Source organism: Coregonus clupeaformis, chromosome 23, assembly GCF_020615455.1.
Source record: "Coregonus clupeaformis isolate EN_2021a chromosome 23, ASM2061545v1, whole genome shotgun sequence".
Lineage (NCBI taxonomy): Eukaryota > Metazoa > Chordata > Actinopteri > Salmoniformes > Salmonidae > Coregonus > Coregonus clupeaformis.
In genome coordinates, this window is record NC_059214.1 from 29997418 (window position 1) to 30285775 (window position 288358).

Sequence of the window (288358 nt, forward strand, 5' to 3'; positions counted from 1 at the left end):
GATCCTCAAAAGGTTCTACAGCTGCACCATCGAGAGCATCCTGACTGGTTTCATCACCGCCTGGTATGGCAACTGCTCGGCCTCCGACCGCAGTACATCACTGGGGCCAAGCTACCTGCCATCCAGGACCTCTATACCAGGCGGTGTCAGAGGAAGGCCCTAAAAATTGTAAAAGACTCCAGCCACCCTAGTCATAGACTGTTCTCCCTGCTACCACATGGCAAGTGGTACCGGAGCACCAAGTCTAGGTCCAAAAGGCTTCTTAACAGCTTCTACCCCCAAGCCATAAGACTCCTGAACAGCTAATCATGGCTACCTGGACTATTTGCATTGTCCCCCCCACCCCATCCCCTCTTTTACGCTGCTGCTACTCTGTTTATTATCTATGCATAGTCACTTTAACTCTACCCACATGTACATATTACCTCAATTACCTCGACTAACCGGTGCCCCCGCATATTGACTCTGTACCTGTACCCCCTGTATATAGCCTCCCTACTGTTATTTTATTTTACTGCTGCTCTTTAATTATTTGCTATTTTTATTTTTTACTTATCTGTTCTTTACTTAACACTTTTTTTAATTTCTTAAAACTGCATTGTTGATTAAGGGTTTGTAAGTAAGCATTTCACTATTCGGCGCATGTGGCAAAAAACATTTGATTTGATTTGTTTTGCCACCAGTGGCCCCAGATGTATTGTAAGTTAATAATAAACAAGAATAAGTCATTAAGTCTATAATACTCTCTGAATTACGGTCGATTTTGGACACATTGTTGTTGAAACACACTCAATCTGGGTGTTTCCAGATCTTTCTCTCTCCTTGTCAAATGTGTGTTTGTTTCTGTTGAGGCTTGGGCCTGTTGAGGTTCACTGGGAAAAAATCCAAAGCATTTCCTACAGATTCCTGAGGACGAGTGTGTTTTCACAAACCCGCCGCTTTAAACACTCCTCTCTTGTCTTTACACACAGGCACAAACTCACACTCACACGGTCACACTCACACTCACACACACACACACACACACACACACACACATACACTCACACACACACACACACACAAACGGACACACACACACTCACACACACACACACACACACACATAAACACACGCACACGTACACGGACACACTCACACGGACACACTCACTCAAACACACTCACACTCATTCCCCTGGTCGGTCGCGGTCTCACAAGGACAAAGTCTGGGACACTGGGAAGTCTGGAACACTCTGGACTGTAGGTTGTTTTTGTCAGAAAAGTATGCACAATAAATACGCACACTAGCTTACCTTACCCCAGAAAAAGCCCCCTTACACCTTCACTGATGACAACAGGTTCTGGATTACAGTTTTTCTCGATTGCTAAGACACATTTCTTGAAAGCTGCTCTCCTTTTCTCTTAACTGTGAACACAAAACCCAATTTTCAAGCTACATTCACAAAACCTCAGACTCTTCTTGCAAAACCAAACTTTCACCTCAAAACAGTTCAATCTGTGCTCAAAACTGAACTATGTTGTCAAATCGTGCCCCGAGTCAATCAAAATAAAAAACACTACTGAACAGTCACTAAACACTACGTAGAAAAATAGAAAACACAATGCTCAGGACATGAAGCTGGAGAAATAAATGTTTATTGTTCACTGTAGGCTAAATGCATGTTGCAAAACAAAAAAAAACCTGTGCATTTAGCACTTGTATAAAAAGACAAAACAGAAATCTTGTGCATTTACATGTAGCACTTGTAAAAACAAACAGAAATCTTATGCAGTTTTGCCACTTGTGTACAGTAAGCCCATGTAAAAATAAAGTACAAAAATATACAAAGAAGTGCATTACTCAGCCACAGCATCATGTCTCCGTACTGGGTCAGGCCACAGGACTTCATCCACATCACAGGCCACATTTTGTCTGGCCAGGCAACGGGGAGAAAAACCCCTGGCATGCCGTATCCAGGCTTGGCATGCCTCCACACCTATGTCACCACAGGCAAGTCCCATGGCTTGCAGGAGATTTACCCTGGTGTAAGGTTGGCGTTCATATACCTTCCACCGCCATGAGGAGAAGAATTCCTCAATGGGGTTTAGGAAAGGGGAGTACGGTGGAAGGCAAAGATTGATAAAACCTTGGTTCATATTGTACCACTCTCTAACCTGGAGGGCTCTGTGAAAACTCACATTGTCCCAAACAACAACATAGATGGGATGCTCATCCTGCTGCCCTAACAAAGCATCTCGCATGTGATTGAGGAAAATGAGGAGCTGGTGAGTGTTGTAGGGCCCCAGGTTGGCATGATGGTGGACAACCCCATGATTGCTGATGGCAGCACATAATGTGACATTGCCACCACGCTGCCCAGGAACACCAACAATGGCCCGATGGCCAATCACATTACGGCCTCTCCTTCTCCTTTTGGTGAGATTAAACCCAGCTTCATCCATGTAGATGTATTGATGGGGTCTTTCCATTGCATCCAGTTGAAAAACCCTCTGTAGAAATATATATAGTTTTGTAAGTGATACGGAAAAAGTGATTTAGGCCACTACAGTAAATCACTACTTAGAGTAATCAACATTGAATGTGTCTGGATATATGCCAACCTGTACATACTGGAATCTTTGCTCTTTGACTCTGTCTGAGTTGCGATCAAAGGGCACTCTGTATAGCTGTTTCATGCGCAGTCTGTTGCGCTTGAGGACACGATCAACAGTAGAGAGGCTGACACTGTTGATACAATGATCTTCTGCTGAATTTCGCTCAGTTTAATGGCATTGTTCTCACGGACCATATCAACAATTAGGGTCTCTTGGTGTGGGGAGAACATACCTGTCCTCCCACCCCCATGTGGCAGTCTTTCAATTCTACAAAAAGAGAACATGGAGTTACAAAAAATATACATGGAATACTAGGCCTACAAACAGTTAGACCAACCCTCCATTACAATACTACAGTACATTGGTACAGTGATGTACTGAAACATATATTTACTTACAGTATACTGTGGTACAGTATATAGTATGTCATACAGTAATTGCTGTCAACATTTACACAAACTGTACTATAATGTCAAAAAAAGGTAATTACCTGTTCTCTTCTCTAAATCTTCGGATTATGGTGGACACAGTGAATCTACTGATGCTCATACCATGGACAAGAACATGGTCAATCACAGTAGCTCTGATTTCATCAGATATTACTGTTCTTTGTCTTCGCTGACCACCTCGACCACCTTGACCTCCTCTCACACGAACTCTTCCTCTCAGATTTCTATCCATTGTAGGGCCTCACAAACCAGTGCTCTCTGAACTGGCTTACTGTATATGTTCCCTCACATCATTAGCCACAAGTGTGATCAATTTTGAGTTGTTGTGTTCAAGTGGTGACACCTGTGCTCTAATTGTGTTTGACTTTTGTCACCTGTGCTCACCATTATGCAGCACGGGTGCATCACAATGAAAATGTGTTGGCAAGTTATGTCTAAACAGGTGAAAAGTGCTTATGGTTTTGCCAAAAGAGTGATTGATTCAATCAGTGGGTTCAGGCAACTGAGCATTTGGTTCAGACAATAGGGTTTAGTGTTTTAGCAATTGAGAAAAACTGTAATGATTGGAATTGCAGTCGGAGCCCTGATCTAGGACCAGTCATTGACTTGTGTGTAACAAGTTCTATGATCTGTTCCCAGGTCTGTGAGCTGGTACAGTTCCTGATTGAGAACTGCAGGAAGGTCCTGGGAGATGATGTCACCTCTCTGTTTGGTGGATTCCCTCAGAAGAGCAACAGCAGCGACCACGGATCAGGTAAACAAAGTCTCCATTTATTTACTGAAGAAATAACATCTAATTCCAGATTATGTTGTACAGTGCTCTAAACAAATGCTGTTTGTTTTGGTGGCAGATAAAAATACAGTTGGATAGGAACAGAAAAGACAGGAAGAAGAGATGTCTCCTATTGGTAAAGGGAGGAAGAGAGCTCTTCACAAGGGTCAGAAAGGTCATGCGTAGGGTCTCCCGAGTGGCGCAGTGGTCTAAGGCACTGCATCGCAGTGCTAGCTGTGCCACTAGAGATCCTGGTTCGAGTCCAGGCTCTGTCGCAGCCGGCCGCGACCGGGAGACCCATGGGGCGGCGTACAATTGGCCCAGCGTTGTCCAGTGTAGGGGAGGGTTTGGCCGACAGGGATGTTCTTGTCCCATCGCGCACTAGCGACTCCTGTGGCGGGCTGGGCGCAGTGCACGCTGACTCGGTCGCCAGGTGTACGGTGTTTCCTCCGACACATTGGTGCAGCTGGCTTCCGGGTTAAGCGGGCACTGTGTCAAGAAGCAGTGAGGCTCGGTTGGGTTGTGTTTCGGAGGACGCACGACTCTCGACCTTCGCCTCTCCCGTGTCCGTACGGGAGTTGCAGCGATGGGACAAGACTGTAACTACCAATTGGATACCACGAAATTGGAAAAAAAAGAAAAAAAAGAAAGGTCGTGTGTGTGTGCGAGTTGAGTGTTCTCTCAGACGTGGCCTCTCCATAAGCCTGTGTCTCGGTGAGGTTTGCTGATTGGGGTCACTATGTTGACCTCAGTCACTTCAGTGATTAGTACACTCTCAGACACTCATTAACACACCAGCCAATTCCCTCCTTCTCCCCTAAACCACCTAAACCAAACTCTATGAATGGCAGCTGTATGCTAGGGACCATGACAACACTTTATGCTTAGTTTTCAAACCCTGTGTCTATCTAATGAAATGGAGGTTTGTTCAAACTCAATCTCCCCCCTTCTCTCATTCCCTTTCTCACTCCCTCCATAGATGTGTCATCTTTCCAGATGAACGACTCATCCTACGACAGTCTGGAGAACGAGTTAAACGAAGACCCAGAGTCGCCCTTCCAGGAGTCCCTCCCTCTGAGAGACAAGGCCATGCCAGACAGCCGCAGTAGAGACTCTGTCATTACGCTGAGTGACTGTGACCCCGACCCTGACCCTGAGGCTGACCTCCTACATCTCCCCCCACTGGCCAGACCAAGGAAGTTCACCTCTGTCCAATCACATGGCCCTCGGAGGTTACGACGCAGCTCAGAGCCCGCCCTCGGACACACCCCCGGATCTCTGATTGTCCAATCAGATATGCACCGTTTGGCGTCACGTAAAGCGAGCTACGATGCGGCGATGGAGGGAGAGGAAGGAGAGGAGGAGGAAGAGGAGGATGAAGTGTTTCTGAAGCAGGGGATCAGGGCTCTGCAGCTGAAAGACAATGTAGTCACAGGTGGAGAAAGAGGAGGGGTTGGAACTCTCGGGCGGAGGAAGCTGAAGCACGCCCCGCCCACTCCTTTACGATTGGATGCCAGCTGCTCCAGCCTGTCATCCCCGGCAACCTCCCCCACAGGATCCTCCCTCAGCTCCCTAGACTCCGCCTTCTCCCATTATTCCACAGACTATGTGACCAGCGCCGGCTTCCATTTGGCTGAGCCTTCACCCCGCTTCCCCCTCTCACCCCGCTCCCCCCTCTCACCCCGCTCCCCCCTCTCACCCCGCTCCCCCCTCTCACCTCGCTTACCCCGCTCCCCCCAGGCCTCACCCCCAAAGAGAGACACAGTGGACTGGAGCCAAAGCCACCCCCCCCACTCCTCCCGGACCCCCTCCACCCACCACGGCCTGCACCCCAACACTTGGCTCAAGAGGGACCAACGGCTGTCGCTACGGCAACCCGACAACGGACACCTGGAGGAGGAAGTGGGGGAGGGGGAAGGGGTTAGCATCCCAAAATCCCCCGAGGTTAAAGGTGTAGAGGTGACCACCAAGAGGAGGTCCAGCAGCCCTCCATCCTACCAGCAGGCTATCCTACAGCTACAGGGGAGTAGGTCTCCCTTCTACAGAGGCACAGAGAAACCCCTCACCATAAGGGAGCTACGGCTGCTGCACGACCAGGCCTGCAAAGTCACCCACAGACCACCCACCAGAAGTGACGTCACCCAGCAGTCCACTGGAACAGGAAGTGAGGTCAGCCAGCCCCCCCAGGGTGTGTTCTATGGACAGAGTGACTCAACACTGACTCTCCAGAGGCATAAGTCTCATTCCCTCACCCCGGCCATGGAGGCTGGCTGCAAGGTCCTCACCATGCCTCGCAGAGCCTCCGAGCCCTCATGCGTGAAAGACGCAGCCTCCAGCCTCACCCTGGACAGGCCCAGGGTCAAAGATCAGCAGCTCCCTGAGAGCGGACTTAGAGTCTCTGACGTGGAGCTACAGCGCAACGGAGCAGGCCCGAACTCAGAGCCACGGATCTGCCTGTCTCCCTCTGCCACGCGGGCAGTGAGGGACTACTTTTCCTCGCAGGGGCGGGTGGATGCAGACGCGTGCCTGGGTAGGAGTCAGGAGGTTGCTCTGGCCCTCGTCCAGGGGAAGAGGGAGTGGCAGAGCAGGAAGTGTAGTGACCCTTGCGTCGACGACTTTGACCAAATGTTATTTGCTGAGGAGTCCTACGTTTAATAGGACTTAGACTCTCCTACATTTAAGAGGGTTTTAAGAGAGTCTGGGCTTGTTTTATATGGATGGTCAATGTTGTTTATAGCATATCGTTTGTATGTTTAAATGGTCTTGTTGTTGGTGTTTATATTGTCATATATGTACAGTTATTTTCCCCTGGTCATAGTAGATGTTTGGTTGTGCTTGAGCTCTGTTTCCATGTCTGTCAATCAACGACAGGTAGAGGTCTATATTTATGTTCATATGATGCTTTGATATAGTGTTTTACGAGCTATAAGAAATAAAATGTGTATTTTTGTACATGATGCCAATCCTGCTGCTGTCCTATAGAGTATATTTGCTACAGAACACACCATTTGTATATCTGATGTCTAATGCTTATGAAAATTAAATAAAGCGATTATAATAAAACGTTGCTCTTGTGAAAGTATCTTTATGTATCAACGGGAGTCTTCATTTTTCTTTATTAAAAAGGCTAAAATTGTGAAAATGTTCTTCTGTTATTTTGTGCCTTCTTTTTGATGTTATGGGTCTCTATGACTTGGATTCTGGACTACGACCCTGCAGAACCGACAAAGTAGGACAGGCTGTACTATACTAAAAGCACAGTACTTTATTAGTGTTAAAATGTAAACTCTTTACACCTGTTTAGCATGAATCATCAGACTCATAGTGTGAAGTAAACATCATATTTTCCTTGAATAATTAATCTGTAATGGTCTCTGGTGGCGGAGTGATGTAGGTCTGGGTCTAAGAGGATAGACAGGTCTGGTAGTGGTAGAGTCAGCCAGAGAGTCTCACACACACACACACACACACACACAGACACACACACTCACACTCACACTCACACTCACACTCACACTGAGGTGCTGCTTCTCAGATTGACAGGTCTGTTAGAGTTAGTCAGCCAGACAGGGAGACATGAGCACGGCCAATTATGTAATGGAAGCAGAGCCATGAAGCCCACAGATTTGGCCCAACTTCCTGGACCTGTCTCAAAGTAGAACATCTGCTCAAAATGTGTGTGTGTACAAGTTGTGTAGGGCTGGATGCTGTTGTACTTTAATCACTGGAGCATGACTCCACCAGTATTAAGTGTTACGTCTCTAGTCTACAAGGTACTATATGCTGACCCACATGACCCAGGTTAACACGCACTGTGGAGTTCTAAGGTCAGGGGTCTAGCTGTATTTTGAAGTGATTCTGCCTGTTTATGTCTTTTTATCGCACCTCTACAGAGGTGGGAAGCTTAGTGGGAAAGTAGTACAAGCAGGAATGGTTGGTTTGGTGAGGGAGCTTGATGGAGTTATTAGTAGTTATAATAACTAGGGTGATTCACTGTGTAACCTTCTCACCACAAGGCTCGGATAAATCAGCATGGGAATAATGGTGAAAAGGACATCTCAGTAAATGGACTTGTATGATAAGCTATTGGAAAAACAAGAGGCTAGAGATGTGGTCCTCTGTAGCTCAGCTGGTAGAGCACGGCGCTTGTAACGCCAAGGTAGTGGGTTCGATCCCCGGGACCCCCCGTACACAAAAATAATAATAATAATTGTATGCACGCATGACTGTAAGTTGATTTGGATAAAAGCGTCTGCTAAATGGCATATTATTATTATTATTATTAATATATATACACTGAGTGCCCAGAACATTAGGAACACCTTTCCATGACAGACTGACCAGGTGAATCCAGGTGAAACCTATGATCCCTTATCGATGTCACTTGTTAAATCCGCTTCAATCAGTCTAGATGAAAGGGAGGAGACAGGTTAAAGAAGGATTTTTAAGCTTTGAGACAATTACGACATGGATTGTGTACGTGTTCCATTCAGAGGGTGAATGGGCAAGAACAAATATTTTTGTGCCTTTGAAGTGGTATGGTAGTAGGTGTCAGGCTCACCAGTTTGAGCTTGTCAAGAACTGCAACACTGCTGGGTTTTTAACGCTCAACAGTTTCCAGTGTGTATCAAGAATGGTTCACTACCCAAAGGACATCCAGCCAACTTGATACAACTGTGGGAAGCACTGGAGTCAACATGGGCCAGCATCCTTGTGGAACGCTTTCGACACCTTGCAGAGTGCATGCCCCAATGAATTGAGGCTGTTCTGAGGGCAAAAGAGGGTGCAACTCAATATTAGGAAGGTGTTTTTAATGTTTTGTTCAATAAGTATATAAAGGCTTAGATTACTTTTTCCAGAATGTTCTCCAATGAAATAAGAATAAATGCAGTATGACTCAATGAAACAACCACACACGGAATATATTTAAAAAAGATATACAGTACCAGTCAAAAGTTTGGACACACCGACTCATTCCAGGGTTTTTCTTTATTTTTACTATTTTCTACATTGTAGAATAATAGTGAAGACATCAAAACTATGAAATAACACATATGGAATCATGTAGTAACCAAAAAAGTGTTAAACAAATCAAAATATATTTTATATTTGAGATTCTTCAAAGTAGCCACCCTTAGCCTTGATGACAGCTTTGCACACTCTTGGCATTCTCTCAACCAGCTTCATGAGGTAGTCACCTGGAATGCATTTTAATTAACAGGTGTGCCTTGTTAAAAGTTAATTTGTGAAATTTCTTTCCTTCTTAATGCGTTTGAGCCAATCAGTTGTGTTGTGACAAGGTAGGGTTGGTATACAGAAGATAGCCCTATTTGGTAAAATACCAAGTCCATATTATGGCTAGAACAGCTCAAATAAGCAAAGAGAAACTACAGTCAATACAGAAAATTTCAAGAACTTTGAACGTTTTTTCAAGTGCATTTGCAAAACTCATCAAGCGCTATAATGAAACTGGCTCTCATAAGGACCGCCACAGGAATGGAAGACCCAGACTTACCTTTGCTGCAGAGGATAAGTTCATTAGAGTTACCAGCCTCAGAAATTGCAGCCCAAATAAATGCTTCACAGAGTTCAAGTAACAGACACATCTCAACATCAACTGTTCAGACGAGACTGCGTGAATCAGGCCTTCATGGTCGAATTGCTGCAAAGAAAACACTACTAAAGGACACCAATAAGATGGAGAGACATCCGATGTCCAAGAAACACGAGCAATAGACATTAGACCGGTGGAAATCTGTCCTTTGGTCTGATGAGTCCAAATGTGAGATTTTTGGTTCCAACCGCCGTGTCTTTGTGAGACGCAGAGTAGGTGAGTGGATGATCTCCACATGTGTGGTTCCCACCATGAAGCATGGAGGAGGAGGTGTGATGGTGTGGGGGTGCTTTGCTGGTGACACTGTCAGTGATTTATTTCTAATTCAAGGCACAGTTAACCAGCATGGCTACCACAGCATTCTGCATCGATACGCCATCCCATCTGGTTTGCGCTTAGTGGGACTATCATTTGTTTTTCAACAGGACAATGACCCAAAACCCACCTCCAGGCTGTGTAAGGGTTATTTGACCAAGAAGGAGAGTGATGGAGTGCTGCATCAGATGACCTGGCCTCCACAATCATCTGACCTCAACCCAATTGAGATGGTTTGGGATGAGTTGGACCGCAGAGTGAAGGAAAAGCAGCCAACAAGTGCTCAGCATATGTGGGAACTTCTTCAAGACTGTTGGAAAAGCATTCCAGGTGAAGCTGGTTGAGAGAATGCCAAAAGTGTGCAAAGCTGTCATCAAGGCAAAGGGTAGCTACTTTGAAAAATCTAAAATCTTAAACATATTGACTGACAGAAAATACCAGACTGATACCTATCAGGGTTATTTGTGAGGATTTCATCAAGGAGAGTAGCCTTTTCTGTGTGTTTGGAGTGATACTTTGTGGGATTGGTAATAATCTTAGAGAGATTTAGGGAGTCCCATTGTTTTAAGACTTGGTCAGGTGGTTTAAGCATGTCCCAATTTAGGTCACCTAGCAAGACAAATTCAGACTTAGAGTATTTGTATTTATGTATTTAAGGCAGCAGCTACTCTTCCTGGTGTCCAAACACATTAAGGCACTTACATTACACATAAAACAAAACAGTATATTTAACATTATTACACCACTACATATCTACAATACAAAATGTATAATACCACAATACAACAATATTACAATGTACGTGTGTGTTTAGAGTGTGAGTGCTAGCATGTGTGTGCGTATGTGTATGTCTGTACCTGTGTGTGTGTGTGTCTCTTCACAGTCCCCGCTGTTCTATAAGATGTTTATTTCTTCTGTTTTGTTAATCTGATTCTACACCTTGCATCAGTTACCTGATGTGGAATAGAGTTCCATGTAGTCATGGCTCTATGTAGTACTGTTCAACTCCCATAGTCTGTTCTGGACTTGGCGATTGTGAAGACACCTCTGGTGGCATGTCTTGTGGGGTATGCATGGGTGTCCGGGCTGTGTGCTAGTAGTTTAAACAGACAGCTCGATGCATTCAGCTTGTCAACACTTCTTACAAAAACAAGTAGTGATGAAGTCAATATCTCCTCCACTTTGGGCCATGAGAGATTGACATTAATTTAGCTCCCCGTGTACATTTAATGGCCAGTCATGCTGCCCTGTTCTTAGCCAATTGTAATTTTCCTAAGTCCCTCTTTTTGGCACCTGACCACACGACCAGGTGCAACAAAACTAGGGCCTGTAGGACCTGCCTTGTTGATTGTGTTGGTAAGGAGGCAGAGCAAAGCTTTATTATGGACAGACTTCTCCCCATCTTAGCTACTGTTGTATCAATATGTTTTGACCATGACAGTTTACAATCCAGGGTTATTCCAAGCAGTTTAGTCACCTCAACTTGCTCAATTTCCACATTATTCATTACAATATTTAGTTGAGGTTTAGGGTTTAGTGAATGATTTGTCCCAAATACAATGCTTTTATTTTGTAAAAAATATTTAGGACTAACTTATTTCTTGCCACCCATTCTGAAACTGAATGCATTTATTTGTTAAGTGTAGCAGTGATTTCATTCGCTGTAGTAGCTGACGTGTATAGTGTTGAGTCATCCGTATACATAGACACACTGGCTTTACTCAAAGCCAGTGGCATGTCGCTAGTAAAGATTGAAAAAAGTAAGGGGCCTAGACAGCTGCCCTGGGGAATTCCTGATTCTACCTGGATTATGTTCGAGAGGCTTCCATTAAAGAACACCCTCTGTGTTCTGTTAGACAGTTAACTCTTTATCCACAATATAGCAGAGGGTGTAAAGCCACAATACATACGTTTTTCCAGCAGCAGACTATGATTGATAATGTCAAAAGCTGCACTGAAGTCTAACAAAACAGCCCCCACAATCTTTTTATCATCAATTTCTCTCAGCCAATCATCAGTGATTTTTGTAAGTGCTGTGCTTGTTGAATGTCCTTCTCTATAAGCGTGCTGAAAGTCTGTTATCAATTTGTTTACTAAAATAGCATTGTGTCTGGTCAAACACAGTTGTTTTCAAAAGTTTACTAAGGGTTGGTAACAGGCTGATTGGTCGGCTATTTGAGTCAGTAAAGGGGGCTTAATTTGTTTTTACATTTTAATAATTTAGCAGATGCTCTAATCCAGAGCGTCTTACAGCAGGGCATGCAGACATTTTCGTACGTTGCAAGCGCCATGCTTTCCCAACTGAGCCACACTATTCTTAGCAGAATGACTTTTACTTCCCTCCAGGCCTGAGGGCACACACTTTCTAGTAGGCTTAAATTGAAGATATGGAAAATAGGAGTGGCAATATCGTCCGCTATTATCCTCAGTAATTTTCCATCCAAGTTGTCAGACCCCAGTGGCTTGTCATTGTTGATAGACAACAATCATTCTTTCACCTCTTCCACACTCACTTTACGGAATTCAAAATTACAATGCTTGTCTTCCATAATAGAATGTGTTCCTTGGTAAAGATTGCCAATCCACCACAATTGGAAGATATGTATTTTTAACTAGGCAAGTCAGTTAAGAACAAATTCTTATTGACAATGATGGTCTACCCCGGGCAAACCCGGACGACGCTGGGCCAATTGTGCGCCAACTTATGGGACTCCCAATCACGGCCGGATTGTGATACAACCTGGAATCAAACCAGGGTCTGTAGTGACACCTCTAGCACTGAGATGCAGTGCCTTAGACCGCTGCGCCATTCGGGAGTCTTGCCGAAAAAGGTTATAACCAGAAAGGTTCACATCAGTGTTCTGAACACTCTTTCTTAACCATGTCTCAGTAAAGACCAATACATCTGGATTGGAGATGTGAACCCACACTTTCAATTGATCAACTTTAGGTAATAAACTTCTAGTGTTAATGTTCAGAAAATCCAGGCTTTTACGAGAGCAGAAATCAGTGAAGCAGAAATCAAAGCAGAAGTCAGAATATGGGCTAGCAACAGTAGACGGGCCAGGGTGTACATTCACAGCAGTTATACAATCAGGGCATGGCAGAGGACAGGGAGAGCTTTGCAGTGTGGATTTTGTATGATATTTGAATGTGCATCAGATGGCAACAAGATCATATTGTACAGCAATTTCATCAGGTAACATGAATACAAAGCCGGCGAGAGGGGGTTAGAATAGGATGGGAGGCCAAGAGTGGTTATTTCATTGAGTCATACTGCATTTATTCTTATTTCATTGGATAACATTCTGGAAAAAGTAATCTAAGCCTTTATACAATGAGTGTAACCGATAGAGAGTCAGAGTCGCTAGTGTGGGAACAAACATTTTCTGTCCCACGGTCGGGTAAACGAGCAAGTTCATAGTCAACAAAGCGCACAGGAGTGATGGAGCAAATAGCACAAATACAGTGCATTTGGAAAGTATTCAGACCCCTTGACTTTTTCCACATTTTGTTACGTGACAGCCTTATTCTAAAATGAATTTAATTTTTTTTCCCCCTCATCAATCTACACACAATGACAAAGCAAAAACAGGTTGTTAGAAATTTTAGCAAATGTATTACAAATAAAACCTGAAATATCACATTTACATAAGTATTCAGACCCTTTACTCAGTCCTTTTTTTTTTTTGTTTGTTTTTTGGGGGGGATGGATCAGCTTAATATTGCAGATAGATTGTATCTTCTATCAATGTAATTGTCTGCATCACTTCCAATCCCCCATGTTTTTTAAAAATTTTTATATATATATTCCCCTTTATTACTTTTCAACCCCACCATCCTTTCCCTACTTGGAGTAAATTAGTGAACAACAACGCCCAGGCCTCTACTTCCGGTCTATACTTACTATCTACACCTTATGGACAGAGTTAATTTTACAATAATTCTATATCATATATATATATATATATATATATATATATATATATTTATTTATTTTTTTGCTCCTGAACTTCTTCTACTCTCAACCTCTCCGATCATTTTCATGATGTCCATCCGGTTTGCTTCTAAATGCCATATCTTTCTAACTGTGCTCTTTCCCAAAAGCTCCCAACATACAACCTATATACTTATTATGGACACAGTATGCTTACATTATTAGCTATCTTTGTTATTATTTGTTGTTATTTGTTATTAGTCCCATCCTTCAACTCTATTCAATACCTCCCATCTATCTCTTAACACCATCCATATAAGATTTCTATTTGCCATATATATTTCAACCGTACTGTGATGTTTTACAAAAGTTCTGTGTCATGAGCACTCTCTCTCCCTGGTAGCAACATTAATTGCATTCAATTATCTTCCACTCTGCTCACCTCCCTCTCTCTACTCAGCCTAACTAGCTCCACCTGCCCTGCTCTGCTCTTGTTACCTGGCCAGCTGCACTGCATTTCCCACTCACCATCCTCACCTTGCCTCACTCTGTTCTAATTACTCTGCCAGCTGAACTGCATTTCCCCACTACCTCTCCCAGTATATCAAGCCCTGGTTTTCCAGCCAAGCCCTGTCAGATCGTCTTCAAACCCGGACCAGTAACCTGCCTGTCTGCGCTCTGACTCCTGTTTGTGATACCGATCCTTTCTTGACTGCCTCCTTGTTCTACTGCCCCGTCTATCCCAACCTGCCTTCTGGACCTCGACTACTCTCCGATCTTCAGCCCCCTCCGGTAACTCGTTTCTGCCTTCTGTCTCTCACCACGATATTTGCCCAGCCCTGATCTGTACTTCTGCCTGCCATTCATATTGCTGTTGTGTGTGTGTGTTCCCCAGGTCTCCGACCACCAGATGAGCGTGCCCAGACGTTTCACCACCCTCAGCCCGATACGCCGCTCCATCACTGGGGAACACACACACTAAGCACTTGGACTGGACACCCCCGGACATTTGGTGACCCCCGGAGCACAGGTACCCACAGGAGGACCCTGAAAGACCCCTGACACCCCTGGGACTCCTCTTCCCGCCTGTAACCTTGAATAAAGAACTCTGAATTTGAACTTGCGCTCTTGGGTCCTCTTCTGTTCGTGACAGAACGATCTGACCATCATGGACCCAGCGCACTCCCTGACCACGATGGAGGAAGAGCCAGAGAGGACTGCCCTACAGCGACTGGAACGCTCTGAGGGAGACATAAATCGGATGGCTGGCGACATCGCTTCCCTTCTCCAGCTATTCAACCAGCAGCAACAACAGTTCCAACTGCAGCAACAACAGCTAGCCCAAGCCCTGCAACTACTCTCAAGCCCGGCTACTCCACCTGCACCCCCCCCTGGTCCTTTTGTTCCTGTACCACCGATACTCCTTCATCCCTCCGCTGGAGGTCCCAATGCTGCAGGCCCGGCAGTGCTGCCACCAGATCCCCACGCTCCTGAACCAAGGATTGGGAACCCGGAACGTTTTGATGGCAACCAGAAGCAAGTAAGACCATTCTTGAGCAGCTGCCGAATCCAGTTTGCACTACAGCCCAGGACTTTCTCAACAGAGGGAGCCAAGGTGGGGTATGTCATCACACATCTCACCGGTCGAGCTCGGTTGTGGGGAACGGCGGAATTCGACCGGCAAACCCCAGCCTGTGCCTCCTTCAGTGCCTTTGAGGAGGAGATGTTAAAGGTCTTTGACCTAGGCTCGCCAACAGCCGAAGCGTCACAAGCTCTGCTCACCATCCGTCAGGGCAATCGGACAGTGGCAGACTTCTCCATTGACTTTCGTACCCTGGCCAGTCAAAGCTCGTTTAACCCAGAGGCACTGGTGCAAGCCTTCCTCCATAGCCTGGCGGACTATATCAAGGACGAGCTTGTTTCCCATGACCCGCCCTCAACGCTTGATGCCGCCATTGACCTTGCCGTTCGCATTGACCGCCGTATACAGACCCGGAGGAGGGAGAAGGGCCGTCTCAGTCAACCTGCCATCCGTACTCGGGTCGATACCGCTTCTGTCCAGCCCCTGCCTGTCAAGTCCCATAGCCAACTCAATCAGCCTGAGCCCATGGAGATTGGCCGTGCCTCTCTGACTCCCGAGGAGCGTCGGCGCCGTCTAAGCTCCAACCTTTGCCTCTACTGTGGTGGCGAGAATCACCGTGTCGCTACTTGTCCGGCAAAAGCCGCAGCTCACCAGGTGTAGGGGAGATCCGGGTGAGCTCAACAAGCCTTCAGTCTCCCTCCATCCGAAAGACCCTGCTTCATCTCCGCCTTCAGCTTTCTGACAAGACTCATACATTGGCCGCCCTTGTGGATTCCGGGCCGAAGCAAACATCATGGACCCTGAGCTTGCACAGCAACTGGGCGTGAACCATCATCAACTGACACAACCCATTCCTGCACGAGCCCTGGATGGGCATCATCTTGGCACTGTCACTCATATCTCCGCCCCTGTGACAATCCTGCTGTCAGGAAACCACCAGGAGTCCATCCAGTTTCACCTCCTACACTCACCTGGCCAACCACTCATTCTTGGATACCCGTGGCTCCGTCAGCACAACCCCCACATCGACTGGGAGACAGGAACAGTCCGTGAGTGGGGAAGGAGTTGTCACCAGACCTGTTTAAGGGGGGGCCACCCTGCCCGTTCACCGGGAAGGATCTAGCGCTACCTCCGACATATCCAATGTTCCGGCCTGTTACCACAGCCTGAAAGAGGTGTTCAACAAATCCAAGGCGACATCTCTACCCCCACACAGACCCTATGACTGCGCGATTGATCTCCTGCCTGGCACAGCACCTCCCAAGGGTCGTCTGTATTCACTGTCAGCCCCGGAAAGAAAGGCCATGGAGGACTACATTAATGACTCTCTTGCCTCCGGGATAATTAGACCGTCGTCTTCCCCCGCAGGAGCGGGATTCTTCTTTGTCGGCAAGAAGGACGGTTCTCTTCGTCCATGCATAGATTACCGGGGGTCTGAACGACATCACGGTTAAGAATCGCTACCCACTGCCCTTACTTTCGTCTGCCTTCGAACTGCTGCAGGGAGCCACTGTATTCACTAAGCTGGACCTTCGCAATGCCTACCATCTGGTGCGGATGAGGGAGGGAGACGAATGGAAGACAGCGTTCAACACACCAACCGGCCACTATGAATATCTCGTCATGCCCTTCGGCCTCACCAATGCCCCAGCAGTTTTTCAAGCCCTAGTGAATGATATCCTCAGGGACATGCTAAATACGTTCGTATTTGTGTACCTTGACGATATTTTAATATTCTCAAAGACTCTGTCAGAACACACGCACCACGTCCGGTTGGTCCTGCGCCGCCTGCTGGAGAACTCTCTTTTCGTGAAGGCAGAGAAGTGCGAGTTCCATGCCAAGACCGTTTCATTCCTGGGGTATGTGGTGACCGAGGGCAGCATTCAGATGGATCTCACGAAGGTGTCGGCTGTCACTTCCTGGCCAGTTCCTGAGTCTCGGAAGAAGTTGCAACAGTTCCTGGGCTTTGCCAACTTTTATAGGAGATTCATCAGAAACTATAGCACAGTGGCTGCACCCTCACGGCGCTAACCAGCACTAAACAACCGTACCAATGGACATCAGCTGCTGATAAGGCCTTCAATATCCTCAAGACATGTTTCACTTCTGCTCCCATCCTCCAGATGCCAGATGCAGCAAGGCAGTTTGTGGTGGAGGTAGATGCTTCGGACGTGGGAGTGGGTGCAGTGCTTTCTCAAAGAGCAGCTGAGGATGGCAAGATGCACCCCCTGTGCCTTCTACTCCCGTCGGCTAACCCCTGCCGAATGCAACTACGACATTGGGAACCGCGAGCTGTTGGCTGTCAAGCTCGCCCTTGAAGAATGGCGGCACTGGTTAGAGGGGTCAAAGGAACCATTCGTAGTGTGGACAGACCACAAGAACCTGGAGTATATCCAAACAGCCAGGAGGCTGAACTCCCGTCAACAGCGGTGGTCTCTGTTCTTTACGCGCTTCAATTTCACGCTCTCCTACCGCCCGGGATCTCGCAACATCAAACCTGATGCTCTTTCCCGGATGTTTCAGAAGGACGAGACCACCGCCATGACAGCTCCCATTCTTCCCAGCCACTTGGTCGTAGCGGCCCTCACCTGGGAGATCGAGAAGCAGGTCATGGAGGCTCTTCGGGACCAGCCAGGTCCAAGCACCAGCGCCCCCAACCGTCTGTTTGTTCCAGCAAATCTTAGGTCACCTGTGATTCAGTGGGGGGCACGAATCCCGTCTGGCCTGTCATCCCGGCATCACTCGCACCCTTCATCTGGTCCGGCCAGCGGTTCTGGTGGCGGGGGATGAGACGGGATGTCCGAGAATTCATCCGAGCTTGTCCCACTTGTAACCGAAACAAGACTCCCAACCAGCCTCCTGCTGGGTTGCTGCAACCCTACTCATACCCAAGAGGCCCTGGTCCCACGTTTCACTGGACTTTGTTACGGGCCTTCCGCCCTCTGACGGACACACAGTCATCCTTACCATTGTTGACCGCTTTAGTAAGATGACCCACTTCGTGCCCCCTTCCCAAACTACCCTCTGCTAAAGAGACCTCCCAGGTGGTCCTGGAACATGTGTTTTGTATCCATGGCCTACCCCAGGATATAGTGTCAGACCGGGGCCCGCAATTCTCAGCAACCTTTTGGAAGGAGTTCTGTCATCTCCTTGGGGCCACCGCCAGCCTATCGTCTGGATTCCACCCGCAGTCAAACGGCCAGACTGAACGCATGAACCAGGAGCTGGAGAAGGCACTGAGGTGTGTGGCTTCCCAAAATCCCCGGGCCTGGGCTCAACACCTGCTCTGGGTGGAATATGCCCATAATTCACTCACCAGTTCCTCCACCGGGCTCTCCCCCTTTCAGTGTGTCTACGGGTATCAACCTCCACTGTTTGCCAGCCAGGAGGCGGATGCCACCTGTCCGTCTGCTCTTGCGTATGCCCGCCGCTGCCGCCGCACTTGGGCCCAGGCTCGCACTGTGCTCCTGAAGTCTGGAACCAGCTACGCCGTCGGTGCCAACCGACGGAGGACCCCAGCACCTACTTACCGGGTTGGTCAGAAGGTCTGGCTGTCTGCCCGGGATCTGCCGCTGCGGGTTGTATCACGAAAGCTGGGCCCCTCGCTTCATTGGTCCTTTTCCTGTGCAGAAAGTCATCAGTCCAACGGCGGTCCGACTTCAGTTGCCCGCTTCCATGCGGGTCCACCCCACCTTCCACGTCTCCAAGGTCAAGCCGGTCCATGAAAGTCCCCTGGTCCCTGCAGCTCCGGCGCCACCTCCTCCGCGCCTCGTAGATGGCGGTCCTGTCTTCACCGTCCGGCGGCTGCTCCGCTCTAGGCGAAGGGGTAGGGGGTCTCCAGTACCTCGTTGATTGGGAGGGATATGGTCCAGAGGAGAGGACCTGGATCCCGGCCAGGAGGATAGTGGACCGGACCCTTATCACTGACTTCCACCGACTTCATCCTGATCAGCCTGCAATCCGTAGGGGCCGTCCAAGAGGGGTTCCTAGCCGTCCGGCCCGCCCTGCTCCTGTCTCAGTGCCTGTCCTGTCTCCCGACCGTGACCCTCCAGCTCCTTCTGAGGATGAGGAGATTCACTCGGACCGCTCGGAGGAGTTCTGACCCGCCGCCTGCTCCCCTCCACCCTCCCGGCATGATGTTGTTCTTGGGACTTCTGGGGCCGTCCCTTGGAGGGGGTCCTGTCATGAGCACTCTCTCTCCCTGGTAGCAACATTAATTGCATTCAATTATCTTCCACTCTGCTCACCTCCCTCTCTCTACTCAGCCTAACTAGCTCCACCTGCCCTGCTCTGCTCTTGTTACCTGGCCAGCTGCACTGCATTTCCCACTCACCATCCTCACCTTGCCTCACTCTGTTCTAATTACTCTGCCAGCTGAACTGCATTTCCCCACTACCTCTCCCAGTATATCAAGCCCTGGTTTTCAGCCAAGCCCTGTCAGATCGTCTTCAAACCCGGACCAGTAACCTGCCTGTCTGCGCTCTGACTCCTGTTTGTGATACCGATCCTTTCTTGACTGCCTCCTTGTTCTACTGCCCCGTCTATCCCAACCTGCCTTCTGGACCTCGACTACTCTCCGATCTTCAGCCCCTCCGGTAACTCGTTTCTGCCTTCTGTCTCTCACCACGATATTTGCCCAGCCCTGATCTGTACTTCTGCCTGCCATTCATATTGCTGTTGTGTGTGTGTGTTCCCCCAGGTCTCCGACCACCAGATGAGCGTGCCCAGACGTTTCACCACCCTCAGCCCGATACGCCGCTCCATCACTGGGGAACACACACACTAAGCACTTGGACTGGACACCCCCGGACATTTGGTGACCCCCGGAGCACAGGTACCCACAGGAGGACCCTGAAAGACCCCTGACACCCCTGGGACTCCTCTTCCCGCCTGTAACCTTGAATAAAGAACTCTGAATTTGAACTTGCGCTCTTGGGTCCTCTTCTGTTCGTGACAGTTCTGAACCTTTCTATTCTCATTGCTTCTACAGATTGTGAATTAAAAATAAACATTTTTGCTAAAAGTATTATTATATTATTGATTGATTGACTATGACTTTTCAGATCACCCAGTAATGCTATCTGCAAGGTTAGTTCCAGGTAAATATTGCAATCCTTTAGCCATTCCTGGACCTGTGTCCAAAAACAAGCTACAAATGGACAGAACCAAAACAAATGATCTAATGATTCTATCTCTTCACAGCAAAATCTGCAGAGCTGGCAAGATTGTATCCCCCATATAAATAACATTCTATTGGTAGCAAGAATTTTATATAATAATTTAAATTGAAAGATTCTAATTTTTGAATCCGGTGTCGTTTTGCGTGTCAGTTCATAAACACTATGCCATGGGATCGGTACGTCAAAGATCTCTTCCCAACTATTTTGCAATCTATATGGGACGGCTGTCAATCCTTTGGTCCTTAAGTGAAACTGATATACTTTTTTATTTATCACAGTTTTCCTTAACCAATTATGTTCTTTACTCAGTACTTTGTTGAAGCACCTTTGGCAGCGATTACATCCTCGAGTATTCTTGGGTATGGCGCTACAAGCTTGGCACACCTGTATTTGGGGAGTTTCTCCCATTCTTCTCTGCAGATCCTTTCAAGCTCTGTCAGGTTGGATGGGGAGCGTCATGGCACAGCTATTTTCAGGTCTCTCAAGAGATGATCGATCGGGTTCAAGTCCAGGCTCTGGCTGGGCCACTCAAGGACATTCAGAGACTTGTCCCGAAGCCACTCCTGCGTTGTCTTGGCTGTGTGCTTAGGGTCGTTGTCCTGTTGGAAGGTAAACATTCACCCCAGTCTGAGGTCCTGAGCACTCCGGAGCAGGTTTTCATCAAGGATCTCTCTTTACTTTGCTCCATTCATCTTTCTCTCGATCCTGACCATTCTCCCAGTCCCTGGCGCTGAAAAACCTCCCTACAGCTTCACCGTAGGGACGGTGCCAGGTTTCCTCCAGACGTGACACTTGGCATTCAGGCCAAAGAGTTCAATCTTGTTTTTTTCAGACCAGAGAATATTGTTTCTCATGGTCTGAGTCCTTTTGGTGCCTTTTGGCAAACTCCAAGTGGGCTGTCATGTGCCTTTTACTAAGGAGTGGCTTCCGTCTGGCCACTCTACCATAAAGGCCTGATTGGTGTAGTGCTGAAGAGATGGTTGTCCTTCTGGAAGGTCCTCCCATCTCCACAGAGGAACTCTGGAGCTCTGTCAGAGTGACCATCGGGTTCTTGGTCACCTCCCTGACCAAGGCCCTTCTCCCCCGATTGCTTAGTTTAGCCGGGCGGCCAGCTCTAGGAAGAGTCTTTGTGGTTCCAAACTACTTCCATTTAAGAATGATGGAGGCCACTGTGTTCTTGGGAACCTTCAATGCTGCAGAATTCTTTTGGTACCCTTCCCCATATCTGTGCTTCGACACAATCCTGTCTTGGAGCTCTACGGACAATTAATGCATTGTCAACTGTGCAACCTTATATAAACAGGTGTGTGCCTTTCCAAATCATATCCAATCAATTTCATTTACCACAGGTGGACTCCAATCAATTTGTAGAAACATTTCAAGGATGATCAATAGAAACATGATGCACCTGAGCTGAATTTCGAGTCTCATAGCAAAGGGTCTGAATACTTATGTAAATAAGGCTATAAATGTGGAAAAGGTCTAGGGGTTTGAATACTTTCCGAATGCACTGTACATTCGATTTGACTAGAATGTATTATTAGATTAAGAAAAAGACAAGTTACACAAATACCACACAATCAATCACAATATACACTGAACAAAAATATAAACGCAACGTGTTGGTAAAGTGTTGGTCCTATGTTTCATGAGCTGAAATAAAAGATCCCAGAAATGTTCCATATGCACAAAAAGTATATTTCTCTCAAATGTTGTGCACACATTTGTTTACATCCCTGTTAGTGAGCATTTCTCCTTTGCCAAGATAATCCATCCACCTGACAAGTGTGGCATATCAAGAAGCTGATTAAACAGCATAATCATTACACAGGTGCACCTTGTGCTGGGGACAATAAAAGGCCCCTTTAAAATGTGTAGTTTTTAAACACAACACAATGCCACAGATGTCTTAAGTTTTGAGTGAGCATGCAATTGGCATGCTGACAACAGGAATGTCCACCAGAGCTGTTGTCAGATAATGTAATGTTAATGTCTCTCCATAAGCCGCCTCCAACATCCTTTTAGAGAATTTGGCAGTACATCTAACCAGCCTCACAACCGCAGACAATGTGTAACTACGCCAGCCCAGGACCTCTACAAATGGCTTCTTCACCTGTGGGATTGTCTGAAACCAGCCACCCGGACAGTTGATGAAACTGTGGGTTTGCACAACCGAAGAATTTCTGCACAAACTGTCAGAAACCGTCTCAGGGAAGCTCATCTGCGTGCTCGTCGTCCTCACCAGGGTCTTGACCTGACTGCAGTTCGGAGTCGTAAGTAACCAACTTCAGTGGGCAAATGCTCAACTTTGATGGCCACTGGCATGCTGGAGAAGTGTGCTCTTCATGGATGAATCCTGTTTTCAACTGTACCGGGCAGATGGCAGACAGCGTTTATGGGGTCGTGTGGGCGAGCGGTTTGCTGATGTCAACGTTGTGAACAGAGTGCCCCGTGGTGGCGTGTACGACAGCGTGTTCCAGTTCTCACCAATATCCAGCAACTTCGCACAGCCATTGAAGAGGAGTGGGACAACATTCCACAGGCCACAAACAACAGCCTGATCAACTCTATGCAAAGAAGATGTGCTGCGCTGCATGAGGCAAATGGTGGTCACACCAGATACTGACTGGTTTTCTGATCCATGCCCCTACCTTTTTTTAAAGGTATCTGTAACCAACAGATGCATATCTGTATTCCCAGTCATGTGAAATCCATAGATTAGGGCCTAATTTATTTATTTAAATTGACTGATTTCCATATATGAACTGTAACTCTTTGAAATTATTGCATATTGAGTTATATTTTTGTTCATTGTATAAATAAAACAAAACCCCCGGGTATTTGAGTGCACTCTTAAAACGAAGTCAAAGACAATGTTCGACCTAGCAAGCTTGCAAGCTAATGTTGGTGCACGTTGGGGCTCAATAAAGGTATGACGAATTATTCAGCAAATGAATGGGAAACCCAATGTTACTCACGTAGCAAACTCCCTGAAACAATCATTCCAAGGCTGATGCCTATCTATAATTCATTGCGGAAAATGCCCTGCATGCAACATAAGAGAAGTCCAGTGTCACAACAAAAAGTCCTTGGAAAAAGTCCTTGGTTTGCTCGAAATAAAGCAGCTCCTGATCTGACAACCTAGGCTACGATGGCTAAATTCTCCACACAGCAGCAGGCGAATTCAGACAAATTCGATAGATAGATGTTTAAAGCCCCAATGCAGTCTTTGTAATTGCATTTTTATATCATCAGTGTACTGTATGTCTAATAAATACTGTGTCTTTTTATTTAAGGAAAATAACTCCAAATGTTTTTCATAATTTATTTCCCTGAGCCTCCTTTGTCCCTTGAAATGCTCAGTCTGATTGTAGGATGGTCTAGAGCCCACCCCCTTATCCAGATGAACAGTCATTGGTCTATTATAATCAGATCAAATTGTGACGTCATTATGTGGGCCAAATGTTCCATCCCACCTTACCTAACATAGCAGGCGTAAAATAAATCCCTGAAACTAAATCCCCTACATACTGGTCTTAATGAGAAGAAGAAGAAAAAACTGTCGGGGGAGGTTCTCTTCTGCTGGAAAACTAGAAAATCACATTTTTAACTGCACTGCCCCTTTAACTAGACTTTCTCTAGACTTTTAATAGGTAAGTAAAATGAAGCAACAGTCTCTTTGCTGAATGCAATTCGTAATCTCTTCAGATTTAACATTTTTTACTTTGACGACATAGTGTCGGTCTCTGTTCTCCTCACGTCTTGAGCAGCATTACCCTATCAAGTGATGCTGCTCGAGAGTCCTGTGCAACAGCAAAACCCCAGCCTATATGTGATTGGCCCAAAAACTTTACAAGGCTTCTAATTTACTAAACCAAATCAGGGCATTCTAGTTCACATCAATTCAAAAGGTCCAAATAATTAAGTGGACAGCACATTAAAGAATTCAAACCAACAGCGCCTCTTAAATGATTGACAGGTTGTTTCTTTGAAGTTTGCACATGAAAGCAACACAATTAGTTTATGCAATGCAAAACAACATAGGCTCTACAGCAGAGGCTGTAGTAAAATGTATATGGTTTAATGGGGTATTACAACTGCTTGTGAAACAGCATGTTCTTTTGGAAACGCAAACTCTAAAGTTCGACCTTGAAATTGCTATGCTGTGGATGCTTTGGAGTCATGTTTGAAGAGGCAAGCATTCCTAGGCTCTAGCAACCTGCAATAAACATGAGTGATCTACTGTCCCAGACACTTTGAGCCCTTTGAGAGGACAGAATGTGCAAGAGATGACAGGGCTTCTGACAAGGGCCCAGTGCAGGTTTATGTGACCGCCTGGGCCCAAACCCCAGTCTCTTGCACATCATAAGACTGTATTAGCCAGCTAAGCTAAAGCCAAGGCATTTACTTGGGGACTGGGGAGCTAATTAAATGTTTCTCGTCATTCAAGATTGGTTACCCCATCCAAGCGTATGCACTTATTAAGAACATCCACTGATTGGCAACATTGTTGAATTCCAAGGCACTAGAATACCCTGTTGAACTCATAGTGATACACTGAGACACTGAGACACTGAGACACTGAGACACTGAGCATCTGTGCGCTTGTATTTTGACAGCCACTCTTGCCTGTCTACACTCTTTCCACTCTGGGGTTGTTATTTCTAATGGGGCACGTTGCCCGTAGCACAGGTGCAGCCAACACGCCCAGGTCCTCTCTGGTTTCCTTGGCGATGGTGCGTTTGCTTTTGTTTTGATTGGGTCCAGTTGAGAGGGTGGGGATGGGGCTGCTGGGTGAAATATTTTGGCTGGTTTATGGCCCTCTCTGATGAGGTCACAGTTTATACTATCTGGCTCTCTTACCAATCCCAGTCAAAACAGCCATCAACTGTATTTTTTTCTTGTTTTGCACTCTTGACCCGGGTGGTATAACATGTTACCTCCCTGCACAGAAATCCTGATAAATCTCCCAGCTATCGCTTGTCTGACACACATACTGGTGTTGTTACACTGTTACAATGAGAAGCAGGTGTGAGTCACCCCCTACCTAATGTGGTGTGGGACCCAGCATATGATGTTACTTTAGGGAAGAGATAATAATATGACAATATGTGTTATATTATGTCATTACAAATATGTTAGACTAATGATATGTATCTTTGCAATTGTTGAGTACAAACTGGATTAGTTATCACTTTGGCAATCAAAGCTTTATCAAAATAAGGAGATACAACTAATATTTCTCATAGTTTTCAGAAAAGTTAAAGGCAACAGAAGCAATTCTTACAGGCCTGGACACTTTAGGTCCTAAATCGAAAGTTTAGGACTATATTATTAAATACATAATCCACTCAAAAGCTATCTTTCAAAAAGCAAATTGTCACTTGCCACATAATCATGATGATGCAAAATGCATATCTTGGAAACTTGATTGCTGACATGCAAAACATTTTGGAACTCTATCAACAGTGGACTAATGAGAAAATACCCCCCCAAAATGTTGATTGGATTATTTCTTTAAGAGATAAACATGTAATTTACTGAAGGGGTTTTGAGATCTTTATTTCCAAATAGTCCAAATACCGCAAAATTACAGGCCTTGGAAAAATGTGTCTGGACACCAAATCCCCAGCCCAGTTACGTAATATATTACATCAGACTGGTCGAGTTGAGGAGTTGATTCTGATGTGGACACTAGGCTTCGAGAGGGAAAGATGGATGCAGGTAGACGAGAGCGGAAGACGGAAGACACCTGTCAGAAAGAGGTGGAGGGATAGGGATAGAGGAAGACAGGGACTGGCCAGAGTCTCAGAAGAGCAGCCAAGCAGTGATGGAAATTCGTGTTGATCCAACGTTGCTTGAACGCTCAATGACAGTGATGTCTCTGTACTCAGTGGGGTGTATTCTAAGCACCTGGCCTCTGCTGTGTTCTGAACAGATCCCCAGAAACCCCCTGTCTGATCTTCAAAGACTTGTGTCCTCACATGAACGAACGCCCACAGCATACCCTTGCCCCACTGGTCCCTGTCCAACTGTCCTAATACACACACACCAACACACCTCAGCTTTCTCAGCCACCAGTCTCTCTTTTATCAACAATCGTCTGGATGCTTTGAGGATCAGTGTGCGGAAACCTCCGGATGCATTCCCCGGCTTTAAAGCTGCCCTTTTTCCTGGCCCGTGTGCTTGGGTCCCTACTCCCTTTCATGTGCATGTCAGAGGGGGTGAGGAGGGCAGGGGACTGAACTTTGCTGGCATTAAAATAAAAGGATTAGGCCAACCTTCATCCAATGGCCTATTCACACCCACCACCACCACCTCTCTCCCCCATAGCATACCTCACATGTTGTAATCTGACCCCCCAACATCCCTTGGGCTTTGGAAGTTTAATCTAGAAATACCCCTGTATTGACACGTATGACACGTATGAGTATGAGTCAGCGCTACAAACGTCATTCTTAAACACGTTTGTAAAACAGAATGTTCCCCTCTGTCCCTACAGCACACTCAATAGAGTGTGTGTGTCTGTGCTGCCGTGCTTCCATACATGTGTGCTTATATGTGTGTTAGTGAAGACAAACCCCATGTCTCCCTAGATTAGAAGTCTCTAATAGAGATACTGTACCTCACATGTTTCTCCACTAAAAAGCCCCTGCACTGACCCCAAGGTTTTGGTGCTGTTTTATTCCTGATGTAACACTGTATTTATGGTTAGCTGTTCCAAAAGCAGAAGACGACCCTAACTTTTGACACTGTCTCCTCCCGCCTCCTGTGATCACCTGTGTGTGATTTACAACTCAGAATTGACAGTTCTTCCAATTACCCACTAACCCCCTTCTGACCTGCACTTGTGCATGTGCACACTTATGCAACTTCAAGAAAACCAGTTTCCAGTGAACCCTGTGACCGCTAAATGCAGGCAATGGGTTATGCGAGGGAGGGATGAGGAGGGATGGGTGGAGATGGAACAGAGGGGTGTGTCTGTGTGTATGCGTGTGTGTGTCAGACGTGTGATGGAGGTAAGAGTGTGTCCAGACTCCACAGGAGTGTGTGCGCCCTCTAATTACTTGACGGTGGGTGGCTATAATTATTATGACCTTTGACCCCTAACTCAGAGGGAACTCTTCAGTTACACAAGTTTCTGTGCTAACTGTACATCTGTGTCAAGGCCTCCACTTAGCTACAGTACAATATCATTATAACAGTTCTGCACAGCCTTTAATAACCCTTTACTTCTGACTGAGAGAGGAATCTGCACTCCTTTAGTACAGTTCAGGGTGGTGAGGGATGTACAGGGTTCTACAGTACAGAGTCGTTTGTTACAATGTTCAGGCCAGTCAATGTTGTAAATTATTATTCTGTTCTAGGAATGGCAATGGAATTTCTTTATTATGTACTTTACAAGTCACTTCTACGACTCATGTCTTTCCATTTCCATTTTACATTTCAGTCATTTAGCAGACGCTCTTATCCAGAGCGACTTACAGTTAGTGAGCGCATACATTTTCATACTGGCCCCCCGTGGGAAATGAACTCACAACCCTGGCATTGCAAGCGCCATGCTCTACCAACTTAGCATCAAATCAATTTTCTATACAGTGCCTTTGGAAAGTATTCAGACCCCTAAACTTTTTCCACATTTTGCTACGTTACAACCTTATTCTAAAATTGATTAAATAAATAAAAATCCTCAGCAATCAACACACAATACCCCATAATGATGAAGTGAAAACAGGTTTTGATATATTTTTGCAAATGTATGGAAAATAAAAAACGGAAATTCCTTATTTACATAAGTATTCAGACCCTTTGCTATGAGACTCGAAATTGAGCTCAGGTGCATCCTGTTTCCATTGATCATCCTTGAGATGTTTCTACAACTTGATTGGAGTCCACCTGTGGTAAATTCAATTGATTGGACATGATTTGGAAAGGCACACACCTGTCTATATAAGGTCCCACAGTTGACAGTGCATGTCAGAGCAAAAACCAAGCCATGAGGTTGAAGGAATTGCCCGTAGAGCTCAGAGAAAAATGTCTGCAGCATTGAAGGTCCCCATGAACACAGTGGCCATCCTCATTCTTAAATGGAAGAAGTTTGGAACCACCAAGACTCTTCCTAGAGCTGGCCGCCCGGCCAAACTGAGCAATCAGGGGAGAAGGGCCTTGGTCAGGGAGGTGACCAAGAACCCGATGGTCACTCTGACACAGCTCTAGTGTTCCTCTGTGGAGATGGGAGAACCTTCCATAATGACAACCATCTCTGCAGCACTCCACCAATCAGGCCTTTATGGTGGAGTGGCCAGACGGAAGCCACTCCTCAGTAAAAGGCACATGAAAGCTCACTTTGAGTTTGCCAAAAGGCACCTAAAGACTCTCAGACCATGAGAAACAAGATTCTCTGGTCTGATGAAACCAAGATTGAACTCTTTGGACTGAATGCCAAGCGTCACGTCTGGAGGAAACCTGGCACCATCCCTACGGTGAAGCATGGTGGGGGCATCATCATGCTGTGGGGATGTTTTTCAGAGGCAGGTACTGGGAGTCTAGTCAGGATCGAGGCAAAGATGAACGGAGCAAAGTACAGAGAGATCCTTAATGAAAACCTGCTCCAGAGCGCTCAGGACCTCAGACTGGGGCGAGGGTTCACCTTCCAACAGGACAACAACCCTAAATGCACAGCCAAGACAACGCAGGAGTGGCTTCGGGACAAGTCTCTGAATGTCCTTGAGTGGCCCAGCCAGAGCCCGGACTTAAACCCGATCTAATATCTCTGGAGATACCTGAAAATAGCTGTGCAGCAACGCTCCCCATTCAACCTGACAGAGTTTGAGAGGATCTGTAGAGAAGAATGGGAGAAACTCCCCAAAAACAGGTGTGCCAAGCTTGTAGCGTCATACCCAAGAAGACTTGAGGCTGTAATCGCTGCTAAAGGTGCTTCAACAAAGCACTGAGTACCCTTTTGCAATGATGTTAGCACAGCTGAAAACTGTTGTGCTGATTAAAGAAGCAATAAAACTGGCCTTGAGACTAGTTGAGTATCTGGAGCATCAGCAATTGTGGGTTCGATTACAGGCTCAAAATGGCCAGAAAAAAATTACTTTCTTCTGAAACTAGTCAGTCTATTCTTGTTCTGAGAAATGAAGGCTATTCCATGCGAGAAATTGCCAACTGTAAAAATGTATTTGTCCTCTTGCTCAGTTGTGCATCAGGGCCTCCCACTCCTCTTTCTATTCTGGGTAGAGCCAATTTGCGCTGTTCTGTGAAGGGAGTAGTACACAGCGTTGTACGAGATCTTCAGTTTCTTGGCAATTTCTCGCATAGAATAGCCTTCATTTCTCAGAACAAGAATAGACTGACTAGTTTCAGAAGAAAGTTATTTGTTTCTGGCCATTTTGAGCCTGTAATCGAACCCACAATTGCTGATGCTCCAGATACTCAACTAGTCGCAAGAAGGCCAGTTTTATTGCTTCTTTAATCAGCATAACAGTTTTCAGCTATGCTAACATAATTGCAAAAGGGTTTTCAAATTATCAATTAGCCTTTTAAAATGATAAACTTGGATTAGCAAACACAATGTGCCATTGGAACACAGGACTGATGGTTGCTGATAATGGGCCTCTGTACGCCTATGTAGATATTCCATAAAAAATCAGCCATTTCCAGCTACAATAGACATTTAAAACATTAACAATGTCTACACTGTATTTCTGCTCAATTGGATGTTAATTACTAGCTATTTCCTGTACACTATAAAAATGTCCTGTTGTTTTTACGGTAACTTACTGGCAGCAAGTTGCCTTAAGAAAAGGTTCAGTATGTTCCCATAGCGTATTTCCCAATATCCAATACATTTACATTTTAGTCATTTAGCAGACGCTCTTATCCAGAGCGACTTACAGTTAGTGAATGCATACATGTTTCTTTTTTTTTTCTTTTTTGTGTTTTTTTTCATACTGGCCCCCCGTGGGAAACGAACCCACATCCCTGCCGGCCAAACCCTCCCCTACCTTGGACCAATTGTGCGCCGCCCATGGGTATCCCGGTCACGGCCAGCTGCGACAGAGCCTGGACTCGAACCAGGATCTCTAGTGGCACAGCTAGCACTGCGATGCAGTGCCTTAGACCACTGCGCCACTCGGGAGTCAATACAGTTACTGTAATTTTTTTACAATACCAATAATGCTGCTGTAGTCATTTTACGGTAAATCTTCCTGTAATCAACTGGCTGCCAGTAAGTTATTGTACATCAGACTAATGACACACAGTACATGTCTGTAAAAATGGACTGTATTATAGTGTAAAAAGTGAATGCTACTGCAATTATATTGTAATGATTGAATGGATGAATTAATGATTGAATTATATTCATTGAGGGGAGGTGGGGTTTGTATTTTTCAGTATTCTACTTTAATTACATAGGATTGGTGCTAGGTAATGTTATCGTTTTTTCATTGAGTCTACAAAACATTAAGAACACTTGCTTTTTCCATGACATACTGCAGACTGACCAGGTGAAAGCAATGATCCCTTATTGATGTCACTTATTAAATCAATTTCAATCAGTGTACATGAAGGGGGGGGAGACAGGTTAAAGAAATAATTTTAATCCTTGAGACAACTGAGACATGGATTGTGTATGTGTGCCATTCAGAGGGTGAATGGGCAAGACAAAAGATTTAAGTAACTTTGAACGGGGTATGGTAGTAGGTGCCAGGCGCACCAGTTTGTGTCAAGAACTGCAACGCTGTTGGGTTTTTCACGTCAAAAGTTTCCAGTGTGTATCAAGAATGGTCCACCACCCAAAGGACATCCAGCCAACTTGACACAACTGTGGGAAGCATTGGAGTCAACATGGGCCAGCATCCCTGTGGAACGCTTTCGACACCTTGTACGTGTCCATGCCCCAATGAATTGAGGCTGTTCAAATAAAATCAAATCAAATTGTATTTTGTCACATGCTTCGTAAACAACAGGTGTAGAGTAACAGTGAAATGCTTAGTTACAGGGGGTTTCCAACAGCGCAGAGAATAATAAAAAAATAAAAAAAACAAGGAATAAATGCAGAATGTGTAACGATAAGCGCATGTTGGAGCTACACACAGGACTTAATCTTCAAGCTCACTGCCTGCATTCTACAGTTGTGGTCAAAGGTTTTGAGAATGACACAAGTATTGGTCTTCACAAAGTTCGCTGCTTCAGTGTTATGAGATATTTTTGTCAGATGTTACTATGGTATGCTGAAGTATAATTACAGTGTCAAAGGCTTTTATTGACAATTACATTAAGTTTATGGAAAGAGTCAATATTTGCAGTGTTGCCCCAGAGTCAATATTTGCAGTGTTGACCCTTCTTTTTCAAGACCTCTGCAATCTGCACAAATTTGTTTACATCCCTGTTAGTTAGTGTTTCTCCTTTGCAAGATAATCCATCCACCTGACAGGTGTGGCATATCAAGAAGCTGATTAAACAGCATGATCATTACACAGGTGCTCCTTAATAGGATGTCTGTGGGCGGAGCCGGGAGGGTCGTCAGTGAAATGGGACACACCTGGGGTCGGGTGTGTCCCGGGGATAAATACACCTTTCCCCCACACACTGAAGAGACTCTCTCCATGCAGACACACTGTTATTTTGGGTTGTGGCATTTTGGGGCTTCTTTATGTTAATTTGTTTTGGCACCTCCCAACACCCATTATTATCACCATCTATGCATGCATCCACTCACTTACACTACTGACACCATTAGTTTACTTTATTTAATAAATATGTTTGTTATTTCTTTATCTCCACGTTGTCTCCCTCTTTGCTACGGGCTACGAGCCGGTTCGTAACACATACTGACTGTAGGAATGTCCAACAGAGCTGTTGCCAGATAATTGAATGTCTATAACATTTTATTTTTATTTATTTTTTTACCTTTATTTAACCAGGTAAACCAGTTGAGAACAAGTTCTCATTTACAACTGCGACCTGGCCAAGATAAAGCAAAGCAGTGCGTTAAAAAACAACAACACAGAGTTACATATGGGGTAAACAAAACATAAAGTCAAAAATAGAACAGAAAATATATATACAGTGTGTGCAAATGTAGCAAGTTATGGAGGTAAGGCAATAAATAGGCCATAGTGCAAAATAATAAAAATTTAGTATTAACACTGGAATGATAGATGTGCAAGAGATGATGTGCAAATAGAGATACTGGGGTGCAAATGAGCAAAATAAATAACAATATGGGGATGAGGTAGTTGGGTGGGATAATTTCAGATGGGCTGTGTACAGGTGCAGTGATCGGTAAGGTGCTCTGACAACTGAAGCTTAAAGTTAGTGAGGGAGATAAGAGTCTCCAGCTTCAGAGATCTTTGCAGTTTGTTCCACTGCCTAGCAGTGATTTATAGATGACCTGGAGCCAGTGGGTTTGGCGACGAATATGTAGTGAGGACCAGCCAACAAGAGCGTACAGGTCACAGTGGTGGGTAGTATATGGGGCTTTGGTGACAAAACGGATGGCACTGTGATAGACTACATCCAATTTGCTGAGTAGAGTGTTGGAGGCTATTTTGTAAATGACATCGCCGAAGTCAAGGATCGGTAGGATAGTCAGTTTAATGAGGGCATGTTTGGCAGCATGAGTGAAGGAGGCTTTGGATTGGAGATGCTTAATGTGAGTCTGGAAGGATAGTTTACAGTCTAACCAGACACCTAGTTTATTTGTAGTTGTCCACATACTCTAGGTCAGACCCCCGAGAGTAGTGATTCTAGTCGGGTGGGCGGGTGCCAGCAGCGTTCGATTGAAGAGCATGCATTTAGTTTTACTAGTGTTTAAGAGCAGTTGGAGGCTACGGAAGGAGTGTTGTATGGCATTGAAGCTCGTTTTGGAGGTTTTGTTAACACAGTGTCCAATGAAGGGCCAGATGTATACAAAATGGTGTCGTCTGCGTAGAGGTGGATCTGAGAGTCACCAGCAGCAAGAACGACATCATTGATATACACAGAGAAAAGAGTCGGCCCGAGAATTGAACCCTGTGGCACCCCCATAGAGACTGCCATAGGTCCAGACAACAGGCCCTCCGATTTGACACATTGAACTCTATCTGAGAAGTAGTTGGTGAACCAGGCGAGGCAGTCATTTGAGAAACCAAGGCTATTTAGTCTGCCAATAAGAATGTGGTGGTTGACAGAGTCGAAAGCCTTGGTCAGGTCGATGAAGACGGCTGCACAGTACTGTCTACTATCGATCGCGGTTATAATATCGTTTAGGACCTTGAGCGTGGCTGAGGTGCACCCATGACCAGCTCAGAAAACGGATTGCATAGCGGAGAATTCAAATCCGTGGGATTCGAAATTGTCGGTGATCTGTTTGTTAACTTGGCTTTCAAAAACTTTCGAAAGGCAGGGCAGGATGGATATAGGTCTGTAACAGTTTGGATCTAGAGTGTCACCTCCTTTGAAGAGGGGGATGACTGCGGCAGCTTTCCAATCTCTGGGGATCTCAGACGTTACGAAAGAGAGGTTGAACAGGCTAGTAATAGGGGTTGCGACAATTTCGGCGGCTAATTTTAGAAAAAAAGGGTCCAGGTTGTCTAGCCCAGCTGATTTGTAGGGGTCCAGATTTTGCAGCTCTTTCAGAACATCAGCTGTCTGAATTTGTGTGAAGGAGAAGCGGGGGGGCATGGGCACGTTGCAGCGGAGGGTGCAGAGCTGGTGACCGGGGTAGTGGTAGCCAGGTGGAAAGCATGGCCAGCCGTAGCAAAATGCTTGTTGAAATTCTCGATTATTGTAGATTTATCGGTGGTGATAGTGTTTCCTAGCCTCAGTGCAGTGGGCAGCTGGGAGGAGGTGCTCTTATTCTCCGTGGACTTTACAGTGTCCCAAAACTTTTTGGAGTTAGTGCTAGCCTTTGCTTTCCTAACTGCTTGTGTATATTGGTTCCTAACTTCCCTGAAAAGTTGCATATCGCGGGGTTTGTTCGATCTTAATGCAGTACGCCACAGGATGTTTTTGTGCTGGTCAAGGGCAGTCAAGTGTGAGGAGAACCAGGGGCTATATCTGTTCTTAGTTCTGATTTTTTTTAATGGGGCATGCTTATTTAAGATTGAGAGGAAAGCACTTTTAAAGAACAACCAGGCATCCTCTACTGACGGAATGAGATCGATATCCATCCAGGATACTTGGGCCAGGTCAATTAGGAAGGCCTGCTCGCTAAAGTGTTTTAGGGAGCGTTTGACAGTGATGAGGGGTGGTCGTTTGACCGCGGACCCGTTACGGATGCAGGCAATAAGGCAGTGATCGCTGAGATCCTGGTTGAAGACAGCGGAGGTGTATTTAGAGGGTAAGTTAGTCAGGATGATATCTATGAGGGTGCCCATGTTTACGGATTTAGGGTTGTACCTGGTAGGTTCCTTGATAATTTGTGTGAGATTTAGGGCATCTAGTTTGGATTGTAGGATGGCCGGGGTGTTAAGCATATCCCAGTTTAGGTCACCAAGCAGTACGAACTCTGAGGATAGATGGGGGCAATCAATTCACATATGGTGTCCAGGGCACAGCTGGGAGCTGAGGGGGGTCTGTAGCAAGCGGCAACAGTGAGAGACTTATTTCTGGAAAGGTGGATTTTTAGAAGTAGGAGCTCAAACTGTTTGGGCACAGACCTGGATAGTATGATAGAGCTCTGCAGGCTATCTCTACAGTAGATTGCAACTCCACCCCCTTTGGCAGTTCTATCTAGATGGAAAATGTTGTAGTTGGGGATGGACATTTCTGAATTTTTGATGGCCTTCCTAAGCCAGGATTCAGACACTGCTAGAACATCAGGGTTGGCGGAGTGTGCTAACGCAGTGAATAACTCAAATTTAGGAAGGAGGCTTCTGATGTTAACATGCAAAAAGACAAGGCTTTTACGGTTACAGAAGTCAACAAATGATAGCGCCTGGGGAGTAGGAGTGATACTGGGGGCTGCAGGGCCTGGGTTAACCTCTACATCACCAGAGGAACAGAGGAGGACTAGAATAAGGATACGGCTAAAGGCTTTAAGAACTGGTCTTCTAGTGCGTTGGGTACAGAGAATAAAAGGTGCAGATTTCCGGGCGTTGTAGAATAGATTCAGGGCATTATGTACAGACAAGGATATGGAAGGATATGAGTACAGGGGAGGTAAACCTAAGCGTTGGGTAACAATGAAAGAGATAGCATCACTGGAGGCACCGATTGAGCTGGTCTCCGCGTGTATGGGGGGTGGAACAAAGGAGCTATTTGAGGCAGTTTGAGAGGGACTTGGGGCTCTACAGTGAAATTGTATAATAAGAAGTAACTGGAACAGCAATAGGCAAGGCATATTAACATGGGAGAGAGGCATAAAGCAATCACAGGTGTTATTCGAGAGAGCTAAGACAACAACTGGTAATGGCGATTAAAGTTTGGGCTGAGGCTAAACAGATAAAACAGGACAGGGTACCAGGAACAGTCCAGCAGGCATCAGCTGTGCAGCTGAGTGATCATAAGGTCCAGTGAACAGCAATGTGAGTCCGAGAGCAGTTCGAATTGGTGCTACAGCACAGGCGATCAGGAAGCACGGCTGTTGAATTGCGTGTGCTAGCGGGCCGGGGCTAGCAGATGGATCTTCGTGGTCGTCGCAACGGGAAGCCTGTTGAAACCACAGACGATTACATCGGCAGACCAGTCGTGATGGATCGGCGGGGCTCCGTGTCGACACTAGGAGGTCCCGTCCGGTTGACAGAGAGGTAGATAGCCGGGAGATGGGCCTGATTAGAGGCTAGCTCAAGGCTGATTAGCCAACCACAACATCCAATCAGTTGCAGCTAGCTAGTTGCGATGATCCGGTGTTAAAGGTCCAGTGATTCAGTGATTCCGGCAGAAAATCCAATATGTTCTGGGTCGATAACGCGCTGTGCAGACTGGCCGATAATAGTCCAGGCTAGAGCTAGCTGGTAGGTAGTGCAGGCCACGGACAATGGTGAAAAAACCCCACTAACGGTGGCTAATAGCAAGTAGCTAGTTAGCTGGCTACTCCCGTCCGGTAGACAGAGAGGTAGATAGCCGGGATATGGGCCTGGCTCGAGGCTAGCTCAAGGCTAACTGGTGCTTGCTTCGGGGTCAGTGGTGATTAGCCAACAGCAACATCCATTCGGTTGCGGCTAGCTGGTTGCGATCCGGTGTTAAGGTCCAGTGATTCAGTTATTCCGGCAGAAAATCCGATGTTCTGGGTGAAAACCGCTAATGGTGGCTAATAGCAAGTAGCTAGTTAGCTGGCTAGCTAGTTTCAACTGGAGATTCTAGATAAAAGGTAAGTAAATAATAGAATCCGTTCCACATTGAGTGAGGCGGGTTGCAGGAAAGTATATTTAGTAGAAGGATGAAAAGTGTGATAGGGGAAATATATATATATATATACAACAAAAGACAAAAAAATTAAAAACAGGCTATTTACACGGATACACAACAGAGTACACGACCGCACTGCTATGTCATCTTGGATAGGACATAAGCCGCCTCCAAAGCCCTTTTGTGGGGAAAACCTCATTCTAATTGGCTGGGCCTGGCTTCCCAGTGGGTGGGCCTATGCCCTCCAAGGCCCACCCATGGCTGTACCCCTGCCCAGTCGTGAAATCCATAGATTAGTGCCTTATGAATTGATTTCAATTGACTGATTTCCTTATATGAACTGTAACTCAGTAATCTTTGAATGTTGCGTTTATATTGTTGTTCAGTATATATGAATATCTGGTAATTTATATCACTTGCACTTCTAGAGGCCTTAACAAAGGATTCCAAACTGGCGGTGACTACAGGGCAAAACAGACCAAAGGACATGGCAAATACTCAACCATTAAAGGTTTAAGGTTTAGGACTTGTTGCCACATATCAGTTAAATTGGTACATCACTCTACATCACTACATCACTTTAACTAACAGGTGCAACAAATGTAGCCTCTTACAAGGCACTCCTCAAAATGAGCCAGAAACAACAATACCATGCACCCACTACTGGTAGGGTACTGTATTCTGTGGGGTGGAATTACAGTACTATTGTCACGCCCTGACTCAGGGGACGCTTATATGTTGAGTCAGGGTGTGTATATTCCTTGTTGTGTTTGGTCATTGTTTGTCGATCTAGTATGTATGGTTCTATGTTGGCCGGTGTGGTTCCCAATCAGAGGCAGCTGTCGTTTGTTGTCTCTGATTGGGGACCATACTTAGGCAGCCTATTGGCACTAGTGGGTTGTGGGATCTTGTTCCGGTTAAGGTATGTTGTGTCGTCTACCTTGGACTTCATGTTTCGTTTCGTTGGTTGTTTTGTCATTGTGTTTAATAGAAAATAAACATATAATGCATATCACGCTGCGCCTTGGTCTGTCCCGTCATTCAACGAACGTGACAGAAGATCCCACCAAACGAGGACCAAGCAGCGTGTTCAGGAGCAGACAGCCTGGACCTGGGAGGAGATCCTGGACGGTAAGGGATCCTGGACTTGGGAGGAGATTCAGGCTGGGATGGATCGCCGTCCTTGGGAGGAGACAGTGGAGGCCCGGTATAGAGAGGAGAAACAGCGCCAATAGTGCCGACGACGGAGACCCGAGAGGCAACCCCAATAACATTTTGGGGGGGTGGGGCACACGGTGTGGACGACGAGGCAGCAGGAGGCCGTTAAAGGACGGGTCTGCAGGTTAGGAGAGGAGGCCACCATGTTACGGGGGCTATTGGTAAAGAGGGAGCAGGAGTTATTCGGTCAGAGGGAGGCACTACAGGAGGCTAAAAGGGAGAAGGAAAGTGTAGAGGCACGGCGAGAGGAGCTGGTTAGGCAGTAGAAGGAGCGGGGGTTAATAAAGGAACCCAGTCCTGCTCCTCGCACCAAGCAAGTGGTGCGTGTCGCCAGTCCGGTCCGGACCGGCCTGTTCCTGTTCCTCGCACCAAGTTAGTGGTGCGCGTCGCCAGTCCGGCCCGGCCTGTTCCTGCTCCTCGCACCAAGACAGTGATGCGCGTCGCCAGTCCGGCCCGGCCTGTTCCTGCTCCTCGCACCAAGATAGTGGTGCGCGTCGCCAGCCCGGCCCGGCCTGTTCCTGCTCCTCGCACCAAGCCAGTGGTGCGCGTTGCGGCCCGGCCTGTTCCTGCTCCTCACACCAAGCCAGTGGTGCGCGTCGCCAGCCCGGTCCGGCCTGTTCCATCTCCTCGCACCAAACTAGTGGTGCGCGTCGCCAGTCCGGCCCGGCCTGTTCCTGCTCCTCGCACCAAGATAGTGGTGCGCGTCGCCAGCCCGGCCCGGCCTGTTCCTGCTCCTCGCACCAAGCCAGTGGTGCGCGTTGCCGGCCCGGCCTGTTCCTGCTCCTCACACCAAGCCAGTGGTGCGCGTCGCCAGCCCGGTCCGGCCTGTTCCATCTCCTCGCACCAAACTAGTGGTGCGCGTCGCCAGCCCGGCCCGGCCTGTTCCTGCTCCTCGCACCAAGCTAGTGGTGCGCGTCGCCAGTCTGGCCCGGCCTGTTCCTGCTCCTCGCACCAAGCCAGTGGTGCGCGTCGCCAGTCCGGTCCAACCCGTGCCTGCTCCTCGCACCATACCAGTGGTGCATTTGTCCAGTCCGGCACGGCCCGTGCCCGTTCCACCGGTGCCTGGTCCGGCACCGGTCAGCTGCTCCACTCCGGAGCCAGAGCAGTCCGCTCCACCGGTGCCTGATCCAGTTCCGGTCAGCCGTTCCACTCCGGAGCCAGAGCAGTCCGCTCCACCGGTGCCTGATCCAGCTCCGGTCAGCTGCTCCACTCCGGAGCCAGAGCAGTCCGCTCCACCGGTGCCTGATCCAGTTCCGGTCAGCCGTTCCACTCCGGAGCCAGAGCAGTCCGCTCCACCGGTACCTGATCCAGCTCCGGTCAGCGGCTCCAGTCCAGACCATGACGTCAGCCCCTCTCCAGGTTCGGGGTCTCCCACACCAGGGTCCAGACAGGGCCTGGCGTATGGTGGGAGGACGGAGAGGGGAAGCAGCGGCTCCAGACCAGACCAGGGGCGCAACAGGGAGGCGGAGAGTGAGAGGTCGTCACGCCCCGAGCCAGATCCGCCTCCGAGGCGGATTGCCCACCCGGCCCCTACCCTGTTATGTTTATGTTGTGCGGTTGGAGTCGGCACCTTTGGGGGGGGGGTACTGTCACGCCCTGACTCAGGGGACGCTTATATGTTGAGTCAGGGTGTGTATATTCCTTGTTGTGTTTGGTCATTGTTTGTCGATCTAGTATGTATGGTTCTATGTTGGCCGGTGTGGTTCACAATCAGAGGCAGCTGTTGTTCGTTGTCTCTGATTGGGGACCATACTTAGGCAGCCTATTGGCACTAGTGGGATCTTGTTCCGGTTAAGGTATGTTGTGTCGTCTACCTTGGACTTCACGTTTCGTTTCGTTGGTTGTTTTGTCATTGTGTTTAATAGAAAATAAACATATAATGCATATCACGCTGCGCCTTGGTCTGTCCCGTCATTCAACGAACGTGACAACTATTTGAAATTCAGCACTTCTTGACAGTAATGTACTGTTAAAACAAAGTTTATTTGGAATTTACGGTATAATTTACCAGTTACGCCTAAAATCATCCAGAGTGCATTGTGATTTACGGCAATTTACTGTAAATAATGAATAAAGTACAGTTAGTTTTATTGTATAATATTGTAAAAACAACACCATTTTTTTTTTTACAGTGTAGGTCCAGCATCATCAGACCGCCTCATGTCGTTCACCCCGTCTGGCACACGGACCGTTATGCCCTCCAGATCTCTGGATAGGCAGACCTGGCAACCCAGACGAGACCTGCAGGACAGGACACAGCAAGCACAGGGACAAGGTCATTATACACACTTTAGGAATCATGTTATCAAATCTATTCCCTTCCCACTAGCAGCTTGGTTTGTCTCTTTCGGGGCTGCTATCATGCACTTTGTGCCCCACCAAAAAATAAGAATGCTACAGACAGTTAAAGCCAACACTTTAAGCTGTAGAAAGAAGCCATGCTAGCATGATACGTGCACATACAGTATGTTCACATTCACGTGAAATTACCTTACATAACATGTTATGTTATCATTCTACATGTGTGAGTTACTGTTTAAACTGGATGGGAGCCATGTGGGAGAAGCATGTGTGTTAATGATCAGACTGGGATGAAACATTCCTCATTAGTAGAGAAGTGTCTGGTAATGATGTGTTCTAGAGAATAACGTTAGATTAGTAATGATGTGTTCTGGAGAATCATGATAGATATGTGAAATGTCGACAGGGGAATGCTCTGGTCTTGACCAGGTTAAATGTTACAGACAGACAAGAGTCTCAACTACAAGTTAGCTGAGAGCCTCAAGTTGCTGAGACAGAGCACCTGTGAGGGAGTAAAAACACACACATTTAATCCGAAAATGTGTTATAATCGTACTGATTTGATTTGTCACCTGAGGGTAATTAGTACCATTTTCATACGGAACTGATTATATTCTAATGTGAAGTGAATTGATCAGAAACAATCGTCCTCCATTAGTCAAACTATGATTATATCTTTAATCTGCTCATCTCACCCGGCGACTGAACCTCTTGATCTCTTGGCTGGAAACCTACCTGAGGTAACGTGACTTATAAGAAGGTGTGAAGGTGTTAGCCAGCTGTCACTCACGTGCTGGTTAGGCCATGGGCCAGGCTCAACATGTTCATACTGTAGGTGTTTTGTGTGTGGGCGAGAGTATATAGTATGCATCAGCAAGTGTGTTACTCATTTGTCTGTGAGGCCTTAAGCCAGAATCATCTTCCTGTCAATGTGTGTTTGGGAATGCCTACCTACGTGTGTGTGTGTATGTATGCCTACGTGTGTGTATGTGTGTGCCTGTGAGACTCACGTGTCAGTGAGGCCAAAGGCCAGATCCAGCATGTCATTCTCCTCATCAGTGATGGGCCCCAGCTGGTCGTACACCTTCTGATCCAGGATCACATGACAGGTGGAACAGGCCAGGGTCCCCTCACACGCACCTTCGGGAACACACACACACACACACACAAACAATCAAACTGTTAAGACACAGCTTATGAAGGTACTATATCAATGTAGCTAATGAACTCAGACCTAGTGAAACGTGCTATATCAATGTAAAGCATTAAATTAATATCACGTCTGGTTTTGGTTGAATCCCTAGACGCTCTGGCGCTGTGCTATCTGGGGAATTGGGTGTAGGGGGTTAGTGGTGGGTGGGTGGGTCATTCTGGCAAACCCCTCAGCCTCCAAAATCGCTCCATTCTGAGTAACGGAATGCCTTATTATGTAATAATAATGCCTTATTATGTTGGATGTAATTCACTGTAGAGCATAATTCATCCCAGGGACACAGAGGTCAGTGCGAGTGAGGTAAGACCTCCCCAGTCAGTCCAGCTCCAATTAGTACTGGCCCTTCTGATGGTACTGCTGAGCACCTCTAGCATCTCTCCACATCTCTCTTTGTTGATACTTGTTGATGGTTACAAAGTCCCTGCAAAGCCATGAGCTAATCCTGGCTCTGCATCACCATCATATGGGCAGTATTCCTCAGAGACTATGGGATGAATGGATGAGAATATTATACTTTATTAGGATATCAATGTGATGATGTGAATGATACAGCCAGGTCACCCATGATACAAGTCAGTATTTGATGTCCATCCATGTCTGAGGACGTCGGGAGATGACGTGGAAACCAGCCACAAGGAGCAACAGTGAGCGCTGTTACCTTCAAGTAGGTTTTGGTTTTGCTAGGGTGTTGTGGATGGGCGTAAGCATCTGCCTCTGATTCCAAAGGATGCAAGTTCGAATCCAGTGATAAAAAATTGTTTTTGAGATTTTTGTTTTAAGCCTATCCCAAACCTTAACCCTTCCCTTAACCATTCAGAGTGAATGCCTAACCTTACGTTTTCTGAGTTAATGTCTAAACTTAAGCCTAACCTTAAACATTCAGAGTTAATGCCTAAACATTTGAGAAACATGGATGAACGTCTAATTCTGATGTGCGACTGTGAGAGCTAGTAGGAATGATATCCAAGGCCATTCTCCATTATGAACGGTATGTACAGAGTACACAGGGTTAGGTGTTGAAACCAGGCAGGACAAAAGTAGCCATACTACAGGGGTTTGAATGTGTCACCTTGGAGTTATAGTTCTGTAAGTTATGTAACGACTGTATAGCTTCACTCAATTGTGACTGCTGAAGATTAAACTGGACTAGATGTTTCTAAAGAATGTGCGTTGGGGAACTACAAAGGAAAAGGATGTAATAATACAGACTGTACATTACAGACCACTCTGTACTGGATTAGATCATGTACATTACAGATGTAGACTACATTACAATTTCAATACATTACAGTGCACTGTACATTGCTGGTTTAGGACATTCTGTTTCTAAATTCTTCCAGGTCAAAGGGTGAGGGATAAGGAATGATGTATATCAGGAACTATCGGTAGAGCAGAGCCCAAGACTTGACTGATTTTCGTTTAGTTCATTTCATTGAAACATTTGGGGGAACCACAATACATCATCGTATTACCTTCACTCTGCAGTTTCACTATGAGGAGAGAGAGAGAGAGAGAGAGAGAGAGAGAGAGAGAGAGAGAGAGAGGCACCAAGGAGTGTGGTTGGAGCTAAAAACATTGTTTTGTTCATTTGATGGGACATGGAAATCCAGAAGGCTCAGAGGATCCTGGCACTATAAAGTTCTGGAGCCACTGGATTAAGGTCTACTCTAAGGCATGTAGCAGTTTTCACTGTGAGGAGAAAGAAAGAGGCGAGAGGTTGTGAGAGAGCTTTACACCTGGCTGAGCCACGTGTTGGGTTCGTTCAAAACACAGTTCCAAGCCTTCGTCCAAATCGCAGGCAACCCACCCACAACATGGACCTGCCCAGAAACACTCCATTAAAATCAGTTCAGCCTATGGAATGCACATTCCATTCAGGACTTCCTTCTGCGAGAGGAGAGTTTTCGCTGAATATGGAGAATGTTATCGGAGCACTTGGTTTTTACCAGCCTTGGCCTCACATGGTCCAAGTAGGTTTGAGAACGAATGGAGTACCTCTCTCTCTCCTTCCCTCTCTCCTTTCCCCTTGCGCCTCTCACACTGTTCTGCAGCCACATTCCACCCGCTAACGAGCTCTTTCTGGAGTACCACCCAGGGCGTCTTTGGCTTAACTACTTTCTTCAGGCCCTCCATCAACGTTGTTGATAACGTTGCACGCAATTTGAGTGTGTTCTTTTTTTGTTGCCAGATCTGCCTGTCCAACTTTATGGTTGCATTTAGGTTATTGCTTGTGGCTGTATAGGCCACCGCGAGGCCCACATGGTTTGACACATGAGGTGTTAGTTTAGTAGAAATCCAGCAATACTTTGAGGGCCCCCGAGGGCCGAGTAGCCCTGCCATAGAGGTCCTATATAGCAATGATTCTCAACTGGTGGGTCGCAACCCAAATTTGGGTCGCCGGAAGTGTTGAATGGGTCGCGGGAGTTAAAAAAACACACAATAATATATATATATATATATATATTTTTTTTTATATGAACAAATAACTTAAACCAGGTAGAACGTGTGTAGATGATAATGAATTTAAATGTTTTTTTTATAATTTAATCTCTGAATAAAATTCTTCAATCACAGTATTTTAAATATAGAGCTATGAGTAGGGCTATTTTGGTTGATTTCATGGTCTCAAACCAGTGAGTTTATTGACATTCTTTATCAAGAATATGGGCAAAATTGTATTATTGACAATGAAAGAGGTGGGAATGTTGTTCCCTTGTAACGTAATTGCTACATTTACTAGCATTAAAAATAGTTTAACAGAGCGTCTGCTAAATGACTAAAATGTAAATGTAATTGTATTTTGGCGATTGTTTTTCGTGATTCGAATATTGGGTCGCGACTGAGACAATCTGGTTCAACTTGGGTCCCAAGGCAAAACCAGTTGAGAACCACTGCAGTGCATTCGGAAAGTATTAAGACCCCTTGACTTTTCCACATTTTGTTACGTTACAGCCTTATACTAAAATGGATTAAATATTTTTTTTATAAAAAATAAGAAACTGAAATATCACATTTACATAAGTGTTCAGACCATATACTCAGTCCTTTTTTTATTTGTATTATTATTTGTTTATTTGTTTAATTTTTTGTGGGGGGTAGATCAGCTTAATATTGCAGATAGATCGTAACTTCCATCAATGTAATTGTCTGCATCACTTCCAATCCCCATGTTTATATATATATATATATCTATATATATATATATACATAAATATATACATAGACATATACATACATATACAGTGAGGGAAAAAAGTATTTGATCCCCTGCTGATTTTGTACGTTTGCCCACTGACAAAGACATGATCAGTCTATAATTTTAATGGTAGGTTTATTTGAACAGTGAGAGACAGAATAACAACAAAGATTTTAGATTCCGTCTCTCACAGTTGAAGTGTACCTATGATAAAAATTACAGACCTCTACATCCTTTGTAAGTAGGAAAACCTGCAAAATCGGCAGTGTATCAAATACTTGTTCTCCCCACTGTATAAACCCCAGTCGTACTTTATCAAATGCCTATACTCAGTCCTTTGTTGAAGCACCCTTGGCAGCGATTACAGCCTTGAATCTTTTTGGGTATGACGCTAGAAACTTGAAATTCAAGTTAATAAATCTTTATTGTTCACAAATGATCACAAATGCACAGGACTGAGAAATACAAGGTGAGCTGCCAGTACAAACTGGTGTTGTTGGATGAAATGACTTCTAAGTACATATGTAATGTCAAGTCAGTTTTTTAAATCCTTTATTTAACTAGGCTAGTCAGTTAAGAACAAGTTCCTATTTACAATGACGGCCTACCCCGGCCTATCCCGGCGACGCTGGGCCAATTGTATGCCGCACTATGGGACTCCCAATCACGGCCGGATTGTGATACAGCCTAGAATCAAACCAGGGTCTATAGTGAATCCTCTAGCACTGAGATGCAGTGCCTTAGAACGCTGCGCCACTCAGAAGCTCTGGAGTTTTGACCTGTTAATAGTTAGATAATTAGACTGTAATTAAAGTCTGGGTAAGCTGTTCCTAGATCAGCTCTTGGGTGGCAACTGCTATCTCCATCAACCGTGAGAGAACACCTGAACCTGAACTGTGACTCACTAAAGCAGCATGGGGTCATTTTCCAGGAACAGGGAAGAGAGCTGTGGGGTTCGAAAAACATGATTTATCTGTACAAATATCAAACAAAGCCATGTCTTTGGCTACATTATTAGAGGTGTTCATCCCCAAGGCTGGAGACATACAGAACTGAACAGGGCAGCAAAAGTCTAACACTGAACTTTACTACTGGTTCCAATGCGGGACCTCAATGCAGCCAAGAGAAAGACCGCCCCTAGTAGGCCACATGTAGTATTGTGAAAAACAGAAAATAATCCCATACACAGTAGTAATAAATGGTCTTGATCGGAAGAGGCAGAGGCTGTATTATTGTAGAAGCTTGTTGATTTGCATATACATGGTAATGATCATGAAAGAAACAAAACACAGATGTAGAGTGAGTATGAATAATGAATATAGGATATTAATATATCTGTGTTGCCAGATTGTGTTGAAATTTGAATGGTTTTCACATCAAAGCTGGGTAAATATTATTCCTGTCTATAGACCCCAAATGAACAGGGGACAATACCAACAGACAGAGAGAGAGGATGTTTGGTCACACTTTATTTGGATAGTCTCATATAGATGATCTACAGATGGTCATACTATCAACAAAGTATTTGTAGATAAGCAAATGCTTGGTAAGGTTACGGTTAGGGTTGAGGTTAGGCTTAGAATATGGATTAGGGTAAGGGCTAAGGTTAGGGTTAGGGCTAGGGTAAGGGTTAAAGACATGCTCCAGAACTTTGGCGACTACTAAGTGGTTTCTAAACCTCCCACTTTGGGCTGGATGTGTCAATGTGTAGTTCATACATGCATAATCTATGAGCAGAGTTACTGTTTTACCTCAATTTGCCACGCAATCCCTAGTTTGAAAGAAAATGTTATTCTGGAAGCTGTGCTGCACCATTTTCCCTACATTTCCCCCCACCTGGGCTAGCCCCCTAGAAATTCGAGTTTTAGCCAATGAGCTTCAGCCCCTCGCCATTTGAGTGACAGCTAGCAAGATGCACACACAGCAGAGAGAGAGAGAGAGCGTGATGACGTGGTGCACATATCTGCACATATTTGACGTAGTACGCAATTTTCAGGAACCACTTTTGGCTCATGAGCGCTACTTTCAGAACTACTGGCAAAAAAGTATACAAAAGTATCAGATAATCTCTTTAAGGTTAGGGCTAGGGTTAGGGTTAGTGGATAGTTAGTTGAAATGTTGTTGACAGTTATTGAACATCTACTGAACATCTCCAATCCATCTCCAAACATCTAATTGAGACTATCAAAATAAAGTGTTACCAGATGTTTTCATTGATTACACTGGGAGAAGCATTGACTTGACTGCACAAACAACAACTCCTTACTACTGCTAGCTGCAAACACACCTCAATCATATCCAACACCTACACACACCTACACAGACACACACACACCTCCAAATAAAAGAGAGATGGCAGATAGCCTAAATTGCTAAGTCAACCTTGACATTGCAAAACGCACACAAAACGCAAACATGCCAGTTAAAAAGGGCTTGCAGAGTTGAATTGTTGCCAAGTCAAATAGAGGAAGAACATATGAAAACAAACACTAGAGTATAAATCTGGGCCAATGAAAAGCTGTGATGGAGCTGCCAGGAGGAGGAGGGCAAGAACAGGTCCACAATAAAATACATCTGAATAGTGTGAGTACACTGTTTTTATCAATCTATGTAATTTACTTTTATTTTACCAAGTAAAGTTGACTGAGAACAACTTGATCTGGCAATGTGAGCTTCGCCTCAGGCGACTGATTTAGTGTAAATATGATTTTGAAAACATATTTGTCACTTATTTTTCTGTCTGATTTTCCCCTTTCATGAGTATTGGTTACACAGCGCATCACTGTAAAACTGCCAATTTATCACACTGGCTGAAAAACTGAATGAGCAAATACTGCCATTGATTAATTAAGAATGTGAGAAATGTAGGTTTTTCCACATAAAAATTAATAATTTTGAAGATGTGTGTACATACCACAAGTACCTAACCTGAGAACTGTGTTAATAACGGCATGTGAATATCTGGACAATTAAGTGTCTCTTTTGTAAATGTTTACAACATAAAACGATTCACCAGATAACTCTAAAATGAAAAATTGAGGAGTCCTGACAGCTGCAGAAGAAGACAGAACACCAGACAGGTTTTCTTTCTCTTTTTACCACTGAGTCCTTCCAGGGATCCAAATTGTATCATGTCAATGCCTAAATAGGACAGATGTGCAGGAGAAAAGAGCAGAAAATAGTGTCGGAGGAAGAGAAAGGGAAATATACTGTAGAGTGAGAAAGAAAGCCTTGCAAACATCAAAGGTGACGTTGCTGACGCATATTGAGTTCACCCCCTCTCTTTCACCCTGTCTCTCTCTCTGCTTCTTCTCTGCCTCCCTCCCTCAGTTCTATCACACTCTGGATAGACTGTTTGATCCTGGGGCTCATCCATATAAAGCCATGGAAATATTTAGTGGAAACCAAACCAAACGTCTGGGAAATGTGTCTTGGATCTTATCAAATAAACACAGCATCAGAAATATGGACCCATGTTGGCAATTGCCAGGATGCCAACAGTGCATGCACCAAATACAGTAAAGCATTTAACCATTTAAACAGGACTGTACCCATAAGCCTGCAGACCACTTCACCATGGCATACCACACTTACCAAAGCCATTGATATCTAGGTTTTGGTTGACGACCAGGTCTAGAAGACTGTCGCCCTTGGCACCCAAAGTGGTGATCTTCTGCCCATCACGGTTGATGAAATAGACTGTCACCTTCTCCTCTGACCTAGAGTAGGGGAGAGAGAGTAAATGGAGACAGAATAAGAGCATGAGAGAGAGAGACAGAGACAGAGACAGAGACAGAGACAGAGACAGAGACAGAGACAGAGACAGAGACAGAGACAGAGACAGAGACAGAGACAGAGAGAGAGAGAGAGGATCATCCACGTGTTTTCAGGTGTATACTCTAAATTACTCTTCAGGTGAGCCAAGAATAACATCATATAAAACCTTCACAGGATCAAAACATATTGGACTTCCTTTGAACCCAACTGAAATTAGTTTGCATGATGTATGTTAGCGGTACAAGTACATTTAGTTACCTTTGAAGCGTCAAAGGGTAACAAAGTGTAGGCCGTCATTGTAAATAAGACTTTGTTCTTAACTGACTTGCCTAGTTAAATAAAGGTAAAATAAAAAATAAAAGGTAATGCTACCCACACACACCTCATTCACTTATTTTTCAGTTACTCCTTTTCTTAGAAAAACTAAAACAAAGTTTCACTGCTATGTAGGCTTTTAGTGGATGGTGGACAAACCATAGTGCCGCTTTAGTGCTGTCTGGTCACAGTACCAAGTATCCCCTCGTCTTACAATACTACCATAGGATTATAGGATCCTCTTGCTCACTTTACTACATCTTCTGAGGAAAAGCAACACTGTCTGTTGAGTATCCAACACTGTAGTGGTTTGGTTGCCAGAGCACAGCACCCAAACACCATCCACATAACAGACTTTTACAGACTGTTTCTGTGTGCTGTAATGTACTGTGTGGGCCAGAGGCTCTGGTTTATAGAGTTAGACAATAAGAACAACACACTTTCTCTGTTTCTAGTCTCACATGCTGAATCACTGTCATGGGGGTTTAACAGAGGTCAGACCGAGAGCTTAATAACTGTCATATCAGTCAGTGCTCCTCCCCCATACGCAAACAAACATAGTCTTCATTGTAACCAGACAACATGGTTTAGTCAAGGTCAAAGTGTTTATGCTGCTGTCATTAACAATTTAGTTATTAATTTATATGCCATAGGCTACTTCAAGAAATGTGAAATATTAATTAAATACATCAAATGCAATCAGGGGTGGACTGGCTTTCGGGTAAATGCCAGATGGGCTTATCCATTATTTGCCCAGGGAGCCTGTCTAACTTTTTTTTTGTGTAAAATGATAATTATCTTGCTACGACCGGGGGTCTCAAGGGGAAAAAAATGGGCCAGTGTGAGGGCATCAAGGAAAAAAATGGTCTGGTGTGTTATAAATGCCTGGGACGATTTCTGGTCTCAGTCCACCCCTGAATTACAGTTTTTTCCAACTGCTTACACACAAAATCTTTTCATGTCACACGATTTTTGAAACCTCTCACTCAAAGTGCAAAACTACACACCAAATCTCCAAAACCATAAGCTATTTCTCAGCCTTTGACTCAGTTGTCAATTGCATAAAACACTTTTTTCAAAACACTACACACAATTTTCTACCTAAAGCACAAAAATCTGACAGGAAGTGACTTGCTTTCCTTTTCCAAACACAACCAATCAAAATGCTACACTTATTCACCAGGTCACACACACACTCCTCACATTTGCAAACACTAATTGCTTAACTGATCACTAACCAATCACTGATTTACTGTAGTATAAGCCTATAAATAGGTCGAAGGTCAGATTACCTGTTTTGAACAAAGGATGCCAACAATGGACGGAGAGCAAGAGGAGTAGGAGGGAGAGGCAGGGGACAACAACGAGGACAAATTCAAAGACGAAGAGTTGGAAGAGGAGGAGGAGGAGGAGGAGGAGGAGTAGGAGGAAGAGGAAGAGGAAGAGGAAGAAGAGGACGAGGGCAAAGAAGAGAAGGAAGGAGAGCCATCTCTGATAAAAATAGGGCAACACTTGTTGATCATGTGATCAACCACAGTTTGACCATGAGAGAGGCTGGACTGAGAGTCTATTTACAGTGGCGTCCATAATCCAAACCTTCAGAAATGAGAACAGGTATGCAACTATCTAATGACTATTTTAGCATTACAGTAATGTACTGTAAAATACGTATGACTGCATAGTATTGCATAAACATTTGTAACTCTAAGCCATCCATTTACTGCACTGCATTGAATGAATGAGGTTGGTTATCATGCTGTACTACATTTATTTGTACATTGTTTACAGTTCCTATGCTGAACACATACTGTGTTTGAATTCTGTACAGAGTGGAAAGGCAAAGACATCATGGAGGACGAGGACGCTTGTTTACAGATGTACAAGAGACTGCAACTATAAATATGGTTTTGGCCAACAATGCAATTAGGATTCGAGAGATAAGAGAGCATATCTTGAATAATGACACCATATTTAACAACATCAATGCTGTAAGCCTGTCGACCATACAACGCATCCTCCAATGGCACCAAGTGACGATGAAACAACTTTACAAGGTACCATTTGAGAGAAACTCTGACAGAGTCAAGAATCTGCGACATGACTTTGTAGAGGTATGTATGCAACACTACTTCCAGTACTTCAGACAAACCATATTTACTCATCTGTATATGTAACACTGTGTTGTTGTTTTTATCGCACTACTATGCTTTATCTTGGCCAGGTCGCAGTTGTAAATGAGAACTTGTTCTCAACTGGCTTACCTGGTTAAATAAAGGTGAAATAAAATAAAAATAAAAATCTGTATATCCTTTTGTCTGTTACAGAGAGAATTGGAGATGGATGCCCATGTACATTTATTTATGTGGATGAGGTTGGCTTCAACTTCACCAAAACCAGGCGCAGCGGAATAAATGTAATAGGACAGAGGGCAATTACCAATGTCCCTGGACAGCGTGGGGGTAATACAACTATGTGTGCTGCCATCACTCAAAACGGGGTCCTCCATCACAATGCCACACTGGGTCCGTACAACACCGGCCACATGCTCACTTTTCTGGATGCAATTTACACAATGCTTGTCCCTGATCCAGATCAGGAGCCTGCTAGATTTGTGGTTATATGGGACAGTGTTAGTTTTCACCGGGCTGTTCTGGCCCAAAACTGGTTTGCCACCCATCCACAATTTGTAGTTTTGTACCTACCCCCATATTCACCTTTTCTAAATCACATAGAGGAATTCTTCTCAGCCTGGCGCTGGAAAGTGTATGATTGCCAACCCTATGCCCGCTTCTCCAGGCAATGGATGATGCATGTGGGGACATAGAGGTTGCCTCTGTCCAAGGTTGGATACGCCATGCTAGGAGATACTTCCCTTGATGTTTGGCAAGAGAAAACTTATCTTGTGATGTGGACGAAGTATTGTGGCCAGACCCAGCCCGGAGAAGAGATGAAGCGTAGCTTAGCACTGGTGATTGCCCCCCCCTACCAATTCCTGGACTGCCCCCCCGGGATCCCACACAGACAATTGTGTTCTTTACTGTATTCTAAAGAATATACTTTTGGTTTACATACGTTTATGGTTTTGTTGTATGCTACTGTATGCTACTGTTTGGCCTAATAAATATTTTCTGTTTCTACATTGCATTGGTGTTTACAGTGTACTTGTTACCCCTCTCAGCAGATTACTTTCCCTGTAGAACATTGTATTGAAATGTAGATATAAGCCTATGAAAGACCAAAGAGCTTTAGATTTAGAACAACAGTGTTTACATGGTATATCCAAAAATGTACTATTATGAAAGAAGTGTTTGCCATTTGATGCAAATGCTTCATTCTGACATGTGTTTATGGCATTTTGAATGCAGTGTTACATTTTGAAGGCGATGTGAGGCATTTTGCATTTTGTGTGTGCAGTTTTGTCAATTGTGTGTAGAGTTTTGAAAAAAGGAGACATCGTTTTGAAAACGTGTGTAAGCAGTTGGAAAAAACTGTAAATACTAAACCAAAAGAGTCAACAGCACATACAATGGAAGGGAGACTCTCCTCAGCACAGTTTATGGTAATCTGTTACCGCCATCTTGTGTCTACATGTGAGAAGACAGTTTTGGCATGGCGTTGCCATCCCTTCTCCCTGATGTGTGCACCTGCTCACTCTCTCTAATGAATTTAAAAAAGCTAATCAAATCTAATTGTATTGGTGGCATACACATATTTTGCAGATGTTATCGCAGGTGCAGTGAAATGCTGATGTTTCTAGCTCCAACAGTGCAGTAATAACAATACAAAACAATACACACAAATCCCCCAAAATAGAAAGAAACACATTAAGAAATGTCAGAACGAGCAATGTCAGAGTCCGGAATATATATATACAGTACCAGTCAAAGGTTATTTGCAGCAATTCGACCATTAAGGACTGATTCACGCAGTCTCCTCTGAATAGTTGATGTTGACATGTGTCTGTTACTTGAACTCTGTGGAGCATTTATTTGGGCTGTAATCTGAGGTGCAGTTAACTCTAATGAATTTATCCTCTGCAGCAGCTGTAACTCTGGGTCTTCCTTTCCTGTGGCGGTCCTCATGAGAGCCAGTTTCATCATAGCGGTTGATGGTTTTTGCGACTGCACTTGAAGAAACTTTACAAGTTATTTAAATGTTCCGTATTGACTGACCTTCATGTCTTAAAGTAATGATGGACTGTCGTTCCTCTTTGCTTATTTGAGCTGTTCTTGCCATAATATGGACTTGGTCTTTTACCAAATAGGGCTATCTTCTGTATCCACCCCTACCTTGTCACAACACAACTGATTGGCTCAAACGCATTAAGAAGGAAAGAAATTCCACAAATTAACATTTAACAAGGCACACCTGTTAATTGAAATGCATTCCAGGTGACTACCTCATGAAGCTGGTTGAGAGAATGCCAAGAGTGTGCAAAGCTGTCATCAAGGCAAAGGGTGGCTACTTTGAAGAATCTCTAATATAAAATATATTTTGATTTGTTGAACACTTTTTGGTAAACTATTTCATAGTTTTGATGTCTTCACTATTATTCGACAATGTAGAAAATAGTAAAAATAAAGAAAAACCCTGGAATTAGTAGGTATGTCCAAACCTTTGACTGGTACTGTATATATGTGTGTGTGTGTGTGTGTATATACACTGAGTGTACAAAACATTAGGAACACCTGCTCTTTCCATGACATAGACTGACCAGGTGAATCCAGGTGAAAGCTTTGATCCCTTATTGATGTCACCTGTTAAATCCACTTCAATCAGTGTAGATGAAGGGGAGGAGACAGGTTAAAGAAGGATTTTTAAGCCTTGAGACAATTGAAACATGGATTGTGTATGTGTGCCATTCAGAGGGTGAATGGGCAAGACAAAAGATTGAAGTGCCTTTGAACGGGGTATGGTAGTAGGTGCCAGGTGCACTAGTTTGTATCAATAACTGCACTGCTGCAGAGTTTTTCACGCTCAACAGTTTCCCGTGTGTATCAAGAATGGTCCACTACCTAAAGGACATCCAGCCAAGTGCAGGCCAGTGGTCGAAAACAGGTAATTGATCAGAGAGGACAATGGAAGCTGACACGAATTGTGCAGCGCAACAGATGGGCTACAGTTAGTCAACTGACAGTCCAGTACAACATTGGTGCCCAAATACCCATAAAATAATGCACTACTCGTCGTACCTTGACACGAATGGTGTATGGCAGCCATCGACCTTACAGAGTTCCACTTCTTTCAGTAAAAAACAAGAAACTGCGGTTGCAGTGGGTTAAGGAATGAAAACACTGGACACTGGAGCATTGGAAAAACATTGCCTGGTCTGATGAATACCGGTTCCTGCTGCTTCACGCTGATGGGAGGTCTAAGGTTTGGAGAAAACCACATGAGTACATGCATCCATCATGCCGTGTGTCAACATTGCAGGCTGGTGGTGGTGAAGGTGTGGGGTATGTTTTCATGGCACACATTGGGCCCCTTGATAAAAGTGGAGCAACATTTGAATGCCACAGGATATCTGAACATCATTGCCAATCAGGTGCATCCCTTCATGGCAGCAGTGTATCCACCTGCAAATTGTTTTTTTCAGCAGGATAATGCCCCATGCCACAAGGCTAGGATTGTCCAGGAATGGTTCCACAAACATGACAGTGAATTCAGCTAACTGCAGTGGCCTGCCCAGTCACATTTTACATTGACATTTTAGTCATTTAGCAGACGCTCTTATCCAGAGCCACTTACAGTTAGTGAGTGTATACATTTTTTTTTTCTCACCAGATCTCAATCCAAATTGAGCATCTGTGGGATGAGATGGAACGAGCTATTCAGAGTAGAGATCCACTACCAGCCAACTTGGCACAACCGTGGGAAGCATTGGAGTGAACATGGGCCAGCATCCCTGTGGAACGCCTTCGCCACCTTGTAGAGTCTAATTGAGGCTGTTCTGAGGGCAAAATGGGGGTGCAACTCAATATTAGGAAGGTGTTCATAATGTTTGTACACTCAGTGTATAATGGTGTGTATAGACAGTATGGACAGTATATGAATAGAAGAGGTGTAGGATGAGCCTTGACTAGATTAAAGTACATACATATGGTCGGTAAAACATTATGTAAACATAATTAAAGTGACCAGTGTTCAATGACTATGTACATAGGGCAGCAATCTCTAAGATGCAGTGGAGAGTAGAGAGTGGTAGCCGGCTAGTGACAGTGACTAAGTTCAGGGCAGGGTACTGGGCTGAGGCCGGCTAGTGGTGACTATTTAACAGTCTGATGGTCTGGAGATAGAAGCTGTTTTTCAGTCTCTCTGTCCCTGCTTTGATGCACCTGTACCCGCCTTCTAATTGGTAGCGGGGTGAACAGGCTGTGGCTCGGGTGGCTGAGGTCCTTGATGATCTTCTTGGCCTTCCTGTGACACTGGGTGCTGTAGATGTCCTGGAGGGCAGGCAGTGTGCCCCCGGTGATGCGTTGGGCTGACCGCACCACCCTCTGGAGAGCCCTGCGGTTGTGGATGGTGCAATTGCCGTATCAGGCGGTGATACAGCCCGACAGGATGCTCTCAATTTGTAGAAGTTTGTGAGGGCCTTAGGGGCCAATACAAATGTCTTCAACCTCCTGAGGTTGAAGAGGCGCTGTTGCGCCTTCTTCACCACACTGCTGTGTGGATGGACCATTTCAGGTTGTCAGTAATGTGCAGTCAGAGGAACTTGAAGCTTTTCACCCTCTCTACTGTGGCCCCGTCGATGTGGATGGGGGCGTGCTCTCTCTGCTGTCTCCTGAAGTCCACAATCAGCTCCTTCGTTTTGAAGGAGTGGTTATTTTCCTGGCACCCCTCCACCAGGGATCTCACCTCCTCCCTGTAGGCTGTCACATCGTTGTTGGTAATCAGGCCTCCCACTGTTGTGTCATCAGTAAACTTGATGATTGAGTTGGAGACAAGTAAATAATGTAAGAAATAAAACAAAAAACAAACAAAATACTGAAAGTTGGCTAGGAGCTAGAAACAGGGCGACAATGTCTGTCGGCGCCATCTTGTCTGGCACTTTCAATGTAAAATAAATGTCAGTGCACTTTGGTTCGTTCCTCATGACTTTCTCAGGACTGCTGCTTCTTTCTAGGAACTGGCTAGGCTGGATTGACTGAGGCCCTTTGCCCTATAGGTGAGATAAGGGCTTCTGAACCCAGTAATCACCACCCTTCCAGATGTAGAGTCCTTTGTGGCTGTGTTCAAGGCCATCTCATTACAGATAACATTGATCTGAGGACATTTGAGCTGTTGTTCAGAAACAACTATGGCGATTGCTGTTTTAAACTAACTGTCCAGTGATGTAGTCCCATGTAGCTCAGTTGGTAGAGCATGGCGCATGCAAGGCCAGGGTTGTGGGTTCGATTCCCACGGGGGGCCAGTATGGAAAAAAAATTTATGCACTCACTAACTGTATGTTGCTCTGGATAACAGCGTCTGCTAAATGACTAAAATATAACTTATAAAAGTTCATATTCTGTTAACTCATCCCCAAATAATGTTGTTGACTCGTATTTGTGTCCAAAGCATAAATTGGAGAAAAAACAGACCGTTTCATAAAATGCGAGCTATTTGAAGTATAAGAAGCTGCGTCCCGGACTGGTCTCTGAGTAGTGGCATGTCGAAAGAAGTCGGTGTGTGAAAGCAATCGTGACAAGACATGAAGATCTGCAACCAGGGTAACCTAATTCGACAAGTTTAATAATGACATTACGCACAGTAACCTACACAATTGCAATGAAATGTGATCAATTTAAAATGTTCACAACATAAATGTTTTTCCACACCCTGAGTGATTTCACAACACCATCATTTTGAGTTTCCCAAACATCCTCAAGTTCATTTCGATGCGCCTTCCTACATAGTCATGTTTCCATGAATCTCTGCACTCGCTGGCAAGAACTGACAGAAACTCTGACCAATTACATGTGCGCTTTCGATACACCTACATTCTATCGAAACCCCCATTTCTTTCGACGCACCTAGCCTCTGGCTGCCATATCGGGCTGCAGCTACCCCCTTCTCTGCTATTTCCTCATAGAACATGATGTCATGTTGGCTCATTGGCTGAGCTGGCCAATCAGCGGTCTACTTGCATGAACGATATTAATGACCAGTATAAGCCTACACCATTCTGTTTGTCGGGTATGCCCACACCATTGCAACACAGAAAAGCGGCTTTTTAATATAGGCCTACTTAATTGCATTTTTTTTTGTAAGGAAAGCTATTTCATTCATATTCAAATCAAATCAAATCAAATTGTATTGGCCACATGCGCCGAATACAACAGGTGCAGACATTACAGTGAAATGCTTACTTACAGCCCTTAACCAACAGTGCATTTATTTTTAATAAAAAAGTAAAATAAAACAACAACAAAAAAGTGTTTAATAAAAGAGCAGAAGTAAAATAAAATAACAGTAGGGAGGCTATATATACAGGGGGTACCGGTGCAGAGTCAATGTGCGGGGGCACCGGCTATTTGAGGTAGTTGAAGTAATATGTACTTAACGGTGATGCGTTAGGCTGACCACACCACTCTCTGGAGAGCCCTGCGGTGGCAGACGGTGCAATTGCCGTACCAGGCGGTGATATTGCCGTACCAGGCGGTGATACAGCCCGACAGGATTCTCTCAATGGTGCATCTGTAGAGGTTCGTGATGGCCTTAGGGGCCAAGACGAATTTCTCAGGTACACTGACTCAGTTGCATTGTTTAGCGCACTTTAAGTCGACATGCGACAATAGTTGTTACATTTGTCTTTCGAGGGAAATAAGTGGAGGTTCATGGCTAGTGTTGAACAGTAAGTATTAACGTTATAGACATAAATGTTTCCTACCTTGGTGGCTGTACACAGGTGCTCAGTAGCACCGTATTACCGTCAGAGGCCTGGGGCAGATATGGTGATATTAAAATCCTAGATGCTGCGTGAAACGGAACATCACATTTCGTTCTACATCGTAACAAACCGTGCGAACGTGTAAAAAACTGTCTTAATGCAGACGCAACCAACATGTTGCCACGACGTCGATGTAAAATTGCCTAAAGTATAGCCTATCAATAATAAGAAGGAGCTCAGGAGTGTAGAAATGTATCCAGGCTAGACTGAAGTGCAAAACCTTTACCTCACTTGCTGTCCTAAGTGGATTACTCCTGGCTCCCTCGGAATTGCTCATTGGGCAGGAGGGGACAAATTACACAGAACAATGTAACCGAAACCAGGAATTGTGTGTGTGTGTGTGTGTGTGCTTGTGCTTGTGCGTGTGCGTGTGGAGCAGGCACTGTGCGACGTAGGTTAGTAATTAATTTAAAACCCTAGAGTCCAAGGTGTATTTCTAATACCAAATATTGCCTCCCACAAGTAGACAAAATGATAGGTTTACTAAGTAGATTAATTATAATTTTGCATTCCATTTCTTTACCTGGTTATTTCTGTAAAATAAAGTGGAACCCAAATGTTATTTCAGGCATTGTTTAGGCTTGGCCTAGTATCAATGTATAGGCTACAGCAGCTGCCGGCAACAGTCGAGTGATTAAAAAAAAAATCTAGTTGCATACTCCTGGCCTATAGATATGTGTGAAATGTGGTGCATTGTTACATAAACAGATTGCAATCCAATAAACAGCACCAGACTACTACCCTCTGTCACCCCCTGAGAATGCTACTTATGGAACACAATGCTCTGTCTGTGTGGAGCAGTTTGGCTCTTGCCCCTCATCTCTTTAATATGTTTCCAGGTCTCCACTTCAATAATAGGCTTATAGATCGTGATTTGTTCCCCCACACTGGTCTCAGCCCCAAGGTCTCATAATACTTTTAACCAGCCACTGACCATATAATCAACTTACTGTAGCATATCAATAAATCCCATCACAAAGCACTCAGTTGACTTAACCATAGACTTGTTAAACTCACTCATGCAGCCTTGATTTTGGTTAAATTAACAATTAACCCTCAGGTCAATTTATAGGCTACATTAAGACTGGGCATTAGCATTAGACTTTCAATAGAAGTTGCCCGTAAGCACAGATCTAGGATCAGCCTACCCTCCTCTAATACCAACCTTAACTAGTGGAAACTGTTAAATTGACCAGAGATCAGTGTCTAGGGACAGCTTTATACCTACTGAGGTAAATCAGAAGAGTGAGTGAGTGGAGGTGGGGACGAATAGGGGAGGAGACAATGGTTGAATTAGAAGACTGGGTGGAAGTAAGGATGGGGGAGGAGAGGAGGGGTTAATCAAAGGTCAGGGACAGATTAGAGAGAGAGCATAATCCCCTAAACCATGCCCAATGTCCCAATACTATAAAAAGACTAGAGACTTTAACAGGAACTGCAGCTGAGATGTCTAAAAATGACAGATACACCTTGATGTATTTTCATTATACTTAGACAAGATACAATATTATAGATGTCTTATACATGCAACAATGCATAGCATACATCATCATAGAAGTATATTGGATAGATATTATAGATGTAGGCTACTGTATTGGTCTTTATCAATAAAACGTCACAATAAAGTGCAGAGCGTTCAATTTGCCTGCTGGGGGGCAAGGATACCCACAGCTCTGCTAAACCATTGACAACTGCATGACGTTTTCACCTGCTGGGGGGCAAGGATACCCCTAGCTCTGCTAAAATCATTTGACAACTGCATGACGTTTTCACCTGCTGGGGTGCAAGGATACCCCCAGCTCTGCTAAAATCATTTGACAACTGCATTACGTTTTCAAGGGATTGTTAACACACTGACTTACATTCCAATAATGATCCGATTTGGTCACTTGTAATTTGCTGTTTGGACAGTCAGTATTCCAAAACAGATTTGAAAACCAAACTGATTTGAGCATTAAGGCCTGCAGTGTGAAAAAGGCTAAGAACATTCCGTGGATTGTTGTGGCATCCACAAGATTAGAATGGAATCAGATTTTCCCAGACATAATTCATTATCTCACTGTCAGGGCCGGCTCTAGCCTTTTGGGGGCCCTAAGCAAGATTTGGTTGGGGGGCCCAGCCACCAAGCAGGCAAAAAAATTTAGTGGCCCCCATCTTGACAGCGGAGAGAACATTTTAATTTTAAGGTACATTTCCTGCAATTCTACACATTTTGCCATGACTTATGCCATGTTAATGATATCTGAGTGAGAGTGACTAACAAAATCAATGGGGCCCCCCTGGAGGTCAGTGTCCCTGGGCATGTGGCCTGCATGCCCGGTCGATATTCGGCCATGATTACTACAAGTTTAGATAACTGGCTAGACTAATTTACCAATCTAAGACTTGTTAGCTGACATGGCTAATTGAGTGACTGTCAGTGACTGACGAAACGAGATGGGCGGCAGGTCACTGGTTTGAATCCCTGAGCCGACTAGGTGAAAAAGCTGTCGATGTGCCCTTGAGCAAGGCACTTAACCTTAATTGCTCCTGTAAGTTGCTCTGGATAAGAGTGTCTGCTAAATGACTAAAATGTTAAATGAGAAACTGCTGATGCGCAACCAAATTTCGAACTTGCACCTTATGTATTCTACTATTCTAACTCTCAACAGTAAGTTGAGACCCCGCTTAAAGCGATTGCTTATATCGCTTATACCTGGGGCCGGCCCTGCTCACTGTTTACACAAGAGTCAATGAAAAGAGTCTGGCTCATGGCCATGGGGATAGATTCGTTTATCTAACCTCAATCAGTTTTACAATAAAACAACTGAAGAAGAGCAAACTAGGCGAAAAAGCAGGAGAGATCATGAGGCAGTGAGAGAGAGACACTGTATATATAAATAATATGACATTTAAAATGTCTTTATTCTTTTGGAACTTCTGAGTGTAATGTTTACTGTTACTATTTATTGTTTATTTCACTTTTGTTTACTATCTACTTCACTTGCTTTGGCAATGTTAACATACGTTTCCCATGCCAATAAAGCCCTTAAATTGAAATTGAATTGAGAGAGAGAGAGAGAGAGAGAGATAGAGAGAGAGAGAGCGAGAGAGAGAGAGAGAGAGAGAGAGAGAGAGAGAGAGCTGAGAAAGCCAGAGAGAACATTTATTTTCATCTCTTTGTCTGAAAAATTACCAACCACAGTAGACAGCTCTTTTATGCAGTGCCTAAATGCAGTGCCATATTACATTGCCATGAATGCTCACTAGATGGCGATATTGGATTTACAGTCAGTATTGGGAGTTCCAGTGACGTCAAGGTAGACTTGTGCCAAGCGATAAACTGAGCTAGTCTGGCTGCGTTTACACAGGCAGCCCAAGTCTGATATTTTTATACTAATTGGTCTTTTGAACAATCACATCAGATCTTTTCACATCAGATCTTTTCCAGAGCTGATCTGATTGGTCAAAAGACCAATGAGTGAAAAAAAGAATTGGGCTGCCTGTGTTAATGCAGACTAAATTAATCAGAGACATACCACAGCCTTATAGAGTCAAACCAAATCAAAGTTTATTGGTCGCGTACACAGTTTAGCAGATGTTATAGCAGGTGCAGCGAAATGCTATATTACTAGCTCCTAAAAATGCATTATTTTCACTATTTGCAATGTAAAAATACTAATTAAAGCAATCAGAGTTAATTCAAATTGACTTCTCTGTATTTCTCGTGGCTGCCCAACTCAAAAACGCAGTGCGATATTCTAGGAATTGATTCGTGTTAAGGCTGGTCCGGGTTTATGTTTTGCGCAACATTTTAGCCTATATAGGCTAAAGCGTGGCCATTGCTGTGGTGAGAGAAAAGCGTGCCAGTATCTCTCACATTACTAAAACGAGATTCACTTCCTATGATCTCTCTCTGCTCTGATAGACATGAACCTGCAACTCTCATCTCTCCAACGTTGCACTTCATCATTTATTTCCTTATAGAATCATAGCTGCGGGAAGGGTGCTGGAGATGGTGCAGCACCCCTGACACATGTAAATACATTTGGCAAAGTTATTGAATTACTGCTGTCTGTTCAGAAAAAATTTATATAATTCCGAATACTACACCAGGAGTAGGCCCATAATTTAGCCACAGAGGCTCAATAGCTTTAAAAATATATATATATTGCCTAGCTGTGGATTGTGTGTAGCCCAATCACAAGCCATGCCTACAGTAGGGAACGCGCAAATCTGTCAGTGAACAGCATACAGCCAAAACAGGCCTTTTGCAACATTTAAAATACAATCGCGGGAAAACACAGGTTGGAAAGCGAATGGATCCTACTGAAAAGAGAAGACTAATCTGTCTGTACTTTACCAAGTTATCAACTTCCAAATAGGCCTATCGAGCGAACATGTAACGATCCCGGCAGTCTGAGTCGGGTCCTGTCTGTGGACTAGTTTTTCTGCTCGGGATCTCCAGTTTCCCGAGGGTTCTGGAACGCTCCGGGGAGCTCTCTTGATTTCCGCACCTGCATCCCATCTGCAATCTGCACACCTGGTCCTGATCATCACCCTTCTTAGGCTCTGGCCTAACATCCATTCCCTGCCGGATCGTTAGCCATGAACATCACTCGTCCGGAACCTTCATCCAACCTCTGCCTGGTGGTCGGCGGCTGCCGAGCCATGATGGGATCAACCACTGCACCCCCAACAACTAATCAACGCCGCCCGCTCTGTTCCCTGGATTATTCAGCATCACTCTTGAAGTTGTAAATAAACACTCACCTTCGTTTCAACTTACCTTGTCCTGGTCTGCTTCTGGGTTCTGGCTTTGTAACTCGTGACAGAACAGCATTGTTTTACAAAGGTAAACAAGAGAGAGATAAGCTTTTGACTGGAGTGCATCGGCCATCCCCGGTGAGTGAGCTGCACATCATTGGGTGAGTCAGTGAAACTGGAAAGCTTTTTTAGGACTATAATTTCCTCCTCATATTGTACAATATGTGTTTTCACACACCTAGGCTAGGCTATTGATAGATTGAATATGGATTGATTGGATTTATTGATCTCAGATTCTTAGTTTGTCAGTGTCAAAGGAGCCTCTCATTTCGATCATGTGAGGTATCAAAACATATTCTGCTAAAGTCTCCAGTCATCTAAAATGATGAAGAGTTGCATGAAATGCGTTTATAAAAGCCATATTTCTCACAGACCCTAGGCTACAAAAAAAATATCCCCATGTGTGCAACTTCTGCAAGCCCCTCTACTCTACTGCTCTATGCCAGTAGCAAAAGTGATGATAATGCATGCAATGCTTTATTATAAAGGTGATTTGTTTTAATGCGTACCAGTACCTCAGAGGCCCCCAGGTCACTAGGGCTCCATTTTTGTTCTGGCACCTCCCAATTTACAAATTTGTCAAACAGTGCACAAATAATAATAAAATAAGAAATCTATAAAACCAAATTAAGAAATGTCACCTCATAAGGCTGTGGTAATGGAGTGTAAAGTAACCACATCAGCAGGTAGGTTAGGACTCATCAACACAGAATGGGGGCAGTATTGTGAGGGGCAGTCAGAGATCAGTGACTGACTGAGTAACAATGACAAGGTGTAGCCTACCTGTGAGAATGTGTGATTGGGAGAAGAGTGTGTGTAAACCGGGACATGTTTGATCAAGTGCATGAAATGTAGGTTTATTGTATTCTCAGAAGGGTATGAGGACAGTTGACTTGGCCTAGGTACATAGAGAAGACAGGTTTAGGAACCTCAGGTCTCACAACAAGTTGCAGTCATATGTTCTCATCATTAGGACCTTCATAATCAGTGAGTCACATTTCCTGTGCACACATAAGCTGGTAATGCAGTACTGTACTCATGGAAGAAAGCAATATGTCAGTGTCTAAGTTGGTAGGTCTTATGTTTCTGAAGTGTCATCCTCACAAGCAGATCTTGGCAGTCAGTCATATGTTATGCCTGGAACTGGTGTAGTCTGTAAACTACAGTGAATGGAATGTATAACTCACAAAATGAAGGCTATATTAAATTAGACCCTAAATGAAAAGATAAAAGATTATGACATTTTATCTCCTGAAAAAAGTATATTAATAGAAACAACACTACCTTGAAATGATATAATAATAATATAATATGCCATTTAGCAGACGCTTTTATCCAAAGCGATTTACAGTCATGCGTGCATACATTTTTGTGTATGGGTGGTCCCGGGGATCGAACCCACTACCTTGGCGTTACAAGCGCCGTGCTCTACCAGCTGAGCTACAGAGAACCACTGATATACTGATCTGAACACTTAATCTGTACAAAAGCATTACTTTTTCAGAAATATTTTATATTGGTTGTAGGCTAGTCCATATTTCTATGGGTTACCTTCATGTTATTGTAGGCTAGATATTTTGAAGTTGACTGTTATTATATTTACATTTCTTGTGGTATGTGTGTGTGTATTCCTCTCTCAACTCAGTTTGAAGGGAGCGTGTCTGCATTTCTCGGCACACGCTCTGCCCCCTGCTCAGTTCCATCAAATGAACCACGCCTCGCGCCGCACGGTAAAGTCCGACGGCCATATTTACTGTCTGCACCTCCTCTCTTCCCCGGCGGTGAAACTGGTTCAGTCGCTTCATACATCACACTGCATACGGAGGCTGGGAAATAGCGTAGTGTCTAACTGTAAACAAATCGATCTATTTTGGTCGCGTTGGATATATAAAGTAGACTACCCTTTGGGCCCAGGGGAGGCAGTTTACCATTTTCTGAACGCAGTCCATCTACTGAGGTGAGTTTTTAACGGGTGCATTTATACGCTGGTGGATCCTAAACAGCTCAGAATAACGAGCATTTGCCCTGTGCTCGACCGTGGCTGTTTGTCGTTGTTACGCAGGCTTGTTGCCGACCTAAGTATAGCCTATAGGCCTATTGGGATTAATCCCGTTCTTTTTGTAATTGTGGAAACATTTGATATCATGTTCCACGTTTCATTCAAGGGCATTACTGTGGTCCATCGACAATAGAACAACATTTAAGCAATAAACATTTCAAAAGTTATCTTTTTTTTATATTTATTTAACCTTTATTTAACCAGGTAAGCCAGTTGAGAACAGGTTCTCATTTACAACTGCGACCTGGCCAAGATAAAGCAAAGTAGTGCAATAAAAACAACACAGAGTTACATATGGGGTAAAAAAACATAAAGTCAGAAATACAACAGAAAATATATATACAGTGTGTGCAAATGTAGCAAGTTATGGAGGTAAGGCAATAAATAGGCTATAGTGCAGAATAATTACAATAGTATTAACACTGGAATGCTAGATGTGCAAGAGATGATGTGCAAATAGAGATACTGGGGTGCAAAAGAGCAAAATAAATAACAATATAGGGATGAGGTAGTTGGGTGGGCTAATTTCAGATGGGCTGTGTACAGGTGCAGTGATCGGTAAGGTGCTCTGACAACTGATGCTTAAAGTTATTGAGGGAGATAAGAGTCTCCAGCTTCAGAGATTTTTGCAATTCGTTCCAGTCATTGGCAGCAGAGAACTGGAAGGAATGGCGGCCAAAGGAGGTGTTGGCTTTGGGAATGACCAGTGAGATATACCTGCTGGAGCGCAGACTACGGGTGGGTGCTGCTATGGTGACCAATGAGCTAAGATAAGGCGGGGATTTGCCTAGCAGTGATTTATAGATGGCCTGGAGCCAGTGGGTTTGACGACGAACATGTAGTGAGGACCAGCCAACAAGAGCGTACAGGTCACAGTGGTGGGTAGTGTATGGGGCTTTGGAGACAAAACGGATGGCACTGTGATAGACTACATCCAATTTGCTGAGTAGAGTGTTGGAGGCTATTTTGTAAATGACATCGCCGAAGTCAAGGATCGGTAGGATAGTCAGTTTTACGAGGGCATGTTTGGCAGCATGAGTGAAGGAGGCTTTGTTGCGAAATAGGAAGCCGATTCTAGATTTAACTTTGGATTGGAGATTCTTTATGTGAGTCTGGAAGTTGAGTTTACAGTCTAACCAGACACCTAGATATTTGTAGTTGTCCACATACATCTAATTAGTTATGTGCTTCATGACTACATTGTTGCACCCCTAGGCTACTGTGAATCAACATTAAGCTAATTGGCAACTTCATTCACCTTAAAACGTTAACATTACATTTAATTCACTATATATATATACAGTGGGGAGAACAAGTATTTGATACACTGCCGATTTTGCAGGTTTTCCTACTTACAAAGCATGTAGAGGTCTGTAATTTTTATCATAGGTACACTTCAACTGTGAGAGACGGAATCACTGAGTCATTTCATCCAACAACACCAGTTTGTACTGGCAGCTCAAAAATCCAGAAAATCACACTATGATTTTTAAGTAATTAATTTGCATTTTATTGCATGACATAAGTATTTGATCACCTACCAACCAGTAAGAATTCCGGCTCTCACAGACCTGTTAGTTTTTCTTTAAGAAGCTCTCCTGTTCTCCACTCATTACCTGTATTAACTGCACCTGTTTGAACTCGTTACCTGTATAAAAGACACCTGTCCACACACTCAATCAAACAGACTCCAACCTCTCCACAATGGCCAAGACCAGATAGCTGTGTAAGGACATCAGGGATAAAAGTGTAGACCTGCACAAGGCTTGGATGGGCTACAGGACAATAGGCAAGCAGCTTGGTGAGAAGGCAACAACTGTTGGCGCAATTATTAGAAAATGGAAGAAGTTCAAGATGACGGTCAATCACCCTCGGTCTGGGGCTCCATGCAAGATCTCACCTCGTGGGGCATCAATGATCATGAAGAAGGTGAGGGATCAGCCCAGAACTACACGGCAGGACCTGGTCAATGACCTGAAGAGAGCTGGGACCACAGTCTCAAAGAAAACCATTAGTAACACACTACGCCGTCATGGATTAAAATCCTGCAGCGCACGCAAGGTCCCCCTGCTCAAGCCAGCGCATGTCCAGGCCCGTCTGAAGTTTGCCAATGACCATCTGGATGATCCAGAGGAGGAATGGGAGAAGGTCATGTGGTCTGATGAGACAAAAATAGAGCTTTTTGGTCTAAACTCCACTCGCCGTGTTTGGAGGAAGAAGAAGGATGAGTACAACCCCAAGAACACCATCCCAACCGTGAAGCATGGAGGTGGAAACATCATTCTTTGGGGATGCTTTTCTGCAAAGGGGACAGGACGACTGCACCGTATTGAGGGGAGGATGGATGGGGCCATGTATCGCGAGATCTTGGCCAACAACCTCCTTCCCTCAGTAAGAGCATTGAAGATGGGTCGTGGCTGGGTCTTCCAGCATGACAACGACCCGAAACGCACAGCCAGGGCAACTAAGGAGTGGCTCCTTAAGTAGCATCTCAAGGTCCTGGAGTGGCCTAGCCAGTCTCCAGACCTAAACCCAATAGAAAATCTTTGGAGGGAGCTGAAAGTCCGTATTGCCAAGCGACAGCCCCGAAACCTGAATGATCTGGAGAAGGTCTGTATGGAAGAGTGGGCCAAAATCCCTGCTGCAGTGTGTGCAAACCTGGTCAAGACCTTCAGGAAACGTATGATCTCTGTAATTGCAAACAAAGGTTTCTGTACCAAATATTAAGTTCTGCTTTTCTGATGTATCAAATACTTATGTCATGCAATAAAATGCAAATTAATTACTTTAAAATCATACAACGTGATTTTCTGGATTTTTGTTTTAGATTCCGTCTCTCACAGTTGAAGTGTACCTATGATAAAAATTACAGACCTCTACATGCTTTGTAAGTAGGAAAACCTGCAAAATCGGAAGTGCATCAAATACTTGTTCTCCCCAATGTATAAACCCCAGTCGTACTTTATCAAATGCCTATACTCAGTCCTTTGTTGAAGCACCCTTGGCAGCGATTACAGCCTTGAATCTTTTGGGGTATGACGCTAGAAACTTGAAATTCAAGTTAATAAATCTTTTTTGTTCACAAATGCACAGGACTGAGAAATGCAAGGTGAGCTGCCAGTACAAACTGGTGTTGTTGGATGAAATGACTCAGTGATTCCATCTCTCACAGTTGAAGTGTACCTATGATAAAAATTACAGACCTCTACATGCTTTGTAAGTAGGAAAACCTGCAAAATTGGCAGTGTATCAAATACTTGTTCTCCCCACTGTGTATACAGTGGGGGAAAAAAGTATTTAGTCAGCCACCAATTGTGCAAGTTCTCCCACTTAAAAAGAGAGAGAGGCCTGTAATTTTCATCATAGGTACTCATCAACTATGACAGACAAAATGAGAAAAAAAAATCCAGAAAATCACATTGTAGGATTTTTTATGAATTTATTTGCAAATTATGGTGGAAAATAAGTATTTGGTCAATAACAAAAGTTTCTCAATACTTTGTTATATACCCTTTGTTGGCAATGACACAGGTCAAACGTTTTCTGTAAGTCTTCACAAGGTTTTCACACACTGTTGCTGGTATTTTGGCCCATTCCTCCATGCAGATCTCCTCTAGAGCAGTGATGTTTTGGGGCTGTCGCTGGGCAACACGGACTTCCATCTCCCTCCAAAGATGTTCTATGGGGTTGAGATCTGGAGACTGGCTAGGCCACTCCAGGACCTTGAAATGCTTCTTAAGAAGCCACTCCTTCGTTGCCCGGGCGGTGTGTTTGGGATCATTGTCATGCTGAAAGACCCAGCCACATTTCATCTTCAATGCCCTTGCTGATGGAAGGAGGTTTTCACTCAAAATCTCACGATAAATGGCCCCATTCATTTCTTTCCTTTACACGGATCAGTCGTCCTGGTCCCTTTGCAGAAAAACAGCCCCAAAGCATGATGTTTCCACCCCCATGCTTCACAGTAGGTATGGTGTTCTTTGGATGCAACTCAGCATTCTTTGTCCTCCAAACACGACGAGTTGAGTTTTTACCAAAAAGTTCTATTTTGGTTTCATCTGACCATATGACATTCTCCCAATCCTCTTCTGGATCATCCAAATGCACTCTAGCAAACTTCAGACGGGCCTGGACATGTACTGGCTTAAGCAGGGGGACACGTCTGGCACTGCAGGATTTGAGTCCCTGGCGGCGTAGTGTGTTACTGATGGTAGCTTTGTTACTTTGGTCCCAGCTCTCTGCAGGTCATTCACTAGGTCCCCCCGTGTGGTTCTGGGATTTTTGCTCACCGTTCTTGTGATCATTTTGACCCCACGGGGTGAGATCTTGCGTGGAGCCCCAGATCGAGGGAGATTATCAGTGGTCTTGTATGTCTTCCATTTCCTAATAATTGCTCCCACAGTTGATTTCTTCAAACCAAGCTGCTTACCTATTGCATATTCAGTCTTCCCAGCCTGGTGCAGGTCTACAATTTTGTTTCTGGTGTCCTTTGACAGCTCTTTGGTCTTGGCCATAGTGGAGTTTGGAGTGTGACTGTTTGAGGTTGTGGACAGGTGTCTTTTATACTGATAACAAGTTCAAACAGGTACCATTAATACAGGTAACGAGTGGAGGACAGAGGAGCCTCTTAAAGAAGAAGTTACAGGTCTGTGAGAGCCAGAAATCTTGCATGTTTGTAGGTGACCAAATACTTATTTTCCACCATAATTTGCAAATAAATTCATTAAAAATCCTACAATGTGATTTTCTGGATTTCTTTTTTTCAATTTGTCTGTCATAGTTGACGTGTACCTATGATGAAAATTACAGGCCTGTCTCATCTTTTTAAGTGGGAGAACTTGCACAATTGGTGGCTGACTAAATACTTTTTTCCCCCACTGTATACATACACTACCAGTCAAAAGTTTGGACACACCTACTCATTCAAGGGTTTTTCTTTATTTTTACTATTTTCTACATTGTAGAATAATAGTGAAGACATCAAAACTATGAAATAACACATATGGAATCATGTAGTAACCAAAAAAGTGTTCAACAAATCAAAATATATTTTATATTTGAGATTCTTCAGATAGCCACCCTTTGCCTTGATGACAGCGTTGCACACTCTTCAAATCAAATCAAATCAAATCTAATTTTATTGGTCACATTCGCCGAATACAACAGGTGCAGACATTACAGTGAAATGCTTACTTACAGCCCTTAACCAACAGTGCATTTATTTTTAACAAAAAAAGTAAAATAAAACAACAACAAAAAAAGTGTTGAGAAAAAAAGAGCAGAAGTAAAATAAAATAACAGTAGGGAGGCTATATATACAGGGGGGTACCGTTGCAGAGTCAATGTGCGGGGTCACCGGCTAGTTGAGGTAGTTGAGGTAATATGTACATGTGGGTAGAGTTAAAGTGACTATGCATAAATAATTAACAGAGTAGCAGCAGCGTAAAAAGGATGGGGTGGGGGGCAGTGCAAATAGTCCGGGTAGCCATGATTAGCTGTTCAGGAGTCTTATGGCTTGGGGTAGAAGCTGTTGAGAAGTCTTTTGGACCTAGACTTGGCACTCCGGTACCGCTTGCCGTGCGGTAGCAGAGAGAACAATCTATGACTAGGGTGGCTGGAGTCTTTGACAATTTTGAGGGCCTTCCTCTGACACCGCCTGGTATAGAGGTCCTGGATGGCAGGAAGCTTGGCCCCAGTGATGTACTGGGCCGTACGCACTACCCTCTGTAGTGCCTTGCGGTCGGAGGCCAAGCAGTTGCCATACCAGGCGGTGATGCAACCAGTCAGGATGCTCTCGATGGTGCAGCTGTAGAATTTTTTTGAGGATCTGAGGACCCATGCCAAATCTTTTCAGTCTCCTGAGGGGGAATAGGCTTTGTCGTGCCCTCTTCACGACTGTCTTGGTGTGTTTGGACCATGATAGTTCGTTGGTGATGTGGACACCAAGGAACTTGAAGCTCTCAACCTGTTCCACTACAGCCCTGTCGATGAGAATGGGGGCGTGCTCAGTCCTCTTTTTTTTCCTGTAGTCCACAATCATCTCCTTTGTCTTGGTCACGTTGAGGGAGAGGTTGTTGTCCCTGGCACCACACGGCCAGGTCTCTGACCTCCTCCCTATAGGCTGTCTCATCGTTGTCGGTGATCAGGCCTACCACTGTTGTGTCGTCTGCAAACTTAATGATGGTGTTGGAGTCGTGCCTGGCCATGCAGTCATGGGTGAACAGAGAGTACAGGAGGGGACTGAGCACGCAACTCTGAGGGGGCCCCCGTGTTGAGGATCAGTGTGGCAGATGTGTTGTACCCACCCTTACCACCTGGGGGCGGCCCGTCAGGAAGTCCAGAATCCAGTTGCAGAGGGAGGTGTTTAGTCCCAGGATCCTTAGCTTAGTGATGAGCTTAGAGGGGCACTATGGTGTTGAATGCTGAGCTGTAGTCAATGAATAGCATTCTCACGTAGGTGTTCCTCTTGTCCAGGTGGGAAAGGGCAGTGTGGAGTGCAATAGAGATTGCATCATCTGTGGATCTGTTGGGGCGGTATGCAAATTGGAGTGGGTCTAGGGTTTCTGGGATAATGCTGTTGATGTGAGCCATGACCAGCCTTTCAAAGCACTTCATGGCTACAGACGTCAGTGCTACGGGTCGGTAGTCATTTAGGAAGGTTATCTTAGAGTCCTTGGGCACGGGGACTATGGTGGTCTGCTTGAAACATGTTGGTATTACAGACTCAGTCAGGGACATGTTGAAAATGTCAGTGAAGACACTTGCCAGTTGGTCAGCACATGCTCGGAGTACACGTCCTGGTAATCCGTCTGGCCCTGCGGCCTTGTGAATGTTGACCTGCTTAAAAGTCTTACTCACATCGGCTACGGAGAGCGTGATCACATAGTCATCCGGAACAGCTGGTGCTCTCATGCATGCTTCAGTGTTGCTTGCCTCGAAGCGAGCATAGAAGTGGTTTAGCCTCGTCTGGTAGGCTTGTGTCACTGGGCAGCTCGCGGCTGTGCTTCCCTTTGTAGTCTGTAATAGTTTTCAAGCCCTGCCACATCCGACGAGCGTCAGAGCCAGTGTAGTACGATTCAATCTTAGTCCTGTATTGACTCTTTGCCTGTTTGATGGTTCGGTCGGAGGGCATAGCGGGATTTCTTATAAGCGTCCGGGTTAGAGTCCCGTTCCTTGAAAGCGGCAGCTCTACCCTTTAGCTCAGTGCGGATGTTTCCTGTAATCCATGGCTTCTGGTTGGGGTATGTAACGCACGGTCACTGTGGGGACGACATCATCAATGCACTTATTGATGAAGCCAGTGACTGATGTGGTGTACTCCTCAATGCTGTCTGAAGAATCCCGGAACATGTTCCAGTCTGTGCTAGCAAAACAGTCCTGTAGCTTAGCATATGCGTCATCTGACCACTTTTTTATTAACCGAGTTACTGGTGCTTCCTGCTTTAGTTTTTGCTTATAAGCAGGAATCAGGAGGATAGAGTTATGGTCAGATTTGCCAAATGGAGGGCGAGGGAGAGCTTTGTATGCGTCTCTGTGTGTGGAGTAAAGGTGGTCTAGAGTTTTTTTTTTTCTTCTGGTTGCACATTTAACATGCTGGTAGAAATTAGGTAGAACGGATTTAAGTTTCCCTGCATTAAAGTCCCCGGCCACTAGGAGCGCTGCATCTGGATGAGCGTTTTCCTGTTGATTTATGGCCTTGTACAACTCATTCAGTGCAATCTTAATGCCAGCATTGGTTTGTGGTGGTAAATAGACAGCTATGAAAAATATAGATGAAAACTCTCTTGGTAAATAGTGTGGTCTACAGCTTATTATAAGATACTCTACCTCAGGCGAGCAAAACCTCGAGACTTCCTTAGTATTTGATTTTGTGCACCAGCTGTTGTTTACAAATATACACAGACCGCCACCCCTTGTCTTACCGGAGTCAGTCGTTCTATCCTGCCGATGTAGCGTATAGCCCGCTAGCTGTATGTTATCCATGTCGTCGTTCAGCCACGACTCGGTGAAACATAAGATATTACAGTTTTTAATGTCCCGTTGGTAGGATAACCGTAATCTTAGGTCATCCAATTTATTTTCAAATGATTGAACGTTGGCTAATAGGATTGATGGAAGAGGCAGTTTACTCGCTCGCCGTCGGATCCTTACAAGGCACCCCCGATCTACGTCCACGATATCTCAGTCTCTTCCTCACGCGAATGACGGGGATTTGGGCCTTGTCGGGTGTCTGTATGATATCCTTCGCGGCCGCCTCGTTGAAGAAAAAATCTTCGTCCAATACGAGGTGAGTAATCGCTGTCCTGATATCCAGAAGCTCTTTTTGGTTTTAAGAGACGATGGCAGAAACATTATGTACAAAATAAATTACAAATAACGCGGAAAAACACACATAATAGTACAATTGGTTAGAGGGCTGTAAAACGGCAGCCATCTTCTCCGGCGCTGTTGTGATGGCATTCTCTCAAAGAGCTTCATGAGGTAGTCACCTGGAATGTATTTCAATTAACAGGTGTGCCTTCTTAAAAGTTAATTTGTGGAATTTAATTCCTTCTTAATGCGTTTGAGCCAATCAGTTTTGTTGTGACAAGGTAGGGTGGTATACAGAGGATAGCCCTATTTGGTAAAAGACCAAGTCCATATTATGGCAAGAACAGCTCAAATAAGCAAAGAGAAATGAAAGTCCATCATTACTTTAAGACATGAAATCGCAAAAAACATCAAGTGCTATGATGAAACTGGCTCTCAACTCTAAGTTCATTAGAGTTACCAGCCTCAGAAATTGCAGCCCAAATAAATACTTCACAGAGTTCAAGACATCAACTGTTCAGAAGGGACTGTGTGAAACAGGCCTTCATGGTCGAATTGCTGCAAAGAAACCACTACTAAAGGACACCAATAATAAGAAGAGACCTGCTTGGGCCAAGAAACACAAGCAATGAACATTAGACCGGTGGAAATTTGTCCTTTGGTCTGGAGTCCAAATTGGAGATTTTTGGTTCCAACTGCTGTGTCTTTGTGAGACGCGGTCTGGGTGAACGGATGATCTCCGCATGTGTAGTTCCCACCATAAAGCATGGAGGTGTTATGGTGTGGGGGTGCTTTGCTGGTGACACTGTTTGTGATTTATTTAGAATTCAAGGCACACTTAACCAGCATGGCTACTACAGCATTCTGCAATGATACGCCATCCCATCTGGTTTGGGCTTAGTGGGACTATCATTTGTTTTTCAACAGGACAATGACCCAAAACACCTCCAGGCTGTGTAAGGGCTATTTTACCAAGAAGGAGAGTGATGGAGTGCTACATCAGATGACCTGGCGTCCACAATCCCCCGACCTCAACCCAGTTGAGATGGTTTGGGTATGAGTTGGACGGCAGAGGGAAGGAAAAGCAGCAAAAAAGTGCTCAGCATATGTGGGAACTCCTTCAAGACTGTTGGAAAAGCATTCCAGGTGAAGCTGGTTGAGAGAATGCCAAGAGTGTGCAAAGCTGTCATCAAGGCAAAGGGTGGCTATTTGAAGAATCTCAAATATAAAATATATTTTGATTTGTTTAACACTTTTTTGCTTACTACATGATTCCATATGTGTTATTTCATAGTTTTGATCTCTTCAGTATTGTTCTACAATGTAGAAAATAGTAAAAATAAAGAAAAACCCTGGAATGAGCAGGTGTGTCCAAACCTTTGACTGGTACTGTATATATATTATCATTTATGAGATTCATGGACATGCCCTCCATTGTGGCATAGTGGAAACAACGGTTTGCAACTTTGTTGCAAGTGATTATTGATTAAAGGCGTTCCTTTAAATATGCAGCATTTGTAACAGCAGTTTCTTTTTGCACTCTCGCGACCAGGGTCCTCAAATTAGCTGGCCAGTGGAGTGTTTTTCTTTGGCTTTAGAAATGTTTTGTTGTAGTAGTTTAATTCCACTTGTCTCCTCTTACAGGGTTGCCAGGTTAAGCTAAAATGTCTAACCTAATGACTACTCAAAACCCGCCCAAAAGGCCTGAAAACTAGCCCAATTATTATTTGTTCACAGCAAGAGAGGAGTTGCCTTATTTATACTATAAACCCTTTTTCCATAACGTTATCGAGACAACTAAGAAGGAATATCATAGTAACTTGTAACGACCTTAGAAGCAAATTTCGTGTTTCCTCAAAATAATAATTATTGCAAGCTATGACATACCATAACAAAGGAATTTCAATATGTGCCAAGAGAAAATATAATTTACCCTTATTAAACTCGCAAGATCATTTGCACAAGAGGGTATGGTATATGGCCAATATACCACGGCTAAGGGCTGTTCTTAACAACGTAATTAAAACAGTAAAAATTAATGTTTTGTCATACCCGTGGTATATGGTCTAATATATACCACGAATTTCAGCCAATCAGCATTCAGGGCTCCGAACCAGGTTTATAATTGTAAATAAATCCCCTTTGGGCATGTGCATAACTATAGATAAATCCGACAGGAGAGTTTGAGGATCTCGAAATCTCTAAGCAAGAAAAACTTAATGAACAAGTTTTTCTGCCAATTGTGCTGTTATTATGTGCCAAATGTTAAGACTACAAATGGCCCATTTGCGAGATTGACTTGTCATTGCAATAGGCGTAGGCTACGGACAAAAATCTGGGTTTATGATTGTAATTGCTTAGATAAAGGCAGGTAGCCTATAGCCCCTGATAGGCCTACGTCTCATTTCAGATAGTCTACAGTAGCCTAGACAAGATGTAGGCAAGATGAAAACTGAACGATTTAGCAGCTTGCTTAGTTCAAATTAACAGACTAATTTATTCAACATGAATAGCGAGGTAAGAAGTGTTTGTGTTTCCCAATAGCCTGCTGGAATAGGCTACTGAGGATGGGGTCATAATTTCAATCACTGAATTAAATATTAATAATATGTATATGAACTGAATATGCTTGTCAACAACAGCCAGTGTTTATTTTTTTGAATTTGTTTGACCTGTAACCTAATCTGACTACTGTTACCGTCAATCTAATGCGTTCTAACAACTGATCGGCAATTGCGATAGAGCTTTGATAATTTCCAATTTAATTAACTAAACATGTCCATTAATAATTGCATAATAACACAAGGCTACAGCAATAATAAACTGAAGTAATAGGCTATTTATTTAATTGGTTTGCCAGCTCCAGGTAGGCTACACAAGTGGCACACATTGATTTTCAATGACTCTAGTGATCTCGTCATTTCAACATATTTATTGTATCAAATGGTAGCCTACAATGGCATATACATTAATAGGCTACTTGATGGCCAACAGAGGAAAATGTATAATTCTTCACATTTAGCCTAATGTCAGTTTCATGGAGGACTTTTCCCCATAAAAAGAGCCACGCGAGGGAGTTCCATAACTTCCATTTCAAATTTCCACTCTGGCAGCCCCCGAGACCCAAGAACTGAGCATGCATAAAGCACTTCGCTTGATACCGTTTTCTTTAAGCAGTAAACATTAGAATGCAGTTTAAACCACCTCTGACCGAATTCATGTAATACGCTCTTGTGCGCCCAAAGTCTTTTTCCAGTGCTTTGTCTCCATTATTTCTTGATGTGCATCAGTTCTAGCGTATTAACATGTTTTATGGAAAAAAGGTTGGAAATAGGTGTCTCCATAATGACAATCTAAATAGCCTACATACAACTGGTAAAAAGTTGTCACAACGTGCATACGTGCTACTCTCTCTCTCTCTCTCTCTCTCTCACACACAGACCCCCTCCGGCCCTCCGGCCCTCCCCACCACTCACTCACTCAGCAACAGCCTGCCTCACTGCCTGACAGTCAGCAGCAGGTCACAGTGAAATATATTTTTTTTAAAAGAGAAATGCCATGGCGGCCGCGGTGCAATTTAGAAATTGCTCAAAAACCTGCATCCCGGGACAAATTTATTTTCACCCGCAACATCGTTTTCAAAGTAGCCCAATTTGAGGGGAAAACCGAGAACATGGCAACACTGTCCTCAGGCCACCAAATACTTCAGATCCTAGAAACTACAATATGGGTTAGGCCTAGTGTGGCTTTTTTTATGCAAACATGTCCTTGAATATCGCCACTAAGTGCGTACCCTGACAGCTTAGAACAGATGGGTGAGTGCTATCCGGAATCCTTGGGACGTCCCTACCCCATTGAAGTTGTCGTTTGAAATGGTTAGGGTTAGGTAAGGGTTGTGGGTATGTTTAAGGTTAGGGGTTAGGATTTAGAGTAGGGACACCCAAGGATCCCGTATTTGCACGGGTGTCACTAGTTACCACAGCCATAAAGGCATAAACCCTGCCTATTTATACAATTTCTCTTCTTAAAATGCGATTTTAAACCTTACCCTAACCTTAACCACACTGATAACCTTATGACTAACACTGGCATTAAATTAAGACCAAAAAGAAAATATTTATTTTCAAGAACTTTTACAATATAGCCAATTTGGAGTTTGTGGCTGTGGTAACTAGTGTAAACCATAGCGCAGAGCGAACAGATGCTATGATGACGCTTATTAATTAGACCTGTGGATTGGCCTGGTCACAGTGGGATACCATCTTTTATTGGCCATTGTCCCTGTCACTCAAACCCTATACTGTTGCTCAGTACGTCCCCCCCTGTGGGGCTGAGTTACAACCAATCATATATAAACCTGGATTGCTGAGGCTATGTATTGGCCAATAAGAGGCTAGAAGCCACAGGTCGGCCATATTGTCACACCATAGGGATGAATGTAATTCTACAGTATTTCAATTAAATGTTTATTGGACCAAATTACATGTGTTTAAGTATTTTGTTGTTGTAGTGGGGACAGTAACATCAGTACCTTCTAAAAATTATACTTTAAGAAAAATGTTTTTATATACACTACCGGTCAAAAGTTTTAAGGGTTTAAGGGCATTCAAGGGTTTTTCTTTATTTTTACTATTTTCTACATTGTAGAAGAACAGCTCTACAATGTAGAGAAGAACAGCTCAAATTTTATATTTTACATTTTAGTAATTTAGCAGACGCTTTTATCCAGAGCGACTCACTAACTGTGAGTGCATACATTTTCATACTGGCCCCCCGTGGGAAACGAACCCACAACCCTGGCGTTGCAAGCACCATGCTCTACCAACTGAGCTACATGGGACAAATAAGCAAAGAGAAACAAAATTACTTTAAGACATGAAGGTCAGTCAATACGGAACATTTCAAGAACTTTGAAAGTTTCTTCAAGTGCAGTCGCAAAAACCATCAAGCTATGTAATGAAACTGGCTCTCATGAGGACCGCCACAGGAATGGAAGACCCAGAGTTTCCTCTGCTGCACAGGATAAGTTCATTAGAGTTACCAGCCTCAGAAATTGCAGCCCAAATAAATGCTTCACAGAGTTCAAGTAACAGACACATCTCAACATCAACTGTTCAGAGGGGACTGTGTGAATCAGTCATTCATGGTCAAATTGCTGAAAAGAAACCACTACAAAAGGACACCAATAATAAGAAGAGACCTGCTTGGGCCAAGAAACATGAGCAATGGACATTAGACCGGTGGAAATTTGTCCTTTGGTCTGGAGTCCAAATTTGAGATTTTTGGTTCCAACCACCGTGTCTTTGTGAGACTTGGTCTGGGTGAACGGATGATCTCCGCATGTGTAGTTCCCACCGTAAAGCATGGAGGAGGAGGTGTTATGGTGTGGGGGTGCTTTGCTGGTGACACTGTCTGTGATATATTTAGAATTCAAGGCACACTTAACCAGCATGGCTACCACGGCATTCTGCAGCGATACGCCATCCCATCTGGTTTGGGCTTAGTGGGACTATCATTTGTTTTTCAACAGGACCATGACCCAACACACCTCCAGGCTGTGTAAGGGCTATTTGACCAAGAAGGAGAGTGATGGAGTACTGCATCAGATTACCTGGCCTCCACAATCCCCCGACCTCAAACCAATTGAGATGGTTTGGGATGAGTCAGACGGCAGAGTGAAGGAAAAGCAGCCAACAAGTGCTCAGCATATATGGGAACTCCTTCAAGACTGTTGGAAAAGCATTCCAGGTGAAGCTGGTTGAGAGAATGCCAAGAGTGTGCAAAGCTGTCATCAAGGCAAAGGGTGGCTACTTTGAAGCATCTAAAATATAAAATAGATTTTGATTTGTTGAACACTTTTTTGGTTACTACATGATTCCATATGTGTTATTTCATAGTTTTGATGTCTTCACTATTATTCTACAATGTAGAAAATAGTAAAAATAAAGAAAAACCCTTGAATGCCCTTAAACCCTTAACTTTTGACCGGTAGTGTATATTTGTAATTTTTATGTTTAGCTCACATCATATCATTTGATAGTATGCATTAAGGTGTCTGTAATCGATTAAACGTGGCAAAAACAAATGTAGACATTAATAAATGCATTTCTATAGCTTCCCCCAAAACATTACAGTGGTGGGGGATTGCCAAGATCGAGGTGCGGTGACTTCAAAACAGCTCCCCCTGTTAGTAATCGAGTGTATATATAAATAATTGGTTAAAACTCGATTGAGAAAGTACTCACCAACATGAGAAGGGATCCTTTTTTACTGCTGTTTTTATGTTTTTCCAGTGCTATAGCGTGTTGAAGATTCCTGTGCCTGCGGAAGTGTTACACATGGACACTGTCCTCCAGTTGAATATTGGAAGGCTACAGTACATTCATACATTTACTTGAAAGCTACTCACTTTTTATAGTAGCCTAATGCATTATTGAGGTTGCTCATGGTTATGGAACTGAACTGAAAACAACGACCGTATACTTGTATTCAATATATTAAACTTCAAATGTCAGCCACTTTTTCTTCCAAATATGCTCCTCCTCACAGACTGCCATACAGTAAACCCATATAAGTAGCATAGATAAGGCCCTGCAACAGTTTGTACAGGGTGTTCTGAACCGGCGTGACCGCATCGCCGGCTGGGTCACAGACTGATGCTATCTGGTTACCTTGGCGATGTATTTGGTTTCCTAGCGGCCTCAGGGGAATCCCATCCCTGTCATTCCAACGTGATTACCTTGAAACACAGGATCATATTACTCAGGAAATGAACCAGGATATTACAAGAAGACACTATTTGTCATGGTTAGAAAGGTAGGGTATGGTTCACCTGACTCTGCTCTCCTATGGCTGTATCAGGGATTTGAAGTAGGCCTTACCCAACTAACAACAAACGTTCCACAACTTTAGAGACCGTTCCCTTAAGAGTCTAATTAGGTAATTTAATTAACGTTTTCATTGGAATGTTCCCGTGATGTGCAAGGAATGTTTCCAAGAGACCATTCCCTTAATGTCAATTAGAACTTACCCAGAACGTGGTTACCATGTTCTCAGAAATTAAGATATTAATGTTCTAGACACGTTTCATGGGAATGTGGAAAAAACATTGTGTCCAGTTTTCTGTGGGTAAAGAGAACGTTCCGTCAACATACACAGAGCATGGTAGCCATGTTCTCAGAATATAAGATATTGATGTTCTAGACACGTTTCATTGAACGTTGCAAGAACATTTGTGTCCCATTACATGTTGTTACTTTTGCCAAGCCAATCAAGGCCAACCACTGATCCATCCATAGCTCTTTGTCTGTTGGCAAGGGATACTCACAGTGCTTTTAACATGCAGTGTTTTCAACTTACATATTTTACACACTTTGACATACATTATGCATGTTAATTTATACAGTAATTATTATATGGCCTCTCCTGGGATTTGATCTCACAACCTCTTGGTTTACAGTATTCCGATCTTCCTACATGCTAAGCCACCATGTCCAGTATCAGTTCATCTGAATATTATTTCATTGTTGATTTTATTTATTTATTTCAGCAATTTAAGGGCTGTCTAATGTTGGTGGTGCATATTAACCTGAATCACTATGATCAATACACCATTTTCTTGAGTGTACTTTTAACAGAGCTGATATTTACTTCAAAGTGTCTTCACCCTATTGCTTACACCTATCAAGTTGTTTCAGATCTACACAAGTGCCTAGGGAGCAGAGATGTAAAAAGTAACCAATTGTCATACTTAAGTAAAAGTAAAGATACACTACACGGCCAAAAGTATGTTGACACCTGCTCGTCGAACATATCATTTCAAAATCATGGAAAATTAATATGGAGTTGGTCCCCCCTTTGCTGCTATAACAGCCTCCACTCCTCTGGGAAGGCTTTCCACTAGATGTTGGAACATTGCTGCGGGGACCTGCTTCCACTCAGCCACAAGAGCATTAGCGAGGTCGGGCACTGATGTTGGGCACTTAGGCCTGGCTCGCAGTCGGCGTTCCAATTCATCCCAAAAGTGTTCAATGGGGTTGAGGTCAGGGCTCTGTGCAGGTCAGTCAAGTTCTTCCACACTGATCTTGACAAACCATTTCTGTATTGACCTCGCTTTGTGCACAGGGGCATTGTCATGCTGAAACAGGAAAGGGCCTTCCCCAAACTGTTGCCACAAAGTTGGAAGCACAGAATCGTCTGGAATATCATTGTATGCTGTAGAGTAAAAATTTCCCTGCATTGGAACTAAGGCGCCTAGCCTGAACCATGAAAAACAGCCCCAGATCATTATTCCTACTCCACCAAACTTTACAGTTGGCACTATGCATTCGTGCAGGTAGCGTTCTCCTGGCATCCGCCAAACCCAGATTAGTCCGTCGGACTGCCAGATGGTGACGCGTGATTCATCACTCCAGAGAACGCGTTTCCACTGCTCCGGAGTCCAATGGCGGCGAGCTTTACACCACTCTAGCTGACGCTTGGCATTGCGCATGGTGATCTTAGGCTTGTGTGCGGCTGCTCGGCCATGAAGCCGTCCATATACTTTTGGCCATTTAGTGTACCTTAATAGAAAATGACTCAAGTAAAAATGAAAGCCACCCAGTAAAATAGTACTTGAGTAAAAGGATAAAAGTATTTGGTTTTAGATGTACTAAAGTATCAAAAGTAAAAATACAAGTATAAATCATTTCAAATTCCTTATGTTAAGCAAACCAGACGGCATAATTTTCATGTTTTTTAAATTTATGGATAGCCAGGGGCACACTAAACTCAGAAATCATTTACAAACAATGCATTTGTGTTTATTGAGTCCGCCAGATCAGAGGCAGTAGAGATGACCAGGGATGTTCTCTTGATAAGTGTGCGAATTGGACCATTTTCCTGTCCTGCTAAGCATTCAAAATGTAACGGGCGAGTACTTTTGGGTGTCAGGGAAAATGTATGGAGTAAAAAGTAAATGTTAAAAAAATATATAAATAGTAAAGTAAAGTACAAATACCCCCAAAGTAGTAAGTAGTACTTTAATGTTTTTTTACTTAAGTACTTTACACCACTGCTAGGGAGGAGGGGTTAGGGTTTCTTCTGGACAGGGCCTAACTATAAAAGTAACATATTACCCCCAATACTCTTCCGAAGTGATTATGTTGCAATTTGTCAATTTTTCCACATTAAAAGTTGGAGATGGAACTCTGTGTTGTGTATTGTTTTGTTATAACTGGCATCATCGTTGCTTAAATGGCTAATGTGAGAAAGTACAGACATGCTACTATAAATAAACACATTTCTGATAATCTGAGAATTTGGCCACCATGTTCTGAGTATGTTTCTATCAGAAGTAGCACTACCACCTGGGCCATGTTTCAGCAACAAATTAGTAAAAGAGCTAATGTCAATCCTTATCAGAGACACGTTTGTTCTACATGGTGCTGTATATGTGGTGTGGATTTCAAGAAGACGATAGAGAGTTCTCTTTCAGATGCTCAGCTATCTAGAATTTCAATGAGAAACTCATTTGAATGAGACCAGATAGGTGTGTTGTAACTACTGCCAAATAACGACATTAACATGTATTGCTAAGAACGTGAGAGTAGGGGGACTCCCCAAGCGGGTCTCAAACCCAGGCCACCAGCCGCAATGACAAACACCCTAACTGCTGTCCCAATACGGGATATCTCTAGGGCATGTGCTTATTGGGCCAGTATAGTTAGACCCTGTCCAGAAGAAACCCTAACCCCTCCACCCTAAGCATTTGTGTAGATCTGAAACAACTTGATAGGTGTAAGCAATAGGGTGAATGCACTTTGAAATAAATCTCAGCTCTGTTAAAGGTACACTCAAGAAAAACGTGTATTGATCATAGTGATTCAGGAGTATAATTAAAACAGGTTAATATGCCCCACCAACATTAGACAACTATACAGAAAACCCTTATATCAATGATGAAAGAATTTTCAAATTAACTAAATGATAACTGACACAGACATGGTGGCGTCGCAGCAAGATGTGAACCAAGAGGTTGTGAGTTCAAATCGCAGGTGAATACTAATTACTGTATAAATGAACATGCACAATGTGTCATAGTGTGTCAAATATGTACGTTGAAAACACTATGTTAAAAGCACTGTGTGTGTGTGTGTGTGAGTATCCTTGCCAACAGACAACAAGAGCTATGAATGTAGCAGTGGTTCACCAATCAGGGTCTTGAAGGGCTTGGCAACAGTAACAAGGCGTGATGTGTAATGATAAAAAACAATTTGGGGGGGAGAACATTTCTTTGGGACCACCAGGCGAGGTCCTGACAACTGATACACAGAAATGTTGTTGCAACTTTCCAATGAAATGTGTCTAGAACATTAATATCTTCCATTCTGAGAACATGGCAACTATGTTCTGTGTATGTTTGGTGGGACGTTGATGGAATATTGTCCTAACCCTGAGAAAACTGGACACATGAATGCTCTTTCAACATCCCATAACACGCGTCTAGAATATTGTTGTATATTTTGAGAACATTGTAACCACGTTCTGGATAAGTTCTGCTTGACATTAAGGGAATGTTTTCCTAACTTGAATACCAGAACATGCTAAAAAGGTTCTAAGAAGGTTTTTGTTAACATAGAATGTTCCCCTAACTAATAGAAAACTGGACACTCAAACATTAGGGGAACATTACGGGTAACATTACAAAAACATTCTCTCCCTATAATTATTAGCTGGGTACACAGTGTCACTCCTGTGAGCCTTTCACCCAACTATCCGGAAGTTGTAATGCCCCCATAAGGAGAGTACAGTTTGTTGTCAGTTGTTGTAGCGGTGCTACATCTCCTTTGTTTGTATACCCGCTGTAGTATCACTCACACCACAGTTGGAGATGTGGCCATCAGATCTGTAAACACACACACACCCCGCAAACCCACTGGCCCAGCAGCCCCTCTACACTCGCTTGTACCACTGCAGTGATAGAATGAGATGAGAGAGGGAACAAGGGAATGGAGAAGAGGGAAACAGGATTTGTGAGGGGTACACCGACAGGGTGTGGAAAAGGCTTGTTACTAAAACACCTGGAACTAGTTTTATGAGAACTATATGCCATGTCCTGTTAAGAGCTACTGCGTCAGAGAGAGTGAAAGAAAGAGAGAGAGAACAGGAGAGAGATGAAAGAGAGTAATGTGTGTGTGGAGAGCAGAGCCAGAGCCTGTTACTTTCTGTATGAATTGTGACCTGGAAGCTGTGTCCATTTGAGAGTGACGCTCAGGCTTTGGTGAATGGAGGGGTCAGGTAACACACACACACACACACACACACACACACACACACTGCAGACAGGATTATAGCTTTTCTCTGCCAGGCAGGTTTATAAGTGAGTGGGGTAAACAGGGAGTACCTATGTTTGGCACCGGATGCTAGTTACTGATGTCACAAAGTCACAGGTTAAGGCTGCCCTGAGGTGGGTGGGGAAATCACAGGTCATCTTTCTCCCAAAGACCCACCAGAGGTCCTTATAGAGACTAATATAATTAGCTAGAATATATAGAAATCAGTCCTGCTCTAGTGATGAAATCTAAGCACCTGTGTCACGTTGAGGACGGTGATAGATATGATTGCTTCCTATACATGTTAGAGAGGCATGTCTTTCCTGATATATTTCTACCTCAGCGTACCACAACGTTGTGCCCTACTAAACGCAGTCCTGCTTTAGATAGGGACCAGGGAGTCCAGGGACTTGACTACACCCTGTCATTTATGAGGGAGATTAAAGGGAGACAAAAGAGGGAGATTTAAAAGTAGAGGTGTAGACTCAATACCTTATATAAAATAGTTCCTGTGTCCTTCAAAAGGGGCATTCTCACTCAGAAGTTAGAATAACCTTATTGTCTTCTTTGTGCTCAATGAGGGAGAAAGTTTAAGTTAGGAAGCAATGTGGAGCTTCTGCCACCATCACTCTCTAGTCTGTCCACTCCTTTATCTCCTCTGTGCCAGGTAAGTGGGGCAGGCCCAGCTTGGGTTCTCTACCTCCCCTATCACACTGCAGTATATCTGTTCCCCCAGTCTCTGCTAGGGAGAGAGAGAGAGAGAGAGAGAGAGAGTGAGAGGTAAAGATAGAGTCAGATTACCGTCCCTCAGTAAGCCTGCTCCTCATTTCCTTAAAGCGCTGCTGCTGCTGCTTAGTTCTGCAGCCCTGCCTGCCTGCCTGGCTGACTGCTATCACATCTCTCTGCTCTCTCTCTCTGGGATGACTTTCGTTACTTCATTAGCAGAGCCTATTTCTGGCCTTCGCCATCTCATGGCCCTGGCACCACAGGGACTACTTCAAGGCCTACCTACCGCTGGTGCTCTATCCCTCCCCCTCCCTCCCTCCCATTTTCTCTTCTCGTTGTTTGGAGTTGTTGTTCAGGAGCCAGCATATGTTTTCAGTTGGGAAGTGTAGTAACCACTACAACTGACTCAATACAAAATAATTTCAAATGTGAAGGTTTTTTACATGAGTTTTGTCATCCTCAACTGTCAATCCTCACTGACATCGATGTTATTTAAAAAAATGATCTCTCTCTCTATCGCGTGTTATTTATAGTGTTAATAATAACTGATCTGCTCTCTCCTCTGTTATTTATAGTGTTAATAATAACTGATCTGCTCTCTCCTCTGTTATTTATAGTGTTAATAATAACTGATCTGCTCTCTCCTCTGTTATTTATAGTGTTAATAATAACTGATCTGCTCTCTCCTCTGTTATTTATAGTGTTAATAATAACTGATCTGCTCTCTCCTCTGTTATTTATAGTGTTAATAATAACTGATCTGCTCTCTCCTCCAGGCAGTGGAGCCAAGGGCGAGGCAACGAGACGGAGGACGATTTCTTTGCATTTTCTCAGCAGAAGGGCAAGGCTGGAGAGAGGACAAAGATGCCCAAACCGGTGAGACAAATATAGATGTGTAAACACATTGGGGAAACAATATTCACAGGAGACGTGAATGTTCAGATTGTGTTGTGAATTTCACAATGTCTTTTCCACCACAACACCTCAGGCTTTGTTCCAAAGTATCTTTCACACCATGCAAGAACAACAGCCACATGTTAGGACACAGTAATCTGACTGTAACTTACACATACACCACAGGAGGTTGGTGGCACCTTAATTGGGGAGGACGGGCTCGTGGTAATGGCTGGAGCGGAATTAGTGGAATGATGTCAAATACATCAAACACATGTATTAGATGCCATTTCATTTACTCCGTCCTCCCCTTCCTGCCCCTCGCACCGTAGGCTTGGTGCGAGGGGCAGGAACAGGCCGGGCCGGGCTGGCGACGCGCACCATCAACTTAGTGCGGGGAGCAGGAACGGGCCGGACCGGACTGGTGACGCACACCACTTGCTTGGTGTGAGGAGCGGGACTGGGTTTCTTCATAACCCTCCGCTCCCTCAGCTGCCTACACAGTTCCTCTCGCCGTGCCTCTACTCTCACCTTCTCCCTTATCGCCTCCAGTAGCTCCACCCTCTGAACCACTAACTCCTGCTCCCTCTGGACCAATAGCCCCCTTAACCTGGTGGCCTCATCACTCAACCTCCCAATACGCCCTGTAGCTGCCTCCTGCTGCCCCGTCGCCCATGCCGTGTGCCCCCCCCCCCTAAACATTTTTTGGGGTTGCCTCTCGTCCGTCCGACGACGACACTGTTGACGCCATTGCTCCTCTCTCCGTCGCGCCTCCACCGTCTCCTTCCACGGACGGCGATCCATCCCGGCCTGGATTTCCTCCCAGGTCCAGGACCCCTGCCCGTCCACTATCTGCTCCCACGTCCAGGCTGCCTGCTCCTGGACACGCTGCTTGGTCCTGGTATGGTGGGATCTTCTGTCACGATCGTTGAACGGAGTGGACCAAGGCGCAGCGTGATGAGCGAACATACTTATTTTATTAAGTGTACAACACAATAAACAAAACAACAAACGATAACGACACGTGAAGTCCTTGGCTACAAAAAACCATACGGAACACGGAACAAGATCCCACAACTACTGTGGGAAAACTGGCTGCTTAAGTATGGCTCCCAATCAGAGACAACAAGCAACAGCTGATACTCGTTGCCTCTGATTGAGAACCATACTGGCCAACATAGAAAACACAATACTAGAATCCCGACATAGAACAACAACACATAGAATCTACACACCCTGGCTCAACATATAGAGTCCCCAGAGCCAGGGTGTGACACTCATTCCACGGAGGGCCGAGTGTCTGCAGGTTTTTGTTTTTCCCTTTCAATTCAGACCTAGACAACCAGGTGAGGGGAGTTCCATACTAATTAGTGCCCTTAATTCATCAATCAAGTACAAGGGTGGAGCGAAAACTTGCAGATACTCGGCCCTCTGTGGAATGAGTTTGACACGTGTGTTGTAAACCCTCCACTCTACAGACATGGATAGTCCATCAATCACTGTAAACCCTCCACTCTACAGACATGGATAGTCCATCAGACATTTGTTCACATTGTGCTCATTGAGCAATACATTTGCCAATTATTCCCCAAGACGCCCTCAGGGGAAAGATGTTCATCATATGTCAATATATTGTTGGATTAAATGCATTGTATTACTGTGGCTTGTCACTCAGACGTCTTGTTGTCTGCACTTACTGTAAGAGGTTCTGTCTGAGTGGCCCCTCCAGATACACTCAACAAAGACACGGTGAGAGTGAATAATGCCTCCATCAGGCTGCAGTGTGTTTTAGGGGAGAGAGGCAGACAGGTCTGTTGTGCTCTTAAAAGGGGGGATACAGGGACCTCTGGCCTCTCTAGCTTGCCTGAGGCACTCCATTAAATCAGTGGGTTTCAGTGTTGGACCCTTCCTTCGCTCTGGGCATGTTTTAATGATGGATTATTCCTCTGTAACACCACTTAATAGGCGTCCGAAGGTGTGCCTGTTTTTCATGTCTGCTGTAAAGGGGGTCCTTGTTAACTAGAGTTGGAGGGCCAATCTGTGGGAGGACACAGCAGGGAGTCTATGGGGGGAGTAGTGTGTGTGTGTGTGTGTGTGTGTGTTAGTGAGTGCTTGTTTGTTGTGTGTGTACTTGATCTGTATATTTGTCTGGCTTGTAAGCATGTATCACCATTGTAGAACTATGGTGTGGGGCATGGTGGGACTTGATGCATTATTGATTTACTGAAGCGTTTTGCACATGTCGCCCCTCCTCTGGTCCGCCTCACTACTTTCCCTGCTCCACACCAGCATGCCTGCGCCCACCCACCAGGCAGGCTTTAAATATTTCATAACCCAGTTTTCATTAATATAATGGGAATTATCCAAGTCACTAAATCGAATTATCAGGTGTGAAGTTCACTCACCCATCCCTTTCCATCAGCCTCACATTAGCCCAAACACATAGAAAAATGTAGGCTCTACATAAACCTCCACTCCCCACTTCTACCATCTCTCTCCCCTGCTCTTTATATTATCTTTACCTTTTGATGTCCTTCTAGTCCTCCCTCTCTATTCTCATCCTCTCCCAGTCTCTCTGCCTAGCTCTCCTTCTCTTCTTCCTTCCTTTCTCTCTCTGTCCTCCACCTCTCAGTTAAGGCGTCCTCATGCTTCCCATCCGGAACAGTTCGTGTATATATTATGAAGACATTTTGTGATGTTTTGGTTCGTTTTGGTCTTCGGCAATGGTTTTGTTCATCTTTTCGTGCACACAACATTTTTTCTCGAGGCAAACCGAAGTTTGGTAGCTGAAGTCTACACTCCTTCGTTGGCGATTGGTCAATTGTAGGGGTGACGCGAGTTTCTTCTTCTTCTCAACATGGCGAACGACAACTTCAAACATTGCTTGGCCGAGGAGGTACAGAAGGAAGCAAGATGGAAAGCAACATGCCGTCTTCACCAAAGAATGAGGTATGTTGTATTTTCTATTGTAGTCGAGGAAAAGTAGCGCTAGCTAGCCTAGCAGAATACTCATGCAGCGAAAGAAAGCAAGCAAGCCAACCAACTAAACTAAAGATCTTTACAACTTTTTGATCAAACATCATTTTGTCAGAGAAAGAAAATCATAAGTGTCCCACATTGGTAACACCAAAGTCTAAGTTCGGTATCAAGGTCCAGCTAGCTAAAATGTTGCAAATGTTTGAGCAGAGTTGAGTAGCTAGGCCTACTCAACTCTGCTTTGAGTAGCTAGGCCTACTCAACTCTGCTTTGAGTAGCTAGGCCTACTCAACTCTGCTTTGAGTAGCTAGGCCTACTCAACTCTGCTTTGAGTAGCTAGGCCTACTCAACTCTGCTTTGAGTAGCTAGGCCTACTCAACTCTGCTTTGAGTAGCTAGGCCTACTCAACTCTACTCAAACATTTGCAACATTTTATTCTCGGTTAATGATATTTGATATGTTGTTCATTGATCGTTTTGGATGGTTTGATTATGTGTACTAAATAGTCCTCTACTTTTTTACTTTTTCAAGGCACAAACACAAAGTGAATGGGGGCAGCACCAGGTTGTGTTCTCTGCTCCCCAGCATTGCCTCTTCACCGTCCCCCAGCACTGACTGGTCATCGGCCCCCAGCCCATCTCCCGCACTGAGCTGCAGTGCAGAATGGGAAACCATCTCTTTGTAGGACCTGGGAAGCTCTATCCTGGGCCCACCTCCAAGACCTACTCCACTGGCTAGCTCCTCACCAATGCCACAGAGCAGCAGCAATAGTAGCAGGGTTGTGAGAAGAAGGGAGGAAAGAGCTGCAGACTCAGCCCTTGACACATCACTCGCAAAAGCATTGCAAAGACCGATCTCAAGATCTGGAGAACGTCATGCATTGAGCCACCAGCTTGTCCCAGAGGTAAATAATGTCTTTATTTCTTTATTCCCTTTCCTGTCTTCTGTTGTCTTTTTTCCCTCATCTCCTCCCCATGCACACTGCTCTCCACAGACCTAACATTTCCCCCCTCTTCTCATCCTCTCCACAGGGCCCTGGCACCTATAGCTGATTTCATGGATGAACTATCGCCAAAACTCCGGGAGGAATTCGATCACCAGCTGCATGAGTTTGTGCATGACTTCAAGAATAGGACATGGACCGAACGACCGGGACCACAGTGACATTAACAACTTGTTATTGTTGTTCAGACATCTCAGGAGTCAGACACTAGACACTTTCATTTTATTACATAGACACTTTTGTTTACATGTCTGTTTTTCATGGACACAGTTGTACTATTGTACAAATAATTGCATTTGTCTGACACTTTAATTATATTTAATTGGCACGTTGTTTACGTGTCTGTTCTTAGCAGACACCGTTGTATTGTGGTTTACTTTCAGAGCCCAGTTTATTTTTTGAAAAAGCTCTGTTTCTTCATCTCGATACAAGGTGTTTCAATGCATTCTATTTGAACATCAAGTGCTGACAGCGTTGAGAAGAGCTGTGTGCCGCAGACTTTACTGGCTATCTTCTACTTGTGTAGTTCAAGCTAATCTAAATTGCTGCACACAGACATCATGAAAATCCAGTTTATTTTTATTAGCAAGATTAAAACTACATTTTAGTACAAAGTACTTTGGTTCACAGTGCACACAAAGAATGTGTGCCTCCATCAAGGGGGGTGTGTGTGTGAGCAGTCCGAACAAAGGCCTATTCTGTATGATTGGCTGGTCTTGGGTTGAGTTGTCTTTCTGCCATGTCCAGGGGGGGAGAAGACGTCCCTGAGCTTGTTTCTTGTTTCGCTTGCAAGCCGTGTCACCCTGGCACAAGAGAGTTTCCCTGGCTCTTGGAGATATTTGTCCCCTGCCAACCCTCTTCCACTCTCCAGGTTGGTAGTTGCCAGACGGGAGTGGCGTGTCCGCAAAAGCAGGAGACACGTATCTTGCATTCGGCTCATGAGCTTCATTTGTGGAGGACAGGTAGTTTTGGAGGGTCAGACATGCCTTCAGAATGTCCTTAGCATTTTCAGGGGTACACTCGATCGGCCGAACAAGAATCCTCATCCTTGCAGCCATTATGCCGAATGCATTCTCTAGGACAACGAGAGTGGCGGTAGTTGTAGGTATGCCCAGATTCATTGAGATGGACACCTGTGAATGAGAGGTAACTAAAATATAGCCTATTTGGTCCAAGAAAATAAGAACATACCATTTTCCAGGAATCATATTCCAAAAGCCTTGATAATAAATGGCATTTCTCATATAGATGTGCATACATGTATGCAGTAACAAGGGAAATTAGAAATAGAAAAAGTGAAATTGGTTCCAACATTCTATTATCAACATACCTGAATAAGGGCGCATCAGGTTCTCATGTAGGCGGAAAGCAGCATCTCCCAGGAAAACATGGACTTGGTGTTGTGGTGCCTGGCAGGACAGCTGGTGGTGGTAAATCAAGAGTCTTCTGCAGCAGTTTGGACCCATAAGAACTCTCTCAACCCTTGGCCGTATGTCCCTACATCCGTCTCTGTATCTTGCCTATTATACAGTGGGGAGAACAAGTATTTGATACACTGCCGATTTTGCAGGTTTTCCTACTTACAAAGCATGTAGAGGTCTGTAATTTTTATCATAGGTACACTTCAACTGTGAGAGACGGAATCTAAAAATCCAGAAAATCACATTGTATGATTTTTAAAGTAATTCATTTGCATTTTATTGCATGTCATAAGTATTTGATACATCAAAAAAGCTGAACTTAATATTTGGTACAGAAACCTTTGTTTGCAATTACAGAGACCATACGTTTCCTGTAGGTCTTGATCAGGTTTGCACACACTGCAGCAGGGATTTTGGCCCACTCCTCCATACAGACCTTCTCCAGATCCTTCAGGTTTCGGGGCTGTCGCTGGGCAATACGGACTTTCAGCTCCCTCCAAAGATTTTCTATTGGGTTCAGGTCTGGAGACTGCCTAGGCCACTCCAGGACCTTGAGATGCTTCTTACAGAGCCACTCCTTAGTTGCCCTGGCTGTGTGTTTCGGGTCATTGTCATGCTGGAAGACCCAGCCACGACCCATCTTCAATGCTCTTACTGAGGGAAGGAGGTTGTTGGCCAAGATGTCACGATACATGGCCCCATCCATCCTCCCCTCAATACGGTGCAGTCGTCCTGTCCCCTTTGCAGAAAAGCATCCCCAAAGAATGATGTTTCCACCTCCATGCTTCACGGTTGGGATGGTGTTCTTGGGGTTGTACTCATCCTTCTTCTTCCTCCAAACACGGCGAGTGGAGTTTAGACCAAAAAGCTCTATTTTTGGCTCATCAGACCACATGACCTTCTCCCATTCCTCCTCTGGATCATGCAGATGGTCATTGGCAAACTTCAGACGGGCCTGGACATGCGCTGACTTGAGCAGGGGGACCTTGCGTGCGCTGCAGGATTTTAATCCATGACGGCGTAGTGTGTTACTAATGGTTTTCTTTGAGACTGTGGTCCCAGCTCTCTTCAGGTCATTGACCAGGTCCTGCCATGTAGTTCTTGGCTGATCCCTCACCTTCCTCATGATCATTGATGCCCCACGAGGTGAGATCTTGCATGGAGCCCCAGACCGAGGGTGATTGACCGTCATCTTGAACTTCTTCCATTTTCTAATAATTGCGCCAACAGTTGTTGCCTTCTCACCAAGCTTCTTGCCTATTGTCCTGTAGCCCATCCCAGCCTTGTGCAGGTCTACAATTTTATCCCTGATGTCCTTCCACAGCTCTCTGGTCTTGGCCATTGTGGAGAGGTTGGAGTCTGTTTGATTGAGTGTGTGGACAGGTGTCTTTTATACAGGTAACGAGTTCAAACAGGTGCAGTTAATACAGGTAATGAGTGGAGAACAGGAGGGCTTCTTAAAGAAAAACTAACAGGTCTGTGAGAGCCGGAATTCTTACTGGTTGGTAGGTGATCAAATACTTATGTCATGCAATAAAATGCAAATGAATTACTTAAAAATCATACAATGTGATTTTCTGGATTTTTGTTTTAGATTCCGTCTCTCACAGTTGAAGTGTACCTATGATAAAAAAATTACAGACCTCTACATGCTTTGTAAGTAGGAAAACCTGCAAAATCGGCAGTGTATCAAATACTTGTTCTCCCCACTGTATGTCTTGCTAGGGAAAGCAAATCTAGTAGATCCCGTCAAGAGGTGAGGTAGAGGGGGAGGGTTGCGGTAAAGGAGGTTGGGGTGGATGGATGAGGGGTGCGGTAGAGGAGGTAGAGGGCGATGGTTGAGGGTGAAGAGGGGTGAGGCAGAGGGAGATGGGTGAGGGTGAAGAGGAGTGAGGTGGATGGGTGAAGGGTGAAGGGTGAAGAGGGGTGAAGTAGAGGAGGAGGATGGGTGAGGGGTGAAGAGGGGTGAGAGAGGGGGGTGGGTGAAGGGTGAAGAGGGGTGAGGTACAGGAGGATGGGTGAGGGGTGAAGAGGGGTGAGGTAGAGGAGGATGGGTGAGGGGTGAAGAGGGGTAAAGCCTGGTCTCTGTGCCTTAAAGCCCCTGGTAACCGGCTTAGCAACAAACAGCTGTGCATTTAATTAGGCCTGTCTGGTACACACACACACACACAGACAGAGTTTACCATATGTAAAATCCCTACTTATCAAGTGTTTTTTTAGGGGGTAGATCAGATTCAATGTTGCAGGTTGTGGCTTCCATCAATGTAATTGTCTTCATCATTTCCAATCCCCCATATATATTATTTGTAAATATATTTATAAAATATATATTTTCTTGTATATTTTCCTTTATTATTTTCCCCTAACCCTACCACCCCTCCCCTAATTGGAGTAAACTTATGGACAACAACACTTAGGCTTCTACTTCTAGCTTATACATACTATATACATTTTACGGACACAGTATAGTTTGTTTTTAGTCCCATCCTTCAGCTCCACTCAACCCCTCCCATCTGTCTCTGAACACCATCCAGTTTTGTTTTCTGTTTGCCATATATCTTTCAACTGTGCTGTGATGTTTCACAAAAGTTCTGAACCTTTCTATTCTCATAGATTCTACATATTGTAAATTAAAGATAAACATTTTTGCTATGAGTTTTATTATATTATTGATCGATTGACTATGACTTTTTAAATCACCTAGCAGTGCTATTTTCAGTTAGCTCCAGGTAAATGTTGCAAGTCTTCAGCCATTCCTGGACCTGTTACCAAAAACAAGCTACATATAGAACCAAAACAAATGATCTAATAATTATGTTTCTTCGCAGCAAAATCTGCAGAGCTGGGATGGTTGTATCCCCCATATATATAACATTCTATTGATTACAATAATTGTATATAATAATTTAAACTGAAAAACTCAAAGTTTTTAATCCAGCGTTGTCTTGTGTATCAGTTCATAAACCATGTGCCATTGAATCGGTACATCAAAAATCTCTTCCCAACTATTTTGCAATCTATATGTCACAGCTGTCAATTTTGGGGTCCTTAAATTAAACTGGTATTTTTTTATTTCTCACAATTTTCTTTAACCAATTTTACCAATACTTATCAAGTGTTGCTTGGGTGGGGGATATGTAAAGGGCTGCCTTGGGGGTCACTGGACCTATAGAAATAGCCACTCAAGCATAGAGATGGTGTTATCTGTTCTTCTGCCTGGTTTTCTAAGCCATTTCCAATTAACTTCCTGAATTAGCTGAACAGAAACTGAATTGACCCCTAGCTAGCAGACGTGGCTATGTATAGCCTAGTATCAGTCAGAGAATGGAGGGTTCTAGGATTCACTGTGCACTGCTCTGCTCTCCATGTGGTTTGTCAGTTGGTGATCAGCTCCTATCAGTTCAGAGACATCTTGCTCCGTCTGCTCTTCTCCTCTACAGTATCTGTCAGTTTCTCTCGCTCTCTCTCCCGTTCAGTTTCTCTCCCTCTTTCCCGCTCAGTTTCTCTCCCTCTCTCTCCCACTCAGTTTTTCTCCCTCTCTTTCCCGCTCAGTTTCTCTCCCTCTCTCTCCCTCAGTTTCTCTCTCACGCTCTCATGCTCAGATTATCTCGCTCTCTCTGGCTCTCGAACACGCACAGACACGCTCACACAAACATATTCAATGATTTCCTCACAGAAATAAGCTACAGTGAGGGAAAAAAGTATTTGATCCCCTGCTGAATTTGTACATTTGCCCACTGACAAAGAAATGATCAGTCTATAATTTTAATGGTAGGTTTATTTGAACAGTGAGAGACAGAATAACAACAAAAAAATCCAGAAAAACGCATGTCAAAAATGTTATAAATTGATTTGCATTTGAATGAGGGAAATAAGTATTTGACCCCCTCTCAATCAGAAAGATTTCTGGCTCCCAGGTGTCTTTTATACAGGTAATGAGCTGAGATTAGGAACACACTCTTAAAGGGAGTGCTCCTAATCTCAGTTTGTTACCTGTATAAAAGACACCTGTCCACAGAAGCAATCAATCATTCAGATTCCAAACTCTCCACCATGGCCAAGACCAAAGAGCTCTCCAATGATGTCAGGGACAAGATTGTAGACCTACACAAGGCTGGAATGGGCTACAAGACCATTGCCAAGCAGCTTGGTGAGAAGGTGACAACAGTTGGTGCGATTATTCGCAAATGGAAGAAACACAAAATAACTGTTAATCTCCCTCGGCCTGGGGCTCCATGCAAGATCTCACCTCGTGGAATTGAGAACGGTGAGGAATCAGCACAGAACTACACAGGAGGATCTTGTCAATGATCTCAAGGCAGCTAGGGACCATAGTCACCAAGAAAACAATTGGTAACACATTATGCCGTGAAGGACTGAAATCCTGCAGCGCCCGCAAGGTCCCCCTGCTCAAGAAAGCACATATACAGGCCCGTCTGAAGTTTGCCAATGAACATCTGAATGATTCAGAGGAGAACTGGGTGAAAGTGTTGTGATCAGATGAGACCAAAATCGAGCTCTTTGGCATCAACTCAACTCATCATGTTTGGAGGAGGAGGAATGCTGCCTATGACCCCAAGAACACCATCCCCACCGTCAAACATGGAGGTGGAAACATTATGCTTTGGGGGTGTTTTTCTGCTAAGGGGACAGGACAACTTCACTGCATCAAAGGGACGATGGACGGGGGCATTGAAAATGGGTCGTGGATGGGTATTCCAGCATGACAATGACCCAAAACACACGGCCAAGGCAACAAAGGAGTGGCTCAAGAAGAAGCACATTAAGGTCCTGGAGTGGCCTAGCCAGTCTCCAGACCTTAATCCCATAGAAAATCTGTGGAGAGAGCTGAAGGTTCGAGTTGCCAAACGTCAGGCTCGAAACCTTAATGACTTGGAGAAGATCTGCAAAGAGGAGTTGGACAAAATCCCTCCTGAGATGTGTGCAAAAGCTGGTGGCCAACTACAAGAAACGTCTGACCTCTGTGATTGCCAACAAGGGTTTTGCCACCAAGTACTAAATCATGTTTTGCAGAGGGGTCAAATACTTATTTCCCTCATTAAAATGCAAATCAATTTATAACATTTTTGACATGCGTTTTTCTGGATTTTGTTGTTGTTATTCTGTCTCTCACTGTTCAAATAACCTACCATTAAAATTATAGACTGATCATGTCTTTGTCAGTGGGCAAATGTACAAAATCAGCAGGGGATCAAATACTTTTTTCCCTCACTGTATTTATGGGCTATAGGATGGGCAATGCTACGACACAAAGGGAATTATCTTTACACAGCACCAGAATTAGCTCCAATACCAGAATCCAGGGCACATAATCATACTTAGTTCACAATATACTGTAGTGTTCAATTGGACCCCTGTGTGCTGAAGGGAAAAAGAGGTCTACCTGCAAGACTTCTGTAGCTAGAGGTCCTGTAGCTATAGAGTTGTAGAATTATATATATTTTGCATAAAGACAGTTTACATCGAACATAATCAATCTACGTTGTTAGATTTGTGGAATATATATCGTGCAACCTTTCCTTTAATGTGGTCCATCATGTGTTAATGGTGCAGTGTTACTAAGGTCCCATTTCCCAGCCTAAGAGGTTAATCCTACAGTCATTGTTTTCTGTGCCCCAGTCAGTGTTTAAATCCCTGCTTAGTGGTGTGGGGCAGCTTTTTACAATTACATTAAACCAAGCCCACAAGGTGTCTGCCACGTTGTCAGCCACCTGTTACGCACGCGCACACATGCACGTGTGCACACACGCACACACACACACACACACACACACACAGTCTTGTATATTTAACCTTGTGGGGACACACAATTCAGTCCCATTCAAAATACTATTTACCCTAACCTTAACCCGAAACCTAAACTTAACCCTAACCCTAAACCCACAGTAGCCCTAGCTCCTAACCCTAAAACTAACCCTAGCTCCTAACCCTAAACCTAATTGTAACCCTAACACTAATTCTAACCTTAACCCTAAACCCCCTAGAAATAGCGTTTGACCTTGTTGGGACTAACAAAAGTTGGTGAAATGTTTTGTTTACTATTCACACAAACACACACACACACACACACACACACACACACACACACGGTTTGTCGAGATCTGTGTAGAAGAACTTGACTGGCCTACACAGAGCCCTGACCTTAACCCCATCGAACACCTTTGGGATGAATTGGAAAGCCGACTGCGAGCCAGGCCTAATCGCCCAACATCAGTGCCCGATCTCACTAATGCTCTTGTGGCTGAATGGAAGCAAGTCCCCACAGCAATGTTCCAACATCTAGTGGAAAGCCTTCCTAGAAGAGTGGAGGCTGTTATAGCAGCAAAGGGGGGACCAACTCCATATTAATGCCCATGATTTTGGAATGAGATGTAATACAAGCAGCTGTCCACATACTTTTGGTCATGTAGTATATATATATATATATATATATATATATAACATATATACAGTACCAGTCAAAGGGTTTTTCTTTATTTTCTTACTATTTTCTACATTGTAGAATAATAGTGAAGACATCAAAACTATGAAATAATATATATATAGAATCATGTAGTAACCAAAAAAGTGTTAAACAAATCAAAATATATGTTGTATTTGAGATTCTTCAAAGTAGCCACCCTTTGCCTTGATGATAGCTTTGCACACTCTTGGCATTCTCTCAACCAGCTTCATGAGGTAGTCTCCTGGAATTCATTTCAATTAACAGGTGTGCCTTCTTAAAAGTTAATTTGTGGAATGTATTTCCTTCTTAATGCGTTTGAGCCAATCAGTTGTGTTGTGACAAGGTGTGGGGGGGGTATACAGAAGAAAGCCCTATTTGGTAAAAGACAAAGTCCATATTATGGCAAGAACATGTTTTCACTTTGTAATTATGGCATATTGTGTGTAGATGGGTGAATATTTTTTATTTATTTAAAACATTTTGAATTCAGGCTGTAACACAACAAAATGTGGAATAAGTCCAGGGGTATGAATACTTTCTGAAGGCACAACCAAAACCTTCATACAGCCCCGTCCTAACCCTCCCTAACCCTAACGTACACAACACAAAAATAGACACAGTACTTACTATATTTAGACACCAAAGCCGTAACCCACTAATCCTCCGACAGCCCTGTCCTGACCTGCTAATTCACTGACTACCAACATGTCAACATCCTCCTCTAATAATACTTGACCTACTGCATTTCTTTAGCCTCCTTTCTATGTGAATGCTCTTCTAGCATTGCACCTCTCTCCTCGTGCACGCTTCTGATAGATCCTCTCTCCTGGTGCACACCCCTGATAGATCCTCTCTCCTCATGCACGCTCCTGATAGATCCTCTCTCCTCGTGCACGCTCCTGATAGATCCTCTCTCCTTGTGCACGCTTCTGATAGATCCTCTCTCCTCGTACACGCTCCTGATAGATCCTCTCTCCTTGTGCACACTCCTTTAGCCTGACTTCCTTAGCATATTCTCTTGTTCCTCTTTCCTAGTGCACACTCAAAAGCCCATCCTCTGCTTGTGCACACTGCTCTAAGTATGTGCATGCCCTTCAAGCTTCTATCTCTGGTGTGCACACCCATCTTACTGCTAGTGCATTGTCCCCAGCCTCATCTCTGCTGCTACTGGCCAGTGCTGTACTGTACTGTACTGTATATCAAGGCCAGTGCTGTCAGTCTGTCTGCTGAGTTGGCTAACTATGCACTGGGATATTTACTCCCTCTGTCACATGTCTTATTGCAGCTCTCCACTCTGCTCTAGCTTTCTCTCTCTCTCTCTCTCTCTCTCTCTCTCTCTCTCTCTCTCTCTCTCTCTCTCTCTCTCTCTCTCTCTCTCTCTCTCTCTCTCTCTCTCTCTCTCTCTCTCTCTCTCTCTCTCTCTCTCTCTCTCTCTCTCTCTCTCCCTCTCTCCATGTGCCAGTCTCTTCTCTCTGCCAGCCTCTCCTCTTCCTTCCTCACTGGGGTTATATCAGGACACAGTGTCTTACCTTGCTGCTCAGTATTTTACTGTTGTCTGGCTGATACTGTACCACTGACTGGCTGCAGTCACAGACACACACTGAAGCAATGGAAGTTATTACACACTGACTGGAAGGGAGATAGATGGCCACATATTTGCGCTGAAACTACAAATGACCAATATAGTTATGATGGGCTAAATGCATCTTGTTATTAAGGGGCTAAATGCATCTTACATTTACATTTTAGCAGACGCTCTTATCCAGAGCGACTTACAGTTAGTGAGTGCATACATTATTATTATTTTTAATTTTTTTCATACTGCCCCCCCGTGGGAAACTAACCCACAACCCTGGCGTTGCAATGCCATGCTCTACCAACTGAGCTTGTTATAATGGGCTAAATGCATCTTGTTATGATGGGCTAAATGCATCTTGTTATGATGGGCTAAATGCATCTTGATGTTTGGGTACGAGACTTGTTTTAATTTATTTGTCAATTCTTTAATTTTTTTATTAGGATCCCCATTAGCTTTTGCAGAAGCAGCAGCTACTCTTCCTGGGGTCCACAAAAGCACAGAACATAACAAGTAACAAATCACTGATACATTGATAGACAAGGACAGTCACATACATTTAAAATACAACAAACAGTGTGTGTGTGTCCCCTCACAGTCCCCACCATTCCATGAGTTGTTTTTTAATCTATTTTTTTAAAGGTAATTTTGCTGTTTTCTTGAGAAATTGGAGATGGAAGGGAGTTCCATGCGATAATTTCTCTGTATAAAACTGTGACCCAGCACCGTTCCTCCGGACCGTACCCCTCCCACTCCACGAGATACTGAAGGCCCCCCACCCGACGCCTCGAATCCAGTTGGAACGGACCGCCGGGGCCCCCTCAATGTCCAGAGGAGGTGGAGGAACCTCCCGTACCTCAGACTCCTGGAGCGGACCAGCTACCACCGGGCCTGAGGAGAGACACATGAAACGAGGGGTTAATACGGTAATCAGGGGGGAGTAACAACCTGTAAGTCACCTCGTTTATTCTCCTCAGGACTTTAAATGGCCCCACAAACCGCGGGCTCAGCTTCCGGCAGGGCAGGCGGAGGGGCAGATTCCGGGTCGAGAGCCAGACCAGATCCCCCGGTACGAACACCGGCGCCTCCCTGCGGTGGCGGTCAGCGTTGGCCTTCTGACAACGCACAGCGCGCTGGAGGCGAACGTGGGCAGCGTCCCAAGTCTCCTCCGCGCTCCGAAACCAGTCATCCACCGCGGGAGCCTCGGTCTGGCTCTGGTGCCACGGTGCCAGGACCGGTTGGTAACCCAAAACACATTGGAATTATTTTTTGGTTGTACATTTTACGTGATATCCAATTGGTAGTTACAGCCTTGTCCCATCGTTGCAACTCCCATATGGACTCGGGAGAGGCGAAGGTCGAGAGCCATGTGTCCTCCGAAACACAACCCTGCCAAAGCGCACTGCTTCTTGATACACTGCTCGCTTAACCCGGAAGCCAGCCGCACCAATGTGTCGGAGGAAACACCATACAGCTGGCGACTGAAGTCAGCGTGCATGCACCCAGCCCGCCACAAGGAGTCGCTAGAGCGCGATGGCACAAGGACATCCCGGCCGGCCAAATCCTCCCCTAACCCGGACGACGCTGGGCCAATTGTGCACCGCCTCATGGGTCTCCCGGTCGCGGCAGGCTGCGACACAGCCTGGGATCGAACCCAGGTCTGTAGTGACACCTCTACCACTGGGATGCAGTGCCTTAGACAGCTGCGCCACTCGGGAGGCCCCAATCTGGAATTTTTTTCACAGTAATATTTCTCATAAATACTAGAAGAGAAGCAGTTCATCTCTTGTCAACCCTCAGCCAGGAAAGACTGGCATGCATGTTGTTGATGTTAGTTCTGCATGTGCAGTTAAAGGAATGCTGCTCTGTTTTGAGCGAGCTGCAGCTTTGCTAGGTCTTTCTTTGCTGCACTTGGCCATATTAACGGACAGTAATCAAGATGGGAAAAGTCCAGAGCCTGAACAACTAGTACAGTTGATTGTTGTGTCAAAAACACGGAACCTCTTTTTATAACAGACATACCCCTCCCCATCTTCACAACGACTTTGTAAATATGTCTTGCCAATGATAATTGACCATCCAATGTTATACCTAGGAGTTTAGCTTCCTCGACTTGCTCAATGGTCACACCCTTTATTTACAACTCCAGTTGAGGTTTAGATCTTAGAGAATGTTTTGAACCAAAAAAATGATTTTAGTTTTAGATGTATTTAAGACGAGTTTATTAATAATCCACCATTATGATACTGACTATAACTCCTTATATAGATTTTCAGTGAGCTCACTGGCTTTGGGTGCTGACATGAGTGTGGAATCATCCGCATACATAGTCATTCTAGCTTTGTGTAAGACCAGTGGCAAATCATAAAAAATAGGGAAGAGTAATGGCTCAAGGCACATCCCCTGAGGGACACCACACTGTACATATTTTATGTTAGAGAAGCTTCCAATGAAGAACACTCTCTAGGTTCTATTGGATAAATAACTATCCAACCATGTGATGGCAGGTGATGTAAAGCCATAGCAAGTATTTATTTTATTTTATTTATGATCAATAACATCAAAGGCTGCACTGAAATCTAACAATACAGCTCCAACTATCATCTTATAACCAATCATCAGTCATCTGAGTCAGTGCAGTGTAAGTTGAGTGTCCTTCTCTATCTGCATGCTGAAAATCAGTAGTTAACTTGTTCTCTGAAAAATAGCATTGTATTTGGTCAAACACTATCCTCCATCATTTTACTAAGAACAGGCAGCAAACTGATTGGGCGGCTTTTAGAGCCAGCAAAGGGTGCTTTACTATTTTCTGTTTCCCATCAAGGTTGTCTATACCTGGTGGCTTATCATTATTGATGGATAACAATAGTTTTTACTCCTCTCCCACACTAACTTGACCAAATTCAAAACAGCAATCCTTCTCTTTCATTATTAGATCTTTATACCAAAATATGATGGTTCACTGTTCAATGTTGTAATATCACTTGAGTTTTTCCACTTCACTAGTGAAATAGCAATTGAAAATATTGGCAATATAATGGTTCTCACAGTTAGTTCCTTAACAGGTGCATGCTTGTCAACAATTGGCATGAATAATTGTACAAATACTTCCAGTGCTGCATCTGGATTCACTTCCTCATGCACATCAGACCAACATACATTTTTTACATCTTTAACAAAATAATCCAAAGAAAACATTTTGTATGATCTCTTATACATTTATTTAGGCTCAACCTTTGGCACTTTGGCTTTCCTTGTAATTGCCACAATGTTATGGTCACTACAGCCGATGGAAACTAATATTGCTTTGGAGCAAAGCTCTGCAGCATTAGTGGCGATATGATCAAAGTTGTTTTCACAGATCCAACACTATTGGTATGCACTCTAGTTGGCTGAGTGATAATCTGGGTTACATTACAGGCATTAGGCACAGTTAGAAGCTTCCTCTTGAGACGTCAGCTAGTTGCTAACCAGTCAATGTTCAGGTCACCCAGAAAATAGACCTCTCTGTTGTATCACACACATTATCAAGCATTGCACACATATTATCCAAATACTGACTGTTGGCACTTGGTGGCCTATAGCAGCACCCCAAAAGAAGAGGCTTTAGATGAGGCAGGTGAACTTGCAACCACAACACTTCAAAAACATCTGACATGAGATCAAATATGAGGAATATGGCTCTGAACATATACAGCAACACCTCCCCATAGGCATTCCTGTTTTTTCTGTAGATGTTATATCCTTGTATTGCTACTGCTGTCTGCCTGTTCTGAGGCCTCTGTGTTCTATAGATGGGATTATGATAGCCTTTTTTTTTTATTAACGGTTAAAAGGTCTTATGACTTTTAGCTGTGGCGCAGACATAGTTATGATATCCTGGATTGCATTGGATTGAGTCCAATATTGCCCCTGGTGCAAATCTGAACCACTTAATGTATTCCCTGTTCCGTCTCCATCTTTGGCCTACCTCTCAGCTCCTAGAACAGAACTACACTGCACTATTCACTCCTCAATTTCAGCTGGCATGGAGGATTTGTTTTTTAAAGCAGTGAATAATTCAAACCCATGGAGTTCTGTTTCTGTACCAGTAGTGTTTACTCATCGATGCACTAAAGGGACATCAGAGAATCCTCAGTCAAATGGCTGCTGCTGCTATTCTGGTGCCAAATGACTGCTATTGTACCTTCTTTCTGTGAAGCTCAGTGCCTCGGGACGGGAGGGGGAGAGAAATGGGACAGAGAGAGAGAGGGGATCATTTCAACAGAGCAAGTGTGACTCACTTAGATTCTGGCCCGGAGCACTTTCTGGTTTCTTTTGTGTCATATTAGCTGCATCGTGTGAATTGGGCAGGAGTTGTTTTTTTTTTTGTGTGTTTTGTCTTCAGGGGGTATGTCTGTGGCACAGCCCTCTTGGCTGCATCGTTGCTCAACTTAAAGGGGTAGTTGACCCAAATTATAAAGTGAGGATGAGAGCCTGTCTGACTTGTGTGCGCGTGGCATGCATATGCAGTGTGTGAGTAGATGTCCTACAAGAGGTTAGAGATATTTATAGAAGAATGATAAGAAGTGGAGCACACACACTCACACGTCTTCAGCAGAAGACTGCACAGGTGCCCACTCAACACAGTCCGATAACTCCAACATCCAAGTGAACACGCATTAGGCTACAGTATATGCAGCTAAAGCCCTTGGCCCTCTCTCTAGTTCCCATGCAGTGGTGGTGTGTCAGTGTAGTGGATTCTCACTTTTTACTGCTGTACCCTACCAGTATGTGTTCTGTTCTCTCCAGCTGTGAGATGGAGGGATGCAGCTGAGGAGACTGATAGAAGGAGATAAGAGGGGGGAGGGGGGGAGCACGCTGCCATGTGGGCTCTGTGTGACACATATAAACATATCTGTGGGACGTTAACATATGTATCTGTTTCCTTTTAATTTGCTGTGCTCATATTGGTATTGTCAAAACCAGCACCTTGGAAGAGAATGGTCCTGCTGTGCACAAATGTTTCCTCTCCTTTTGCTTAAAGTACTGTCTGTGTTTATGAACATGTTGCGATATGAGTTACTAATGGGTATTCTGTCTGTGTCTGTCTGTGTAGATCAATGTGCGGGTCACCACCATGGATGCAGAGCTGGAGTTTGCCATCCAGCCCAACACCACCGGCAAACAGCTCTTTGACCAGGTAAGCATGGGGTTGACTTAGGGCTGTGGCGGTCACGAAATTTAGTCAGCCGGTGATTATCAAGCAGATAACTGTCGGTCTATAGGTAATTGACCATTAATGAACATGAACACATTTAGGATCTCCTGGCTTCCACAAATAGCCTACAAGCCATTTAAAAAAGTCTAATAAATCCATGTAATATAGCCTACATCTTCACAATAAATCCATTATTTATTTTAGACAGGTCGAAAGAAGCATGATATGATGAAAATGTAGTCTATTTCAGAAGAAAATAATTGAAAACTCTGAGTTGTCCTTATGTTAGGTCCTGATGTGGCTATGCCAAATGGCTGTGGGCTACACTAGTTCATTTAGCAGACAAGATTTGCTTATAATTCCGTGGCATTATTTTATAGTATGAAGAATACAATTGAACGAAGCTGAATAAAATATACATATTTTCTCCAAATGATTTGAGGGATTTGTGCGCACATGCGGCTATTCTGTGTTGAGCGGTTAACAAAGAAATAGGTACTCCTATATGCTTAATTTAGAGTTATTCATTGTAACTTTAGTTGTTCTACAAATGTTGGGCTATATGTTTTGATTTTTAATACATTGTAAAGCTGCATGATGAGACTCTAATGATGATTTGAAAAAAGTTCCTTGAAAGGCATGAGCTCTGCTTAGTTTTTTTTGCGCAGGCTGTACATACTCCAATAGTCTCTCATTCACAATTTGACAAGCACTTGATAATGCCTCAAATTTCACGGCGGCATCCCCTTTGTGGCCGTAACGCACCCTAAAAAAATCCTTGCCTTTTGCGGCCCAGAGTGCTGCGTTGTGCCCTTCTCCCTGAGTGAGCCAGTCAGGCACTACACCCCTTGTAAAGCGGATTAATGTGCTTAATTTTAAGAAGTTATTTGGGCACTTTACTTGTGATACAAACCTTATTAAAACATATTTGTCGGCCAGTCTGCACAGCGTGCTATTGACCCAGAGCATATCGGATTTTCTACCGGAATCACTGGACCCACTGGACCCAGATCATCGCAACCAGCTAGCGGCAACCGAATGGCGGTTGTCGTTGGCTAATTACCATTGCCCCTTAGCAAGCACCAGTTAGCCTTGAGCTGGCCTCGAGCCAGGCCCATCTCCCGGCTATCTACCTCTCTGTCAACCGGACGGGACCTCCTAGTGTTGACACGGAGCCCCGCCGATCCAACACGACTGGTCTGCCGACGAAATCGTCTGATGTGGTTTCAACAGGCTTCCCGTTACGACGTCGACCACGAAGATCCATCTGCTAGCCCCGGCCCGCTAGCACACGCAAGCCGTGCCTCTTGCTCGCCAGTGCTGTAGCAGCCCCAGAACTACCTCCGAACTCTCCTATTGCTGTTCACTGGACCTTATGATAACTCAGCTACACAGCTGATGCCTGCTGGGCTGTTCCTTTATACGGTACCGCATCCTGTTTATGTTTAGCCTCAGCCCAAACTGTGTCGAAATTACCAGCTGTTGTCTTAGCTCTCTCGAATAACACCTGTGATTGCTTTATGCCTCTCTCCCATGTCATTATGCCTTGCTTATTGCTGTTTCGGTTATTTCTTATTGTACTATTTCACTGTAGATTCCCCAGTCCAGCTCAACCTGCCTTAGATAGCTCCTTTGTCCCACCCCCCATACACATGGAGACTGACTCAATCGGTGCCTCCAGTGATGCTATCTCTTTCATCGTTACCCAACGCTTAGGTTTACCTCCACTGTACTCATATCCTTCCATATCCTTGTCTGTACATAATGCCCTGAATCTATTCTACAACGGCCGGAAATCTGCCCCTTTTATTCTCTGTACCCAACGCACTAGAAGACCCGTTTTTAAAGCCTTTAGCCGTATTAACCCAGGCCCTGTAGCCCCCAGTATCACTCCTACTCCCCAGGCATTATCATTTGTTGACTTCTGTATCCGTAAAAGCCTTGGTTTCTTGCACGTTAACATCAGAAGACTCCTCCCTAAGTTTGAGTTATTCACTGCGTTAGCACACTCCGCCAACCCTGATGTTCTAGCAGTGTCTGAATCCTGGCTTAGGAAGGCCACCAGAAATTCAGAAATGTCCATCCCCAACTACAACATTTTCCGTCTAGATAGAACTGCCAAAGGGGGTGGGGTTGCAATCTACTGTAGAGATAGCCTGCAGAGCTCTATCATACTATCCAGGTCTGTGCCCAAACAGTTTGAGCTTCTACTTCTAAAAATCCACCTTTCCAGAAATAAGTCTCTCACTGTTGCCGCTTGCTACAGCCCCCCTTCAGCCCCAAGCTGTGCCTTGGACACCATATGTGAACTGATTGCCCCACATCTATCCTCAGAGTTCGTACTGCTTGGTGACCTAAACTGGGATATGCTTAACACCCCGGCCAACCTACAATCTAAACTAGATGCCCTCAAATCTCAAACAAATGATCAACGAACCTACCAGGTACAACCCTAAATCTGTAAACATGGGCACCCTCATAGATATCATCCTGACAAATTTACCCTCTAAATACACCTCCGCTGTCTTCAACCAGGATCTCAGCGATCACTGCCTTATTGCCTGCGTCCGTAATGGGTCCGCGGTCAAACGACCACCCCTCATCACTGTCAAATGCTCCCTAAAACACTTTAGCGAGCAGGCCTTTCTAATTGACCTGGCCCGGGTATCCAGGATGGATATTGACCTCATTCCGTCAGTAGAGGATGGCTGGTTGTTCTTTAAAAGTGCTTTCCTCTCAATCTTAAATAAGCATGCCCCATTCAAAAAATTCAGAACTAAGAACAGATATAGCCCCTTGTTCTCCTCAGACTTGACTGCCCTTGACCAGCACAAAAATATCCTGTGGCGTACTGCATTAGAATCGAACACCCCCCGCGATATGCAACTTTTCAAGGAAGTCAGGAACCAATATACACAATCAGTTAGGAAAGCAAAGGGTAGCTTTTTCAAACAGATTCTGTAGCACTAACTCCAAAAACGTTTTGGGACTCTGTAAAGTCCATGGAGAATAAGAGCACCTCCTCCCAACTGCCCACTGCACTGAGGCTAGGAAACACTGTCACCACCGATAAATCTCCACCGAGAATTTCAACAAGCATTTTGCTACGGCTGGCCATGCTTTCCACCTGGCTACCACTACCCTGGCCACCAGCTCTGCACCCTCCGCTGCAACTTGCCCATGCACCCCCCAGCTTCTCCTTCACACAAATTCAGACAGCTGATGTTCTGAAAGGGCTGAAAAATCTGGACCCCTACAAATCAGCTGGACTAGACAATCTGGACACTTTCTTTCTAAAATTAGTCGCCAAAATTGTCGCAACCCCTATTACTAGCCTGTTCAATCTCTCTTTCGTAATGTCTGAGATCCCCAGAGATTGGAAAGCTGCCGCGGTCATCCCTCTTTTCAAAGGGGGTGACACTCTAGATCCAAACTGTTACAGACCTATATCCATCCTGCCCTGCCTTTCGAAAGTATTTGAAAGCCAAGTTAACAAACAGATCACTGACCATTTCAAATCCCACCGTACCTTCTCCGCTATGCAATCCGGTTTCCGAGCTGGTCATGGGTGCACCTCAGCGACGCTCAAGGTCCTAAACGATATTATAACCGCGATCGATAAAAGACAGTACTGCGCAGCCGTCTTCATCGACCTGGCCAAGGCTTTCGACTCTGTCAACCACTGCATTCTTATTGGCAGACTAAATAGCCTTGGTTTCTCAAATGACTGCCTCGCCTGGTTCACCAACTACTTCTCAGATAGAGTTCAATGTGTCAAATCGGAGGGCCTGTTGTCTGGACCTCTGGCAGTCTCTATAGGGGTGCCACAGGGTTCAATTCTCGGGCAGACTCTATTCTCTGTGTATATCAATGATGTCGCTCTTGCTGCTGGTGACGCTCGGATCCACCTCTATGTGGACGACACCATTTTGTATACATCTGGCTCTTCATTGGACACTGTGTTAACAAACCTCCAAGCGAGCTTCAACGCCATACAACACTCCTTCCGTAACCTCCAACTGCTCTTAAACACTAGTAAAACTAAATGCATGCTTTTCAACCAAACGCTGCTTGCACCCGCCCACCCGACTAGAATCACTACTCTCGGCGGGTCTGACCTAGAGTATGTGGACAACTACAAATACCTACAGTGAGGGAAAAAAGTATTTGATCCCCTGCTGAAACAGGGGCAGCGGGAAAAAATAAATGTCATCTATGCACTTAAATAGCGAATGGAGGATGCTTTTCCCCGTGGTTTATTTTCATGCCAGCCAGGTAGGCTATACTCCTGTTTTATATATAGTATATATAAATAGTAGGTCTACCCTATAGAAAGCTGATGGGAGCCTCTTTTTATTAGCGGCCATCACTCTGTTTTCTCACCCAATTGCATAGCCTATGGAAATGTTGCACAACATGAGCTCATGGGCTATCATGAACTGTTTGATTAGATTTTCGAATACATTTGCATCGATGTCAGAGGGATTAGAGGGACAATAGAGTGCTGAGTACCAGGCAGTTAGCAAGTTTGGTAGGCTACTAATGACCATGAGCGGCATCAGAGCTTGGAGAAGCCTAATTACCGTGACTAAACGGTAATATGGAATTTGACCTCCTTCATGACTCGTGACCGCCGGTGTGGTGGTAATAAGGTCACCGCAACATCCCTAGGTTGAATTAGAACACACACACTAAAGAGGGTCAACAAGGCTGGGAGCTGGTCTAGTTAGTGCCTGTTTGGGTATTGTCAGGAACAGAGAGGGAGAGACTGAGACAGAGAAACAGAACAGTCATTGTGCAGAGCAGTGACAGAGAGAGGCCAGTGGAGACTGAGACAGAGAGGTGGGAGGCCAGTGGGGACTGAGACGGAGAGGTGGGAGGTCAGTGGAGACAGAGACAGAGAGGTGGGAGGCCAATGGAGACTGACATAGAGTGTTGGAGGGTCAGTGGAGACTGAGACAGAGAGGTGGGAGGTCAGTGGAGATTGAGACAGAGAGGTGGGAGGCCAGTAAAGACTGAGACGGAGAGGTGGGAGGCCAGTGGAGACTGAGACAGAGAGGTGGGAGGCCAGTGGAGACTGAGACAGAGAGGTGGGAGGTCAGTGGAGACTGAGACAGAGAGGTGGGAGGTCAGTGGAGACTGAGGCAGAGAGGTGGGAGGCCAATGGAGACTGACATAGAGTGGTGGAGGGTCAGTGGAGACTGAGACAGAGATGTGAGAGGTGGGAGGTTAGTGGAGACTGAGACAGAGAGGTGGGAGGTCAGTGGAGCTGAGACAGAGAAGTGGGGGGCCAGTGGAGACTGAGACAGAGAGGTGGGAGGTCAGTGGAGACTGAGTCAGAGAGATGGGAGGTCAGTGGAGACTGAGTCAGAGAGATGGGAGGTCAGTGGAGACTGAGACAGAGAGGTGGGAGGTCAGTGGAGACTGAGAAGGAGGGGTGGGAGGTCAGTGGAGACTGAGACAGAGAGGTTGGAGGCCAGTGGAGCCTGAGACAGAGAGGTGGGAGGTCAGTGGAGACTGAGGCAGAGAGGTGGGAGGTCAGTGGAGCTGAGACAGAGATGTGGGAGGACAGTGAAGACTGAGACAGAGAGGTAGGAGGACAGTGGAGACTGAGGCAGAGAGGTGGGAGGCCAATGGAGACTGACATAGAGTGGTGGAGGGTCAGTGGAGACTGAGACAGAGATGTGAGAGGTGGGAGGTTAGTGGAGACTGAGACAGAGAGGTGGGAGGTCAGTGGAGCTGAGACAGAGAAGTGGGAGGTCAATGGAGACTGAGTCAGAGAGATGGGAGGTCAGTGGAGACTGAGACAGAGAGCTGGGAGGTCATTGTAGACTGAGAAGGAGGGGTGGGAGGTCAGTGGAGACTGAGACAGAGCGGTGGGAGGTCAGTGGAGACTGAGGCAGAGAGGTGGGAGGTCAGTGGAGACTGAGACAGAGAGGTGGGAGGCCAGTGGAGACGGAGACAGAGAGGTGGGAGGCCAATGGAGACTGACATAGAGTGGTGGAGGGTCAGTGGAGACTGAGACAGAGATGTGAGAGGTGGGAGGTTAGTGGAGACTGAGACAGAGAGGTGGGAGGTCAGTGGAGCTGAGACAGAGAAGTGGGAGGCCAGTGGAGACTGAGACAGAGAGGTGGGAGGTCAGTGGAGACTGAGACAGAGAGGTGGGAGGTCAGTGGAGACTGAGACAGAGAGGTGGGAGGTCAGTGGAGACTGAGAAGGAGGGGTGGGAGGTCAGTGGAGACTGAGACAGAGAGGTTGGAGGCCAGTGGAGCCTGAGACAGAGAGGTGGGAGGTCAGTGGAGACTGAGGCAGAGAGGTGGGAGGTCAGTGGAGCTGAGACAGAGAGGTGGGAGGTCAGTGAAGACTGAGACAGAGAGGTTGGAGACTGAGGCAGAGAGGTGGGGGGCCAATGGAGACTGACATAGAGTGGTGGAGGGTCAGTGGAGACTGAGACAGAGATGTGAGAGGTGGGAGGTTAGTGGAGACTGAGACAGAGAGGTGGGAGGTCAGTGGGGCTGAGACAGAGAAGTGGGAGGTCAGTGGAGACTGAGTCAGAGAGATGGGAGGTCAGTGGAGACTGAGACAGAGAGCTGGGAGGTCATTGTAGACTGAGAAGGAGGGGTGGGAGGTCAGTGGAGACTGAGGCAGAGAGGTGGGAGGTCAGTGGAGACTGAGAAGGAGGGGTGGGAGGTCAGTGGAGACTGAGACAGAGAGGTTGGAGGCCAGTGGAGCCTGAGACAGAGAGGTGGGAGGTCAGTGGAGACTGAGGCAGAGAGGTGGGAGGTCAGTGGAGCTGAGACAGAGAGGTGGGAGGTCAGTGAAGACTGAGACAGAGAGGTAGGAGGACAGAGGAGACTGAGGCAGAGAGGTGGGAGGCCAATGGAGACTGACATAGAGCGGTGGAGGGTCAGTGGAGACTGAGACAGAGATGTGAGAGGTGGGAGGTTAGTGGAGACTGAGACAGAGAGGTGGGAGGTCAGTGGAGCTGAGACAGAGAAGTGGGAGGTCAGTGGAGACTGAGTCAGAGAGATGGGAGGTCAGTGGAGACTGAGACAGAGAGCTGGGAGGTCATTGTAGACTGAGAAGGAGGGGTGGGAGGTCAGTGGAGACTGAGACAGAGAGGTGGGAGGTCAGTGGAGACTGAGGCAGAGAGGTGGGAGGTCAGTAGAGCTGAGACAGAGAGGTGGGAGGTCAGTGAAAACTGAGACAGAGAGGTAGGAGGACAGTGGAGACTGAGAAGGAGGGGTGGGAGGTCAAAGGAGACTGAGACAGAGAGGTGGGAGGCCAGTGGAAACTGAGACAGAGAGGTGGGAGGTCAGTGGAGACTGCGGCAGAGAGGTGGGAAGCCAGTGGAGACCGAGATAAAGAGGTGGAGGTTTAGTGGAGACTGAAACAGAGAGGTGGGAGGTCAGTGGAGACTGAGACAGTGAGGTGGGAGGCCAGTGGGGACTGAGACAGAGAGGTGGGGACTGAGACAGAGAGGTGGGAGGTCAGTGGAGACTGAGACAGAGAGGTGGGAGGTCAGTGGAGACTGAGACATAGAGGTGGGAGGCCAGTGGAGACTGAGACAGAGAGGTGGGAGGTCAGTGGAGACTGAGACAGAGAGGTGGGAGGCCAGTGGAGACTGAGACAGAGAGGTGGGAGACCAGTGGAGACTGAGACAGAGAGGTGGGAGGCCAGTGGAGACTGAGACAGAGAGGTGGGAGGTCAGTGGAGACTGAGACAGAGAGGTGGGAGGTCAGTGGAGACTGAGACAGAGAGGTGGGAGGTCAGTGGAGTGTGTTGTGTGTCTCTGAGCAGAAAGGGAAGCTTTCAGTAGCAGAACCAGGGTGGGCTACAGGAGACTGCTGGAGCAGCAGAGAGCGAGAGAGAGAGGCAGAGAGATGTAGAGACAGATATTGTTTACATGTGTTTCCCATGGAAGCTGATTGAGACAGGAAATGGCTGTGTATGTGAGTGGAGGAAATGCTGATATTTGAAAGCTTTTAACTCGTAATGTGGTTTAGCTCAATTTGCAGCTCCATTCCAGTCCAAAGATTGTCAGAAACTAGTTATCTCTGTAGTGGTGGATTGGAGCCAAGCTCTGACTCAGCAGGGATCCTCTTCTGCTGACTAGGCTTTGCTGGTTTTCCCTAGTATATCATTTTTGTGTTTGCTTGTGTGTGTGTGTGTGTGTGTGTGTGTCACACAGGTAAAGTCACTTTACTTACACTCTCGCATGCACACTATGTCATAATCGCTACAACACACACTATAAGATACTCCGTTGCATTTTCTACAACATAATTTCTCTCTCGCTCTCGCTCTTTCTCTCTCTCTCTCTCTCTCTCTCTCTCTCGCTCTCTCTCTCTCTCTCTAACATAAGCGTCACTCTACACTGGGCCAACTGTTGATCCTAGTCTGATGGCCGCATGTCCCCTCCCCTTCTGAAATCATGATTTGCTCAAAGCACCGGAACTAATGCTGCTTTTTATCTTACGCATCCTGTTGTACCATGACAGATCTATGGTACCATTTCTGTTGACGTAGTCTGTCCACGAGGGATTTAACTCAACCTATGACCTGACCCATCACCTTAATATGTATTACTGCCCCCCAGTTGCAAGAAGTGACATCCCAAAAAACATGCATGCTTTCTGAACCTTACACTAAAACTTAAAAATATAAATATTTTTTTACAACTGAAACTAAACAAAAACTAGCATATCAGGTCTGAAAACTGAAACTAAACTGAATTCCAAATAAAATTTGATAACATATTTATTCAACCTACTACAGTGAGGGAAAAAGTATTTGATCCCCTGCTGATTTTGTACGTTTGCCCACTGACAAAGAAATGATCAGTCTATAATTTTAATGGTAGGTTTATTTGAACAGTGAAAGACAGAATAACAACAAAAAAATCCAGAAAAACGCATGTCAAAAATGTTATAAATTGATTTGCATTTTAAAGAGGGAAATAAGTATTTGACCCCCTCTCAATCAGAAAGATTTCTGGCTCCCAGGTGTCTTTTATACAGGTAATGAGCTGAGATTAGGAGCACACTCTTAAAGGGAGTGCTCCTAATCTCAGTTTGTTACCTGTATAAAAGACACCTGTCCACAGAAGCAATTAATCAATCAGATTCCAAACTCTCCACCATGGCCAAGACCAAAGAGCTCTCCAAGGATGTCAGGACCAAGATTGTAGACCTACACAAGGCTGGAATGGGCTACAAGACAGATGTTCATTGGTGTTCATTGGCAAACTTCAGACGGCCCTGTATATGTGCTTTCTTGAGCAGGGGGACCTTGCGGGCGCTGCAGGATTTCAGTCCTTCACGGCGTAATGTGTTACCAATTGTTTTCTTGGTGACTATGGTCCCAGCTGCCTTGAGATCATTGAAAAGATCCTCCCGTGTAGTTCTGGGCTGATTCCTCACCGTTCTCATGATCATTGCAACTCCACGAGGTGAGATCTTGCATGGAGCCCCAGGCCGAGGGAGATTGACAGTTCTTTTGTGTTTCTTCCATTTGCGAATAATCGCACCAACTGTTGTCACCTTTTCACCAAGCTGCTTGGCGATGGTCTTGTAGCCCATTTCTGCCTTGTGTAGGTTTACAATCTTGTCCCTGACATCCTTGGAGAGCTCTTTGGTCTTGGCCATGGTGGAGAGTTTGGAATCTGATTGATTGATTGCTTCTGTGGACAGGTGTCTTTTATACAGGTAACAAACTGAGATTAGGAGCACTCCCTTTAAGAGTGTGCTCCTAATCTCAGCTCGTTACTTGTATAAAAGAAACCTGGAAGCCAGAAACCTTTCTGATTGAGAGGGGGTCAAATACTTATTTCCCTCATTAAAATGCAAATCAAATTATAAAAATTTTGACATGCGTTTTTCTGGATTTTTTTGTTGTTATTCTGTCTCTCACTGTTCAAATAAACCTACCATTAAAATTATAGACTGATCATTTATTTGTCAGTGGGCAAACGTACAAAATCAGCAGAGGATCAAATATTTTTTTCCCTCACTGTATATATATATATATATAATAAAACACAAGCAGGCTTCATTCAATAAGAATGTGTGTTTGAGAGAATAGGGTCACGGTGTGAGTGAGAAATGGACAGAGCGAGATTGAGAGGAGAGTTAATGATGTGGTGTTAGTGAATGATTTCCCTGGTCAGTGGTGTTCTATTGACTGTAAATCACATTAGGCCTGATGGTTGAGCCAGCGCCTGAGAGAACACACCCTCAGGGGCCTTTCTGAGAGAGAGAAAGAGAGCGAGAGAAAGAGATCTGGTAATTTGTGAATGGAGCAAGAGAGATGGAAAGAGAGTTGGAAATGTGTGATTGGAGAAAAGAGAGGAGTGTTGTAATAAAATGATGTTCTCCCACTTATGGGTGAAACAGTGAAGTGGCTCGCACACTTGAGCCTCCATGGTGAGCAGGCTTTGGGCTGGGGTGAATCTGGGTTCTCAGTGATACATGTGTTTGTGTTTTCAGGTGGTGAAGACAGTGGGTCTCCGGGAGGTGTGGTTCTTTGGCATGCAGTACACAGACAGTAAAGGCTACAGCACGTGGCTCAAACTCAACAAGAAGGTGACCCAGCAGGATGTTAAGAAGGAGAACCCTCTACAGTTTAAGTTCAGAGCCAAGTTCTTCCCTGAGGACGTGTCTGAGGAACTCATCCAGGAGATCACACAGAGACTCTTCTTCCTGCAGGTAACACACACACACACACACACACACACACTTATACTGAACAAAAATATAAACACAACATGTAAAGTTTTGTTCCCATGTTTCATAAGTGAGCATTTATCCTTTGCCAAGATAACCCATCTACCTGACAGGTGTGGCATATCAAGAAGCTGATTAAACAGCATGATAATTTCACAGGTGCATCTTGTGCTAGGACAATAAAAGGCCACTCTAAAATGTGCAGATTTGTCACACAAACACAATGGCACAGATGTCTCAAGTTTTGAGGGAGCGTGCAATTGGCATGCTGACTGCAGGATTGTCCACCTGAGCTGTTGCCAGATAATTTAATGTTCATTTCTCCACAATAAGCCGCCTCCAACTTCATTTGAGAGAATTTGGTAGTACGTCCAACCGACCACGTGTAACCACGCCAGCCCAGGACCTCCACATCTGGAGTCTTCACCTGCGGGATCCTCTGAGACCAGCCACCCGAGCAGCTGGGGGTTTGCACAACCGAAAGATTTCTGCACAAACTGTCAGAAACCGTCTCAGCGAAGCTCATTTGCGTGCTCGTCGTCCTCACCAGGGTCTTGACCTTACTGCAGTCTGGCTTCGTAACCGACTTCAGTGGGCTTGTTTGGGATGCTCTAGATCGACCTGTACGACAGTGAGTCCCAGATCCCGCCAATATCCAGCAACTTCGCACAGCCATTAAAGAGGACTGGGACAACATTCCACAGGCCACAATCAGCAGCCTGATCAACTTTATGCGAAGAAGATGTGTCACGCTGCATGATGCAAATGGTGGTCACACCAGATACTGACTGGTTTTCTGACCCACGCCCCTACCTTTAGGTATCTGTGACCAACAGATGTATTCCCAGTCATGTGAAATCCATAGATTATGGCCTAATTAATTTATTTCAATTGACTGATTTCCTTAAATGAACTGTAACTCAGTAAAATCTTTGAAATTGTTGCATGTTACATTTATATTTTTGTTCAGTGTTTATTGGTATCCTTTGTACTCACAATGTACATTGCAGATCCAAAAAGGTATTTAAACAAGTATGTGTGTGTGTGTGTTCCCTGCCCATGCAAGGTAAAGGAGGCCATCCTGAACGATGAGAACTACTGTCCTCCAGAGACAGCCGTGCTGCTGGCCTCCTACTCTGTCCAGGCCAAGTACACAGACTACAGCAGAGACCTCCACAGGCCTGGCTACCTCACCTCCGACCGCCTGCTGCCACAGAGGTCTGTACCCCACGCACACCCTGTCCCCTCTCTGTTCCCTCTCTGTCCCCTCTCTGTCCCCTCTCTGTCCCCTCTCTGTCCCCTCTCTGTTCCCCTCTAAACCTCTCTGTCCCCTCTCTGTCCCCTCTCTGTTCCCCTCTAAACCTCTCTGTCCCCTCTCTGTCCCCTCTCTGTTCCCCTCTAAACCTCTCTGTCCCCTCTATGTCCCCTCTCTGTTCCCCTCTAAACCTCTCTGTCCCCTCTCTGTCCCCTCTCTGTTCCCCTCTAAACCTCTCTGTCCCCTCTCTGTCCCCTCTCTGTTCCCCTCTGAACCTCTCTGTCCCCTCTATGTCCCCTCTCTGTTCCCCCTCTAAACCTCTCTGTCCCCTCTCTGTCCCCTCTCTGTCCCCTCTCTGTTCCCCTCTAAACCTCTCTGTCCCCTCTCTGTCCCCTCTCTGTTCCCCTCTAAACCTCTCTGTCCCCTCTCTGTTCCCCTCTAAACCTCTCTGTCCCCTCTCTGTCCCCTCTCTGTTCCCCTCTGAACCTCTCTGTACAGCAGAGACCTCCACATCTCCCCCCACACTTCCTCTGCCCCTCTCTGTCCCACTCAAAGAATACCAGGGGAAGAGTCTTGCTGTCATAGTAACCTTCCTGTCATAGTAACCTTGCTGTCATAGTAACACAGAGGAGTCTCTATTGAAATTGTCCCTACTATGGTTGAGGAGGCTGGAATGTCCTTCTACTTAATTAATTCTCTCCATACTCCCCCTTTAGAGTGTGTGCTGGAGGGAGGGAGGGAGTGTGTGCTTTGTAAAGGAGTTGTTCTTTAGTAGAGTGACTTGACCCTCCCTCACTATAAATCTGTTCTGTCTTTTGATGCCAGGCCTCTAGTGTGGCTCTGTTTGAATAACCCTTTGTGTGTGTTTGTGTGTCCTGCAGAGTCTTGGAGCAGCACAAGTTGACTAAGGAGCAGTGGGAGGACAGAATACAGACCTGGCACGAGGAACACAGAGGCATGCTCAGGTAGGGCTTTGTATGATATAATAATAATGTAAATGTATGAGGGTCTATATGTGTGTGTGTGTTTGTATGAGGGTGTTAGTGTCATACTTGCTCCTCTACACAAGTTCTAAATGTTTCTAACGTGTGTTTGTGTACACAGAGAGGACTCAATTATGGAATATCTGAAGATAGCCCAGGACCTAGAGATGTATGGAGTCAACTACTTTGAGATCAAGAACAAAAAGGGAACTGAGTTGTGGCTGGGTGTGGATGCACTGGGACTCAATATCTACGAACACGAGGACAAGTACGCAATACTGACATATACAGTTTTTGAGTTATTTTAGAGTGGAATGTGGAATATGCCATTCATCCACTAAGGTGGAATGTAAGAGAGCCTTTGTGGCTACATGAGCATGGCCTTGTCAGATATACTCCATGACACTATCGCCCTCTTCTGGCCATGGATGGTACCTCTAGTTTCATTTCGTACTACACTGATATAGGTGGGTAGTTCCTTCACATGGCATAGTACTGTACTAGCATAGTGTTGAGACAGTCAGTGTTTTTCCTTCCCTCTTCCACAGGTTGACACCAAAGATTGGCTTCCCCTGGAGCGAGATCAGGAACATCTCCTTCAGCGACAAGAAGTTTGTCATCAAACCCATTGACAAGAAAGCCCCAGTAAGTCAGTCTACCGGGAAGGTAGGGTTAGGTTTAGGGTTAGTCAGTCTACTGGGAAGGTATGGTTAGGTTTGGGGTTAATTAGTCTACTGGGAAGGTATGGTTAGGTTTAGGGTTAGTCAGTCTACTGGGAAGGTAGGGTTAGGTTTAGGGTTAGTCAGTCTACTGGGAAGGTAGGGTTAGGTTTAGGGTTAGTCATTCTACTGGGAAGGTAGGGTTAGGTTTAGGGTTAGTCAGTCTACTGGGAAGGTAGGGTTAGGTTTAGGGTTAGTCAGTCTACTGGGAAGGTAGGGTTAGGTTTAGGGTTAGTCAGTCTACCGGGAAGGTAGGGTTAGGTTTAGGGTTAGTCAGTCTACTGGGAAGGTAGGGTTAGGTTTAGGGTTAGTCATTCTACTGAGAAGGTAAGGTTAGGTTTAGGGTTAATCAGTCTACCGGAAAGGTAGGGTTAGGTTTAGGGTTAATTAGTCTACCTTAAAGGTAGGGTTAGGGTTTAGGGTTAGTCAGTCTACTGGGAAGGAAGGGATAGGTTTAGGGTTAGTCAGTCTACCGGGAACGTATGGTTAGGTTTAGGGTTAGTCAGTCTACTGGAAAGGTAGGGTTAGGTTTAGGGTTAGTCATTCTACTGAGAAGGTAAGGTTAGGTTTAGGGTTAATCAGTCTACCGGAAAGGTAGGGTTAGGTTTAGGGTTAATTAGTCTACCGGGAACGTATGTTTATGTTTAGGATTAGTCCGTCTACTGGGAAAGTAGGGTTAGGTTTAGGGTTAGTCAGTCTACCTGGAAGGTAAGGTTAGGTTTAGGGATACTCAGTCTACAGGGAAGGTAGGGTTATGTTTAGGGTTAATCACTCTACCGAGAAGGTAGGGTTAGTTTTAGGGTTACTCAGTTGACCGGGATGGTAGGGTTAGGTTTAGGGTTAGTCAGTCTACCGGGAAGGTATGGATAGGTTTAGGGTCAGTCAGTCTACTGGGAAGGTAGATTTAGGTTTAGGGTTAGTCAGTCTACTGGGAAGGTAGGGTTTGGTTTAGGGTTAGTCAGTCCACTGGGAATGTAGGGTTAGGTTTAGGGTTAGTCAGTCTACTGGGGAGATAGAATTAAGTTTAGGGTAAGTCAGTCTACCGAGAAACTAGGCTTAGGTTTAGGGTTAGTCAGTCTACTGGGAAGGTAGGGTTAGGTTTATGGTTAGTCAGTCTACTGGGAAGGTAGGGTTAGGTTTAGGGTCAGTCAATCAGTCTACCGAGGAAGTAGGGTTAGGTTTAGGGTTAGTCAGTCTACCGGGAAGGTGTGGTTTAGGGTTAGTCAGTCTACTGGGAAGGTATGGTTAGATTTAAGGTTAGTCACTGCACTGTGAAGTTAGGGTTAGGTTTAGGGTTAGTCAGTGTACTGGGAAGGTAAGGTTTAGGCTTTGTCAGTCTACTGGTAAGGTAGGGTTAGGTTTAGGGTTAGTCAGTCTACTGGGAAGGTAGGGTTAGGTTAGGGTCAGTCAGTCTACCGAGAAAGTAGGGTTAGGTTTAGGGTTGGTCATTCTACCGGGAAGGTAGGGTTAGGTTTAGGGTTAGTCAGTCTACTGGGAAGGTATGGTTAGGTTTAAGGTTAGTCAGTCTACAGGGAAGGTAGGGTTAGGTGTAGGGTTAGTCAGTCTTCCGAAAAGGTAGGCTTAGGTTTAGGGTTAGTCAGTCTACATGGAAGGTAGGGTTAGGTTTAAGGTTTGTCAGTCTACTGGGAAGGAAAGGTTTAGGGTTAGTCAGTCTACCGGGAACGTATGGTTAGGTTTAGGGTTAGTCAGTCTACTGGGAAGGTAGGGTTAGGTTTAGGGTTAGTCAGTCTACCGGGACTGTAGGGTTAGGTTTAGGGTTAGTCAGTCTACCGGAAACGTAGGGGTAGGTTTAGGGTTTGTCAGTCTACTGGGAAGGAAAGGTTTAGGGTTAGTCATACTACCGGGAACGTATGGTTAGGTTTAGGGTTAGTCAGTCTACTGGGAAGGTAGGGTTAGGTTTAGGGTTAGTCAGTCTACCGGGACTGTAGGGTTAGGTTTAGGGTTAGTCAGTCTACCGGAAACGTAGGGGTAGGTTTAGGGTTTGTCAGTCTACTGGGAAGGAAAGGTTTAGGGTTAGTCATACTACCGAGAAAGTAGTGTTAGTTTTAGGGTTAGTCAGTCTACCGGGATGGTAGGGTTAGGTTTAGGGTTAGTCAGTCTACCTGGAAGGTAAGGTTAGGTTTAGGGTTAGTCATTCTACCGGAAAGGTAGGGTTAGGTTTAGGGTTAGACAGTCTACATGGAAGGTAGGGTTAGGTTTAGGGTTAGTCAGTCTACTGGGAAGGTAGGGTTAGGTTTAGGGTTAGTCAGTCTACTGGGATGGTAGGGTTAGGTTTAGGGTTAGTCAGTCTACTGGGAAGGTAGGTTTAGGGTTAGTCAGTCTACTGGGAAGGTAGGGTTAGGTTTAGGGTTAGTCAGTCTACCGGGAAGGTAGGGTTAGGTTTAGGGTTAGTCAGTCTACCGGGAAGGTAGCGTTAGGTTTAGGGTTAGTCAGTCTACTGGGAAGGTAAGGTTTAGGGTTAGTCAGTCTACTGGGAAGGTATGGTTAGGTTTAGGGTTAGTCAGTCTACTGAGAAGGTAAGGTTAGGTTTAGGGTTAATCAGTCTACCGGAAAGGTAGAGTTAGGTTTAGGGTTAATTAGTCTACCTAAAAGGTAGGGTTAGGGTTTAGGGTTAGTCAGTCTACTGGGAAGGAAGGGATAGGTTTAGGGTTAGTCAGTCTACCGGGAACGTATGGTTAGGTTTAGGGTTAGTCAATCTACTTGAAAGGTAGGGTTAGGTTTAGGGTTAGTCATTCTACTGAGAAGGTAATGTTAGGTTTATGGTTAATCAGTCTACCGGAAAGGTAGGGTTAGGTTTAGGGTTAATTAGTCTACCGGGAACGTATGTTTATGTTTAGGATTAGTCAGTCTACCGAGAAGGTAGGGTTAGTTTTAGGGTTAGTCAGTCTACCTGGAAGGTAAGGTTAGGTTTAGGGATACTCAGTCTACAGGGAAGGTAGGGTTATGTTTAGGGTTAATCACTCTACCGAGAAGGTTGGGTTAGTTTTAGGGTTAGTCAGTCTACCGGGAAGGTATGGATAGGTTTAGGGTTAGTCAGTCTACTGGGAAGGTAGGGTTAGGTTTAGGGTTAGTCAGTCCACTGGGAATGTAGGGTTAGGTTTAGGGTTAGTCAGTCTACTGGGGAGGTAGAATTAAGTTTAGGGTAAGTCAGTCTACCGAGAAACTAGGCTTAGGTTTAGGGTTAGTCAGTCTACTGGGAAGGGAGGGTTAGGTTTATGGTTAGTCAGTCTACTGGGAAGGTAGGGTTAGGTTTAGGGTCAGTCAATCAGTCTACCGAGAAAGTAGGGTTAGGTTTAGGGTTAGTCAGTCTACCGGGAAGGTGAGGTTTAGGGTTAGTCAGTCTACTGGGAAGGTATGGTTAGATTTAAGGTTAGTCACTGCACTGTGAAGTTAGGGTTAGGTTTAGGGTTAGTCAGTGTACTGGGAAGGTAAGGTTTAGGCGTTGTCAGTCTACTGGGAAGGTAGGGTTAGGTTTAGGGTTAGTCAGTCTACTGGGAAGGTAGGGTTAGGTTAGGGTCAGTCAGTCTACCGAGAAAGTAGGGTTAGGTTTAGGGTTTGTCATTCTACCCGGAAGGTAGGGTTAGGTATAGGGTTAGTCAGTCTACTGGGAAGGTATGGTTAGGTTTAAGGTTAGTCAGTCTACAGGGAAGGTAGGGTTAGGTGTAGGGCTAGTCAGTCTTCCGAAAAGGTAGGGTTAGGTTTAGGGTTAGTCAGTCTACATGGAAGGTAGGTTTAGGGTTTGTCAGTCTACTGGGAAGGAAAGGTTTAGGGTTAGTCACACTACCGAGAAAGTAGTGTTAGTTTTAGGGTTAGTCAGTCTACCGGGATGGTAGGTTTAGGTTTAGGGTTAGTCAGTCGACCTGGAAGGTAAGGTTAGGTTTAGGGTTAGTCATTCTACCGGAAAGGTAGGGTTAGGTTTAGGGTTAGACAGTCTACATGGAAGGTAGGGTTAGGTTTAGGGTTTGTCAGTCTACTGGGAAGGAAAGGTTTAGGGTTAGTCAGTCTACCGGGAACATATGGTTAGGTTCAGGGTTAGTCAGTCTACTGGGAAGGTAGGGTTAGGTTTAGGGTTAGTCAGTCTACCGGGAACGTATGTTTATGTTTAGGGTTAGTCAGTCTACTTGAACCATAGGGTTAGATTTAGGGTTAGTCAGTCTACTGGGAACAGAGGGTTAGGTTTAGGGTTAATCAGTCTACCGGGAAGGTAGGGTTAGGTTTAGGTTAAGTCAGTCTACTGGGAAAGGAGGGTAAGGTTTAGGGTTAGTCAGTCTACCGGGAAGGTAGAATTACGTTTAGGGTTAGTCAGTCTACTGGGAAGGTAAGGTTTAGGGTTAGACAGTCTACTGGGAAAATACGGTTAGGTTTAGGGTTAGTCAGTCTACTGGGAAAGTATGGTTAGGTTTAGGGTTAGTCAGTCTATCGAGAAAGTAGGGTTAGGTTTAGGGTTAGTCAGTCTACCGAGAAGTTAGGGTTAGATATAGGGTTTGTCAGTCTACTGAGAAGGTAAGGTTTAGGTTTAGTTAGTCTACCGGGAAGGTACGGTTAGGTTTAGGGTTATTCAGTCTACCAGGAAGGTAGGGTTAGGTTTAGGGTTAGTCAATCTACCGGGAAGGTAGGGTTAGGTTTAGGGTTAGTCATTCTACTGAGAAGGTAAGGTTAGATTTAGGGTTAATCAGTCTACCGGAAAGGTAGGGTTAGGTTTAGGGTTAGTTAGTCTACCAGGAACGTATGTTCATGTTTAGGGTTACTCAGTCTACTGGAACGATAGGGTTAGGTTTAGGGTTAGTCAGTCTACTGGGAACAGAGGGTTAGGTTTAGGGTTAATCAGTCTACCGGAAAGGTAGGGTTAGGTTTAGGTTAAGTCAGTCTACTGGGAAAGTAGGGTTAGGTTTAGGGTTAGTCAGTCTACCTAGAAGGTAAGGTTTAGGGATAGTCAGTCTACCGGGAAGGTAGGGTTATGTTTAGGGTTAGTCACTCTACCGAGAAGGTAGGGTTAGTTTTAGGGTTAGTATGTTGACCGGGATGGTAGGGTTAGGTTTAGGGTTAGTCAGTCTACCTGGAAGGTAAGGTTAGGTTTAGGGATACTCAGTCTACCGTGATGGTAGGGTTAGGTTTAGGGTTAGTCAGTCTACCGGTAAGGTATGGATAGGTTTAGGGTTAGTCAGTCCACTTGGAATGTAGGGTTAGGTTTAGGGTTAGTCAGTCTATTGGGAAGGTAGGATTACATTAAGGGTAAGTCGGTCTACCGAGAAACTAGGCTTAGGTTTAGGGTTAGTCAGTCTACTGGGAAGGTAGGGTTATTTTTAGGGTTAGTCAGTCTACTGGGATGGTAGGGTTAGGTTTAGGGTCAGTCAGTCAGTCTACTGAGAAGGTAGGGTTAGGTTTAGGGTTAGTCAGTCTACTGGGAAGGTATGGTTAGGTTTAGGGTTAGTCAGTCTACTGGGAAGGGTTAGTCAGTCTACTGGGAAGGTAAGGTTTAGGCTTTGTCAGTCTACTGGGAAGGTAGGGTTAGGTTTAAGGTTAGTCAGTCTACTGGGAAGCTATGGTTAGTTTTAAGGTTAGTCAGTCTACAGGGAAGGTAGGTTTAGGTGTAGTGTTAGTCACTTTACTGAGAAGGTAAGGTTAGGTTTAGGGTTAGTCAGTCTACCAGAAAGGTAGGGTTAGGTTTAGTGTTAGGTTTAGGTTAAACAAACTGGGAAGGTAGATTTAGATTTAGGGTTAGTCTACTGGGATGGTAGGTTTAGGCTTAGTCAGTCTACTGAGAAGGTAATGTTTAGGGTTAGTCAGTCTTCCGGGAAGGTACGGTTAGGTTTAGGGTCAGTCAGTCTACTGGGAAGGTAGGGTTAGGTTTAGGGTTAGTCAGTATACCGGGAAGGTAGGTTTAGCTTTAGTGTTAGTCAGTCTACCGGGACTGTAGGGTTAGGTTTAGGGTTAGTCAATCTACCGGAAATGTAGGGTTAGGTTTAGGGTTAGTCATTCTACCGGAAAGGTAGGGTTACGTTTAAGGTTAGTCAGTCTACAGGGAAGGTAGGGTTAGGTTTAGGGTTTGTCAGTCTACTGGGAAGGAAAGGTTAGGTTTATTGTTAGTCACTCTATTGAGAAGGTAAGGTTATGTTTAAGGATAGTCAGTCTACTGGAAAGGTAGGGTTAGGTTTAGGGTTAGTCAGTCTACTGGGAACGTATGTTTATGTTTATGGTTAGTCAGTCTACTCGAACGATAGGGTTAGGTTTAGGGTTAGTCAGTCTACCGGGAAGGTAGGGTTATGTTTAGGGTTAGTCACTCTACCGAGAAGGTTGGGTTAGTTTTAGGGTTAGTCAGTCTACCGGGATGGTAGAATTAGGTTTAGGGTTAGTCAGTCTACTGGGGAGGTAGAATTAGGTTTAGGGTTAGTCAGTCTACTGGGAAGGTAGGGTTAGGTTTAGGGTTAGTCAGTCTACCGGGAAAGTAGGGTTAGATTTAGGGTTAATCAGTCTATCGAGAATGTAGGGTTCGTTTTAGGGTTAATCAGTCTACCGAGAAGGTAGGGTTAGATTTAGGGTTAGTCACTCTACTGAGAAGGTACTGTTAGGTTTAGGGCTAGTCAGTCTACTGGGAAGGTAGGGATAGATTTAGGGTTTGTCATTCTACTGAGAAGGTACGGTTTAGGGTTAGTTAGCCTACCGGGAAGGTATGGTTAGGTTTACGGTTATTCTGTGTACCCGGAAGGTAGGGTTAGGTTTAGGGTTCGTCACTGCACTGCGAAGGTAGGATTAGGTTTAGGGTTAGTCAGTGTACTGGGAAGATTGGATTAGGTTTAGGGTTTGTCAGTCTACTGGGAAGGTATAGTTAGGTTTAGGGTCAGTCAGTCTACCGAAAAAGTAGAGTTAGGTTTAGGGTTAGTCAGTCTACCGAGAAGGTAGGGTTAGATTTAGCGTTAGTCAGTCTACTGGGAAGGTAGGGTTAGGTTTATGGTTAGTCAGTCTACTGGGAAGGTATGGTTAGGTTTAAGGTTAGTCAGTCTACAGGGAAAGTAGGGTTAAGTGTAGGGTTAGTCAGTCTACGGAAAAGGTAGGGTTAGGTGTAGGGTTAGTCAGTCTACCGGAAAGGTAGACTCTACCGGAAAGGTTTATGGTTAGTCAGTCTACCTGGAAGGTAAGGTTTAGGGTTAGTCAGTCTACTGGGAAAGTAGGTTTAGGGTTAGACAGTCTACCGTAAACGTAGGGTTAGGTTTAGGGTTAGTCAGTCTACTGGGAAGGTAAGGTTTAGGGTTAGTCAGTCTACTGGGAAAGTACAGTTAGGTTTAGGGTTAGTCAGTCTATCGAGAAAGTACGGTTAGGTTTAGGGTTAGTCAGTCTACTGGGAAGGTAGGGTTAGGTTTAGGGTTAGTCACTCTAATGAGAAGGTAGGGGTAGGTTTAGGGTTAGTCAGATTACTGGGAAGGTAGGATTAGGTTTAGGGTTAGTCAGTCTACTGCAAAGTTAGGGTTAGGTTTAGGGTTAGTCAGTGTACTGGGAAGGTTGGGTTAGGTTTAGGGTTAGTCAGTGTGCTGGGAAGGTAAGGTTTAGGGTTAGTCAGTCTATTGCGAAGGTATGGTTAGGTTTAGGGTTAGTCACTCTACTGCGAAGGTATGGTTAGGTTTAGGGTTAGTCATTCTACCGAGAATGTAGGGTTAGGCTTAGGGTTAGTCAGTCCACTGGGAATGTAGGGTTAGTTTTAGGGGTAGTCAGTCAACTGGGAAGGTAGGATTATGTTTAGGGTTAGTCAGTCTACCGGAAATTTAGGTTTATGTTTAGTCAGTGTACTGGGCAGGTAGGGTTAGGTTTAGGGTTAGTCACTCTACTGGGAAGGTATGGTTAGGTTTAAGGTTAGTCAGTCTACAGGGAAGGTAGGGTTAGGTGTAGGGTTAGTCAGTCTACCGAAAAGGTAGGGTTAGGTTTAGGGTTAGTCAGTCTACCGGGAACGTATGGTTAGGTTTAGGGCTTAGTCAGTCTACTGGGAAGGTAGGGTTAGGTTTAGGGTTAGTCACTTTACTGAGAAGGTAGGGTTAGGTTTAAGGATTGTCAGTCTACTGGGAAGGTAGGTTTAGGGTTAGTCAGTCTACTGGGAAGGTAGGGTTAGTCAGTCTATCGAGAAAGTAGGTTTAAGTTTAGGGTTAGTCAGTCAAATCAAATCAAATCAATAGTCATTCTACTGGGAAGGTAGGGTTAGGTTTAAGGTTAGTCAGTCTACTGGGAAGGTATTGTTAGGTTTAAGATTAGTCAGTCTACTGGGAAGGTATTGTTAGGTGTAGGGTTAGTCAGTCTACCGAGAAAGTATGGTTTAGGGTTAGTCAGTCTACCGGGAAGGTAGGGTTAGGTTTAGGGTTAGTCAGTCTACTGGGAAGGTAAGGTTTAGGGTTAGTCAGTGTACTTCGAATGTAAGGTTTAGGGTTAGGGTTGTCAGTCTACCGGGAACATAGGCTTAGGTTCAGGTTTAGTCTGTCTACTGGGAAGGGAGGGTTAGGTTTAGGGTTAGTCACTCTACTGAGAAGGTACGGTAAGGTTTAGGGTTAGTCAGTCTACTGGGAAGGTAGGGTTAGGTTTAGGGTTAGTCAGTCTACTGGGAAGTTAGGGGAAGTCAGGAGAGTTAGGGTTAGGGTTAGTTAGTCTACAGGGAATGTAGGGGAAGGTGGGAGGTTTCGGGTTAGGGTTAGTCAGTCTAATGGGAATGTAGGGGAATGCGGGAGGGTTAAGGTTAGGGTTAGGTTTAGGGTTAGTCAGTCTACTTGGAATGTAGGGGAAGGCGGGAGGGTTAGGGTTAGGGTTAGGTTTAGGGTTAGTCAGTCTACTTGGAATGTAGGGGAAGGCGGGAGGGTTAGGGTTAGGGTTAGATTTAGGGTTAGTCAGTCTAATGGGAATGTAGGGAAAGGCAGGAGGGTTAGGGTTAGGTTTAGGGTTAGTCAGTCTACTGGGAAGGTAGGGGAAGGCGGGAGGAAATAATACAACACAATGTATAATAAACATTGATAATATAATAAAGACATTGCACAAATGTGTAAATTAGTAAAATTACCAGCAAATTGAGTCAACCCCTTCCTCTTTTCCTTTTCTACTCTCCCCTCCTCTCTCCTCTCTGCCTCTCCATCCTACTCTCCCCTCCCTCCTCTCCCCTTCTCTCCCCTCCTCTCTCCTCCCTGCCTCTCCCTCTTCCTCTCTCCTCCCTCCTCTCCCTCCCCTCCCTCCTCTCCTCTCCCTCCCCTCCTCTCCCCTCCTCTCTCCTCTCTGCCTCTCCCTCCTACTCTCCCCTCCCTCCCTCCCCTTCTCCCCTCCTCTCCCTCCCTGCCTCTCCCTCCTACTCTCCCCCCTCCTCTCCCCCTCTCTCCCTCTCTCCTCCCTGCCTCTCCCTCCTCCTCTCCCCTCCCTCCTCTCCCTCCTCCTCTCCCCTCCTCTCCCTCCTCTCTCCTCCCTGCCTCTCCCTCCTCCTCTCCCCTCCTCTCCCTCCCTCCCCTCCCTCATCTCCCTCCCCTCCTCTCCCTCCTCTCTCCTCCCTGCCTCCCTCCTCTCCCCTTCTCTCCCTTCCTCTCTCCTCCCTGCCTCACCCTCCTCATTTCCCCTCCCTCCTCTCCCTCCTCCTCTCCCCTCCTCTCCCCTCCTCTCTCCTCCCTGCTTCTCCCTCCTCCTCTCCTCTCCCTCCTCCTCTCCTCTCCCTCCTCCTCTCCCCTTTGCCTCTCACCTTCTCTCTCTGTAGGATTTTGTGTTCTATGCGCCGCGGTTGCGGATCAACAAGCGTATCCTGGCGCTGTGCATGGGGAACCACGAGCTGTACATGAGGAGGAGGAAGCCTGACACCATCGAGGTTCAGCAGATGAAGGCCCAGGCCCGGGAGGAGAAACACCACAAACAGATGGAAAGGTACAGGAGGAACACGTGCAGTCATGTAGTTGTGATTCTGACCAGAAGGGGGCAGCATTTTATTAAAATATGTCTGGTCAGTACCAGAGCCACTTAAAGGGTGAATCTCTGTATTCCCTTGATTCCTCAAAGGAGGTGAGAAGAGCGGACATTGGGAATTACAGAAATTCAATTGAAATATTAGCCTGATCCACCATCCTGACAGCTGCTCTCGTGTGTCCAATAAGGCTATTTAGAGACAGCCATGGACTGGATATCTCTATTGCTCTTATGTGCATTTTTGTGTCTTACCTTTTTGTAAAGCATTTCGAAGTTGCAGAATGTTGTACCTGTGTTGTGATCATATTTTATACATCAAAATATAGTTTGATATTGAATGATATGAGTAGTATATTCAACAATTCATTTAATTTAATTTGAATATATTATTAGCCCAGGCATTTTCATCAACTGAACCTGGCCTCTTTTGTTTTACAGAGCCCAGCTAGAAAACGAGAAGAAAAAACGAGCACATGCAGAGAAGGAGAGGGAGAAGATAGAGAAAGAGAAGGACGAGCTAGTCGAGAGACTCAGACAGATTGAGGAACAGACGCTAAAGGCCCAGAAAGGTATCTACATCTCAACACGCACACACATGAACACACATTACACACACACACACACGCATTACACACACGCACACACACACAAGCAAAGGATACAACTTCAGAGGAACAATGTAAAGGAGCCTGATTTGCATCATCTCACTTCTTTTTAAATATCACAGGTTAACCATGCAACCAACACCTTGGAGTAACACTAACACCCACTGTAGTTCACAGCTGGTGTTCAGACACTCAATTACCACAGAACAAGTTCACAGCTACAGTACGCAACACTGGGATTTGCATACTAGGCTCTTGTTAGGAGGAGTGAGGAATGGGCTATCATTTACATTTACATTTTAGTCATTTAGCAGACGCTCTTATCCAGAGCGACTTACAGGAGCAATTAGGGTTAAGTGCCTTGCTCAAGGGCACATTAACGTCATTTAGCAGACGCTCTTAGCCAGAGCGACTCACAAATTGGTGCGTTCACCCTATAGCCAGTGGGATAACCACTTTACAATTTGGGGGGGGTTGGAAGGAACACTTTATCCTATCCCAGGTATTCCTTAAAGAGGTGGGGTTTCAAATGTCTCCGGAAGGTGGTGAGTGACTCCGCTGTCCTGGCGTCGTGAGGGAGCTTGTTCCACCATTGGGGTGCCAGAGCAGCGAACAGTTTTGACTGGGCTGAGCGGGAGCTATGCTTCCGCAGAGGAAGGGAGCCAGCAGGCCAGAGGTGGATGAACGCAATGCCCTCGTTTGGGTGTAGGGACTGATCAGAGCCTGAAGGTACAGAGGTGCCGTTTCCCTCACTGCTCCATAGGCAAGCACCATGGTCTTGTAGCGGATGCGAGCTTCAACTGGAAGCCAGTGGAGTGTGCGGAGGAGGGGGTGACGTGAGAGAACTTGGGAAGGTTGAACACCAGACGGGCTGCGGCATTCTGGATGAGTTGTAGGGGTTTAATGGCACAGGCAGGGAGGCCAGCCAACAGCGAGTTGCAGTAGTCCAGACGGGAGATGACAAGTGCCTGGATTAGGACCTGTGCCGCTTCCTGTGTAAGGCAGGGTCGTACTCTCCGAATGTTGTAGAGCATGAACCTGCAGGAGCGGGTCACCGCCTTGATGTTGGCGGAGAACGACAGGGTGTTGTCCAGGGTCACGCCTAGGCTCTTCGCACTCTGGGAGGAGGACACAGCGGAGTTGTCAACCGTGATGGCGAGATCATGGAACGGGCAGTCCTTCCCCGGGAGGAAGAGCAGCTCCGTCTTGCCAGGGTTCAGCTTGAGGTGGTGATCCGTCATCCATACTGATATGTCTGCCAGACATGCAGAGATGCGATTCGCCACCTGGTTATCAGAAGGGGGAAAGGAGAAGATTAGTTGTGTATCGTCAGCGTAGCAATGATAGGAAAGGCCATGTGAGGATATGAGATGGGTTATCATTTAGAGACCATAGGATGACTGCTAGCTGTTTTATCATGTTACAGGGAAGGGGGACTTGAACATTCATTCTCTATATTGTTGGCCCTTGACTTGTAGCACCACAGCCGTCATAACCGAAAAGGGCAGAACACACCTGGGGCGTATTTACATAGAGTGAATGGCTGGAGGGAGAGAGTTAGCTACAGCCCTGAAATCCACAGCAGATCTAACGAATCACTGCATATCCATTCTGTAGGTAAAAGGCAGGAGTTTATTTGCTTGGCTGAGATAAAATTATACGATCCCGAAAGGGCCATTCATATCAGAATCAGACTGATTTATTTCTACAGTATGGTGCCTCTAGAAATGCTCTCATCAAATATAGGTCAGGCCTCTCTCAGAGGTATCTCTCTGTTTCCCTATATAAACACTGGTGTTCCATGGGAGATTATTAAAGTCCTCCTCTTGTGTTTCATGACATAAAGAGATGAATGTGTGAATGTACACTACTGTTCAAAAGTTTGGGGTCATTTAGAAATGTCCTTGTTTTCCATGAAAACATACATGAAATGAGTTTGAAAAGGAAATATTGCAAAATGCATAGGAAATGTAGTCATTGACAAGGTTAGAAATAATTATTTTTAATAGAAATAATAATGGTGTCCTTCAAACGTTGCTTTCGTCAAAGAATCCTCCATTTGCAGCAATTACAGCCTTGCAGACCTTTGGCATTCTAGTTGTACATTTGTTGAGGTAATCTGAAGAGATTTCACCCCATGCACGCATGACTGTAAGTCGCTTTGGATAAAAGCGTCTGCTAAATGGCATATTATTATTATGCTTCCTGAAGCACCTCCCACAAGTTGGATTGGCTTGATAGACACTTCTTACGTACCATACGGTCAAGCTGCTCCCACAACAGCTCAATAGGGTTGAGATCCGGTGACTGTGCTGGCCACTCCATTATAGACAGAATACCAGCTGACTGCTTCTTCCCTAAATAGTTATTGCATAGTTTGGAGCTGTGCTTTGGGTCATTGTCCTGTTGTAGGAGGAAATTGGCTCCAATCAAGCGCCGTCCACAGGGTATGGCATGGCATTGCAAAATGGAGTGATAGCCTTCCTTCTTCAAGATCCCTTTTACCCTGTACAAATCTCCCACTTTACCACCACCAAAGCACCCCCAGACCATCACACTGCCTCCACCATGCTTGACAGATGGCATCAAGCACTCCTCCAGCATCTTTTCATTTGGTCTGCATCTCACAAATGTTCTTTGTCCATAACAATTTTTTCCAATCTTCTTCTGTCCAGTGTCTGTGTTCTTTTGCCCATCTTCATATTTTATTTTTATTGGCCAGTCTGAGATATGGCTTTTTCTTTGCAACTCTGCCTAGAAGGTCAGCATCCCGGAGTCGCCTCTTCACTGTTGATGTTGAGACTGGTGTTTTGCGGGTACTATTTAATGAAGCTGCCAGTTGAGGACCTGTGAGGCGTCTGTTTCTCAAACTAGACACTCTAATGTATTTGTCCGATGTACGAGATCTTCAGTTTCTTGGCAATTTCTCGCATGGCATAGCCTTAATTTCTCCGAACAAGAATAGACTGACGAGTTTCAGAAGAAAGTTATTTGTTTCTGGCCATTTTGATTCTGTAATCGGACCCACAATTGTTGATGCTCCTGATACTCAACTAGTCTCAAGAAGGCCAGTTTTATTGCTTCTTTAATCAGCACAACAGTTTTCAGCTGTTCTAACATCATTGCAAAAGGGTTTTCTAATGATCAATTAGCCTTTTAAAATGATAAACTTGGATTAGCAAACACAACGTGCCATTGGACACAGGACTGACGGTTGCTGATAATGGGCCTCTGTACGCCTATGTAGATATTCCATAAAAAATCAGCCGTTTCCAGCTACAACAACATTAACAATGTCTACACTGTATTTCTGATCAATTTGATGTTATTTTAATGGACAAAAAATTTGCTTTTCTTTCGAAAACAAGGACATTTCTATGTGACCCCAAACTTTTGAACGGTAGTGTATGTCAGGAAAGATGGGTGCACTCTTGCTAAGATCTGATTATATTTGTCATACAGTACATTGTTGTAATCAGTAATTGTGTGTGTGTCTGTCTGTGCACGCTCATACAGAGCTGGAGGAGCAGACGCGCAGGGCCCTGGAGTTGGACCAGGAGAGGAAGAGAGCGAAGGAGGAGGCGGAGAGGTTGGAGGGAGAGAGACAGGCAGCGGAGGAGGCCAAGGCAGCGCTGGCTAAACAGTCCGCTGACCAGATGAAGAACCAGGAACAACTGGTAACACTTCACTTCACATCACCACTTTGGATCAGGGCTCCATTCACATACTTTCAGTGCATCCTTCTTTCCTTCCTTCCTTGAAGAAATCACTGATTTTATATTAAATGATTGATGAATGCAATATAATAGACACCTTACTCAACTTTCTATTTATTGATTACCTGAAGGAAGGATGTACAGGTATTAGTGTCATTAAAACCATGTACATATACCTACTGTAGACAGGTATAATTCTCTAAGTCATCGGTTTCCTCTGGATTGTCCAACACACTAAAACCTTTGTAAACACTCTAACCTACAACATATCTGCACTGTACCTGCTATATTATTATCACATCAATACATACGGTTCTATGTAAATGAGTGGCACTGACTGACCTCTTGTAAACACCTCCCCTGCTTACACTACATTTATGGATGCTTTTACGACATGCATTCCAAAGGTGATTTGGTTATTCCTCATGTTGGTATTTAACCTGAAATGCCATAGCTCAACGCATAGCTCAACAAATGATTTACAGCTCCAAATGACTGACAGTATGCTTATTGCTCATGTAGTTGTTTCCCCATCAAATCAAATCAAATTTGATTGGTCGCATATACATATTTAGCAGATGTTATTGCGGGTGTAGCGAAAGGCTTGTAAAACAAAATGCTGGTGAGTTACCGCCGCTGTGTAATATCCAAAAGTTATTTCCGGCTGTATGTAATAATGCAAAGGACGATCTGAGCTACAGTAATAAGATGAGAAATAACCCCCCCCCAAAATTTTTTTTTATATATATATATATATATATACTGCAAAGTTGGTAGAGTTACAGAGAGAGGGAGACAATAAGCCAAAGAGACTAGACACCTTGTCATTGGGTTAAGTGATGGAAAATAACATTGATGAATGCAGTGTTAGAAGGCCCTGAGGCAGTAACCTTTAAGGGAAAGGGAGATACCTAGTCAGTTGTACAACTGAATGCATTCAACTGAAATGAAATGTGTTTTCCGCATTTAACCCAACCCCTCTGAATCAGAGAGGTGCGGGGGTCTGCCTTAATCGACATCATCGGCACCTGGGGAACAGTGGGTTAACTGCCTTGCTCAGGGGCAGAACTATAGATTTTTACCTTGTCATCTCGGGGATTCGATCCTTTAACCTTTCGGTTGCTGGCCAAAAACTCCTACCCGCCAGGCTACCTACCTATTTTGCATTGATAACTAAAAATAATCTCAGTGTCCTTACAGATATCTGTGATTGAGGTGTTAATGTACAGGAAGCGTGCCCTAGGGTGTAAGGGTTGGTGTGAGGTGTGACCCAGGTGCGGTGCATGATAGACAGTAGGCAGTAGGCAGTAGGCAAAGATGGTGAAACAAGGATCTTTACTGGTGGTCCAAAAGCCAGGATACAACATTTACATTTACATTTTAGTCATTTAGCAGACGCTCTTATCCAGAGCGACTTACAGTTAGTGAATACATATTTTTTTTATACTGGCCCCCCGTGGGAATCGAACCCACAACCCTGGCATTGCAAACGCCATGCTCTATCAACTGAGCTACATCCCTGCCGGCCATTCCCTCCCCTACCCTGGACGACGCTGGGCCAATTGTGCGCCGCCCATGAGTCTCCCGGTCGCGGCCGGCTGCGACAGAGCCTGGATTCGAACCAGGATCTCTAGTGGCACAGTTAGCACTGCTAGTGCCTTAGACCACTGCGCCACTCAGGTATACAAAACAACGGACTATACACGAAACAAATGAGGAGCACATAGGTCTCCAAAAAAAGGGGAAGTGAGGGCATAAATACTTAGGTGAATCAGATAGCCACAGGTGACACCAATAGGAAGATAATTAGTCCCGACTGTGAGTGAGGAGGTGGCTATGGTTGTCGGAGGATGACACCTAGTGGGTCGGTCCGGAACTGCGAACCAATCCTGTAACACCAGGGGGAATTCTCTTCTCTCACCACCCCCCCTCTCTCTTTGGTATTTCAGGGAAGATTTCATGGGTGGTATTACATGGTTAACAGTACTCACCACGGAACCATGTGTCAATTACATTTTCATATTGGTTGGCCCATTAAACCTCATAGGCAATGGCCAACTCTTGCAGTCTGCTGGCCAGTGTGTTAGTGTGTCTGACAGAAGGGTGCTTTGTGCTTGTCTCTCGCAGGCCGCTGAGCTAGGAGAATTCACTGCCAAAATCGCTCTGCTTGAAGAGGCCAAGAGGAAGAAGGAAGAGGAGGCGACCGAATGGCAACACAAAGTAACGGTTAACTCTGCTACCGCTCTCTGATCCAGTGGAGGCTGCTGAGGGGAGGATGGCTCATAAAAATGGCTGGAATGGAGTTGATGGAATGGTATCAAACATATGGTTTTCATGTGTTTGATACCATTCCATTCACTCCATTCAAGCCATAATACTTCGTTCCAGCCATTATTATGAGCCGTCCTCCCCTCAGCAGCCTCCACTACTTTGACCCCCCCATGCACCCTGCCCTGCCCCCTGGGACTGACACATTAATAAATAATAGTGTCTGTATCCAAATGTGTGGGGGTGTATGGCCTCAAACCAAATCATTTAACAGCATTCATAAGATCTAATGTACACTGAACAAAAATATAAACGCTTTTTGTGCGTATGGAACATTTCTGGGATGTTTTATTTCAGCTCATGGAACATGGGGACAACACTTTACATGTTGTAAAGTGTTGTCCCCATGTTCCATGAGCTGAAATAAAACATCCCAGAAATGTTCCATACGCACAAAAAGCTTATTTCTCTCAAATTTTGTGCACACATTTATTTATATCCCTGTTAGTGAGCATTTCACCTTTGCCAAGATAATCCATCCACCTGACAGGTGTGGCATATCAAGAAGCTGCCATGCCCACAATGCATCTATGATTACCAGTCCCTGTGCTACCCAGCTATGCCACTAGCAACCTGCTGCTCCAGTTGAGGACTATGACAACAAGGCCTCCCCTGCTGAAAAGGTTATCCAACCTTGCCCTGCACTCCTCAGAACCACCTTTCAAAGCCACCATTCATCCTTCCTTCACCAGCCGTCAAGGATTTTTTTTAAACTCTCATATGGTAGTATAACGATAATGGTGTTAGGGCAGTTTTTGTAATTTTAAAGTTTCTTGTTTGAAGAGTGACTGAGTCTGATTTAATGAATAAACGGTTAGCTAGCTGCACGGTATTGGCTAGGCTGCTGGTGGCGTTAGCTCTGGCTGTGAGTTTCAGGAGTAGCTAGCCTCGTCTGATATGCAGCTACGGTAATATTCGAACTAACTAACTAACTAACTAACTACAGCTAGGAAAAAAGGGTAATTAAGCATGTCCAAATGTAGCACAGTAACAGGACAAAAAAATATGTCCACTGCCTGCCAACCCACTAGTCAGCATGGGGATGCTGTTGTTCTGACACTGTGTGGACCCGTCACCCAGAACACACATCCCACCCCTCATGTCTCATGTCAGTATGAAAAATGTATGCACTTACTAACTGTAAGTCGCTCTGGATAAGAGCGTCTGCTAAATGACTAAAATGTAAATGTAAATGTAAACAGCATGATCATTACACAGGTGCATCTTGTACTGAAGACAATAAAAGGCCACTCTAAAATGTGCAGTTTTGTCACACAACACAATGCCACAGATGTCTCAAGTTTTGAGGGAGCGTGCAATTGGCATGCTGACTGCAGGAATGTCCACCAGAACTGTTGCTAGAGAATTGAATGTTCATTTCTCTACCGTAAGCCGCCTCAAACGTCGTTTTAGAGAATTTAGCCTCACAACCGCAGACCATGTGTATGGCGTTGTGTGGGCGAGCTGTTTGCTGATGTCAACGTTGTGAACAGAGTGCCCCATGGTGGAGGTGGGGTTATGGTATGGGCAGGCATAAGCTACAGACAATGAACACAATTGCATTTTATTCATGGCAATTTGAATGCACAGAGATACCGTGAAGAGATCCTGAGGCCTATTGTCGTGCCATTCATCCACCGCCATCACCTCATGTTTCAGCATGATAATGCACGGACCCATGTCGCAAGGATCTGTAAACAATCCCTGGAAATTGAACATGTCCCAGTTCTTCCATGGCCTGCATACTCACCAGACATGTCACCCATTGAACATGTTTGGGATGCTCTGGATCGACGTGTACGTCAGCGTGCTCCAGTTCCCACCAATATCCAACAATTTAGCACATTGTCATTGAAGAGGAGTGGGACAACTTTCCACAGGCCACAATCAACAGCCTGATCAACTCTATGCAAAGGAGATGAGTCGCACTGCATGATGCGAATAGTGGTCACACCAGATACTGACTGGTTTTCTGATCCACGGCCCTACCTTTTTTTTAAAGGTATCTGATACCAACAGATGCATATCTGTATTCCCAGTCATGTGAAATCCATAGATTAGGGCCTAATGAATTTATTTTAATTGACTGATTTCCTTATATGAACTGTAACTCAGTAAAATCTTTGAAATTGTAGTATGTTGCATTTATATTTTTGTTCAGTATATGTATGTGTAAGAGCTAACTGAGGTTGAAATTGGGTGCGTGAGCCAGAACAATATGTTTTTACGATGTAATTGTGTCCCTTATTTGCATGTTAACCCCCTAGTTTAGTATGTGTGTGTCTGCATGAGTGTTTTATTGTTTTTGGAAAGTCTCTGGTCTACTCAGGTCCTATACCTGCATGCCCTTTAAATACTGGTGTCCTTGTCTTTTGACAAAGTTGTCTTGAAATGTGTTGGTGTATGAGTTTGTGTGTGTGTAAGCAAGAATGTCTGTGTTGCCTGTTCCAAATAGAATATTGAAATGTGTCAGTACTGTATGATTGTTATTTATGATACAATAGATTAGTACTTTATTGAACGCCAAGTGACAATCAGTGATTCCCACATGAACCCCCCCCCCCAGGCCATCTCAGCCCAGGAGGACCTGGAGAAGACTAAAGAGGAGCTGAAGTCTGTGATGTCATCACCCCCGGCGCCGGAGCAGGATGAGCAGGATGAGACTAACGCAGAGGGCAGCACCGAGCTGCACAGTGATGGGATCACCAGCCACCGCAGCGAGGAGGAACGTGTCACAGAGGCCCAGAAGAACGAACGCGTCAAGAAACAGCTGCAGGTAGGCTAAGGAAGACGTGGTCTCACTTCATTAGGATGGATAGACCCCTAGAGGCTCAAACTGTCAACAAGCTAAAAATCAAATACAATTTTATTGGTCACATACACATAAATTATTTAGCAGATGTTATTGTGGGTGTAGTGAAATGCTTGTAGCTATCAACGCTTGTAGTCATCAACTGCAAAACATTTTTTAGGATTATGGTTAGGCCTAGGGCTAGTGTTGGGGTTAGTAGATCAACAGTTTGCTGATAATTTGTTGAACTATACACCATCTGTCTGCAACTATCAAAATGAAGTGTTCTCTCTCTTCCCCTCTACCTCTTTGTCAGGCTCTGAGTTCAGAGTTGGCCCAGGCGAGGGACGACACCAAGAAGACCCAGAATGACATGCTACATGCAGAGAACGTGAAGGCTGGGCGGGACAAGTACAAGACCCTGCGCCAGATCCGCCAGGGCAACACCAAGCAGCGCATTGACGAGTTCGAGTCCATGTGAGAGACTGCACCCTCCCACCCTCGCATTGCCATGACAACAGCTCACTTTCTTGTACAGCCGATCCTGCCCATTCCCATCCCGTTCCCCCAAATCCCTACTTGCAAAAAGGCCAGAGGTGTGTGGATTCAATGTCCCACCCACTACGCCTTGCCAAAGCTCTGCCCACTAGCGGTTGGCCAATCAAACCACTCCATGCTTAGAGCTCCGTCCAACCACATCTGGAATTGTCCAATCTGGAATGGCAAGCAACATATCCTGCCGAAATGAACTTCTCCTTGAGCAAAGACTAATTTAACCCTTGCACGTCTGATGTAAGCATGGATTTAAAAAAGAATGTAGAGAGAAATTGTTTGGTATCGCTTTTATTGAGAGAATTGCCATTTGTAGCTTTTTGATGTCGCTGGCAAGCTTGTATGTAAAGCTTTAAATACCGTACCTTACTTTTTTTGTTTGTCATCAGTTGAAGAATTTAAATTGTTTTCTAAAAAAAAAACGTCCTTATTTGTCTCATTTCATTTACATTACTTTAGTTTTGGTTTCATATTTAACTGTGGTGAGTTAGCTGTGCTCTAGTCATGGGTCAGCTGATGTTGAACCAGTGGTTTAATTCCTCCAGAATTTGGACACAGCGTTTTATTTGTCCCTTCTAACCTGTACGTTTGATGTGTTCACCATCCATTGAAGCTTTTGTTAACATTTATAGATTTTGGTCCACGATAAAGAATCCATGTTTATTTCTTACTTCCAGTCAGTCAAAGTATTCATCCCAGGTTGGATGAGGGTAGAATGGGAGGGAGGCGGCAGTTCAATATTATATGGACGGAGTGGTATGAGGAACTGTTTATTTTGAACATTCCAGATGCGTCACTTTCCAGGCATTTTAAGAATGGGAGAAGGGAAAATAACCATAAAACTGCCTGAGATATTTTAGTGCTCTAAATCATGGTACAGACACTAAGGTTATGTAAAAAAAGTATCTGTCTAGCACCTCCTACAACTGGTAAAACAGTCTCTCTAGTCTAGACCGACGGGTTGCCTCCCACAATGTAACCAATGTTGCAGTCTGGGAATTCCGAGACTAGGTAAAATGGTAATGTCAACTGTGTTTTCCTTAAATGTCAACCACAGTACAGTATGTACTATATGTACCGATCTCTTCTTGATGTCAAATCATTTAAGTGAAACCCGTAACTCTAACGTGGTGGTAACCCTTCCAAAGAACATGTGCAGTGTTTTATTTAGTGTTGTGGATGAGAACACTAGGTTATTCATTCAACTTTATCACCACAGTAAATGAACAACCATTTAATTTTAAATTTAATTTCAGATGTCAGAGTTGATTTATGTACGCATGATCTTCAGACATTCCGTTCAGTATGATAATAATACAAAAAAATATAAAACTTGTAAAGAATATTTCAGGTAGGCCTACTTGATTTGACATGTAAAGGTGGAGGAAAGTCTAGCATTATTATCATGATGTTGAAATGACAAGCTTCTTATTAAGTGTCATTACAGTGAATTACTATTATTATCCTGTCAAGCCATTCAGTGTAGGCTACGGTACATGTCTGACATATGCCCCAGAGTGTTGAAATATCATTATCACATGATACACACATGCCCCACTAACATGCTACCGTATCTAAATTAACCTGAGCACCATTTTGGCAGCAAACCCATCCCTTCCCCCCCAAAACATGACTCATCGTCACCACCCGAAAGCTTGAGGAAGGCTTTATTGCTTTATTATTCATAACACTAAGGAGTCAACATTTTCCATTTGGCCTCAGTTCCCTGAATCGGCAAGTAAGTCTGCTACACAGGCCAGAGTATCATAAAGAGTCAAATGCTCTGGGGTTACAGTACTTAAAGCTCATTGTTTTGTCTCCCCCATTCACATACAGAACAGTCACTAAGGCAAAAACATCAGGTCACAGTTCTCCATTTTCCTCCATTACATTTTGGCTTGAAATGACCCATGTTCACTTGTGAAGAGAGGATCATCATAATACGTACATAAATATCATAGGCTAACCCTCAATCATTTTGCGGATTGCTTTGGTCCCTGACGGAATACTGCATCCCAACCTTGTTTTTTTGCACTTTTAAAAGGCATTCATTAGATTTAACAGTTTTATTGTAGCACAAATGATGTTGGATTTAAAGCACAGCAGGGATGAATATTTAAATAAATTATACATGGCATTGGAGAAGTGTCTGACATTAACTTTATTGTTTTTTTACCTGAATTGTAGGCCTTGGATACAGACTGACACAATGAAACAAACAGTCAAATAGAATAATATACTAACCAGTCAGACGAAATAAAATAAAATCAACCAAAATCCAAAGAAATTGGTGGAAGTAATTCAACCAAGTACTGTATCCAAAACCCAGCACATATACCACAGGAGGTTGGTGGCACCTTAAATGGGGAGGACGGGCTCGTGGTAATGGCTGGAGTGGAATTAGTGGAATGGTATCAAAAACATCAAACACATGCTTTCCATGTGTTTAATTCCATTCCATTCACTCCGTCCAGCCATTATTATGAGCCGTCCTCTCCTCAGCAGCCTCCACTGACATACAGTATACATACACTGTCTGCAAACTGAACACAAGTCACTTCATCAAAGGGTCTTTCATTATACCAGAGATGAACGGTACAGTACAGGCCATATCCAGTGACACTGAGGAAAACCACCCAAACAATTCCCCTCAAATCTCTTAATGCTGACAACAAATTAAAATCAGAACATGTAAAAATAGTTACTTTTTTAACTGAACATGGTTCAGGCTATCATCAGATGTGTTTAAAAAAAAGCACAATGCCATGTAGAGGCATTTACTACTCTGCCACACACCGGACCACACTGGCACATAGTGCCCTAGAAAGGTGCTAGACGTTGCTCAGCTCAAAACCAATAGGCCAACCAACAGGGGACCAGAAAATAACACTGTTGTTGAGTGACTTGTCATCTAATACTATCACTGTGTGAATGGACATGGTTTCTTAAAAAATTGAAAAATAAAAATATTTTAACCTTTTGGCTCCAGAGACTAAGTACTGTCTTTGTCAAGTCAGCTGTGTTCCACTGTTCCTCTGAAGGGATAGACTTAGTTTGAAGAGAGAGCTGAGAACCACGGTACAGAAATATGTTAAGTGAAAGATCATGACTGTCAATACAGGCTGACTCACATGACTGAGACCACCCAACACAATTTCAGTTCAACGATAATAAAACAACAACCCACCTTTTCCTGCCGGTCAGTGCTATCCAGAATGCTTGGGACATCCCTACCTTAAACCCTAACCCCCATCCTAACCTTAACCATTACCTAACCCTAACCTTAACCCTTACCATTTCAATTGTCAAATTCAATGGGGTAGGGACGTCCCAAGGATCCCAGATATCACCGACCTTTTTCTGTCCTCTCTTAAAACACAATTAAAAAAATCCCAAAATATATACTGAACAAAAATAAAACGACGGTTTATGGTAGAGAAATGAACATTCAACAGCTCTGTTGGACATTCTGCAGTCAACATGCCAATTACACACTCCCTCAAAACATGAGACATCTGTGTCATTGTGTTGTGTGACAAAACTGCACATTTTAGAGTGGCCTTTTATTGTCCCCAGAAGAAGATGCACCTGTGTAATGATCATGCTGTTTAATCAGCTTCTTGATATGCTACACCTGTCAGGTGGATGGATTATTTTGGCAAAAAAGAAATGCTCACTAACAGGGATGTAAACAAATTCGTGCACAACATTTGAGAGAAATAAGCTTTTTGTGCATATGGAAAATTTCTGGGATCTTTTATTTCAGCTCATGAAACATGGGACTAATACTTTACATGTTGCCTTTATAATTTTGTTCAGTATATTTTAGAACAGTAACAAATGTGACCAATTACGGCACATATACTCAAAATACCTTTTGTATAAATATTCTCATATAAAACAATGATCTGGTTTAAGTTAATAGGATACAATTTGTATCAACAAGGAGAGGCATTCTCTTGTCCACTAAAGTTTGTAGTGGTCAGGTTACCTTGACAACACAAGTCCAGTGTTTTGGACTGTAATGGATAGATGTAGTCCCTGCTGTGTGTGAGTAAGGCACAGAGGTGTCATTGCCTAACTGTTTATTCTATTCACTGAGCGATAGTGACAACTTGCAATGGATTCTAAGCCAGGAGGTAGAGACTAGAAATACCCTGTCCACAGACTGAAGTTACAGTACTGCACTATCTGTTTGTCTGGATGGTTACACCTGACGTCTTCTCTTGCAATGATACTCTCTTCAACTAAAATACTCTTACTCATAACCAAAATGTCAAAGGGACAATAATAAATTAACACATTCATACGTTTAAATAAAATAATAAAAATGTACTTTAAAATTAACAGCGCACCTGCACTAGTTTGCATATCCTCAAGAACCATCTTGATATGATTTCAATGGCCAGAATGTTTTTTGGAGGACAAAGAAAAATGATTACAAAAATAAAATAAAATCAATATCGCAATCTTCCATGCTGGGCTCTCCCCAGAGAGGAACTAGCTCCTGTATGTCAGAGTAAACAATAATCTTGGGTTTTCACATGGACTTTATCAGGCCTTTAACAGCTGGAGTTCCTGTGTTTTTCTTCTCTAAAGGGGAAATTCATCAAATCTTTCAACAACGATATCAAATTCACCACCTTTTTTTACAATTATCTGATGAAAAAATGACTGAGCTAAAATGAAATCAGTGTAGCTTGGACCTATGTATTTCCTTTGTCTTTTAGTGTAAAATGTTTGGAAGTGTAATTTTATGACGACAAACCATACCCTAGGAATCCCAGAATTCACCCTGTCTTGACACCTCAGGACATTCCCTAACTCTGAAGCACCCTGAAACACTTGAGCCCTCCTTACCCTATGATAAAACATAAATCATAACAAATCAATGAAAAGTGCCATAACAAAATATAAAAAGCTATAGAAATAATTTAAAACATATGACAAAATAAATAACTTAAAGCAACACATCCCATTCAAAGAGTCTCCGGAATACCGTGACACACATGCTCACACTCACCCACCATAAACCATCCTGACCTTAAGTGCTGGAAGTGTTCTCATACCGCACAACAGTAACGAACGAGCAGGGCAGTGACATACAACAATAAGGTTTAAAAAAGAAAATTTGATGGAAAAGATAAAGCATCTTCCCCTGCATCGTAGATGTTTTTGAGGGACTATAGAGTTGAGCACACCACTTCCCTTCCTCTACTACAGTAGTGTCAGTGCTCAGTAACCAGCCTGGGACTTCTCAGCCAGGATGGCTGCAGCCAGCTGCTGGGCGTCCATCACATGGGGGTTCCTCACCATCACCACCCTCACCAGCTCTGGGGGGAAGATGTTACACAAGTTGACAAACACATTCTCCCTCACATCCTGGTATCTGCCCAGGGCCGGGGGCTCCTGGTGCTGGGGGGCCGTGGAGGGGTGGGGAAGAGGTGGAGGGGGAGGATGGGAGGAGGAAGGGGGTTGAGGATGGGGCGAGTGTGTTCCCCTGGGCCAGGGCGAGTGCCAGGGTTGTTTGCGGACCTCAGGCAGGGACTGGAAAGTGAAGGGCTCGTAGCAGGCCTGGGAGGGATGCTGGTAGTGGGGGTCCCATCTGGCCAGCCGCTGCTCCTGTCCCGGCCCAGGGTAGATCCTCCTGGGGTGGACAGTGGATTGTTCGTAGAGGCTGTTGTTGTCCTGCCAGTTGGAGCCCCCCAGGTTATGCCCCAGAGGAGAGCTGTGAGAGTGGGAGTGGGGGCTGGAGGACTGGGATAGAGGTTGGGGAGGGTAGTTCCCAGAACAGCCAGAGTGGCTCCCCACAGACGGTTGCTGAATATGGGGAGGAAGGAAGGAGAGCTGGGCCTTGAAGTGGTGGAGAGAGGAGGGAGGATCCTCCAGGCTGCTCTGAGCTAGAGGGTAGCCATGGTGGGAGCCTCCATGGGGGTGCTGGGTCAGACCAGGGGGTGGGTGGTTGGGGTGGTGTGGGTAGCGGCTAGGGCAGTGATGGTGGTGGTGATGGGGGTGGTGGTAGTGGCACTTGAGGCTGTCATCCAGCAGGGGATCAGGGGAGAAGGAGTCAGAGCTCACGCTGCCCTCGCTGCTGCAGTCAGACACCAGTGAGCCAGTCCGTAGGTCAGCTGGGAACAGCCGCTCGGGGCTCCGCGGCACCACCAGGCTTAGGCTGGAGTAGGCCCTCATCAGGGAGTGGTAGCTTAGCTCCGGGGATTCACAGGTGGAGTATGACTTCGAGTGACCAAGCCCCAACAGCCCTGGAGCTCTGGAGGAGCCGTTCCCCCAGTCCTGCAGAGAGAAGCCGTGGCTGGAAGGAGGTCCCCCAGGGGCAGAGGCCAGGAGGCTGCTGCTAGAGCTGCTGCTACTGCTGCTGCTACTCCCTCTGCGGGCCTCTGCTTTAGTCCTCCTGCCCAGACGCTCTTCCAGGAGGTCGCTGCAGGAGGGAGTCCGAAGGCCAGGGTCCGACTGTCTCTTCGGGGGAGCTCGGCGGGGGTCTGGGAGCCCGTCTACCCTGGAGCTCTTGGACATGCTATGACTCTTCACAATCAGAGCCTCGTCCAGGCTCTTGGAGGAAGAGGTAGATGAAGAGGAGTTCTTGGCACTGGCACGCAGCTCGTCGGCCACAGAGCGCTGCGGCTGACTGCCTCTCTCAGGGTGGTAGAACTTACACTTGTGGCCGTAAGTGCACTTCTTCCCTAAGGAGAGAATACAGGATGGTTAACTCGCAATCATAAGACAAGCCAGAGGAGGCTGGATGAATAATGCATAAGAGAGAATGGCTAGGTGTTACCATAGGGGCAGGGCTGCTTCCTGTGTTCTGGGATCACTGGTCTCTTCCTCAGGAAGTTCTCCAGACTGGGACCATGGCGACCCAGAGGATCATCAGGAGGCATGAACCTGGACACAGCCACATACCAGACACACCATCAGATAACCACATATCAATCCCCCTGGAAAAACAACTGCAGATACTAATAGTTATAGGCTCTTTGTCCATTGTGTTGGTGGGACTTCCATACTTGTCGTTGACGAACGTGTACATGAGCAACCGCTCGTCGATGAACTTCTTCCACTCTGGCTTCTCATTGGCCAGGTCCCGATAGTTGTCGTTAGAGACGATGATGCCGTCGGACTCGTAGGCCAGCTTGACGATGAAGCGGTCATCGTAGCAGACCACCCGGCGGCCCTGGACCCGACGAGATGGAGTGAACACAAGGATCTTGTCTTTCTCCAGACGTCGCAATATCTCCTGGTCTAGAGAGAGAAGAGAGAGAGAGAGAAGAGAGAGAGAGAGGGATATGCATTATGCAGCCATAATTTACATTCAGAAACATGCCACAAGTTTCTAGATAACTATGTGATCACGTAGCCGATGTGAGTAAGACTTTTAAGCAGGTCAACATTCACAAGGCCGCAGGGCCAGACGGATTACCAGGACGTGTACTCCGAGCATGTGCTGACCAACTGGTAAGTGTCTTCACCGACATTTTCAACATGTCCCTGACTGAGTCTATAATACCATCATGTTTCAAGCAGACCACCATAGTCCCCGTGCCCAAGGACACTAAGACAACCTGCCTAAATGACTACCGACCCGTAGCACTGACGTCTGTAGCCATGAAGTGCTTTGAAAGGCTGGTCATGGCTCACATCAACACCATTATCCCAGAAACCCTAGACCCACTCCAATTTGCATACCGCCCCAACAGATCCACAGATTATGCAATCTCTATTGCACTCCACACTGCCCTTTCCCACCTGGACAAGAGGAACACCTACGTGAGAATGCTATTCATTGACTACAGCTCAGCGTTCAACACCATAGTGCCCTCAAAGCTCATCACTAAGCTAAGGATCCTGGGACTAAACACCTCCCTCTGCAACTGGATCCTGGATTTCCTGAAGGGCCGCCCCCAGGTGGTAAGGGTAGGTAACAACACATCTGCCACGCTGATCCTCAACACGGGGGCCCCTCAGGGGTGCGTGCTCAGTCCCCTCCTGTACTCCCTGTTCACCCATGACTGCATGGCCAAGCACGACTCCAATACCATCATTAAGTTTGCCGACGACACAACAGTGGTAGGCCTGATCACCGACAACGATGAGACAGCCTATAGGGAGGAGGTCAGAGACCTGGCCGTATGGTGCCAGGATAACAGCCTCTCCCTCAATGTGACCAAGAGAAAGGAGATGATTGTGGACTACAGGAAAAAAAAGAGGACTGAGCACGCCCCCATTCTCATCGTCGGGGTTGTAGTGGAACAGGTTGAGAGCTTCAAGTTTCTTGGTGTCCACATCACCAACAAACTATCATGGTCCAAACACACCAAGACAGTCGTGAAGAGGGCACGACAAAGCCTATTCCCACTCAGGAGACTGAAAAGATTTGGCATGGGTCCTCAGATCCTCAAAAAGTTATACAGCTGCACCATCGAGAGCATCCTGACTGGTTGCATCACCGCCTGGTATGGCAACTGCTCGGCCTCCGACCGCAAGGCACTACAGAGGGTAGTGCGTACGGCCCAGTACATCACTGGGGCCAAATTTCCTGCCATCCAGGACCTCTATACCAGGCGGTGTCAGAGGAAGGCCCTCAAAATTGTCAAAGACTCCAGCCACCCTAGTCATAGACTGTTCTCTTTGCTACCGCACGGCAAGCGGTACCGGAGCGCCAAGTCTAGGTCTAAATGGCTTCTCAACAACTTCTACCCCCAAGCCATAAGACTCCTGAACAGCTAATCATGGCTACCCGGACTATTTGCACTGCCCCCCCACCCCCACCCAATCTTTCTACGCTGCTGCTACTCTGTTAATTATTTATGCATAGTCACTTGAACTCTACCCACATGTACATATTACTTAAACTATCTCAACTAGCCGGTGCCCCCGCACATTGACTCTGCACCGGTACCCCGCTGTATATAGCCTCCCTACTGTTATTTTATTTTACTTCTGCTCTTTTTTTCTCATCACTTTTTTTGTGTTGTTGTTTTATTCTACTTTTTTATTTAAAAATGAATGCATTGTTGGTTAAGGGCTGTAAGTAAGCATTTCACGGTAATGTCTACACCTGTTGTATTCGGCGCATGTGGCAAATAAAATTTGATTTGATTTGATTTGATGGGTTATGCAATACAGTATAAAAGCCTATTTATGCTTGATCCGAAATGTGGTGGGAGGCTCTGTATGGAGGGTGTGACGCAGTTGCAGAGGCCAACTTGAGCTCTGTACCACGTCACCATGCGCCTCAAATTTTGTAACAATGCGGAGGGCTCTGTATAGCTCCATATAGCTCTGCATTGACATGATTGGTTGACGGTAGGTGGGGGCGGGAGGTCCTGTATAAATACAAAATCACTTCTTTGACAACTTCCTTCACAACAGCTCTGTGCTGCTCTCCGAAGTGCAAGAAGTATGAATGCCCTGACTTCTGCAGAGGCTGTATCACCGTAAATGCTGCATGGCCAATGTAGACGTCGGATTGACCATGCAGCGCCTAAAACAAAACATAAAGTCAAAAATACAACAGAAAATATATATACAGTGTGTGCAAATGTAGCAAGTTATGGAGGTAAGGCAATAAATAGGCTATAGTGCAAAATAATTACAATTAGTATTAACACTGGAATGATAGATGTGCAAGAGATGATGTGCAAATAGAGATACTGGGGTGCAAATGAGCAAAATAAATAACAATATAGGGATGAGGTAGTTGGGCGGGCTAATTTCAGATGGGCTGTGTACAGGTGCAGTGATCGGTAAGGTGCTCTGACAACTGATGCTTAAAGTTAGTGAGGGAGATAAGTGTCTCCAGCTTCAGAGATTTTTGCAATTTGTTCCAGTCATTGGCAGCAGAGAACTGGAAGGAATGGCGGCCAAAGGAGGTGTTGGCTTTGGGGATGACCAGTGAGATATACCTGCTGGAGCGCATACTACGGGTGGGTGTTGCTATGGTGACCAATGAGCTAAGATAAGGCGGGGATTTGCCTAGCAGTGATTTATAGATGGCCTGGAGCCAGTGGGTTTGGCGACGAATATGTAGTGAGGACCAGCCAACAAGAGCGTACAGGTCACAGTGGTGGGTAGTATATGGGGCTTTGGAGACAAAACGGATGGCACTGTGATAGACTACATCCAATTTGCTCAGTAGAGTGTTGGAGGCTATTTTGTAAATGACATCGCCGAAGTCAAGGATCGGTAGGATAGTCAGTTTTACCAGGGCATGTTTGGCAGCATGAGTGAAGGAGGCTTTGTTGCGAAATAGGAAACCGATTCTAGATTTAACTTTGGATTGGAGATTCTTAATGTAAGTCTGGAAGGAGAGTTTACAGTCTAACCAGACACCTAGGTATTTGTAGTTGTCCACATACTCTAGGTCAGACCCGTCGAGAGTAGTGATTCTAGTCGGGTGGGCGGGTGCCAGCAGCGTTCGATTGAAGAGCATGCATTTAGTTTTACTAGTGTTTAAGAGCAGTTGGAGGCTACTGAAGGAGTGTTGTATGGCATTGCAGCTCGTTTGGAGGTTTGTTAACACAGTGTCCAATGAAGGGCCAGATGTATACAAAATGGTGTCGTCTGCGTAGAGGTGGATCTGAGAGTCACCAGCAGCAAGAGCGACATCATTGATATACACGGAGAAAAGAGTCGGCCCAAGAATTGAACCCTGTGGTACCCCCATAGAGACTGCCATAGGTCCAGACAACAGGCCCTCCGATTTGACACATTGAACTCTATCTGAGAAGTAGTTGGTGAACCAGGCGAGGCAGTCATTTGAGAAACCAAGGCTATTTAGTCTGCCAATAAGAATGCGGTGGTTGACAGAGTCGAAAGCCTTGGCCAGGTCGATGAAGACGGCTGCACAGTACTGTCTATTATCGATTGCGGTTATAATATCGTTTAGGACCTTGAGCGTGGCTGAAGTGCACCCATGACCAGCTCGGAAACCGGATTGCATAGCGGAGAAGGTACGGTGGGATTCGAAATGGTCGGTGATCTGTTTGTTAAGTTGGCTTTCAAAAACTTTCGAAAGGCAGGGCAGGATGGATATAGGTCTGTAACAGTTTGGATCTAGAGTGTCACCCCCTTTGAAGAGGGGGATGACCGCGGCAGCTTTCCAATCTCTTGGGATCTCAGACGTTACGAAAGAGAGGTTGAACAGGCTAGTAATATGGGTTGCGACAATTTCGGCGGCTAGTTTTAGAAAGAAAGGGTCCAGATTGTCTAGCCCAGATGATTTGTAGGGGTCCAGATTTTGCAGCTCTTTCAGAACATCAGCTGTCTGGATTTGTGTGAAGGAGAAGCGGGGGGAGGGGGCATGGGCAAGTTGCAGCGGAGGGTGCAGAGCTGGTGGCCGGGGTAGTGGTAGCCAGGTGGAAAGCATGCCCAGCCGTAGCAAAATGCTTGTTGAAATTCTCGATTATTGTAGATTTATCGGTGGTGATAGTGTTTCCTAGCCTTAGTGCAGTGGGCAGCTGGGAGGAAGTGCTCTTATTCTCCATGGACTTTACAGTGTCTGGGCTTTTCAATGATATCACATGTTTTGGGGTGTGACCTTGACAACTTTATCTTCCTGGTAAAAAAGAAAAATGTCTGCCGTCAAAATTAGCACATTTTATGGAAATGTTATGATTTAAAACAGGAGTGAGGGTGGGGTTTAATCAAAATAAGATGGGGGGTTTGGTGGGGAGTTATGGAATGTTGGGGGTGCACATGGAAATGTTGGTTTACCTGTGATGAGGGCGTCCGGTCTGGACTGTTCCTTTCTCCAGGCGGGCACAAATACAGTGATGTCATGGTGACCACGCTCCAGGAACCAATCAACAGCCAACTGGATGCCGTGACAGGAGAACACTTCCTTATTCCCATGGCTGTGGAGAAACATACACAAATTCATGGTTATTATTCATTATTTCTATAGTACTATGGAATATAGATCAGGAGAGCAAGTGGATTGAGTGGATGAGGTTTTTCAGAGAGAAAGGTAACCTGAATAAAATGTTTCTGAATGCAGCAGCAGTTGGTGTTGACTCACCTCATGGCTACATTACTCCCATCCAACACCACAGGCCTGATGTTCTCCTTGTCATCCAACAGTAGCTGGGAGGAGAAGTCCAGCCTGCAGGAGTCCAGAGAGGATGAGGATAAAGAGGAGGAGGAGGGCGACTGGGAGGCGGCCGACCCCCCAGCTTGATCCGTCTCTGACTTGGTGCCCAGTTTGACCAGTTCTCCCAGTATGTCATTGATGAGGGCGTCAGGCCCTAGCTTCCGCACCACCAGCAGAACCAGCTCCTCAGAGTAGCCCAGCTTCAGGGCAAACTCCATCTTGGAGTGGTACTCAGTGAGGGGGTTGGTGGAGTGTTTGGGGTCCCTAGAGTGGGGGCTCTGTGCCGGGCCCAGCTCAGCAGGGTGACAGGGGTGCGGGTGAGGGGTCTGAGCATCAGAACCAGAGCCATGTTGGAGCCCCCGCTCATCCTCGCTGTCCGACGCAGCACTCTCTTCAGAGGAGTTACTACAACTACTACTACTGCTGATGCTGCTACTACTGACACTGCTATGGGTGCCTCCCACCTCCGTCTCATCCCCCTCCAAGGCTCCTGAGTGGGTGTTGACTGTGGCACTCAAGCTGGCCTGGCGGTCGGTGCCTTCCACGTGGAGGTAGTCCAAATCCAGCCCCAGGTTGAGGATGCGGCCTGTTTCATCCTCCAGATGGTCCTTCAGGCCCATGAAGCTGTCTCATACATCCAGTGTCTGACACCGGACCTCTGACCCCGGACGACCCCAATGTCACTGCTGCTGATGGGCTGCTCTCTGACCAATCCTGGGATGTAAGCCTGTGGGAGAGTGAGAGGCAAAAAAGTTAGCCCATTGATCAGACTGGTTTCCCCCTGTAAATCTGGGGAATTTTCAATACTTTCCTATCTGAACCTTTCGTAATGTTACAATTAACCCCCGAGTGATTTGACTCCTATTTCCTAACATGTTGAGCTACTTTATAACAGCCAGCGTAAATCACTGGACCCAGCCCTCCCCTCAAACACCCATGCTACAGGCGGTAGGTAACATTGAGCTGTAGTAGAGTTATTAAGCATTAGACTGAATGATACACCAAATGCATTTCCAAAAGTGCAGGTTTAAAAACGGCATCTCCATCATTCACTTCCACTGATTTACATTTTAGAAGCGATGAGCTCAGCAGTCAGAGAAGCTCTCAATCAACGTCGGTGTTAACAACACACCGTGCTAAGACACACAAACCAAGCAGACTTGACACTCAATAACATACTCTACATTGCACCTACACCCAAACAGGAGAATGCAGTATGGGTGCATTTTTTTGTTCTTGACATGATTTAAAGGGAACTCTTTACATCCACCACCTGATATTCAAACTAGGATCAGTGGTCGCGTGCAGCCCCAGCTGGGGTTTGTGATTGGCTGAAACAAAGAAAGACCTGTTCTAATGGGCCAGCCTCCTAATTGCTCAGTGACCCCTTTAAAAGGGACATGTATCACAGCATCATCAGAGCACAGTGACACACTAATCTAGCGATCCAGGGCAACCTGGACTCAGGGGTAGACGTAATATAGTAAACGATTAGGGTTAGGGGTTAAGGTTAGGGTTAAGGTTAGGAGTTAGGTTAAAGGGTTAAGGTTAGGGTTAGGGGAAGGGTTAGCTAACATGCAAAATTGTTGCAAAGTAGCTAAAAAGTAGTAAGTAGTTGCACAGTTGCTAATTAGCTAAAATGCTAAAGTTGTCCGGGATGAGATTCGAACACGGAAACATTGGGTTGCTAGACGTTTGCGTTATACTATTTATTTAATCAATGTGCACAAGCAGTTGTCCTATAGCCCAGTATTTACACCAGACCACGGCACATCAAACTTAAGGGAATGTCTGGAGTGATATATAAGTGTGTATAAGTGTGTGTGTGTCTGCATGTATAAGTAGGGTAAAGGTAGGATCTCAGTACCGGAAAAAAAGCCCCCTAATGACCTGCCCCTCAGTATCCAAGCTGCTGCCCCATTGTGGGTCACTATGAATGCCACAAGAGAGCTGAAATAATTTAGTCCTCCATCAACAAAAGGGGCACAAAGAAAGCGAGAGTGTGTGCATGTGTGTGTGTGTGTGTGTGTAGGGGGGGGGGGCAATATGGGGGGGCTAAAGTGTGTTTGGCTTGCTGTCCCCAAACAAAGCCGCTGCCATCCCAATCTGGACTCCTCCGACAGAGCATTGTTCCACAGCGCCGTGTGGTGTGCACAGACAGTGGATGGGGCTATTCAAACACACACACACACACACACACACCACACATACACACATACAATGACCCCGTCAGAATCAGAACAGACGTACTTGTGCGGGCCTGAGTCACTGCTCACCAGATGGAATCCACAAGTGTTTAAACATGATAAGACACACACTACACACACACACACCAACACACACACCAACACCAACACACACACCAACACCAACACACACACCAACACACCTACCAACACCAACACACACACACCAACACCAACACACACACCAACACTACACACACACCAACATGAACAAACACACCAACACTACACACACACCAACATGAACACACACACCAACACCAACACATACACCAACACTACACACACACTCTTATTCTCTCTCTCGAGCATAAACACAAATACACAACCTACACATTTTACCCAAACAATCTTCCAAACAAACACAGACACCATTAAAATATTCCACAAGCAGTGGATAAGGAGGTCAGATTATTTCCATGTTTCTAGCCATCATAGATCTACTCATTCTCCCCATAACTTCTGTAAGTTGCATAAATATGAGAGAAATGTTATCAGTAAGAAGATAAGTAGTGTGGTGCAGTGCACAGTCCAGCGATGGTACTATAGTCAGATGTAAAGGACCATGGCTGGATACACACTGAACTGAAATTACAATGTAGAGAGGTCCAAGGCTTTGAGATCAGATCAATGAATGCCCAAGGTCCTTTGACTCATTTATGGAGGACTGTGTCCATTACTTCTTTATTTTACTTCTTTATATGATGACTTAAGAGTAATCTTGTTTTATTAAATGCAACAACAGAAACCAGAACTATTCTGTATTAGAGATGAAGAGAAACTTGAATGGCTATTTAGAAAGTGTTCCTGGTTGCACATTTTATTTTCAAGTTATATAATTGAATTTGCAGGTTTTTCTTTTGTTTTTCTATTGTTTTTCCTTTTCATATGAATGTATGTATGTGTATATATATGAATATGTATGTATATGTATGTATATGTGTGCATATATATACTATATACACTACCGTTCAAAAGTTTGGGGTCACTTAGAAATGTCCTTGTTTTCGAAAGAAAATGTCCATTAGAATAAAATCAAATTGATCAGAAATACAGTGTAGACATTGTTAATGTTGTAAATGGCTATTGTAGCTGGAAACGGCTGATTTTTAATGGAATATCTACATAGGCGTACAGAGGCCCATTATCAGCAACCATCAGTCCTGTGTTCCAATGGCACGTTGTGTTTGCTAATCCAAGTTATCATTTTAAAAGGCTAATTGATCATTAGAAAACCATTTTGCAATTATGTTAGCACAGCTGAAAACTGTTGTGCCTTCTTGAGACTAGTTGAGTATCTGGAGCATCAGCAATTGTGGGTTCGATTACAGAATCAAAATGGCCAGAAACAAATAACTTTCTTCTGAAACTCGTCAGTCTATTCTTGTTCGGAGAAATTAAGGCTATGCCATGCGAGAAATTGCCAAGAAACTGAAGATCTCGTACATCGCTGTGTACTACTCCCTTCACAGAACAGCGCAAACTGGCTCTAACCAGAATAGAAAGAGGAGTGTGAGGCCCCGGTGCACAACTGAGAAAGAGGACAAATGCATTATAGAGTCTCTAGTTTGAGAAACAGGCGCCTCACAGGTCTTCAACTGGCAGCTTAATTAAATAGTACCCGCAAAACACCAGTCTCAACGTCAACAGTGAAGAGGCGACTCCGGGATGCTGACCTAGGCAGAGTTGGAAAGAAAAAGCCATATCTCAGACTGCCCATCTTAATCTTTTATTTTTATTGGCTAGTCTGAGATATGGCTTTTTCTTTGGTAGTAGGTGCCAGGCGCACCGGTTTCTGTCAAAAACTGCAACACTGCTGGGTTTTTCACGCTTAACAGTTTCCTGTGTGTATCAAGAATGGTCCACCACCCAAAGGACATCCAGCCAACTTGACACAACTGTAGGAAGCATTGGAGTCAACATGGGTCAGCATCCCTGTGGAACGCTTTCAACTCGTTGTAGGCTGGGCATCCTAAAGATGCAAGACACTATAATAATAAAAACTAGTTACAAAAATGTGATCTCTAATATATCATCTTAATGAGTTGTGAGTGGAGGTACTTACCTTACCACAAGTTTCTATCCAAGATTTTCCTAAAATGCCCTTACATCCCCAACTGAAAAACATAATCACTCAATGACTCACAAAATCTACACAACAATTAGCCAAACTGCAAACAATAACCACAGGCACAGGCAGTCCAAAAACTCCAAAACTTCTCTACCCTCTGCGCTCCCTCAGTCTCCAGCAAAGACGAGTGGAGGTAGATGTGAAGCTAGACTTCCAGCTTGTGAGAGATTCAAATAAAGACAAAGAATTCTATGGAAATATGGAAATAAAGGGCAAGCTAGATCTAGACATGGAGATGACTATAGAGATAGAGACAGAGATGGAAGTGGGAGTTAAGGTCTTACTACAGTGAGCAGATGCTGCAGCCTCCTCCTCAGTGTCCCAGCCTGCTGTACCTGGGGCTGGGGGAGAGAGCCAGGGTTAGCCCCCTAGGGCCCTGTTATCTCCCCTGGGGCTGGGGCAGACCTGACCTAGTCCCCTGGGCCAGGGCAGCCTCAGAATGCTGAGCCATGACACTCTGAAGTCTGCACTGAGCCAGGGACAAAGAAAGGGAGGTAGGAGGAGTGAAAGAGAGAGGGGGAGGAGGGAAAGGGGGGGGTGTATAGGCAGCAGGGGCAACAGATGCCTACTGAAACCACAGGGGACCACGGCAACTGGCGCTCAGTAGAGGCTGATACATATCACCACTGTCATGTGACCCGGTAATGGACCTCACTTTCACCCCTCAGCACAGACATGGACACAAATTTCCATTTGCTCAGTCGCTCACTCACTTTATATTCTGACCTCCCTGTCTCTATCTCTCTCTAGCTTTTCTCTCTCTCTCTCTCTCAATTAAATTAAATTAAATTAAATGGGGCTTTATTGGCATGGGAAACATTGCCAAAGAAAATGAAATAAACAATCAACAAAAGTGAGAAGACACAAAACAACATCAACAAAAAACTATTAGAATGTAACAGTAAATATTGCACTCAAAAAGGTTTAACAAAGATCATGACATTTCAAGTGGTATATTATCAGCTATGTACAGTGTTTTAGCAATGTGCAAATAGTTGTAGTATGAATAGTTACTACTATAAAGATAAGATAAATAAACAGATAAATATTGGTGGTATTTACAATGTTGTTTGTGCTCCACTGGTTGCCCTTTTCTCATGGCAACGGGTCACAAATCTTGCTGCTGTGATTGCACACTGGGGTATTTCACCTAACAGATATGTGAGTTTATCAATGTTTGATTTGTTTTCAAATTCTTTGTGGGTCTGTGTGATCTGTGGGAAATCTGTATCTCTAATGTGGTCATACATTTGGCAGGAGGTTAGGAAGTGCAGCTCAGTTTCCACCTCATTTTGTGGGCAGTGGGCACATAGTCTGCCATGGCGGTCTCTTTCAATAGCAACACTCACTGAGTCTGTACATAGTCACAGTGGTCAGGTAGTCTCTCTCTGTCTCTCTCTCTCAGACAAAATATTCACTGTATCATAGACTACTGTATGTGAGAGTAAGTTTTATTTTATTTGTCAGCAATCCCTGACCTGTCTTTCCCTGTCATTAAACATGAAGACTGATGACTCTGAAAGCGCCTGACTACATGGATTGAACAAGTGAAATGAAAAACTTCAACACCAATATACTCCATCTTATATTGTCTACTCCAACACTGTTTTATGGGTTAGTGCGATCCTTGGGACATCCATACACTAATCCCTAACTTTAACCCCTTCCCCATAACCCTTGCCTAACCCTAACATTAACCCTTCCCTTAACCATTTTAAATGTAAACTTCAATGGGGTAGGGATTCCCTGGTTGCTATGTTCCGAGTATAAAAATTATAATATATGCCATTTAGATGGCCCCAGGAATCAAACCCACAACCCTGGAGGTGCAAGCACCATGCTCTACCAACTGAGCTACAGAGGACTACATAGCTATGTTTAGTACAATTAGCACGTTAAGTCTTTACTGTTTTACTGATAGTATACTGGTATGATTAAGTATAGTCTACTTATCAAGTAAATTATCATAGATATCAAATGAATAAATAATCAAACTGGGATAAAGCTTATCTATCATTAGATATATTTAAGATTGTTTCCCACCTAGAATTTGGAAAACAAAAACACTTAATCAAATACTTCTTACAGTAAATCACATAATCAATGAAAATGAACAATTGTGCACAAAACTGTGCAACGGACAGAGACCAGACAGAGAAAAACTAGATTTCAGATGTAGTTTTTACACCTGCTGTAACTATAAAATGAACTTATATAACTGCCTATACAAAAGTTTATTAAAAGACTTACCACAGGCTTCAAGGAAAAAATAAATCAGCAACACAAAGACAGAAAGAACTCCTAAAGATATGCTCCTGACAGAATACCTTTGGTCATTCCAGCAAGCCAGAAAGACTTTCTCAGCTTTTTCAATTTTTCTCCAAGTTTTGTACATAAAAATCCAGATTCTCTGTATACAGCAGAGAATAGATAAAGTGACAAAAAATGAAAAAGGGAGGTGTAGTGAAATAAGCTTCCTTGTAGCACAGTGGTCCAAACTCAACTAAACTCAATGCCTTTTTAGGTTTGGTAGTGCTGCAGTCTGGTCCCAAGGCAGGAGGGTTGAACAATGTGAGTGTGAACAGATGGAGCTGCAGTGTCTACCATTCATTTCCCCATTACGCACAGTCTGCCTAATGACCAATAAGAGCACATCAGTGACCACCACCAAGCCCACTACTCCGGCACACGTTTATTCACACACACACACACACACACACACACACACACACACACACACACACACACACACACACACACACACACACACACACACACACACACACACACACACACACACACACACACACACACACACACACACACACACACACACACACACACACACACACACACACGACCCTAAACCCCCACCCTTGACCCCCTCCCCTTCAACACACACACACCACCCTAAACCCACTACCTCGACCCCCTCCAACACACACACACAAACACACACACACACACCAATAGGGCCTTAAAATAAGCACCTCTCCCTTCCCTCCAGCCTACCCCTCCAGCTCGAGCCGTGAATGGACAAGGGGCGTGCACTGACAATGGCAGTCACACAAAAGGGTCCCGGCCGGCGGGCAGCTGCAGAGGCACCAGGCTGCAGCCATTACAGAGCGGCGGCCCTGGGGAACACCTGGCTCACTGGGGACCACTGTCTCCCTTGGCCCCTTTGTCCCCCAGAGGGTGGGGGGGGCAGACAATGAGCTGAATTATGTTCAAAGTAGTGCGTGTTCCTAAAGAGTGTAAGAAGAGATGGAACGGGGAAGGGGTGGATGGGAAAGAAGGAAAAAAGAGGGGGAAAGTTAAGATGGGGTTGTGGAGGGAGACACTGCAAAAGCTTTCAGTGTAATTGGAGGTCCAGAGAGAGGGAGAAAGGGAGAGACAGAGAGATAGAGAGCGGGGGATCCTAATTGTTTGGACACACTTCAACAAAATGGTGCACTCTTTTCAAAGGAATCGGATGGCAACAGACAGGGATTACTTTCGGACTTTGAGGTTGTCAAAGAGTCAGTGTGAGGCAACAGTTAAACAACTGGGGTTGGTATCTCTCTGTCCCTGAGAGCCAGGGTGACGTTACATTACCTTTCCTCTCCAGTTAGTGTGACAACATGTATGCCATTATCACCTACAGATCTTAAATTGACCAGTTTCTCACAGCAGGAAAATAATCCTGCAGCACCAGGAAAGTGAATTATTGTGTTAATTATAATGAATGGACATTGTTGTAGGGTTTAATACATTTTCAGTTAGGACAAATCGTCTGACATTTTAAAGTGGAAATTATTTACTTTAGAAGCCTTTTAAAACCTTGAATACACTACAAGTTTGTATTTCCTGGAGCATATCTGTATCTTTACCACTGTTGGCTGCCAACTAGAAACATTAGTACTGGTAATCTTTCCAATGCAAATAACAGATGTGTTTTACGACACTAATTTGCATATAACACAGAAACCACAAATGCAATATCTCCCAGGCACAAATCCAAACACAACTTTAACAATCAATAGAGAGATTTACATATTGGATTCTTCGCCATAAAAACAACACAGAACAAGCAAACTCATGCCTAACACCTACATTGAAAAACAAAATACATCCTCACAAAAGGCATCTTAGAGGTGCTCCAACACGTTTTAATTAAAATGTCCTCCATATCAAAAGAAAAGTGTTGACTTAGTGAAATGGACTGAAACCAGTGATGCATATCTCCAGTCCAGTTGAGATCTGTTGCTAATGGTGCCTTTACTCACACCTAATGGTGCCTTCGGAATGATCAAAAACATGAGTTTCAGACTCAGAAGATTAGCTTGAACTACACCCCGACTCGAAATTACAAGTGGGAAACTCAGAGAATTTACATATTGGATTCTTCCTCTGCTATAAACACAACACAGAACAAACAAAATTCATGCCTAAGACCTGCATTGAAAAACAAAATACATTCTTATAAAAGGCATCTTTCTAATTGACCTGGCCCGGGTATCCTGGATGGATATCGACCTCATTCCGTCAGTAGAGGATGCCTGGTTGTTCTTTAAAAGTGCTTTCCTCTCAATCTTAAATAAGCATGCCCCATTCAAAAAATGCAGAACTAATAACAGATATAGCCCATGGTTCACCCCAGACTTGACTGCCCTTGACCAGCACAAAAACATCCTGTGGCGTACTGCATTAGCATCAAACAGCCATCCGTGATATGCAACTTTTCAGGGAAGTCAGGAACCAATATACACAATCAGTTAGGAAAGCAAAGGCTAACTTTTTCAAACAGAAATTTGCATCCTGTAGCACTAACTCCAAAAAGTTTTGGGACACTGTAAAGTCCATGGAGAATAAGAGCACCTCCTCCCAGCTGCCCACTGCACTGAGGCTAGGAAACACTGTCACTACCGATAAATCTACGATAATCAAAAATTTCAACAAGCATTTTGCTACGGCTGGCCATGCTTTCCACCTGGCTACCCCTACCCCGGCCACCAGCTCTGCACCCTCCGCTGCAACTTGCCCATGCCCCCCCCTCCCCCCGCTTCTCCTTCACCAAAATTCTGATAGCTGATGTTCTGAAAGAGCTGCAAAATCTGGACCCCTACAAATCATCTGGGCTAGACAATCTGGACCCTTTCTTTCTAAAATTAGCCGCCGAAATTGTCGCAACCCCTATTACCAGCCTGTTCAGCCTCTCTTTCGTATCGTCTGAGATCCCCAGAGATTGGAAAGCTGCCGCGGTCATCCCCCTCTTCAAAGGGGGTGACACTCTAGATCCAAACTGTTACAGACCTATATCCATCCTTCCCTGCCTTTCGAAAGTATTTGAAAGCCAAGTTAACAAACAGATCACCGACCATTTCGAATCCCACCGTACCTTCTCCGCTATGCAATCTGGTTTCCGAGCTGGTCATGGGTGTACCTCAGCCACGCTCAAGGTCCTAAACGATATTATAACCGCGATCGATAAAAGACAGTACTGTGCAGCCGTCTTCATTGACCAGGCCAAGGCTTTTGACTCTGTCAATCACTGCATTCTTATTGGCAGACTAAATAGCCTTGGTTTCTCAAATGACTGCCTCGCCTGGTTCACCAACTACTTCTCAGATAGAGTTCAATGTGTCAAATCGGAGGGCCTGTTGTCTGGACCTATGGCAGTCTCTATCGGGGTGCCACAGGGTTCAATTCTCGGGCCGACTCTATTCTCTGTGTATATCAATGATGTCGCTCTTGCTGCTGGTGACTCTCAGATCCACCACTACGCAGACTACACCATTTTGTATACATCTGGCCCTTCATTGGCCACTGTGTTAACAAACCTCCAAATAAGCTTCAATGCCATACAACACTCCTTCCGTGGCCTCCAACTGCTCTTAAACGCTAGTAAAACTAAATGCATGATCTTCAATCGAACGCTGCTTGCACCCACTTGCCAGACTAGAATCACTACTCTCGGCGGGTCTGACTTACAATATGTGGACAACTACAAATACCTAGGTGTCTGGTTAGACTGTAAACTCTCCTTCCAGAATCTCCAATCCAATGTTATATCTAGAATTGACTTCCTATTTCGCAACAAAGCCTCCTTCATTCATGCTGCTAAACATGCCCTCCTAAAACTGACTATCCTACCGATCCTTGACTTCAGCGATGTCATTTACAAAATAGCTTCCAACACTCTACTCAGCAAATTGGATGTAGTCTATCACAGTGCCACCCGTTTTGTCACCAAAGCCCCATATACTACCCACCATTGTGACCTGTACGCTCTCGTTGGCTGGCCCTCACTACATATTCGTCGCCAAACCCACTGGCTCCAGGTCATCTATAAATCACTTATAGGCAAATCCACACCTTATCTAAGCTCATTGGTCACCATAGCAACACCCACCCGTAGTATGCGTTCCAGCAGGTATATCTCACTGGTCATCCCCAAAGCCAACACCTCATTTGGTCGCCATTCCTTCCAGTTCTCTGCTGCAAATGACTGGAACGAACTGCAAAAATCTCTGAAGCTGGAGACACATCTCCCTCACTATCTTTAAGCATCAGTTGTCAGAGCAGCTTACCGATCACTGCACCTGTACACAACCCATCTGTAATTAGCCCACCCAACTACCTCATCCCCATATTGTTATTTACATTGTTATTTATTTTGCTCATTTGCACCCCAGTATCTCTATTTGCACATCATCTTCTGCACATCTATCACTCCAGTGTTAATACTAAATTATAATTGTAATATTTTGCACTATGGCCTATTCATTGCCTTACCTCCATAACTTACTACATTTTCACACACTGTATGTAGATTTTCTATTGTGTTATTGACTGTACGTTTTGTTTATTCCATATGTAACTCTGTGTTGTTGTTGTTTTTACCGCACTACTTTGCTTTATCTTGGCCAGGTCGCAGTTGTAAATGAGAACTTGTTCTCAACTGGCTTACCTGGTTAAATAAAGGTTAAATAAAAAATAATTTAAAAAGTCTTAGAGGTGCTCCAACACATTAATGTAAAGTCCCCATATTTGGGGACCCTATTAGATTTGTTTTATTCAATTCAGTCTGGTATGAGAACGGTAGCCCCTGTCTGCAAAAGCAGGGTATCTGCGGAAAGCGGAGTATCTTGGCTATTGATCTGTGCCTTAAAATATTTGGTGTGACTTACTACCAAATATGGGCATACGAATGTATGAGGGCAGGCTGAGCTAATGACCTATTTTCAACATGGCTGCTACCTACATTCCGGTTAGCGTTGTGAAGCATAAAGGAAATAAACACGGAATACGTCGATACACACCAAAAGCCGGGACTCCACAGATCATGAGGATGTCTTATTTGTCTGCCTGTGACCTACCATTACTAACTACCAGCCCTGAGGGTCAAAATGTTTGTTTCACACAACGTTTTCACCAAACAGCAAACATCTTACAAGGTAAGCTTCGATTTGGTCTGTGTTTGAGCTATAGCTACATGGGGGATATTAAATTAATCCGTCCGTTGGTAGGAACAAATCTAGCCTATTGCCAATGTTATCAGATAATGTATGACTGAATGGCATCATTGAATGTCCACCGAGTGACTATATCTTTGCGCATCAAAAATATGACGTTGCCTGCTTATGCGCTGAAGGCATCCATTACACAGGGGATTGGCTACTATGCCACCTTGACAGTCTTGCAGCAAATTAGATAAACTTTCCAGGGATATGCAGTTGACCTGGGTGGGACATGCAGTTGACCTGGGTGGGACATGCAGTTGACCTGGGTGGGACATGCAGTTGACCTGGGTGGGACATGCAGTTGACCTGGGTGGGACAAAGCAATGCCTAGAACCCTTTATGCGTATTGCTACCTGGCTCAGAGACGAGAGCACAAAGCAAGCTACATTACATTGTAAACAGACTTTATCGCTTTAGCATAAAATATGGCTTCTCAAAGGGGGGAAAAAGGTAAAAACTAAGAATATCGAACAGGAAGCTAAAAAGAAGGCAGCTATGAATAAGTATACCGACATAGAAGCTTTGGATAAAATACTGGTTGGACTCGGATCAGGGGAGCGATTTGGACAAGGAGTATTTCGACTCGGCCGACAGATTGATTTCTAGAAGGATCCACTTTTAGATCTGTAAGTAAATTATTTTCAAGACTTTATATTGCTAATTTACTATATGTATTTCGTTTTTTATAAGTTGAGTGCTTTGGATTTAGTTTATATAGGCCCATATAACAAGACATTTCAATGTTATATAATTCCAAAGTAGTTATTGGTTATGTTTCATATTAGTTCACTGTTTGCTGTTCTGAGTTTCATCCTTATAACTTTGGAGAGGCCACTAAATTCTCATGACCATTGTTTATTTGTGGTTCTCACTTCTGCCTTTGTTTCCAAAGTGTTACTCTTTGCATTGTGTGTGCGTCACACCTTCAATGTGAATCACTGTACATATAAAGTTTAGGCTTGGTGTTTTTCCTTTACAGTAATGTCGTTTTGTAAATGTAGTCAACTGTAATTCTGTGTCTTACAACAATATCCCTTTATTTTATTCACCACAGAGTGGAGGATGCAGAGGATTTGGATGATGACATTTGGGAGCCACCCCTCCCCAGCAAGCGCCCCCGCCGGTCAAGGTCTTTACCCCCCATTGCTATGTCAATCACCCCGTCTGATGGTTCAACATCCACTTTTCATAGACCCCTTGAAAAAGAAAATAGGGGTTTGCGGCACCATTCGTCCTAACAGAATGGGTTTCCCCAAGACCAAGGTAAACCACATGACAAAGACAGCGGAGATGGGGACCATACGTTGGATCAGGACTAACAAGCTGCCTTTTGTGAAATGGAAGGACACTAGGGAAGTAACCATGCTCACCACACAGCATAAGGCATTCAATAACAACCATGTCTCAAGGAGGGTGAAAAAAGGATGTCCCCATTCCTGTTTCTGTGAAGGACTACAATGCCAGCATGGGGGGGGTGTAGACCTATCTGATGCTCTGATAGGCTACTACCAGGTCCTCCACAAGACCAGGAAGTAGTATAATACTTTTTTTTTTTACCACTGTGGACATTGCTAAAGTAAATGCTTTCATTCTCCACAAGCAGATGGCCAAAGCAAAATGTAAAACCCCTCTCTCCCAGTTGGCCTTCCGAGAGCAGCTGGTGTTGGAAATGGCTGAATTGGGGGCCCAAAGCAACCTCACAACCATCACAAGACCCCCCACTCAAGGTGAGCGCCACTATCCAACACACATGCCAAAAGACAAAAGATAGAACTGCAAGCATTGCACAAAACACAGGGGTGGGGGGGGAAACGGTGAAATGCCAGATCATCTGTCCAAAATGCCAGTTCGCTTTTTGTTTCCTGGCAGAGAGGGACTGCTTCAAAGACTATCACGACATGCACAAGCTACGGTGAAAGTGAAATCTAATAATCTACACCTGGGATGTAAAACGAACACGAATGCCATTTGTAAATAGTTCCGCTTATTTCTATTTTTGCACCTTTCTTAGTGAAGGACACGTGTGTAACCAAGTTTGTGTTCGATAAGACATTATTCTTTTTTTATGTATATCTGTTGCTTTTTATATTGTTTTTGTAAACAGTTCATTTGTATGTGGGACCAATACATTGGATATGCCTAGGCTAAATGTGCACTTTGGAGAGGTGAAAAAACACTTGGATATCCCCTGTATGTCCCCCGACACCACCACAATGTTTGAGAGAGGTTGGTGTTGTAGAAATTTAGTTTTTATAGTGAACAATAACTTCTAGGCACATCCAGTGTGCAAAACCAGTGCAATTACCACATTCGGACACTTTGGAGAGGTTGAAATGACACTTGAATGTACCCTGGATACCCCATAACACCACCACAATGTTTGAGTGAGGTTGATATGGTAGAAATTGTTTTTATATACTGAACAAATAGCATTTAGGGATTGCAATTACATATGTAATAGCACTGGAATGATCTAATTTACAGACATATGCCACTTTGGAGAGGTTTAGGGACACTTGGAAACGTCCCGTGACCACACCTGACATCACTTACTAAAACATCTGCCCATTTCTAGCTGTTAGGTCTATCAATCCCATTTTTTTCTGATATTGTTCACATGTTGTGGAAGCCATCTGGTGTGTTTCCAGCTCTGGGAATCAATCATTCACTTATAGCTTGTCAATGAAAGATGACTTCCAAAATAAACAAACAAAAAAACAGTTATTTTGTGTGTGCTTGATCTTGTGTATTCTGAAATACGTAACTCCTATCGATTTTCGGATCATTTCCTCATAATCTCCCTGATGTCTTCTTTCTAAATATACCAAGTTTTTGGCATGTCAGAATCATGTAATTACACATGGGGGTGGGGAGGGGATCCTAATTGTTTGGACACACTTCAACAAAATGGTGCACTCTTTTCAAAGGAATCGGATGGCAACAGACAGGGATTACTTTCGGACTTTGAGGTTGTCAAAGAGTCAGTGTGAGGCAACAGTTAAACAACTGGGGTTGGTATCTCGCTGTCCCTGAGAGCCAGGGTGACGTTACATTACCTTTCCTCTCCAGTTAGCGTGACAACATGTATCCCATTATCACCTACAGATGTAGGATCTTAAATTGACCAGTTTCTCACAGCAGGAAAATAATCCTGCAGCACCAGGAAAGTGAATGATTGTGTGAATTATAATGAATGGACATTGTTGTAGGGGTTGATACATTTTTTGTTAGGACAAATCAAGTCTGACATTTTAAAGTGGAAAATACAAACTTTAGAAACCTTTTAAAACCTTGAATACACTACAAGTTTGCATTTCCTGGAGCATATCTGTATCTTTACCACTGTTGGCTGCCAACTAGAAACATTAGTACTGGTAATCTTTCCAATGCAAATAACAGATGTATTTTACCACACATACAGTTGAAGTCGGAAGTTTACATACACTTAGGTTGGAGACATTAAAACTTGTTTTTCAACCACTCCACACATTTCTTGTTAACAAACTATAGTTTTGGCAAGTCGGTTAGGACATCTATTTTGTGCAAGACACAAGTAATTTTTCCAACAATTGTTTACAGACAGATTATTTCACTTAACTCACTGTATCACAATTCCAGTGGGTCAGAAGTTTACATACACTAAGTTGACTGTGCCTTTAAACAGCTTGGAAAATTCCAGAAAATGATGTCATGGCTTTAGAAGATTCTGATAGGCTAATTGACATCATTTGAGTCAATTGGAGGTGTACCTGTGGATGTATTTCAAGGCCTACCTTCAAACACAGTGCCTCTTTGCTTGACATCATGGGGAAATCAAAAGAAATCAGCCAAGACCTCAGAAAAAAGATTGTAGACCTCCACAAGTCTGGTTCATCCTTGGGAGCAATTTCCAAACGCCTGAAGGTACCATGTTCATCTGTACAAACAATAGTACGCAAGTATAAACACCATGGGACCGCACAGCCGTCATACCGCTCAGGAAGGAGATGCGTTCTGTCTCCTAGAGTACTAATGTACTTTGCTGAGAAAAGTGCAAATCAATCCCAGAACAACAGCAAAGGACCTTGTGAAGATACTGGAGGAAACAGGTACAAAAGTAACTATATCCACAGTAAAACGAGTCCTATATCGACATAACCTGAAAGGCCGCTCAGCAAGGAAGAAGCCGCTGCTCCAAAACCGCCATAACAAAGCCAGACTACGGTTTGCAACTGCACATGGGGATAAAGATTGTACTTTTTGGAGAAATGTCCTCTGGTCTGATGAAACTAAAATAGAACTGTTTGGCCATAATGACCATCATTATGTTTGGAGGAAAAATGGGGCAGCTTGCAAGCCGAAGAACACCATCCTAACCGTGAAGCACGGGGGTAGCAGCATCATGCTGTGGGGGTGCTTTGCTGCAGGAGGGACCGGTGCACTTCACAAAATAGATGGCATCATGAGGAAGTAAAATTATGTGCATATATTGAAGCAACATCTCAAGACATCAGTCAGGAAGTTAAAGCTTGGTCGGAAATGGGTCTTCCAAATGGACAATGACCCCAAGCATACTTCCAAAGTTGTGGCAAAATGGCTTAAGGACAACAAAGTCAAGGTATTGGAGTGGCCATCACAAAGCCCTGACCTCAATCCTATAGAAAATGTGTGGGCAGAACTGAAAAAGCGTGTGCGAGCAAGAAGGCCTACAAACCTGTCTCAGTTACACCAGCTCTGTCAGGAGGAATGGGCCAAAATTCACCCAACTTATTTTGGGAAGCTTGTGGAAGGCTACCCGAAACGTTTGACCCAAGTTAAACAATTTAAAGGCAATGCTACCAAATACTAATTGAGTGTATGTAAACTTCTGACCCACCGGGAATGTGATGAAAGAAATAAAGCTGAAATAAATAATTCTCTCTACTATTATTCTGACATTTCACATTCTTAAAATAAAGTGGTGATCCTAACTGACCTAAGACAGGGAATTTGTACTAGGATTAAATGTCAGGAATTGTGAAAAACTGAGTTTAAATGTAATTGGTTAAGGTGTACAGTATGTAAACTTCCGACTTCAACTGTATTTGCATATAACACAGAAACCCCAAATGCAATATCTCCCAGACACAAATCCAAACCCAACTGTCCACACTGCTTTAACAATCAATAGAGAGATTTACATATTGGATTCTTCGCCATAAACACAACACAGAACAAGCAAACTCATGCTTAACACCTGCATCGAAAACAAAATACATTCTCATAAAAGGCATCTTAGAGGTGCTCCAACACGTTTTAATAAAAATGTCCTCCATATCAAAAAAGTGTTGACTTAGTGAAATGGACTGAAACCAGTGATGCATATCTATCTCCAGTCCAGTTGAGATCTGTTGCTAATGGTGCCTTTACTCACACCTATTGGTGCCTTCGGAATGATCAAAAACATGAGTTTCAGACTCAGAAGATTAGCTTGAACTACACCCCGACTCGTAATTACAAGTGGGAAACTCATGAGACCTTTCACCTTTTCAACCAAAATATGATGACAATTCAGTTTTTGACAACTACAAACATAGAAATTTGGTTAAAAAATCTATTTTGACCATATTGTCAATGTTAACCGAGTTAGCTAACTTTATTATTAGCAACGTTAGCTAGCTGAAATCTTATTGGTTGAAGAATTGTTCTGACATCAAAAGCACTTGAACACAATCATGTCCGACTTACGACTTGCGACAAGCACAAGAAGGCAGCATATTTCATGCCAGTCTGATGTATATGTGTGGTATGCTGGGGGGAAGGCTTGGGCTGTTGTAAATGTAGGTAATAACATGTTTGGGGTGATATGGTATAGTTTAGGGGCTCCAGTAGTTAACGTGTGGAGGGTCTTCATGAAAGTGAAAGTGTTTTTGGAAGGTGAGTTTGAGGCAGGAAATCATAAGGAAAATACGGGTTTGCAGTTGCCTATATGAGTGTGTGTGCCTGCATCCAGTATGTGCGTAACTCTGTGAGTCCATATGTAAGTGTAATCGCAGGCGGGCGAGGTATCCTGGGCAGTTTGACTTGCGGTGCAGTGGATGACTCCTTGAGGCTCAGCTGACTGCTTTCCCCTGGGGAGCCGTGAACTGGCCATCTGCTGCTAAGGCCAATATAAACAGGTGTCCTCCTCCTCCTCCTCTCTGCCTGCCGGTCTGGCCCTGCACCTTTCAAACTCTGCCCTTGTCTGTTTACAGAAGAAAACACCACTGCCCTGCTCTCCTCTCCTTAACTGGCTTATCTCAGCCTGAAGGGAACTAATGCAACCTGCTCGCCTCACTTGGTTTGATTTAAATCCTTAAAGAAGACGCATGGGTCTCTTGAAGACGTTGTTACATGTGCTGCTACTTCAGTGGAAATAAACTATTGATTTAATGAATAAAGTACTATTGATTTTGAGGTAGTAACAAAACTATTTACACTGAACACAAATATAAACGCAACATGCCATAATTTCAAAGATTTTACTGAGTTACAGTTCATACAAGGAAATCAGTCAATTGAAATAAATGCATTAGGCCCTACCCTAATTTATGGATTTCACATGACTGGGAATACAGATATGCATCTGTTGGCCACAGATACCTTTAAAAAAAGCTGGTGTGTGGATCAGAAAACCAGTCAGTATCTGGTGTAACCACCATTTGCTTCTTGCAGCGCGACACATTTCCTTCGCATAGAGTTGATCAGGCTGTTGATTGTGGTCTGTGGAATGTTGTCCACGCCTCTTCAATGGCTGTGCAAAGTTGCTGGATATTGGCGGGAACTGGAACACGCTGTTGTACTCAATGGGTGACATGTCTGGTGAGTATGCAGGCCATGGAAGAACGGGGACATTTTCAGCTTCCAGGAATTGTGTACAGATCCTTGCGACATGGGGCCGTACATTATCATGCTGAAACATGAGGTGATGGCAGTGATGAATGGCACGACAATGGGCCTCAGGAGCTTGTGACGGTATCTCTGTGCATTCAAATTGCCATCGATAAAATGCAATTGTGTTCATTGTCCTTAGCTTATGCCTGCCCATACCATAACCCAATCGCCACCATGGGGCACTCTGTTTACAACGTTGACATCAGCAAACCGCTTTCCCACACAACACCATACACACTGTCTGCCATCTGCCCGGTACAGTTGAAACCGGGATTCATCCGTGAAGAGCCCACTTATCCAGCGTGCCAGTGGCCATCGAAGGTGAGCATTTGCCCACTGAAGTCGGTTACAACGCCGAACTGCTGTCAGGTCAAGACCCTGGTGAGGACGACAAGCACGCAGATGAGCTTCCCTTAGACGGTTTCTGACAGTTTGTGCAGAAATTCTTTGATTGTGTAAACCCTTCATCAGCTGTCCTGGTGGCTGGTCTCAGATGATCCCGCAGGTGAAGAAGCCGGATGTGCAGGTCCTGGGCTGGTGTGGTTACACGTGGTCTGCAATTGTGAGGCCGGTTGGACATACTGCCAAATTCTCTAAAACAACGTTGGAGGCAGCTTATGGTAGAGAAATGTACATTCAATTTTCTGGCAACAGCTCTGGTGGACATTCCTGCAGTCAGCGTGCCAATTGCACACGCCCTCAAAACTTGAGACATCTGTGGCATTGTGTTGTGTGACAAAACGGCACATTTTAGTGGCCTTTTATTGTCCCCAGCACAAGGTGCACAAGTGTAATGATCATTCTGTTTAATCAGCTTCTTGATATACCACACCTGTCAGTTGGATGGATTATCTTGGCAAAGGAGAAATTCTCACTAACAGGGATGTAAACAAATTAGCGCCATTTTTTTTAGAGAAATAAGCTTTTTGTGCGTATGTAAAATTTTGGGGATCTTTTATTTCAGCTCATGAAACATGGGACCAACACTTTACATTTATATTCAGTATACTTGTTTGTAAAGTGCCTGTTATGATGTCATTTCATAGTGTTGTGGGAACCAGGTTAAATTTAGTAGATAAGTGATTCTGGGTGCCGCACAGTCTGAATACCAAGGATTCCATTATGTTGAGGGAGCTTACTGGGGTTTATCTTAGAATGGTTGATGGATATGATATACTGACTTGGGGTACAAGGTAATAACATCAAAGATGGTTACCAGATGTTGTTGAAGAAACGTGTAACATGACATATATAAACTGAGAGGTTTTCTTTGTCTGGTAGTTTGGATGACAAGAGGCAAAGCACGCGCCTTTTGTTAGATGAACATTTTACATTTTAGTCATTTACAGGAGCAATTAGGGTTAAGTGCCTTGCTTAAGGACACGTCGACAGATTTTTCACCTAGTCGGCTCGGGGATTAGAACCAGCGACCTTTTGGTTACTAGCACAACGCTCTTACCCACTAAGCTACCTGCCGCCTATACCCGGTACCGAATCTATTAAATATTTGTATGAACTCTCCATCTAAGTGTTAAATATCTTCTTGCATCATCAATTACTTGATACCCGAGAAACTCAATATATATATATATATATATATATATATATATATATATATATATATATATATATATATATACATACAGTGGGGAGAACAAGTATTTGATACACTGCCGATTTTGCAGGTTTTCCTACTTACAAAGCATGTAGAGGTCTGTACTTTTTATCATAGGTACACTTCAACTGTGAGAAACAAAAATCCAGAAAATCACATTGTATGATTTTTAAGTAATTAATTTGCATTTTATTACATGACATAAGTATTTGATCACCTACCAACCAGTAAGAATTCCAGCTCTCACAGACCTGTATGTTTTTCTTTAAGAAGCCCTCCTGTTCTCCACTCATTACCTGTATTAACTGCACCTGTTTGAACTCGTTACCTGTATAAAAGACACCTGTCCACACACTCAATCAAACAGACTCCAACCTCTCCACAATGGCCAAGACCAGAGAGCTGTGTAAGGACATCAGGGATAAAATTGTAGACCTGCACAAGGCTGGGATGGGCTACAGGACAATAGGCAAGCAGCTTGGTGAGAAGGCAACAACTGTTGGCGCAATTATTAGAAAATTGAAGAAGTTCAAGATGACGGTCAATCACCCTCGGTCTGGGGCTCCATGCAAGATCTCACCTCGTGGGGCATCATTGATCATGAGGAAGGTGAGGGATCAGCCCAGAACTACACGGCAGGACCTGGTCAATGACCTGAAGAGAGCTGGGACCACAGTCTCAAAGAAAACCATTAGTAACACACTACGCCGTCATGGATAAAAATCCTGCAGCGAACGCAAGGTTCCACCGCTCAAGCCAGCGCATGTCCAGGACCGTCTGAAGTTTGCAAATGACCATCTGGATGATCCAGAGGAGGAATGGGAGAAGGTCATGTGGTCTGATGAGACAAAAATAGAGCTTTTTGGTCTAAATTCCACTCGCCGTGTTTGGAGGAAGAAGAAGGATGAGTACAACCCAAAGAACACCATCCCAAAAGTGAAGCATGGAGGTGGAAACATCATTCTTTTGGGATGGTTTTCTGCAAAGGGGACAGGACGACTGCACCGTATTGAGGGGAGGATGGATGGGGCCATGTATCGCGAGATCTTGGCCAACAACCTCCTTCCCTCAGTAAGAGCATTGAAGATGGGTCATGGCTGGGTCTTCCAGCATGACAACGACCCGAAACACACAGCCAGGGCAACTAAGGAGAAGCTCCGTAAGAAGCATCTCAAGGTCCTGGAGTGGCCTAGCCAGTCTCCAGACCTGAACCCAATAGAAAATCTAGAGAGAGAGAGACTCCATCCCATCAATGCTGACTGAAATGAAGGACATGCCACGAGAAAGAGATACTAAAAGATGAACAGAGAGTAGGCGGTCAGTGAGTGAAAAAAGACACGTCAGAGGAAGAAGGAGAAAGGAAGGGGACAGAGGGGGATGGCTGGATAAAGGGGATAGCGTTCGTAATCCTATTGACCAAAAGACTGCCTGAACAGAAGCAGTCCCTATGGCCAGGCAGCGCCTCCTCTTCAACCCCACGGTGCCACACTTTTTTCAGGCAAAGGGGATTACTCCAGCCTCAGGCTACTGGACCTGCACTGGGAGCCCCAGGCCTCTAAAGGGGAAGAGGTAGTCCAGAAGCCCAGCTGATGCTCTGTCCTTATCTCTGCTCACTACCGCACATGCACACTCTCTATTGTGCAAACACACACAGCATGGGGCCCTGTTAGATTCCTCAGTCTTGCCGTCCTCTCCATAGGGGGGAGCATGTGTGAGGGCTGTTAGTATTGTGTTGGGAGGTGTGTGTGTTCCGTGTGTGTTGTGTGTGTTTGTGCACATTGCCCTTAAGTGATCGTGAGGGCAGTAGGCCTAAGGCCAGTCCTTTGTACCTCCTGGGTCCTCTACGACCCCCCACCACCTGCTGTTCATTCAGAGCTGTTGGTTAATAGTGATGGAGTGGATTCCTCCCTTACAAACCCAGAAAAAAGGAGAAAAGACTTCACTGAGATACTATGGCCTAACTCAACAACACTTTCCCCATCATCCAGGAAACACTGTGCCAGCCAGACTAGCACACTAGGAATCCCAGTATCCTCCCTAACAGAGACTCTGGCAGGAAATGCCCTATACAGACCTCCCCAGTCATTTCTACATGGTGCTGCTGCCGTCACCACTATGATATATGATACAGAGACAAGGTCAAATGTACCACCACACGATTCCCATAAATTCACTTCAACCACTTTCAATATGCTTTCTCTATTAACACAATGCATTCAAATAGGGTGTGGTGGACAGTCCTTGAATACCCATAGCAGTGGTAGTGACTATATGGCCGATCACAGATTCATGCCTGGGCTATATATATCTATCTATGTGGTGGTCATTTATTGTGCGTCTGTTGTCTGTTTTTGGCGCTCTCTGATTAAGTCGTGATGGATTGGCCCCTGCTGGCCTTGCCCCTGAAAGGGTGGGGTTTGGACAGCGGTTTGTTGGGTTCAGGGGGTCCAGAGAGAGGGGTGTGGAGGAGGAGGAGAGGGGAGGCAGTGGGGGGACAGCAGGGCGAGTGCCATGTCACCGGGGCCAGAGGGGAACAAAGCCGGGGAGCAGGTCTCCTATGGCCCCGTGCCAGCTGTTAGGCCAAACATCATCACCATCACTACCCCTAAACACCCACACTCTCCCCTCTGAATGGGAGTGTGCTGGCTTCTGCCGACACGTGCACATACACACACACACACACACACACACACACACACACACACGGTCCAGCCCAGGGGGCCATGGTCATGTCTGGGTCCCACTAGAGACTAAGGGAAAGAGCACATGGGAACATGCAGAGAAACATGTAAAAACATACACATGTACAGCAGCCACAACTATGTTCATCTTGATGACTGACAAATTGATGTCTTTCAAGCAGAGGTTGTTGGATGATGAGAGAGTGGTGACAACCCTAAAACAACTGTTCCAGACTTATGCTGCTTAGATAGACCGTTTGGATGATGACATCTTTCAACAGAAACCATTAGCTGATTTTGGCTGTGATTCAACAATCCAAAACTGGCCTTGATGCACCTATAAAACAGTAATCAATCAATGAGTTGAATAAAAACATATTTTGCACAGAAAACCTTTATTGACCACAAACTAGTATTGAATGCGGGTAAAACTAAGTATATATTGTTTTCTAGTGCGCGTAAAAAGGACTAAAATGATTTAAGCATTTGTACTTCGGATGGTGCCCAATTAGATCGCGTCCCTGCTTGCAAATATCTTGGCATCTGGATAGATGACGGGCTGTCTTTTAGAAAGCATATTGATGAGTTAGTGAAGAAGCTGAGAATAAAAGTAGGCTTCTTTTGGCCTCCGCCTAATACCCTGCTCTGAACCTCAGACACTGTCACTAGCCGGCTACCACCCTCTTCTCTACCCTGCGCCTTAGAGATCGCTTCCCTATGTATACAGTCATTGAACACTGGTCACTTTAATCATGTTAACATACTGGTTTACCCACTTTATATGTATATACTGTATTATAGTCATGGCTCATCCTATATAACTACTGCTATACACACCTTTTCTATTCACATACTGTCCGTATTGTTTATACACACCATTCACATACAAGTGGAGGCTGCTGAGGGGAGGACGACTCATAATAATGGATAGAACGGAGCAAATGGAATGGCATTAAACACATTCAAACCATGTGTTTGATGTATTGATACTATTCCACCCATTCCGCTCCAGCCATTACCACGAGCCAGTCCTCCACAATTAAGGTGACACCAACCTCCTCAGTCACATATATATACTGAACAAAAATATAAACGCAACATGCAACAATTTCAATGATTTTACTGAGTTACAGTTCATATAAGGAAATCAGTCAATTTAAATAAATTCATTAGGCCCTAATTTATGGATTTCACATGACTGGGCAGGAGTGCAGCCTTGGGAGGGCGTAGGCCCACCCACTTGGGAGCCAGGCCTACCCACTGGGGAGCCAGGCCCAGCCAATCAGAATGAGTTTTACCCCACAAAAGGGCTTTATTACAGACAGAAATACTCCTCAGTTTCATCAGCTGTCAGGCTGATGGCTGGTCTCAAACAATCCCGCAGGTGTAGAAGTCGGATGTGGAGGTCCTGGGCTGGCGTGGTTATACGTGGTCTGTTGTTGTGAGGCCATTGGACGTACTGCTTATGGTAGAGAACTGAACATTAAATTATCTGGCAACAGCTCTAGTGGACATTCCTGAAGTCAGCATGCCAATTGCACACTCTCTCAAAACCTGAGACATCTGTGGCATTTTGTTGTGTGACAAAACTGCACATTTTAGAGTGGCCTTTTGTCCCCAGCACAAGGTGCACCTGTGTAATGATCGTGCTGTTTAATCAGCTTCTTGATATGTCACACCTGTCAATTGGATGGATTATCTTGGCAAAGGAAAAATGCTCACCAACAGGGATGTAAACAAATTTGTACACAACATTTTTGAGAAATAAGCTTTTTGTACGTATGGAAAATATCTGCGATCTTTTATTTCAGCTCATGAAACATGGGACCAACACTTTATACGTTGCCATTATATTTCTGTTCAGTCTATATATTATTTATATTCCGGACTCTAATATTCCGGAAGCTAATTTCCTGAAATTCCATTTTGATATGGGGTTTTGTACTGTGTATTTATATACTGTATTCTCGACATAGCTCATTCTAATATTTCTACTGCTGCACATTGTCACGTTCGGTCATAGACGGGTCAGACCAAGGCACAGCGTGATATGCATACATGTTTATTTGAACCGAATAAACAACGACAAAACAACAAACTAAACGAAACGTGAAGTCCGAGGTACACAAACAACATACCTCACACGGAACAAGATCCCACAACCCACTAGTGCCAATAGGCTGCCTAAGTATGGTCCCCAATCAGAGACAACGAGCGACAGCTGCCTCTGATTGGCCAACATAAATCTAGACATACTAGACTAAAAAAATTGATCTATACCACATAGAAAATCACACCCTGACTCAACAAATAAGAGTCCCCAGAGTCAGGGCGTGACAGTACCCCCCCCCCCCCCAAAGGTGCGGACTCCGACCGCACAACCTTTACTTAACAGGGTAGGGGCCGGGTGGGCATTCCGCCTCGGAGGCGGATCCGGCTCCGGGCGTGACAACCACCTATTCTCCGCCTCCCTGTTGCGCCCCTGGTCTGGACTGGACCTCGGCGCTGCTTCCCCTCTCCTTCCTCCCACTATACTCCAAGCCCTGTCTGGACCCTGGTGTGGGAGACCCCGAACCTGGAGAGGGGCTGACGTCTGGGTCTGGACTGGAGCCGCTGACCGGAGCTGGACCGGGCACCGGTGGAGCGGACTACTCAGGCTCCGGACTGGAGCCGCTGACCGGAGCTGGACTAGGCACCGGTGGAGCGGACTGCTCTGGCTCCGGAGTGGAGCCGCTGACCGGATCTGGACTGGACCCCGGTGGAGCGGACTGCTCTGGCTCCGGAGTGGAGCTGCTGACCGGAGCTGGATCAGGCACCGGTGGAGCGGACTGCTCTGGCTCCGGAGTGGAGCCGCTGACCGGAGCTGGACTGGACCCCGGTGGAGTGGACTACTCTGGCTCCGGACTGGAGCAGCTGACCGGAGCTGGATCAGGCACCGGTGGAGCGGACTGCTCTGGCTCCGGACTGGAGCTGCTGACTGGTGCCAGACCAGGCACCGGTGAAACAGGCACGGGCCGTGCCGGACTGGACACACTCACCACTGGTCTGGTGCGAGGAGCAGGCACGGGCCGAACCGGACTAGGAACATGCACCACTGCCTTGGTGCGAGGAACAGGCCGGGCCGGACTGGCGACACGCACCACTGGCTTGGTGCGAGGAGCGGGAACAGGCCGGGCCGGGCTGGCGACGCGCACCACTGACTTGGTGCGAGGAGCAGGAACAGGCCGGGCCGGGCTGGCGACGCGCATCACTGGCTTGGTGCGAGGAGCAGGAACAGGCTGGGCCGGGCTGGGAACACGCACCACTGGTTTGGTGCGAGGAGCAGGAACAGGCCGGACCGGGCTGGGAACACGCACCACTGGTTTGGTGCGAGGAGCAGGAACAGGCCGGACCGGGCTGGCGACGCGCACCACTGGCTTAGTGCGAGGAGCAGGAACAGGCCGGGCCGGGCTGGGAACGCGCACCACTGTTTTGGTGCGAGGAGCAGGAACGGGTCGGGCCGTACTGGGAACACGCACCACTGGCTTAGTGCGGGGAGCAGGAACGGGCCGGACCGGGCTGGCGACGCGCACCACTGGCTTGGTGCGAGGAGCAGGAACAGGCCGGACCGGGCTGGCAACGCGCACCACTGGCTTGGTGCGAGGAGCAGGAACAGGCCGGGCCGGGCTGGCGACGCGCACCACTGGCTTGGTGCGAGGAGCAGGAACAGGCCGGGCCGGGCTGGGAACACGCACCACTGGTTTGGTGCGAGGAGCAGGAACAGGCCGGACTGGGCTGGGAACACGCACCACTGGTTTGGTGCGAGGAGCAGGAACAGGCCGGACCGGGCTGGCGACGTGCACCACTGGCTTAGTGCGAGGAGCAGGAACAGGCCGGGCCAGGCTGGGAACGCGCACCACTGGTTTGGTGCGAGGAGCAGGAACAGGCCGGACCGGGCTGGCAACGCGCACCACTGGCTTGGTGCGAGGAGCAGGAACAGGCCGGGCCGGGCTGGCGACGCGCACCACTGGCTTGGTGCGAGGAGCAGGAACAGGCCGGGCCGGGCTGGGAACACGCACCACTGGTTTGGTGCGAGGAGCAGGAACAGGCCGGACCGGGCTGGGAACACGCACCACTGGTTTGGTGCGAGGAGCAGGAACAGGCCGGACCGGGCTGGCGACGTGCACCACTGGCTTAGTGCGAGGAGCAGGAACACGCCGGGCCAGGCTGGGAACGCGCACCACTGGTTTGGTGCGAGGAGCAGGAACGGGTCGGGCCGTACTGGGAACACGCACCACTGGCTTAGTGCGGGGAGCAGGAACGGGCCGGACCGGGCTGGCGACGCGCACCACTGGCTTGGTGCGAGGAGCAGGAACAGGCCGGGCCGGGCTGGCGACGCGCACCACTGGCTTGGTGCGAGGAGCAGGAACAGGCCGGGCCGGGCTGGCGACGCGCACCACTGGCTTGGTGCGAGGAGCAGGAACAGGCCGGGCCTGGCTGGGAACACGCACCACTGGTTTGGTGCGAGGAGCAGGAACAGGCCGGACCGGGCTGGGAACACGCACCACTGGTTTGGTGCGAGGAGCAGGAACAGGCCGGACCGGGCTGGCGACGCGCACCACTGGCTTAGTGCGAGGAGCAGGAACAGGCCGGGCCGGGCTGGGAACGTGCACCACTGGTTTGGTGCGAGGAGCAGGAACGGGTCGGGCCGTACTGGGAACACGCACCACTGGCTTAGTGCGGGGAGCAGGAACGGGCCGGACCGGACTGGCGACACGCACCACTTGCTTGGTGCGAGGAGCGGGACTGGGTTCCTTTATTAACCCCCACTACTTCTGCTGCTTAACCAGCTCCTCTTGCCGTGCCTCTACACTTTCCTTCTCCCTTTTAGCCTCCTGTAGCGCCTCCCTCTGACCGAATAACTCCTGCTCCCTCTGAACCAATAGCCCCCGTAACATGGTGGCCTCCTCTCCTAACCTGCAGACCCGCCCTTTAACGGCCTCCTGCTGCCTCGTCGTCCACACCGTGTGCCCCCCCAAAAAAATTATTGGGGTTGCCTCTCGGGTCTCCGTCGTTGGCACTGTTGGCGCCGTTTCTCCTCTCCTACCTGGGCATCACCCTTCATCGCCTCCCGATAACGGACGGCCTCCTCCTCAGTAATTCTCCCCCAACCGAGGAGGACATCTACTAAAGTTACCTCCCGTTGAATCCCCGGCGTTTGCTCCTTCTGGGCACGCTGCTTGGTCCTTGTTTGGTGGGATCTTCTGTCATGTTCGTTCATAGACGGGTCAGACCAAGGTCCAAGGTACACAAACAACATACCTCACACAGAACAAGATCCCACAACCCACTAGTGCCAATAGGCTGCCTAAGTATGGTCCCCAATCAGAGACAACGAGCGACAGCTGCCTCTGATTGGGAACCACACCGGCCAACATAGATCTAGACATACTAGACTAAAAACATAGATCTATACAACATAGAAAATCACACCCTGACTCAACAAATAAGAGTCCCCAGAGTCAGGGCGTGACATACATTGCATTTTAGTTACACTGTTTATACACACCGCACATTTATTTATATAGCCTACTGGATTCTTGACATAGCTCACTCTAATATATCTACTGATGTACATAATATAATTAATTATATATATTGTGTAAATTCATCCGGTATAGTTACATATAGATTGCATTTTGACTACTGTTATAGTGGTATTTGGGTTGTTAATTGGATTTGTTCTGACATTTCTTAATTTCTTGTTGTTATTTCTGTTTTAGTTTTTTAAAGATGCACTATGCAGAAATCGCTCCGCCATTTCCTGGTTGCAATTTTTTTTATAGTTCACCTAATTTCAGTTTATGTGGCAAAACAAGCAAGTATAGTGTAGAGAATCATTGTACCATCTAAACTGCTGTGAAATATATTTTCCATAACCAACCATATTGTATTTTCATCTGTCTGAAGCTGATGTACAAAACTGAAAGTAAAAGACGCAAAAACGACACTTAAGAACAAGACGTATAGAAATGGCGCACTTAGAACAGATCTACCGCTTTATGACTTGCTTTAAATGAGAATGACACATCTATAACACACATTTCTATGTGAATTTGGTAAAGGTCGACTGGTTTTCTGATTTGGTAAAGGTCGACTGGTTTTCTGATCCACACACCTAGCTTTTTTTAAAGGTATCTGTGACCAACAGATACCTTAAATATCTGTATTCCCAGTCATGTGAAATCCATAGATTAGGGTAGGGCCTAATGAATTCATTTCAATTGACTGATTTCCTTGTATGAACTGTAACTCAGTAAAATCTTTGAAATTATTGCATGTTGCGTTTATATTTTTATTACATATTGCAGCTTTAAAATGATTATTTGTGTACCTGTTTGGCATTTTACTGCATTGTTAGGAGCTCGTAACGTAAGCATTTCGCTGCACCCACTATAACCCCTGCTAAACTGGGTATGCGACCAATAAACTTTGATTTGATCCTAGACTATGGTAACATCATCTACACTATATATACAAAAGTATGTGGACACCCCTTTAAATGAGTGGATTCAGCTATTTCAGCCACACCCGTTGCTGACAGGTGTATAAAATCGAGCACACAGCCACAAACATTGGCAGTAGAATGGCCTTACTGAAGAGCTCAGTGACTTTCAACATGGCACCGTCATAGGATGCCACCTTTCCAACAAGCCAGTTCGTCAACTGCAAGTGCTGTTATTGTGAAGTGGAAACGTCTAGGAGCAGCAACAGCTCTGTGCTTCCAACTTTGAGGCAACAGTTTGGGGAAGGCACTTTCCTGTTTCAGCATGACAATGCCCCCGTGCACAAAGCGAGGTCCATACAGAAATGGTTTGTCGAGATCGGTGTGGAAGAACTTGACTGGCTTCCACAGAGCCCTGACCTCAAGCCCATCGAAAACCTTTGGGATGAATTGGAATGCCGACTGCGATCCAACTATGCAGGCCATGGATCTATCTAATCAAATCCAACATCAGTGCCCGACCTCACTAATGCTCTTGTGGCTGAATGGAGGCAAGTCCCCGTAGCAATGTTCAAACATCTAGTGGAAAGTCTTCCCGGAAGTGTGGAGGCTCTTATACAGCAAACTCCATATTAATGCCCATGATTTTGGAATGAGATATTCGTCAAGCAGGTGTGTGTGTGTTTGTGTGTGTGTCTACGTGCTCACCTTGTCCCCAGGTGTGTGTGGATGGCTTTGTAACATGAGAAGGTGTGTGCCAGAGAAGAGTCATGAAAACAGATGGTTGGGAGATGGGGCCTGATTAGATACAGCAGTAGCAGCAACATATGGCACACCAACATCAGTGCAGCCACTAACCAAACAATCCACACAGACCTCAATAAAGACTGACAGAAAGGACAGAAACATGACAGTATTTCTCTTTATTGCACGTCATGAGTAAATGATAGGCAGCTCTTTACAAACTCAAAGGCAACCTACAGTACACCATCTTGTCTCTTTATTTTATTTTCATAATAGTCGACACCTTTTCTTATGTAAGTAGACAGTCAAGGTTATCAGATGTCGGTTAATGAACTTTTTTCTATTGATTTAGAGTATGTGATACTCCCCCTCTTCCTTAGTCAATATGTTATTATGGAAGCGGACACATCTCTACACAGCACTGATCCTGTATGAGGAGTTTTCAGAGCTAACCTGTGGTGTTCTCTTCTATAACAGAATCCCAGACATCCAACTGCACTTCAAGTCCTCATTCTCATAAAAAAGTCATATTAACCAGGTTGTCAATACTAGTTGAGTGGCGCGGCACAGGAATCATGTAATGCACTCTCTTCTCGAAACTCGAGTTGGGCAGCATTGAAACTCGCCATCCCTCATGCCACCTTAAAGGGAAGCTCTTGCGGAACAGGTGCTGCAGGCTGGGAGGCAGGCGTGTGTAGCCCCCCTCCCCCATGTCCCCCAGCTGGATGAGGATGACGCTCATCTCACTGTGGACCAGAGCCTGGTGGAGCCCCACCTGACAGACAGTCATAGTCTTCTGCAGGGGTCAGTGAGGATGAGTAGCCCCACTGGCCCCTTGACCTCCCAACCCTGAGCCTGACCCTGAGCTTGAGCTGGTGGTCAGGATGACCATCAGCCTCCTGCTCGGCCGCATACATTAGCCTCCGCCGGTCTGGGTACACAACAGAGGAGTGGAAGAAGTTTAAATTTTTAACAGTTTATTACTGTTAAATTTGCCTCTTTGAGGGCAGGGCATTGTCTAAAAGAACCAACCTTCTCCAGGTAAGTCGTCTCTGCTGTGGATGAAGAGTCCTAAGCCTCACTTCTGCTCCAGGACAGTGGGCAGAACGTTGCTCACAGAGTGACACGTTCTCCTCCATGCCTTGGTCTACACCAACCATCTGGTAGACAACTTAAGCATCATAGACCTTCCCATCTGAAAACACAGATAAAGAGAATTTCTGTCTAACCTCTACATGAAAAGAGTGGATTCTAGAGATTTGATTCAATTCTATTTGAACTGAAATTGAGTTATTTTATCATAAATGGCCCATGATTTATTACTTAAATTCTGTAATTTGAGCAAAATGAGCATTACTTTACTTTGAGCAGATAGGCCTACTGCAGACTAGGCCTACTGTACTCCCAATACTATACCGGTATAGGCTGAATAAGCACTTCTGTACAATGAAAAATAGTAACAATTCCTTTTAAGGGGTCCTAATTACACTGTAATCACATGTGCAATTACACTGTAACAACTTTTGTAATTAACTGTAACGACTCATAGTTACAATGTAATAAACACATGTACCTGGTAGTAATTGCGGTCTGTAATTACAGAACTGTAACAACAAATGCTTGTTACCATGCTTGTTATAAATGGGCAGGTTTCCACTAAATTCACCAACTTAGTGTTTTGCTTCATCTCAGCTGCATCTGATTCATGAACAGCTATGACAAAGGTTGGGATCCCTTGTGGATGCGCTGGGTGTCTGAGAGATTATAGTCTATGCTCAATAGGCTCTAATTACTTAACTGGGAATGTGCACTGTTCAAAATATATCTCCAGTCAACGTTGCTAGCACTTGCCCACAAAATAAAACGTACCATCTGTGTTAACTTGGTTGAGCTTACAAAAAACGATTGAATACGAGTGTCATCCCAGATGAGGAATAAGACACTATTTCAAAGCACATGTAATGTTTGCCTAAGTACAATGTAATTACTAGTTGTTACACAGGATTTAGCTAGTTAAAATGAAGTCTTGAGGGGTACTTACCTGTAACTAATGTGTGCTTATACAGTACATTACCCATCCTGACAACCTGGCCCTCATTTTAAAGCTTCTGGAAGTGTGATCCAAGTGTGAGAATAAACGCACTAGTATGCCCTTATGTCAGTCATCAGTCAAAAAATAGGGTGTCTTGTCCTGCTCCTGAAATCTTCTCCTGCAATCATTCCAGTCATCAGAAACAGAGCATTGGGGTGCATGTGTGTACGCAATTACAATTACAATGACAATTTAATATGGTCAATTTCAGAAAATTTTATATAACATAAGCATACTGTTGACAAGTAGGCAATGGTGTAACGGAATGTTTTGCCTTGTGCGGTAGGTTTTGTGGGTTTTGACATTCTTATGTAGGTGTCATAACCAGCCATAAAATAATACAATATATGTCACAACAGTTCTAAATATACACTATATATACACAAAAGTATGTGGACACCTGTTCAAATTAGTGGATTTGGCTATTTCAGCCACACCTGTTATTGACAGGTGTATAAAAATGAGCACACATCCATGCAATGAATGGCCTTAATGAAGAGCTCCGTGACATTGAACGTGGCACCTTCACAGGATGCCACCTTTCCAACAAGTCAATTTGTCAGCACAAGAACTGTTCATCAGGAGCTCCATGAAATGGGTTTCCGTGGCCGAGCAGCTGCACACAAGCCTAAGATCACCATACGCAATGTCAAGCGTTGGTTGGAGTGGTGTAAAGCTCACCGCATTGGACTCTGGAGCAGTGGAAACGCATTCTCTGGAGTGATAAATCACGCTTCACCATCAGGCAGTCCGACGGACTAATCTGGGTTTGGCGGATGCCAGGAGAACGCTACCTGCCCCAATGCATAGTGCCAACTGTAAAGTTTGGTGGAGGAGGAATAATGGTCTGGGGCTGTTTTTCAAGGTTCGGGCTAGGCCCCTTAGTTCCAGTTAAGGGAAATCTTAACGCTACAGCATACAATGATATTCCAGACGATTCTGTGCTTCCAACTTTGTGGCAACAGTTTGGGGAAGGCCCTTTCCTGTTTCAGCATGACAATGCGCCCGTGCACAAAGCGAGGTCCATTGAGAAATGGTTTCGAGATCGGTGTGGAAAAACTTGACTGGCCTGCATAAAGCCCTGACCTCAACCCCATCGAACACCTTTGGGCTGAATTGGAAAGCCGACTGCGAGCCAGGCCTAATTGCCCAACATCAGTGCTCGACTTCACTAATGCTCTTGTGGCTGAATAGAAGCAAGTCCCCTTAGCAATGTTCCAACATCTAGTGGAAAGCCTTCCCAGAAGAGTGGAGGCTGTTATAGCAGCAAAGGGGGGACCAACTCCATATTAATGCCCATGATTTTGGAATGAGATGTTTCCCATACTTTTGGTAATATAGTGTGTGTGTCATGACAGTGTTATAACCATATTATTACAGGTTATGACAACTTATGTCAACTGTTATGACATATTATGACATGGTTATGACCGTTTCATAACGTGTTATGACTCTGGGTGTCAAGTAAAGTGTTACTGCGAGATCCAAGTGGGAGAAAACACTAGTACACCACAGAGTACATGTAATATCTGCAGAAGTAGAATGTAACTACCAGGTGCTACACATGAATTGGCTAGTTATAATGAAGTTTATCTTGTACCGATAGCCAGTGGTGGAAAAAGTACCCAATTGTCATACTTGAGTAAAAGTAAACATACCCTAATAGAAAATGACTGAAGTAAAAGTGAAAGTCACCCAGAAAAATACTCCTTGAGTAAAAGTCTAAAAGTATTTGGTTTTAAATATACTTAAGTATCAAAAGTAAAAGTATACACTACCGGTCAAACGTTTTAGAACACCTACTCATTCAAGGGTTTTTCTTTATTTTTACTATTTTCTTCATTGTAGAATAATAGTGAAGACATCAAAACTATGAAATCACACATGGAATCATGTAGTAACCAAAAAAGTGTTAAACAAATATATTTTATATTTGAGATTCTTCAAATAGCCACCATTTGCCTTGATGACAGCTTTGCACACTATTGGCATTCTCTCAACCAGCTTCATGAGGTAGTCACCTGGGATGCATTTCAATTAACAGGTGTGCCTTCTTAAAAGTTCATTTGTGGAATTTCTTTCCTTCTTAATGTGTTTAAGCCAATCAGTTGTGTTGTGACAAGGTAGGGGGGTATACAGAAGATATCCTATTTGGTAAAAGACCAAGTCCATATTATGGCAAGAACAGCTCAAATAAGCAAAGAGAAACGACAATCCATCATTACTTTAAGACATGAAGGTCAGTCAATATGGTCAAGAACTTTGAACGTTTCTTCAAGTGCAGTCGCAAAAACCATCAAGCGCTATAATGAAACTGGCTCTCATGACATCCACCACAGGAATGGAAGACCCAGAGTTACCTCTGCTGAAGAGGACAAGTTCATTAGTTACCAGCCTCAGAAATTGCAGCCCAAATAAATGCTTCACAGAGTTCAAGTCACAGACACATCTCAACATCAACTGTTCAGAGGAGACTGTGTGAATCAGGCCTTCATGGTCGAATTGCTACAAATAAACCACTACTAAAGGACACCAATAATAAGAAGAGACTTGCTTGGGCCAAGAAACACGAGCAATGGACATTAGACCGGTGGAAATGTGTACTTTGGTCTGATGAGTCGAAATTTGAGATTTTGGGTTCCAACCGCTGTGTCTTTGTGAGACACGGTGTGGGTGAACGGATGATCTCTGCATGTGTAGTTCCCACCGTAAAGCATGGAGGAGAAGGTGTTATGGTGTGGGGGTGCTTTGCTGGTGACACCGTCTGTGATTTATTTAGAATTAAAGGCACACTTAACCAGCACGGCTACCACAGCATTCTGCAGTGATATGCCATCCCATCTGGTTTGGGCTTAGTGGGACTATCATTTGTTTTTCAACAGGACAATGACCCAACACACCTCCAGGCTGTGTAAGGGCTATTTTACCAAGAAGTAGAGTGATGGAGTGCTGCATCAGATGACCTGGCCTCCACAATCCCCTGACCTCAACCAAATTGAGATGGTTTGGGATGAGTTGGACCGCAGAGTGAAGGAAAAGCAGCCAACAAGTGCTCAGCATATGTGGGAACTCCTTCAAGACTGTTGGAAAAGCATTCCAGGTGAAGTTAGTTGAGAGAATGCCAAGAATGTGCAAAGCTGTCATCAAGGCAAAGGGTGGCTATTTGAAGAATCTCAAATATAAAATGTATTTTGATTTGTTTAACACTTTTTTGGTTACTACATGATTCCATATGTGTTATTTCATGGTTTTGATGTCTTCACTATTATTCTACAATGTAGAAAATTGTTAAAATAAAGAAAGTCCCTTGAATGAGTAGGTGTTCTAAAACGTTTGACCGGTAGTGTAAATCATTTCACATTCCTTATATTAAGCACTTTTTTTTTTTTATTGTACTTTTTAAATATTATGGACAGCCAGGGGCACACTCCAACACTCAGACAAAGCAACTGTGTTTAGTGAGTCCACCAGGTTAGAGGCAGTAGGGATGACCTGGGATGTTCTCTTGATAAGTGTGTGAATTGGACCATTTTCCTTTCCTGCTAAGCATTCGAAATGTAATGAGTACTTTTGGGTGTCAGGGAAAATATATTGAGTAAAAAGTACATTATTTTCTTTAAAACTGTAGTGGAGTAAAAGTAAAAGTAGTAAAGTAAAGTACTGATACCAGAACAGGCCTTGCACAAACGTTTTCCCCCAGCACATGTTCTGGTTGGCGCCCGTATTGCCTTCATGGTTGTTTTCCTTACAAATTGGACTTTGGACATGTGTGCGTTCCTATCAAAGTATGTGGCTTATTTTCTGTATATGGCGTTGTCGTTTCTGCTGTAGCACACCCTGTATGAATGTATGGATCATAATGTATTTACTGTTTTATTCACATGTTTTCAAGTACTGGTGACAAATCATGGATTCCGATTCTTGCATAGATTGTAATGGACACATATGATGTGTGTAACATACTTTTTTGAATGTTGTGCTGATTATGATGAGCTAATGCTAAGTAAGCTATTTGCCGGCTATGTGTGGCGCCATGTTTGTTGACAATTCTGGTTGTCACGTAAGGGTCTGTCAGACCAAAGATGTTATAACAAGGGATAGTTCACTCGACTGATTTATGGTTCTTTCAAGATGTCGTATCGGGTGAATGGTGGCAATTATTGCTGTCAATCAAGGAGTCCGCTCAAGCTGCACCGTGTTAGAGGCTTTTATTAAAATCACGAGGTTACAGCATAAGTTACAGACCCGCGGTGTCTGGAGAACGGCGTCCCAGATTGCAATGGCCGTTCTGTCTCTCTCTCGTTTAGCCCCTACTTATAAACAATGCAAAAAGATGGGCTCCCTCTTCTGGCCAATCACCAGTCTCCCCTGTCTACAACACACTTCCTGTCTGTTGTATGTGACGTTACACTAAAACATTCCCTCTTGATACTAAAATCAACATTCTTTCAGTTCCACTTAAAAACATTTAACAACGTCATAATCTCAATACACGACAAAGACATCTGTGAACTCGGAAAAATACTAGGTAAAATCATGACGTCAATGATCTTCAGGTCGGAAAGTCGGAGCTCTAGAAAGAGGCCCGAGTTGGATGACCGTTCAAAACGATTTTACCCAGTCGGAGCTCGTTTTTTCTCGAGTTGCCAGTTGTCCTGAACGCACTGAGGTCGGAAGTCGGAGATTTCACAGTTCCCAGTTGTTTTGAACGCGGCATCAGATTGTAATTGTGGTACCTCATGGTTGCCAACTCAGACCCCCCTTTCGAGGGGTTTTATTTTTATTTAGTGTATAAACTTCTCCTGTGTTGGCCCCCATTTATTGATAAATCCCCCATAATAGTAATATTTCCTGCATCATATCCCCCCACGATACCTTCCCCCATGGACTTGAACCCCCCCCCACAAGCCCGCCTAAAATGGTTTCATCCCTGTTTAGCTTTCGCGCTACGGTTAGGCTACGCAGTAGGCTTGTATTTGGTGTGATGATCTGTGAGGTGAAAACATTTTATTTGCTTTGTGATTTGTCAAAAACGGTAAATGACTTTCAAAGTCATGTGCTCCGGTTCTTGTATACACTGTAACAAGTACATCAACGATTTGTAATATGCTGAAAAGTGACTAAACTAAATTCATATTTTTCAGGCAATGAGCGCAGCCATCTTTGACTTTGTTTATTTGCGTTTTATAGTGAATGGCATTCTGGGATTAGGGAGTTTTCGCCAATTCAAACATAAACAAACATGGCTGCCATCATAAAGCTGCTGTAAATTTAGCTGACACGCATTTCTTTTCTAAACAACGTTACATTAGTCTATTGTGCTCACCAGAGATGTGGTACATTGTAAACTAGTCTAGGTTGCTAACTTATGTTTAGTTTTTTGTAAGCGCAACCTGTTATTTAAACTGGTTTATGGAATGAGTTTGGCTGTGGATGTGTTCCGTGTGATGCTTGGATGATGAAGTTCGCATTTATCTTTTACAATAAAAGGTAAAATTGAGGAATAAAGTTTAAGACCTTTATTTTCCATCAGTACCAACAAATATTTAGATGCTGTTCAGACAACAATGCTGTTTAGACGCGTTTGTAGCGTCATACGTTCTGTTGCTACTGTTCCAATCACATATTTGAGATTGTACATTGCAGGGACCACTCAACAATGATCACACATAGGTGATCATATGTGTCAAAGGGTTAAAGTATTTTTAATTAAAGATGCACTCTCAAACTTTTGTATAATTTTAGCCAGTAGTTTTGAAAGTGGTGCTCATGAGCCAAAAGTGGTCCCCGTTTTTTGTGTACTACATCATCAAATTGTGTACTACATCATCCATTTCGTATGATATGTTACGAATCCAATTCGTACTATATGTTACAAATTTGTTGTGCTTTAGATCCTGGTGTGCATCTTTAAGTACCGGTACTTTAGTTTACACCATTGCCAATAGCATCCCAACACACCATATGTCATCCTGCACAAGCCTTGTGATATGTGTTAGCCATCTGAGAACCGATCTCCTCATTGACACAACTCTGCTTAGATCGCCAGGTAATAAGTTAACTTTGGTGTTTTGTTTACTAGTTTAGCGACCTGGCTAACGCTGTCGCTGCTGGCAAGTATTGAGCTAGCCTAGCTAGCTAGCTAGTTGGCTATTAATGACATATCCGCAATCAGCCATGTGGTGTGCATTTTTGTGTTTGGAAAAGTCTGGCGTTAAGTGAGTGAGAGGGGAAATGGTTGCATATCCCAGAACCAACGGGTGTCTATGAGCAGGGGTTGTGAGAGGGAGCTTTCAATTTTGTGTAGATGAGGGATATACATTTTTAAATATAGTATACATCTAATCTATTTTTTTATTGTCCTATCATGATGGAACGATCCCCAACCCTATATCCTGGACACCCACTTGAGCGACCCATACACCAAAGAGAAGTTCCCATCTGTTTTATGGACCTGCTGTGAATTGCCTATATGCAGCCTAAACAGAGAAATAAATGTGGTCAGAGACCTACTTGAGCAGCACCGCCACCTCAAGATTCTGAGCCTGCCTGGCAGGGTTGGTCCTACAAAGCCAGAGCCCCCGATGGGGGAGCATAATATACAAGGAAATTCTCAAAGCTGCTAATGAGAACCTTGACGACCTTGTACCTAGCCGGTGGGGATTCCGGTGGGGTACCCCCACCCAGGTAGTGGCAGTGCTGGCAACACTGGCTGCAGTAACCCATGGGGAGGGGGTCACACTCGGACAATCATTGAGGGGGCTTACTATTGTGGCCCAGGTGGCACAAAATAATCAAAGGTATGACTGCACGGAGATGCTTGGGGAAATGGTTACAATGGGGGACCAGAGTGTTTGAGTGTGTGAGTGTGTGTGCGTGTGTGAGAGTTTGTGTCCAGCATCTGTTATTTGTATGGGGGATACAATCTTCCCAGCTCTGCAGATTTGGCTGTGAAGAGACAGAATCATTAGATCATTTGTTTTGGTACTGTCCATTTGTAGCTTGTTTCTGGACACAGGTCCAGGAATGGCTGAAGGATTGCAATATTTGCATGGCGCCGACCCTGCAGATAGCACTACTGGGTGATCTGAAAAGTCATAGTCAATCGATCAATAATATAATAATACTTTTAGCAAAGATGTTTAGTATTTAGTCAGCCACTATTTGTGCAAGTTCTCCCACTTAAAAAGATGAGAGAGGCCTGTAAATTTCATCATAGGTACACGTCAACTATGAAAGACAAATTGAGAAAAAAAAATCCAGAAAATCACATTGTAGGATTTTTAATGAATTTATTTGCAAATTATGGTGGAAAATAAGTATTTGGTCACCTACAAACAAGCAAGATTTCTGGCTCTCACAGACCTGTAACTTCTTCTTTAAGAGGCTCCTCTGTCCTCCACTTGTTACCTGTATTAATGGCACCTGTTTGAACTTGTTATCAGTATAAAAGAAACCTGTCCACAACCTCAAACAGTCACACTCCAAACTCCACTATGGCCAAGACCAAAGAGCTGTCAAAGGACACCAGAAACAAAATTGTAGACCTGCACCAGGCTGGGAAGACTGAATCTGCAATAGGTAAGCAGCTTGGTTTGAAGAAATCAACTGTGGGAGCAATTATTAGGAAATGGAAGACATACAAGACCACTGATAATCTCCCTCGATCTGGGGCTCCACGCAAGATCTCACCCCGTAGGGTCAAAATGATCACAAGAACGGTGAGCAAAAATCCCAGAACCACACGGGGGGACCTAGTGAATGACCTTTAGAGAGCTGGGACCAAAGTAACAAAGCCTACCATCAGTAACACACTACGCCGCCAGGGACTCAAATCCTGCAGTGCAAGACGTGTCCGCCTGCTTAAGCCAGTACATGTCCAGGCCCGTCTGAAGTTTGCTAGAGTGCATTTGGATGATCCAGAATAGGATTGGGAGAATGTCATATGGTCAGATTAAACCAAAATAGAACTTTTTGGTAAAAACTCAACTCGTCGTGTTTGGAGGACAAAGAATGCTGAGTTGCATCCAAAGAACACCATTCCTACTGTGAAGTATGGGGGTGGAAACATCATGCTTTGGGGCAGTTTTTCTGCAAAGGGACCAGGACGACTGATCCGTGTAAAGGAAAGAATGAATGGGGCCATGTATCGTGAGATTTTGAGTGAAAACCTCCTTCCATCAGCAAGGGCATTGAAGATGAAACGTGGCTGGGTCTTTCAGCATGACAATGATCCCAAACACACCGCCCGGGCAACGAAGGAGTGGCTTCGTAAGAAGCATTTCAAGGTCCTGGAGTGGCCTACCCAGTCTCCTGATCTCAACCCCATAGAAAATCTTTGGAGGGAGTTGAAAGTCTGTGTTGCCCAGCGACAGCCCCAAAACATCACTGCTCTAGAGGAGATCTGCATGGAGGAATGGGCCAAAATACCAGCAACAGTGTGTGAAAACCTTGTGAAGACTTACAGAAAACGTTTGACCTGTGTCATTGCCAACAAAGGGTATATAACAAAGTATTGAGAAAGTTTTGTTATTGACCAAATACTTACTTTCCACCATAATTTGCAAATAAATTCATAAAAAATCCTACAATGTGATTTTCTGGATTTTTTTTTCTCATTTTGTCTGTCATAGTTGACATGTACCTATGATGAAAATTACAGGCCTCTCTCATCTTTTTAAGTAGGAGAACTTGCACAATTGGTGGCTGACTAAATACTTTTTTTCCCCACTGTACATACCTTTGTAATCGGTTAAACAGAACGACACGTAGAATTTAAAGCCCTTCTCCAATTTGCTTTTCGGCACTGACATTGTGGCCCTGGCATTTCTATAGACACCATTTACTGTTAAGTGTTAGTGCAGCGTAGAGAGGCTCGCCAGTCGCCATTTCATGTAATTGCTGTGCATTCACTCACTGCTGCATGTATTTAATCTCATCCAGGTAAATTGGTCCACAAGTGTATTTTGATTTTGTTTTCTCTTTATGCTGTATTTTTTAGAAGCATCCTGCTGCAGACTGTGCGCGCTGAGGGAGCCTAGTCTGTGAATGTCTCAGATGGTATTTTTGTGTCTCAGTTGGTATTTGCTAATGGAGCGCCCTAACGCCCTGGACCAAAGCTATAATCTGCCACTAGCTCTGGTCTAGGGCATAGCTAGTAGCTTGGTCTGCACTAATTAGCTCTGGTCCAGGGCGTAGCTAGTAGCTAGCTAGCTCTGGTCCACACTAGCACTGGTCATAGGTTCTGAGGTCACTGACGCCAGGAGAGGTATGAAGACTGATGAAACTTGAATCGACTAAATTCATGTTATTGTGTGAATTAAATTGTCATGTTTGGATTGTTTAAATATTTCATGAATTGTTATATGTTCCATTGTACTGTGAGTGCTATGGATTTATTGTTACAGAGAAACTGTTATTCTGTTCGTCAGACGGCGGATAGCTCAAAGAGGAGCAGCACAGGGGTGCGCCCGTATAATTTAGATAAGAGTTGTGATGATCAGATCCAATAATGGTTGTGTTGTTTTCATGCCTTTTGTTTTAATGTTTTGGGCCATCCAAGTGATGTTAATTAGACGATAGGAGATACTGGGAGTTGGAGCTATTAGAGTAATAAAAGCTGGGTACAAACGTTGATCATGGAGTCATTGGTAAATCGTTCTCCTGATGTACGTTTGTATGTCATAGTAGTGGATTTTCTATGCTGTTAAGATTTAAAATATTTTGAATTATTTTTATCGTGAAGATTTCTGGTATTTGCCTATTTTATTCTTATTGCATAACTGTAATAAATCGGATTACTTTTAAATGGATACGAACTGGATTTCTCACATTTCTGGGTAATATTCCTTGAATTATTATTTGGTGAAATGTCTAATGGTAAATGTAATTTACAATTTACATTGCATATATGTTTGGTGTCTAACTGTGCAGCTCTGAGCTGAGGTTAACTAAATCATTTAATGCTAGGACACTGATTGCAAGATATTAGCTCATTGTCCCTTGGCCTCTTAACAATTGCATAACGGTAAACCTAGACAAGTGCATTTTATAGTATTCCGAGTGGTGACTTAAGGTTTGCTACCTTGGCTAGATCCATCGGATACGATTATGGGCCTATAGCATTCACATGATAATGGAGTCAGATGGTATATGATATTAGGGTCGTAAACCCATAAACTAATTCTGTGCTACACTAGCTTTGGTCCAGGGTGTAGCTAGTAGCTAGCTAGCTCTGGTCCGCACTAACTAACTCTGGTCGAGGCTGGAGCTAGTTGTAGCAAGTATCTAGCTAGCTCTGGTCCGCACTAGCTCTGGTCCAGGGCTAGCTAGCAGCTAGATACTAGCTAGTCATGTAATCTCACCACCGTGCTGTTGGTGGCAGTAACGCATCATCTTCTCTGGGACCATTCAACATCCTGTCTCAGCTCGTATGTCTCATGGCATCTGTTCCCTGAGAAGGTACAGTATCTGCTGAAGCCAGACCCTATTGGTATTTTTGGCTACTTGCCATTGTTTTATGCATTTATATTAGCCAGTGGTCTTTTGCAATGACACATTTTACATTTACGTCATTTAGCAGACGCTCTTATCCAGAGCGACTTACAAATAGGTGCATTCACCTTATAGCCAGTGGGATAACCACTTTACAATGTTTTTTTATTTTTCTTATTTTTTGTTTAAAAAAAATATTCTTTTTATTTATTTATTATTATATATTAATATTTTTTTTTTGGGGGGGTAGAAGGATTACTTTATCCTATCCCAGGTATTCCTTAAAGAGGTGGGGTTTCAAATGTCTCCGAAAGGTGGTGAGTGACTCCGCTGTCCTAGCGTCGTGAGGGAGCTTGTTCCACCATTGGGGTGCCAGAGCAGCGAACAGTTTTGGCTGGGCTGAGCGGGAACTATGCTTCCGCAGAGGTAGGGGAGCCAGCAGGCCAGAGGTGGATGAACGCAGTGCCCTCGTTTGGGTGTAGGGACTGATCAGAGCCTGAAGGTACAGAGGTGCCGTTCCCCTCACAGCTCCGTAGGCAAGCACCATGGTCTTGTAGCAGATGCGAGCTTCAACTGGAAGCCAGTGGAGTGTGCGGAGGAGCGGGGTGACGTGAGAGAACTTGGGAAGGTTGAACACCAGACGGGCTGCGGCATTCTGGATGAGTTGTAGGGGTTTAATGGCACAGGCAGGGAGCCCAGCCAACAGCGAGTTGCAGTAATCCAGACGGGAGATGACAAGTGCCTGGATTAGGACCTGTGCCGCTTCCTGTGTAAGGCAGGGTCGTACTCTCCGAATGTTGTAGAGCATGAACCTACAGGATCGGGTCACCGCCTTGATGTTAGCGGAGAACGACAGGGTGTTGTCCAGGGTCACGCCAAGGCTCTTCACACTGTGGGAGGAGGACACAACGGAGTTGTCAACCGTGATGGCGAGATCATGGAACGGGCAGTCCTTCCCCGGGAGGAAGAGCAGCTCCGTCTTGCCGAGGTTCAGCTTGAGGTGGTGATCCGTCATCCATACTGATATGTCTGCCAGACATGCAGAGATGCGATTCGCCACCTGGTTATCAGAAGGGGGAAAGGAGAAAATTAGTTGTGTGTCCTCAGCGTAGCAATGATAGGAGAGGCCATGTGAGGATATGACAGAGCCAAGTGACTTGGTGTATAGCGAGAATAGGAGAGGGCCTAGAACTGAGCCCTGGGGGACACCAGTGGTGAGAGCACGTGGTGCGGAGACAGCTTCTCGCCACGCCACTTGGTAGGAGCGACCGGTCAGGTAGGACGCAATCCAAGAGTGAGCCGCGCCGGAGATGCCCAGCTCGGAGAGGGTGGAGAGGAGGATCTGATGGTTCACAGTATCAAAGGCAGCAGACAGGTCTAGAAGGACAAGAGCAGAGGAGAGAGAGTTAGCTTTAGCAGTGCGGAGAGCCTCTGTGACACAGAGAAGAGCAGTCTCAGTTGAATGACCAGTCTTGAAACCTGACTGGTTTGGATCAAGAAGGTCATTCTGAGAGAGATAGCAAGAGAGTTGGCTAAAGACGGCACGCTCAATAGTTTTGGAGAGAAAAGAAAGAAGGGATACTGGTCTGTAGTTGTTGACATCAGAGGGATCGAGTGTTGGTTTTTTGAGAAGGGGTGCAACTCTCGCTCTCTTGAAGACGGAAGGGACATAGCCAGCGGTCAAGGATGAGTTGATCAGCGAGGTGAGGTAAGGGAGAAGGTCACCGGAGATGGTCTGGAGAAGAGATGAGGGGATAGGGTCAAGCGGGCAGGTTGTTGGGCGGCCTGCCATCACAAGTCGCAAGATTTTATCTGGAGAGAGAGGGGAGAAAGAAATCAAAGCATAGGGTAGGGCAGTGTGAGCAGGACCAGCAGTGTCATTTGACTTAACAAACGAGGATCGGATGTCGTCAATCTTTTCAAAATGGTTGACGAAGTCATCCACAGAGAGGGAGGAGGGGGGGCGGGGATTCAGCAGGGAGGAGAATGTGGCAAAGAGCTTCCTAGGGTTAGAGGCGGATGCTTGGAATTTAGAGTGGTAGAAAGTGGCCTTAGCAGCAGAAACAGATGAAGAAAATGTAGAGAGGAGGGAGTGAAAAGATGCCAGGTCTGCAAGGAGTCTAGTTTTCTTCCATTTCCGCTCAGCTGCCCGGAGCTCTGTTCTGTGAGCTCGCAATGAGTCATCAAGCCACGGAGCTGGAGGGGAGGACCGAGCCGGCCGGGAGGATAGGGGACATAGAGAGTCAAAGGATGCAGAAAGGGAGGAGAGGAGGGTTGAGGAGGCAGAATCTGGAGATTGGAGGGAGAAGGATTGAGCAGAGGGAAGAGATGATAGGATGGAAGAGGAGAGAGTAGCGGGAGAGAGAGAGCGAAGGTTGCGACGGCGCATTACCATCTGTGTAGGGGCAGAGTGAGTAGTGTTGGAGGAGAGGGAGAGAGAAAAGGATACAAAGTAGTGGTTGGAGACTTGGAGGGGAGTTGCAGTGAGATTAGTAGAAGAACAGCATCTAGTAAAGATGAGGTCAAGAGTATTGCCTGCCTTGTGAGTAGGGGGGGACGGTGAGAGGGTGAGGTCAAAAGAGGAGAGGAGTGGAAAGAAGGAGGCAGAGAGAAATGAGTCAAATGTAGACGTAGGGAGGTTGAAATCCCCCAGAACTGTGAGGGGTGAGCCATCCTCAGAAAAGGAACTTATCAAGGCGTCAAGCTCATTGATGAACTCTCCAAGGGAACCTGGAGGGCGATAGATGACAAGGATATTAAGCTTAAATGGGCTAGTGACTGTGACAGCATGGAATTCAAATGAGGAGATAGACAGATGGGTCAGGGGAAAAATTGAGAATGTCCACTTGGGAGAGATGAGGATTCCTGTGCCACCACCCCGCTGACCAGATGCTCTCGGGGTATGCGAGAACACATGGTCAGACACTAATTCTAAACTATTTTGTTCAGACTATTTAATAGGAAAATATTACAGTTGATTACTTTTGAATAATAGCAAAAGTGCAGCATAGAGCGGTTAGCCATTTCATGTTACTGCTTCACACTGCATTTATTCACTGCAGTTAATCTCATCTAGTAATAAAAGGCCAGAACCGGCATCAGTGTGTCCCGCGTCCAGTCAGTCTACATGCACCACAACACAAGCAGAACAGAAGCCAGAACACAGTAGCATGGTCCCAGACTGGCTACACTAACAATACATTAAGTTCCATTAATCAACATAGTAGCTTAATTTACCTGTAATTGTGTTAATCTGTCTGTGGAGAAATTGCATGAAATTAAGTTGGATATACATAAAAATAAAGTAACGATATGGTACACACAAACTATGGTGAAATAGTCATTTACATGGGAACAGATCAATGCTTTAGAATAGTGTCAAGGCCCAGTAGGTACACTGAAACTATTGTAAAACTATAACTTAAGTACAGCGCTGAAATAACTGGCTAATGACAGGAAAGTAATAGGAAACAGGTAAACAGAACGGCAACTAGCTACAAGCAAAGACCCAAAAAGTACGTTTCTCAAGTCTTTCTACGAAAGTTCCACATACATTCTTAATAAGTATGGACGGTGCTGCTGAGAAGCGGTAAATTGACCTCAAATACTTACATAACTTCTGCTTCTTAACCTCTATTGATCGTTCTTCAGTAACAAATAATTGTTTCTACATAACTTTACTTGGAGAGGAGCCAAGTAAGGCCCCCTGGCCAAACCCTCCCCTAACCCGGACGACGCTGGGCCAATTGTGCGTCACCCGGTTGTGACACAGCCTGGGATCGAACCCGGGTCTGTAGTGACGTCTCAGGCGCTGCAGTGCCAGACAGTATTGCCTTCTATTGGATATTTTCAACCAGTGCTGTTAACCTCTAATTCACACCCATCGTTTAGGCTCCAAACGCTGTGCCAGAAAGGTGTTCTGCCGAAATGATTGTTCCCACTGACTCCGAACAGGCCTCGCACCAAGCAGCCACCAGGTGGCTGGGGTATATTTAGGGTCACCGAACAGTTGATGGCTGCAACAATCCTTAACTGGAATCAGAAGCAGCGTATTCATACCGCAATAAGTGTTAGACATGTACACAAAGCATGGGGCAACCTTGCCCATGAGAAGCCTACATGGATCAATTTCCTCCCCATGTATGGAGGCTGAGGGCTTTGAGTGGCAGTGTATGGGCCCCTCTTCCCAGCGATCCAAACAAAAGCCTATTTTCTGGGAGGGAGTTGAGGCCTCAAGCCATCCCATACAGATCATAGCATGTCTGTGTGGGGATGGTAGACGTGAACTATAGAAGGCCAGATGGCATTTAGTCAGAACTGAATGTAATGACGCTGCTTTTGTAAAGTAGTGAGCCTCAATACAGTAGATACCATACAAGAGTAGTGAACTACACCAAATACCAGAATTTGTGTATAAGTGCAGACACATTTTTATTAGTCAATTGACAAAGTAAGCAACCTTAAGCATTTAATACCACACTTGCTATTAAAGTGAACACCATTCAGTTTAAGGAAGCCAATATTTGTCATTTAGAGCATAAGCAGCATGTGTAGGGATGACAGTCCTCCAGAATCCTTCACACCCCAGCTTTGACCTGGCTGTTGGGTGGGAGGGGCTTGCCCAGGTGGGTTCCGACAGTCAGGCCGAACTCACTGGCTGCTTGCTTCTCCTGGATATCCTCTTTGAGCTGGAAGCCCAGTCCTCCATCGAAGCTGTCCGAGGGGGTGAAGGTGAGTGGAGTTTCTCCCATTAGACCTTGCAGCCGCGTGCACCATGCCTCTAGCATGCTACGGCGAGCCTCGGAGGGGATGTGGGGTGGAGCCCAGAAGATCTGAGGAGCCAGAACCTGGAAACCACAGTAGTGCAGGATGCCATTCTAGAAGAGGGAATTAACTGGTTTAAGCATGCTCAAGTAGATACATATGAATTGATTTGGCCAAGTGAATTATTGAAATGAGTGCTTGCCAGCCTGGAAGTCAAACATTTGTGTGTGTTATCCAGTGGGGATACCAGAGCAAAGCAAAAGCTCATTGCTGGTAGTGCCAGCCAAGCCTAACATACCTGCAGTGGCCACAGGGTGACATTCATGTCTCCATTGATACCATTGGCACTGAACATAGACTCCTGGGATCCAGTGGTGAAGGACAGCATGGCTTTCTTGTCCTGGGGGAAAACCATCCAGGTGAGGAGAAATGTAAAATGGACCACAGGAACATTCCAACCATGTATTTTTTTTAAGGCACGTTGCAGTCAATTAATTTCTGTGCTGATGACAGGAAAAGTGTTCAGTGATATTTCCTGATTGTTTTTTCAACCAGCAACTATTACACAGGACCTTTAGTCAGGTTTGGGATGGGTGGCGTGTCAGCGACGTCACACCAGGCCATAAACTATACAAATATATAAATGCAACATGTAAAGTGTTGGTCCCATGAGCTGAAAAAAAAAAGATTCCAGAAATGTAACATATGCACAAAAAGCGTCTCTATAGGTTGTGCACAAATTGGTTTACATCCCTGTTAGTGAGCATTTATCCTCTGCCAAGATAATCCATCCACCTGACAGGTGGGATATCAGAAGCTGATTAAACCGCATGATCATTACATGGGTGCTGAGGACAATAAAAAGGCCACTAAAATGTTGTCACATCACAGGTGTCAAGTTGAGCGTGCAATTGGCATGCTGACTAGGAATTTAAATGTTAATTTCTCTACCATAAACCCTCAATATTGTTTTAGAGAATTTGGCACAATGTCCAACTGGCCTCACAACCACGCCAACCCAGGACCTCCACATCTGGCTTCACCTGCGGGATCGTTTGAGGGAAGCTCATCTGTGCGCTTGTCCTCACCAGGGTCTTGACCCGACTGCAGTTTGGTGGCATAACAGACTTCAGTGGGCAAATGCTCACCGTCATGCTGAAGATGTGGGCTTTACATCTGTACCGGGCGAGTGGTTTACTGATGTCAACAGAGTGCCCCATGGTTGAGTTGTTATGGACAAGTATAAGCTACAGACAACTGCATTTGAAGTCTAAGGCAATTTGAATGCACAGAGATTGACGAGATCCGGAGGCCCGTTGTCATGCCGTTCAGCAGTCATCACCTCATGTTTCAGCATGATCATGCATGGCCCCATGGCGCAAGGATGTGTACACAATTCCTGGAAGTTCAAGATGTCCCAGTTCTACCATGGCCGGCATACTCAGACATGTCACCCATTGAGCATGTTTGGGATGCTCTGGAGCGATAGTGTTTCAGTTAACTTCACAGCTATTGAAGAGTGGGACATTCCACAGGCCACAATCAGCCTGATCAACTCTAAGCGAAGGAGCTGTGTCACGCTGCATGAGGCTGACTGGTTCTGAGCCACACACACAAATGTAGACACCCCTTCAAATTAATGCATTTGGCTATTTCAGTCACAGCTGACATATTTATAAAATCAAACACAGCCATGCAATCTCCATAGACAAATATTGACAGAATGGCCTTACTGAAGTGCTCTGACTTTGAACATGGCACAGTCATAGGATGCCACCTTTCCAACAAGTCAGTTTTGACAGATTTTTGCCCTGCTAGAGCTGCCCTTGTCAACTGTAAGTGCTGTTATTGTGAAATGGAAACGTTGAGGAGCAAAAGCTCAGCCGCAAGTTCTAAGCCACACAAACTCAGAACGGGACCGCAGAGTGCGTAACAATTGTCCTCAGTTACACGCACTACCAAGTTGATGTTCGACGAGCAGGTGTCCACATACAGCTGCATTGGGCCTTTAACAGTGACTATGGGATTGCGTCCCTTACCTTGAAGAGTCCCTGGCTGTACCTCTTTTCTGAGGTGTAGGCAAATCCCAGTGTGAGCACCCGGTCCAGCCAGCCCTTCATGATGGCAGGAACAGTGAACCAGTACATGGGGAACTGAGAAATATGGGAGACACTAGTCAACAACCAGTACCTGGAATGGGTGCATTTCAGCCACCATCCAAAAAGTAAAGAGCTGAAGGGTCTACATTTAATTTATAGGCTCAAATTTAGGCTAAGTTCCCTCAGACACTACCCCAGGAGAGCACACCTGGAAAATGACAACCTCCGCATCAGAGAGTTTGCGGTGTTCCTCAGTGATGTCAGCAGAGAGTCGGCCCTCCTGCCACGCCAGCATGGTCTCCTCTCCATATCGGAAGTGTTCAGCATCCTTCACCTCCCCTGATAAAGCATAACAGACTGAGACTAAGCAAGTTGAGGTAGAAAATAAAAGCCACTTACCCACAAAAAGTTTAGCGTTTAATTGGCACACACTTCAGTAATTAAGCAACTCATAGTTCAGACTGTTACCAGTGATGTCATCAGCAGTAGCAGAGGCTTTAAACTTCATGGCGTAGAGGTCAGACACCTCCACCTTACAGCCCTGAGCAGTCAGAGCTGTCACAGCTGCATCTTTAGCTGCAGCGTTAAATGACCCAGTACTCTGGTGGGCATACACGATCAGAACTTTCTCGGCTGCAACACAAGAGCACAGATCAGTCACACAAAGTATTACTCAATGAAATAAACTAGTTTCTCTAGCATAAAGACAAAGTGAAAATGGCACCCAATCTGGAACATACGAAATCACTCACCCATTTTCTAGAGTGCTGCTTGTGATGAGCTAAGGGTCAAGGTGACTTGGAGGGAAACTAGCTGAGACTGACTGAAGGCTGAGACTGCTGCTCTTGTAATGCTCTCTGGACCAAACACACCCTCTCACACAGCTGCCTGTCAATCAGCAATCAAGCTAATAATCTGTCAGTCATTCAATCAATCAGTCTGTCATCGCTCTCTCCCTCTCCCCGGGAGAAGCTCAATTGGTTTTGCTAGACTCCTCGCGTTCTCATGGAATCCTAAAATATATGTGTGAAGTGGCAAAAATAAATTGAGCTGATTGTCCCATACATTTTATAGATAAAAGACAAGGAGCGTATTGTTTAGAAATATGTCCATGCTTTTCTCCTCTGAGAAAACAACAGCTGATTCAAAGGGGGTGTGGCGGATTTCAAAATGCTTCCATGATAGGGAGCAGAGAAGATATACTTGTGCTTCCTCAGCGGGAGGAGGCTATAAAGGAGAGGAGGGCACTCCTCCGTTCCCCTACTAACGAATTTACACACTACTTGACCACTTATCGGTTTCCGGCTCATGGAGGAGAGACTTTTTCCCAATTCAGAATATCTCCCCCTCTCTCACATTCATACGTACACACACTATTATATACTCAACCTGCCAACTGTTTAGTCAATGTACTGTTGTGATGAACACAAGTTAAACTAATCACAGTTTTGGACAGTGTTCCTTATTGCCTGTGAAACATGCCAAGCATTGTTGAAGCTATTCTGGACAATATCTATATCCTGTGGCGCAGGCCAATGTGGGACCACTGACCTCGGCCAACCAGTCTATATCCCTGGGTTTGCGCGTGTATGTGCATGTGTACATGTGCAGGTGTGTGTGTGTGCATGTGTTTGTGCATCTGTGTGTGAGCCTACAGTACTTGCATGCTGGCATCAGAGTGTGTTTACGTGTGTTGTGTGTGTGTGTTCACTTTAGGTGCAGATAGGGTTGCAAAGGGAGGTTATATTTCTGGTAACATTCAAAGTTTAATTTGGTAACTTTCAAGGATTTTATGTAATTTATCACATGAGATCTAGTGGCCTTTTTGGTTACTCAGATTATCACAGTTGTCTGTAATTATCTCTGGCCCTCTGTGTGGCCTTATCACATGTAAAATATATATAAAACAATAAAATATTATTTTAAAATAGAAAATAGAATGACAAAGCTGTAAAACATCCTAAATATAACCCATCAATATAGTGAATACCATTGTTGTTTAATATGAGGGTTTCAGCCAGGGGCGGACTGGATGTCGAGAAGTGAGGGACTATTCCTGGTAGGCCGGTCTGATCAGACCGGCGTGGGCCGCGCTCCTCAACTGGCTCTCTCTCGCTCTCCCAGTCGCTCTCTTTTGTTCTCTCTCTCTTACACACAAACACACACACGACGGCCACTCTCTTGCATGGACTTACTTTCTTAGCTACAGTATACATATCTCCCTGGCATATTACATCATTTATGCAGCAGCATACAATACATTTTTGGACTCAACTTGTTGTACTCACTTGAACAGGGAAGGTGGCGCAGTGATCCTTAGTGGGCAAAAGTCTGGCATTCTCTGGATTTATGGTGCTTTCAAGACAACTGAGAACTCCGAAAAAAAACAAGGTTATGATGTCAGTGATCTTCAGGTCGGAGTTCTAGAAAGAGGCCCGAGTACCCGACTTGGAATTCCGAGTTGGATGACCATTCAAAACGTATTTTCCCAGTCAAAGCTAGTTCCCAGTTGTCTTGAACTCACTGAAGTCTGCGATTTCCCAGTTCCGAGTTTTCAGTTGTTTTGAGCGCGGCAGGAGTCATGCTGGATTGACAGCATGGCCAATGTTGAATGTTTATCCTTTTAAGCTTGGAAAAGAGACCCTTAAACCCAGACTTGGACCACACACCCTCTCCACTGAATAGCAGGCTAGTGATTGCTTTGCAATGCTTACAGTTAGCCACTGATTTCTTCCAAACCACTCATTGTTGAATTTGCGATTTCCAACTTGTTGTGTAATGTTTATGTCCAATGGCTGATGAGCACCGATACATTTTATCAAATAATTTATCTTCATTATTTCTCTTCATATGGCAATGATTGAAAAGGATTTGCCAGTAGATTGTCGACTTGATTCATGTTGATGACTGCTAGCTTGCAAACTAAGATTTTGAAAGTATGATGTTGACATGATCAGTCCAATCAAAGCTATAGTAGATATAACGTGATTTGACGTCATTTTATCTGTGGCCAGTGACCTTGAGCCTTCTTGGATGGGCACTTCTAATGTAACTCTATGGCAGCACCCAAGGGGCTTGAGTTTTCGAGCTCTACCCATAGATTTTGCGGTGACGTAGTGTTCCCAACACTGAGCCAATCACGGCGCAACTAGAGAACATTACCAACCTCTACGCTCCGTATTTTCAGCTGGCTGCTCCACCACCACAGAAAGCACTGAGCTAGGCTGAAACACCTGCATTTTGGAGCTGCCTTACTCAAGAAAGCAAAACAGTTTGTATCCAGCTTTATTAACTCAATGATTTGTTTTATACATTGTTTGCAAACTGATATGTGACACGTATTAATGCCTAAATAACATGCAAAACAGGCTTTTTTTTTTTTTTTGCTAAACAGGTGGGGCTCAAAACCCCACCTGCCCTGAATGACGGGTCACCACTGGGATGACCATCAGCCTCCTGCTCAGCCGCATACATCAGCCTCCACCAACTCCATGCAGTCTGGGGACACAACAGAGGAGTGGAAGTTTTTAACAGTTTATTACTGTTACATTTGCCTCTTAGAGGGCAGGGAACTGTCTAAAAGAACCAACCTTCTCCAGGTACAGTACCAGTCAAAAGTTTGGACACACCTACTTTTTATTTATTTTAATAATAATGACACACATGATTCCATATGTGTTATTTCATAGTTTTGATGTCTTCACTATTATTCTACAATGTAAAAATAAAGAAAAACCCTTGAATGAGTAGGTGTGTCCAAACTTTTGACTGGTACTGTAAGTCGTCTCTGCTGTGGTTGAAGAGTCTTAAGCCTCACTTCTGCTCCAGGACAGTGGGCAGAATGTTGCTCACAAAGTGACACGTTCTCCTCCATGCCTTGGTCTACACCAACCATCTAGTAGACAACTTAAGCATCGTAGACCCCATCTGAAAACACAGATAAAGAGGTTTCTGTCTAGAAAAGAGTGGATTCTAGAGATTTGATTTGAATTCTATTTGAACTGAAATTGAGTTATTTTATCATAAATTGGCCATGATTTATTACTTAAATTCTGTAATTTGAGCAAAATGAGCATTACTTTACTTTGAGCAGATAGGTCTACTGCAGACTAGGCCTACTGTACTGTTTAGACTGCCATCATGTGGTGTGATTAAGAACTACATGTAGTAACATGTTTATATGACTCCCAATACTATGCCGGTTATAGGCTGAATAAGGATTTCTGTACTATGAAATATCTAAGTAGAATAGCATCAGTAGACTTCAGTCTGTGGACTAGATGTTCTTACCCTCAGAATGACCATAATGTTTTAAACTCCACGGAAGAGGAGAGCCAGATCGATGGCAAACACCTCGACGGCCACAGCAGCTAGCAAAAGGAAGAGCAGAAGTGCCACATGTACATGTGTGTTTGTTTCCGCTAACCTTTTGGATTGAGAGTCACCACTGCAGATATCAATTTCTGGTCATTCATGGCCACACACTTACATTTTAGTCATTTAGCAGACGCTCTTATCCAGAGCGACTTACAGTTACTGAGTGCATACATTTTTCATACAGGCCCCCCGTGGGAATCGAACCCACAACCCTGGCGTTGCAAGCGCCATGCTCTACCAACTGAGCTACTGGAGGTCCTTGATAGTCACTGTGTCTATGGTCAGGATAGCTGTGAAGATACTCTGCCCTGAAGATATCTCCACCCTGCTACTAGAGCTGGGAATCGCCAAGGACCTCACAATACGATATTAGGTGCCGATAAGATATGTATTGCGATTCTCAGGATTCTTCCGATTCTATATGTATTGCGATTCGATACTGTGATTTTATTGCGATTCGATGTTCCAAACATATTGCTCACCATATGTCTGCTGCAGCGGGACAACAGAAAGCCATGAGAAAATGAGTTTTGATCAGTCATGGAAATTAAACATCTGAAAATAAATTGTCTCCCTATTTAAAAAGAAGATGGGGAACAAGCTATGAAGGAAAAATACTGGAGTTTTGGTGCAGGTACACCAAACTAGTGCAAAGATATTGTCAAAACAATACAATATATCAGGGGAGCAACTTTGATTTTAGATGTCTCCCGAGTGGCGCAGTGGTTTAAGGCAAGTTCACACCCACTCCGCTGTGCCACTAGAGATCCTGGTTCGTAACCTGGCAGGGGGTCCTCCCTCAGAGGAGCATCTAAAGTTCATTTCCTGCATTTCTACTAGGGCTGTTCCCAACTAAAACAAATCTTGGTCCACCAAGAGTAGTCTTTTAACTAGCTACATAATTAATAGCTACAATTGATTGGTCAAATTTTAAAAGTGTATTTCTCCATATATAGACACACACCCTATGTGTTTTAATAATAGCAACTATGTGTACTGAACTTGTCTGATGATTTAAGCATGCTGTTTTATTAAATAATGAAGACACAAATGACTCAAAAGGGAGCCCGAGATCAAGATAGCCTAACTACGTTTTTACCAATGTTTGCAAATTTATTACAAATAAAAAACATAAATACCTTATTTACATAAGTATTCAGACCCTTTGCTATGAGACTCGAAATTGAGCTCAGGTGCATCCTGTTTCCATTGATCATCCTTGAGATGTTTCTACAACTTGATTGGAGTCCACCTGTGGTAAATTCTATTGATTGGACATGATTTGGAAAGGCACACACCTGTCTATATAAGGTCCCACAGTTGACAGTGCATGTCAGAGCAAAAACCAAGCCATGAGGTCGAATGAATTGTCCGTAGAGCTCCGAGACAGGATTGTGTCGAGGCACAGATCTGGGGAAGGGTACCAAAACAATTCTGCAGCATTGAAGGTCCCTAAGAACACAGTGGCCTCCATCATTCTTAAATGGAAGAAGTTTGGAACCACCAAGACTCTTCCTAGAGCTGGCCGCCCGGCCAGTTGGAGCTCATTTTTCCCAAGTTCATAGTTGTCTTGAACTCACTGAAGTCTGCGATTTCCCAGTTCCGACTAAACAGTTGTTTTGAGCGAGGCAGAAATCATGCTGGATTGACAGCATGGCCAATGTTGAATGTTTATAATTTTAAGCTTGAAAAACAGACCCTTAAACCCAGAATTGGGACCACACACCCACTCCACTGAATAGCAGGCTAGTGATTGCTTTGCAATGCTTGCAGTTAGCCACTGATTCCTTCCAAACCACTCATTGTTGAATTTGCAATTTCCAACTTGTTGTGTAATGTTTATGTCCAATGTCCGATGAGCACATATGTTTATTCTATAATTTCTCTTCATTATTTATCTTCATATGACAAGGATTAAAAAGGATTTGCCAGTAGATTGTTGGCTTGATTCATGATGATGACTGCTAGCTAAGATTTTGAAAGTATGATGTTGACATGATCAGTCCATTCAAAGATATAACATGATTTAACGTCATTTTATCTGTGGCTAATGACCTTGAGCCATCTTGGATGTAACTCTATGGCCAATAACCTTGAGCCTTCTTCTGATGTAACTCTATGGCAGCACCAAAGGGGCTTGAATTTTCGAGCTCAACCCTTAGATTTGGCAGTGACGTAGTGTCCCCATGAGTGACAGAACACTGAGCCAATCACGGTGCAACTAGAGAACATTACCAACCCCTACGCTCCGTATTTTCCGCTGGCTGCCCCACCACCACCACAGAAAGCACTGAGCTAGGCTGAAACACCTGCATTTTGGAGCTGCCTTACTCAATAAAGCAAAAAAGAGACCATGTTTTATTAACCCAATGATTATGATTATTATTATTTTTACATTGTGACACGTATTAATGCCAAAAATAAAATGCAAACCCGCTTTTTTTTTTAGCTAAAAATGTGGGGCTCAAAACAGGTGGGGCTCTGTTCCATACACCATCGCACAACAGGTTGAAGTCAAGATGGGTTTCTTTGCCATGATGCCATCAATGGGTTCCTAAATATGAACAGAGCAATAGACGGCACCCACATCGCCATAAAATAACCATCCAAAACCGAAAAGGCTTCCACTCTTAATGTGCAGATTATAGGTTATGTGATGCGTAAAAGACACTGCTGAATGTAGTGGCAAGGTGGAACGCACAACTCGTTCATTCGGCAGAACAGCAATGTTGGCCTATACACCTACAGGAGGGAGCTGTTGAGGATGGATGGCTTATTGGTGAGTGTTGCCTATTCATTTGAAGTATATTTGCCATTGCTAAAGCAACTTGAATTGTACTAATGGTCCTCTCTTTGTAGCTATGTTTTTATTTTTACTGGTCAAGCAACAACGAGCGAGCCAAATAAAACCTTTTGATTGTACTCCATTTTTGACACTAGCACCTCTATTTCAGTCTCTGCAAAGTTTTTTTCTTAGCTTTTTTTGGTTGCACCGTTGTATTACATGGTACAGCGTTGTATATTCCTCTCAGGCTTTAAAGGGACGATTTTGACCATATATGGTTAATTAGGAGGGTTTTGAAATGCAAATAGCCAAGGTCGTGCACGAGCACTGAGGCAATTGGTATTTATCAATGGTTATCTCATACCAGTGTGCATACTGTATGACGCTCGTAGGGTTGTTTGATAAATCACCCTTTTTCTATGCATATGAACATTCTAAATTCCGTTAGTAAGTAGTATTTTAGAATAGTTTCTACGCAGTATTGTGACCATGGGAGATTTCTATATTTACTCACCTCTCCTTTTGGGCATAAGGTTGCACAGTTTCCTATAGGCCAGCACCAGGTCCACTTTAAAGAGACAGCACGTTGCTACTCCAAGAACAGCCATAGAAAAGACCAGGCAGAGACACACACATGTGTAGAAACCACTGTGAATGGCCAGAAGGAAAGGAAGTGAGGTATGTTATCACATTCTGTGCTGACAGACAGTAGCTGCTAGTCTAAGTTACTGTAACAATAACAGCACCTTACATCAAATCTCTCACTAATGACATGGCCATCGTCCTGTTCAAACAGACTCTTATGGGTGATTTGAAGTCCTTCATGTTACTCAGGAGTGTGTTTGGGATCCTACCTGGTTGGAGCCAGAGCAGCCCTATGTCCGCTGAACACACCAGCTCTATCATTGAGCCTGCCGTCAAACAGAAAACACTCTGAGTCAGCAGCTGTGACATGGCCCAGAAAGACTCAATTACCCAGCAGTCTTCACACCAGATTTCTATTACACACTAATATTCAAGGGAGGAGAGATAGCATTATCTACAAAAAAGCATGACGTCATCATTGCTCACCTGGTTCAACCACAACGGTTTCCTTTCTGGGGTAGGTCACTTGGGGTTACAACAGGACTTTTTCTGCCAATACACAGACCACACAGGTAAGGCCTACAAAACTTAAAAAGTTACAAATCACCTAATTATCACCAAATATGTAAAAAATATATACACATTATACAATTTCACACTTTGTTGCAGCCACAAAAAGTGTGGTGAGAAGAAATATATGTTAATTGAATTTAAATGGAGGTACAACTTTACCTTTGTTAAATTTGAGCTGAGTGCTGTGGGCGGTGGTGTGGTTTCTCCCCTGCAGAGAGAACTCTACCAGGCAGGCGTACATTCCAGCATGGCTCTCAGTAGCATTGATCATCCGGAGCCTCTTCAGACCATCTTCTTCAATGATCTTCTCTCCATACTGGTCGACAGGGCTACAGTCCTGCACATCCCATCAGAGATGCTGTGGGTCAAAGTTAGCTCACGCAATCCTATCTACTTATCCCACAATAGAAATGTCTTTAATGTTTTTTAAGTTACCAATTTTGAGCAATTGACACTCATGACAGGTAAGGCAGTTAGTTCAGCTAAACAACAGTTCAGTCATGACTGTATCTTGTCCATTGTCAGCTGCTATGAATCTGTTACCTCATTACTATGACATTGTAAGACCAGTGGCAGTCGGTGCCGTTTAAGATGAGGAGGATTTTTTAAAATGAGTATTGCCACATTTCTATAACAGCATATTGGATGACTGTCATTCATATTCCATTCACCCAGCTCAATGTAACATCGATAGGTTTAGGCTACTACATTATAATTTTCCCTATACCTATCATGAGGTTGCTACAACATAGCCCAAGAATGAAAGTTTACAATGTAGGTGCACAGGTCGAGAGAAGAATTTGAGTAATCAAAGTGACAGACAGTGACACATTCAATACCGCCTTGCACCTTCTTGTCTGCATCTAGCTGATCTAGGGTGTAATCATTAGTCCAACAGTTGCAAATGACAGTTTCTATTGGACAAATTCAGGTATGTTTATCCCCATTTCGTTCCGTTTGCTTCCGTTTAAGTTTTTTTCTTTTTTTCAGAATCGGCGGAATGAATACACCCCTGATCACACGCAAACACAGTTCACTTTCATAGTAGCCACATACAAACAGCATGAACCTTTTGCTTGTTGTATAATTCCTTCTCGCATCTACGCGCTCTCCTCCTCTCACCTTTTTCCTTCGCTTATGGACTTCAGTGCACAACACATCAGCTGTCTGTGACCAGGCGAAAAAACCTTTCCAATCCAAACCATCATACAGTATCATAACCGCTAACCTCTACACACAGCGCATATCATTGTCAACATATTAGCTAACGTCATAGTCAACATAGCTACTAGAACTAACACGTTAGTAAACCTGCTACAATCATGCAGTACAGTGTACAGCAAGCAGTTTAGCAGTTACACTGGCAAGCCCCGGTGGCAATAAATGTATATAACCAAAAGCTTACCTTGACTTGGAAGAGTTCCAGTGTTGGATAGCCATAGCCAGCTCGCTAACATAGCATCCCTCTTTGTTTGAGCCGGGTGTTTGAGTAGGCTAAACTAGCTTGCTGCATTTGCCAGCTAAGTAAGTGAAAGTGAAAAAAAATACAACTAAATATAGCTAGCTCTCTTTCTCTCTCTTGATTCTCCTTCATTTTTTAAGAAATGAATTTGTTCAAAACTGTTCAACTATTGTCTTTCTCTCTCTTTGAGTCAACTACTCACCACATTTTATGCACTGCAGTGCTAGCTAGCTATATCTTTTGCTTTCAGTACTAGATTCATTCTCTGATCCTTTGATTGGGTGGACAACATGTCAGTTCATGCTGGGTTGAGCCTCCTAGGTTTTGTATTGAAGGAAATGTACCCAGAGAAGGACGGAAACTAGCTGTCCTCCGGCTACACCATGGTGCTACCTTACAGAGTGCTGTTGAGGCTCCTGTAGACATTCATTGCAAAACAGTGTGTTTTAATCAATTATTTGCTGACGTGACTATATTTAGATTATTGTCTAATCACTGAAAATGATGGTCCTCCCCTGAGGAGCTTCCACTGCGTTAAGACAGGGATCTTCAAGCATATTATTATGGTATGTGTGTCTAGTGGGGTGTCTGCCCTAACCTTGAACCATCGGATGTGTGCTGTGGGGTCCAGACGAAGGACATCTTGCTGTCTGCAGAACACCACTTCACTAGTCCCCTGGGATACAGCCCTGTTCTCAGCTGGGACAGGGCCCAGAGACAGCACAAACTCCATCTCCCATGATCCAGTTGGGTACCTGTGTTGTAATACACATGAACATTACATTTACGTCATTTAGCAGACGCTCTTATCCAGAGCGACTTACAGTTAGTGAGTGCATACATTATTTTTTGTATTTTTTTTCATACTGGCCCCACGTGGGAATCAAACCCACAACCCTGGTGTTGCAAACGCCATGCTCTACGAACTGAGCTACATCCCTGCCGGCCATTCCCTCCCCTACCCTGGGCCAATTGTGCGCCGCCCCATGGGTCTCCCGGTCGCGGCCGGCTACAACAGAGCCTGGATTCGAACCAGGATATCTAGTGGCACAGCTAGCACTGTGATGCAGTGCCTTAGACCACTGCGCCACTCCATATGACCAGAGCACTCCATTTACTATTGTAACAGTGAAGTTGAGAATTATTAATGTGAGACGTGAATAGATTTAGGATTTGGAAACCAATCACCCTACTTCAATCTCTGCTTGTGATAGTGGAATTACCTCAAACATTCTTGAAGTCACATTAGGAAGTAAAATAACATATGCTTTAACAAAGGCATTTGCTCAACTATATCCAGTAACATACAGAGGTTTCTTACCTACTCTCACAGATGTAGTGTCCACTATGGGAGGTGTGTAGAAATCATAGAACCTCCCCTCTGACCTCCACCCCAGAAGTCACGTTCAGGGTCTGGTTCCCCCCTCTGCTCCAGGTCACAGTGGTACGGTCCTCAGTGTCATCACCACACTTCAGTTGGAAGAAGTGACCTGCACTGATGTGGTGGGTTTCTATTGCCCCCTGGTGTTCTGGATCACACAGCGAAAAGGTTCTGATTACAGGTTTATGTCAACTCAATATGACTTCATCAATCTAATTTAGAAGAAGCAGCACTTAAAATGAATGACTCGCTGAGAAAACTGAAACCCAATGGCCTGTCAAACAAAGTCAGCTGCATCCACAAACAATCAGCTGTGAACCACCAGTGGGTCCTGACCAGGTCGTGACCTTTTCAAGACACCCCAAGCAGGAAATGAAACTGCTGCTAAGAGTGCTGCAATATCTGTCTGCATGCAGGAGAGAAAGGCAAATCAATGCTTTTGTCACCCCACATCACCTTTATCTGTGTTCTCCTATCATGTAACCTGTAAGCTGTCCTCTATCTGTCACACCTTGATCTGTTTCACCTGTCTTTGTGCTGGTCTCCACCCCCCTCCAGGTGTCGCCCATCTTCCCCAATATCCCCAGTGTATTTATACCTGTGTTCTCCGTTTGTCTGTTGCCAGTTCGTCTTGTCTCCTCAAGCCTACCAGCGTTTTATCCGTACTCCTGTTTTGCTCTAGCCCCTGTTTTCCAGTTTTGACCATTCTGCCTGTCCTGATCCTGAGACTGCCTGCCGTTCTGTACCTTGTGACACTGTTCTGGCCTCCACAATCCCCTGACCTCAACCCAATTGAGATGGTTTGGGATGAGTCAGACCACAGAGTGAAGGAAAAGCAGCCAACAAGTGCTCAGCATATGTGGGAACTCCTTCAAGACTGTTGGAAAAGCATTCCAGGTGAAGCTGGTTGAGAGAATGCCAAGAGTGTGCAAAGCTGTCATCAAGGCAAAGGGTGGCTATTTGAAGAATCTCAAATATAAAATATATTTTGATTGTTTAACACTTTTTTTTTTTACTACATGATTCCATATGTGTTATTTCATAGTTGTAAAAAATCACAATGTAAAAAATAGTAAAAATAAAGAAAAACCCTTGAATGAGTAGGTGTGTCCAAACTTTTGACTGGTAGTGTATATATATATATATACATATATATATATATATATATATATATTACACTGAGTGTACAAAACATTAGGAACACCTTCCTAATATTGAGTTGCACCCCCTTTTGCCCTCAGAACAGCCTCAATTTGTTGGGGCATGGACTCTACAAGGTGTCGAAAATGTTCCACAGGGATGCTGGCCCATGTTGACATCAATGCTTCCCACAGTTGTGTGAATTTGGCTGGATGTCCTTTGGGTGGTGGTCCATTTTTGATACACGGGAAACAGTTGAGCGTGAAAAACCCAGCAGCATTGCAGTTCATGACACACGCAAACCGGTGCGCCTGGCACCTACTACCATACCTCGTTCAAAGGCACTTAAATATTTTGTCTTGTCCATTCACCCTCTGAATGGCACACATACACAATCCATGTCTCAATTGTCTCAAGGCTTTAAAATAATTATTTCAACCTGTCTCCTCCCCTTCATTTACACTGATTGAAGTGTATTTAACAGGTGACATTAATAAGGGACCATAGCTTTCATCTGGATTCACCTGGTCAGTCTATGATATGGAAAGAGCAGGTGTTCCTAATGTTTTGTACACTCAGTGTATATATCGAGAGTGAGAAAGCGAGAGAGAGAGTATGATAAGAGCATGATGCCATCTGTCTCCCATGACAGCAACAGTGAAGGCAAACATACCAGTCAAGCATTAGGCTACATTACATAGTCAAACATAATGCACCATTTCACACACCTAAATTAAAGCCACACCTTTGAAATGTTAATAAAGCCTTGAGAAATTAAAATATGTTATATAGGCCAACAGGTTACTTATAAAAGCTTTATAGCTGCTTAATAAGTGAACATAAGGAACACTGCATATAAGCTAGCTGGATAGCTGGCTAACACTGCATATAATAGCCTACCCTATTTTGGATATAATAAAGATCATAGCAACAGTTGATATAGGAGAAGCCATTAACCACATGTGTTGTTTAACACAGCTGGTTTGCTCAAGTAAATGCATTTCTACTCTATCCAACCTGCCCATTCAAATTGAATAACAATTCAATAATAGAATAGAACCGGATTCAAAAATTAGAATCTTTCAATTTAAATTATTATATAAAATTCTTGCTACCAATAGAATGTTATTTATATGGGGGATACAATCTTCCCAGCTCTGCAGATTTTGCTGCGAAGAGACAGAATCATTAGATCATTTGTTTTGGTACTGTCCATTTGTAGCTTGTTTTTGGACACAGGTCCAGGAATGGCTAAAGGATTGCAATATTTACCTGGAGCTAACCTTGGAGATAGCATTACTGGGTGATCTGAAAAGTCATAGTCAATCGATCAATAATATAATAATACTTTTAGCAAAAATGTTTATTTTTAATTCACAATCTGTAGAAGCAACGAGAATAGAAAGGTTCAGAACTTTTGTAAAACATCACAGTACGGTTGAAATATATATGGCAAATAGAAATCCTATATGGATGGTGTTAAGAGATAGATGGGAGGTATTGAATAGAGTTGAAGGATGGGACTAATAACAAATAACAACAAATAATAACAAAGATAGCTAATAATGTAAGCATACTGTGTCCATAATAAGTATATAGGTTGTATGTTGGGAGCTTTTGGGAAAGAGCACAGTTAGAAAGATATGGCATATAGAAGCAAACCGGATGGACATCATGAAAATGATCGGAGAGGTTGAGAGTAGAAGAAGTTCAGGAGCAAAAAAAAAAAAAAAAGAATATATATGTATATAGAATAGAATTATTGTAAAATTAACTGTGTCCATAAGGTGTAGATAGTAAGTATAGACCGGAAGTAGAGGCCTGGGCATTGTTGTTCACTAATTTACTCCAAGTAGGGAAAGGATGGCGGGGTTGAAAAGTAATAAAGGGGAGTATATATATAAAAAACATGGGGGATCGGAAGTGATGCAGACAATTACATTGATAGAAGATGCAATATTAAGCTGATCCATCCCCCCAAAGAAATAAAAAAATAAAAACAAAAAACAATTCAATAATATATAAGTAATATATAAATAATAATATATAAAATAATATATAAACTATAAAATAGGGCGCAGGTAGCTTAGTGGTTAAGAGCGTTGTGCCAGTAACCGAAAGGTCGCTGGTTCTAATCCCCGAGCCGACTAGTTGAAAAATCTGTCGATGTGCCCTTGAGCAACGCACTTAACCCTAATTGCTCCTGTAAGTCGCTCTGGATAAGAATGACTAAAAAAATAACACAAAGTGACACAACGTCTCATGTCATTCTCCCTCGTTTGAAGAGTGCGCTTTGCTAGCTGCTCTTTCATCCTGACTTACCTTGGCTGTGGGAGATGTGGAGCAACAGAGTCGTGAGAAAACAGAGATAGAACTCCCCCGACATGATGTTCAGAGTCTGAGACAGAAAATTAGACCTAGCATCGCCTTTAAAATGTATCTCTTCCATTTCTGTGAAATAGACTATGAGCGGTCTTTGGCCACAACACATCTCAAAAACAAGGCTCTTGAGAAATGTCCTGTCTTTTAATAAACCAACTCCTCAAGGACTTGTATTATAGGGGAATGAAACCCAGATTACAGAACCGAATAACAAAGTGCATAACAAAACACACAAATGAAAACCCAAGGGATATCCAGCCCCAGTCAGCAGTGAATCCACTTCAGTTGCGGGAAATCCTTTTGTAGGCCTACTGGCATTTTGCCAGAAAATTGCTATAATTAGGCTATAGTCTAAATACAATTGTTCCCTCAAGGCGCTACTCTTAGCTTCTCCACTTTTAGGAGTGAACGAGTCTTTACAACTAACCAGTTTCTTTGTTGAAATGTAGACACCATAAATTATGTTCAAACTTCTAAATTCATTAGTAATTGTTTTGTTGTAAATGTGTTAGTCAAACTTACCTTAGCAATGTAGTTGGATGCTCTCTGCTTTGTTTCTTGTCAGTGGAATGAACACCTCCTCATTTGGCATGTAGCCTATCTATAGGCTCTGGCTTGGCTGAGTTCCCCGACCCGATGCCGTGACCTGGTCTCAGAGCATCTTGTAGTATTCTGTATGTAAATCGAATATACACCATTTAGAATTATATGTTACATTTCCTATGGTACAGTTGAAGTCGGAAGTTTACATACACCTTAGCCAAATACATTTAAACTCAGTTTTTCACAATTCCTGACATTTAATCCTAGTAAAAATTCCCTGTCTTAGGTCAGTTAGGATCACCACTTTATTTTAAGAATGTGAAATGTCAGAATAATAGTAGAGAGAATGATTTATTTCAGCTTTTATTTCTTTCATCACATTCCCAGTGGGTCAGAAGTTTACATAATCTCAATTAGTATTTGGTAGCATAGCCTTTAAATTGTTTAACTTGGGTCAAATGTTTCGGGTAGCCTTCCACAAGCTTCCCACAATAAGTTGGGTGAATTTTGGCCCATTCCTCCTGACAGAGCTGGTGTAACTGAGTCAGGTTTGTAGGCCTCCTTGCTCGCACACACTTTTTCAGTTCTGCCCACAAATTTTCTATAGGATTGAGGTCAGGGCTTTTTGATGGCCACTCCAATACCTTGACTTTATTGTCCTTAAGCCATTTTGCCACAACTTTGGAAGTATGATTGGGGTCATTGTCCATTTGGAAGACCCATTTACGACCAAGCTTTAACTTCCTGACTGATGTCTTGAGATGTTGCTTCAATATATCCACATCATTTTCCTTCCTCATGATGCCATCTATTTTGTGAAGTGCACCAGTCCCTCCTACAGCAAAGCACCCCCACAGCATGATGCTGCCATCCCCGTGCTTCATGGTTGGGATTGTGTTCTTCGGCTTGCAAGCGGCCCCCTTTTTCCTCCAAACATAACGATGGTCATTATGGCCAAACAGTTCAATTTTTGTTTCATCAGACCAGAGGACATTTCTCCAAAAAGTACGATCTTTGTCCCCATGTGCAGTTGCAAACCGTAGTCTGGCTTTTTTATGGCGGTTTTGGAGCAGTGGCTTCTTCCTTGCTGAACGGCCTTTCAGGTTATGTCGATATAGGACTTGTTTTACTGTGGATATAGATACTTTTGTACCTGTTTCCTCCAGCATCTTCACAAGGTCCTTTGCTGTTGTTCTGGGATTGATTTGCACTTTTCGCACCAAAGTACATTCATCTCTAGGAGACAGAACACGTCTCCTTCCTGAGCGGTATGACGGCTGCGTGGTCCCATGGTGTTTATACTTGCGTACTATTGTTTGTACAGATGAACGTGGTACCTTCAGGCGTTTGGAAATTACTCCCAAGGATGAACCAGACTTGTGGAGGTCTACAATTGTATTTCTGAGGTCTTGGCTGATTTATTTTGATTTTCCCATGATGTCAAGCAAAGAGGCACTGAGTTTGAAGGTAGGCCTTGAAATACATCCACAGGTACACCTCCAATTGACTCAAATGATGTAAATTAGCCTATCATAAGCTTCTAAAGCCATGACACCATTTTCTGGAATGTTCCAAGCTGTTTAAAGGTGCTGTCAACTTAGTGTATGTAAACTTCTGACCCAATGGAATTGTGATACAGTGAATTATAAGTGAAATAATCTGTCTGTAAACAATTGTTGGAAAAATGACTTGTGTCATGCACAAAGTAGATGTCCTAACCGACTTGCCAAAACTATAGTTTGTTAACAAGACATTTGTGGAGTGGTTGAAAAACGAGTTTTAATGACTCCAACCTATGTGTATGTAAACTTCCGACTTCAACTGTATGTATTAATTTGTGGATGTCCATCACCCATTTCGTATGACATGTTACGAATTGCAGAATTTGCAAAACTTATGATATTTTACAAATTTGCAAAAAATAATGATATGATACTAATTCTAGCTAGGTGGCTAACGTTAGCTAGCTTGCTAACGTTAGCTAGGCTAGGGTTTAGGGTTAGAGTTAAGGTTAAGGTTAGGGTTAATTTTAGGAGTTAGGTTAAAGAGTTAAGGTTAGGTTTAGGGGAAGGGTTAGCTAAAAGGGTTAAGGTTAGGGTTAAGGGAAGGGTTAGCTAAAAGGGTTAGGGTTAGGAGAAGGGTTAGCTAACATGCTAAGTAGTTGCAAAGTAGCTAAAAAGTGGTAAGCAGTTGAACAGTTACTAATTAGCTAAAATGCTAAAGTTGTCCGTGATGAGATTCAAACTCGAAATCTTTGGGTTGCTAGATATTCACGTTATATGTCCACCCTGACCAACCACCCTACCTTTGTTTTTGCCTTAAGTAACCATACAAAACATAACATATCATACTAATTTGAGTGTCCCCGGATTTACATTTACTATGTTACGTCTAGTCCATGAGACCAGGCCGGACACTTTTAACCTACAGTACCTGACTACTAGGCCTGCTTTTGTCTCAGGAGTGCATGTTATGCCTGGTTCCATTACAAGCCGCCCACCAAGCACGTACTCTACTTTGCGCCACCGCCACTGGGCATTTGTGAGGTTAGAATTGATGCATCTAAACTTGGCCTAGTAATAAATTGAAATGTGAAGTGTAAATATTTTAGAGGAGCAATTCTTATCTAAAAAGTGGGATAAATGTTAGGTCTACTGATAAAAACAAACATGCCTTGTAAAGGTTTAATTATCATGTCAATGTATCTTTATAGGCCTATATATTTAATCAATATTTCACATCCTATGGACTTTGAAATCAATATAAGTCAACTCATTAACACTGTTTAATTGAACCACTACTAGAATGAACCATTTGATTATTTCTCATATGAACTTCACTTAAACTCCACTTGACATCAGTTAAAATACTTTTGAAAGTCACAGCTAAAGGCCTACTTGTATGAAGGCTAGCCATAACAAAAGAGCTGGCACACAACCAACTTCTGCAAATATCACACCCTTTCTGGGAAGTTTCTGGGAAGTTTCAGGGAACACTACAATAACGTGCTTAAATATATCATATAAGGTATTTGTTAATAGTCAGCTCACTTTTTATATAAATGTAATGTTTTAATTGCTTTGGTGCAATTTTCACAAGTATGTGGCACATATTCACAAATCTAAGCACATTTTCAATTGACTAAGTACAACACACAAAATCATACAGTCACTTTTTCACCAAACTTGATCTGTGTTTTATCTAGAAATACATGTTTCACATTGCAATACATGTTCATATAAAGTAATCGCCTCTCACAATGCAATGCTCACAGTACTTTTGATATGATTATTTTCTCTTTTGTTAAAGTACATTTTACTATTACTTAATCTGACTGCTCTTAATTGATGATCATTTAAACGTTTGGTAAACCTATAGGTTTGACATGTAAACTGGTTTGTCTACTACAAATTTTAAGAACTACATAATGAACATCTGTGTCTGTAAAGTAGAAACATAAAAAGTATGATATACTGTATACTTAAATGTATTGCTATGATGATGACTATTATGATTTTATTTCATAAGAAATTGTAAAACATCTGATATTGATAAGCTCTGAGATGTGGGTCCTCTGTGGCTCAGTTGGTAGAGCGTGGCGCTTGCAATGCCAGGGTTGTGGGTTTGATTCCCATGGGGGACCAGTACGAAAAAGTGAAAACAATTATCCACTCACTACTGTGAGTCCCTCTGGATAAGAGTGTCTGCAAAATGACAAGAAATGTACTGTATTTACAAATAAAAGTTTATTGGTTGTGTACTCAGATTAGCTGATGTTACAGTTGAAATGCTTGTGTTTCTAACACACATACCTTATACACAAGCAGACTCCTGTACATGCATACTCACAAACAAATGCACACAGCCAACACTGGTGTCCCATGTATATAGAGACTGCTGAAGTTGGGGGCCACCAGAGTGCAGTCCAACATGGTGGCATCGCCGGAGTCAATGGTCCTTACAGAGTTCTGCACACAAACACAAAGAGTTAATAGAGTGAAGACAAACAGGGACCATTTGATGACCACTGTCTTATTTAATGACGCCCCCACTTGAAGAAAAACATATGTTGGGGGAAATTATGATGCAAACAAAATGAATGTAAATAATGCAATTATACTGTGTGTCATATAAGTGAGTTTTTACAGAGATGGTCCCTTTAAAAATAGATCTGCTAAACCTTTCAGAACACCAAGAAACATGCACACAGATATTTGCGGTGTTGCTGTATCAATGACTGTAATTCCATCAACACCCACTAGAAGTCAGAGTTGAGTCATCACAAAGTGAAGGACCATGTTTCATTTCATAGTAGAGCCGTTAAATTGATCCAGTTTAGGTAATTCAAACAGTTGATTGATTAATGGCTGACTAGAAGTCCTTGGTAAAGTATGTCCTACTTACATGTACCTCCTATTGTCTTGAAGCTGCCAGTGAGACAGAGGAATGAGAAGAGGACACAGTCCCTCATAATCAGAATGTATCAATCTCTTCTTTTGTCCAGAGAGAAGAAGTTCCACAAGCCACATGATGACTAGCATCTCACACATATTTAGTCATGGCACACCTCAAGGGTTCTAAAGGGCTCAAATCTAGTTAAAATGAAAAGTATGTCACAAACACTAACACAAGTATCTGATGTTGATTCTGCAGATGCCAGCTGTTATTCACCTTGCAACATTTATTTTAGACTAAACCAGAGATTAACTTTCGCCCCCAAGCAAATTTCCAGGAATGTGGCATCCAGATTATTTATTTTATTCAATATGTGAGAAATCCTAAACTGGAGATGCATTCCAATTGAGGATTCAACCCAATATCCTTTATGAGTGAGCTATGATGCTATGCGATACAATGAGGAAATGATTATCATGTGTACATAGACGAAGTCGACTAAACCCGGGGTCATAAACAGAATTCATGTGGGAATAATTTCCTCAAAGGTTTTCTTTTTTTGGCAATGTTGTTCCTTTCTGTGAACAGTTCAGAGACGTGTTTGGCATTGATAATATTGTAACTGGACAAAAGTTATTATCCCATTCACAGGGCAAAATGGAAGGCTGTTCCACAAGGTTTTTTTTGTCAGTCAGCATTGCCATTCATTGATGCTGAACCTCTGCTGTGACCCATGAACAAATACATCTACATCTGCACAGAAGAGATACAAAAAACATATGTCAGTTTTAGGATAAGGGGATTCATCTTCTGAATGCATCTAAAGTAATGATCTCTTATTTGAATTACTTACCCAATACTTAAAATCTTCTGACTCCACCCAATCATCCAATGACATTAGAATGATTTCGCAATGCGTTGCAATACAAGACTGGCAATTCTCCTGAGCAGTGTTGTTGGCCAGATTATTAAACTTGAATTTGTCGATACCTCAGGGGAAATTATCAATTTATTGGAATGTTCAAGTACTTAAGTTATTTGAATGGTATCACCTCCATGCAGCTGTTCCTCCTGTTGCATCAGCTCCAACTAGATCTCCTGAGTCTACTGGTGCCTGAAAGCATGGAGGTTTGCAGTGTGTGTGTGTGTGTGTGTGTGTGTGTGTGTGTGTGTGTGTGTGTGTGTGTGTGTGTGTGTGTGTGTGTGTGTGTGTTGAGCTCCAAGATAGAGTTTCTGCAGTTACAGTTCTCTCCTTCAATCTGGGCAGCAAAGCTATAAATGAGTGAATTTGAAAGACTAGCTATATTTTGCCTTTCATTCATTCATTCATTCGTTCATTCATTCATTCATTCATTCCCACTTTTTCTTCCCCCATTCCCCATATCATGGCTGTTGGTGTGCAGCACAGAAGAGGCTAAATCACTTTGATGGTGAGCATACGACATTGCTTTAACTGTAACAATGTCAGTAATTGATCTAGTAATTGATCTTGGTACATTGTCTGTTAAATTCGCTAATCTGATGATACAATACATAAAATATTCACTGTTTGGTGCAAATGGCAGGCATTTCACTTCAATCACAAGCAGGAGCGTCCTGCACCCCAAAAATCTGAGGGGGCACAAAGTACGTGAGGATGGCTGGGGGGTAGTCCAGAGAGGAGCTATGTCCCCACATCTGTAAATTGGAGAATTGTGCATTTTTCAAACACCTGAAACAGCTTTTTCCTGCAATCTAGAGCCATAATCATTATGCTTAATTCGATGCAAACAATATGTAAATGTTTCTGCAAATCTAAGCATACCTCTTGAGCTGTCTGTATCCTCTTGACTGGTGGTTACTTTTATAAAGAAACGAAAAATGATTCTCTGCATCTCTGCATCAATCTGGGTAAAATATTTAAAGGAATGTGAGTCATTTAGTTATTGTTTGCTTTTCTAAAGACTACCAACCCTGCGAGCAGGCATGCCAGCTAAGATAATTAGACAAGCTAGCTACTCTAACCTGATTGATAGCCTGAAATGGCTTCTTGGGAGCTAGTTATGAGGTTGAGCGATTGGGAACAACTTCATAAAATTGCTAAGTGGCTAGTAATATTAGAGAGAGAGAAAAAAACTAACAAAAAAATATTTTATAAAAAAACTATATTTTTTATTTTTTTTATTACAGGACAAATCTGACATGGGGCATGACGCCTCTGATCACAGGCTATAAATGCAAGCAATGCCCCTTTGTGAGGATCTTTCATCCCCCGTGATAAAGAATACTGCCTTGCCCCCAGAGCACAAAACAGAGGGAAACAGCTCAGGATCTCTGAGCACCATACAAATCTAGCAGTGACAGTCATCTGACAGTTTGAGATTGGCACCCCTAGCTACGCTCAGTAACTGTATAGAGGAGGATCTGTGTTGATATGCAGCATGAAAGAGGCTAAAGGAACAACACGTCCATATAGGCATTTGACTGCTCTTTTTACAATCATGTTGCAGGTGTGAAATGATCTGCCAAATGTCACTTTTCACATACTTTCAAACATGAATAAGCCCAGATTTGATCAGATCAACCTTTCTCACACATTATGTGGTTGAATGAATGGAAAACTGCTACTGTAGATGTTGAGTGGAAAGCTAATCTATGCTTCCTCATTGTTGCCTATTTCTCAGTACATTTTGGCATAATTGTTTGGTTACTTCACCAGACCTCCATTTTGGTTAGATGTATAACCTGTTTATTTAGCTAATAATTTCTGAACATTGAGCATAAATTACAGTATACATAAGAAGTCAATCAGATAAAGTATGTTAATCATTTTCATAGCCTAAAATAAGTACTTACAAATGTTTGATTGTTTGCTGTCATGTGTGAGATTTTTATCTTGCTTAGTTTGACAAAGTGCTTTAATTACAATAGTGTTTCTAGTTTCCTGCCACCTGGTCTCTGCCAGTGGCTGGAGGGAGTGGGGTCAGAGATACTGGCTATAATGACGAGATAATTATGTCTCCACCCTAACAATGGGATTCGTTGTCCACAGAGTGGAACAGTGGGCTTTCAAGTTCCTGCCTATTCCTCTCTTTGGTTTGGTGGATACATCTCGCTATCTGAACACTTTTTTGAATATTAGATGAGTGGTGTTGAAGTCAATTGCCTAAATTCAATTGCATAGACCATCTCGAATTTCAACAGGGACAACTGTTTTTTCCAAAGTTGCCAGGATGTCACGTATATCAGTACACTCTAAGCATTAAGAAACTTCTAGTACATCAAATAAGCCTCACGTATCAAAATAGCAATTCATTTTTATCTTGACTAAATTCGACACTCTCTCATTGGCCCCCGTACAAAAACTCTTCACTTTCTTAATAATTAATGCTCTGCTTAACGTGGACAGATTTTGGGCGGAGTAAACCATCTTGCTTCGCCTCTTCCTCTCTGGTAGGGTGAAGTTGGCCCTAGATGCTGTTCTTGGATCAGTTTTGCATTTCCCCCAGTAATGGTTAAGTTTAGGATTGGTGGAGGGGAATCTGATCCTAAGGGAAACTTCACCCCAGAGCGTGGCTGTAGGGTATGATCAGGTGTAGAGCTTTATGGTATTTGAGATTAGAATAAAAAATGTCTGCCTGTATTTGTAGGGATTCGTTGGGCTACTATGAGCCCTAGGGTTAGTCAGGACTGATTGTCAGTCTTTCTTTTCATTTCACTAGTTTTTTTTAAATCAGCTACCTATTTACTTTGAGCCTGGTCTAGCATTTTGTTTAATACATCCCAGTGAGCACTGTCAGACGCCAACGTCCATGGACGTCTAAAATATATAATTTTGCTCACTGGGATTGTACATTTTGTAAATACCTCCACCTGCTCCAATGCCCATGTATTCATACTCTGTCTGTGTTTGCTTTTCTTGCTCCTAACCTTTTATTAATCCTTGTGTATTTTGACAGGAGCGCTGGCCCCTTGCAGGCTTATCTGCCTCAAGGATATTCCTCTACTGTAGATGTCACCCTGGGTCTGAGGTAATACTGAACCATATCATCATACATCTCTCGTCTCCTTTTTGTACTCAGGCAAAAACATAACTGTTTCAACTTTGACCTGGACATGTATTATTATGTGGGGATTTACTTTCTGGAGTGTATTGATTTAATGTGAGAAGCCATTAGCAGCAGGGACCACTGAGCTAGGCTCCAGCCACCTTAGTCATAGACTGTTCTCTCTGCTACCACATGGCAAGCGGTACCGGAGTGCCAAGTCTAGGTCCAAAAGACTTCTCAACAGCTTCTACCCCCAAGCCATAAGGCTCCTGAACAGCTAATCATGGCTACCCGGACTATTTGCACTGTCCCCCCCCCCACCCCCACCCCCACCCCATCTTTTTAAGCTGCTGCTACTCTGTTAATTATTTATGCATAGTCACTTTAACTCTACCCACATGTACATATTACCTCAACTACCTCAACTAGCCGGTGCCCCCGCACATTGACTCTGCACCGGTACCCCCCTGTATATATAGCCTCCCTACTGTTATTTTATTTTACTTCTGCTCTTTTTTTCTTAACACTTTTTTGTTGTTGTTTTATTGTTGTTGTTAATAAATGCATTGTTGTTTAAGGGCTGTAAGCATTTCACTGTAATGTCTACACCTGTTGTATTCGGCGCATGTGGCCAATACAATTTGATTTGATTTGATTTGATTTGTATGTCCTCTACTCAGTCCCAGAAACATTTGTTATCTTTAAATCTGTTTGAGCCAAATGTCACCTCTGTCAAATTGAAATGTAGTCCTCCGTGCTGTTCTCATATTAAAGTCATGTATCACAATTTCCATTTGCACAGTTATTATACTTTGTCAGTGCTAAACATGTAATTGTTCTTCAGAGCAGATCTCTCCTGAACATTTCCTGTCGATACTAATAAGAGATCAATTGTTTAATTTCATATTTTATTCATGCACCGGTTTGTAGAACATTATTCTAAATGTTTTTGTTTTTACTGTGGTTAATTATACCCTGTATTGAGTTCATGTCAACAACATCTAACGGTAATTCTGAGGAATAGAAGCCATTAGTGAGTCATTACACACTGCAGTTTGCTCGCAACTTATTTTTGTGTAGAGTAATTACTTTATTTTCAAATGGATTACATCCACATATTTAGTTCCCACTTTCTCTATTATCTCTTGGATAAAGCCACTGAAGCGGGTCTAGTTCCATCTGTTGTGCTTTGTCATAGTTACTGTCTGTATTGGATGTGTTACTTAAAAGGGTCTACTTCCTGTTTCTTATGTTTCACACACCCTCCTTTACAGAGCACATTACGTCTTCATAAAGTGGCCTGTGTGCTCTGTTTTATTTCTACTGCTGTTCACGTTGAATAGTACATGCATCGTTGCTGGCATGAATTTATGAGTGAAATAAAAAAAATAGCTTTTAGGTTGCAAGCATATTGTAGTTCCCTTTTAATGCTGACCCCACTGAAGCAGCCACTCATTTACATTTTCAATTATTTTTTACAAATGCCTGAATGAGGCTATTAAATGCAGCTGAGATTTGAATCTTGGTGCCATAGGTAAACAGACGTGGCCCAGATTCCTTTGGTTTTGATATGACAATACGGTATAAAGATTTCAAAAGGTACCATCCTAAGATTATGCAAGCCAATTTTACTCCCATTGACAATCTCTTTACCTGAGGAAAATGGCTTATTGCTGACAAATGCATTTTTTACGAGGTTATCTCAAGGTGTGGCGTTACAGTTTTGCTTTGAAATAAGAACGGCACCATAGCTATAACACATTCCATTCAGTGTGACAGTATAAAGTATATCAGGAAACTCTGTGCTTGGCTGGGCTGTGTTGGTTTCCAGGTGCCAGTATGTCATCATTTCCTCTCAGGGCCAGTCTTAATTAGAAAACAGAAACACTGCAGGCTGCTGCCAATGGGGACTGAGTTCATTCCAAACCCACAGAACATTGCTAATACTCTTCCCAGGACTGGGACAGAAACCATACATTCCTATGGGGTCTGTATGAGTGAGCATGTGTGTATTTGGAGGAGGCGTGGGTGGGGAGACGTCACATCTCAGTGTGTGTGTGTGTTGAGTGTGTGCCTGTGTATGTGTGCATACATAGATGTGTGATGGGCAGTGTCCATGTCATAGTTTCAGTGTCCTTGTTATTGTTTCTGTGATGTGTCAGGAGTAGCTTAAAAGGCCTCAGTTCATAGGTCATCCTGTGTACTCCGCTGCAGATCTAAACAGAAGTGACATGCCTGTGGTATATTTACGGGTTCTCGCCCTCTGTATCCCCAACTCTCTCTGAACTACGTTATACTCTACTTCTGAATTCAGCAACAGCTCACTTTTGACATGTGCCCTCTTTGTTCACAGACCCATTCCATGCAGAATGAAACTATTTAATGCATAGCCACTTCTGTATGTTCTCCCAGTTTGGGTTTTTAGTGCTTCAGAGAGCTGCATGGCAGAAGTCCGTTTTTAGGTCAGTGCTCTTGTACTTTCTGCATTGCTCAGACTCTGGGGATTCAGAAATCACTGATGGGAGTTGTGCCGCTGTCAAGCAAAGCCTCTTTCAGGTTATGGGCGGCAGGTAGCTTAGTGGTTAAGAGCGTTGTGCCAGTAACCGAAAGGTCGCTGGTTCTAATCCCAGAGCCGACTAGGTGAACAAATCTGTCGATGTGCCCTTGAGCAAGGCACTTAACCCTAATTGCTCCTGTAAGTCGCTCTGGATAAGAGCGTCTGCTAAATGACGTAAATGTAATGTAAATGAGTCAGGTTTGTCCATCAATGTCCTCTTCTCTACTGCTGAGACTCAGTAAAGAGCCCCCCAAGACTGTGTATGTCCTGAGTCTCGACGTTTGTGTACCATTCATGTAGGCCTATTGATTTATCTTATTTTTTATAGCTGGCAACATTAATGTGATGTAAATGCTGAGTACTCAGATACATGAATATTACAGAGGGTATTGACTAAATATAGTATATGTACTGTAATGGTTGTGTCTTATTTTTCTCTCAGGCATGTAGACCTTTAAATGTATTACCCCAGTAGGCTAATCGAAATTGAAATGTCATTAAAATATTGGTAATTATTTCATGTTTAATTTGATTGTTACAAGGAAATCAATTTGTCCCAATTATGCTAACATTATGCAAATAATTTGTGTATTTATGTTCAGTGTTTTAGTACTAGGCACTTCCCCTGCGTGTCACCGTCAGTAATTGCATTGATTCAAGGTAAATTAAACACTGTCTGATTATTTCACTACAAATTGATGACAACAGCAGCAAGTCAATATATCCATTTCCAAATCTAATTGGAATTTGGAGTACATTTGTGACCGCTATCTCAGGTAGGCAGGCTTGCAGGCAGAGCCAGTGTGGCTGGTTTGGCCAAGCCAGCTAAGAACAGCTTGTTATCTGTGTCTCATAATGAGAAGAATCAAGTGGATTCCTCTACTTCTGTGGCTCTCCCTTCTAGAATACATTGTCAATGTTTGTGTTCTCCAACTGAAACACTCTCAGCTTTTGAAGCTCCATTCGTCATCAGCGCACGCACCAATCCGCTTAACAATGTGTGTCTGGGTGATGTTTCCATGGAAACTGTGTTTACTGCCCGGCTGTGTTCTAAAGATGGTACCAAAGTGATAACGGAGCCAGTCCTGTAAGTGGGGTGTACTGAGAGTAGGACAATGTAACAGGTGGATCCAAATGAATGCACACAAACCAATGATTGTATTTGTCTTTGCTAGGTTTTAATTTGATCAGTTGTAACATTTCTCCTTTAAATAAGATGAGAACTGATAATCAATTAAGATTATCAAACATCAGGTTTTATTTTTGAAGGTAAGGTAAAACAACTAATTAGGGAGAGCATTGTATTCAGCATTGGAACTGAAAGAAGTGAATACTTCTAATAGAAGAACTGGATGTCTGTGTCTCTATTAGTCCTGTCACCATGGTTATTGTAACTGGCAGATTTAAAAAGGAGGGGCGCTGGGTAGTGAGAGCTGGTGAGTGCCAATTTAGATAGAAGCAAATTAGAAATTAAAGTTGACCTTGTGGCCATACAGTATTAGTGTGGAGAGCCAATTGTAGCATTAAAAGGGCTAACAAATGCCATTATTTATCTTCCCTTCCTCACAATGTGGATTTCACTGGCACGTTGCCCAAACCTGGACACCACGAGATAGTTTGCCTTTTTAAATGACTCTTACCAAGGGGAACCTTTGTCATTATAATTGCTTAATTTCCTCCAATTGTATCCATCCCCTAACTTACAATGTAGCAGTAGCGGTTTGCACACAGTTCTTTTTGTGCAACCGTGAGTTAGAGTTACAGTGTTATGTTGTGTTATGCCAATACATTTTCATCTTGTTCACTGCCAGTTCTGAAGCCCCTTCAAGGCTAACATACATGCAAATGCAATATAAGAGCTATATTAGTCATTCCATTATGAACCTAATCCATTTCGTTATGCTGGTGTCAGAAGTGGGATAGCAATACCTCGAACAGATGGATGAGCCATGTTTAGATTATAGACATCAAAAAGGCGATTGATTCAATATTGAACTACTTTAGAGTGTGGTGAGACTTTAAAACAAGCTGAAGACAAATTAGGTGATTTAAACTGGGATTTAAACGGTTTCAGTCCTCTCTATAATATAACGCAGGTGAAGCAGAATAGGTTCATTATTGCACTAGTAGAAAAACATGTTTGTCAGTAGACTTCTCTGTTTAAACACTGATGCTGTTCCCACATGCTTCAAGATGGCCACCATTGTTCCTGTACCCAAGAAAGCAAAGGTAACTGAACTAAATGACTATCGCCCTGTAGCACTCACCTCTGTCATCATGAAGTGCTTTGAGAGACTAGTCAAGGATCACATCACCTCTACCTTACCTGTCACCCTAGACCCACTTCAATTTGCTTACCGCCCCAATAGATCCACAGACGATGCAATCGCCATCACACTGCACACTGCCCTATCCCATCTGGACAAAAGGAATACCTATGTAAGAATGCTATTCATTGACTATAGCTCAGCATTCAACACCATAGTACCCTCCAAGCTCATCATAAAGTTCGAGGCCCTGGGTCTGAACCCCGCCCTGTGCAAATGGGTCCTGGACTTCCTGACGGGCCGCCCCCAGGTGGTGAAGGTAGGAAACAACATCACTACTTCGCTGATCCTCAACACTGGGGCCCCACAAGGGTGCGTGCTCAGCCCCCTCCTGTACTCCCTGTTCACCCATGACAGCGTGGCCAAGCACTCCTCCAACTCAATCATCAAGTTTGCAGACAACACAACAGTAGTAGGCTTGATTACATTTTTACATTTTACATTTTTGTCATTTAGCAGACGCTCTTATCCAGAGCGACTTACAGTTAGTGAGTGCATACATTTTAATTTTATTTTTCATACTGGCCCCCCGTGGGAATCGAACCCACAACCCTGGTGTTGCAAACGCCATGCTCTACCAACTGAGCTACATCCCTGCCGGCCATTCCCTCCCCTACCCTGGACGACGCTGGGCCAATTGTGCGCCGCCCCATGGGTCTCCCGGTCGCGGCCGGCTACGACAAAGCCTGGATTCGAACCAGGATCTCTAGTGGCACAGACCACTGCAATGACGAGACCGCCTACAGGGAGGAGGTGAGGGCTCTGGGAGTGTGGTGCCAGGAAAATAACCTCTCACTCAACATCAACAAAACAAAGGAGATGATCGTGGACTTCAGGAAACAGCAGAGGGTGCACCCCCCTATCCACATCGACGGGACCGCAGTGGAGAAGGTGGAAATCTTCAAGTTCCTTGGCGTACACATCACCGACAAACTGAAATGGTCCACCCACGCAGACAGTGTGGTGAAGAAGGAGCAACAGAGCCTCTTCAACCTCAGGAGGCTGAAGAAATTCGGCTTAGCAACTAAAACCCTCACAAACTTTTACAGATGCACAATTGAGAGCATCCTGTCGGGCTGTATCACCGCCTGGTACGGCAACTGCACCGCCCACAACCGCAGGGCTCTCCAGAGGGTGGTGCGGTCTGCCGAACGCATTACTGGGGGCAAACTACCCGCCCTCCAAGACACATACAGTACCCGATGTCACAGGAAGGCCAAAAAGAATATCAAGGACATCAAACACCCGAGCCACTGCCTGTTCACCCCGTTATCATCCAGAAGGCGAGGTCAGTACAGGTGCATCAAAGCTGGGACCGAGAGAATGAAAAACAGCTTCTATCTCAAGGCCATCAGACTGTTAAAAAGCCATCACTAGCACATTAGAGGCTGCTGCTGCCTATTGAAATCACTGGCCACTTTAAGAAATGGAACACTAGTCACTTTAATAATGTTTACATATCTTGCACTACTCATCTCATATGTATATAGAGCATTCTATTCTATAATATTCTACTGTATCTTAGTCAATGCCACTCTGTCATTGCTTGCCCATATACAGTGAGGGAAAAAAAGTATTTGATCCCCTGCTGATTTTATAAGTTTGCCCACTGACAAAGAAATGATCAGTCTATAATTTTAATGGTAGGTTTATTTGAACAGTGAGAGACAGAATAACAACAAAAAAATCCAGATAAACCCATGTCAAAAATGTTATAAATTGATTTGCATTTTAATGAGTGAAATAAGTATTTGACCCCCTCTCAATCAGAAAGATTTCTGACTCCCAGGTGTCTTTTATACAGGTAACGAGCTGAGATTAGGAGCACACTCTTAAAGGGAGTGCTCCTAATCTCAGCTTGTTACCTGTATAAAAGACACCTGTCCACAGAAGCAATCAATCAATCAGATTCCAAACTCTCCACCATGGCCAAGACCAAAGAATTCTCCAAGGATGTCAGGGACAAGATTGTAGACCTACACAAGGCTGGAATGGGCTACAAGACCATCGCCAAGCAGCTTGGTGAGAAGGTGACAACAGTTGGTGCGATTATTCGCAAATGGAAGAAACACAAAATACAAAAAAACACAACAAAACACACAAAAACAGGCAAAGAGTCAATACAGGACTAAGATTGAATCGTACTACACTGGCTCTGACGCTCGTCGGATGTGGCAGGGCTTGAAAACTATTACAGACTACAAAGGGAAGCACAGCCGCGAGCTGCCCAGTGACACAAGCCTACCAGACGAGCTAAACCACTTCTATGCTCGCTTCGAGGCAAGCAACACTGAAGCATGCATGAGAGCACCAGCTGTTCCGGATGACTATGTGATCACGCTCTCCGTACCGATGTGAGTAAGACTTTTAAGCAGGTCAACATTCACAAGGCCGCAGGGCCAGACGGATTACCAGGACGTGTACTCCGAGCATGTGCTGACCAACTGGCAAGTGTCTTCACTGACATTTTCAACATGTCCCTGACTGAGTCTGTAATACCAACATGTTTCAAGCAGACCACCATAGTCCCCGTGCCCAAGGACTCTAAGATAACCTGCCTAAATGACTACCGACCCGTAGCACTGACGTCTGTAGCCATGAAGTGCTTTGAAAGGCTGGTCATGGCTCACATCAACAGCATTATCCCAGAAACCCTAGACCCACTCCAATTTGCATACCGCCCCAACAGATCCACAGATGATGCAATCTCTATTGCACTCCACACTGCCCTTTCCCACCTGGACAAGAGGAACACCTACGTGAGAATGCTATTCATTGACTACAGCTCAGCATTCAACACCATAGTGCCCTCTAAGCTCATCACTAAGCTAAGGATCCTGGGACTAAACACCTCCCTCTGCAACTGGATCCTGGACTTCCTGACGGGCCGCCCCCAGGTGGTAAGGGTAGGTAACAACACATCTGCCACACTGATCCTCAACACGGGGGCCCCTCAGGGGTGCGTGCTCAGTCCCCTCCTGTACTCTCTGTTCACCCATGACTGCATGGCCAGGCACGACTCCAACACCATCATTAAGTTTGCCGACGACACAACAGTGGTAGGCCTGATCACCGACAACGATGAGACAGCCTATAGGGAGGAGGTCAGAGATCTGGCCGTGTGGTGCCAGGACAACAACTTCTCCCTCAACGTGACCAAGACAAAGGAGATGATTGTGGACTACAGGAAAAAAAAGAGGACTGAGCACGCCCCCATTCTCATCGACGGGGCTGTAGTGGAACAGGTTGAGAGCTTCAAGTTCCTTGGTGTCCACATCACCAACGAACTATCATGGTCCAAACACACCAAGACAGTCGTGAAGAGGGCACGACAAAGCCTATTTCCCCCTCAGGAGACTGAAAAGATTTGGCATGGGTCCTCAGATCCTCAAAAGATTCTACAGCTGCACCATCGAGAGCATCCTGACTGGTTGCATCACCGCCTGGTATGGCAACTGCTTGGCGTCCGACCGCAAGGCACTACAGAGGGTAGTGCGTACGGCCCAGTACATCACTGGGGCAAAGCTTCCTGCCATCCAGGACCTCTATACCAGGCGGTGTCAGAGGAAGGCCCTCAAAATTGTCAAAGACTCCAGCCACCCTAGTCATAGACTGTTCTCTCTGCTACCGCACGGCAAGCGGTACCGGAGTGCCAAGTCTAGGTCCAAAATACTTCTCAACAGCTTCTACCCCAAGCCATAAGACTCCTGAACAGCTAATCATGGCTACCCGGACTATTTGCACTGCCCCCCCCACCCCATCCTTTTTACGCTGCTGCTACTCTGTTAATTATTTATGCATAGTCACTTTAACTCTACCCACATATACATATTACCTCAACTACCTCAACTAGCCGGTGCCCCCGCACATTGACTCTGCAACGGTACCCCCCTGTATATATAGCCTCCCTACTGTCACTTTATTTTACTTCTGCTCTTTTTTTTCTCAACACTTTTTTTTTGTTGTTGTTGTTTTATTTCACTGTAATACACCTGTTGTATTCGGCGCATGTGACCAATAAAATTTGATTTGATTTGATTTGATAACTGTCAATCTCCCTCGGCCTGGGGCTCCATGCAAGATCTCACCTCGTGGAGTTGCAATGATCACGAGAACGGTGAGGAATCAGCCCAGAACTACACCGGAGGATCTTGTCAATGATCTCAAGGCAGCTGGGACCATAGTCACCAAGAAAACAATTGGTAACACACTACGCCGTGAAGGACTGAAATTCTGCAGCGCCCGCAAGGTCCCCCTGCTCAAGAAAGCACATATACAGTCCCGTCTGAAGTTTGCCAATGAACATCTGAATGATTCAGAGGAGAACTGGGTGAAAGTGTTGTGGTCAGATGAGACCAAAATTGAGCTCTTTGGCATCAACTCAACTCGCCGTATTTGGAGGAGGAGGAATGCTGCCTATGACCCCAAGAACACCATCCCCACCGTCAAACATGGAGGTGGAAACATTATGCTTTGTGGGTGTTTTTCTGCTAAGGGGACAGAACAACTTCACCGCATCAAAGGGACGATGGACGGGGCCATGTACCATCAAATCTTGGGTGAGAACCTCCTTCCCTCAGCCAGGGCATTGAAAATGGGTCGTGGATGGGTATTCAAGCAAGACAATGACCCGAAACACACGGCCAAGGCAACAAAGGAGTGGCTCAAGAAGAAGCACATTAAACTGGTGGCCAACTACAAGAAACGTCTGACCTCTGATTGCCAACAAGGGTTTTGCCACCAAGTACTAAGTAATGTTTTGCAGAGGGGTCAAATACTTATTTCCCTCATTAAAATGCAAATCAATTTATAACATTTTTGACATGCGTTTTTCTGGATTTTTTTGTTGTTATTCTGTCTCTCACTGTTCAAATAAACCTACCATTAAAATTATAGACTGATCATGTTTTTGTCAGTGGGCAAACGTACAAAATCAGCAGGGGATCAAATACTTTTTTCCCTCACTGTATGTATTCTTAAATCCCATTCCTTACTAGTTTTGTGTGTATTGGGTATATGTTGTGAAATTGTTAGATATTACTTGTTAGATAATACTGCACTGTCGGAGCTAGAAGCACAAGCATTTCGCTACACCCGCTATAACATCTGCTAAACATGTGTACATGACAAATACATTTGGATTTGATTTGATTTGATTTGAATGGTAATATGAAGCGACTGCATGTCTTGAAAGATTTCGGTTGTAAAACATAATTCTCCCATTATGTCTACATGGTCATGTTTTTCTTTATTTGCTGTACTTTTATCTTCACTCTTTTTATTTTATTTTAGCAGAGCAGAAGATCCGGGAGATGGCCACGACAGCGGTCATCCAGCCATCCAACGGCCCTTGGCTAGCCCCTGTAGTCCTTGTCAAGAAGGAGGACAGCTCTTGGTTTCTCTGTGTGGACTACAGGCAGCTGAACTATGTGACTAGGAAGAATTCCTATTCCCAGGGGGTGCGCAAGACGAGAACCACCCCCCTTCTCTTCAAAGCGACATGCTCATCGAACAGTCCAATCAGACTTTGGCGATACATCTGGCCATGCTCAACTCAAACCACCAGAAGGACTGGGACCAACTTCTGCCATTGGTCTTTTGGGCTTACTGGTCAGCACTGCAGGTGTCCACTGGCTGCACCCTAGCGGCACTGATGTTTGGCAGATAACTAAACACTACAGTGGATTTGTCCTTTAGAATACCTCCTCAACCTTCAGCAGTGCTTGGACACAGGCCATAACTTCGCACACTGTGTCGCTTGACGGAAAGCATGGTCAAAATTACCCTGTGAGGTCCAAGGACTTGGCCTCTCATTAGGACTCATCATAAGGTATCAATCAATCACATTTATTTTATAAAGCCCTTTTTACATCAGCAGTGCTATACAGATACCCAGCCTAAAATCCCAAAAAGGAAGCAATGCCGATGTAGAAGCACAGTGTTAGGTGTAGAAGCACAGTGTTAGGTAAGGGGACATGTGAGATGAGTTCACATTGAACAAAGATTTCTATTCTATCTAGCCTACCAGGTATGACAACATCCTCCCTGTCTCCATGACAATGTGTTTGTAGGAAATAAAACAAATATCCCACTGGGCACAGACATCAGTTCAACGTCTAGTTTTGATTTACATTTGGTTGAGTTGTCAAATAATGTGAATTCAATGTGAAATCAACAAAACATTTCACTGTGTCATTGGATTTAGGTTAAAAGTTGAGTGAAAAAAGGACGGAATTCCTTTATGTTGATGACTTTTTTCAAATCCAATCAGTTTTCCATGTTGATTCAACATCATTACATTGAATTTGTTGGTTGAAATGACGTGGAACAACGTTGATTCAACCAGTTTTTGCTCAGTGGGATGATGCCCAGAGAGAGACACACATGGTGCTGCAGGGCTGACTCTGCTCATTTTTCTGTCACATCATGAAAATGCTTTCTAGCAAACTGACAGCCACAAGTACATACAATACTGTACTCAAGCTTTCCACAGACTGTCACGGATTCTGCCGAGGCTGCTCCTCCTCCTTGTTCGGGCAGGCTTCGGCGTTCGTCGTCCCCGGAGTACTAGCTGCCACCGTTGAATGTTTCTATGTTTGATTGCTTTTGTCTGTCTATTGCACCTGTGTCCGTTTGTGTCTGATTATGTGTTCTATAAGTTGCCTGTTTTGTATTGGTTAGGTTGTGTGTTGTTTTTCGCATGTCAGTTAGTGCTGCGTGTTTGCTCTGTTTGTTGTTTTGGAGTTTACGCACAGTTTGCGTAATCGCTCGCCTCTGTGTGTTTTGAGGCCGTTTATTGTATTTTGCCTAGTGGTTTACTAGTAAACTTTGTTGGACTAAGCTTCGGTGTCCTGCGCCTGACTTCCACACCACACTTACATCAGCCCTTGACAGAACAACACACCATTATGGAGTCAGCAGGAGCAGCGGCGGCACCCAAGTCGCTGGAGGATCGGATCAGCGACCAAGACACCATGATCCGGCAACTTGGGGCCGCCATGAACGAGGTGTCCAACACTCTATGCCGGTTGGTTACGGGAGAGGTGCCCACGCCTTCGCACACCTTACCATCACCATCGGCCAGTCCTCCTCTCCCAGCACCGGAACCCAGTGGCATTCGGCTCTCGCTCCCGAGGGCATATGATGGTTCTGCAGCCGGGTGTCAGGGGTTCCTCCTGCAGGTGGAACTATACCTGGCCACCATACACCCGGTGCCCTCGGGATACGAGAGCGTCTCCGCCCTCATCTCCTGTCTATCCGGCAAGGCGTTGGAGTGGGCCAACGCCGAATGGAGGGGGAATAGACGCCGCTACCATCACCTACGCGGAGTTCTCCCGCCGCTTCAGGACTGTGTTCGATCATCCACCTGAGGGGAAGGCGGGCGGGGGGAGCGTCTGTTCCACCTCCGACAGGGGAAGAGGAGTGCACAGGAGTTCGCCCTGGAGTTCCGGACTCTAGCGGCGGATGCGGGGTGGAATGAGAGGGCCCTCATCGACCATTACCGGTGTAGCCTACGAGAGGACGTTCGTCGTGAGCTGGCCTGCAGGGACACCAACCTATCCTTCGACCAGTTGGTGGACATTTCCATCCGTCTCGACACCCTGCTGGCTACCCGCTGACGTCCCCGAGTGGGGGTCGTCCATTCCACCCCTCCAGCACCTCCCAGCCGATTCCCATGGAGCTCGGGGTGCTGGCGCTAGGGAGAGGAGGAGAGAGAACCCGAGGGGGGCGTCCCTGCACCAACTGTGGCCGTGGAGGACACACTGCGGCTAGGTGCTGGGGAGGGTCTCCTGGGAGAGGGGACAACAGGTCACGCACCCGGGGAGTCATTTCAGGTGAGTAGGCGCCCCACTTACCCAGAGCTCTCTGTTGGTCACATGAGTATACCTGTGAGATTTCCACAGGTGGCACCTCATTCCCAGCATAAGGCGCTAGTAGATTCAGGCGCAGCTGGGAATTTTGTTGATCGTGAATTTTGTTATAGGCTAGGAATTCCCCTTCGGCCGGTAGAAGTCCCTTTCCCCGTTCATGCCCTAGACAGCCGGCCGCTGGGGTCGGGGTTGATCAGAGAAGTCACAGCACCACTTAAGATGACGATGCAGGGGGGTCATGAGGAGATCATTCAGTTTTATCTGATCAACTCTCCTGCGTATCCCGTGGTGCTGGGGCTTCCCTGGTTAAGCGCCCATGATCCTACCATTGCGTGGCAACAGAGGGGCTCTTATGGAGTGGTCTGCCCAGTGTGTAGGGAAATGTCTAGGTGTTTCCTTAGGGGCGACCTCGGTGGAGAGTCCGAACCAAGTGCCCGCAATGCGCATTCCCCCTGAATATGAGGATTTAGCACTTGTGTTCAGCAAAACTAGGGCAACACGGCTACCACCTCATAGACAGGGGGATTGTGCGATAGATCTCCAAACAGGAGCGGCACTTCAGCGGAGCCGTGTGTATCCCCTGTCTCAAGAAGAGACAGCGGCTATGGAGACTTACATAGCCGAGTCCTTGGCACAGGGATACATCCGGTCCTCCACTTCCCCGGTTTCCTCGAGTTTCTTCTTTGTGAAGAAGAAGGACGGGGGTTTGCGCCCGTGTATTGATTACCGTAGTCTCAATCAGATCACGGTTAAGTACAGTTACCCTCTTCCTCTGATTGCGACTATGACGGAGTCATTACGCGGAGCGGTTCTTCACAAAGTTGGATCTCAGGAGCGCGCACAATCTGGTGCGCATTAGGGAGGGGGATGAATGGAAAACAGCATTTAGCACCACCTCGGGTCATTACGAGTATCTGCCATGCCATACGGGTTAATGAATGCTCCTTCAGTCTTCCAATCCTTTGTTGACGAGATTTTCCGGGACATGCATGGGCAGAGTGTGGTAGTATACATTGACGACATCCTAGTGTACTCTTCTACCCGAGCCGAGCATGTAGCCCTGGTGCGCCGAGTATTGAGGAGGCTGTTGGAGCATGACTTGTATGTTAAGGCAGAGAAATGCCTGTTTTTCCAAGAGTCCATCTCCTTTTTGGGTTATCGATTGTCCGCGTCTGGTGTGAAGATAGAGGTTGACCGTGTGTCGGCCGTGCGTAATTGGCAAACTCCAACCACTGTAAAAGAGGTGCAGCAGTTTTTGGGTTTTGCTAATTACTACCGGAGGTTTATCCGGGGCTTTGGACAGGTGGCAGCTCCCATTACGTACCTGCTAAAGGGGGGTCCGGTGCGTTTGCAGTGGTCAGCTGAAGCGGACAGGGCATTTGTTAGACTGAAGAACCTGTTCACTTCGGCTCCGGTGCTGGCGCATCCGGACCCCGCTTTACCATTTCAAGTTGAGGTAGACGCGTCCGAGGCCGGTATTGGGGCAATCCTGTTGCAACGGTCCGGCACGCCACCCAAGCTCTGCCCCTGTGCGTTCTACTCTAAGAAGCTCAGCTCGGCGGAGCGTAATTATAACGTAGGGGACAGGGAGCTGTTGGCTGTAGTCCAGGCCCTAAAGGTGTGGAGGCATTGGCTTGAGGGGGCTCAACACCCTTTCCTCATTCTGACTGACCACCGTAACCTGGAGTACATCCGGGCAGCTAGGAGATTGAACCCTCGTCAGGCTAGGTGGAACATGTTCCTGACCCGGTTTGTTTTTAAGATCACATACATCCCAGGGTCCCAGAACGGTAAGGCAGACGCCCTGTCCCGGCGGTATGACACAGAGGAGAGGTCCATCGAGCCTACTCCCATACTGCCAGAGTCTTGTCTGGTGGCTCCGGTGGTGTGGGAGGTCGATGCGGAGATCGAGCGGGCACTGCGTACCGACCCTACTCCCCCCGAGTGTCCTGTGGGGCGGACATACGTTCCGCTCGAGGTTCGTGACCGCCTTATTTATTGGGCTCATACATCACCCTCCTCTGGACATCCAGGTATTGTCCGGACAGTGCACTGCCTTAGCGTGAAATACTGGTGGCCAACGTTAGCTAGGGATGTGAGGGTTTATGTCTCCTCCTGCTCAGTGTGCGCCCAGTGTAAGGCGCCTAGACATTTGCCCAGGGGAAAGTTACATCCCCTGCCGCTGGGTCGGCGGTTTGTGGGGCCCTTTAAAGTCCTGAGAAGATTGAACGAGGTGTGTTACAGGTTACAACTGCCTATTGATTACAAGAATATTAACCCCTCGTTCCATGTGTCTCTTCTCAGGCCGGTGGTAGCTGGCCCACTCCAAGAAGATGAGATAGGAGAGACCCCTCCGCCCCCTTTGGACATCGAGGGGGCCCCGGCGTACAGGGTCCGGACCATCTTGGACTCGAGGCGCCGGATGAGTGGTCTCCAGTATCTCGTGGAGTGGGAGGGGTACGGTCCGGAGGAACGGTGCTGGGTGCCTAGGAGGGACATCCTAGATCCATCCCTCCTGACTGAGTTCCACCGTGGGCATCCCACGCGCCCGGGTCCGCGTCCTCCTGGCCGTCCCCGAGGCCGGGGTCGGCGCACGGCTGGAGCCGCGCGTCAAGGGGGGGGTACTGTCACGGATTCTGCCGAGGCTGCTCCTCCTCCTTGTTCGGGCAGGCTTCGGCGTTCGTCGTCCCCGGAGTACTAGCTGCCACCGTTGAATGCTTCTATGTTTGCTTGCTTTTGTCTGTCTATTGCACCTGTGTCCGTTTGTGTCTGATTATGTGTTCTATAAGTTGCCTGTTTTGTATTGGTTAGGTTGTGTGTTGTTTTTCGCATGTCAGTTAGTGCTGCGTGTTTGCTCTGTTTGTTGTTTTGGAGTTTACGCACAGTTTGCGTAATCGCTCGCCTCTGTGTGTTTTGAGGCCGTTTATTGTATTTTGCCTAGTGGTTTACTAGTAAACTTTGTTGGACTAAGCCTGACTTCCACACCACACTTACATCAGCCCTTGACACAGACACACAACAGCTGTTCGAAAAAGAACTGTGTCTTATGAAAATATAACATGATCTTAATTGCTCTTCAAGACCAGAATACGATCAAGTAATACAGTGTAGGCGTATGTCTTCATGCAGATACTGTATATGATTGATTGAAAGTAAGTATCCTCCTGTGTGGCGCAGTGGTCTAAGGCACTGCATCGCAGTGCTAGCTGTGCCACTAGAGATCCTGGTTCGAATCCAGGCTCTGTCGTAGCCGGCCGCGACCGGGAGACCCATGTGGTGGCACATAATTGGCCCTGCGTTGTCTAGGGTAGGGGAGGGAATGGCTGGCAGGGATGTAGCTCAGTTGGTAGAGCATGGTGTTTGCAACGCCAGGGTTGTGGGTTCAATTCCCACGGGGGGCCAGTATGGAAAATAAAATAGTGTACTCACTAACTGTAAGTCGCTCTGGATAAGAGCGTCTGCTAAATGACGTAAATGTAACGTTTGAGAAAAGTGATGATATTATCCAAACAAACGCTCCAGGACCTATAAAGGTAGGGTAAAGAAAATTATTTCACAGATATATTTAGTTGTCCATTGGCTCTGACCAGTGGACAGCCCCAGCTCTGTGGAGTGAAGCCAGGCATAGCAACCTTTCTTCACTAATCAGAGCTTACTGGGCTGTCTCCTGGACCTGGCCTGATAGACTAGATCAATGTCCTGTCAGATCCTACCCTTCAATATCCCATGTCACTGGGCTCCCCACAGGAATGACCTGCCATCTCACAATATCCAGTTTGTCTAGTATTTACCTGGTGTTTCGTGGGTGGCAATTGGAAGCGATTCAACAAAATGTGTAATTACCTGGTGTCACATCGGTACCTAGAGGTGTTTGTTTTCATAGGGGGAGACTATATTTACTTCAAAGACAAGTAATTGTAGGCCTCACAAATGTTGTATCCATGTAATAATTCTGTATGCGGTAGCTGTATGGCTCTGGTATTGGGCTTCAAAATGTAGGTTTTCAATATGTTTCCATAACTATGAACAATTAGACTGGTGCATTCAAAACAACATTTCAAGCTTATAATAATTATGTGGCGATACATTTAGTGAGGCTTATAATTGTTTGTCAAGTAATAATAGTTCCAAAATAGCTCCAGTAGTTTGTGGGGGTATTTTTTAAACTCTAATTTGTTTAAATTAGCATTAGTGATTATATACAGAGATAGGATCTTAATTTGATCACCCTGCGTTGCAGGAAATGTCCTATTCAGCAGGAAATGTAAACTTGTAGTGTATGCAAGGTTTAAAAAGGCTTCTAAAGTTTGTAATTTCCGCTTAAACATTTCAGACTTGATTTACCGTAACTAAAATACCCCTACAAAATGTCCATTAATTATAATCGATAAAATAATTCACATTTCCTGTTGCTGCAGGTTAATTTTCCTGCTGTGAGAAAATTATCAAATTAAGATCCTACATTTGTATGAAGATTATTAAATATAATTTCTGCAGTACTATCAAAATAAATATACTGATCATGAATGGGCTCAAATTCTGAGAAAATAATGAGTCCAAATATCCAGAGAATCCTCTGAATAGTCTGCATAACGTCTGATCTATTTATCTACAGGGGCTTGCGAAAGTATTCACCCCCCTTGGCATTTTTCCTATTTTGTTGCCTTACAACCTGGAATTAAAATAGATTTTTGGGGGGTTTGTATCATTTGATTTACACAACATGCCTACCACTTTGAAGATGCAAAATATTTGCCCCCCCCTCCCCCAAAGTCAATACTTTGTAGAGCCACCTTTTGCAGCAATTACAGCTGCAAGTCTCTTGGGGTACAGTGGGGAAAAAAGTATTTAGTCAGCCACCAATTGTGCAAGTTCTCCCACTTAAAAAGATGAGAGAGGCCTGTAATTTTCATCATAGGTACACGTCAACTATGACAGACAAAATGAGAATTTTTTTTCCAGAAAATCACATTGTAGGATTTTTTATGAATTTATTTGCAAATTATGGTGGAAAATAAGTATTTGGTCAATTTCAAAAGTTTCTCAATACTTTGTTATATACCCTTTGTTGGCAATGACACAGGTCAAACGTTTTCTGTAAGTCTTCACAAGGTTTTCACACACTGTTGCTGGTATTTTGGAAAATAAGTATTTGGTCACCTACAAACAAGCAAGATTTCTGGCTCTCACAGACCTGTAACTTCTTCTTTAAGAGGCTCCTCTGTCCTCCACTCGTTACCTGTATTAATGGCACCTGTTTGAACTTGTTATCAGTATAAAAGACACCTGTCCACAACCTCAAACAGTCACACTCCAAACTCCACTATGGCCAAAACCAAAGAGCTGTCAAAGGACACCAGAAACAAAATTGTAGACCTGCACCAGGCTGGGAAGACTGAATCTGCAATAGGTAAGCAACTTGGTTTGAAGAAATCAACTGTGGGAGCAATTATTAGGAAATGGAAGACATACAAGACCACTGATAATCTCCTTCGATCTGGGGCTCCACGCAAGATCTCACCCCGTGGGGTCAAAATTATCACAAAATCCCAGAACCACACGGGGGGACCTAGTGAATGACCTGCAGAGTGCTGGGACCAAAGTAACAAAGCCTACCATCAGTAACACACTACACCGCCAGGGACTCAAATCCTGCAGTGCCAGACGTGTCCCCCTGCTTAAGCCAGTACATGTCCAGGCCCGTCTGAAGTTTGCTAGAGTGCATTTGGATGATCCAGAAGAGGATTGGGAGAATGTCATATGGTCAGATGAAACCAAAATATAACTTTTTGGTAAAAACTTAACTCGTCTTGTTTGGAGGACAAAGAATGCTGAGTTGCATCCAAAGAACACCATACCTACTGTGAAGCATGGGGGTGGAAACATCATGCTTTGGGGCTGTTTTTCTGCAAAGGGACCAGGACGACTGATCCGTGTAAAGGAAAGAATGAATGGGGCCATGTATCGTGAGATTTTGAGTGAAAACCTCCTTCCATCAGCAAGGGCATTGAAGATGAAACGTGGCTGGGTCTTTCAGCATGACAATGATCCCAAACACACCGCCCGGGCAACGAAGGAGTGGCTTCGTAAGAAGCATTTCAGGGTCCTGGAGTGGCCTAGCCAGTCTCCAGATCTCAACCCCATAGAAAATCTTTGGAGGGAGTTGAAAGTCTGTGTTGCCTAGCGACAGCCCCAAAACATCACTGCTCTAGAGGAGATCTGCATGGAGGAATGGGCCAAAAATACCAGCAACAGTGTGTGAAAACCTTGTGAAGACTTACAGGAAACGTTTGACCTGTGTCATTGCCAACAAAGGGTATATAACAAAGTATTGAGAAACTTTTGTTATTGACCAAATACTTATTTTCCACCATAATTTGCAAATAAATTCATTAAAAATCCTACAATGTGATTTGCTGGAAAAAAAATTCTCATTTTGTCTGTCATAGTTGACGTGTACCTATGATGAAAATTACAGGCCTCTCTCATCTTTTTAAGTGGGAGAACTTGCACAATTGGTGGCTGACTAAATACTTTTTTCCCCCCACTGTATGTCTCTATAAGCTTGGCACATCTAGCCACTGATATTTTTGCCCATTCAAACTGCTCCAGTTCCTTCAAGTTGGATGGGTTCCGCTGGTGTACAGCAATCTTTAAGTCATACCATAGATTCTCAATTGGATTGAGGTCTGGGCTTTGACTAGGCCATTCCAATACATTTAAATGTTTCTCCTTAAACCACTCGTGTGTTGCTTTAGCAGTATGCTTAGGGTCATTGTCCTGCTGGAAGGTGAACCTCCGTCCCAGTCTCAAATCTCTGGAAGACAAACAGGTTTCCCTCAGGAATTTCCCTGTATTTAGCGCCATCCCTCATTCCTTCAATTCTGACCAGTTTCACAGTTTCCCAATTCTTCCATATGTTTGGGGAGTCTCCCACATGGCTTTTGGCGAACCAAACGTGTTTGCTTATTTTTTTCTTTAAGCAATGGCTTTTTTCTGGCCACTCTTCCATAAAGCCCAGCTCCAATCTCCGCTGTAGAGCTTTGCAGCTCCTTCAGGATTATCTTTGGTCTCTTTGTTGCCTCTGATTAATGCCCTCCTTGCCTGGTCCGTGAGTTTTGTTGGGTGGCCCTCTCTTGGCAGGTTTGTTGTGGTGCCATATTTTTATAATGGATTTAATGGTGCTCCGTGGGATGTTCAACGTTTTGGATATTTTTTTTATAACCCAACCCTGATCTGCACTTCTCCACAACTTTGTCCCTGACCTGTTTGGAGAGCTCCTTGGTCTTCATGGTGCCGCTTGCTTGGTGGTGCCCCTTGCTTAGTGGTGCTGCAGACTCTGGGGCCTTTCAGAACAGGTGTATATATACTGAGATCATGTGACAGATCATGTGACACTTAGATTGCACACAGGTGGACTTTATTTAACTAATTATATGACTTCGGAAGGTAATTGGTTGCACCAGATCTTATTTAGGGGCTTCATTTGACATTTTAGTCATTTAGCAGACGCTCTTATCCAGAGCGACTTACAGTTAGTGAGTACATACATTTTCATACTTTTTCATACTGGCCCCCCGTGGGAATCGAACCCACAACCCTGGCGTTGCAAACGCGTTGCTCTACCAACTGAGCAAAGGGGGTGAATACATATGCACGCACCACTTTTCCATAATTTATGTTTTTTGATTTCACTTCACCAATTTGGATTATTTTGTGTATGTCCATCACAAGTTGTAACGCAACAAAATTGGAAAAACGCCAAGGGGATGAATACTTTTGCAAGGCACTGTATCTCTCTCTCTCTCTCTATATATATATATATATATATATATATATATGTGTGTGTGTGTTTTATTGTCACATACACCAAGTTGGCTGGATGCCCTTTGGGTGGTGGATCATTCTTGATACAGATGGGAAACTGTTGAGCGTGAAAAACCCAGCAGTGTTGCAGTTCTTGACACAAACCGTTGCACCTGGCACCTACTACCATACCCCCTTCAAAGACACTTCAATATTTTGTCTTGCCCATTCACCCTCTGAATGGCACACATACACAATCCATGTCTCAAGGCTTAAAAATCCTTCTTTAACCTGTCTCCTCCCTTTCATCTACACTGATTGAAGTGGATTTAACAAGTGACATCAATAAGGGATCATAGCTTTCACCTGGATTCACCTGGTCAGTCTGTCATGGTGTTCTTAATGTTTTGTACTCTCAATATGAATCATGCATTCTTGCAGAGTTTAGTCAATTAAATGCAGTTTATACATGAACCTCTGTGTATACAGTGCATCTGTGATATGAGTCATTGTTTGACTGTTCTCACCATGACAAATGACATGTGGGCAGGAAGATTTGCCAGCTGGCTAAAACCGCCACTTTTACAGAAATGTTTATTAATGTGCACTGTCACTGTAAAAATCAACGTAAAAAAGTGAGGACTCCAGACACTGATGTTGAATAATGAAAGCAGTGTTGGCTCTGTTACTGCATTGAGTTTAAAAACCTACTGTAGTACATGACATCTGTCACGATTTAAACTGAATATGAACCCAAATGCAGACAACTACACCGAGCCAGAGAAGGTTTAACAGGTTTATTTCAAAGTTAAATTGTCCAGGTTTCCAAAAATAGGGGAAGAGCAAGTCCAGGTCTACAGGGAGGGTAACAGATCCAGGCTTCTGAGCAGGAGTGGTACCGTAACGTCCTAGTGTCCGTGGTGAGTCCAAATGTGAGGTCCAGTAGTGGAAAGCAGGATGGTGGTGGCAGGAGTGAAGCGGAGGCAGGAGTCAGGTTCCAATAATCTGTGGCATAGGAGAAATATAAATAGAACAGGCCAAAAACACAAAGAGCGAAAACAAGCAGGTTGAGTCAGCAGCGAGACTAACATGGTCGTCTTGACTATGATCTGACGATGAGTGGCAAGTTTGACCGGGTCTTTAAGGCTGAGGTGATTATGGTGAATGAGCTGCAGCTGGAACCCTGACTCCCGCACACCAGACTTCACTCCTGCAATTAAGAACAGACAGAGGGGAGGGGGAGAGCAGAGAGAGAGAGCTACCTAGCAGCAGTAGGCCTAACAGACATCATCACCATACATGAATAATGTACATTAATATAATATGACCATGAATAATGTCATTGTGTAATATAGTGCCATACAGCATAATATCAATATACAGTGCAGGTAGAGGTACAAATAGATTTTTCACATTATATACGTTTCTCAATACTGCATATAGCCAGAAACCTCACTTAACCCCTACTCTATGTATGGGAGCATATTCAGTGTCTGACAGTTAGCCATCTTTAGCATAGCCTTCCATTTGACAGAATGCTTGCTAATCACTTTAATGAAACAGTGTTTTGTGCAAGCACATCATGTGCTGTTTTATCTGTTTACAGTGAGCCCATACATATGCTTCTTGCACATACTTTTCTATTCATAGCCCCTGGGTCTGCTATAAAATAGAGTGACAGCAACTATCAAGGGAGGAATTTCCCAGCTTCCTCTAACAGACCTCAGCGGATGTAACAATCAGTTGCATCAGCCAACATTCCTTACCACAGGGATTATCCAACCGGATATATAAGACAAACTGGGTTGGAATCTCAACCTACAGTAAAATCCTACACAAGCCGCTGCATATTTGAGATAAGAACAAGAAAATAAGTGATCTTCCTTTGTCGGTCTCCGCCTTGTTGGTAATTGGGCCTTTAACATACTGCTAAGCTCCATTGAGGGGTTAGCTGATGTAAACAAGTTAAGCAATTGGAATTGTGCTCAATCTCCCCTTATCCTTCTGACAGCCATGCACAGCGCCAGTGACGTTGCTCAATGAGACAAGCCTGCCAGCCAGAAATAGATTAATTCTGAGCCAGTGTCAGCATCAAGCAAACGTTGGACCAGAGAAATGGAGTGTGTCTGCCTTTTGGGTTTGGGTGACTGCATCTAGAGATTCCAACCTAAACCTTAGACAGGACAGTCAATGAGGCAAGCAGGTAAACTCATCCACATAATGGACTCGGTATACACGGGCAACCCCAAATTCTTGTTTGAAAACTGGCAGGCGGTACTCTCAATTGAATGTGCCCCTTCTACCACATCAATCCCATCATTGTTTCCGTTGTATTTTTTGTGTTCTGTCTCTTTCCACATAGCCCCTGAAAAGGGAAGTGGAGTTCAGCTCAGTAAAGCCCTTCCCACTGGGCACACACTGGTTGAATCAATGTTGTTTCCATGTCTTTTCAATGAAATTACGTTGAACCAACGTGGAATAGACGTTAAATTCTGTGCCCAGTGGGTTGCTACAGAGACTGTCATCACACAGACAGACAGACAGACAGAGGAGGGTTTTGATGTGATGGACCAGAGTGAGTATGGAGCCTACTGAGGGCCTAGACTGGAGATCAGTGGGGTTTCAGTGCTCAGTGAAGGCTGAGGGACTGCCAGGTTGGTCTCACTGATGGGGGAGGGGAGGGCTGTGATTGACATGTGGACTCCACTTGAAACCCCTGTTCCTCACCTGCCCAGGTGGAGAGATGACCCTGAGATAAGCATCCTTCTATAGGCCCTGAGGTGGGTCACTCACCCTGGATCCACCAAGCACAGAACAGCATATACTGTCTGCTCGCATAGACAGCCCCTGGAAGCTCCATATCTCCACAGTGAGATCCGGGCCCCTGTCTTGTCATAATGTGTTTGTTATCTTCAGTGGATATTGGTAAGATTCTGCCAAATAGCTTCACATGACTTTACTATGAGAGAAAGATCAGGGATGTTATTGAGGGATGTTGTCTCTGTGTTGAATTCCTCTTTCCAGATAAAGCCCACCCCAATATACTGTAGCTATAACCACCAGTGACAATCCACCTTGCCTCTTCTCTTGGTTTAAATCCATGAGATGAATGATAGAGGGAGAAAGTCATTTGGTGGGATAAAAATACATGGGATCGATGGTGCAATGGATACTCCCCAACGCTTGATGTTCCGCTCCACTGAACATGAGCATCAGGGAGACTCAAGCCTGCTTGTTGTTTCCAGGTGAGCTCCCCAGTCCAGTATTATTTATATATCTTCTCTCTCTCCCTCTCTCTGTCTCTCGGCTCTTCTCTCTCTCTCTCTCTCTGCTTATTGGAGGATCGATGGAGCTGCTTCCCCCTGACTCGGGAGAAAGTAGAGGCTTTCAGAAGGTGACTGCTTCAAGTATGTTCTCCTGAAGATAATGTCATGTCGATTGAAAGTCACAGTCATCATGTGGACATGCCCCGCAGTAACAGCCTGTTCCCTCATAATCACTCATCAACTTGGGCACTGGAGAACAGTGATGGAGCTAACACATTGACTTATTCATTATTCAGATCCTGGATGTTCTCTCTCCTTGTTACCCAACGATGCAAAACCAGAGAGAATCTGATTAAGATGCTACGATTAACAGATGATGGATAACATTATTTAAAATTGCAATCAATTTGATAACATTTAATATTTTGAGTAGATTACTAATTACCTTGTAAATAAATATCTTACATTATATCAAATGACTAATGTTTTCTAATGGAGACACCCATACTGCAATTCACCAGAGCGGAACAGCATCCTCTGTGAGCAAGAACAGAGGGCTATACTACAAAGCAGGATCAAGGAGTTAAATATTCTGAAATAACTTTAGATTTTTGAATAAGATAAGCTTGAAATGGGCATGGTCCAATTGAGTCAACAACCAAAAACACATAAGTAAGTTCAGCTTGCCTAATGAACCAGAAAATCAACAGTCATTTCTGTCTGTTTATTAAAGTTCTGTTTATCAAAGTTCTGTTTATCAAAGTTATAAAGTTATAAGTGGCAGTGCAAAACCATTTAAGACAGCAGAGTCTAAATGGATTGCACTATAAACCTGGCCATGTAAAACCCTCAATTCCCCACTGCAGGCAACAACAGCCAATCTCACTTGTCTCTGGGCAGCTTTATGAGAGGCTTGTCCTGCATTGTGCCTGTATTTTAATGGCCGTAGGAAGTCCTGGGTGAGTGAAAGAGACAGCTCTAGTCAGAAGATTAGGGTGTTTTATTCTTCTTAAACCCACAGTTCATAGATGGATACATATCTATTTCCCTTTGGCAACATGCAGAATGGGATTTCACTTCCTTAATTATTACATTTGACATTTTAGTCATTTAGCAGACACTCTTATCCAGAGCGACTTACAGTTAGTGAGTGCATACATTTTTCACACTGGCCCCCCGTGGGAATCGAACCCACAACCCTGGCATTGCAAGCGCCATGCTCTACCAACTGAGCTACAGGGGAGTTATCTGACGGTTATCTGACCCACCTGCCCAAAGGTGCTTACTGATGGGATCTAATGACCAGTTGGAGTGGGTGCTGGCGGTTGGAACATGGTCAAGACAATTGTTGCTGTCTTTGAGATGGACACGGAGTGACCACAGGGTCAAGTGTGTCTTGACCCTCCGTATCCTGTCTCATTACTCATGTATCATACATCTTGCCTGGGTTTATTTAAAGAGATATGAGAAGAGTGTCTGGTTGATCTGTGAAACCTTTAATGTAATGTTTGCCAAGATAAGGGTTTCTCAGTAGGGATGTTAAGAGATTTTCACTGGGATCTGAGGAAAGATACATTTTTAATGTTGTGTGTTGTGTACATAAGTCTTCCTATTTACCTAAAATAAGATGGGAGCTGTTGCAGCTCATTACAATGGGTCAAGGGTAGTTCAATTAAATTGGCAAACCCTGCTCTAGCATACATGATTCAATATTGGTCTGATGACTCAAAACTAACAGGAAAAAAATATCTTATTTTGCTAATAAAACTGTTGAAAGCTGACTTGTGTGTACAGTGCATTCGGAAAGTATTCAGACCGCTTCACTTTTTCAAAATTTTGTTACGTTACAGCCTTATTCTAAAATTGATTTAATAAATTGTTTCCCTCATCAATCTACACACAATACCCCATAATGACAAAGCAAAAACACGTTTTTAGAAATTTTGGCAAATTTAATAAAAAAACAACAACTGAAAAACCTTATTTACATAAGTATTCAGACCCTTTGCTATGAGACTCGAAATTGAGCTCAGGTGCAATCCTTTCATTGATCATCCTTGAGATGTTTCTACAACTTGATTGGAGTCCACCTGTGGTAGAAGAAGTTTGGAACCACCAAGACTCTTCCTTGAGCTGGTCGCCCAGCCAAACTGAGCAATCGGGGGAGAAGGGCCTTGGTTAGGGAGGTGACCAAGAACCCGATGGTCACTCTGACAGAGCTCCAGAGTGCCTCTGTGGAGATGGGAGAACATTCCAGAAGGACAACCATCTCTGCAGCACTCCACCAATCAGGCCTTTATGGTGGAGTGGTCATGCGGAAGCCACTCCTCAGTAAAAGGAACTTGACAGCCCGATTGGAGTTTGCCAAAAGGCACCTAAAGGACTCTCAGACCATGAGAAACAAGATTCTCTGGTCTGATGAAACCAAGACTGAACTTTTTGTCCTGAATGCCAAGCGTCACGTCTGGAGGAAACCTGGCACCATCCCTACGATGAAGCATGGTGGTGGCAGCATCATGCTGTGGGGATGTTTTTCAGTGGCAGGGACTGGGAGACTAGTCAGGATCGAGGGAAAGATGAATGGAGCAAGGTACAGAGAGATCCTTGATGAAAACCTGCTCCAGAGTGCTCAGGACCTCAGACTGGGGCGAAGGTTCACCTTCCAACTGGACAACAACCCTAAGTACACAGCCAAGACAACGCAGGAGTGGCTTCGGGGCAAGTCTCTGAATGTCCTTGAGTGGCCCAGCCAGAGCCCGGACTTGAACCCAATCGAACATCTCTAGAGAGACCTTAAAATAGCTGTGGAGCGACGCTCCCCATCCAACCTGACAGAGCTTGAGAGGATCTGCAGAGAAGAAAGGGAGAAACTCCCCAAATGCAGGTGTGCCAAGCTTGTAGCATCATACCCAAGAAGACGTGAGGCTGTAATCGCTGCCAAAGGTGCTTCAACAAAGTACTGAGTAAAGGGCTGAATACTTATGTAAATGTAATATTTCACAATTTAATCCATTTTAGAATAAGGCTGGAACGTAACAAAATGTGGAAAAAGTCAAGGGGTCTGAATACTTTCCGAATGCACTGTATGTAAGTCGCTCTGGATAAGAGCTTCTGCTAAATGACTAAAATCTAAAATCTATGTGATGAGAAGGTGTAAAATAGCTGCTTTCAGCAAATAAAACTGATTCATCCATTGAAAGTCTATCTTTACTTTTCGGTGCTATTGGGGAATAAAGCATGTTGATTTGCAGGCACTCTAATGACAAAGCAATGATACACCTCGAACCAGAGCAAGTCATACATCCTGTACCATGAGATCCAATGTGACACTTGTAATTTTGGCCATAGAATTAAACAGGGGAGGAGGAGGATGGAGTAGATGTTTTCTTCTGGGGCTCAGACAGTCTGTCACAGCAAAGCAGCACAGCAGAGGAGCTGGAAGGTGAGCCGGTCAGTAACAGAGCACTAGACTGAGGAGTAATATTGCCCCCGAGCATGTCACAGCATTCAGCCATGTGTTGTACTGAGGAGTAATCTCACACAGCCTATGCATGGCTTGACATGAATGAGAGAGAGGGACGTTTTCCCACTGTTGTTGTTATTGTGTCTCCCTGTGTGCTGTCCAGCCTGCCCACGTGGAATGAACATCCTTCATGCCTTTGGACCATGATGCTGAGGCACTTGCAGCCTCCTAGCTGGCTTAAACAGTTTGATTCTGGACAGGCCCATGCTCTAATATAAATACTTTATAAATAGGCAAAGCTAAATACTTAAATCAGATTTGATATGACAATCTCACTCGTGTGTCTCACTGCCTCACTCTGGGTGGCCAACCTTTCAGCATTTCCAATTATGTGCCTCTACAATCTGTTTCCAGGGCAACTGGGGTACCAAACACATTCCCAGAGGCATCTTGCTGAAGTGCCTTTTGTTTACACTATTCATATCTGAGGGGAATTTATCCATTCTTACTTACAATATATGAATACACTAACTGACAAAAACATGAATGAGAAAGGGAAAATATATTCAGTGACAAACGATTTTCTAAAACATTAATTAAATAACCTCACATTGTCCTTATTGATAACCTGCTGTTTTATCATATACCAATAGCCTATGTTTTGTGAACTATAGTATACAGTACTGTGAAAAAGTGTTTGCCCCCTTTCTAATTTCCGCTACTTTTGCATATTTTTTATACTGACTGTTATCAGATCTTCAACCAAAACCTAATATTAGATAAAGGGAACCTGAGTGAACAAATAACACAACAATTACATACTTATTTCATTAACAAAGTTATGCAACACCCAATGCCCCTGTGTGAAAAAGTAATTGCCCCCTTACACTCAATAACTGTGTGACGAGTACTAAGGATACGAAGAGGCAGGACGCAGACGCAGGAATTAACAATGTCAAGGTTTACTTAAACAATGACAAAGAGAATGAACAAAGATAGAGTACATGACACGAAGCAAAACAATCACACACAACATCCTACAGAACAGTCCAGGGCTAAATAAGGGTAGTGATGAGATGAGGTGCAGGTGCGCTGGAGGTGATTAGGGTGCATTGGGACCAGTCACCTCGCCCACTTACCCTGCCGGTCCTGACAGTGGCAACGAAGAAACCTCCCCAGCTCCTGGTTCATGCGCTCCACCTGCCCATTCGACTGAGGCCTATACCCGGAGGTGAGGCTGGCCGTGGCCCCGATCTTCTCCAGGAAATCCTTCCACACTCGGGAGGTGAATTGGGGGCCACGGTCCGAGACAATGTCCTCCGGAAGTCCATAATGCCGGAAGACCTGTTGGAACAGGACCTCAGCGACCTGGAGAGCAGAAGGAAGACCAGTTAGTGGCAAAAAACGGCATGATTTGGAGAACCGATCTACGACCACCATGACTGTGGTGAAGCCGTCAGAACGTGGAAGGTCGGTGACAAAGTCTATTGACAGGTGTGACCAAGGTCGCTGAGGCACTGGGAGAGGAACTAGTTTGCCTGCCGCAGCGTTCAGAGGTGTCTTCGTTTGGGCACATACGGAACAGGAGTTGACATAGCGGGACACATCAGAAGCCAAGGTGGGCCACCAGTACTTTTGTGCTAGAGAATGCAGGGTGCGCGTAATACCGGAGTGCCCTGCCATAAGGGTGGTGTGTGCCCAGATCAGCAGGCGGTCCCGGACACTGGTCGGTACATACACACGCCCCGGTGGGGCGTTGGCAGGCGCCGGGTCCTCCTGAGCCGCCAGGCGGATGTCTTCGTCCACATCCCAAACGACAGGTGCAACGATGAGACGAGGGAAGGATAGGGCCCCCCAGATCCTTCCTTTCTCTGGTATGGTGCATCCTGGAGAGTTGGTCAGCTTTCACATTCTGGGATCCTGGGCGGTAGGACAGAATGAATTGAAATCGAGTAAGAAATTGGGCCCACCTGGCTTTACGAGAGTTCATCCGGGTCGCTGCCCGTATGTGCTCCAAATCCAGAATGGATGGACTGCGCCCTCCAGCCAGTGTCTCCATTCCTCCAGAGCGAGGACCACTGCCAACAGCTCCCTGTCTCCAACTCCAGGCATAATGGGACCCATGTCATCCAAAAAGTTATACTTCTGACTCATCTGTCCATAGAACATTCTTCCAAGAGTCATTCCAGGTGCTTCCAGGTGCTTTTTGGCAAATTTGAGTCAACTTTTTGGAAGAAATGGATCCCATTATGTGTGGCAAAAACCAAACACTGCATTCCACAGTAATAATAATAATATGCCATTTAGCAGACGCTTTTATCCAAAGCGACTTACAGTCATGCATGCATAAATTTTTGTGTATGGGTGGTCCCGGGGATCGAACCCACTACCCTGGTGTTACAAGTGCCGTGCTCTACCAACTGAGCTACAGTAAGAACCTCATACCAACGGTCAAGCATGGTGTTGGTAGTGTGATGGTTTGGGGATGCTTTGCTGCCTCAGGACCTGGACGACTTGCCTTAATAGAAGGAACCATGAATTCTGCTCTGTATCAGATCATTCTACAGGAGAATGTCAGGCCATCCGTCTGTGAGTTGAAGCTGAAGCGCAGCTGGGTCATGCAGCAAGACAATGATACAAAACACACAATCAAGTCTACATGAAAATGGTTAAAAAGCAACTAATTTGAAGTTTTGGAATGGCTTAGTCAAAGTCCAGACCTAATCCCAATTGAGATATTGTGGCAGGACTTGAAACGAGAAGTTCATGCTTGAAAACCCACAAATGTCACTGAGTTAAAGCAGTTCTGCATGCAAGAGTGGGCCAAAATACCTCCTCAGCAATATGAGAGAGTGATCAACAACTACAGGAAGCATTTGGTTGCAGTCATTACAGCTAAAGGTGGCACAACCAGTTATTGAGTGTAAGGGGGCAATTACCTTTTCACACAGGGGAATTGGATGTTGCCTAACTTTGTTAATTAAATACATTATTTGTAAACTCAGGTTCCCTTTATCTAATATGAGATTTTGGTTGAAGATCTGATAACATTCAGTATCAAATATATGCAAAAATAGAGAAAATCAGAAAGGGGCAAATACTTTTTCAGGCACTGTATGTTTTTGAACAATGTTTACATTATGGAGAAGAAAACAGCTATGCCATTACATATGCGGTGTGTAATTATTCTCGCTTCAATAGGTTGCATAGCAAATGGGTTATTGTGTTTTCACCCTGTTGAATTGCATTCTTATTTCTTACAGAGAACAAACTGCACCTCACTCATGATTGCACGATTATGAAATGCATTGTATTTATGTAAGCTACCATCTCTGTTTTGATCAGCTAATATGGAACATACACTACAAACCATGAAAAATATTCCTCTAGATTTTATTTTATTCTATGTTCAGATCATAGACCAATATTACAGGTAATCTATAGGTGATATATCAATAGACTTTAATTATTTCATTGAAGTGTGTTGTCAGGACCATAGTTTGTCAGGTGGTGAAACCTTCTGGAAAACTATTGTCTGACTACAAGATCTTATATCGCGCAACATCTGTGCGTGCAGTCCCTTCTGACCTGAGCACTTCCATATCATACCTATGTATGGACAGCTTTCAAAGGGGACTCTTACTCGGAACACAGGGGTTTGGAGCATATATAGCTAGCTTGAGAAAAGGCTGTCTTAGTCATTTATATGGCATATTGAAAATCACGTCCTCCAGATCTTAATGGTGCGCTTGCGTGCAAATTAACCGGGAGCTGTCTAAGTGCTGAATCTAAAGAGATGTCCACTCGTCTCCCATTCCAGCAGTGGACGGTCTTCAATCGAAGGAAATATTCTGCTTCAACACCACTATACGTTTTCGAGACCATACATCTGTTTTCACTGAGTTTTTGAATGAAAGTGAGAAAACGCCTTCCTGAAGGCTCTATATTCCGCGTCTTGTGGATATTTCTCACCTCACAACGTCTTTTCCACAGGTAATTTTTAGATGGCAATGACTCAGAATTGATGATTCTTTACACATTATCAACAACAATACCGCACCTGGGAATCAGTGTTTCATCAAACTAAGCTATGATCCTACGGACTGGAATTCCTCATGTGTATTCTCTGTGTGCCACGAGAACACTCAACTGTGCTTTGGTCAGAAAGAAAGCGATATTGCTGCTTGGATTGTGTGTTTGACCAACATTCACATATGGAAGAAATAAAAAATTGAAGAAATCTAAAATCAAGAGGAATGAATCGCCCCTTTATCAACGTCTTGACTGCTTTATTTGCATGTTTAATGGAGACCAACAACAGCAGGTAGGTGAATGCTTAGGCTACTTTATTGGCCATTTAACATAAAACATTTTTTAAAAATAGAATGAGATACTTTCTTCTTTATTTGTATGTAGCCTATTCAACTGTAATGTTCATTGATGAAAAGGCAAAGTGCGTTACCATTAAAACAAAGTTTAGGATATTGAGTTTCAACCTACCTCGAATGACCCATTATTTCTTCGTGGACCCCAAAGTTCCATTGTTATTAATGGAATGTAGAAATTATTCAACTTCAATATTCAATACAGTTGCTTTTCCATCAGCATGTAGCCTAGTCAGAGTAGGCTATATGGAGCCGTCAATATCGCATGGTAATTTCTGGTATTTTGCCAAGTTAATCATTGCCTCTAACTCTGTCTGTGGGCGTTGTCAAAACGTTCAGTGGCATGTCCAGAACATTTTGAATGGGGTGGCCAAGGTGGGGCACAGACCCAGTTTAGGGGGGCCATAACATTTAGAACCTTAATTGATGCAAGGTGGATTTTTTCAATATAATTATGATGGTTCAATGCATTGAATGCTTTAGCTTAGGTTTGGTACATTTCCCTGTTCAAATAAATCATAAATCAATTCCAAAAGTATTGTTACAGTGTTTGCATTCAAGGTCAGGATTTTATATAAGGGTATTAGCATACAGCAGTAAATTCACTTGAAAGTGCCATCCAGAGTATGAATTATACTGTGACATTCGGGACCTGGTATGTACACATGCACATGCCATACACAAACCTTTTTGGGGTTCTGTATAGTAAGCATGTAATTTAACTGTAAAAATGTCTTACCTTTTAATGTGTCATGAACACAACCAGTCATGATATTCTCATCTGATTGTCAAACAAATCACTTCAAAAAGTAGGTTAAGTAGGTTACCTGTACATGTTCATCTACTCCAAAATAAGTCCAGCATCCAAACAGTGCACTGTGCACCTGCCATTTGAATGGAAAGTTACATCTATTACAAACACCATGTGTAATGACATGCAGCCTACAAAGTGGTGTGTATTCATGGATGCCAAGGGAAGCCAGGCTTCCCCAAAAATGTAAACAATACAAAAATAAATGATTTCTCATTGGTGTCTATCTGTGTTTCATAATTTTCCTTGAATTCGCAAGAGGCCGAATCCATTTCACCAGAGAAAGCATCTGAGCAAGGCAAACAGCGTCCCTCTGTCTTAGTATCAGTAGTCCACCCTGGGCCACCACCTGGACACACCACTGAAAACGTTGTCAAATTCCGTAGTAGCCTATGTGTCAGAGGGATTTTATTTCAAAGTGTGTATAGCCTATATGCATACAATGAGGACAGTCACAATGCCAACTCTCCAATACAGTGGTAATAAGCTTAAAGCACACCGCGTCTGCCAAGGTGTTCCTTCACTATTGTAATCCTTCCTAATCATATCATTTGAATCTCATTTGTGTTTCTCTGCTTGCCTATACACCAGTATGCAGATGAGCTTCCTATTTGGTTGAGATTAAGTAGAAATGGTTTCAATACACCTTGACTTCTGACTGAGCAAGTAAGTGTTTTTTTTTCTTTGTTTGTTTCTCACAGGGTGGTGGATGCCAAGGAGCATGAGTCCAGATCAGGCTCTACTACTAACTTGTCTCCCTCAGACTTTCTGGACTCATTAATGGGTAGAACATCTGGTTATGATGCGCGAATACGACCAAACTTCAAAGGTTGGTTTTTATTTGACTTTTTAATACTTCTTAAGAATTTGAGTGTGGATTGGAAAACCTTCACCTAAAATGCATCTGGGATATCAGTGTATCCACCCATATGTACACTGAGTATACAAAACATTAAGAACACCTGCTCTTTCCATGACATAGACTGAACAAGTGAATCCAGGTGAATGCTATGATCCCTTATTGATGTCACTTGTTAAATCCACTTCAATCAGTGTAGATGAAGGGGAGGGGACAGGTTAAAGAAGGATTTTTTAAAAACTTGAGACAATTGAGACATGGATTGTGTATGTGTGCCATTCAGAGGGTGAATGGGCAACACAAAATATTGAAGTGCCTTTGAGCGGGGTATGGTAGTAGGTGCCAGGCGCATCGGTTTGCTGCTGGGTATTTCATGCAGTTTCCCGTGTGCATCAAGAATGGTCCACCACCCAAAGGACATCCAGTCAACTTGAAACAACTGTGGGAAGCATTGGAGTCAACATGGGCCAGCATCCCTGTGGAATGCTTTCGACATCTTGTAGAGTCCATGCCCCGATGAATTGAGGCTGTTCTGAGGGCAAAATGGGGAGCAACTCAATATTAGGAAGGTGTTCCTAATGTTTGGGATACTCAGTGTATAGTACTGACATCCCACACATAATGATGTATACATTCTAAACTGAACACCCCCTCAACAGTCAATAAGGCACATTATGAACAATACATTTTGTGCTTGTCTATTGATAAAACCCTATCAATCACGCCTGTAGACAGTGACATCATCCTCCATGTAGGATTTATGGGATTGCGATATGGAACATGAAAGGATCAGAGCAGAACCGACTCACTTGACTCACACTGGTCTGATTGGTTCTCTCAAATGTTTCTTTCTTCCCTGGGGGGGTTGAGATCTCACAATGTTTTTGATTTAAAAATCCAACAATTGTATTGGGGGCTGTGTGTGGTTGTCCATGTGAGTGTTTTAGTGAGAAAGACACAGAGGAGAACCAATCAGTAAAAAAGCACATCCCCTTCATTATAAACGCATCGTGCCCACAACATGAAAATAGCCTTTCTAGACTCTGAAGTCAGGAGGAGTTAGCCATACTACCATCACCCATTATAACACCCAATATAGCGATTTCTTCAATTGTCATTTATATTGTCCAACAGCTATATTAAACATAAGCATTCAAAACAAAAACAACAACAACAACAACAATAATGAGGTATAGATGTGGGCCCAAAACAACAGTGGTGCCACAGTGACAACCTCATATGAGGGATGGGGTCCCTCTGGCCAGACTGCTGAGTTCCTCTATTGTTGTGTTGTGGTGCGGGGGAGAGACAGCATCTGTCACTGTGATGGAGATGAGTAAGGAGAGGGAAGGGAACTCGTTGGTGGGGCTCAGGGTGGCAGGTGGGTATGGAGACAGGCAGGGCGGGGGGGTAGGAAGGGGCACACCCCAGACAGGGAGGCAGGCATGCAGGCAGACCCCAGGCTGGGACACTAGTGGTGGAACCATGCTGGAGGGAAGGCCACTGAGAGGAGAGTAGTACAGGAAACACAGTCTGAGATTGGTCAGCAAGACTCAGCCTTCACCCAGAAACACTGGCCCAGATCTATCCACTCCATCTGGGAGAACACGTGTACACAAGATCTCAGAAATGGACTCAAGATCAGGGGAAAACTTGTCTGTTTTTTGTTTTTTTGGGAAAGCCAGAAACTATTTTTATCTGTATATGAGATAATGCTGGAGTTGTGAGGAGTAGAGGAAATTAAAATTACTGGAATGAAGAACATGATCTTACCTTGTCTGATAAATTGGTGAGTTCAAGTCTCTGGTGGACAGAGTATTCCAGTCTATTTAGGTTTAATACCACACACACACACACAAACAAAGTTTAATTAGAAGGTTGATTAGATCAGTTTTATACAATTGTACTGCAGTTCCTCACTGTTTCTACAAGCAGCAATTCTTCCATTTATTAGGCAGCGAGCACAATACACACACACACACACACACACACACAAACACACACACACACACACACACACACACACACACACACAAAACACACACACACACACACACACACACACACACACGTAAAGTTAACAGGGATACACATAGATGATGTTTGTTTATCACCTACAAACCATACTGTGTCACAACTATACCCCACAGTGCTGCTGGAGCTTGACCTACATTTGCCTGCCAAGGTTGTTGTGTGGAGTTATTCCATTACATTTCTCTGTTACTGATATTAAATGCAGTTGCCCGACTACAAACTGAGGCGAATATTAATACCACCACGTCACATGCAATATTGATGAGGAATACACAGGGGAAGGGCAATGTGCTCACAACTTCACTTATCAACACAGAGACCTCTCTCTCCCTGGCTGACATTATTGTTTTTATTCAAGACAGTGTTACTGTGTTGGATAGAAAGTGTCAAATCCTGATTTTGCTTTTCCACTGCTTTTCAGTCATTCTGTGACCTCATAGATAGCGGTAGAATGCCTGTGACACTAAGTTGACTTTTCTGCTCATGATTGTTTCATAAGAAACATGTGCCACTGTTTGTAATGCCATTGTGTGTGTGTGTGTGTGTGTGTGTGTGTGTGTGTGTGTGTGTGTGTGTGTGTGTGTGTGTGTGTGTCAGCGTGTGTCTCTCAGCATGTGTTTTTGTTTATCTGTTTCTTAACCCTATCAATGAAAACATTCCTTGTCATCCTTATTGAGTTAGTCAATGACTTGTCCTAGTTAGCATTAGCAGGCAACATACTTTTGATTGAAGTAAGTAACCATTTCTGAACGATACCACTGTTTGTTGAATATTGGAGTTGATCCTGCCATTTTTAACTATTACTGTACCAGGCCTGCTGTTGAAGACAAACGCCTGGGGATGAGATTAGTCAATGACTAGTGTAGCTGTTATGACTTGCATGGGGTGCTTAGGAGAACAACAGGCCTTGTTTATGTTGACAGAAAAACATACTAGGAGAACAACAGGCCTTGTTTATGTTGACAGAAAAACATACTAGGAGAACAACATGCCTTGTTTATGTTGACAGAAAAACATACTAGGAGAACAACATGCCTTGTTTATGTTGACAGAAAATCATACTAGGAGAACAACATGCCTTGTTTATGTTGACGGAAAAACATACTAGGAGAACAACAGGCCTTGTTTATGTTGACAGAAAAACATACTAGGAGAACAACATGCCTTGTTTATGTTGACAGAAAAACATACTAGGAGAACAACATGCCTTGTTTATGTTGACGTAAAAACATACTAGGAGAACAACAGGCCTTGTTTATGTTGACAGAAAAACATACTAGGAGAACAACAGGCCTTGTTTATGTTGACAGATATACAGTACACACTAGGAGAACAACATGCCTTGTTTATGTTGACAGAAAAACATACTAGGAGAACAACAGGCCTTGTTTATGTTGACAGAAAAACATACTAGGAGAACAACAGGCCTTGTTTATGTTGACATAAAAACATACTAGGAGAACAACAGGCCTTGTTTATGTTGACAGATAATCATACTAGGAGAACAACAGGCCTTGTTTATGTTGACAGAAAAACATACTAGGAGAACAACATACATTGTTTATGTTGACAGATATACAGTACACACTAGGAGAACAACAGGCCTTGTTTATGTTGACAGAAAAACATACTAGGAGAACAACAGGCCTTGTTTATGTTGACAGAAAAACATACTAGGAGAACAACAGGCCTTGTTTATGTTGACAGAAAATCATACTAGGAGAACAACATGCCTTGTTATGTTGACGGAAAAACATACTAGGAGAACAACAGGCCTTGTTTATGTTGACAGAAAAACATACTAGGAGAACAACATGCCTTGTTTATGTTGACGGAAAAACATATTAGGAGAACAACAGGCCTTGTTTATGTTGACAGAAAAACATACTAGGAGAACAACAGGCCTTGTTTATGTTGACAGATATACAGTACACACTAGGAGAACAACAGGCCTTGTTTATGTTGACAGAAAAACATACTAGGAGAACAACATGCCTTGTTTATTTTGACAGAAAAACATACTAGGAGAACAACATGCCTTGTTTATGTTGACGGAAAAACATACTAGGAGAACAACAGGCCTTGTTTATGTTGACAGAAAAACATACTAGGAGAACAACAGGCCTTGTTTATGTTGACAGATATACAGTACACACTAGGAGAACAACAGGCCTTGTTTATGTTGACAGAAAAACATACTAGGAGAACAACAGGCCTTGTTTATGTTGACAGAAAAACATACTAGGAGAACAACAGGCCTTGTTTATGTTGACAGAAAAACATACTAGGAGAACAACAGGCCTTGTTTATGTTGACAAATATACATACAGCCCATAATGTGGTGTTAGATAGGTAATAAAGCACATGCTCGCTTTCACAACTAATTACACTCAGCTTACTGTACATCCAACAGATATTGCACTGCTATCTTTCTCAAACTCCCTCATCTCTATTTGCTAAAGCACTCCGTGGAGATGGCACATGATGATTAAGGGCAAAAAAACATCTTGACTTTTTCTTGTCACCTCATTCTCATTCCATTTCACAGGTCCCCCTGTAAACGTTACATGCAATATTTTTATCAACAGTTTCGGCTCGGTCACAGAGACCTCCATGGTAAGTGTTCTTGCTTTATCTCTTCCCTGTCAAACATGTCAATGTGTTATCTATCCTCCAACCTGCAGGTCCCCCAGTTAATGTTACCTGCAACATATTTATCAACAGCTTTGGTTCTATAGCAGAAACTACAATGGTGAGTTGGAGTGTTGTGCTTGGCCATGTTAACTACATTTACATTTGACATTTTAGCAGATGCTCTTATCCAAAGCGACTTACAGGAGCAATTATGGTTAAGTGCCTTGCTCAAGGGCACATCAACAGATTTTTCACCTAGCCGGCTCAGGGATTCGAACCAGCGACCTTTCGGTTACTGGCCCAATGCTCTTAATCAACAGCCTGGCTCATTTGCTCCTCAGGAGTTTAAGATTGAAATCATCCAATTTCTTTTAGTTTATGGATGTTTTGAACTTTTGCTTCTTCATATGAGATGATTCACTTTGTCCCATTCCCATAGTCTATTGGCGGCTCCAGGGGGCAAGTATAGCTAACAGACACTGAGCACCACAATTGAATCAGATATCTTTCCCATTATACTCAAGACAATATTGTATTGCTATTCCCATGACACTCCCTTGTGCATGTGTTGGATTAGTTCTGTTTTAATAATTCACACAGTGAATGCCAGCACATAATTTACTTTAATTGCAGCCAATAGCTGTAGGTTTGATATCTTAGGGCCTGAGATTTAAGCATGTTGATTGGTTGTAATGTCCCACAGACATCCAACTGCCCAAGGGGTAAACAATATCAAACGTGGAATCCACATTGAGATCCTATCCAATAACTACTATCGCAATGCATTAATAATTAGTTAGAATTTTGTCCATTGAATACTTGCATTTTTGGTAGACAGTCTTTGCCTGAGTTAATCAACAGCCGAGCCGGGTTTATAACACTTGCCCACAGTTGTTCAATAACTTTTCACACATAGACATACACATCTGGGACCACCAATACACTGCTGCCTACCGAATAGGTCTGTTCTGAGAGGGAGAGAGAAGGTATCTAATCCGATGCGATCTGTTCATCTGCAATCAATTAAGCCTCTTGAAACCTGCACAATTCAATATTAACTGCATCTTCAAACTTCAATGGACTTTCTTGGTCTACTATTCACACAAACATCATCTATCTCCTATTACGACCATTTAGCAATAACAATTAATGAGGAAACTGATCATATGGATCAAGTAACTAAATTAGATTTATGACTTCAATTTGATTAGATTGCTTCTTTTAATAAATGTGTATATATTGTCCCATTTACTCCTAAATTGTAATTTGGATTTTAGATGATGGTATTGTGTGGTGATTTACAAACATACAAATATGCATTGAAATCCATGCATTGCATCCATTCATTCATGCTATTGTTTATCATATTACAATTCTGTGTAAAAATGAGGAGCAATTTCTCTAGTTAAAGTTTTGTGGCACCACTTCAATTTGTGGTAGTGTCACAGTCAAAGTGTCAGAATTGTATTTTACTATTAATATTATTTATAGTATCATTGGTGCTTTATTAGTGCCTTAGTGCCAAATGTCTTGGGGTGATACTGCATGTCACTACGATGGAACCAAAAACCTGAGGCAGGCACTTGGCCTACATATTGACAAGACAATGTTGTTTTGTATTAGTGGCTCTACCATTCTAAGTATGTAAAAGTCTATAGCAAAATTATTTTCGTATTCACTGACTGTGTGACACAATATATTCTGGTCACCAAAAGTATAGTACTGTATATTTAATGGAGATAGACAAAGTAGTCCATATGTCAAAGTAAAGCAGTTGTAAAGCTGATTTCACTATTTCCCCAAGGATTACAGAGTGAACATCTTCCTGCGACAGAAGTGGAGAGACCCTCGGCTGGCGTACAGCAAATACCCAGACTCCTCTCTTGACCTGGACCCGTCCATGTTGGATTCTATTTGGAAACCTGACCTGTTCTTCGCCAACGAGAAAGGCGCCAACTTCCATGATGTCACCACAGACAACAAGCTCCTGAGGGTCTTCAAAGATGGGACCGTCTTGTACAGTATCAGGTTAGATGTGGGGCGTGCATTGAATGGTGGGCTCAACTCTATTGCTTGGGGAAGTTAGTGCAATAGGCTTAACATTTCCTGTTGGAAACATCCAAACAAAGAAAATATTCAAATCCAGTGAGATTTCAGCAGACAATCAGAGATTCCCTTCAACTTTAGTCTACCTCCAGGCCCTTCACGTACATGTAATTACTTTTGTAAGAAACAAGTTTCTACATCAAAGACTACCGCTCAGGTTTAATGGGATTCATCTCAATAAAGTATTCCTTCAGCTGGAGGAATTGGATGCAATATGGTTTCACTAAGACTACATAGCAACGCAAACTACTAGAGTATCCAAAGGCTGCACAGAACTTTTCTCCAAAGATGTTTAGAATACGTTCAGGATAGGCGTATAGAAATAACCCACTCATGTAGGCTATTCATTTCCCTGGGCATTTGCTACAAGTCAATATGTTTCATCCCTAGCGTTGCACGGGATCAGTAAAATGGAATCACTTCAAAGTAGATGCAGCCCACTCGTAGTAGATGAGACGGGTTACATTTTAGTAATTTAGCCAACGCTCTTATCCAGAGTGACTTACAGGATCAATTAGGGTCAATTGCCTTGCTCAAGGACACATCAACACATTGTTCACCTAGTTGGCTCGGGATTCTAACCAGCAATCTTTCAGTTACTGGCCCAACGCTCTTAACAGTTAGGCTACCTGCCAATAGCCTCCTCTTACAAAAACCACCACTACACTTGAGCACAAACCTGTGATACAAGATATGAAAATACATTAGATTTTATTTAATTTCAATATCACTTCAGTCACACCACTCCGCCTTAGATTTACACCTCGAGGCAGCGGAATAATGCAGCTCAATCTGGTGTCCATTTGGAGAGCTGATTCAGGCGGTGGAGCCCAGGTGTGGAGGGAGGCAAGGGGATTCTGAGAGAACAGATGAAAGAAAGGTGGTTAGTCGCTCTCTCCATTCATGAGAGAAGAGATGAGAAAGGGAGCAGACTGCTGATGAAAATACATCTCAGAGAGGGTCCAGTAATAAAACTGTGATAAGAACCTGCTGAAGGGAATCCCACATGCTGTGTGGGAGGAGGAGGCTCTCTCAGAGGAGGAGGAGGGAAGGAGAAAGAGCATTCACTGCAAATGAGGAGCATATGTTTAGCACATACTTTACACAGTCACAAAGTAGGCATACATTGTAGGGAGCTTGTATTTAATTCTCACTTGAAACAGTAAACAACAACTAAGATCGTAAAATTGAGAAAAAATGTGAGTTCCGTGTAAGATTTTTTATTTAACAATACATGTATCTGTTGAGTGAGGTATAGAACATGCTAATCTAATAACTACACTGAAAAAAATCCTGTTGTTTTTACAGTAACTTAGTTACCTGTAAGTTACTGTAAAAAAAGGTACAGTTTGTTACCGTACATTCCTATGATACTTTGGTTTAACAGTACATTACTGTAACGTTTTCATATGCTTTATTTGTACATTCACAAATAATGCTTGCACAGTTGTTTCATTACTTTTACACGCCTCTTCCTCAAAGGTTGACCCTCATTCTATCTTGTCCGATGGATCTGAAGAACTTTCCCATGGACATGCAGATCTGTACCATGCAACTGGAGAGCTGTAAGTGTCTGCTCCTTACAACTCACATGGTAAAGCACATGCAATATGGTTTGTGAAAATGCAATAACATAACAAACATATTTGCTGTGTTCATTCATTCCTCAGTTGGCTACACCATGAATGATTTGATCTTCGAGTGGGAGAGCAAGGACAAAAATCCTGTGCAGGTGGCTGCAGGGCTGACCCTCCCCCAGTTCATCATGAGAGATGAGAAGGAGCTGGGATACTGTACCAAAAGCTACAACACCGGTCAGAGAGCCACACACACACACACTTACACACCACACCTCTCACCACACCGTCCCTGATCTGAGGTGTCAGTGTGTTTTGTTCTACAGGTAAATTCACCTGCATTGAGGTGAAGTTCCACCTGGAGAGACAGATGGGTTACTACCTGATCCAGATGTACATCCCCAGCCTCCTCATCGTCATCCTGTCCTGGGTCTCCTTCTGGATCAACATGGATGCCGCGCCCGCCAGGGTGGCACTGGGTATTACCACCGTGCTCACCATGACAACCCAGAGCTCCGGCTCCCGAGCCTCCCTTCCCAAGGTAAGCCTGTTAATCCAAGCAGTGACAGGATGAGTGGACAATATGATGGAGGAGGGAGGGTCAATGGGCCTTGTTCAGATCAATCAACCTTCCATTTTCCACTCATGTCAGAAGTCATACATAATCAGATACTGTTCATGAAATGTAAATATGCCTATGATTGAAGTCTCCGTGCTTCACTGAATTCTGACTCAGATTTAAGTGTTCTATGGATAAATTAGCAATCAATGGATTTACAGTATATCAAGAGACTATCAATGTGAAGTCTTTCATTTTTAATCAATAAGTTGTAAAAACAGAGAATACTATTAAACTTAACATTATCACAATTTATGTTAGAAATGACAATTACAACAGTGATTTAGGAAGTAATATAATATTACTAAATTAAACAGTAGTGGATACACTGCGACTGTACACGGTCAAACATACTAAATTGGTATTCACAATTACGTTAGCAAGAGCACTTCAGCGTGAGTCATCTCTTGAAGATCAGTCATTCTCTCACACATTGGATCGTCCGCACATGACCACGTCAGAGGCCCGCATGAAAGAGACACACTCTAATAAATATTTAGAGAGAGGTCTTTGAGAGGCCCAACTCAGAACAACAAGAGCTCAATACACCTTAAGAGCACTCGACAACGTAAAGTTGTTTTCGCTCCATGAAAATGACCTGTCATTTTGAGAGACAGAGACAGGTTATTGTATGATGAATAAGAGGGCATCCTTTAGTGTCTAGCCTCCATCTCATCTCCGGCATGGAGATGGATGAAATAGACTGATAAAGGCTCCAGTCGAGCTGCTACTGTTTCCTTTGTGTTACCTTGGTAATTAAAGCAGCAATTATTTCCTTCCAGCGCAATCGCTGAAAATCGCTGATATCAACATGAGCTTTGAGAGTTTAAAGCACTCGTTAGCAAATACCACCCCCCTAATTATGGTGATTTAGAATTTACAGCAACTGACTAACATAAAAAAGCACGTCATTGAGGGAAAATAATATTCCCATTGAAATGTTAATTGTGAAGGCAGCACATAAAAGGATTATTCAGTCCCAGTAAATGACTGTTTATTTGGTTCTTGTCACAGGTCTCCTATGTGAAGGCCATTGATATCTGGATGGCCGTGTGTCTCCTGTTTGTATTTGCTGCCCTACTGGAATACGCTGGAGTTAACTTTGTCTCCAGGCAACAGAAGGAGTTCCTTCGCTTGAGGCGAAGACAGAGGCGGACACACAGGGTAAATAAACACTCTAGGCTTGAGGATCATTCCCTTTAGAACAGTCACTGCAAAGCCCAGACTCATAACCACAGGAGTTTGGTGGCACCTTAATTCGGGAGGACGGGCTCGTGGTAATGGCTGGAACGGAATTGGTGGAATGGTATCAAATACATCAAACACATGGTTTCCATGTGTTTGATGCCATTCCATTTGCTCCGTTCCGGTCATTATTATGAGCCGTCGTCCCCTCAGCAGCCTCCTGTGCTCATGACTGAACCATTTTTAAAGAGTTGGAGTTCCACTCTAGTAATTGTTCATTGCTATTCAAGAGATAGTGGAGAAACAGGAAAGATGGAGAAAATGTGTGTTGAAAATGCGATATGGGACCGGGATTCGAACGATCCCACACTCACGCAGACTTCCATGCACCAGAGGTGGTGCCAGAAACCGCTAGACCAAATCCCAGGGCCTCATGACTGAACATATGAACAGTGTCTTTTAAAAAGGAGTGTGACATGAAGAAACTGCGTTGAATGAACACTTAGGGCAGTCAGAGACTGATGTTAAGTAGGCCATTTTTAAGGAAATGTGTGTAAGGTTATCTGTGGTTATAAGTGTGTCAGCTTGTTGTTGCTGCAGCAGAGGAAGGGAGGGTGTAATATCTGGGAGACATTCAGCTGTGTCCCCAGTGTTAATGAAGCCGCTATAGATGTCGCCTGGAGGCATCCTCAGGTAAAGGGTCACGGGCCAAGAAAAGGACGCAAGAACATGGCTACTGGCCATACACCACAATGTCATAGTATGTGTGCACATGGGAGTGTGTCTGAAACTCTTTCTCTCCATTGAACAGAAGCATACTCACCGTGTTTCTGTCTTTGTTTTGTTTCACCAGGATGACGACATGAGGGATGGCTTCAATTACTCGGGTTACAGCATGACTCAGTGCCTGAAGGATGGGTCGGCTGTAAAAAATGCTGTCCCAAACCCCGGCCCAGCACCACTAACCCCTAAAGAGAAAGAGGTGATAAGGAAGAGGTTTGTGGACAGGGCCAAGAGGATTGACACTGTGTCCCGAGCAGCATTCCCTATGGCCTTCCTCCTCTTCAACATCTTCTACTGGATAACATACAAGGTCATCAGGCATGAGGACATTGGCATGCAGTCAGGGTAGTCGCTCTGCCCCGCAGGTTTTACCTATGGAACTCTCCTCTCTATTTCTTTCTCTATAATTTCTCTAAATAAGAACTGCTAGGACAGCACAGTGAGACTAATGTATGTTGTGGGACTGTACATGGAGGAGAGCCACAGAAATGTTGATGGTGTTGGTGTTCTTTAAGGGAAAATTGATAGGTGTTCATGCTAATAGACTAATGCACATGTTTAAGATTAACAAGTGAACAATTAGTGAGTCACAGATGTACTGTATGTTTTCGATGTGTTCCTATGAGCTAATGCATCCTGGAGATTCTAATAGGTTTTTACTCAAGGCACAGAACAACGATGTAAAAAGGTGGACCAAATTTTATGAGACGATTCTGCCTTTGCATTTGTAAAACCTTGCAATGGAGCAACATTCCATGGATTTGTATGTGCAGTAGTCTGGGCTTAATAGTTAAGGTTAGACGTTTGTGTGGTGAAAAAAAAAGTTTCATAAGAAGGTTGATTATAGCAGTTTTATACAATTGTACTGCAGTTCCTCACTGTTTCTACAAGCAGCAATTTCTTCCACAATACACACACACACACGCACACCATATAAGGCATACATCTGTGTATACAGTTGAAGACGGAAGTTTACATACACTTAGGTTGGAGTCATTAAAACTCGTTTTTCAACCACTCCACAAATTTCTTGTTAACAAACTATAGTTTTGGCAAGTCGGTTAGGACATATACTTTGTGAATGACACAAGTAATTTTTCCAACAATTGTTTACAGACAGATTATTTCACTTATAATTCACTGTATCACAATTCCAGTGGGTCAGAAGTTTACATACACTAAGTTGACTGTGCCTTTAAACAGCTTGGAAAATTCCAGAAAATTATGTCATGGCTTTAGAAGCTTCTGATAGGCTAATTGACATCAGTTGAGACAATTGGAGGTGTACCTGTGGATGTATTTCAAGGCCTACCTTCAAACTCAGTGCCTCTTTGCTTGACATAATGGGAAAATCAAAAGAAATCAAGACCTCAGAAAAAAATGGTAGACCTCCACAAGTCTGGTTCATCCTTGGAAGCAATTTCCAAATGCCTGAAGGTACCACGTTCATCTGTACAAACAATAGTATGCAAGTATAAACACCATAGGACCACGCAGCCGTCATACCGCTCAGGAAGGAGATGCGTCTCCTAGAGATGAACGTACTTTGGTGCGAAAAGTGCAAATCAATCCCAGAACAACAGCAAAGGACCTTGTGAAGATGCTGGAGGAAACAGGTACAAAAGTATCTATATCCACAGTAAAACGAGTCCTATATCGACATAACCTGAAAGGCCGCTCAGCAAGGAAGAAGCCACTGCTCCAAAACCGCCATAAAAAACACAGACTACGGTTTGCAACAGCACATGGGGACAAAGATCATACTTTTTGGAGAAATGTCCTCTGGTCTGATGAAACAAAAATAGAACTGTTTGGCCATAATGACCATCATTATGTTTGGAGGAAAAAGGGGGTGCTTGCAAGCCAAAGAACACCATCCCAACTGTGAAGCACGGGGGTGGCAGCATCATGCTGTGGGGGTGCTTTGCTGCAGGAAGGACTGGTGCACTTCACAAAATAGATGGCATCATGAGGAGGGAAAATTATGTGGATATATTGAAGCAACATCTCAAGACATCAGTCAGGAAGTTAAAGCTTGGTCGCAAATGGGTCTTCCAAATGGACAATGACCCCAAGCATACTTCCAAAGTTGTGGCAAAATGGCTTAAGGACAACAAAGTCAAGGTATTGGAGTGACCATTACAAAGCCCTGACCTCAATCCTATAGAAAATATGTGGGCAGAACTGAAAAAGCGTGTGCGAGCAAGGAGGCCTACAAACCTGACTCAGTTACACCAGCTCTGTCAGGAGGAATGGGCCAAAATTCACCCAACTTATTGTGGGAAGCTTGTGGAAGGCTACCCAAAACATTTGACCCAGGTTAAACAATTTAAAGGCAATGCTACCAAATACTAATTGAGTGTATGTAAACTTCTGACCCACTGGGAATGTGATGAAAGAAATAAAAGCTGAAATAAATCATTCTCTCTACTATTATTCTGACATTTCACATTCTTAAAATAAAGTGGTGATCCTAACTGACCTAAGACAGGGAATTTTTACTAGGATTAAATGTCAGGAATTGTGAAAAACTGAGTTTAAATGTATTTGGCTAAGGTGTATGTAAACTTCCGACTTCAACTGTATGTGTGAAGAGATGGCCTCCCGAGTGGCGTAGTGGTCTAAGGCACTGCATCGCAGTGTTAGCTGTGCCACTAGAGATCCTGGTTCGAATCCAGGCTCTGCCGTGACCGGGAGACCCATGGGGCGGCGCACAATTGGCCCAGGGTAGGGGAGGGAATGGCCGGCAGGGATGTAGCTCAGTTGGTAGAGCATGGTGTTTGCAACGCCAGGGTTGTGGGTTCAATTCCCCGCGGGGGGCCAGTATGAAAAAATAATAAATATGTATGCACTCACTAACTGTAAGTTGCTCTGGATAAGAGTGTCTGCTAAATGACTTAAATGTAAGAGATGAAATCCAGATTAACAGTTGGATACTGCATTTTTATGAGCTACCCAAGGCCTTAGATACCATGGATTTGGAGATAAAATTGTATTCCACTGGGCACAGACATCAATTCAACATCTATTCCGTGTTGGTTCGAAGTAATTTCATTCTAATGACGTAGAAACAACGTTGATTCAACCAGTGTGTGCTCAGTGGGATGCTTCCCTATCTTTCACAAAGCAGCATCTCTTCTCGCTCAGCTGTCTGTCAGAAATGAATGCACTGTTTATTTAAATCAGTTCAATTTTGCCTGAAGGTGGTTTGTATTTTCCTCTCCCCTTCAATGTCAAATTATTAATACATACATACAGTATGTCATTGAATTAATTATTCAACGTATCATCGCTATTTTCAAACACCGTATTTTGCATTACATTTTCTTCTTCTTAACGTTTTTAATATAACATACAGGTTACATGACAAACTACTGACACACAGACAATATCCCACTACTCAGTTTTCCATTTTTGCCAATTGATTTGTTTATATTACAGATTAATATTCCAGGTAGATTTGGTTTTAGAGTTGAGTACGTTTTTGTAGATTTAACTGTAATGAAATGTTTATTGTAATGAAGGCAGATAACATGTTTCTAAAAACAGAGATTGCTATTCTACTTCTAAAGATTCCTCTGAGGACTGTTTAATGCATCCCCTCACTTCCACACTGCAGTGCCCTCTTTGGGCAGTACATATTACAGTTGACATTGTATACTATACAGTATTGCAACTATGAAGTAGATCTTCATAACTAGGGCCCTGTGTTTTGGTTAATCATGTCACAGGACCTGGATTTTAATATTTATTTAAAGCTCTTTCATCAATCTGTCCCCTTTTCTTTTTATGTCAGATGGTGCAGCACATTCTTTAGACAATTGCTTTCATTTTTGGTGAAATTCTCATTTCTGGAAAAGGCTTAAAGAAGAACTATGCAGAAATCGCTTCGCCATTTCCTGGTTGCAAAATGTCTAATAGTTTGCTTAATTTCAGTTTACGTGACAAACAATCAAGTATATTGTTGAGAATCATTGTACCATCTAAACTGCTGTGAAATATATTTACCATAACCAAAAATATTGTATTTTCAGCTGTTTGAAGCTGAAAGTAAAAGTCAAAAAAACTAAACTTAAAAACGGGAAGCATAGAAATAACATACATAGAACAGATATACCGCTTCTTAGACTTGCTTTCAATGAGAATGAAAGATCTATAATTCACATTTCTATGTGAATTTTGTCAGGTCACCCAAAAACATATTGCATATTTAAAATAAAAGGTTAAAATCTAGGTCATGTGACATGATAGCCAAAACACAGGGCCCTACTCATAACACATAATAGTATAGAGCAGCTATTGGTCCTTGCACTTCTAACATAATGTGAGGAAAGTTTTTTCTTGAATGGTGTTTCTGAAAAGGGTTGTTTACTAAACTGTACATCAATAAAGTTGAGTGTGCACCACACATACACTCTCCCTCATCATGGTAGTGTGTTACAGGTTGTCAGATCTTTAGATGATGTGTACTATCTGTTTGGAACTAGCTGACCACATTTAGAAGAATGATTATGAAGCAAGACTACAGAGTTCAATATTTATAGTGTGATGGCAACAGGGAATCAATACTGATGAATAATGATTACAGACAAACCAAGACAAAGCAACTAAAGCAGACATCTCTATATTCACTTGGGAAGAGAGAAAGTTAGAGGAGAGAAAAATCAACAACTGCCCTTTCTTCTTACCTGGCCAATGACTCAGGGTGACTGCTGAAGCCTGGCTAGGCTCTCTATCTCTCGCTCTAGGTCGCTCCCTGTGACACAGACCCGGGGCGACGGCGGGCTTCTGCTAATGCGGGATAATGGGCCTCATGGTGCGTTGGCGAGACATCACAGCAGGTGGCGTTTACCTATGTGGACACCAGCTGAATAGAAAACGCTAGGATGGCTTCACCGACACTGCAGGACAATTCTATTAGACACACACACCCGGGGATAAGTGGTAGCACATCTTAAACGGTCTCCACTCAGTGCAATTGTCTCTGAAGTTGTTAAATGTGAGAGCCATGCTAATTACTGCTGCTCAGAAAGGCATCATGTTCTGCTCCGTGACACCAAATGACCATGTGAATCATTTGAATTAGACAGAAAAGATAACATTGCTCTACTGTACAGTGCCTTGCAAAAGTATTCATCCCCCTTGGCATTTTTCCTATTTTGTTGCATTACAACCTGTCATTTAAATTGATTTTTATTTGGATTTCATGTAATGGACATACACAAAATAGTCCAAATTGGTGAAGTGAAATGAAATAAATAACTTTTTTCAAAAAATTCTAAAAAATAAATAACGGAAAAGTGGTGCGTGCATATGTATTCACACCCTTTGCTATGAAGCCCCTAAATAAGATCTGGTGCAACCAATTACCTTCAGAAGTCACATAATTAGTTAAATAAAGTCCACCTGTGTGCAATCTAAGTGTCACATGATCTCAGTATATATACACCTGTTCTGAAAGGCCCCAGAGTCTGCAACACCACTAAGCAAGGGGCACCACTAAGCAAGCAGCACCATGAAGACCAAGGAGCTCTCCAAACAGGTCAGGGACAAAGTTGTGGAGAAGTACAGATCAGGGTTGGGTTATTAAAAAATATCTGAAACTTTGAACATCCCACGGAGCACCATTAAATCCATTATAAAAAAATTGAAAGAATATGGCACCACAACAAACCTGCCAAGAGAGGGCCGCCCACCAAAACTCACGGACCAGGCAAGGAGGGCATTAATCAGAGAGGCAACAAAGAGACCAAAGATAACCCTGAAGGAGCTGCAAAGCTCCACAGCGGAGATTGGAGTATCTGTCCATAGGACCACTTTAAGCCGTACACTCCACAGAGCTGGGCTTTACGGAAGAGTGGCCAGAAAAAAGCCATTGCTTAAGAAAAAAATAAGCAAATACGTTTGGTGTTCGCCAAAAGCCATGTGTGATACTCCCCAAACCTATGGAAGAAGGTACTCTGGTCAGATGAGACTAAAATTTAGCTTTTTGGCCATCAAGGAAAATGTCTGGCGCAAACCCAACACCTCTCATCATCCCGAGAACACCATCCCCACAGTGAAGCATGGTGGTGGCAGCATCATGCTGTGGGGATGTTTTTCACTGGCAGGGACTGGGAAACTGGTCAGAATTCAAGGAATGATGGATGGCGCTAAATAAGGGGAAATTCTTGAGGGAAACCTGTTTCAGTCTTCCAGAGATTTGAGACTGGGTCGGAGGTTTACCTTCCAGCAGGACAATGACCCTAAGCATACTGCTAAAGCAACACTTGAGTGGTTTAAGGAGAAACATTGAAATGTCTTAGAATGGCCTAGTCAAAGCCCAGACCTCAATCCAATTGAGAATCTGTGGTATGACTTAAAGATTGCTGTACACCAGCGGAACACATCCAACTTGAAGGAGCTGGAGCAGTTTTGCCTTGAAGAATGGGCAAAAATCCCAGTGGCTAGATGTGCCAAGCTTATATAGACATTCCCCAAAAGACTTGCAGCTGTAATTGCTGCAAAAAGTGGCTCTAGTTTTCTGTTTTTTTGTCTTATTTCTTGTTTGTTTCATAATAAAAAATATTTTGCATCTTCAAAGTGGTAGGCATGTTGTGTAAATCAAATGATACAACCCCCCCAAAATCTATTTTAATTCCAGGTAGTAAGGCAACAAAATAGGCAAAATGCCAAGTTGGCTCATTGGCTAGAACTCTAATTGCTAGGGGGCTGGGCCATGTGGGGAGGAAATGGCACCGCACAGCTTCCAGTAAACAGTCGCTTTCAAACTAGGGATTTCATGGCTAATTGAGGTAAGACAGTAATTCTGCTCATAGATTATACATGTATGAACTACCCATTGACATATTCAGCCTAAATCGAATGACAGATCTATAACTCACATTTCTATGTGAATTTTGTCAGGTCGCCCAAAAACATATTGCATCTTTAAAATAAAAGGTTAAAATCTAGGTCCTGTTGAACACCTCCTGTTGAACGTGGAATGAGGGAGAGCTCGGTTTGTTGTTTTGAAAAGTTTGTTTTGAAAGTGTATTGGAAAGTTTCTTAGTAGCTAGCTAACTTTTTAGTTTGGATCCCGCGACGCATTTGGCATCAGTTGCTGGGACTGCTACTCTCTGTCCAGTGATCCTGCCGACCAAGGCCGGGTCTGAGGAGCTATTTGGCGTAGCAGCTAGCTTAGCTGCTAGCTAGCTGCCTATCAAGCTAGCTTGGTTTCTTGAGGGCTTGAACGCAGCCCGCGAATTGTCCCGGGTTTGTGGCTGTCTAGATCTCTGCTGTTTGTTGTGTTCAATCTTCCCTGTGACCTGCCCTGTCTGGAACTGCGAGGAGTAACTATGTTGCGTAATTAGGGAGGGGATGGTGGGGTTGGAAAGTAATAAAGGAAAATATATATATTTTTAAAGGATATGTATGTATGTATATATGTATGTATGTGTATATATATATGTGTATGTATGTGTATATATATATATATATATATATATATATATATATATATATATATATATATATGCGAGAGAAAAAAATAACATATGGGGGACTGGAAGTGAAGCAGACAATTACATTGATGGAAGTTACAATCTATCTGCAATATTAAAGCTGATCTACCCCCTAAAAACAGAAGGAAAAAAATGAAAAATAAAAAACTACGTTGCGTAACCTACGTTGCTAGCTACCATGACAAAGACCAGAGCCGGCGGGAGTACTGTTGAGGACAGTGGAGTGTCTCTATCACAGGGGAAGGGTCTTTTAAACAAACAAAAATAGTTCTACAAGCAGTTGTTACAACAACAAGAAAATATCCAAAATATCCAGGACCTGAAGAACAGTTTGCAGTTCTCCCAGGGTCAGCTCGATGAGGTGAAACAGGAGAACGGTAAGATGACAGCAATCTGTGAGTCATTGAGACAGGACATCAGTTCTGTGTGTGAATCCATGATAACAATGACAGATAAATCAGAGGGACAATCAAGGCGGAACAACATGGTTGGGGACGGAATTATAGAATCTCCACATGAAACCTGGACGGAGTCTGAGGACAAATTGAGGGAAATGATCTCTGAGAAATTGAAGATGGACCACCGGAAGATTGAGGTGGAGCGCACACACAGGACTGGAAAACCCACCACCGGCCCAGGTGACAGGCCCAGGCCGATAGTGGTCAGGTTCCTGAGGTTCAAGGACAAGGTAGCTGTTCTGGAAAGAGCCAAGAACTTGAGAGGAACGTATATCTTCCTCAACAAGGACTATCCTGAAGCTGTGCGCCAGAAGAGGAAATAACTTATCCCAGCCATGAAAGCTGCCAGAGCGCGTGGGAACATTGCTTACATCCGCTATGACAGGCTCATTGTCCACCCTCCCTCCCAGAAGCCTGGAACGGATGAGAGAGCCAAGCCTATGGGTTCGTAGCTTCAACCCCGCAGCACACACACACACTAATTGATTAATGGACTTCTGAATGTATATTTTTTTATCTTGCTTTGTTTGCTCTTTTCCATATTATGTCTCTCTGATAAGCTACCCAGGAAAGGGCTGAAAATAGCTCATATTAATATATATAGCCTTAGAAATAAGGTTTATGAAATCAATAACTTGCTAACATCAGATAATATGTTAGCCATTTCTGAGACTCACTTAGATAATTAATTTGATGATACAGCAGAAGCAATACAAGGATATAACATCTATAGACGAGACAGGAATGCTTATGGGGGAGGTGTTGCTGTATATATTCAGAGCCAAATCCCTTTAATGCTTAGAGAAGATCTTATGTAAAGTGTTATTGAAGTGTTGTGGTTGAAGGTTCACTTGGCACATCTAAAGCCTTTTATTTTGGGGTGTTGCTATAGGCCACCAAGTGCTAACAGTCAGTATCTAAATAATTTGTGTGAAATGCTTGATAGTGTATGTGATGTAAACAGAGAGGTCTATTTTCTTGGGGACCTGAATATTGACTGGTTTTCATTAAGCTGTCCACTCAAAAGGAAGCTTCTCACTGTAACCAGTGCCTGTAATCTAGTTCAGGTTATTAATCAACCTACCAGGGTGTTTACAAACACTACAGGAACAGATCATCCACATAAATCGATCACATTCTTACTAATACTGTAGAACTTTGTTCTAAAGCTGTATCCGTACCCATTGGATGCAGTGATCACAATATTTTGGCTATATCCAGGAAAGCCAAAGTTCCAAAAGCTGGGCCTAAAATAGTGTACAAGAGATCATACAAAAGATTTTGCTGTGACTCTTCTGTGGATGATGTTAAAAATATTTGTTGGTCTGATGTGATTAATAAGTGTCAGAGCGGGCGTAGGTGTGGTGTAGGAATCAGATGCAGGACACAGATGCTAGTCCAAAATACTTTAGTAAAGTCCACAAAAAGAACGGCTACAAACAGAGCCGGAGGCACGAGAAAACTAACGCACACAGCGTAATAATGCAAAACACAGCAAACACGCACAACAAGTGCGGACTCTCTATCTAATACAAAATAGAGCACTAACTGACTGGAAGCACCAGCTGACAAGGAACAACTACACACAACCACAAGACAGAAACAACGAGAACTTAAAGGACACATAATCAAGACAAAATGAGAAACAGGTGTACCAAAACAGACCAAACCAAACAAACACAGAAACAACGAACGGTGGCAGCTAGTACTCCGGAGACGACGACCGCCGAAGCCTGCCCGAACAAGGAGAAGGAGCAGCCTCGGCCGAAACCGTGACAATAAGGAGCATCCAGACGCTGCACTTGATTAATTTATGAAATTGCTTCTTCCAATTATTGATAAACATGCACCTGTTACGAAACTGACTGTTAGAACTGTTAAGGCTCCATGGAATGATGAGGAATTGAAAAACTGTATGGTTGAAAGAGATGGGGCAAAAGAAGTGGCTAATAGATCTGGCTGCACATCTGACTGGCTGACTTACTGCAAATTGAGAAATGATGTGACTAAACTCAACAACAAAAAAGAAGAAACTGTATTACGAAGCCAAGATCAATGATATATAAAAAACGTTGGAGTACTTTAAATGAAATTATGGGCAGAAAGACAAATTCAACAATAAGATGGCTTATTCATCACGAAACCATTTAATGTTGCCAATTATTTTAATGATTACTTAATTGGCAAAGTGGGCAAACTTATGCAGGAAATGTCAACAACGAACAGTGAGCCATCGTATTCATGCATAAAAAAAACTAATAATGAAAGAAAAGCATTGCAAGTTAGAATTTTGTAAAGTTAGTGTGGGAGAGGTGGAAGAATTATTGTTAACGATCAATAATGACAAACCTCCTGGCATTGACAACTTAGATGGAAAGCTACTAAGGATGGTAGCTGACTCTATAGCCACTCCTATCTGTCATATCTTTAATCAGAGCCTAGAGGAAAGTATTTGTCCTCAGGCCTGGAGGGAAGCCAAAGTAATTCTGCTACCTAAGAGTGGTAAAGTGGCCTTTACTGGTTCTAACAGCAGACCTATAAGCTTGCTGCCAGCTCTTAGCAAACTGTTAGAAATAATTGTGTTTGACCAAATACAATGCTATTTCTCTGTAAACAAATTAACAACATATTTTCAGTATGCTTATAGAGAAGGGCACTCAACATGTACTGCACTGACACCAATGACTGATGATTGGTTGAAAGAAAGTGATAATAAGAAGATTGTGGGAGCTGTACTGTTAGATTTCAGTGCAGCCTTTGATATTATTGACCATAACCTGTTGTTGAAAAAAACGTATGTGTTATGGCTTTTCAACCTCTGCCATGTCGTGGATTCAGAGCTATCTATCTAATAGAACTCAAAAGGGTTTCTTTAATGGAAGCTTCTCTAATGTCAAACAAAACATGTAAAGTATGGTGTACCGCAAGGCAGCTCTCTAGGTCCTCTACTCTTTTCTATTTTTACCAATGACATGCCACTGGCATTAAACAAAGCATGTATGTCCATGTATGCTGATGATTCAACCATATACGCATCAGCAACCACAGCTAATGAAGTCACTGAAACCCTTAACAAATAGTTGCAGTCTGTTTTGGAATGGGTGGCCAGTAATAAACTGGTCCTGAACATCTCTAAAACTAAGAGCATTGTATTTGGTACAAATCATTCCCTAAGTTCTAGACCTCAGCTGAATCTGGTAATGAATGGTGTGGCTGTTGAACAAGTTGAGGAGACTCAATTACTTGGCGTTACCTTAGATTGTAAACTGTCAGGGTAAAAAAATATAGATTGAATGGTTGTAAAGATGGGGAAAGGTCTGTCCGTAATAAAGAGATGCTCTTCTTTTTTGACACCACATTCCAAAAAGCAAATCCTGCAGGCTCTAGTTTTGTCTTATCTTGATTATTGTCCAGTCGTGTGGTTGAGTGCTGCAAGGAAAGACATACAGTGGGGGAAAAAAGTATTTAGTCAGCCACCAATTGTGCAAGTTCTCCCACTTAAAAAGATGAGAGAGGCCTGTAATTTTCATCATAGGTACACGTCAACTATGACAGACAAATTGAGAAAAAAAAATCCAGAAAATCACATTGTAGGATTTTGAATGGATTTATTTGCAAATTATGGTGGAAAATAAGTATTTGGTCACCTACAAACAAGCAAGATTTCTGGCTCTCACAGACCTGTAACTTCTTATTTAAGAGGCTCCTCTGTCCTCCACTCGTTACCTGTATTAATGGCACCTGTTTGAACTTGTTATCAGTATAAAAGACACCTGTCCACAACTTCAAACAGTCACACTCCAAACTCCACTATGGCCAAGACCAAAGAGCTGTCAAAGGACACCAGAAACAAAATTGTATACCTGCACCAGGCTGGGAAGACTGAATCTGCAATAGGTAAGCAGCTTGCTTTGAATAAATCAACTGTGGGAGCAATTATTAGGAAATGGAAGACATACAAGACCACTGATAATCTCCCTCGATCTGGGGCTCCACGCAAGATCTCACCCCGTGGGGTCAAAATGATCACAAGAATGGTGAGCAAAAATCCAAGAACCACACGGGGGGACCTAGTGAATGACCTGCAGAGAGCTGGGACCAAAGTAACAAAGCCTACCATCAGTAACACACTACGCCGCCAGGGACTCAAATCCTGCAGTGCCAGACGTGTCCCCCTGCTTAAGCCAGTACATGTCTAGGCCCGTCTGAAGTTTGCTAGAGTGCATTTGGATGATCCAGAAGAGGATTGGGAGAATGTCATATGGTCAGATGAAACCAAAATATAACTTTTTGGTAAAAACTCAACTCGTCGTGTTTGGAGGACAAAGAATGCTGAGTTGCATCCAAAGAACACCATACCTACTTTGAAGCATGGGGGTGGAAACATCATGCTTTGGGGCTGTTATTCTGCAAAGGGACCAGGACGACTGATCCGTGTAAAGGAAAGAATGAATGGGGCCATGTATCGTGAGATTTTGAGTGAAAACCTCCTTCCATCAGCAAGGGCATTGAAGATGAAACGTGGCTGGGTCTTTCAGCATGACAATGATCCCAAACACACTGCCCGGGCAACGAAGGAGTGGCTTCGTAAGAAGCATTTCAAGGTCCTGGAGTGGCCTAGCCAGTCTCCAGATCTCAACCCCATAGAAAATCTTTGGAGGGGAGTTGAAAGTCTGTGTTGCCCAGCGACAGCCCCAAAACATCACTGCTCTAGAGGAGATCTGCATGGAGGAATGGGCCAAAATACCAGCAACAGTGTGTGAAAACCTTGTGAAGACTTACAGAAAACGTTTGACCTGTGTCATTGCCAACAAAGGGTATATAACAAAGTATTGAGAAACTTTTGTTATTGACCAAATACTTATTTTCCACCATAATTTGCAAATAAATTCATAAAAAATCCTACAATGTGATTTTCTGGATTTTTTTTTCTCATTTTGTCTGCCATAGTTGACGTGTACCTATGATGAAAATTACAGGCCTCTCTCATCTTTTTAAGTGGGAGAACTTGCACAATTGGTGGCTGACTAAATACTTTTTTCCCCCACTGTAGTTAAGCTGCAGCTGGCCCAGAACAGAGCGGCACTTCTTCAATCAATCCAATTTATTTATAAAGCCGTTTTTACATCAGCAGATGTCACAAAGTGCTATTCATTGTAATCAGAGGGCTGATATGAAAACTATGCATTACATTCTCTCTTGGCTAAGAGTTGAGGAGAGACTGACTGCATCACTTCTCCTTTTTATAAGAAACATGAATGTGTTGACAATCCCAAATTGTTTGCAAAGTCAACATACACAAAGCTGTGAGGATATGACAGAGCCAAGTGACTTGGTGTATAGTGAGAATAGGAGAGGGCCTAGAACTGAGCCCTGGGGGACACCAGTGATGAGAGCACGTGGTGCGGAGACAGATTCTCGCCACGCCACTCGGTAGGAGCGACCGGTCAGGTAGGACGCAATCCAAGAGTGAGCCGCGCCGGAGATGCCCAGCTCGGAGAGGGTGGAGAGGAGGATCTGATGGTTCACAGTATCAAAGGCAGCAGACAGGTCTAGAATGACAAGAGCAGAGGAGAGAGAGTTAGCTTTAGCAGTGCGGAGAGCCTCCGTGACACAGAGAAGAGCAGTCTCAGTTGAATGACCAGTCTTGAAACCTGACTGGTTTGGATCAAGAAGGTAATTCTGAGAGAGATAGCAAGAGAGTTGGCTAAAGACAGCACGCTCAAGAGTTTTGGAGAGAAAAGAAAGAAGGGATACTGGTCTGTAGTTGTTGACATCAGAGGGATCGAGTGTTGGTTTTTTGAGAAGGGGTGCAACTCTCGCTCTCTTGAAGACGGAAGGGACACAAGTCGCAAGATTTTATCTGGAGTTAGAGGGGAGAAAGAAGTCAAAGCATAGGGTAGGGCAGTGTGAGCAGGACCAGAAGTGTCATTTGACTTAACAAACGAGGATCGGATGTCGTCAATCTTTTCAAAATGGTTGATGAAGTCATCCACAGAGAGGGAGGAGGGGGGGAGGGGGAGGAGGATTCAGCAGGGAGGAGAAGGTGGCAAAGAGCTTCCTAGGGTTAGAGGCAGATGCTTGGAATTTAGAGTGGTAGAAAGTGGCTTTAGCAGCAGAAACAGATGAAGAAAATGTAGAGAGGAGGGAGTGAAAAGATGTCAGGTCCGCAGGGAGTCTAGTTTTCCTCCATTTCCGTTCGGCTGCCCGGAGCCCTGTTCTGTGAGCTCGCAATGAGTCATCAAGCCACGGAGCAGGAGGGGAGGACCGAGCCGGCCGGGAGGATAGGGGACATAGAGAGTCAAAGGATGCAGAAAGGAAGGAGAGGAGGGTTGAGGAGGCAGAATCAGGAGATTGGAGGGAGAAGGATTGAGCAGAGGGAAGAGATGATAGGATGGAAGAGGAGAGAGTAGCGGGAGAGAGAGAGCGAAGGTTGCGACGGCGCATTACCATCTGAGTAGGGGCAGAGTGAGTAGTGTTGGAGGAGAGCGAGAGAGAAAAGGATACAAAGTAGTGGTTGGAGACATGGAGGGGAGTTGCAGTGAGATTAGTAGAAGAACAGCATCTAGTAAAGATGAGGTCAAGCGTATTTCCTGCCTTGTGAGTAGGGGGGGACGGTGAGAGGGTGAGGTCAAAAGAGGAGAGGAGTGGAAAGAAGGAGGCAGAGAGAAATGAGTCAAAGGTAGACGTAGGGAGGTTGAAGTCACCCAGAACTGTGAGAGGTGAGCCATCCTCAGGAAAGGAATGTATCAAGGCATCAAGCTCATTGATGAACTCTCCAAGGGAACCTGGAGGGCGATAAATGACAAGGATGTTAAGCTTGAATGGGCTAGTGACTGTGACAGCATGGAATTCAAATGAGGAGATAGACAGATGGGTCAGGGGAAAAAGAGAGATTGTCCACTTGGGAGAGATGAGGATTCCTGTGCCACCACCCCGCTGACCAGATTCTCTCGGGGTATGCGAGAACACATGGTCAGACGAGGAGAGAGCAGTAGGAGTAGCAGTGTTTTCAGTGGTAATCCATGTTTCTGTCAGCGCCAAGAAGTCGAGGGACTGGAGGGTAGCATATGCTGAGATGAACTCTGCCTTGTTGGCAGCAGAATGGCAGTTCCAGAGGCTGCCTGAGACCTGGAACTCCACGTGGGTGGTGCGTGCAGGGACCACCAGGTTAGAGAGGCAGCAGCCACACGGTGTGAGGCGTTTGTATAGCCTGTGCGGAGAGGAGAGAACAGGGATAGGCAGAGGCATAGTTGACAGGCTACAGAAAATGGCTACAATAATGCAAAGGAGATCGGAATGAAATGAACTAAACATCTGGGAAAGGAGAGAGCGGGGCCTCCTTCACTTACGTTTCACTGAAACACCCAAATATAACTCTCCCAACTTCCACCTCAGAAACTATAATTGTTGTAAACTACAGCGGTTCAATGTTTTCTAGGAATAGACTAACTTAGTTTATTCAGCTAGCTAACTTGGTACAGTATTCTTCCATGAAAATCGTCCAGGGCACCTAGTCATATGACGCCACAGCCAACTAGCATGCCGGACTCCAACAACACGGTTTAGCACCAATACTCGGCCACAACAAACCACCAGTGTGTCAACACGCCAAGCAGATCATTCGTGTCCGTGTCTAACGTTGTGGGTTAGTCCCGACAGCTTGAGCGAGTCCATCGTCAACTTATTCAGCCAGTTAGTTAGCTAGAATAGTTAGCATACTAGCTAGCCATTGCTTTCAGGCAAAGAAGAAACCCCTCCTCCCACGCCACGAATGCACAGAGAGAGCCAAGCTAATGTTAACTTGTCACCCATGTCCCGAATTCCCTTGAACGACTCTGGCTACCAGTATGTAAAAACAAAACACAAATGTAGGTTATAACTTACCCCTAGCAGCTACTGTTAGCTAGCCAAGTGCAAAGCTAGCCACTGAATTGACTCAGCCAGTTCGCGTCTGTTCGCTAGGTCGTTCCAGCCATTGTTTAGTAGCTATCCAGGTAGCAACAAGCTAGCTAAATTTCAAGCACAGTAGCCACTTACTACCTAACGTTAACGCTTCAGACAATGAGGTTAGAAAAACAGCTGAATGGTAGGCATTATTGTATGTATTTATTGTAGGCAGCCAGCTGGCGTAATTACAGGTACTCTCAGGCTTGAAACAACTATCCACAGTTGCAAATAGTTACCAGTAGCTACCCGCCAGCCAGTCCAGGTAGTGGGTTAGCTAGCTTCGTGCTTCACCGGGCTCAGTCGAATACAATAATAACCTACAATAATTACATACAACAACCCACGATAACTACCTACAATACCTAACTACAATCTAAATACATAGTTTAAGCTTTACTCGACAAAGCCCAAACTATGTATATAAGCCATATAAGCCAAGCTTACCTCCCGCCAGAGAGAGACACAACCTCACCCGACGACGACCTTGATCAACACACTTACCCCACTCTGTTCCATCTCATATTGCTCAAATAAACAGCAAACCTGGTTTCAAAAAACAGATAAAGCAACACCTCACGGCACAACGCCTCTCCCCTATTTGATCTAGACAGTTTGTGTGTACAGTACCAGTCAAAAGTTTGGACACACCTACTCATTCAAGGGTTTTTCTTAATTTTTTACTATTTTCTACATTGTGAAGACATCAAAACTATGAAATAACATGTAGTAACCAAAAAAGTGTTAAAAAAATCAAAATATATTTTATATTTGAGATTCTTCAAAGTAGCCACACTTTGCCTTGATGACAGCTTTGCACACTCTTGGCATTCTCTCAACCAGCTTCACCTGGAATGCTTTTCCAACAGTCTTGAAGGAGTTCCCACATATGCTGAGCACTTGTTGGCTGCTTTTCCTTCACTCTGCCGTCCGACTCATCCCAAACCATCTCAATTGGGTTGAGGTCGGGGGATTGTGGAGGCCAGGTCATCTGATGCAGCACTCCATCGCTCTCCTTCTTGGTAAAATAGCCCTTACACAGCCTGGAGGTGTGTTGGGTCATTGTCCTGTTGAAAAACAAATGATAGTCCCACTAAGCCCAAACCAGATGTGATGGCGTATCGCTGCAGAATGCTGTGGTAGCCATGCTGGTTAAGTGTGCCTTGAATTCTAAATAAATCACTGACAGTGTCCCCAGCAAAGCACCCCCACACCATAACACCTCCTCCTCCATGCTTTACGGTGGGAACTATACATGCAGAGATCATCCGTTCACCCACACCGCATCTCACAAAGACACGCCGGTTGGAATCAAAAATCTCCAATTTGGACCGAATTTCCACCGGTCTAATGTCCATTGCTCGTGTTTCTTGGCCCAAGCAGGTCTTTTCTTCTTATTGGTGTCCTTTGGTAGGGGTTTCTTTGCAGCAATTCGACCATGAAGGCCTGATTCACACAGTCCCCTCTGAACAGTTGATGTTGAGATGCATTTATTTGGGCTGCAATATCTGAGGCTGGTAACTCTACTGAACTTATCCTCTGCAGCAGAGGTAACTCTGGGTCTTCCATTCCTGTGGCGGTCCTTATGAGAGCCAATTTCATCATAGCGCTTGAAGGTTTTTGCGACTGCACTTGAAGAAACTTTCAAAGTTCTTGAAATTTTCCGTATTGACTGACCTTGTCTTAAAGTAATGATGGACTGTTGTTTCTCTTTGCTTATTTGAGCTGTTCTTGCCATAATATGGACTTGGTCTTTTACCAAATAGGTCCATCTTCTTCTGTATACCCCACCCCCCTACCTTGTCACAACACAACTGATTGGCTCAAACACATTAATAAGGAAATAAATTCCACAAATTAACTTTTAAGAAGGCACACCTGTTAATTGAAATGCATTCCAGGTGACTAACTCATGAAGCTGGATGAGAGAATGCCAAGAGTGTGCAAAGCTGTCATCAAGGCAAAGGGTGGCTATTTGAAGAATCTCAAATATAAAATATATTTTGATTTGTTTAACACTTTTTTGGTTACTACATGATTCCATATGTGTTAATTCATAGTTTCAATGTCTTCACTATTATTCTACAATGTAAAACATAGTACAAAATTATGAAAAACCCTTGAATGAGTAGGTGTGTCCAAACTTTTGACTGGTAGTGTATGTATTGGTATTGATATGTCGGCTACGTGTGCCTTTTTAAAAATTGTATTTTTTATTGATGTAGTTCTGTCCTTGAGCTGTTCTTGTCTATTAATGTTCTGTATTATGTCATGTTTCATGTTTTGTGTGGACCCCAGGAAGAGTAGCTGCTGCTTTTGCAACAGCTAATGGAGATCCTAATAAAATACCAAAACAAGACATTTAAAGCCCCTAAGGTCCCCCCTAATGGTTTAGCTATTATGACCTCTCTATGGAAAGATGAGAGTCTCACGAACACGATGGTGTTCTCCATTCTGTAACGGTGATATTTCCGTTTTTTAATTTTTAATGCACTGTATCTCTCAGATATAGGACAGACACTTCAGAACAACTTTTGGGGGGACTATCTGTTGTTCCATGCGTTTGTATGGGCTAATAGCAGTAAGGCCAAAAGTAATTTTTCATCAAATAATTTGTTTATATATTTTTTTGATACTTCAAGGGGTCTTAAAATTCTAAATCAAATAGCTAAAATGGTCCTTGGTATGACCTTGTTAAAACAATTCCATATTGCTTAGTAGAATGCCCCTCCCCCAGCTTAGACAGGAGTTATGGGTAAAAAAAATACTTACTAGTCGCCAAAGTGATGTAGTGTATGTGACAGAATATTGCATAAAACTGCAGGTGATAGTGTTTCACATAAGGATTATAAATTTATCCATAATGTTAATACTCTACAAATAATACCAATTTACATCACTGTTCATTATTGGTCTAAAAGGCAGTTTTATAGAAACGTGCAATAAAGCTTAATAGTGACAGCTTATGAAAAGAAAATTATTTTTTGCATAAAGAGTAAAAATAGACAGCATCTTAAATGTCTCAGAGAGGAAAAACGACTTCCAATCATTCATTAGGCTTCAAGACGTTCTGGGAAGGAAAAACAAGAAATTACAGGGTTTCCATAGCAACCGCACAGAAATGGAAAGGCCAGCATGTGGGGATTGATTACATTTGGAAACTGGTGGATAATTTTGTTCACAGAATATATTGTTGGTCTTTCTCTTCTTTAACAACTTAAAATATTAACATATTAAGAAATGAAAACTGTTTTACGTTATTCCAGTGATTAAACCAGCCTTATATAGATGACCATAACAAATATATTATCATTATCATCCAACTCAAACCAATGTTTACCCATTATCCTGCCTGGAACTGCAAAACAGCCTGCCAAGTCTACACTAACTAACTAAAAAACCACCCAATGTCAATTAAATTCCCACCTTTAGAGGTTGAACACAAACTTAAAGTGCTACTAGATGGGAACTTGTGTGGGGTCCTGCTGTTATTACTGATGTTAGTGTGTGGGGCTCGTCTGGTACTATTGATCTCAGCTCCTTTGTCATGGCTCAACGTAGCTTGTCTATAATCAATGAGACTGAACTGTCTGTGCATGCTTCAATCCCTCTCGAGGCCTGCCAAGACTGGTTTCCCTGCTGTCTTGGGAATAGTTTTTCAAAGCACAATCATTCTATCATTCTAGATCTCTAGTCCAAAGTGCATAAATAAATATCCCTTTACAATCTCTGAGTTTTACTGCTCAGAGATATGGTTACTAACGAGAGCTGATAAACACTGTTTACGCTCCTGATGGGACAATTATAGGAATTATAGGAATTAGACAGAGCAACCTCACACTTTCTGACTTTATCTGGAAAGTTCCACTAGTCAGAAGCCCAAGAAGTCAAATCAGAAACTAAAAATAATGTGGTAAAAAAAAGAAGCCTTTCGTGAACTAACATTTGCACTTGATTCTTTTCCCTATTACTAGCTCGGACTTTGCTGATAGCTACTTTATTGAGGAAACGTACTTACTATGACTGTTATATGTGGTTGTCCCACCTAGCTGTTTTAAGATTAATGCACTAACTGTAAGTCTCTCTGGATACGAGCGTCTGCTGAATTACTTAAATGTAAATATTAGAATGTGATAAGGAAGGAACGCAAAAAAAAACAAAAAACATTGTAAAGTGGTTATCCCACTGGCTATAAGGTGAATGCACCAATTTGTAAGTCGCTCTGGATAAGAGCGTCTGCTAAATGACGTAAATGTAAATGTAAATGTAACGCAGATTCCTTACAGATTTACGTCTGAGGACTACTTTAAAGAAGCTGTGATGGTTCCATTCAAATACGTTACTGGGAATCTGAGTGGTGCAGTGGTCTAAGGGACTGCATCTCAGTGCTTGAGGCGTCACTACAGACCCCCTGGTTCGATTCCAGGCTTTATCACAACTGGCCGTGATTGGGAGTCCCATAGGGCGGCGCACAATTGGCCCAGCGTTGTCCGGGTTTGGCCGGTGTAAGCCGTCATTGTAAATAAGAATTTGTTCTTAACTGACTTGCCTAGTTAAATTAAAATAAAAATAGCTT

At 44.2% G+C, this 288358-nt stretch overlaps 6 protein-coding genes and 1 pseudogene across 11 annotated transcripts in view; 3 read left to right on the plus strand and 4 right to left on the minus strand.

Annotated features, from left to right (window-relative positions):
• Positions 1-6886, plus strand: part of LOC121536870 (rho GTPase-activating protein 20-like) — a 60105-nt gene extending 53219 nt beyond the window's left edge. For all 3 annotated transcript variants that reach the window (XM_041844477.2, XM_045206627.1, XM_045206628.1), the window contains exons 13-14: positions 3687-3801; positions 4799-6886. In XM_041844477.2, the coding sequence (XP_041700411.2) occupies positions 3687-3801; positions 4799-6474 (1791 nt within the window). In that variant the 3' untranslated portion in view covers positions 6475-6886. The remainder of the gene's footprint in view (positions 1-3686; positions 3802-4798) is intronic.
• Positions 6887-39997: 33111 nt separating this feature from the next.
• LOC121536869 (adrenodoxin-like) lies at positions 39998-57996 on the minus strand. The gene is made up of 4 exons (XM_041844476.1): positions 57681-57996; positions 48311-48435; positions 41318-41447; positions 39998-40247 (listed from the first exon to the last, which is right to left on the minus strand). Exons 1-4 carry the CDS (start codon positions 57854-57856, stop codon positions 40133-40135), a joined length of 546 nt encoding a protein of 181 aa, XP_041700410.1. The 5' UTR covers positions 57857-57996; the 3' UTR covers positions 39998-40132.
• LOC121536868 (radixin) lies at positions 40202-141549 on the plus strand. Of its 2 annotated transcripts, none has more exons than XM_045206629.1 (14): positions 40202-40281; positions 85730-85829; positions 104388-104471; positions 114977-115195; positions 116280-116431; positions 117350-117433; positions 117573-117719; positions 118000-118096; positions 127898-128061; positions 128539-128669; positions 132222-132382; positions 134549-134641; positions 137316-137525; positions 137857-141549. In XM_045206629.1, exons 2-14 carry the CDS (start codon positions 85818-85820, stop codon positions 138019-138021), a joined length of 1719 nt encoding a protein of 572 aa, XP_045062564.1. In that variant the 5' UTR covers positions 40202-40281; positions 85730-85817; the 3' UTR covers positions 138022-141549. The 2 variants fall into 2 exon arrangements, with proteins under 2 accessions (XP_045062564.1, XP_041700408.2); XM_041844474.2 differs by lacking the exon at positions 40202-40281 and adding an exon at positions 64297-64503.
• A 296-nt stretch (positions 141550-141845) lies between these two features.
• Positions 141846-157115, minus strand: LOC121536867 (probable ribonuclease ZC3H12C). Of its 2 annotated transcripts, XM_041844473.2 has the most exons (6): positions 156826-157115; positions 150127-150925; positions 149823-149962; positions 145115-145349; positions 144886-144992; positions 141846-144790 (listed from the first exon to the last, which is right to left on the minus strand). In XM_041844473.2, exons 2-6 carry the CDS (start codon positions 150816-150818, stop codon positions 143328-143330), a joined length of 2637 nt encoding a protein of 878 aa, XP_041700407.2. In that variant the 5' UTR covers positions 150819-150925; positions 156826-157115; the 3' UTR covers positions 141846-143327. The 2 variants fall into 2 exon arrangements, with proteins under 2 accessions (XP_041700407.2, XP_045062357.1); XM_045206422.1 differs by lacking the exon at positions 156826-157115 and having other exon boundaries at positions 150127-150941.
• A 40369-nt stretch (positions 157116-197484) lies between these two features.
• Positions 197485-200800, minus strand: LOC121536288 (NAD(P)H dehydrogenase [quinone] 1). The gene is made up of 6 exons (XM_041843552.1): positions 200694-200800; positions 200410-200574; positions 200150-200280; positions 199882-199995; positions 198141-198242; positions 197485-197955 (listed from the first exon to the last, which is right to left on the minus strand). The coding sequence occupies exons 1-6, from the start codon at positions 200695-200697 to the stop codon at positions 197656-197658; spliced, it is 816 nt and encodes a 271-aa protein (XP_041699486.1). The 5' UTR covers positions 200698-200800; the 3' UTR covers positions 197485-197655.
• A 2601-nt stretch (positions 200801-203401) lies between these two features.
• Positions 203402-214630, minus strand: LOC121536124 (annotated as a pseudogene).
• A 40026-nt stretch (positions 214631-254656) lies between these two features.
• Positions 254657-268847, plus strand: LOC121536865 (glycine receptor subunit alpha-2-like). Of its 2 annotated transcripts, XM_041844471.1 has the most exons (9): positions 254657-255206; positions 256780-256907; positions 261656-261723; positions 263410-263633; positions 265194-265276; positions 265382-265525; positions 265615-265829; positions 266922-267071; positions 267946-268847. In XM_041844471.1, exons 1-9 carry the CDS (start codon positions 255139-255141, stop codon positions 268222-268224), a joined length of 1359 nt encoding a protein of 452 aa, XP_041700405.1. In that variant the 5' UTR covers positions 254657-255138; the 3' UTR covers positions 268225-268847. The 2 variants fall into 2 exon arrangements, with proteins under 2 accessions (XP_041700405.1, XP_041700406.1); XM_041844472.2 differs by lacking the exons at positions 254657-255206; positions 261656-261723 and having other exon boundaries at positions 256794-256907.
• The last annotated feature ends 19511 nt before the right edge of the window (positions 268848-288358 follow it).

Coding starts and splice junctions, on each gene's coding strand:
- LOC121536865 (XM_041844471.1), top strand. CDS start 255,139: ATGAATCGCCCCTTTATCAACGTCTTGACTGCTTTATTTGCATGTTTA. Junction 263,634..265,193: donor ACCGTCTTGTACAGTATCAG/GTTAGATGTGGG, acceptor TCTTCCTCAAAG/GTTGACCCTCATTCTATCTT. Junction 267,072..267,945: donor GACAGAGGCGGACACACAGG/GTAAATAAACAC, acceptor TTGTTTCACCAG/GATGACGACATGAGGGATGG.
- LOC121536288 (XM_041843552.1), bottom strand. Junction 199,996..200,149: donor CGGAGGTTGTCATTTTCCAG/GTGTGCTCTCCT, acceptor CATATTTCTCAG/TTCCCCATGTACTGGTTCAC. Junction 198,243..199,881: donor ACAGCCAGGGACTCTTCAAG/GTAAGGGACGCA, acceptor GTTTTCCCCCAG/GACAAGAAAGCCATGCTGTC.
- LOC121536869 (XM_041844476.1), bottom strand. CDS start 57,856: ATGTTGGTTGCGTCTGCATTAAGACAGTTTTTTACACGTTCGCACGGT. Junction 48,436..57,680: donor ACCTGTGTACAGCCACCAAG/GTAGGAAACATT, acceptor CCCCTACTCTAG/GTCAGAGGAGAAGGTGACAG. Junction 41,448..48,310: donor CCTAGATATCAATGGCTTTG/GTAAGTGTGGTA, acceptor GTGTTCCCGAAG/GTGCGTGTGAGGGGACCCTG.
- LOC121536868 (XM_045206629.1), top strand. Junction 104,472..114,976: donor GCAAACAGCTCTTTGACCAG/GTAAGCATGGGG, acceptor TTGTGTTTTCAG/GTGGTGAAGACAGTGGGTCT. Junction 134,642..137,315: donor CGACCGAATGGCAACACAAA/GTAACGGTTAAC, acceptor CCCCCCCCCCAG/GCCATCTCAGCCCAGGAGGA.
- LOC121536867 (XM_041844473.2), bottom strand. CDS start 150,818: ATGGGCCTGAAGGACCATCTGGAGGATGAAACAGGCCGCATCCTCAAC. Junction 145,350..149,822: donor ACCGGACGCCCTCATCACAG/GTAAACCAACAT, acceptor TTCTCTCTCTAG/ACCAGGAGATATTGCGACGT. Junction 144,993..145,114: donor TACACGTTCGTCAACGACAA/GTATGGAAGTCC, acceptor GGCTGTGTCCAG/GTTCATGCCTCCTGATGATC.